The 247,394-nt window shown below is 33.1% G+C and overlaps 4 protein-coding genes, 1 long non-coding RNA gene and 1 pseudogene across 8 annotated transcripts; 5 read left to right on the top strand and 1 right to left on the bottom strand.

Annotated features, from left to right (window-relative positions):
• Positions 1-10,185: 10,185 nt before the first annotated feature.
• Positions 10,186-144,774, bottom strand: LOC105253091 (tubulin polyglutamylase TTLL5). 3 transcript variants are annotated; one of them, XM_025407941.1, is made up of 10 exons: positions 144,589-144,774; positions 100,927-101,010; positions 86,666-86,789; positions 48,547-48,653; positions 37,312-37,525; positions 19,137-19,393; positions 18,417-18,616; positions 11,295-11,515; positions 10,564-10,756; positions 10,186-10,400 (listed from the first exon to the last, which is right to left on the bottom strand). In XM_025407941.1, the coding sequence occupies exons 1-10, from the start codon at positions 144,771-144,773 to the stop codon at positions 10,201-10,203; spliced, it is 1,785 nt and encodes a 594-aa protein (XP_025263726.1). In that variant the 5' UTR covers position 144,774; the 3' UTR covers positions 10,186-10,200. The 3 variants fall into 3 exon arrangements, with proteins under 3 accessions (XP_025263726.1, XP_025263727.1, XP_025263728.1); XM_025407942.1 differs by having other exon boundaries at positions 10,186-10,388; XM_025407943.1 differs by lacking the exons at positions 37,312-37,525; positions 48,547-48,653.
• A 1,749-nt stretch (positions 144,775-146,523) lies between these two features.
• LOC112637709 lies at positions 146,524-168,554 on the top strand. The gene is made up of 10 exons (XM_025407940.1): positions 146,524-146,743; positions 150,800-150,921; positions 151,253-151,478; positions 151,917-152,351; positions 152,765-152,985; positions 153,404-153,563; positions 153,671-153,767; positions 153,852-153,946; positions 167,880-168,117; positions 168,358-168,554. Exons 2-8 carry the CDS (start codon positions 150,805-150,807, stop codon positions 153,913-153,915), a joined length of 1,320 nt encoding a protein of 439 aa, XP_025263725.1. The 5' UTR covers positions 146,524-146,743; positions 150,800-150,804; the 3' UTR covers positions 153,916-153,946; positions 167,880-168,117; positions 168,358-168,554.
• A 17,125-nt stretch (positions 168,555-185,679) lies between these two features.
• On the top strand, positions 185,680-188,607 carry LOC112637710 (annotated as a pseudogene).
• Positions 188,608-196,048: 7,441 nt separating this feature from the next.
• On the top strand, positions 196,049-198,485 carry LOC105248293 (serine/threonine-protein kinase RIO2). The gene is made up of 5 exons (XM_011253023.3): positions 196,049-196,250; positions 196,512-196,653; positions 196,738-197,116; positions 197,217-197,501; positions 197,587-198,485. Exons 1-5 carry the CDS (start codon positions 196,185-196,187, stop codon positions 198,236-198,238), a joined length of 1,524 nt encoding a protein of 507 aa, XP_011251325.1. The 5' UTR covers positions 196,049-196,184; the 3' UTR covers positions 198,239-198,485.
• Positions 198,486-199,403: 918 nt separating this feature from the next.
• LOC105248294 (sorbitol dehydrogenase) lies at positions 199,404-207,057 on the top strand. Of its 2 annotated transcripts, XM_025407938.1 has the most exons (8): positions 199,404-199,782; positions 201,877-201,910; positions 202,938-203,098; positions 203,245-203,408; positions 203,570-203,754; positions 204,540-204,718; positions 205,927-206,048; positions 206,295-207,057. In XM_025407938.1, the coding sequence occupies exons 1-8, from the start codon at positions 199,729-199,731 to the stop codon at positions 206,446-206,448; spliced, it is 1,053 nt and encodes a 350-aa protein (XP_025263723.1). In that variant the 5' UTR covers positions 199,404-199,728; the 3' UTR covers positions 206,449-207,057. The 2 variants fall into 2 exon arrangements, with proteins under 2 accessions (XP_025263723.1, XP_025263724.1); XM_025407939.1 differs by lacking the exon at positions 201,877-201,910.
• A 3,348-nt stretch (positions 207,058-210,405) lies between these two features.
• LOC105248295 lies at positions 210,406-211,998 on the top strand. Its single transcript, XR_003122675.1, has 5 exons — positions 210,406-210,699; positions 211,086-211,185; positions 211,278-211,378; positions 211,450-211,550; positions 211,900-211,998. It is a non-coding gene; the product is annotated as an uncharacterized LOC105248295 (long non-coding RNA).
• Positions 211,999-247,394: the final 35,396 nt, after the last annotated feature.

Here is a 247,394-nt window from a genome sequence, read left to right as displayed (position 1 = left end):
CACAAGCTGATAATAAATATCGTCTATCTTTAAACGTGTAACAAAATATCATTTTACTAGTTCCACACGATTCTTATCCACTAACTCCCATTCTAACAGGTTATGGGCCCAGGGCATCGAAATTAAGAATCGAGGAAAGTGAACGTAAAAATTGAGGTTAGAATAATGCATCACGTAAAAGCAAAAGACAACGATGTCTTCGTCAAACTCTGTAAGAATTGAAACTTTGAACAAGAACAATTATGACACCTGGAAAATACAAATGGAAGCACTGCTGTTAAAAAACGACGCATGGCCGTATGTAAGTGGCGAAAAGGTTAAACCCACAATCATTGCGGGAAACATGGACTCAATCGAAGCGGTAAGGTTATGGGAAATAGAAGACAAGAAAGCAAGGTCAGATATAATATTATCAATAAGTCCATCTGAATTAAAATTAATAAAAGGATGCATCACATCGATGGAAGTTTGGCAAAAGCTGGAATCAATTTATCAGTCAAAAGGACCAGCTAGGAAGGCCACATTATTAAAACAATTAACGTTACATCGAGTGAACGATCATGACGATATATCCGATCACGTTCGCAAATTTTTCGACACGGTTGATAAACTAGGCGAAATGGACATCGATATTAATCCCGACTTATTGACAATTATGCTTCTTTACAGTTTACCGCCAAGCTTCGAAAATTTTCGTTGCGCCATCGAATCTCGCGATACTTTACCAACGCCAGATAATTTACGGGTAAAAATCCTGGAAGAAAATGAGGCAAGGAAGGATAGTGCACAAGACAACGGAACGAATGCGATGGTTGTAAAGAAATTAAGCGCAAAAGACAAAAGTTCAAATGGCAGGAGTAATAAAGGATACAAATCACGAAACGAAGAGCCATTCAAATTCAAATGTCATCGTTGCCAGAAGGTAGGACATAAAGCTATTGACTGTAAAGGAACAAAAAGGGGAAAGGATAAAGACAAAGACGTGAGTTTATATACAAAGCATATGATCGACCAGAAAGCGTTTAACTCAAAAGACGATCTATATACTGAAAATTGGTGTCTCGATAGTGGTTCCACGTCACATTTATGCAAAGATACTAAATATTTCAATGAATTTACAGAAAACGCATGTGGCACATTAAATCTAGCCAGTGATGCCTCTACGAAAATAAATGCAAAGGGCTCTGCATCGATGAAAACGGTCTTAGACAACAAGGAACGTAACGTTAAACGAAGCACTGTATGTCCCCAACTTAAGAATAAACCTACTATCCGTAGGGAAAATCACCGATAAGGGATTCAAGATACTGTTCGAAGAAAAATCTGCCAAAATCATTAATCGAGAAGAAAAAACGATACTGAAGGCTAAACGAATCGATGGATTATATTACCTACCTGAAATGGGACACAAGTACGAATCAACAATGAAGAGAGGAACATCTTCGGAAGAGGCGCATCTTATCTCAATCGAGACTTGGCATCGAAGAATGGGACACTTGAATATCAAGGATCTCGTGGAAAGTCATCGCAGAGGGAATATCCTAGGAATTGACATTAAGTATTCGAACGAAGATCTTCATTGTGAAACGTGTATTCATGGAAAAATGAACAGAATTCCATTTCCAAAGAGGAGCGAACATAATTCAAATCTGTTGGAGATAATTCACTCCGATATATGTGGACCGATGCGAATCGAGTCGAATGGAAAGGCAAAATACTTCGCGACATTCATCGACGATTATTCGCGCTGGTGCGAAGTCCGAATATTGAAGAAGAAAAGTGATCTTTTCGAGGCCTTTAAGGAATTTAAAGCATTTGCCGAAAATCATACAGGAAAACGGATAACATTTTTGCAATCTGACAACGGTAAAGAGTACCGAAATGACACATTCGACAAATACTTGAAGCAACATGGAATCGAACGTCGACTAACAGTTACACATACTCCCGAACAGAACGGAATAGCGGAAAGGAAAAACCGCACCCTTGTAGAGATGGCAAGATGCTTATTAATCCAATCGAAATTATCACCATCGTTTTGGGGGGAAGCCATTAACACGGCAAACTACATCCGAAATAGATGCCCATCGAGCTCATTAAACGGAAAAACACCCTTTGAAAGATGGAACGGAAGTATACCAAATGTGAAACATCTTAGAGAGTTCGGATGCAAAACTTTCGTCTTGATTCGAGGAGGAAATAGAGACAAGTTTCAACCACGATCTAAAGAAGGAGTCCTAGTCGGATATTCAGAACAATCCAAAGCATTTAGAATGCATTGAGCAACTTGGTCTTGATGGAATGAAGTTCAACAGTTAAAAGATTCGCCCGCCTTTTTCTCGAGGGGAAGTGTTGGAACCATTAGTTCCTATGACTGCGACATGCGGGCGCCATCTGTATGGCTGTAATTTGTGAACTGCTTTTTATGTTGAGATACAACCGATCCTCGTTATTGTGCCACAAGCTGATAATAAATATCGTCTATCTTTAAACGTGTAACAAAATATCATTTTACTAGTTCCACACGATTCTTATCCACTAACTCCCATTCTAACAATATATATATATATATATTATATATATTATATATATATATATATATATATATATATATTATATATATATATATATATATATATATATTATATATATATATATATACAGGGTCTACCAAAAGTGTGGAAACCCCTAAATATCTCGGAAAATATACGTTTTACAGAAAAGTGTTTCCAACAAAAGTTGTAGGGTTTAAGAAGATCTATATACTGATTCTATCAGTTTGACCTTGGATGGCGTCGTCAAGGTCAGGTCAAGGTCACATTGACTTTTTTAAATGACACCCCCTACATTTGATTGCATATTCTTATAGCTTAATTCAAGAGCTTTCCAAAACACTATAATAATGTTCATTTTTATTAAGTACTTTGCGAGTTATGAGGGTTGAATGATAGAGTAGCGCCGGTATTAACATTATCTAAGGTGTACTACATGGAGGTTACTCGCTCGGATTTGCATCTGTTGTGTGTGTGATCCAGCTAACTAAGGCAAGATCGGTCGTGGATCCAGTCAGCAAAAGCAAAGACCCAACCAAATTACAATCGAGCATTTAAAGACCTGGAAAGCAATCGACATAGTAAACAGTAAATAAATTTGTGGATGCTCATTTATCATAATAATTGTTCGAAATGTGTGCGTGTGCGTGCGTGCGGTGCGTGTATACAGAGATCAGGTTAGGTTGCACCAAACGATTGCAAATGTGTTTCAATGTGTTAAAGTAAATGCTGAAAGTGGCTGCCATTTACTTCCTGACAATATGCTAATCTTTGGTAGAATGTAGAAATGACTTTACGATTCGTTTCAAAAGGTATCAAAGCCATTTCATCCCTTATTCGCTGTATCAATTCGTGAATGGTTTTAGGTTTTGTTCTGTAAACCTTACTCTTCAGATATCCCCATAGATAATAATCAAGAGGAGTTAGATCTGGTGACCGAGGTGGCCAATCCTCTCCTCCCTCATTTCCGTTCCTTCTTCCTATCCACCGTAGCGGAAAAGTCTCATTTAAAATACGACGTGGTCCTGCACCAAAATGAGCAGGAGCTCCATCATGCTGAAACCATATTTCTTGGAAATTATTTGGAAAAGTATTCTGTATGGCTGGAATTATTTGATCAACAAGTAATCTCTCATACCTTTGAGCGTTCAAATATTCTTCAAAAAAAAACGGCCCTATTAAATAGCCATCTATTATTCCGCACCATACATTTATTTTTTGTGGATGTTGTGTGTGAGTTTCCCGCACCCAATTCGGATTCTCATCTGACCAGAAACGAAAATTTTGATTATTAACTTCTCCCGTTAAGGTAAAAGTTGCCTCGTCTGTGAAAACAATTTGATAAGGGAAGATGGGCCGGACATCTATTAGTGCCATCATTCTTTCACAGAAATGTATACGACGCTCCTCATCTCCGTTTTGCAATTCTTGAACGTATTGCAATTTATATGGATGGAACTTGTTCTTCTTTAAAATTCTCCAAACCGACATGGGAGCAATATCGTGAGTTTGAGCGACTCTCTGAACACTAGAATTGGGATCTTCAATAAATGTCTGCAGAACATCAAGTTGTTTTTCTTCGTTGGTTGCCGACAATGGTCTTCCTGACTTAGAGCGATTTCTTACGCTACCAGTTTGTCTAAAACGTTCTATTGTTTTTAACACAGTGGACTTATTAATTCGACGGTTCGGATACGTGTCATTAAATAATCGAACGACATCAGAGAACGATCTTTCGTTATCACCCCATCCACGCATCATGAGGATAGTGATTCTTTCACGTTCCGACAAGTCGCCAGCCATTTTTAAAACGTTTAATTTTAATTAATCGTACGTTGTATTTGGACGATAACAATTAATTTCTGCTTGCTCAAAGCTGAAGTTAGAAGGTGCTCGTTCTTTGATAGCTTTATACATTCTTAGTTGAATTTTAAATGCGAGTTAGACTGCATGTAGTGCGTCACATAGCGGTAAATGAAGGAACTAACGAGACGTTTCATACACGTTTTATGGAGCAATTTTTTGGCAATTTGACTTCAGCGAAATATGAGGATATGTTGAGGAATCGATCTTGCCTTAGTTAGCTGGATCACACACACAACAGATGCAAATCCGAGCGAGTAACCTCCATGTAGTACACCTTGGATAATGTTAATACCGGCGCTACTCTATCATTTAACCCTCATAACTCGCAAAGTACTTAATAAAAATGAACATTATTATAGTGTTTTGGAAAGCTCTTGAATTAAGCTATAAGAATATGCAATCAAATGTAGGGGGTGTCATTTAAAAAAGTCAATGTGACCTTGACCTGACCTTGACGACGCCATCCAAGGTCAAACTGATAGAATCAGTATATAGATCTTCTTAAACCCTACAACTTTTGTTGGAAACACTTTTCTGTAAAACGTATATTTTCCGAGATATTTAGGGGTTTCCACACTTTTGGTAGACCCTGTATATATATATATATATATATATATATATATATATATACAGGGTGACCCATTTTAACTTAGGCAGCCAAATAACTCGAAAAATAAGCACACTACGAAAAAATGGTTAGAATCAAAATTTCGTCATTTCGAGGGGGACGTACAATGACGTTAAAATCAGCCCCCCCACCCCTCCCCCTGGGCGGTGAGGGGGGGCAAGTTTGAAATCTTAAATGGGAACCCCTATTTTTTATTGCATATTCCTGTAGCTTATCTCGAGAGCTTTCCAAAACACTATAATTAAGTACCTTTTTATTAAGTACTTTTTGAGTTATAAGGCTTGAAATAATTCTTAATTTTACATAAACCATAAAATATCTAGTAAACCATTCATTTTTCGATTATCTTACCTTCATACTTTTATGTACAAAATAATGAGAGGAATCAATTGGTGGTAAAGAAAACATAAAGTTGTTTTTAAGAAAAAATATGGAATTGTTAATTGCAAATTACATATTTTTTCTTAGAAACAACTATGTGTTTTCTTTACACCAATTGATTCCTCTCATTATTTTGTACATAAAAGTATGAAGGTAAGATAATCGAAAAATGAATGGTTTACTAGATATTTTATGGTTTATGTAAAATTAAGAAATTATTTCAAGCCTTATAACTCAAAAAGTACTTAATAAAAAGGTACTTAATTATAGTGTTTTGGAAAGCTCTCGAGATAAGCTACAGGAATATGCAATAAAAAATAGGGGTTACCATTTAAGATTTCAAACTTGCCCCCTCTCACCGCCCAGGGGAGGGGTGGGGGGGCTGATTTTAACGTCATTGTACGTCCCCCTCGAAATGATGAAATTTGGATTCTAACCATTTTTTCGTAGTGTGCTTATTTTTCGAGTTATTTGGCTGCCTATGTTAAAATGGGTCACCCTGTATATATTATATATATTATATATATTATATATATATATATATATATATATTTATATATTTATTTATTTATTTATTTATTTATTGGCAAAGAAAGTTTACGGGATAGTTGAAGAAAATAATTTAGCTATGTGAGAAGTGGGTGAGAATGATAATGGAGTTCGATGTATGGGGATGGAGAGAGCGGAGGGAAGTAGAGACGATGCAAGACAGGTGAACACTACGAGTGGATTAGTGTACGCCGGAATACTTGGTGAGGGAGGAGATTGAGAAGGACATACTCCGGGTAAGAGCAGGAAGAAGAGCGATGTAGTTTGAAAAAAAATTGGAGGAGGGGAAAGGTGGAATTCTAGCGAGGAAGTGCCTCGAAGAATAGAAAAAGGGGGTAAATGAGGGAGGGGAGGGATTATTAGAGAGGGATTATTTGAGAGGAAGAGAGAAAGAAATTCTTTGAGGACAGGGGAAAAGAAGTAGTGGAGATGGAGGAAAAGAGAAGAAGAGGAGGAAGTGTATGAAGGGTGGAAGCAGCGGGAAAATTGCAAAAGGAGGAAAGATAAGAAAGGAGTTAGGTCGAAGTACAATAAATGGTATGAAAGGATAAAAAAGGAAGAAATGCTGGCTTATCTAAGGAAGGGATGGAGGGAAGATAGATGGAGAATGGTAATAAGATTTAGAATGAATAATGAAATGAAAGGAACGAGGTATTGGGAAACAGAGGAGAGAAGGATGTGTAAGTTGTGCGGGAGGTGAAGAGACATGGGAATATATGCTGAGGGAATCTATGGGGGGAAGAAGGATGAGAACTGGTGGGGAAGTTTGAGGGAGATTTTAAGGCAGGAAGGGTAGAGAGAACGGTAGTTAAGGGAGTTAGAGGGAAAAAGAGAAAAGCAAGAAGGGGGATAAAACAGGAAGGGGAGGAAGCAGGAGGAAGAATGGAAAAGTGTGAGTAGAGTATGGGTGAGTGTGGGTTGGAACCGGAAGTCGAGGCATTTGTTAGAAGGTAACTTTCTCTCTTCTTTAGTTTAGTTAGTCTAATATGTGAGATAGATATAAGAGAGTAGAAATAAGCGTTGTATGCGTTAATTGTAAATCATTCTAGTTTGGCATAATTATGTATCTGTTTTGTAAGAGGTTTGGGTACGCTCCTCTGAAAAGAGCCTTCAATCCCTGAGGGGTAAAATAAATTTATCTATATATCTATCTATATTTATTTATTTATTTATATATTAAATAATATACAGGGTCTTTAAAAAGTCCCGGAACGCTGAAATATCTTGAAAAACGAACAACTATAATGAAAAATATGTAAGGAACAAAGTTGTAGGACTAAATAAAATGTACCTAATGATGATAAGAATTTGACCTTGGATGAAGTACTCAAGGTTATATGAAAGTCAAGTTGATTTTCTTAAATGGAACTCTCCATTTTTTATTATAATACATATTCTTATAGCTTATTTCAAGAGCTTTCCAAAACACAAGAAGTAAGTATTTTTTCGTTAGATACATCTCGAGTTATGAGACGTGAAAGTTACAGTACCGTCGGCATTAGCTTCACCCAAAGTGTACCGCGTGAAGGTTGCTCGGTCGGATTGACAGCTCTTGTGTGTGTGTGTGTGTGTGTGTGTGTGTGTGTGTGTGTGTGTGTGTGTGTGTGTAGGTGTAGATGTAGGTATAGGTGTAGATATAGATAGATAGATGTGTGGGTATATGTGTCGGTGGATGCCCATCCACCCTCTCTGCTGTGTGTACAATATCTATAATTTCTCTTGCTCAGCGTAATATTACGCGAACTCAATCGAAACTTGCGCATACCAGCATTTCCAGATAAAGCTTCGGTCCACATATTCTATTCTTTGCTATGACACACACCCACCGATACATACACCCCCTACGCACACACACACACACGCACGCACACGCACACACGCACGCACACAAAATAGGCGTAAATCCGACCAAGCAACCTCCACGCGGTACTTGGGTGAAGCTAATGCTAGCGGTACTGTAACTTTCAAATCTCATAACTCGAGATGTACCTAACAAAAAAATACTTAATTACAGTGTTTTGGAAAGTTCTTGAAATAGTACAAAAAGTTATAAAAAAGTTATAAGAATATGCAATAAAAAATGGGGAGCTCCATTCAAAAAAATTAACTTGACCTTTATATGACCTTAAGTATTTTATCCAAGGTCAAATTCTTACCATCATTAGATACATTTTATTTAGTCCTACAACTTTGTTTCTTACATATTTTTCATTATTGTTGATTATTTTCGAGAAAAATAACACATGGTGTTAGAAAAGTCTAGAAACGGTTCAATATCTCGAAAACGAAACGCTTCTGAGAAAAATGTTCCGAACCAAAGTTGTAGGGTTTTAAAAGTTCCATTCAATGATTACATCCGTTTGATCTTAAGTGGAGGAGTCAAGGCGAGGTCAAGGCCATGATTTTAAAAAAATCAAAACCCCAATTTTTTATTGCATATTCTTATAGCTGACTTCGAGAGCTTTCCAAAACACTATAATTAAGTTAGTTTTCATTAAGTACTTTCCGAATTATGAGGCTTGAAATCATTTCTTAATTTTACTTAACTATGTGTTTTCTTTACATCAATCGATTCCTCTCATTATTTTATGCTTAAATGTAGTAAGGTAAGATAATCGAAAGATGAATATTTTACAAGATATTTTATGGTTTATGTAAAATTGAGAAATGATTTCAAGTCTCATAACTCGAAAAGTACTCAATGAAAAAATATTTTATTATAGTGTTTTGGAAAGCTCTCGAGATAAACTACAAGAATATGTGATGAGAAAATGTAGGTTTCATTTAAGAAATTGAAGGTGATCTTCATTGAAGGTGACCTTCAAATAACTTTTCAAGGTCAAACCAATGGTACCATCTTATGTCCCCCTTAAAACCATACAACTTTTGTCTGAAACATTTTTATTTGCTGGACTCAGTTTTTGAGATATTTTAATTTTTGAGATATGTCCAAGTTAAAATGGGACATCCTGTATATATATATATATATATATATATATATATATATATGTATATATATATATATATATATATACAGGGTGAACCATTTAAGTTGATAATGAGAAATATTTCAAAAACGAAACATTGAAGAAAGAAATGTTTTAAATAAAATTTAATTTACTTTAAAGGAGTCATAAGGTGGTGTCATTGGTTTGATCTTAAAAAGTCATTTGAAAGTTATATGAAGGTCACCTTCAATTTTTTTGGAAATGGAACCCCTTAATTCTTATTACTTATTCTTGTAGTTTATCTTGAGAGCTTTCCGAAACTCTAACAAAGTATTTCTCCATTGAGTACTTTTCGAGTTGAGGCTTGAAATAATTTCTTAATTTTACATAAACCATAAAATATTTAGTAAAATATTCATTTTTTTATTATCTTACCTTAATACTTTTATATACAAAATAATGAGAGAAATCAATTGGTCTAAAGAAAACACATAGTTGTTTTTAAGAAAAAATATGTAATTAATTTAAACATAATTGTATTGTAATTGATTGCAAATTACATTTTTTTTCTTAAAAACATCTATGTTTTTTTCTTTACACCAATTGATTCCTTTCATTATTTTGTACATAAAGGTATTAAGGTAAAATAATTAAAAAATAAATATTTTACTAGATATTTTATGGTTTATGTAAAATTGAAAAATTATTTCCAACCTCATAATTCGGAAAGTACTCAATGAAAAAATCCTTTATTATAGTGTTTTGGAAAGCTCTTGAGGTAAGCTACAAGAAATATTAATTATACTCTATGCAAAAATACATAGGGTGTCCCATTTAAAAAATTGGAGGTGACCTTCAGGTAACTCTTCAAGATCAAACTAATGGCATCATCTTATGTCGCCCTTTAAACTATACAACTTTTGTCTGAAACATTTTTGTCTTAAACTTATGGATTTTGAGATATTTCAGTGCGTAGATTAAAATGATCTACCCTGTATATTTTCTATAAGTTCAAATTGTCGCACTTATTATTTGTTTTTACAATTTAATTGTTAATATCTTTTTAATAAATGACAACTGATTAAAACTTTTTGGAGGTTACTCATTGTCAGAGTTATGACCTTGACAACATATCAAGGTCAAAGTCATTGATGAGGTTCCCGATATTCTAACTTTTTGGAGGTTACTCATTGTCAGAGTTATGACCTTGACAACATATCAAGGTCAAAGTCATTGATGAAGTTACCGACATTCTAAATATTTACCAAAAATGCTATTATAAACATAAAATAGGTATTGATAGTACATACCTAGATAATCTATCTAATGTTATCTCTGGAATAATGTAACCAATATTACGATTGGCAACAGGAAACAATTGTTCATGTAACATTAGATTATGATTTACATTAACACGTTGTGATAATCTATTTGGGCCAAATGGATCCGATATCACTGGTGTACCTGTAATTGGATCTAAGGCATAGAATATGATTAAATTGTATGATTAATTTGTAAGGTACATATTGTTTAGTTACAGTATGTTTAGTTTTAAGATATATATTGTATATTTAGTTTTTAAGGAAAATTATAATTTTTTTTATTTATATTTGAACATCTAACAAAAAATTATATTTACCCAAGTATTGCGAATAAAGTTCCCAAGATTTTGGACTTGGAAATATTCTAACAAATCCACCTCTTCTTTCAAATTGTGCTTTTGCAGACGCTACTATTCGTTGTTGCTCCGAGCTTAGACCTTTATTTTTATTACTCTTATTAACATTTTTTTTTTCTTGCGTTAATATTTCTGCAGATTGCACTCGTCTATACTAAAACAAAAAAACAAAGATTTGCTTAATTTGCTTATCATTTTTAGTTCAATATCTTCATTATCTTAATTCAATATCTAATTCACTAGATTTCCTGATTTTCGCATCTTATAAAATAAAAAATATAGTATTAGTAATTAAAAATATAATTTCAATAATTAAATATAATAATTATTTGACAATTGCACTTAATATATCTGCTTAATATTTTATTTATTTTTTTCAAACAAAAATATGTGTAATTTTTAATTCTACTTCGATTTTAAACAAAATATTTTGTTCTTATTTTTTGTTAATTAAGATTTTGTTAATCAAGAAATTAAAGAAAAAGAGAGATTCATTATATTTATAATTCAAATGTGATTAGATATAATTAGTAGTAATTAGAATAGAAGTAGTATAATATATAAGTATAATTAGAGGCTTGTAAAAAATTAAATATTTAGAGAAAAATAAAAAATATTTCCTACAAATATATAATGGATATTGTTTATAAAATAAATATAATTTTTAGAGAAAATATAAAAAAATAACTTACACTAATCTTTTTATTGGGACTAATAGCAGCACGATTTAAATTTTGAGAACGTAGAATTGGATCAATAGCAGGTATACCAACAAGAGTAAACAAATCTGCTATTAAAGCTGATTTAAGTCTAATATCTAATGGTGAATCGCATCCCAATGAAGGAGTTAAATTTACTTCCAGTAACCATGGCTTCAGCGTATCATCGATTAGTATATCAAAGCCAAATAGTTCTAAAATAAAAACAATATATCTATCTAATATATGTAAATTTATATATATATATATATATATATATATATATATATATAGAGAGAGAGAGAGAGAGAGAGAGAGAGAAATTTTTATAGTAATATATATCAAAAATAATTATATTGTAATTATATAAAGGATGTCCCAAAGAGATTAGGAGCCTTAAAAACTTCGAAAAATATAAAGTTTTACAGGAAAATGTTTTAGATAAAATTGATAGTTTAAAACGATTTATTTACTGATCTTATCCGATTGACCTTGAATGGCGTCGTCAAAATCAGAGCAAAGTTACCTTAAATTTTTCAAACGAAACTTCTTATATTCTTCATTGCATATTCTTATAACTTATCTCGAGAGCTTTTCAAATCATCTATAACAAAATATCTTTCCATTAAATACTTTCTGAGTTTGAGGTAATTTTACATAAACTCTAAAATATCTCGTAAAAATTCTCTTTCGATGATTTTACCTCAATACTTTTATGCACAAAATAATGAAAGGAATTGATAAAAAAACATATAATATATAATTATTCTTAAGAAAAAAATGTGTAATTTGTAATTTATATATATATATATATATTTTTTTTTTTCTTGAGTGAATATTTTACGAGTTTAAAAAAATGTGACGCTACGCGCCCTGCCCTTTGCCTGGCGGTGTTCTGCCGGGCGGCAGCTTCCAGCTCGCATGCTGGGCATAATTAGGGGGTGTAAGAGTGCATCGTTATAAATTTATGTAAAATTAAAAAATTATTTTAAGCTTCTTAACTTTCGGAAAGCTTTTAATGGAAAGAAATTTTATTATATATATTTATTATTATATATATTTATGTTTTGAAAAACTTTCCACATAAGTTACAAAAATTGTTGTGTTTCGGAGTGCAAATTGTTGTATTTGTTAGTTAGTTTACGAATAATGTTTAACGTCGTTGTATCTTGATATTATGTCTTGATTCCGCGAACAGTCCGAAGTAGTAGAAGATCCGAGCACGACGTTGAGCTCCGTACACGTCGGCCACACCTATGCTTCTCCGACGATCCGTTTCTCGGTCGGCCTTATAAGGCTTCTCCTTACTGTGGTGCCGTGTGCACAATCGTGCCGTGTGCATAATCGTACCACGTCATGCTTGCGCGTTGCCGTGCAAGCAATTGTTCCTGGTTGCGCAGATCGTCAAACAGTAGCGTAATGCTTAGCGCCTAACAGATGGCGCCATATACCCAACATTCCTCCCTTGCTTAAGAATGCTGTCCTCGGTAGGGACGAGTTCCTCCCAATGCCTTGTAATCTAGTCGAATTTGATGCGAAAGATGCTCAGAACGACGAGCCGCTGCTACTGGAGGTTGTGTGGCCCCGGAAGGATTTTCAGAACGACGAGCAGATGCTACTGGAAGTTGTGTGGTCCCGTTGTTGAGAGGTTCTGCCTCCTCTCTTTCTCCTAGCGAAGTGTGAAGTACTGGATCTGGTTGAATCCGTGTTGATTCTTTCCCGGAGGGTAGTAGATCCTCGCTAATCGTATTGGATTTCTTTTCCTGTCTCTTTGGACGATTCCATATTTGATTGAAATGTCTAGTAATGAATCCTCCTTCAAAGCTGACACGAGCGAGTGCTTTCCCTATCAGCCTGACAATTTTACCAGGAATACGCTGTCCATTGGAGAGTTGAATTAGTACCGATTGACCTATAACAAATGAACGTGGCCTTGCGCCGTGATGAGCGTCGAATTGCTGTTTCATTTGCTTCTGCCGAGAAGTAAGATTTAGATTAGGTTTTTCGGTTGCAGTAAAAATATCTAATGGAGTTCTAAGCTTACGTCCAAAGAATATCTGCCGGAGACTTATGATCTGGTACCGCATCACTGGGTGTGTAGTTGTATGCGTAAACAAACTTGTTTAATTCCGCTTCTAACTGTGAACTTTGACTTGTGTCGATAGAACTTTTCAATGTTCTGACCATTCTCTCGGCTTGACCATTTGATTGTGGATGCCCAGGAGGGATACGCAGGTGAAGAATTCGAAATTCGGCGCAGAGTTGCGCGAATTCTACTGAAGTGAATTGAGTACCGTTATCTGAAACTAGTACTTCAGGAGGTCCATATCGGCTAAAGAGTCTTCGCAGATATCGACATGTTGCTGCCGATGTTATTGTTGAGAACCATCCTGCTTCTACGAATTTGGAGTAGCTGTCGACAATGACGAGTACCCATTGTCCATGTATCAGGCCTGCGAAATCAATGTGAAGGCGTGACCATGATTTCTCTGGATTTGGCCATGGATGTAATGGTTCTTTTACTGGGTTGCTTGCTGTGCGATCGCAATGATTACACTCTTTTACGTATTTCTCGATATCATCATGCATCGCCGGCAATAGAAATAACGTCGAGCAAGCTGTATCATCCGGCGGATACCCGGATGTGCAATGTGTAGTTGCTTTAGTACAGTAGATTGTAGACGTTTAGGAATTATTAGTTTCTCATCTAGAACTAATGTATTATCAACTATGGCTAAGTAATCGCGACGACGATAATATGGCATTAACTCCTTGTCAGTTACGTCCGATTTAAGCCATCCGTTTTGTAGACGATCTATAGCCTTAGCGATAATTCCGTCGCTGAATGTTGCACTCTGGAGCTCTTGTCGAGCCGTTGAAGGTAAGAACTGTACTGATTCGTTGACAATCTGTTGTAGCTCTGTATCTGTTTCCTGTAGCGCAGCTACAACTTCTTCGAGGTCAGCGTCTATTACGTCTTGTTTTACATCCTGTATTAACCTTGAAAGGGCGTCCGCTTGACCAAATTTTTCGGAACTGACATATTCTATGTCAAAGTCGTACCCAATTAGTCGAAGAGCCCACCGTTTCAAACGATTTGCTGTGCGTGTATCTAGACCTTTTGTATTCGACGTTTTAAACAGGGCTAGAAGTGGACGATGGTCCGTTTATAGCACGAAGTGACGACCATATACGAATTTTCAAAAACGTTCAACAGCAGTGACTAATGCTAAAGCTTATTTTTCAATTTGACTGTAATTCTGTTGAGTCTTTGTCAATGCTTTTGACATGTGAAAGACTGCTTTTACCTGGCCATCTAGGGTGCGCTGTAACAAAACGCCACCAATTCCGATCGAACTAGCGTCTGCTGCAACGATCAGAGTTTGTCTGGGATCGTAATGCGCTAGTAGAAGTGGTCCAGTAAGAATATTTTTAATATCCTCAAACGTTTTCTTCATTTTTGCTGTCCACACGAAGGGTACATCTTTTTTGATCAAAGCTTCGAATGGTGCTTTGAGTCGATGTAAATTTGGTACAAATTTCCCGTAGTAATTAATCAGACCTAAAAACGAGCGTATCTCTTTTGTATTCGTCGGAGCTCGCATTGTTTGAATAGGTCGAAGACGTGCTGGGTCAGGCTCAATACCTTTAGCTGAAACAATAAATCCAAGGTATTTAACTATTGAAGTATGAAATTTACATTTTTCCTTTTGGAGTCGAAAACCCCATTCTTGCAAGCGGTTTAGCACGGCGTGTAAACGCGTATCGTGCTCTGTGCGTTCCTGACCATAAATCAGAATATCATCAAGATAGACGAGTACGCCTGGAATACCTGTAAGTGCCTGTTCCAGCGTACGTTGGAAAATTGCAGGAGCTGGTTTTAATCCAAAAACCAACCGATTGTAAGCAAATAAACCTCGATGAGTATTTATTGTAGTTAGCTTCTTACTTTCCTTATCCAGTCTTAGACGGAAGTAAGCATCCGATAAATCTAGTTGTGAGAAGATGGAACTTCCTCAAAGTTTTGCCATGAGTTCCTCTATCCCTGGAATTGAATAATCCTCCGCGTCAAGTGCGTCATTTAATCCTGTAGAGTAGTCTGCACAAATACGTATTTTTCCATTTGCTTTGAGTGCAACTACTATGGGCGCCGCCCATTCCGAAAAGTCGACTGGCGTTAAAATTCCATTTTTAACGAGTCTATCCAGTTCCTCATTGACAGGTTCTTCTAATGCAAGTGTGATTGGACGTCGTGGAATGTGTTTCGGTTTCGCATCTGGTTTAAGCCGCAGATGAACCGTCATCTTGGTGCATTCACCTGTGGAACTACTAAAAAGTTCTGTGAATTGTTTATGAAATGAATTTACCGTAATCGTATTCATCGTTTGCAGATGACTCTAGCAATGTGTCCCGTTTTCTTGCAGATTCTACATGCTGCATTCTTAAACGGACATGCATCCCGTTTGTGTTTCGTGGAACCGCAGCCATAGCATGGCGATAATATAGTAGAATTTCTCTTTTTCTCGTAATGCAGTATAGTAGGATTTGTTTTCTTTTCGTAATGATTACCTTTCTTTTTAGGTGAATTCTTCGTAGATTGGCTGATCGCGTTGATTTCGGAGAAGCGCTGTCCTTCAACGCGTATGACGTCAGCCGTGCGGTTCGCATGTGCGTAGCAGATTTCTCTAATGTCTTGAAATGTGCAGTTTTCTTTTTCTGATGCAACCTTGAAGAGGACTGTTCGCTCTGTGTAGTAGGTGTGGTCGCTTAGGGAGAGAGCCGTTAGTAGAATTTTGAGCTGGTCGATATTAAAATTATCGAGCTCAAAGACATCTCCCAGAACATTTACTTTGTCAAGTATTTCTATAGCCGTTGCTGGCGGGGAAGCACGAAAATTGAGAGCTTCAAAACGACGTTGAAATAACGTTTATTATCATGGAACTGTTTTCGAAGATGTCGCTCGAAATCGCCAAGAGACATCTCCTGCGATTTTTTCGGCGATAAACGACTGAGTAGTTGTTGATACTCGTCGTCCCCGAGAGCATTAAGAAGTAACTCTTTGCACTCTGTATCGGTTAAACCCTTCGTTCTTTCCACGAAAGTGCTTCTATGTCGTTCAAACCATAATGCGAAAGTTTTACCCCTTGTAGGATCATGAACGTCATGAACGAATTTACCGAGCCATGTAGCCAGATTTGCGAATTGCGACGACTTTGCAGTATCGTCCGTTCCCGATATTCGATGTGATAGTATCTCCATTTGCTTTTGTGACTCACCGATTTGCTTTTGTGACTCACCGATCTGACGTAATGTGTGCTTCTGGCTTAGCGCAGCTTCTGCTAGCGCTTGAAGTAGTTGGTCCATTTTCTTGTAGGTTCAAAAAGCCGCAGCGCCAATTGTTGTGTTTTTGTTGTGTTTCGGAGTGCAAATTGTTGTATTTGTTAGTTAGTTTACGAATAATGTTTAACGTCGTTGTGTCTTGATATTATGTCCTGATTCCGCGAACAGTCCGAAGTAGTAGAAGATCCGAGCACGACGTTGAGCTCCGTACACGTCGGCCACACCTATGCTTCTCCGATGATCCGTCTCTCGGTCGGCCTTATAAGGCTTCTCCTTACTGTGGTGCCGTGTGCACAATCGTGCCGTGTGCATAATCGTACCACGTCATGCTTGCGCGTTGCCGTGCAAGCAATTGTTCCTGGTTGCGCAGATCGTCAAACAGTAGCGTAGTGCTTAGCGCCTAACAAAAATATTTAATAAAAAAGAGGGGATACTGTTTAAAAAATTTAGGTGAGCTTGCTCTGACCTTGACGCCATTCAAGGTCAAACTTATAAGATCAGTAAATAGAATAGTTTTAAACCTTACAACTTTTATCTAAGACATTTTTCTGTAGCACTTATATTTTTTGAGATTTTTAAAAGTCCCGATCTTTTTGGGACATCCTGCATTTATATTTATATACAGAGTGCCTCAGCGTCACACACTATCTTTAATGACAAATTAATGACAAATTCTTTAGGAATTCTTTGGGATTATTTGAAGATTTTTATCAACGATTTTTTTCTCAGCAAAAATACCAAGGTGTAAATAAAAAACATTTTGTAAATTAAATTTTATGAAAAAAGATTAAATCAAATTGCAATCTTTAGTTAGTTTCGGAATTTATTTTGATAAAATTTTAATTTAAGTCCTGGCTACAAAAATGATATTGATAATATGCAAAAATGATGACCTTTCTCAACATTTTCGCTGAAAAACAATCGTTTTTAAATGAGTTTAAATAATAATTCTATAGCAGATGCAATGACTCTGGGATATTCTATATATAGAAAAAATGTATAGCATTATATTACGTAAGTACTTTTAAGAAATGCTTATACAGGGTGTTCTAAAAAGATATGTCAAAAATTTAAAGAGATATTCCTTACATCTAAAGGATGAAAAAATGTTATATGAACATAGGCGTGGAAATGCTTATTTCAGGAGTTATGTTGAAAATACTATAAGCTGTTACTTGTAAAAGCCTGGCGTACAGCGGATTGTCTCGCAACCTGTACTGATGGTCACGAAAATCTTGAGTATCATCGCACTGATGACATTTTTAAACGTATCCGTGAATCGATGCGTCGACGTGGCACTGCTTGTATTCAGGAAAATAGTGAACATTTTCAACATTTATTATAACATACTCACAAGTCACATTAAAACCAAATGTAAATAAGTCTAATTAAACGATTGTCGTCTACAATAATTAATCCTAAATTTTCTCTTGTATTAGTAAGTAATACAGCTAACAATATTTTTAACATAACTCCTGAAATAAACATTTCCGCATCTATGTTCGTATAACATTTTTTCATCCTTCAGATGTGAGGAATATCTCCTTAAATTTTTTATATACCTTTTGAGAACACCCTGTATATACAAAATAGTTGTTCATTGAGATTTCTTACATATTAAAAATAATTTTTTTTTCTTACGTATTAAAATTTTGTTTTTATCTACATATATAATGCAATATATTTAATTATATTATATTTACATTATAATATGTTTAAAAAACGAAAATGTTATTTAATTTATATATTTATTACAGAAAGTCAATTTTATATTACCAAAACATGTATCAGGATGTTTCACAAATTGCTTTACACCACTGACAATTCCAGATGCAGTAGCAAGGATTGACTTTATAATGATATCTTCTATTCGCTGCATTAGCGATTCTGTGTCTTGACCCATTGAACGCAAATGTCTGAGCAATGCCGATAATGTCCATTTGTGTCCTACATTTTCAGCATCAGGATCCTCACTCCTAATCATATTACATTTTTTCTATATATACCTTTTTAGCGATTTTTTCATTTATGTAATTTTATTTAATTATACTTGTACATTCTTTTTTATTTCTCTAATTTTATCTCTGTTTATCTTCTTTCTTTTTTTTCTTTAGTTACGCTTTTTTATAGCTCCCATTTGTGTTTTCTTATTTTATCTTTTTCGGCTTAATTGACTATTATTTTTCTTACTATTTCACTAATATTGCATGAATTAATAATGTTTAAGCGAAATAATAAGTCATTATTATTTATATTATAATATAGAAGTCATTCATCATCAATTAAAAATAAAGTCAAACAAAAGTACGTCAATAATTTATATTTATAAATGATCTTTTTATCGCAAAATTTTTTTCTCAAAACGTAATAACTTTATATGTAGCTCTTATATATGAACATATAGCTAATTTAAATTATTACTTTAAATTATTTTTTAAATTACTTTTTTAAGTACTTTTATCTTAATATTCTGAATCCATATTTGTTATAACTTACTTTACATAATCCACGTGAAATTTATTTATACTGTAGTTGCAAAGATGCATGCAAGGATTCCAGATGTACTGGTTTCTGCCATCATATTTAACAGCTGCAAATCTCACTAAACCTTCCTCGTACAAATAAATTAGTAGAGGGTCGTAATTTGTAACAGCTACGTAGAGACGCAAATCACACTTGTGTCCATCAACTAAAAGCGGATTATTTATGTATTGTGCCACGATAACTGATTCATCTGTCAGGATCTTCTCAGGCTATAACAGCATAATGAACATTTGGAGACAGATATGAGTATTTTTCGATATATTTAGATCAGTGCTAGGATTTACTTGCAACTTTCGGCCAGATTTCTTAGCTTACGCCTACTGTTCCCCTCTTACCGCTCGCGCCGCTTGTAATTAAAGAGCGCTCAGGAACGTGCACGTCTCAAATGTAATGTGGCAATCTATCTATCTAAGTTCTCTTTATTGTAATTACGTTTTAAAACACAAATTTTTTAAATTGTTATAGAACATATGCGTAATTAATAATAGAATAATTATTTTTATTATTAATAAACAATAAAGAGAATTTAGATAGATTGTCACACTACATTTGTGACGCGCACGTTCTTGAGCGCTTCTTAGTTACGAGCGCGGCGGCGCAGTCACTAAGGCACAAGAAGATAAGAAGGGAACAGTAGGCATAAGCTAAGAAATCTGGCCGAAAGTTGCAAGTAAATTCCAGCTGATTTAGATTATTAATTTAAGAAATTTTAAAAATTTGGGTAAATATTTCGATGAAGGGAGCCCGCTTCGATTTCTTTGACCTTGACATATGTTGTCAAAGTTACCGCCCTGAATAACATCCTAAAGATTTTAACCGTCGCTTGCTTCGTTAAAATGTTGTTAGTAAAAGAATTTCACAATTTTAATGCTTTATATCTCCGAAAATATTAATTTAAGAAAAAAAAATTAAGCAAAAAATAAAACCGCTGAAAAACTATACAAAAAAAATTATATGCATTTTTTTCGTAAACCTTTTTAACTGTTATATGAAAAAAATAATAAATTTAAATATATTTATACAATTTAAATTTATATAAAATTTAATACAATTAAAAAATATTACAAATGTATGTGTACGCGTCCATACACACGCGCGCGCGCGTGGGGGTACAAGGGAGAGCCTTCGATCTCTTCCGCAACCACCTCGCCAGTAGGGGACGCATTGCGAAGAGTTGAATCACAATGGAGATATGTTGTAAGTTGTAAAGCGAGGTCCACCTTGCCCTCCGGCGAGTGCGGGAGAGGGATCGAAGGCTCCCCCTTGCATCCCCCGCGCACGCGCGTGTGTGTCTGTGTGTATACACATACATTTGTGATATTTTTTAATTGTATTAAATTCTATATAAATTTAAATTGTATTAAATGTATTTAAAATTATTATTTTTTCATATAACAGCTAAAATAGTAGGTTTAAAAAAAATGCATATAACCTTTTTTGTGGAGTTTTTCAGCGGATTTATTTTTTTACTTAAAATTTTTTTTCTCAAATATTTTCGGAGATAAAAAGCTTTAAAATTATAAAATTCTTTTGTTAATAACTTTTTAATAAACAACGAACAACGGGTAAAACCTTTTGGATGTTACTCAGGGCAGTGACCTTGACAAATATAAGTCAAGGTCAAAGTAATTGAAGCGGATTTCCTTCATCGAAATATTTACCAATAATTGCATTGTCGTGAAATCATGTGATAAATAATAAGTAAATAGGGTCGATTGAACTATAAGACCTAAAAATAAATAAATAGGTCGCTATTACACTATTTAGATAGAGATGTATGTGGGAGAAGGTCAGACGTGTCTATACGCCCATTTGGTCAACGAGCGACAGAATCCATTCGTGGCAAAGGTATCCATGCATATCCTGTGAAGAGAGCATCACACACTTTTCAGCCTAACAAATAATTGTTAGAAAACATATATTTATGGACTAGAAAAATGTGAGGTGCAAGTGGCTGGAGCGGGAATCGAATCCGAGTTTTTCGCATTCCGGGCAACTGCTCTAGATCATTGAGATCCAGACCTCACACATAATGCTGCTTTTTGACATAGTGATATACGACTCTAGAGCGATGTTGATATCTTGCTCGATGGATGCAATGCCGATTGCCATGGAGGATCCTTGAAAAGGTCGCTCACTGACCAAATAAATGCCGGTGGAGGTATTTGGGTGCACTGCATGCTGGCTTCCGACTAGCCTCCCATATTAGAACGTTTGTTTGGTGGTTTCTTTTTTTAAGTAAGAAAATCTAATCTTTTTACAAAACGGGATCAATTACAATTTCTAGATTAGGAATGAGAGCGCATTAATATATATAAATATTTATTATAAAAATTTAAATCTATTCACAAAATTAAATTTTACTTTTATACATAATTAATACATTGAATGCAATGAGCTTTCGATGGCTCACTGAACTTTTTATTTAGTTATTTTATGTGAAATAAAACTTGATCATGAAATGATTCAGAATATAATCAGTTGAAGCATAATTATCATATACAGAGTGTCTCACAGCTTTTGTACAATATTTTAATAGTATTCTAGAGATAAAATAGAGATAAAAATTCTAATACAAAAATGTTGAGGCAATAGTTTTTGTATTATAAGCGATCAAAGCTTGCCAATGATGATATCATATAGATTTCATTTGCGCGCTCAGGCTTAACTACATTTACATCCGATCTGTTATCTGTTATTGATTTTTTTGTATCAGTATAGTTACAGACCTAAATGCGTAAATTCTATGCAATTGGCAAACATTAATTCTATATTTATGATAAAATAACATATTGGATGTTATTTAAAAAAAATTAATTTATTAGGTATTAGACATCGTGAAGATAAGAAAAATAATATAAATATGTACATATATAAATATATAAATATAATAAAAAATTCAAATAATATAGAAATTATTTAATTATAAATTTCGTTTAAAATTTAATAAATTAGCTCTCATATATGACAGCTCTCATATGACAGCATGGCTTTAACTTGACATATAAATTTGGGACAGCAAAGCAAAAAAAAATTCCTCTGCTCGTAAATGCTTCATTTAAGAGATATTAATTTCTGAAGAATAAAAAATATGAGGTTTCATTTAAAAAATTCAAGGTGATCTTGTCCTGTCCTTGTCCTGATGTTGTCATCAAATCAACATCCTCTTATATTTTCCTTTGAACCAAACAACTTTTATTTAAACGTTATTTTCTAGAATCACAAATAAAAAAGTTTTTGAGGTGTTAAATTAAAAGGGACCACTTTTATGGATAAAATTATCTAGATTTTCATCTAGAAGCAATTATTGTTTATTTTATCTTTTATCTATATAATTCAAGTTTTTAATATCTTTATCTGTATCTCAGATATAAGAAAAGTCGTATCTTTTATTAAAACATCTAAGATAATGTGATCAGTATCACTGTATAAGTACAATTTTTCCTAATTATAGCAATTTACCGAACGGCTACTCTATCGGTCAATTTCAATTATAATCGAGCCCGCAAGTATAGTGTAATACGGATTTAAAAGCGTTTCACTTAATGATCACGGCACTCGTAAACATAATGTGTCTTTGTTTAACTTTTAGCGAATAACAAGGATAAGATGATTCTACGAGCATTGCAATCGTTAAGTGGAACGCAGCCATAATCACATTGATCGATTGACATTGTAGACACGGTCTATACTCATTATTGTTGTCAAATGAATACATGTTTATTTTCTGTAATTTTTTGTGTCGAGTGTATTGTTTTTATATATGCTAAATTGTTTTAAATATTATCTTAAAAGTATTTAGATAAAATATTTAACTAATTCAACTTTTATCTAGATACACAAACAGAATTATTTTTATCTTATCTGAGATACATGAGTATATGATTTATTTAATCTGTATCTAGATTATTTTAAGTTATCTAAACGCAACACTGCATATACAATCTCAGACCACTATACAATCGCAGACCACTCGTATCAGCCGATCATCTCAAAAACTGAGCGCGGCAGACAAAAATATTTCAGACAAAAGTTTTAAAGTTTCAAGTAATGCATTACATGGCGATATGACCTTGAAGAGTGTTGTCAAGGTCACGTAAAGGTCATCTTAAATTCTGTAAATGGAAACCCGAATTTGTTATTGCATATTCGTGTAGTTTATCTTAAGAGCTTTCCAAAGTACTATAATGAAGTATTTTTTCATTAAATACTTTTCGAGTTATGAGGCTTGAAATAATTTCTTAATTTTACATAAACTGTAAAATATCTTGTAAAATATTCATTTTTCAATTATCTTACCTTTACCTAATACTTTTATGTACAAAATAATGAGAGGAATCAATTGGTGTAAAGAAAACACATAGTTATTTTTGAGAAAAAATATGTAATTGTTAATTGCAAATTACATATTTTTTCTTAAAAATAACTATGTGTTTTCTTTACACCAATTGATTCCTCTCATTATTTTGTATATAAAAGTATTAAGGTAAAATAATCGAAAAATGAATATTTTACAAGATATTTTACAGTTTATGTAAAATTAAGAAATTAATGTAAGCCTCATAACTCGAAAAGTACTTAATGAAAAAATACTTCATTATAGTGCTTTGGAAAGCTCTCGAGATAAGCTATAAGAATATGTAATAAAAAATTCGGGTTTCCATTTACAGAATTCAAGGTGACTTTGACGACACTCTTCAAGGTCATACTAATATCGGCATGTAATGCGGTACTTGAAACCTTACAACTTTTGTCTGAAATATTTTTGTCTGCTGCGCTCAGCTTTTGAAATATTACTGATACGGTTGATCTGCGACATCCTGTATACAGGGTGACCCATTTTAACTTAGGCAGCCAAATGACTCGAAAAATAAGCACACTACGAAAAAATGGTTAGAATAAAAATTTCGTCATTTCGAGGGGGACGTACAATGACGTTAAAATCAGCCCCCCCACCCCTCCCCCTGGGCGGTGAGGGGGGGCAAGTTTGAAATCTTAAATGGGAACCCCTATTTTTTATTGCATATTCCTGTAGCTTATCTCGAGAGCTTTCCAAAACACTGTAATTAAGTACCTTTTTATTAAGTACTTTTTGAGTTATAAGGCTTGAAATAATTTCTTAATTTTACATAAACTATAAAATATCTAGTAAACCATTCATTTTTCGATTATCTTACCTTCATACTTTTATGTACAAAATAATGAGAGGAATCAATTGGTGTAAAGAAAACATACAGTTGTTTTTAAGAAAAAATATGGAATTGTTAATTGCAAATTACATATTTTTTCTTAGAAACAACTATGTGTTTTCTTTACACCAATTGATTCCTCTCATTATTTTGTACATAAAAGTATGAAGGTAAGATAATCGAAAAATGAATGGTTTACTAGATATTTTATGGTTTATGTAAAATTAAGAAATTATTTCAAGCTTTATAACTCAAAAAGTACTTAATAAAAAGGTACTTAATTATAGTGTTTTGGAAAGCTCTCGAGATAAGCTACAGGAATATGCAATAAAAAATAGGGATTCCCATTTAAGATTTCAAACTTGCCCCCCCTCACCGCCCAGGGGGAGGGGTGGGGGGGTTGATTTTAACGTCATTGTACGTCCCCCTCGAAATGACGAAATTTTGATTGTAACCATTTTTTCGTAGTGTGCTTATTTTTCGAGTTATTTGGCTGCCTAGGTTAAAATGGGTCACCCTGTATATGTGTGTGTGTGTGTGTGTGTGTGTGTGTGTGTGTGTGTGTGTATATATATATATATATATATATATATATATATAGTGACATTGCCGTCCTGACGTGCGTCCGTCCGCTCCGAAAAATCTTGACGGGGCGCGAGCCGAGCGACCACGCCGGAGAAAGATTGCGAAAGCCGCATCGAGATCTCAGGAGAGACGAGCTATCCTTGTATTTCGCATTCTTAATTATTCTTTTTTGTTGTTATGTTGTTGTTATATTTGTACGTGGAGCAATCCGCCAGAGAATATTGGCAGAAAAGGACATAGGCGAAGAGGAGTCTATAGTGACAATCGACACAATGCTTCCAGTCTCCGATTCGAGAGCGGAGATAGCGCTCGAGGAACAGAACAGCGCAGAGTCGTGGGTGGAATTCACCCCAGCGACAAGAGGATGAACATCGTGAAAAGGAAACAATTGTCTTGGACCGGGATTGCAGGGCCCGGTCGGCGTTACCCTCCGAGGACGGAGGACGAACGATCGACATAGGAAGATCACCGACAGAAGGGTCACCGAAATTAAGATTTTCGAATTATCGGGACCATTACGATCCCCAATATGGCATTGTCGCGGGGCGCAGTAATATCTCGCGGCGCTATTGATCGCGAATCCGCGCACCCTTGCGCAGGATTGACGCCGTTATCGACCCTGGATCGTCAGATGTGACTGTTCTTTTTAGCTACACCGCTGCACTAGTACAATTAGTTAGAGTGAAAGAAAGTATGTTTGTCTCTTTCTAACTTATTACATTAGTGCAACAGTGCAGCTAAAAAGAAAAGACCCATTCTGATGTGGGCGCTCGTAGAAAACAGTCACTTCTCGTTATTGTGTCGTTAGAATTTTGTCTTGTGCTATCGTTGAAGATCAGAGAGGACGGAGCCGCCCTAGCGAAAATGAATATTCAGAGCGTAAGTCGAATATAAGGAAAGAGTAACAGAAGCATAAATGAAGCTCCTAAGAAGAGTAAATTAACGCTTCGTTTACGCTTCGGCGTTTCAATTTACGCTTCTTAGGAGCTTCGTTTACGCTTCTGTTACTCTTTCCTTATATTCGACTTACGCTCAGAATATTCATTTTTGCTAGGGCGAGGATCATCCCCTGGCTACAGGAGCGAGTATCGGTGAGGTAGCACATCTCTAAATTTTGAGCTACGTACGCGATTCCGTCCATAGATCGGCCGCTCTGTTCCCGTCTCTGTTCTCATTTTCGTGTCTCGTTGTCCCTCGGGCTTTGCCCCGAGTTTTCGATTTTCGTGCATTTCGAGTGACCGGAGACAAGCGACCGAGGCATCCAGAACGATCATCACGTCGGCCGTAGTTGATAAGGAACTGTTCGTCTCTCTCCGGGATTCGGAGTGTCGCGAAACGCATAGCGACCGGTTCTTGTATATCGACCACATGTGCGGTAAATCGCAAGGAATGCGTTCGCTATACGTGCTGTCGAAAAGAGTTGTCGAAGTCGCGTAAGATATCTCCGCAATCGATATTCGTGTGACTTTCGTGTATTAATTAGCGTGCGTGCGCGCGCGTGCGCGCGTGTGTGTGTGTGTAAGACCGTTGCGTGTCGTAACTTTGAGAATATCGCTCTTTGTCGCGCTCGTTACGATGTATGATCTGCGCCTATTTAATAATATTTTTCGTGTGTTGAGTGTGTCCCGGTGTGTAATAGATTACAACAAATTAAGAACTTGCCAACATTCGAGAGCTTCGCGTAAGTAAAGAGCATTACGTCGAAAAGAAAGTAAACGGCGTCCGACTGTTGTCGATAATCGATCGCATAGACCATGCCCGCCGCCAGCGAGATTTTTTGTGTCAGTAGGTATATAACGAGAGGATTATTCTAATCCAGGTCCTCTCAAGGAGGGTGAGGCGCGAGGGTGATTTCGATGGCGTGGGGGAATGACATCACGCGGGGATTTCGGAGGCGGCGCGTGTTAGATGTTTTATAACAAGTATAAACAGTATTGCTTATGCCGATGTCTTGTTTATAAACAATATAAACAGCATTCCTTTGAAAAACAACGCGTGCGAGAGACAACGCGTGCGAGAGAACGATAAAGACTTACAACTAGCGCGAGGAGAACGCGTACGAAAGAGAGAGAACGATAATATCGAACGAGAATAATAAGGGGGTCGAGACAATGATAAATTCTTGTAACTAGCGCGAGAGAGATAGCGCAAAGGATGGGAGCGCAAGGAAAGGCGCATAAATAAATACATGTTTTAAATTAAAATATATAAAATTTATTAAAGTGTGTGTGTGTGTGTATGACTAATAAAATAATGATAAGAATAATATAAAATATAAAATTCAATCCGTTATAAAGATGTGAATAGCTCATTAAAATTTACATCAAGATCGCCCTTATGATTTCTATCTATCCCCATTTTGATCTCCATTTTGATCCCCATTCTGATCTTCATTCAGATTTCTCATCTCTCGTGAAATATTCTCCTACAAAAAATCACCCAAAAATAATAACTTAAATATTTTAAATTAATTATATTTCCAAACATTATTTGTTACCTGTACATTCTCTTCCTGTTGCTTTTTTTTTACTTACATACTTTTTGTATATAATTTCGGGTGGACATTTACATTTACGAGATTGACATTGTGTACAATACCGCGTTATATATAATAATAATTTATGATGATTACCAGCAATCCATTTCCTAAAATCATCATATTCAATATTATGATCAAAATCATCCCAGAGTATCAAATCTATGTACGTTTGGTTTATACCCGTTGGGATACGTATATTTATACACGGGATATATTCACAGTCATTTGTAACGACGCACGCCGTGCACCCCCTAAATCGCATCGTGATACCCGGCATGCGATCCGCCGGAAACTGCCGTCCGGCAGAACATCCGCCGGGCAAAGGCAGGGGCGCGGTGCACCCACATTTTTTAAACGTTGTAAAACACCTCGAATGGTGTTAAGCCGTTAATTGTCGAGCCGAAAAATACCGGAGATTGCCGAGTCGCCCCGAACCGCCGACCGGCGGAAGCCCGCGTTCGGCGCAACACCCGAACCCCTCCGAACGGGCCCGACCATACCGTTTTCCCGAAACCCGTTCGGAAGGAGTAATGCCGTCGCGCGCCGACGCGCGGGTAATTAGTCGATATAAAAAGGGCATACTGGGCAATCTAATCATCTTTTCCGATTCCGATCACGCAAGTGAAACGTCTCGCAATCCAGAACCGCTCCTAGCAAAAGCCGAATTTAAAACAGAGGTAGAGAGCACTCTTCTTCTATCGAGAACTCTCGATTATAAATCGGCAATCCATCTAGCCGCTTTTCCAATCGCAACACGAGCGCACTCCGGTTCGGCCGAGAGATCTCGGTAAAACGGTCCAGCATCCGATCGCCTAACGTTGTGCAATATATCTCGAGGCAGAGAGGAGAGCTGCTTCGGACGAGTATTTCTTGTCGGCACAACGTTTCCTAGAAACTTTCCTCAATACCGGGATTCATATTTCCGCCGAAGGTGCGTACACCGAATTTACCCGGCGATTCGCAGAAACGCCTGCGAAAAGAAATCCGCAAAAACACGGTTAGATCTACCGCCAGACACGCACGCATAGAAAAACGCGACGCATACCGTCAACGGTCATTCACCGCGTCCAGACGTAAACACGCGCGCGGCGTACGAAGCATTGTACCGTATAAAGTATTGTTGCACTTCTGATAACAACCGCTGCATTTGTATTGCGCGATACCGATCAATTATATAAATACATATATTCCGAATAATATTCGTGTGGCTCAACACCGCCCGGAGCGCAATCAGCTAACACAACCACGTATGCCGTTATAACTCGATCTCCGCGCAGCGAAATCTTTAAGGTAGTTGTACCCCGATTGCACCAGTCAATGTAGAGAATGACATAAAAAGTGCAAAAAATATATAAAATTTGTACACTAAAAATCTTAATAGGAGAAATACAATTCGTATTAAAACTATTTACACTGTAATACAAAATTATAATAACATGAACAAAAATTAATTGACTAATGCTCCACGTAGTGAAAATGAAAAGTTTAGACGTGGCAACGTCGCGTTCTCTTAGTTGAATTATAGATTGGATATTATTTTATTTTTCTCAAATCGTTATATAACCTCTACCATCGTGTCGCTCATGCAAAATGTCATCGGTTACGAGAAATCCTAAGGGTAGATTTATAAAAAAAAAGAATTCAAAAGGAGAGAAAAAGTAGCAGCTGCATGTGCTCAAATTTGGAAGAAAAAGCATAATGCAATCTCCGAAGAAATTGAACCGTCTAATGTTTGCATAGGAAACAGGATCGTTGACATTCAAGTTTTGGCAAAAAACCTTAAGTGTAAAGAATGCAAGTTACATTTGTCACTCCAAAGAATTGAAAAAGAAATTAAGCGAGGTTTACTTTCCACTTTTATGGTAAAGTGTGACCAATGTCAAACATTAACTTGAATTGACACCGGAGAATTTCATCCTGTCGCTGAAGATGTTCAAGTTTATATTAAAGATAAAGTACATAATAATGTTACAACAAATACAGTTCTAGGTAATTAATAATGTTCATTTACATCCCTGCAAAAAAATTTAGACAGGATTCAAACGATATTAATACCTATGGGAATTTAAAAGAAGTTAGACTTATGTATGATAAATTTGATAGGTAGCTTGAATGCAGGAGTGGGTTGTACAGAGCTCAATAAAATTCTTGCTTGTTTGGATATTCCAACAATTTCAACAAAAATTTTCCGAAAATATGAACAAGAAATTGGTCCAGCGATTGAAGCAGCAGCAAGAAATTCCTATAGAAAAGCTGTTTTAACAGAAAGAAAGTTGGTCCTTCGAAATATTGAGGAATTGCGAAAGGAAATGTAAATAACATTTCACAAATTTTTTTTATATATCAATTACTGCAGGTTTCAGGATTTCATCGATGAATTTGAAAATAGTTCAAAGTAGTCTTCGTATACAAAAATACTAATTTTTATTACATTTCATATTCATCAATGAATTTGAATATAGTCCGAAGTAGCCTACGTATAGCAAGAATGTGTAGGATTGTATTGTTTAGTTTTTTGATTATTTTTCATGATGAAAACCGTACATAAACCGAAATTGTACAAAATGTATGAAATTAATTTTTGCATCGACATAATGATTTATACAATCTTTTCATCTTACATTTAACAATGTTTAGTATTATATTTAAATTCTACTTGTGTGTATGCAGTCATATTTACAACGAATAAATGAACATATAAATAAAATAATAAACTGTTTAATTGTCAAATAAAAATCACATTGAATACATCTTTGTTAAATTATTCATTTACAGGCCGATTGAAATTCAAGAAGAATTTTTCCTCAATATTAATGAAGCAATTGCAGCTGATAATAATAATAACAATCAAGATTTTGACAAAACTATAGGCAACATTGTCAATGTCATTGTTTCTTACGATATGGGTTGGAAACGCGGAAACGGTAGAAGTTACGACAGCTTGAATGGATACGGGGCAATAATAGGTTTCTTATCCAAAAAAATATTAGATTATCGTACACGTAACAGAAAATGCCGTTTATGCAGCCTGAGACGAGCGAAGGATAAACACGATTGCCGACTAAATTTCACTGACAGTGCAAAAGCAATGGAAGCTGATGCCGGTTCCGATCTTATTGCTGATAGTAATATTTTAAAAGAGGCTAATTTGGAAGTGAAATTAGTGTTTGGAGATGAAGATAGTTCTCTAATGCTTGCCGTTAATAAAAAAAATAAAGGAAGTGCAATTTATAAATTAGCAGATATGAACCATGTGAAAAAAAATTTTTCAAAAAAAATTTATGGTCTGCAATGTAAACATAGCCAGTTAAGAAAAAAAGGATTTATATCGCACATAAAAAAATGCTTTAGCTATGCCATTGCGCAAAATAAAGGCAATAGTATAGAATTAGGCAATAACGTCCGTTGTATTCCTGACCATCTATATAACAAACATGAAAATTGCGGTCGTTGGTGCAAAAAAGTTTCTGGCAATAATGCTGAGCTGTATAAACCAAAATTTACTATCACAAACGAACAGTTTTACGAAGACTTAAAGGAAATTTTTTCTGTTTATGCTGATAATGCATTTAAATATTGCATTTCTGTTTCTAGCCAAGCTAATGAAGCCTTTAACCATACAGTTACACGAAAATTTCCAAAAAATAAAAGTTACAGTACAAGTACATCTGGCGATATTCGAGTAGCTAGTGCTGTTTTAGTAAAGAATGATGGAAATATGTACTTGAAAGATTTAAAAGAATCAATCAATCTTCCAATCACTAGTCACATGCTAAGTCATTGTAATAAATTAGATAAAATTAACGTAACCAAATCTATAAAATCTCAATATACAACGTCTAAGCAGAGAAGAAATGAGCTGAGATAAGAAAGAGAAAAATTGCGAGTAGTCAATGAAAAAGAGGAAGGTATTACTTATAAGTAATGTAGCTTTTGAAAAACGTAGCAACAATGAAAAATCTAGTCTCAATGAAGTAATTAAAAATACAGATTTAAAAGAAGATTATAAAATGGTTGTATTTGATTTAGAAACTTCAGACCGAAAGAAAAATTCAGATATTTTACAACTTGCTGCTATAGTTCAAGAAAATGTATTTTCGGTTTATGTAACGCCCACTCAAGATGTAGATAAGTTTGCTTCTGAAATCAATGGCTTACACAATATCGGAAGAGAACTATATTTACGAAATGAAAAATTACTTACGTTGTCTATGGTGGATGCATTACAGGCGTTTTATGCATTTTTATGTAAAGTAGGTAAAAGTAAAAAATGTATATTGATAGCACATAATGCTTCTTTCGATATATCATTTTTTTAAAGAGAACGTATAAAATATTCGCTAATTGATTGTTTTAAGTCGATCATTTATGGGTTTTGTGTTTACAGTTATTTAGACAAAAATTTCCTGATCGTAACGGAAAAGGTATGTGTATCTAAATTATCTAAATTAGTTATCTAAATTAGTTATCTAAATTAGCTGAAGATTTATTGGAAAATCACTCCAAAAATGAAAATTATCATGAAGCTGTATTTGATGTATCAATATTACAACAATTAGTTGTTGCAAATTTTCCTGTGAGCCTTATATTAAAAAATAAAGAGATTCGAAATGAAAGTAACAGATTATATTGACAAATCTGTGATACATTCCAAAGTTAATAACCTATCTATATTTAAATCCATTTTATCTAATTATATGATAAGAAAAATTGCATCGCTTGATATTTCTTTTAAGCAGTTAAAAGAAATTTATACGAGAGATGGGAAAACTCACTTATTTCTTTTTTATCAGAAAAAAAGGACAACAAAAAACCTCACGTTACTAAATAATGCTGCTATAATACAAAAATTTATTGAAATTATTAAAAATGCATCAAAATAGATGTAAAGAATATTATTACAAATGTATTTATTGAAATTGTTAAAAATGCGACAAAATATATCTAAATAATGTTATTACAAATATATTTATTGAAATAAATCGTTTATATTTTCACATGAACATATTTGCTTTTTTCTAGTAACCAAACCATATTTCAATCGGTTTAAATCGAGCACCACGCGCGCGCCGCGCGATCAGGCGACGTTGCCACGTGTACAATTCCTTCAGCAGTTGTTCATCGAGATACCCCGAAAATAGATAATTGTCAATTTTTGGATTAATATTACTCTACAACTGTATGGATGGCCCTTCCCCAAAAAAAATATCCTCTTCATAAAGGTTTTAATTAGTTTTGTGCGAATTTTGGAGTAAATTTCAATGTTTCGTCATTTACAAAAAATAAAAATACACGTTTTGTCGTTGTCGACGTCATTTGCCCTATGTTAATCATTGTGAAAAGTAAGAACTTTGACTGCGAATATCTAGAAAACTGTACGGGCAATCGATCCAAAATTTCACGTACGTGTTGTTTACAACAAAAATAAATTTTGCTTAAAAAAAATCAGCAAATTTTCAACATTTTGATTTTGGGGTACAACTACCTTAAGTGGACTAGAAGTTTATCGCTTTGCTGTGAATAATTGCACGTTAATACAAACAAGTTCTATGTTTACGAAAAGTTGGAACAATTAAACCTCTACATAAGATGATTTAACGCGGATAATAATAATAAATTTGTCATTGGTCATCCGAGAGCTAGCTGAATGACAAACTTTCTAGAAAATTATTAAATATGGGTCAGAAATCAGCAATATCATTGGAAAATCGAAGTGCTATCATAATATTACCAGGAAGGAAGAACAGAACGTTATATCGCATCAAAACTTAAAATATCTGAAAGTGCCGTACGCAATACCATAATGAGAAAACTGGAGACGGGCAGTTAAATAGAGCGTGTGAGATCTGGAAAAACCGAAAGCTACGACTTCTATTGAGGATCAAAGAATCATAATCATAAGTAAGCGAAATAGACGCATGACAGCACCAAAAATTTGCGCTGAAATCAAGGAGAGTCGCAAAAATTGCTTTTGTGTGACTACGTTAAAAAATCGTTTGTTAGAACATGGTCTTCGTAGCTGTATTCCGTTCGAAAACCTTGCTGCGTAAAGTTAACAAAATGAAACGGCTAGAATAGGCTAAGAAGCATCGAGATTGGGTGTTTGAAGATTGGGCAAAAGTGTTATGGACAGACAAATCCAAATTTGAAGTGTTCGGATCAAAACGCCGTATTTTTGTTCGCTGAAGTTCAAGAAAAGATGCTGCCAGACTGTGTGTCCCGACGGTCAAGCATGGTGATGGTTCAGTTATGGTCAGGGGATCTTTCTGTGCTGCAGGGGTCGGCGATATTGTCAAAATCGATAGTATTCGCAAAAAAGAGCATACAAAATTATTTTAGAACATGCAATTCCTTCGGGCAAACGGTTAATTGGGAGATCGTTCGTTTTACAGCAGAATAATGACTCCAAACACTCTTCAAAGCTGTGTCGAGGATATGTAGCATTGAAGGAAACCGAAGGCATCCTGAAAAATATGATTTGGCCGCCACAGTCACCCAATCTGAATCTTAGATACTAAAGAGAGAGTGGAACGCTATAGACAGTGAAATGATAAAAAAAACTAGATAGGATGCCTAGACTTTGTGTAAAAGTTATAGAGAAAAAGAGTGAATTTTTTGATGAGAAGAGTGTTTAGTGATTTCTCACAAATTAAAAACTTTTATTATTTGCTTTCACTACTTATGTATTTTTTTTAAATACAATTTAATTTGTTTATAATTTGAAGTATTTTTATTTTGTATTTTTTCCGTGATCTGTATTTATTACTTTGGTCTTAAACTTTTTGACAGTAATGTATGTACATAGATTTTGGACATGAAGCCCAATTTGGATTTTTTTTCTTATAAGGTCCAAGTTCCTCTTTCTTTTTCTTATAAGGTCCAAATTTCTTAAACGATAAACCTTTATTTTTTAATTGTAGATACATTATCTATGTGAATAAATAAGAAAATTTTGTCTCTTGTATTTTTTTGCTAAACCACTTCCATCAGGCCTTAAACATCAATCAAATGTCTCACTTTGAAAAATGGAATTAATACATGAAATTTCTAGTATAGTCAGTCACATTTTGAGATCGAGATGTTTAGCACATACTTCTTCTGGGTCCACAATCCATTTTAGACATAAGCTATGTAGGCGAGCCCAAAATGAAATATACTACGCCAGATCATAGATGGAATCAGTGTAATCTCTCAAAAGGAAAGTTGTGATGTTAAGAAACTCGCATCAAGTTCTTAGTGAACTCTGAACTCAAAAGGCTAAAATAGATTCTGGGCTCAGAATAGGCATGTGCCAAAAGTAGACCTCGACTCAAAATGTAATTGACTATGCCAAAAATTTCATAAGTAATCTTGTCGATCTAATTCCATTATCCGAAGTAAAGCATTTGATTGATGTTCTGAGCTTGATGGAAGCGAGTTAGTAAAAAAACGAAAAATAATAAAATTTATTTTTTCACATAAATACTGTATCTATAGTAAAAAATGAAGATTTCCGTTTAAGCAATTTGACTTGAGCTTCATAGAACCCAAATTGGACCCGGGTCCAAAATCTATATAGCTTTTGGCTCCCCAAAAATCCTATAATTTTTGTTAATATTTTTTGCTATGACCATTCACTGAAAAGTTAGAGAGATAATAAATTAAAATAAGATATAAAATGCATGAAATATAACACAAATATTGCACAAACATTAAATTTTATCAATGAACGGAATTGAAAGCATTCTAATTTTCTTAAAAATAATATTTCAGCTTGCTCTAGCTGATTATGTGCGATCTTATTTATTGCGATCTAATTTTTGTTATCCAATATAAATGAACATTTAAAGAGTTATTTAATACTGAAAATAATAATGCTGAGAAAGAATGAAACAAGGAAAAATGAATGATAGAAAAATTCAGATAGCGTTCTGTTAACTGATTTGTTTCGCGTATGCGCATTCCGTTTTGATTGAAGTAAGTTGCGCTATTAGATATATTGTAATCAGGGTGTATCTCAAAATTGTTTTTACTTAGAGCCAAACTAATACATATAACATCAAAGCCACAGTCAGTCTAATAACATGATGTGTTACAAGAGAGTCTCAACCTACACTACATACTATACAAGGCAATCATATCGGCCCAGCTATACACGAGATACATCACTACTAGAGTACGCAGGGCGTACGTCGCTATTTTTCATCCTGAAAAAGGATCTCAAGTATATGGACAATAAATCACGACGTCGTTCCTATATTATCGCTATGATCCGTATTGTTCATAGAATCGATTGACGATGTCATCTGATATCTTCCAGATATAAGTCATTTTATCTACATGATATTTGCTATTTTACTCTACAGTCATTATATTTATTTATTTATCTCATAAAAATAATATGAAAAATGATAAATATTGATATTATTACATCCGCGGGCGATAGAATACGCACAAAGGCAATAAGAAAGAGAGGTTATCATATATACCGTTTTATGGTATTCGATGTTTATTGTCTATTAACTGTAATCTGTAAATATATCCTGCTGATCCCAAAGGGTCAAAATATAAAATCATTTAAAAAGTATATTTTGTATCAATCTTAATCTGGAAATCTTTAGTCATCACCATGTTTGATTTCCTCTGAACTCCCTGGAAATCAAATTAATCTCTGGACTTGAGACTTGCATTCAACTGAACTTCAGTAATGTAATTTTATGTAATTTCAGTTTGTAATTCCCTATCAGAAACATCAGATGATATAGACTGAATCGGTACACACGGAAAGTTGCAAACTTACAGAAATCATAATTATAGACCTCATTTCATATTTGAAGCATCAAATGATGTAAATTAAATTTCGCTTCGCACAGAAAATTGCAAATCTATATACTAACTTCTGATTTGATTCCAGTGAGAGTCGCAGAGAAAATCGGAGATAATGGTGATTAAAAGTGATCTCCAAATCGAGATTGATACAAATCCGAAATTTAGAGGTTCCAGTTTATTCTTCGGAAGGGTCATAGTCGATCGCCTATAGTGATAACCGAAAGTGATACCTAAATCGAGAAAATACAAATTCGAAATCTGCTAATAACTTCCAATTTGATTCCTGGAGGACATGAAGGCTCATAATGATGATCAAAAATGATCCACCAAGATTTATGCAAAGATACATTTTGTAAATGATTTTATATGTTGACCCTTGGAATCGTATTTAAGAAATATCATATTTAAAAGTATTATATATTACTAATGGATAATGCACTTTGCATATATTATAAAATACATACAGTACACAGTATACAGTATACATGATATATTCTTCCTTTATTGCCTGCTTGCGTGCATTCAATAATCATTATAATAATCTCATTTCTTATAAACAAACAATAAAAATTATATACGGTATATTCATAATATATTTTTAGTTATATATTATATATTTGCTTTAAGAAATTGAACTCAATTATAAGAAATTTTTTATTATTTGCAAAAGAGTTATGAATTTAACATTGATTATTTAGTATTATCTTATTAAATTAGATTCTTTATTATCTTAGAAATTTCTATATCTTAGAAAAATTAGAAATTCGTCATCTTATCTCTCTTGCCTTTATTGTGAAATTTAAAAAAAAAAGTGTTGAATTTAAGATTCTAAGAAAAGTAAATTCTATCAAGAATCATATTAAATTTTATAGGGCTGTTTTTAATAGTTAATGCTAACTATTATTTAAATAATCTTTTGATTGTCATATTAAGGGTTGTGTATTTAAAGCAATAAAAAGAATTAAAATAATAGTGCACATAAAAATTATTGTATATGTATTCTTACATTATTAACAATGTAAATACCACGACCTCGTGAACTGGCTTTAGGCTTAACAATCCATGGTCCTCTATATCTAAAGTGCGCTGAAATCAATTCTTTGGCTTCAGTAGGCAGTAGGAATGTCTGAGGTATGAAATCAAGATTTCGAAGGCCTTTACTCCTCTGCATAGCTTCAATATTTTTGTAAAGACGATCCTTACGGGTAATTTCATAAGACCTAGAAAATAAATTTTTAAATAAAATTAAAAAAGATACAAGAGAGCCAAGATTTAGTCGTTAGATATTATAAATATTTAAGTGCATTTGAATAAAATTTAAATATATGTTTTCTCAATTTAAGTATATTATAATATTATTATTAAATATATATTTTTGAATATGTGAATTTAAATTTTAGTTATTTGAATTTCAAGTAATGGATTTAAATATATTTTGAATATTTAAATTACTCTGGGAAGTTATAAATTATTTTACAATTATGTGTATATATATATATATATATATATATATATATATATAGGTATATATATATATATATATATATATATATATAGGTATATATATATATATATATACAGGGTGATTCTAAATAACCTTATGTTTTTGCAAAAACATAATCTTGATCGAATTCTAAGACGATTTTTCCTTTGACAAAATTTCGTGCAAAGCATAGTTTTTGAATTATTAAGAGAAACATTTTGCTTATTACGGGTCGGATACAAGAGGCATGCAAGGGCGGCGCAACTGATCGTCAGACGCGGGCGCTCACGCGATCAGCTGGTCGCTATACGCACGGACATACATGCGAATACATACATTCTCTCTCTCTCTCTCTCTCTCTCTCTCTCTCTCTCACTCTCACTCTCACTCTCTGTCTCTCTCATTCGCTCACTTAACCGTTGTTGGGTTTTTTTTTTTTTTTTTTTTTTTTTTAAGAGGGGAAAATGCATTTTATGCATACTCACCGCTCGGTCCGGTGAGTTATGTGGGACTCGAGTACCAAGTCTAATTACCAACTCGGTACTCCCTACCCACTAAAAACCCCTCTCTTTACGAATTTCCTCTGGGACACTATCTGACTTCCCAAGATCTATTTCGACACAACGCCAAAGAATAATTATTGTTACCTTGTTCGATGACTTCTGCTAATTATTGCTGTAGTTCCTTGAGAAATAAATATTCCGATAGATCGCACTTTCATTCAAATTTAACATAGATATCACACGTTACAAAAGACAGAGACATTCACACTAAATAATTAATCGAAAGTTCTTCTTTTTATTAACTGTATTCTCTTAAACGTAACCACATTTATTCACTCACTCGATAAAACGAGAATTTACTAAACTCACTCTCTATCATTAATCACTATCAATCACTGCCGAATAATCACCGTTAGCAATTAAAAAGTCCTCGATGAAAGAAATACACGCGGACAGACACGTTATTACACGACGCGACGACGCAATAACGCGACAACGCGACGATATTTATTCGGCGGTAGCAAACAGCTGTGTTATGTTACGGCAGGTTAAGGTACTAACAGCGCTGCCGAACGTAATCATGTGTTTGACCGAAGAACGCGGCCAACATACAATATTAAACATTTAACGCGCGTATAATTTTATTATTATCATACGATATACATACATCATATGATATTCAAAATTAATTAGAATAAATAAATGTTTTTAAAATATTGAATATTTTACTATTATTATTAAATTAAATCGAAAGGAATTAGGCTCGTTATATATTCAATAACATGATAAGAAAACTAGCGTCTACGAGCCACAGAGGATGGTAAATGCCTGAAAAATTCTTTTTAATTGTACGCGAAATTTTAAACGAAAAACATGGCATATGCATATATTTTACTTGGTGCATTTAACCAAGATATAGATTCTTATTTTTGAGAAATTCTATACAACCCTCTTTACCCCCCTGAAGAGACGTAGACGAGAAAAATATCGGGCCGAAGTCGCTGAATCGGGAATCGAACCCGAGTCTTTCGCTTGCCGGGCGACTGCTCTTACCACTGAGCTATTCAGCCCCACACCGATACTACCCTCGTCTATTTGTTTATAACTATGGACAATGAAACGCGATCATTTCAGCTAGCGCGTGAATTAAATTAAATCGAAAGGAATTAGGCTCGTTATATATTCAATAACATGATAAGAAAACTAGCGTCTACGAGCCACAGAGGATGGTAAATGCCTGAAAAATTCTTTTTAATTGTACGCGAAATTTTAAACGAAAAACACGGCATATGCATATATTTTACTTGGTGCATTTAACCAAGATATAGATTCTCATTTTTGAGAAATTCTATACAACCCTCTTTACCCCCTGAAGAGACGTAGACTCGGGTTCGATTCCCGATTCAGCGACTTCGCCCCGATATTTTTCTCGTCTACGTCTCTTCAGGGGGTAAAGAGGGTTGTATAGAATTTCTCAAAAATGAGAATCTATATCTTGGTTAAATGCACCAAGTAAAATATATGCATATGCCGTGTTTTTCGTTTAAAATTTCGCGTACAATTAAAAAGAATTTTTCAGGCATTTACCATCCTCTGTGGCTCGTAGACGCTAGTTTTCTTATCATATTATTATTAATATTAATATTTATTTATTTAATATCAATAATAATATTTAATTTATTTATAAATAAATATAGTTATTATTAAATATTTATTTAACTATTATCATGGAAAATAAATATAAAAAAATATATTAATTAATTGCAGCGCGTCTTGATTCTTCTCTTGGCTTTTTCTTACGCTTTTTTGAAAACGAAAGAAGATTCCACGTTTAAGAATGTTGGTCGCTCTGAAAAGAGCGAATTATTTTGATCGCCTTAAAAAAGGCGGATTGTTTTCACATTTATTTTACAATAAATGTTCGAAATTACCTCCATCCATCCGAACGCAAGCTCTCATGCGTTTCATTAAATTTCTTTGGACACTTGAGAGTACATCTTCTTCAATAGACCATATGGCATATCTCAATCTTGTTTCCAAATCCTCCATGTCTTCAGGGAGCGTTTTATAAATTATTTCCTTGCAGTATCCCCAAAGGAAAAAGTCCAGTGGATTGAGATCCGGGGATCTTGGAGGCCAACGTATCGGACCATATCTACCTATCCAGCGTCCAGGAAATTCGTTATTTAGATAATTTGTCACAATTCTGGCATTGTGAGGGCCAGCACCGTCTTGTTGGAATATAATTTTGTTTCTATCCGATAACGGCACTTCTTCCAAAAAATCTGGTAGATCGTTTTTTAATAGATCAATGTATGCTGCGCTGGTTAGAATGTCCGGGAGAATGATTGGGCCTAGTATTTCAGTCCCCATGATTCCAGCCCAGATGTTGAGCTTCCAACGAATCTGGAAATTCCTGACTCGTGTAACTCTTGGATTTTCATCACTCCACAAGTGCATGTTATGCGAATTAAATATTCCTTCTCGCGTAAATAGCGATTCATCGCTAAATATTATACGAGAAAGGAATCTGGGATCTCTATCTATCCTTCTCAGAAAATTTTCGCAAAATCTTCTTCTTACGGGATAATCTTCTGGTCGTAATTGTTGTACGCGAGTATAGTGAAATGCGTGCAATTTTTCTTCTTGTAATATTCTCTGTACTGTTGAATACGATAAATTGTGCTCTCGAGCAATAGTCCGAATACTTGTTTCGGGTTCTTGCTCGATAGCGCGAATAACCGTTTCAGTATTTCGCAAATTTCTTGCGTTACGATTTCTCCCAACATCATGTTTGTTTGGGAGAACATTTCCCGTTTCGTATAATCTTTGAGCTGCTCCAAGTATAACAGCAGCCGACGGATGTCTCGCTCGATTTGGGTATAATTCGGCGTATCTTATTGCCGCAGCGTTCTGATGCCCATGGCACTCACCGAGTGCCATTAGCATATCGTAATATTCTTCATTAGTGTATCTTGCCATGTTATCTTGACGCTTCTATGATCGGAGGGTTATTGATTGCAGTATCGATCGCCTTATCTTATTTATACGATCCTCGCGGGGGTCCATGCCCCCTCCGCGCCTCCAGCGACCAATCCACGAGTCGCGACGCGGATTGGTCGCTGGAGGCGCGGAGGGGGCATGGACCCCCCGCGAGGATCGTATAAATAAGATAAGGCGATCGATACTGCAATCAATAACCCTCCGATCATAGAAGCGTCAAGATAACATGGCAAGATACACTAATGAAGAATATTACGATATGCTAATGGCACTCGGTGAGTGCCATGGGCATCAGAACGCTGCGGCAATAAGATACGCCGAATTATACCCAAATCGAGCGAGACATCCGTCGGCTGCTGTTATACTTGGAGCAGCTCAAAGATTATACGAAACGGGAAATGTTCTCCCAAACAAACATGATGTTGGGAGAAATCGTAACGCAAGAAATTTGCGAAATACTGAAACGGTTATTCGCGCTATCGAGCAAGAACCCGAAACAAGTATTCGGACTATTGCTCGAGAGCACAATTTATCGTATTCAACAGTACAGAGAATATTACAAGAAGAAAAATTGCACGCATTTCACTATACTCGCGTACAACAATTACGACCAGAAGATTATCCCGTAAGAAGAAGATTTTGCGAAAATTTTCTGAGAAGGATAGATAGAGATCCCAGATTCCTTTCTCGTATAATATTTAGCGATGAATCGCTATTTACGCGAGAAGGAATATTTAATTCGCATAACATGCACTTGTGGAGTGATGAAAATCCAAGAGTTACACGAGTCAGGAATTTCCAGATTCGTTGGAAGCTCAACATCTGGGCTGGAATCATGGGGACTGAAATACTAGGCCCAATCATTCTCCCGGACATTCTAACCAGCGCAGCATACATTGATCTATTAAAAAACGATCTACCAGATTTTTTGGAAGAAGTGCCGTTATCGGATAGAAACAAAATTATATTCCAACAAGACGGTGCTGGCCCTCACAATGCCAGAATTGTGACAAATTATCTAAATAACGAATTTCCTGGACGCTGGATAGGTAGATATGGTCCGATACGTTGGCCTCCAAGATCCCCGGATCTCAATCCACTGGACTTTTTCCTTTGGGGATACTGCAAGGAAATAATTTATAAAACGCTCCCTGAAGACATGGAGGATTTGGAAACAAGATTGAGATATGCCATATGGTCTATTGAAGAAGATGTACTCTCAAGTGTCCAAAGAAATTTAATGAAACGCATGAGAGCTTGCGTTCGGATGGATGGAGGTAATTTCGAACATTTATTGTAAAATAAATGTGAAAACAATCCGCCTTTTTTAAGGCGATCAAAATAATTCGCTCTTTTCAGAGCGACCAACATTCTTAAACGTGGAATCTTCTTTCGTTTTCAAAAAAGCGTAAGAAAAAGCCAAGAGAAGAATCAAGACGCGCTGCAATTAATTAATATATTTTTTTATATTTATTTTCCATGATAATAGTTAAATAAATATTTAATAATAACTATATTTATTTATAAATAAATTAAATATTATTATTGATATTAAATAAATAAATATTTAATATTAATAATAATAGTAAAATATTCAATATTTTAAAAACATTTATTCTAATTAATTTTGAATATCATATGATGTATGTATATCGTATGATAATAATAAAATTATACGCGCGTTAAATGTTTAATATTGTATGTTGGCCGCGTTCTTCGGTCAAACACATGATTACGTTCGGCAGCGCTGTTAGTACCTTAACCTGCCGTAACATAACACAGCTGTTTGCTACCGCCGAATAAATATCGTCGCGTTGTCGCGTTATTGCGTCGTCGCGTCGTGTAATAACGTGTCTGTCCGCGTGTATTTCTTTCATCGAGGACTTTTTAATTGCTAACGGTGATTATTCGGCAGTGATTGATAGTGATTAATGATAGAGAGTGAGTTTAGTAAATTCTCGTTTTATCGAGTGAGTGAATAAATGTGGTTACGTTTAAGAGAATACAGTTAATAAAAAGAAGAACTTTCGATTAATTATTTAGTGTGAATGTCTCTGTCTTTTGTAACGTGTGATATCTATGTTAAATTTGAATGAAAGTGCGATCTATCGGAATATTTATTTCTCAAGGAACTACAGCAATAATTAGCAGAAGTCATCGAACAAGGTAACAATAATTATTCTTTGGCGTTGTGTCGAAATAGATCTTGGGAAGTCAGATAGTGTCCCAGAGGAAATTCGTAAAGAGAGGGGTTTTTAGTGGGTAGGGAGTACCGAGTTGGTAATTAGACTTGGTACTCGAGTCCCACATAACTCACCGGACCGAGCGGTGAGTATGCATAAAATGCATTTTCCCCTCGTAAAAAAAAAAAAAAAAAAAAAAAAAAACCCAACAACGGTTAAGTGAGCGAATGAGAGAGACAGAGAGTGAGAGTGAGAGTGAGAGAGAGAGAGAGAGAGAGAGAGAGAGAGAGAATGTATGTATTCGCATGTATGTCCGTGCGTATAGCGACCAGCTGATCGCGTGAGCGCCCGCGTCTGACGATCAGTTGCGCCGCCCTTGCATGCCTCTTGTATCCGACCCGTAATAAGCAAAATGTTTCTCTTAATAATTCAAAAACTATGCTTTGCACGAAATTTTGTCAAAGGAAAAATCGTCTTAGAATTCGATCAAGATTATGTTTTTGCAAAAACATAAGGTTATTTAGAATCACCCTGTATATATATATATAAATTATTGGTAAATATCTAGAAGAATGGCAATCTCATCAATGACTTTGACATTGACATATGTTGTTAAGGTCATTACCCTAAGTAGTCTCCAAAAAATTTTAGTTGGGTAGGCGGTCATTGTTTATTAAAAAATTGCACAGGCCTGCGAAATTTGAGCTTTTATCAGTTACGTAAAACAGAGTAGGTGAATTTGATAGATTTTGTGACGCTGAAAACGAATCTGGCCGCAGAATTTCTCCAGCACGTCAGGTTCCTGAGTAATTCAGATTTGAATGATTTATTGGATCCCTGTGCATTACCGGTCTTATAACTTGTATATCTGAATGAAAAAAAATCGTACGGCGGTAATCGAAAGTGGATTTGAAAGGTGAAAGTGAGTGCTATACGATGCCGTTAGTAGAAATATTTTTAAAAAAATTTGATTTTCCTATAATAAATTCATTAAATTGGTCATAAAATAGCGATTTTTGGGCCATTCAACTCAAATTACTCAAAAACTTGGTTTGCTGAGAAAATTCTGGCCAGATTCGTTTTCAGCGTCACAAAATCTATTAGATTCACCCACTCTGCTCCGTGTAATTAAATCTCGCAGGCTTGTGTTATTAACAATTAAATTGTATAGTAAAAATATGCATTAAATGTGAAGAATATCGCATACATCAGATACGGGTTAGGTTAAATTAAGTTAGGTTCGTGGCTGCCACGCTGCCACGCATCTGCTATGCAAATGACACACTCGCAGATGACGTGGTAGCTATGGGGGACAATTGGCGGAACAGCGTGGAATAGCCAGGATGGGAACAGCGGTGGCACGCATTGTGCAAGGAATGGAGACAGTGCACTTGGACACAGTACAATTGGACACGTCCAAATGGACACATTACAAATGGACACAAAACTTTGCACACGGTTCAATTGGGCATCGTTCATTTGCACACCGTTTACTTGGAAATATGTTATAGAAACGAAAAAATATAATCAGCTATCTTATTGTGTTTTATAATTGTAAATATCTAAATGTTTGTGGGTGCAGGCGGGAAGGGACGTGCTCCGTCTCCCCTCCCTCTCTTTCATAAAATCTACTATAAAAACAAATATATATACTGAAAATATCGACAAGATTAAAAACGAAACTTTTACGCAAGATAGGACGCTTTTATTTCCGATTCATAATACTCTCCCTTGCGTAGGGGCCTCGCTAATCTTTTCAGTATCTATCATTTTTAGTATAATATAGACTCATCAAGTATTTAGTAAGGCGAAGATTTATGAAATAAAATTCTGAAAAATAAATTATGCAACAAAAATCCTCTCATACCTCCCTCTCCATCTGCGCCCATACTACAAACACGTAAATATTTACAATTATAAAGTACAATAAGATAGTTTATATTTTTTCAAGTAAACTATTCGCCTTTGTAACATATCCAAGTAAACGGTGTGCAATTGAGCGCTGTACAACTAAACGATGTGCAAACGAACGGTGCGCAACTGAATGGTGTGCAAATGAACGATGTGCAAATAAACGGTGCGCATCTTTCTGTGTAGAAATGAAAGGTGTGTAAACGAACAGTGTGCAAATAAACAGTGCGCATCTTTCTGTATATAAATAAACGGTGTGCAAACGAATGGTACACAACGGAACGGTGTGCATATAAAGAGTCCGTATATTTCTGTGTCCAAATAAACGATGTGCAGCTGAACGGTGTGCAAATAAACAGTGCATATATTTCTGTGTCCAAATGGACGATGTGCAACTGAACGGTATGCAAATAAGCAGTGCACATATTTGTGTCCAAATGAACGGTATGAAATTAAACGGTACTGAACGGTGCCCAATTAAACCGTGTACAAAGTTTTGTGTCCATTTGTAATGTATCCATTTGCAACGTGTCCAATTGTACTATGTCCAAGTGAAAGCCACTCACAAGGAATCACTGATATGGGACTCAAAGTGGTGACACAGAAAACCGAGGCCATTTACTTCTATGGAAAAGTCTCTGGGGTGCCACCATCGACCCATATCAGTGTAGGAGATATTTAATTCCGTCTCCTACCTCCATCCTGGTAGGAGACCGAATTAAATACCTCCGTCTTTTACTGGACGGCAAATGGACGTTTGGACATCATTTTGATGCCCTCGCCTCAGGGTAGAGAGAGTTTCGGCGGCGTTAAATCGACTCCTCCCTAGTTTTGGGGGTCCGGATGGTCAAGTGCGCCGGATGTACACGCACCGACAGGAGTGGTGTCTCGGTATGTGTGAACGGCTGACATACGCACACACGCAAAGCGCGCACGTAACCAAGAATTTATTACTTCATTAAATTTTATCTTTTTATATAATTTAATTATTATTCAATTTAATAAAATGAATGCCGACCTTTAGTGCACGCGATTAAGTCGCATTTCTTAAAGAAAGAAAAGAAAAAAATGCATGTCGATACAAGAACGCACGACACACGTATAGAAACAGCGCGGTGTCCGCGTATATAGCTATCGTTCGAAGGTCGAGCGAGATAGACGGCTATCGGACACCTCTAACTCGGTATCACATCTTATAGTACTTTCTCTCTCGCTCTTGCGCCGTGCGCGAAGGACGCAACATCGGAATGTCCCCCACTCCATCCGCATTTTCTCTCTCTTTTTGCCCGCGTACATTGCGCTTCGCTGGTGTAAGTGTAACATCAGTGAGCGTCACACAAGCATACCGGGACACCATCCTGCCGGTGCGTGTACATGACCACCGTAAATTCGGTGGCGCTGTACGGCGCACTCGTGTGGGCAGACTGGCGGCCAGGAGCTGTGCGAAAGATAAATTTCGTCGCATCCAGCGTAGCATGGCCGCCAGGATCATTAGAGTCTACAGGACGGTGTTACACGCCGCGAATGGTCGCTCGTGGAATTTCTTGCCGCAATGTACGCGGAAAATACCACAGAGAGCGAGAAATCCGGGACAGCACGAAAAGACAGCTGCCAAGAGCCAAGAAGATCATTCGGATCTAAGCCCGGTAGTCACTATTAGAGAGATAGAATACCCATCTCTCAGAGCATTGCGGGTCTTTGGACTTTCGGGGCCGTCCGGCCCTATCTATCGGAGTAGGTAGACAGGGGGAGGTAACATACTGGCTGACGCAGGTACTGACGAGGCACGGATGTTTCGGGCAGTACCTGCGTCGCATAGACTGAGAATGTACCACGCCGTGTCACCACTGCAAGAAGGCATGCGACACCGCACAACACACTCTCGCCGAGTGTGGAGCGAACAACGCCGGGCGAGAGTAATGGGAGGAGAGCTCTCGCTGCCGATCTTAGTCACCCGTATGGCCGGCAGCGAAGAGGCATGGAAGGCCGTCGTCACCTATTGCGAAGAAATAATGCTAAAGGAGTCGGCGGAGAGCGCCGTCAAGAAGCAGCAGTAGCAGAGGCGGCGGTGGCGATCGCGGATAGATGGGATGAGATGGAAAAATCGGAGGAGGTAGACAACGGAGGTGGCGCACTAACCCCTCTCTCCCCTCTGGTCCCTGTTCAAAGGAGCAGGAAAATATGAGCACATGCGAGGGGGATCTTATCCCCCCACTGAGGAGATGAGATCAAGAGGGAAATACACAATAATGTGGCGATTACTCCACAAAAATACCTCTCCCCTTACCCCCCGCGCGCATATAAACAAACGGGACGGCGAGGAGTAGGACAGGGGGTAATTCCCTCCCTCTCTTCACGGCGCCAATTCGGCGTCGGATAAAGCGAAGGAGCCAAGGATCCCTCAGGCCCAGATGAACGGAGAAAGCTGAAAGAAGTTATTCCCTTCGTTCGGATAGCATGGGTGCGACTCCTTCTGGACCTGGTCATCAGGCGGGGGCTCAAAGTGACTGAGCAAAGTCCACGAGAAGGTGGGCAGACGGCGTGGCCCCATCCACCCATAGTAAGGAAGAAGGGGAGGGAATCAACCGCCCTCCCCCGGGAAGGAGACCCGACGGCAAACATAAGGCCGCCGGGTCCTAAGCGAGGAAGGGAGCAACAGTCGGGAATGCCAATGTATTGTATCAGCGAATCCTGGGTCCCCGCCTGCTCTTCCACTGCAAAGGCCATCGCAGGAGTTTTAATTGATATACGGGCAATCATAGCCCGGAGTCCAACATAACTCTCGTCTCTCCCCCGAGAGCGAGGGTATGCATAAAGTAATTCTCCTGCGACAAAAAATGTTAAGTTAAGTTAATTTTTTGAAGTGCAGGGGAAGGAATCTTATAACCGTATCTGAGGTATGTATAATATTCTTCGCATTTAACACATGTTTGTACTATACAATTTAATTGTTAATAACTTTTCAACACGTACGAGTATACTCGTAGTTGGCAGCAAACGTGTTAATAAACATTGACCGCCAACTAAAACTTTTTGGAGGTTATTCGGAGTAATGACCTTGACAACATATCAAAGTCATTGGTGAGACAGTTCTTTTAGATATTTATCAAATTATTTTCTGTTTGGTTAAGGAAATTGTTTCTTAGTTATTTATTTACCTAGGAAAATGATTCACTTTTTGATAAGGCAGTAAATTCCGCAAAATATCTGGCTTAGGATGGTTTCCCATCCATAATATATTAAAATCCATATCATTCATAGATACCTGAAAACAAAAACATTAAGAGAAATTTTTATTCGTAAAATAATGAAGGAATTTTATTTATTATCATTCTAATGATTCTAATCGATTCTATAAAATGTAAAATTCTAATAATTCCGTTAGACTTTGAAGAATGTTCAACTATTGAATTTTTTTGTAATGTGTAGATTAAAAGATAAAACTAGGATAATTGTTTGAATTAAATTTCAACTCTTCGCTAGTTATAGATGGTAATAGAAGAATACGTTGGTATAAAAATTAAATTTAAACTCTTTTTTCGCTGATGTAGATGTTAAAACTGAGTATATAGCAGTATGGAGTAGTATACTAATTCAATTATACAGGCTCCTCCAAAAGTTCGGGAACAGAAAATTCCGGAACATTAAATATTTAATATTCCATACAATAACATTAAATATTTAAAAAACGTTTTTGATAAAAGTTTAAAAATTTTAAAAGTTTCATTGAATGGTCATATTTGTTTGACTTTTCTGGAGAGGAGTATAATTGTTAATTGCAAATAACATATTTTTTCTTAGAAACAAGTATGTATTTTCTTTACACCAATTGATTTCTCTCATTATTTTGTGCATAAAAGTATAGATAATAAAGAATTAATATTTTATTAGATATTTTATGGTTTATGTAAAATTAAGAAATTATTTCAAGCTTCATAATTTGAAAAGTACTCATTAAAAAATATTTTATTATAGCGTTTTGGGAAAGCTCTCGAGCTAAACTACAAGAATATGTAATAAAAAGTAGGGATTTCCGTTTAAAATTTTTATGTTGACCATGACCAGGCTTTTCAAATCATACCAACATCCAGATATTATCATCACAATAGATATTTTAAAGCCCTATTCTTTTTGTTTGAAACATTTTTCCAATAAATCAATCATTTCCAGGATTTTTAACCGTTGCAGAACTTTTTGCCAAATAAAAAGCATATAGGGTGTTCTATTTAAAAAATTGGAGGTTACTTTCACGTGACCTTTAAGTGGCTCTTTAAGGTCAAACTAATGGCACCATCTTCTATCCTCCTTGAAATCATACAACTTTTGTCTAAAACATTTTCCTCTAAATTGTTAATTCTCTAATTTGTTTCTGAGATATAAATTTGTAACACTTTACGTGGGCCACCCTTTCAAACTTTTAAAATGGGACACCCTATATATATATATATATATCTATATATATATATATATATATATATATATATATAGGGTGTCCCATTTTAAAAGTTCCACCCTTATAACTTTTTTAATTTTGATTGTAGAAAAAAATGTTTTAGACAAAAGTTGTATGGCTTGAAGAGGAACATAAGGTGGTGTCATTAGTTTGACATTGAAGAGTCACCTGAAGGTCACGTGAAGGTCACATCCAACTTTTTAAACGGGACACCATATATGCTTTTTCATATTCTTATAATTTTCGAGAGCTTTCCAAAACACTATAATTATAATATATAATTATAATATATAATTAAGTTAGTTTTCATTAAGTACTTTCCGAGTTATGAGGCTTGAAATCATTTCTTAATTTTACATAAACCGTAAAATATCTAGTAAAATATTCATTTTTCGATTATCCTATTTTAATACTTTTATGTACAAAATAATGAGAGGAATCAATTGATGTAAAACAAACACAGTTGTTTTTAAGAAAAAATATGTAATTTGCAATTAACAGTTATTGTACAGTAATTTGCAATATGTAATTTGCAATTAACAGTTACAATTATTTTTTTAAAACAACTATATTTTTTCTTTACACCAATTGATTCCTCTCATTATTTTGTACATACATAATACAAAAGTAATAAGGTCTTCTCATTAGTTTGCACATACATAATACAAAAGTATTACGATAGCGTTACGTGTAAGAAAAGGATAGCGCTAAGTGTGTGAAGACGACAGTGCGACAAGGATGGCATCAACGTGCGACAAGGATGGCGTCAACGTGGGACAAGGACGACGCATTGTAAGATGGCGCATAGGTGGGAAAAGGACGACGCAAAGGTAAGTGAGTGATAGCGACGAGCATATGAAAGAGAGAGAGAACGATAATATCGCGAGAACAACGCATACGAGAGAGAACAATATTGCGAGAACAACGCGTGCGAGAAAGAATAATAGCGCGAAAATAACGCGTATGACAGAGAGAACCATATCGCGAACAACGCGCACGAGAAAGAACAATAATATCGGAAGAACAACGCGCGAGAGAGAGCGCAACGAAGATATCACGAGACTTACAACTAGCGCGCGAGAGAGAGATAGCGCAAGAGATGGAAATGCAAGGAGAGGCGTGTAAATAAATATAATTTTTTTACAATTAAAAATATAAAATTTATTAAAGCGTAATAATACATTTGCTCTGTGTGTGTGTGTGTGTGTGTGTGTGTGTGTGTGTGTGTGTGTGTGTGTGTGTGTGTGTGAATGCTTAATAATAATAATAATAACAATAATAATAATAATATAATATGAAAATATAAAATTTAATGTAAAAAAAATATATATAGGAGTGGTGATGCGCCGAGCTAAGGGGAGATAAATCGCTCCTGAAATAGAAAAAAGACATACATTTCATTATTTTTATATTTTAATAATTTAAATTAAATTGTAAGTTACTTACAATATTATCCATGGTTCATCGTTATACAATACGCCCAATTTATATTTTGATACAGGTTTAGATTCATATATCTATTTATCCTCTCGTCGACTATTCATATACTCTCGTAAACTTTAAAATCATACATAATAATTTTAAGTGTTTTAAATTTATTACACATCGATAAAAATATTTTACCTTCAACGTTTCTAAGTTCCGTGCTATATTCTCATGTTCATCTTCTCTCAGTTTTTCAAAATCTTTTATTAATTCGAGATTTTCACGCAGTTTGTTTCCAATACATTTTACTTTAGAATGATTAGGTTCTATATTGAAACATGTACATCCATATTTTACAAATTCTCGCGCACATATTTCTCGAGTTAGGAGAAATGTTCTCAACAAATTTGTGCGGGGGTTTTCAAGCCGATCTTGATGTCTTATAAATTGAACGATTAAAATTTCCAGATTCTTCTTTGAAAGTTGTTCCCGCTTTATTCGAAGTAATTCTTCTTGACTAATCCGAAAACGGAAATCAAGTTCCTCATCGGATGATTTCTCTCCCATTTTTCTCTCCATCTCATCCATTTCTCTCTCCTCTCTCTCTCTTCTCAATCTCTGCCACATCTGCATTCATCCAATTATCATCATCATCCGTTTCTGAACGTCATCATCGTTGATGATAATAACGTTTTCTTCAGCCATTATACGTGACCAACAAAACACAAGACCAACGAAACATAGAAGGATAACGAAAGAAATAATATTCTAATGTCGCAGACTCCTCTTTATTATATATCTTTTAATATCTTTTGTCTCATTCTAACTAGAGCATCACGTCTCATCTACCTCAGCATTTCCTCTTTGGTAGAGCGTGTTGAGAAAAGTATCAACTATTCTTATTTGTATGGAAGGAAAGAAATAAAATCACAGATGGAATAAAAATAATTATTTATTGCACTCATCGTAAAGAATATCATTTACAGCGTATGTTAATTCGCAATCAATTAATGATTCACTGTTAAAGACTCTCGCGTATCGTTTTTACAGCATCGCATATAGTAATAATATTGTTACGTTGTAATACAGTTTCAAATTGTTTAAATTTTTCATTAATGAGATAGGTATTCTCACATAATCAATTGTACATATGATTAATACAATTTTCAAAATTAAATAAATGTAATAATGTTTGTGGTTTCATATACAAAATCTTTTCGCATAATGTGAGTTTTACAATTTTCGATTAATGCATTTCGATCGTTAAATCCCCCCATTCTTTAATGGGGGAGCAGTCGATTAGAAAACAATCAATGTCTGCTTGCTTCTGCATCAACAAATTCCACATTGAAAAAGGCAACAATATTTGATTACCTTGATTATCGCCAAGAATCAGCTCCACGTATGATATAGCTTCAATGCGTATGATATAGCTTATTCCAATGTCCAAATACTTATATGACGTCAGGATTAGAGCGAACCTTCTTCCAAGTATGCGAGCCGCATGACGAAGCTGAATGCTATAAAAATATAAATAATTAGACCAAATATTAAAAAATTAATAAATAACAAAATTTTTTAAATAATCAAATCTTACGCGTTGCATTTTTGCTTCTTACACGCTTTTTGCTTCTTAGAGTTTCGCTGTTTCGAATCGGAACGTAAAAGTTCATGCTGATTTCTTCAGTAAATCTTTTACACGCGCGATTGATGCAATCGTGTTAGAATTATTGTTAATTCAAACAGTATTGCAAATTGCGATGTAGAGGGGATTATTATATATATTGCTGATGCAACATTTTAATTTCCTCTAAAATTTTGTCGCGCCGATGTACGGCTGCGATGATATTATCATCCTCAGAACAAAGATTTAGCTAAATATAACAAAAATTTTCAAGCGCCGATGTACGACTGCTCCTGATGCAATCACGTTAGATTTTTCAAATGTACGTGACAAAATGCGAAAAAAAATAATCGCTAAGATTAAAATGCACATCACCTCTAGACAAAGATTTAGCTGAATGTGCTAAAATCGAGCGCCGATGTACGGTTGCTCCTGATGCAATCACGTTAGATTTTTCAAATGTACGTGACAAAACGCGAAATTATCCAGATTAAATTGCACGCATTCCGGGGAATTTTTTTAAGATAAAATCATTCTAGAATCATTCTTGTTTGATAATAAAACAATGCATGAGACGATGTATAAATCACGATAAAGAGGCACACTTCACCAATATTTTCGCTAAAGTACATCAGAACAGTCTTTGGAAAGCGCTTTTCACAAGTCTGTTACAATATAGAGAAACAAAATTTGCGAGAACAGTCCACTTTGATGAATTCGCTGGAAGACTACATTGTGTGGAAACAACGATGCGACCAATACATCGAGTGGAAGAGCAAAATCGAATTAAACGACCGCGATTATTGATCGGAAATCGACAATCGCTGATTGCTGGGATCGTGCACCTTGAAGATCTGAAAAATTCGTTACGCGGACGTTTCGTACACGCGGGTGCCGGATGTAGCGCGCGTCAAAATGGACTTGTGTGGCGCGAGATTGATAGGGCGTTCGACAGTCGCGTATTGACTGGTGCTGTGATAAACTATAATCACATCAAACCGCACCAATTTCTCGAGAATGCCAAAGACATTGTGTTAAAACATGTGAAGAACATTATGAAGAAACATTATAATGTGAAAGTGAACTCTATATTTAATGGTGAATTCATGACCGGAGATAAACGTGCCAACAAAAGTATCAATACGAGAAACTATAAACTCTTTCGCACATCTGATTTACGTGACTGGTGGTGACGGATGGTGCGTTATCGAGTCCACTCTAGCGTCGCTGGAAGAGTTTCAGAAACGCGACAGCGGGTGGGCACTGTCGCGAATATTAAACTTGACTATAAATATAAATAAGTATAAGCCTATGCGCGCGGGATGTCACATTAAATTGCCGCGGAAAATTATGATGAAAAGAATGATTAACGTACAATTAAAGGACAATGCGTGTTTCGCGTGAGCAGTGGCCTATACCCCGCCGAAAGAAATGCGGAAAAGGAATCCCCGTATCTGCATTACGCGACAGTGCTGAATCTCGGGACAATGAGTTTCCTGATGACTGTGAATCAGATTAAGAAAGGCCGTAGCTGGGTAAGCACGGCCAATCTGCCCCCGCAGGTATAGGACTGAAATTTTTTCTGTAAATTATTATCGATGGAACTTACAATTACCTAAAATATTAGCCTCGAAACTGCACGTGCTTAAGAGTAAAAAATAATTTTTCTTTTTTCAAAATTAATTCTTTTCTCCTAAATTCAATGAATCATTTTGAAAAAATATATATAATTTGGAAGCAATTGCGTCGCATTAAAAAAAATTGGGGTCCAAATTCGAGAGTCACAACATTGGAAAAAAAAATAATTTAACTTTCAAAATTTTTTTCAAATTATAGGCGCTTGGTATACCTACCATGTTTCTTTTGTAATATTTTTGAGCATTAATGTACAACATATATTTTCTATAAATCCAGTAGTTAAACGGATTAAATTTTTAATATTTTTTTTCTCATAAATGGTTCGATGGATCATTATCCAAAAAAAATATGTCTTAGATACTATTAAGTCACATTCATGAAAAAATTGAGATAAATGTTGAATAATAATTACATTGAAAAAAAATATTTTAGATTTTCACAATTTTTTTTCGATTCATAGACTGCTTTACTTATTCAATTTTTTAAAAATATTTTTAGGTAGCAATGTACATCATAGATTTTTTTATAAATTAATCTAAGGAGTAGATGGTTGTTAAAAAAATATGGCTAGATGGCTATATTACACTAACGCCATCACGTTCTAACTTTATATACAGGGTAGGCCATTGGTATGGCTTGAAAGAGGACATAAGAGGGTGTCATTATTTTGACTTTGAAGAGTCAAAAACCTGACCTGTTGACCTGAAGGTCACATGAAGGTTACCTGCAAATTTTTAAATGGGACACCCTACATACTTTTACACATTCTTGTAGCTTGCCTGAAGAGCTTTCCAAAACACTATAATAAAGTATTTTTTCATTGAGTACCTTCGGAGTTATGAGGCTTGACATAATTTTTCAATTTTACATAAACCATAAAATATCTAGTAAAATATTCATTTTTTGATTATCTTATCTTAATACTTTTATGTACAAAATAATGAGAACAATCAATTGGTATAAAAAAAACATACAGTTATTTTTAAGAAAAAATATGTAACTGTTAATTACAAATTACATATTTTTTCTTCGAAACAACTATGTTTTTTCTTTATACTAATTGATTGCTCTCATTATTTTGTACATAAGAGTATTAAGGTAAGATGATCGAAAAATGAATATTTTACTAGATATTTTATGGTTTATGTAAAATTAAGATAATATTTTAAGCCTCATAACTCGAAAAGTACTCAATGAAGAAATACTTTATTATAGTGTTTTGAAAAGCTCTTTAGGCAAGCTACAAGAATGTGTAATAAAAAATAGGGGGTTCCATTTAAGAAATTGAAGATGACGTTTACGTCACCTTCAATTGACTCTCCAAAGTCAAATCATTGTCACTATCTGATGGCCCCCTTCAAGCCATACAACTTTTGTCTGAAACATTTCTTTCTAAAGTGCATAGTTTATGAAATATTTGACCGGTCCGGGACTTTTGGGACACCCTGTATACATTAAACTTTAATTTTATATATTTTTATATTTTATATATTTTTTATATTTTTAAATTAAATTTTATATTTTGTATTATTATATTATTATATTATCATTATATTATTATATTATTATTATTATTAGACATATTCACACACAGCAAATGTATTATTACATTTTAATAAATTTTATATTTTTAAGCGTAAAAAAATTGTAGTTATTTACACGCCTCTCCTTGCGCTGCCATCCCTTGCGCTATCTCTGTCGCGCGTTAGTCGTAAAGTCTCACCATCTTCGGCACGCGTCATTGTTCTTTCGCGCTATCTCTTTCTCTCATGCTTAGATAAAATAAGTATAATAATCTCTTTCGCACGCATTATGACATAAAAATAATGACATAAATTATACACACAGTTAAATTGTATTTATTTACATCCCTTTCCCTTGCGCTATCTCTCTCGCGCTAGTTATAAGTCTTTATCGTTGTCTCTATCACACTCATCATTATTTTCGCGATATTATCTCTCTTTTCATATACTCGTTATCATTCACTCACTCACTTACCTTCGCGTCATTTTTCTGTCACCTATGCGCCATCTTATAATGCGTCCTTGTCCCACGTTGACGCCATCCTTGTCACTCGTTGAGTCGTATTTTTCAAAATATCGCATACGATATTTTTGAATGCTATCATGATGTTATATTTTATATTCTAATAACATTCATGAAATATTGTATACAATAATTTTTGAAAATGAGGTCTTACGATCAGATCACGCTTAAATGCTTTAAAATGTACTTATCTATTTTTTATTTAAAGGAAAAGAAAAACGAAGAACATTTAAAATGTCAAGAGTGTCAAATGTCAATGAGAGTCAATGAGAGTCAAATGTTAGATGAATTAATAATTAATTAGTTGACAGCTATAGTTGCATAATATCAATATTTATCACCGATGTTATTAAATTAAATATAACAAAACTTGTAGAAATAATAAACTTTTTATTACAAAATACATATTAAAATGTAAATAAAAATAGAATATTCCCATATAAATCAAAATAAAAACTTTTAGTTTTTACATATTTATATATAGATAAAATATTACTTTAATTATTTCTAAAGTGATACATATGTTCATATAATATAAAACAACCAATTAATTTTAACCAATTAATTCTCACTAAAAAAAGTATTCATATTCATGGAACTTAATTATGGAATTTCTAATCTAAAAGAAAATAAAATAAATTTTATACTCGTTTCACACACACACACACAGTTTAAAATTTTTGTTCTTAACTTTTCACTTTATGTTTAGTCTTTTTATGTTAGGAACATTTTTAACACTACTCTCTCTAATTGTTAAAAATAAAATTTTCAATTTGATTAAAAAGCCAAATTGAAATTGAAAGAGATTAATGTAGACAACTATCACATTACAATCTTTTCAATACAATCTAATTAACTTAACTCAATACAATGTAATTAACTTAACTAAAAATAAAAAGTCTTCTATATCTCATATCACAGATAAAGACATCACAAACAGAACATAACTTATGACATTTTTGATTTGTAATTTGATCTAAATCATGAATCTATTAAATATAATTGATACTTTACTTTTGTGACCTGAGTTATAAGTTAAAAATGCTATTAGTTTTATACATGTTTTACAACTTCTTATTTCCTTATATCCTTTACTTCATATAAAATTATTTTAATTCATTTAAAATGCAAAACGTAAATAATTGGCTCATTTATCTTAAGTCTCTAGTCAAAGTTCAGTTTTTATACATATTATCATTATGTTTTTGTAACATATTTTGTGAAACATTAAAATTAAAGCATGACTGGTTTTCTAAATTAAGATAGTCTTTGCAATAAAGAATGCTACAAAGAGTGTTTGCTACAAACGATTTCTAATCTTTGTTTTGTTCTAATTTTTGTTTAGATTAATAACACTAAAAATTCTCTCTACTGCTGCACTATGTGAAAGAATCAAAATCATAGATACCAGCGAGCAAATTTTTGAGAAAGCTTTAGTACCATCACCATTTTCTATTTTATTAACATTTTGCCAAAAAATTACCTTTTCTTGATAAAAGTTTCTTAATAATATTAATAATTAATTCCTTAATAAACGCCATTCATTGTCAAGTTCTTGAATATTTAAATCTAATAAACTTTTAAATTGTATTGCAACTGGCGTTATGGAAATTATTTTATCTATATTTCTTGGGTCAATAAATTGTAAATTTTTTAATTGTGACATAAATTCGGATTTGAAAGGAAAACGCTTATAAATCTGATGCACATTCAATATAAAAATTCAAACAATTAATTCTGAAATTATGTTTTTCCTTAGACGAAATGTTTAGATCATTTTCTAATATAGCCATATATTCTCCACCAAAATATATATTTTCTAGAGCTAAAAAAAATTATGGATTTCTCTATTGGATAACTGAGAAGTAATTACTTTTTAAATATTGCTTCTTAAATATTGCTTTTTAAATATTAATATAACATTCTAACAATGTCTTGTAAACTGTTGCAATTTTGGAATATAGAGTGTGTATTTTAGGTATTTCAGACTGTTATTTAATATTTAATTTTATCAACATAGGTTAAAACATAATTTAAGAAATGCAAATATAATTTTAAAACAGGATCTTTTAATCTTTTAATAAAAATTGATCCAGTTCGTTTATCAATTAAATATTCGCTCTGAAAATACAGAACTAAAGCTTCATATTGTTCCAATAAACGTGTGACACATGCATGTAAAGATAGCCATCTAATTTGAGATATTTGTAATATTTTATGAGGTTTCAATTCCAAAAACTTTTGAAATTCTTTAAATGTACTTTGCCTTTTATAGCTTAGATGTAAATAAATATAAATATCGTGAACTAATTCCTCTATATAATTTGGTAACTTCTCAGATGCATAAGAAGCACATAAAGCCAACAAATGACAGAAACATTTTAAAACAGATATGTTTGGAATGTCATTTCTAAGTAATGATTGAAAAGAATTGTTAGCACCCATCATTACATTGGCTCCATTTGCCCTATCAATTGTTTTTTGTAATCAATAGAATTTTCAAAAAATTTAGTTACAACATTATATAAATTTTGAGCTGTTGCGTTACTTATTGGTAATAAACATAAAAATTCATCTTTAATAGTGAAATTAATTATCATTTTTACAAGAACAGCTAAGTTTTACGCTTGAACAATCTGTAGATTCGTCCACAATAATACAAAATTTATTTTTCATACGAGCAAGAAAATTTTCAAGTATTCCAAGGCCCAAAACATTTTTTACTATTGCATTGCATTTCGTTCTATTACATGACATATTCTGAGAAACTTCGATATTTTTGGATATATCTTTAATTAAACTGACTAAGTGATCTGCTGTTTGAAATGAAATATTGTGTTCAGCAATAAACATTGCTATCTTTATTTCTGCAGTCTTGATGTTCTTGGAAATATTCATATTCTTGGATATCGAAGACATATTGGACAGAGGCGTTATATTTTTAATAGCATTAAGTTTGTTAGTATGTTTTTTTGATAAATTATGTCTCATTATTTTGTACATAAAAGTATTAAGGTAAGATGATCGAAAAATGAATATTTCACAAGATATTTTACGGTTTATGTAAAATTAAGAAATAATTTCAAGTCTCATAACTCGAAAAGTATTCAATGAAGAAATACTTTATTATAGTGTTTTGGAAAGCTCTCGAGATAAGCTATACGAATATGTAATAAAAATAGGGAGTTCCATTCAAGAAATTGATGGTGATCTTCACGCGACTTTCAAATGACTCTCCCATGTCAAATCATTGCCACTATCTGATGGCCTCCTTCAAGTCATACAACTTTTGTCTGAAATATTTCTTTCTAAAGTGCATAGTTTATGAAATATTCGATTGGTCCGGGACTTTTGGGACACCCTGTAAGTAGTAATACAAGGAGAGTTCTAATCCAGGTCCTCTGAGAGGAGGTGAGGCGCGAGGGGAACCGCAGTGCGAGGTGAGTGACGTCACGCGCGGGGAAGGAGGAATTGCGTCACGCGGTGGGTGACGTCATCCGCGAAGTGAAGGGGGATCCGCGGCGCGAGCGATGGACAAGGAGTCCGCGAGGTGAAAGGGGATCCGCGACGCGACCGATGGACGAGGGGGTCCGCGCGGTGAAGGGGGATCCGCGGAAAGAAGACGGTGATGTGAGAAGGACAGCGCTACGTGTGGGAAAAGGATAGCGCTAAGTGTGTGAAGAGGACAGTGCTACAAAGATGTTATCAGCGACAAGGATGGCGTCATCGTGGGACAAGGACGACGCATAGGTGGGAAAAGGACGACGCAAAGGTAAGTGAGTAACGATATGAAAGAAAGAGAACGATAATATTGTGAACAACGCGTACAAGAGTGAGAATGATAGCGCAAAGACGACGCGTGTGAGAGAGAACAATAATATCGAGAATAACGCATGCGAAAGAGAGAACGATAACGCGAGACTTACAATCAGCGCAACGAAGACTTACTTATAACTAGAGCAAGAGAGACGCAAGGAAGAGGCGTGTAAATAATCAAATTTTTTTTACAATTAAAATATAAATTTATTTTAAAATCTGTTATACATTTTTTTCTGTGTCATAGCGCGAGAGAGAGATTAGTTATTCTAATCGCGAGAGAAAGAGATAGCGCGAAAGAACAATGACGCATGCCGAAGATAATGAGACTTATGATTAACGCACGAGAGAGAACGATATTTACAACTAGCGCGAGAGAGACGCAGGGATGGGAACGCAAGGAGAGGCGTGTAAATGATCACATTTTTAAAAAATTAAAATATATAAAATTTATTAAAATTGTGTATTATACAATAATACAATTTTATTGAAATTGTGTGTGTGTGTGTGTGTGTGTGTGTGTGTGTACTTAAAATTAAGATTATAATAATAAAATAAAATTTAAAATACAAAATAAAATATAAAATATAAAGATATAATAATATAATAATATAAAATAATAATTAAAATTTAATAATATTGGGAGGGCGGGAGGTGCGCCGGGCTAAGAGAGATGGCCACTCCTGGAAGGCTAAGAGGCGATGCCGCTAACATCAACGTTAAAAATAAAATCAGAAACTCGTGTCATTATTCATAAGTCTCTACAATGAGAAATGCGGAAATTTGTAAGAGATTTATTTAAATCATGACTACTACTTAATTTTGACTTTAATAACCACATCAATCTGACAAAAATCGACATCTTTTACATAGACAAACATTAATTTCCACAACAATCATTGCATTCGGAGACCGACCGAAGACATCATCCGATTTTCCAAAACGCTTTACAAAATGCGTAACGTCAAGTAACTACAAGCCCCCTCTAACATCCAATTTAGTTTAAAATTTATTAATATTGGCTGAAGAAACAAAAGTAATTGTCGAAACGTCCCAATGCGTTTTTTTTATAATTTTTCTTATGTTTTGTTATATTTTTATTTCTAGATTTGTATGCGTTCCCATCTTAGATTTATCACGCTGTGATTTCAATTAATAAAAATTATATTTCAACATCCATTTGTTTAAATTGCTCGTATAAGCCTAGATTAATTCTTATAATTGTTTAAATACACCGTGCTAGCACATTATATTTATTATTTATATAAATGTAATAATGTTTGTGGTTTCATGTATAAAGAATTGCCACATAATGTGAGTTTTACAATTTTTGATTGATACATTTCGATCATTAAATCTCCAATCCTTAATGGGGAACAGTCGATTGTAGAAATTGTTCAACGTCTGCTTGCTTCCGCATCAACAAATTCCACGTTGAAAAAGGCAACACTATGATTGCCTCGATAAGCGTCGAGAATCAGTTCCACGTACGATACAACTCCAACGCTTATTCCAATGTCCAAATACTTGTACGACGTTAGAGCGTATTTTTTTCCAAGTATGTGAGCTGCATGACGAGGCTGAATATTATAAAATATAAATAATTAAATCAATATTTAAGAAAATTTTAAACAAATTGAAAAATTTTTAAACGATTTAAACTTACGTGTCGCATTTTTGCTTCTTACACGGTGGAGTTTCGCCGTTTCAAATCGGAACGTAAAAATTCATGTCGATTTCTTCAGCGGTGAACCATTCACACGCGCGATTGCAATACTGCAATCGTATTAGAATTAATATCAGTTCAAATAGTATCCCAAATTGTGATGTAGAGGGGATTATTGCTGACGCAACATTTTAATTTCCTCTAAAATTTTGTCGCACCGATGTACGGCTGCGATGACATCATCATCCTCAGAACAAAGATTTAGCTGAATGCGCTAAAATCGAGCGCCGATGTACGGCTGATCCTGATGCAATCATGTTAGATTTTTCAAATGTACGTAACAAGAAATTTTCAAGGTTAAAATGTGTATCATTCCTAGACAAAGATTTAGTCAAATTTGCTAAAATCGAGCACCAATATACGGCTGCTCCTGATGCAATCAAATATACGTGACAAAACGCGAAAAAAAATAACTGCCAAGGCTAAGACATGCATCATCCCTAGACAAAGATTTAACTGAATACACTAAAATCGAGCGCCGATGTACGGCTGCCCCTGATGCAATCACGTTAGGTTTTTCAAATGTACGTGATAAAACGTGAAATTTTCAAGGTTAAATTGCACACGCTACTCAAGGGAATTTTTTTTAAGATGAAATCATTCTAGAATGTTCGATGATAAAACAATGCATGAGACGGTATATAAATCATGATAGAGAGGCACACCTCACCAGTAGCTAAAGTGCATCAGAACAATCATTAGAAACGCTAAATTTCGCAAGTTTATTACAATATGGATGAGCAAATTTTGCGAGAGCAATCCGCTTTGCTTGATTCGTTGGAAGACTACATTGTGTGGGAGCAACAATGCGACGAGTACATCGAGTCGCTGGAAGAGCAAAGTCGAATCAAACGACGATGATTATCGGAAATCGACAATCACTGATTGCTCGGATCGCGCGCCTCGAAGGGTTGAAAAATTCGGTATGTGGACATTTCGTACACGCGGGTGCCGGATGTAGTGCGCGTCAAAATAGACTTGTATGGCGCGAAATTGATACAGCGTTCGAGAGTCGCGTATCGACTGGTGGGGTGATAAACTATAATCACATTGAACCGCGCCAATTTCTCGATGATGCCAAAGACATCGTGCTCAAGCAAGTGCAAGATGTTCTAAAAAGACACAACAGTGTAAAAGTGAACACTATGTTCAACGGTGAATTTGTGTCGGGTGATAAACACGCGAATAAAAGTGCGAATACGAGAAACTATGAACTCTTTCGCACATCCGATTTACGCGAGTGGTACGAACGGCGCGTCATCGAACCCACCCTAGCGTCTCTGGAAGAGTTTCAGGAATGCGATAGCGGGTGGGCTTTGTCGCGAATACTTAATTTAACTGTAAATATTACCAAGTATAATCCTTTGCGCGCGAGATGTCATATTAAGTTACCGCGGGAGATTATGATAAAGAGAGCGGTGGTTAACGTGCAATCTAAAGACAATGCATGTTTCGCGTGGGCAGTGGTCGCCGCTCTATATCCCGCCGAAAGTCACGCGGAACGAGAATCATCGTACTCGTATTATGCGACAGTGCTGAATCTCCAGGACATTGAGTTTCCAGTGACTATGAATCAGATTAAGAAATTTGAACTTGCAAATGACATTTCAATCAATGTGTACAGCATCGAAGACAAGAACGTTGTCCCGATACGTCTTTCGCAGCAGAAGCGGGACAAGCATGTCAACTTGTACATTGAAGACGACAACAGCGTGGGACATTTTGCATAGATCAAGAATTTATCTAGGCTCGTAAGCACGCAATTGAGCAAACACAATGGTTAAAGATATATCTGCGACCGGTAAGTTTAATTTATATTATTATATTTGAATAATTATAATTTATATAACCAATTTTAATTAAAATTTTTCTTTCTTTTACAGATACCTACACTATTTTGATTCGGACGACAAGTCGCATACGGTCGACTGTGGAAAGATGAACGACTGCGCTGTGCGATTGCCGAGCGACAAGGACAAGTGGCTATCATTCAACAACTTTAATCGGAAAGAACGGCTTCCATTGGTGGTCTACGCTGATCTGGAATGAGTTCTGGCCAAGACGGAAGAAGAAAAATTGTATCAACATCATAGGGTATTTAGCTTATTATGTATATAGCTTATTATGTATATTGCTCGTATGAAGAATCATTATCAGCATATTATTCACGTCGTAGCGCCGATTGTATATTGCATGGTTCGCTGAAGACCTCAAAAATTTAGCAATTCGTGTAAAGAATATTTTAAAAACAAATGTCCCCATAAATTTAACGTCCGAAGAGTGGGAGAAATTCCATAACGCCACTCAATGTCACATATGCGAAAAACCGTTCGCGCAAGACGATATACGCGTTCGCGATCATTGACATCTGACCGGGCGGTACAGAGGTCCAGTACTCTCAAATTGCAATTTAAATTATAAAGAATCTTTTTGCATTCCGATAGTTTCTCATAATTTATCCGGTGACTTACACTTTATTATCGAGGAAATAGCCATAGCGTTCGAAGGGAAAATCGAGTTATTACCAATAACTAAGGAAAAATATATTTCGTTTACAAAAGATGTTAGTATGGAAGAAGAATCAAAAACTCATATAAAATTACGTTTCATCGATTCCTTTAAATTTCTCGCATCGAGTCTCGACAAATTGGCATCATTTTTGGATAAAGATAAACTCAAAATTTTAAAATCGGAATTTCAAAATTTATCTACCGAAAATTTCAATTTGTTAACGTGAAAAGGTGTATTTCCGTACGAATACATCGATTTCGTTGACAGATTGCATGATACGTTTATCACCGCGCGAATCGTTTTACGGTTTCTTGACCAGTGAAACTGTATTCGAGACCGATTACGCGCACGCCGAGAATGTCTGGACGCGATTCTCCATTCGGACGCTAGGCGAATATAGCGACTTGTACCTCAAAATCGATGTCTTGTTACTAGCCGATTTTTGAAAAATTTCGATAAATATATGGAAAGAATTTTTACGGAATTATTACGGAAGAATTATTACGGAATTATTACGGATATTACGAAATATTTTTAAGAATTATTACGGAATCAACCAGCGTATTACTATACTTTCCCTGGATACACGTGGGACGCCATGTTGAAGCATACAAAGATCACGTTCGAGCTGCTTACCGACATCGACATGGTTATGTTCATTGAACGTGGTATACGCGATGATCTGAGTCAATGTTCAGGCAGATACGCTCGCATTAATAACAAGTACATAGAGTCGTACGATCCATCGAACCCGTCATCGTATTTGATGAACTGTGATGTAAATAATTTGTACGGATGGGTAATGTGTCAACCGTTGCCCTATGCTAATTTTCGATGGGTCGACGTGTCCAATTTTGACGTATCATCCATCGCGCTAGATTCGCCTACAAGCTATATCCTCGAAGTGGATCTTAAGTACCCGCAACACCATCACGATGTGCACACTGACCTACCGTTTTGCCCGACACGCGACAAACCATCTGGCAAGCGGAAATTCAAACTGCTTGCAACGTTATACGATAAGAAGCGTTACGTGATACACTACCGCAACCTGTACGCGGCACGGCCTTCATGTAACAAAACTACGTCGAATTTTACAATTTTCTCAATCTCCATGGCTTCGATATTACATAGAATTAAATACACATTTCAGAACATTGGCTAAAAATGATTTCGAAAAAAATTTATATAAATTAATAAACAATGCGGTGTTTGATAAAACGATGGAAAATGTGCGGAATCGTGTCGATGTAAAATTATTAACAAAGTCGGATGGTCGGTACGGCGCAGAGGCGATGATCACGAAACAAAATTTCCACAGCAGAAGCGTTTTTTCGGAAAACTTAATCGCTGTGGAATTGCGTAAACTTCGCGTAAACTGCGAAATTCTACAAACCAATTTACGTGGGTAGGTGTATACTCGACATATCCAAAACATGTTTGTACGAATTTCATCACGAGTGTATGACGCCAATGTATCGCGACAAATGCCGGGTAATGTACACCGATATGGACAGTCTCATATATCACATTGAGTGCGCGGATGTGTATGAGAATATGAAGCGCGACATCGCTAGATTCGACACGAGCGATTATGCGGTGGACAATGCGTACGATATACCGCTTGTAAATAAAAAGATACCGGGTCTGATGAAGGACGAAAACAACGGTGCCATAATGACCGAATTCGTCTGACTCAGAGCAAAGATGTACGCGTTACGAGTGAATGGGAAAAAGGATGCGAAGAAAGTCAAAAGCGTCAAGAGCAAGAACGTTGTCGCGAGAACGATAACGTTCGATGATTACACGTGGTGCTTGAACAAAGAGATTGAAATGACGCGTCAGCAGTCGTGTACGATCTAAATTACATCAAGTATACACGATCCGCGAGAGGAAAATTGCTCTGAGTTCGTACGACGACAAGCGGTATATCGTACCCGATACCACCGATACGCTACCATGGGAACATTATCGGATACCGTTGTAAATAAATGTATTGTTCGCGAATGAGTTATTCGAAACGATAGGCGCGACAGAAAAGGTCTTGGACTCGAACACTGCACAATTGAGAAAAAACGAGCCATGACACGTATGATTTTTTTGTACTTTTAATAGTTTTATTTTTAACACCACACGATAAATAAAGTTTTACACAAAGTATATATAATTTTCAGAACTCGAAAAATATAGCCGAAATTAGTTCAAGTCTGTAATCGAGAGGAAAGTCCAAGTGAAAAAAGCGGTCGAATAATACTGCGGTTGCGAAGCGAAAAGTGCGGTTTAGCGAAAAGTGCGGTTTGTCGAAAAGTGCGAGACTTCGGCGCGCCCTCGCGCTGGGCCCATTATATACCGGGCGGATTTTGGGCCCCGTTGCGACGTGGCCCAATTAACTTTAAAATTTGGCGGTGACCTCATGGCGCCGCGCATAATTGGCCGCCGATGATGTCAGGAAATAAGCGGTTAACGTTTGTCATGCGTACAACTTTTTCCGATCAGCTGATTGGCGATCAGCTGATCGTGACGTACGAGCGCGCATGCCCGTTCGTTGCGCGGATTTCGGCGACAGTTGACAATGTTATTGTCAACTGTTGTCACTGAGCGTTTTTGTGCGGTGCAAAAAAGGAGAGATAACTTGTACGGTTGACTTTTTGTCAACAATCGATTTTTCGAGAAGTTTCTCGCCGCCCGTTAATTTCGAATTTTCGGGATTGCAATAGAAAATGCGGATTTCATTGGTACGCGAATTTTTCCGCATATGCATTTCGAACATGTATATTTTGTTTATTAATTGTATATATTTATATTGTATATTTGTATATATTTTGTACATTTCATATTATATATATTTTTATATTTATATATTTATATTTTAATAAATTTTATATATTTTATACGCATATTTTATGTTTCAATAAATGTTTACAATATATTATTTTTGTGAATCCAAGAGTTGTATGATTTATCCATTCCCAACTATTTCATGTAAACCTCGTCACCCTTTTTTTGTAAAATATTTTCCACGAGATATACGTCGGGATTGGTGACGCGTTATAACTCGTATTCGTAGAATCTTCCAGCGACGGGATTTCCCCACGAATCTTCGAATATGAATGTCGCGGGATTAGTTTTCTGCACCTCGATAATCTTAAAAATTTCGGTCGTCCAATTTGGTGTGAATCCTTTTTCAAAGATGGTCTTGTATTTGCTCACGCGTACCGAATCGCCTACTTTAAATTTTGTCGGAGCCGCAATTTCTACGTTGCTGTACACCGTATTTAAAAGTTTTTCGGCGATCGCCGAAGTGACGTCGACAGGTCTCATACCGATGGTGCGATGTTTTCGCGTATTGTACTCTGCAACGAGTGGAGATAGCTCGTCGATCCATTTGTAATTTCCATTCAACGTAAACATTTTCCACATATTGTTTTTTAAAGTACGATTGAATCGTTCCACGACCGAGGCTTTCATAACGGAATATGTCGAGTAATGATTAATGTTGTGATTCTTCATGAGTTTCTGCACACTCGAGTTGTAAAATTCTTTTCCTCTGTTGGTTTGAAAATTTTTCGGACACCTTTCGTCGTCTCCAATAATCTTTGCGATCGTTTCGGACATTTCGTTCCCGCTCTTACTCTTGAGCGGTACGGCCCACGCATACTTGCTCAACACGTCGATAACCGTGAGTATGTATTTATGACCCTTGTTGAGTTGAGAGTACGAACACATGTCCACCACGTCCGCCTGCCACAGATCGTCGTATCTGCGTACAATGACGCGTCTTCGTGGAAAATGTCTTTTCGCCGGAGCATGTAATCCCTCGATTAGTTGCTACTTTTCGGAGGTGTTTTTGTTCTCTCGCACGTTTGATCGAGACATAATTAATATGTGATATTAGTATATCCGTATCTCGCTACTGTGCCGAGTCAGATGTTGCATATCTCAGCACATTCTTTATCTCATCCATCATTAATCGCAGCGCCTGTACGTTTGTTTCGAGCGCGATAATTTTTTGCTCAATTTCTCCCTGTCGATCTCTCAAAAGTTTATCCACGTATCGTTTGTTGACGGCGTCGGTATCAGCTTCCGGTTATGCTACGCGTTGAATCTTGCGCAACCTTGCATCAAAGCCGATAGTAGTCTGGCAGAGAGCGTTATCGCGAACGTAATTTCTCAATAATCCATTCCATTCATAGTACAAATTGTTCGAACATTCCCAGCGATAATCCAAATTTATTAATCAACATTTCGGTATCGAGAACATTAATCGAATGACACGTATCGTCGACGCATAGTTTAATTTATAATAATGCCAGCCTCATGAAGTTCTTCGATAATTGACAAAATTTCATTGTCGTGAGCATTGTTGCCGGCTCGACGCGAGGCGTTCAGCAATCCCAAACGATCCACCAATTCGTTGGGATCGTTCCAATGCACGTAATCGATCATGTTGTCGCATAGCGTCATAGTGCGCGGCGCGTCTATACCTCTTCCCACCTTTCTATCGGGGAATAATGGCGCAATTATATATTTGTACTTGTACCCTTTATTAGTTTTAATAGGATTATTATACTTTATTGTCGCGCTTATGCGCATTTGTTATATTTAATATACTTTGAAATTTATACAAATCGTCTCGAGTATATTTTTTGGGAAATTTTTTAAAAATCAAATCGTAAATACCTTCGGTTCCCTTATATTTTATTCCATCGATAATTTTATTATCTTCCTTGTCCACATCGAAACATTTATCACCGAGCATCATTCCTTCGTTGGTAAATTTAACACCGTAGACGTAATCCATACTCTTATTTTTATCAACACTCATAATATTCTCCTATATATTTTTGCGCCAGTGGACCAAAATGCTCTCGGTTTTCTGACCTTCGGACGTTTCTAATTTGTGTCGGACCGATGTTACAAACGAATCGGGCGTGGTCTCGTAAATTTCTTCGACGGACGTGGATGGTATTGTTTGACGCGGTTGTACTTTTATCGGAGTAGAAACAGTAGCCATATTAGAAAATTGCTTCCTTCGCTTTGATCGATTCGGTGTCGAATATGTCAGTGAATCGTTTATCGGCATATTTATCCGTGCTCGCTTTATTCCATGCTATGATTTTTTCTTTTATTTTTTCCTCGTGTTTTTCTCCAAATGTCAAATTCAACGGTTTGATTTTCGGCACATCAGATTCCACAGTATTTTCGACAAGTTGTTTTAAAGACTCGATAATTGGCTTAAGTTTCCTTTCCATATCTTCCTCCATTCCATATGATATCTTCCTCCATTCTACCAGTTTTCAAAGCGCGATTTTTTGCAAATCGATTCGCTCGTTTTTGCAATCTCTGTCCCAATCTTTTCACCATTTCCTGATCACCATTCATGATGCTCGATCGATATGTCGATGACGACTGATCGCTTTACGGTATCGCGAAATCATTAAATCCTCTTCAATATCGTTCATTGATTAACGTATTATCTTTATCAATGACTACGAAGCCATATTTGCGTTGTCAACATTTCCGACACAATGCACGGAAATCATCGTTAGACATGCCGGTATTAACATGATCGTTGTACACATGTTTCAAGTTTGTGCCGTCTTGTTTAAACAGGATCAGCAGGTTCGCGTTGTCGCGTATAAGATGCTTAGGTATCTTGGCGTACGTCTGACAAAGATAGAAACAGTCAACGCTCGAGTGTCGACCCATTGCAAAGTACTCTCTTATCGTATCTTGCTTGTCGCACGCCACGTCATCAAAGAGAAAGATGGAATTCGGAAGCGCCTCGCTCGGTGAAATGACATCGCTGTTATTAGAGAATGTAAAATAACCAATTTCGTCTATAGGTGTTAGTAAATTTTCCAAGTATTTGTATTTCGGCTGTTGAAGCGATTTCGAGTATACGTACACGTTCTCGAAACGTACACCGTGCGGACTTTCTATCAAACTAATCAATACGTTTTTCTTACCACAGTTTGAAGGGCCGCAAATGATACCGCGTATAGTAGTCGGTAGCATGTTTCCATGCTTGCTTTTTTCTCCGATATTAATCTATCGTCGAAATTTGATATTTTGATTACCCGCGCTTGTCGCACGAACCGCATGTTTTCTCTTTCAAATCAATTTTGCGAATGATCGTGAGGGGGGAGATCTATTTATAGAAAGTCTCGACTCGAAACCGCTCAGTATCAAAAATGTCTCTCCTTCTGTGGGATGAGAGAGACATTCTCCGGCTTACCGCCGAACAACTGCAGTATATCCAAAGATTCTTTTACTCCAAAATTTCGGTGATTACGTGGAACGATTGTGGGACAGGCTTCCAGAATATATAAAGGCTGATTCGGAGGTTCGACAATATCGTTCGTCCATGCGACATTACCAGCCGTGGCAACGAACACACATCGATGGTCCACCATCGTTGATAAAAGATTGCTACGAATGTCAGCGAGAATCGTAAGAGACAGCGGTATCTTAAATCGTACGATAAACGCGCTTCCCATCGAATTATATATTCCCGGTTATCAGTTTTGCGGACCGGTAACTCGATTAGAGAAACGATTGGCTAGAGGCGATCGAGGCATCAATCCATTGGTCGCAGCGTGTCGCGAACACGACATTTCTTACGCGCGAAGCAACGACCTCGACCAACGTCATATCGCAGATCGCATACTAGCTGCAAGAGCGCGAGAACGCATTACCGCGAGGGATTCGACTTTCGATGAAAGAGCAGCCGCTACGACTGTTTGAGCGGCAATGAAGGCAAAGACAAAACTCGGCATGGGGATGAAAAAGCCATCAACGACAAAGAGGAGAAAAAAATGAATATTTCCAGTAGCGAAACGCGGTGGTATTTTACCACTTTTACCGTTGTTGGGAGTTGTCGGTTCTTTGGCTGGCAGTGCAACGGGAATCGCAAAGGCGGTAAACGATAGCAAGGCAGCGCAACGTCAGCTGGAAGAGATGCAGCGTCACAATCGCGTTATGGAAGGTCGTCGACTTTATCTCGCTCCGTACAAGCGTAGACAGGGATTCTCAACAAAGTCTAAGAGAAAAAAAAACATCGAGGAAACATTAAAAATGCCTACGGGTGCGACAACTAACGTGCAATTGGAACAATTTGCGAAACGTATGCGCATACCTTTCTTTAGAGGTGTTTTCATGCGCAATAATTTACCGATAAGCGGTGTACGACGAAACGAGAGCGGTATCGTCAATTTGGATGACGTTGATGTCCCGATACTCATTGAGTAGCGTACGCGAAGAGGGGTGATCATGTCATATATTTCGACAGTTTTGGAAATCTTCGACCGCCCAAGGAACTTGTGTGATATTTCGGACGAGTGAAAATTGAATACAATTACACATCTTATCAAAGTTATAATCAGAGTATCTGTGGACAGTTGTGTTTAAAATTTCTTTAAACGATCAATTTAAAGCCTGACAATTCATCGTCACGACTCAGTATTCGTTCATGTCACTGACACTTACGTTGACTGGTAGAAGCAGCGTTCTCGCTGTAAGCTATTTCCCCGCTATAGATTTAATCGATGCCGATTACGAGCTCGGATTAACGGATTTTGAAACTTATCATACGATTCCGAACGTAAATTTTTCGAATAATAAATTTTATTTTAGCAACGACGATAAGGAAATTACGATTCTCGAAGGATCGTACGAATTGCACGCCATAAATGACTATTTCAAACGCGCAATTTTGCGAAATGAACACCTTTCCAGAGATGTTGAAAACGATTATGATGAGGAATATCCAATAGCGCACCGCGCCAATCACGCTAAGAGCGAAATCAAATGCGCCTACAGAATAAACTTTATCAAACCCGACAATGTAGGATCCTTGCTTGGATTCTCATCGAATCGTATATTGCAACCTCGCAAGTGGTATGAATCGGACGAACCTGTTAATATTATAAAAGTAAATATTATTCGTATATAGAATGCAACGTGACTGGTGCGTATAGCAACGGCATGTGCGTACACACGATACATGAATTTTCACTGAGCGTACCTCCAGGATATAAGATATCGGAAACGCCGGCACAGATCATTTATCTGCCGATCGTTGTACGGAGCATTACGGATTTAACGATACGTATTGTAGATCAAAGAAGTCGATTGCTCGATTTTCGAAGAGAGGAAATTACCATAAGATTGCATATACGGCGGCGATAAACATAGTATGTTTGTGCTGAACGAAACGGAGCACGCGAGAGACACTACTTTTACGCGGGACAATACTATTGCAGTAAGGCGAGCAGTATCGGGTGACAATAATAAGATAGCCGTTAAAAAGAAGCTGAGCGCGTTGAGTCGTGAATTTTTGAAATCATTTGGATTCATCATACGAAAAGAATGACTGATATTTTGAATATCGGAGGTGAGCCAGTCTTTGACGATCGAATCGTCAAGATTGAGACTCATACGTACAATCCGTACGCCAATACGACGCTTGGATACAGTGATGAGATACGAATACCTATACAACATCAGGATTTGTACACGTTACCGTGCGAAAGTTTTCTTTACATCGAGGGAAGGTGTAATGTGCGTAAAGCGAATGTTTAAATGAAGGTTGTATTGGGAAACAATTTCGTCGCATTCATGTTTGATGAGCTTCGATACGAACTCGACGGAGTAGAGATTGATCGCAACAGAAATGATGGAATAACATCGACGCTCAAAAATTATGTCTCTATAACACATCAGAAAAGTATAAACTTGAAGAATTTTATCCCTATGATGATTTAAATTTAGATTTTGAAAAAAATAGATTCGCCGTTTCCTATTCGACATGTACTTTTCGCAAATCTTATTACGGATGCGATAACAGCACCGCGCTATTAACCATTCCAAAGTTTCTATATTGCGGTCCTCTAGCGGTCATTGATTGTTCGCGACAGTCTGTCAAAACTGCTACCGTGGACGTGAGAATAAAGTTTGAGTGCAGGGAAAATATACCGGCGAATACTACCGCCTATTGTCTCATCTTGCACGATCGGGTTGTCGAATATAATCCATTGATCAATGTAGTTCGCAAAATTACATAACTCAGCAAACATCTCCTCCAATGCGTATGAAGAAAAATATAAAAGATTGAGATGTTTGACAATCGACATTAGTCTGCGATCGGATCTTGTCATCATGGCTGCGCCAACGTTTATGGATCTACAAGGATTTATTATCGGGAGAAATTTTGTCGTGAAGGAAGCTGCGGTTCTGAGAAGAGGATCCGTACTTTCTCATTACATTTTTACATGTTCTGTACTATGGCACACGTTTACAAAATCTGAGAGATCCCAAGTTTTATGGCTGATTAAAAATCACCATGGATTATCGTGGGATGATGGACACGTTTCATATTGGAATCGTTTAATTACGACGGCAGTGATGAGTGCAACGAAGGAGGATGATGCGTCACTTCTCGTATATGTTAAAGAACATAAAAAACGACAATGGCCGACTATATACTGGATAACGATGCGAGAAAGATGTTATTATCGAAACTTTGGATGCAGACTATAAGGATGTAGCTTCTTTAAATAATTTAGATGTTAAGAATATTGTGCGTTGTGAAAATCATGTAAAAAATTGCGCTGTACAAAATGTATTTAAGATTTATAATTGGTGGTTGAAACATCATGATGATGATTCTTCGAATCCATATTTATAATAAATTGATGATGCGATATATTTTTATCTTTCTTATTCTCTCCTTTCTTTCCTCATCCCTGTCTATGTATGTATCGTGTTTCCATACGTGACACAGCTGCCACTGATATTATATTTCGATACTACATTGTGGTATATAATAAAACATTTAAATAATTGAATATAGTTTTGCGTTTAATTTTCGTTTAACGGGCATTGATTTTTGTTCGATGATCGTTCAATTACCATTCGTTTCCGTTCAACGATTGTTCATTTTCGTTCGTTTCCGTTCGACGGGCGTTCGTTTCCGTTCGACGGTCGTTTGTTTCCGTTCGACGAGCGTTCGTTTCCGTTTGATGGGCATTCATTTCCTTTCGATGGTCGTTCGATAGCCGTTCGTTTCCGTTCGACGAGCATTCGTTTCCGTTTGATGACCGTTCGATGGTCGTTCGTTTCCGTTCGACGACCGTTCATTTTCGTTCGACGACCGTTCATTTCCGTTCGATGGTCGTTCGATAGCCGTTCATTTCCGTTCGACGGGCGTTCGATCAGGGTTGACGCATTATATTATATCGAGCTAAGTTGCGTGGGAAATGCATACTTTTGTCTTACGACGCGTTTTTGGTAAAGCGATAATGATACGTCCCTATTCTAAAGTTTCGCATCGAGACGATTGTCTTCTCACAAAGTCATGATATTAATATTATATTATACTATGGTGAGTTGCATGGAATCGTAGGTTTCTAAGTTGTGTGGGAACATGCGTACTTTCGTCTTACGATGCGTTTTTGATATGGTGATAATGTCACATCTCTACTATAAAACCTCGTGCCGAGACCTCGTTGCCTCATCATAAAGTTCTGACCAGTGCATGAGTATATAGTTATAAAAAAATTAAAAAAAAATGGATAGAATTATGAATCATATAGATTCGTGGAAGAGGAGATTTATTATTCATTACGATTTTAAGAGTTGTATTTGTTTGGGAGGTAAGTAGTGTTTCTGCAAAATTGCATGTACGTTTTTAATTAGATTATTTAAATAGATTACATATTATTTAGTACCGGGATGAAATTCATATACCCGGTTTCATAAATATCCGCTGCTGCCAATGGGTACGGATATAGCGCCGGGAAGCCCGACAAGAGTTTGAGGATTTGTGGGGCGACACCTCGGAGGGCCGCAGGGCTGCGTTGATACCTGAACATTTCAACGATATTTTCGACCTGCGGCGGCTCTTCGGGGAAGAGCCTTTCATATAGATCCTCGAAGAGGATTGGAATGGGGAGGCCGAAGAAGAAGAAAATTGGGAGATGGCCGAGGAATTGGGAAGGAGAAGAGGATTGGCAGGATGCCTTGACTCGAGGAGTTTAAAGTATGTATCCCTGTTTTACAATATTTATATTAAATAAATTATTGTAAACTAATGAAATGTGTATCTTTTTTCTGTTTCAGAAGCGGCCTGCCCCTTAGCCCGGCGCCCAACACTCCCCAAACAAATATATTTTTTTAAATTTTATATTTTTATATTACATTTTATATTATTTTATATTATTATTATTATATTATAATTTATATTTAAAATTTTATTATTATTCTTATATTCATTATATTATTCATAATTATATTATTCATAATTTTAAGTACACACACACACAAATTGTAAAATACACACTTTAATAAATTTTATATATTTAAAAAAAAATTTTTTTTAAAATGTGATTATTTACGCGCCTCTCCTTGCGATCCCATCCCTGCGTCTCTCTCGCGCTAGTTGTAAGTCTATCTTCGTCTTTCGCGCTTAGAATTAGTAATCTCTTACGCTGACACAAAAATGTATAGAGTTAAATAAATTTATATTTTAATTGTAAAAAAAAATGTGTTATTTACACGCCTCTCCCTTGCGTCTCTCTTGCACTAGTTATAAGTATCGCAATGTCTTCGTTGCGCTAATTGTAAGTCTCGCGTTTTCGTTCTCTCTTTCGCATGCGTTATTCTCGATATTATCGTTCTCTCTCACACGCGTCCTCTTCACGCTATTGTTCTCTCTCACACACGTTGTGCTATCGTTCTCACTCTCGTATGCGTTGTTCACAATATTATCATTCTCTCTCTTTATATACTCGTTGCTCACTTACCTTTGCGTCGTCCTTCTCCCACCTATGCGTCGTCTTTGTCTCACGATGACGCCACGATCCTTGTCACACGCTGATGACATCCTTGTAGCACTGTCCTCTTCACCCACTTAACGCTATCCTATCCTTTTCCCACACGTAGTGCTGTCTTTCTCACACCACCGTCTTCTTTCCGCGGATCCCCTTTCACCGTGCGGATTTCCTCGTCCATCGATCGCATCGCGGATCCCCCTTCACCTCGCGGGTGACGTCACCCACCGCGCGCCACAATTCCTCCTTCCCCGCGCGTGACGTCACTCCCCCCGCATCACGGTTTCTCTCGCGTCTCAGCCCCCTTGAGAGAACCTGGGTTAGAACTCTCCTTGTATTACTACTACTGTATATATTTTTGAACCCAACAAATGATATTGCTACAATAATTACTACAAAATAATATTTTTGGACTAGAAAAATATCTGAGACGCAAATGATTGGATCGAGAATCGAAATAGAATTTGTTTCGTTTTCTGCACAACTGTTTTTACCATTAAGCTTTCTAGATCTTACCTTATGCCACTTCTTAATACAGTTATAGTAAAAAATATATCAAAAATATATCACTTTTATGTTTTTTGAAACTAACTTAATTCATAGTGTATATATTTAATCAATTTTTCTTGAATTGCTGTTTTTATTATTGAATAAAAAGTTTATTATTCAGTAACTTACTAAGTTTATTATTTTTTGTAACTTACACATTTATTGTTAGTATTAAACATGTAACAGCAGAACCGTTTCTAGTTTAAACGACCGATCAACCGTGTCGAATAGGTAGGCCGAACATCCGTTCGCAAAAGATTGGCGCTGAGCGATGTACGAGACACTTTTGCTGAGCCGCGAATTGAAAGCCGTGATCTACCCCATTTCGACGCGTATGACCCTGTGAAGGTACCGCATGGAGGTACGTGCCGGGTATATAAACCGGCCTCTCTGGCAGGCAACTATCTATTCCTGTCCTGACTCTCAGAACGTTTGAGAAGTCTCAAGGCGCATGCTGAGAATTCAAAGCTACCGACTCCTAGCCCTCGCTCCGTGCTCCACGTATGCTACCGTGTCGGACATATCCGACGGCCAGTATCCTGGTGTACTACGGACAATTCCGTGTACTATCAGTCTTCCGGTCCATGGTACGGGTGCTCCCGTCCTTGCCCGACTGCAGTCGGCATCCAGATCCGTTTGTCTTCTTTCACCGAATTCTGGACAATGACCCAACTACGTTCTCCCAACCAAAACAGTCTTTTTCACGGCTTTCGTATACACCAGTCGTTCTCATGACACCTGACCGGACAGACATAACCGCGATCTTAGGAAGAACCGCTCTCACCGCTCCGCGACACTCCGCTTTCGGCGACCTATCTTCATTCCTTGATCCAGAACACAAGTGTTACCGTGCCCGATCGAATTTATCCGACGGTCAGTATCCCGATGTGAGTAAATGTTTACTTTATGTCACACAGCTTGAAAAATCTTTATTTTGACATATGTTAGAGGACACATTCTTAAGTAATACACTGTTTGAATTTTGTGGCATTCTCTCCTCGTTCTTGAGATATGCAATTTTGAAGTTTCATACTTACCATCTTTGTACCATCTTTTCGTTACTTTCTAAATATGTTTATATTTTTGTGTTTACATTTCCCGAGGTCATCTTTCTGAATAACTTTCGGAAGGTTTTAGCCGTTTATTGTTATTTATTAAATAATTATTAACAAAAAAAGTTTCAAGAATAGAATATAAGTTTACGACATCATGTATATTTAAGAAGAAACATAGACACACACACACACACACACACACACAGGGAAGAAGCCATCCGACGAACCATCATCGTACCATCCACTCTTCATGTTGGACACAGCTGGTAAGATCCTTGAACGTATTGTTCAAAAGAGGATCGCAGCAGTACTTGCCAGCAGCCAAAAGGGCTTCCGAGTGGATTGCTCTACCCTGGATGCAATTGATCTCGTCGTCAACGCCGCCAGGGAGGCGATCTCAGGGATGGGAGGCACAAAGAAGCACTATCTGGTAGCAACACTGGACATCAAAAACGCCTTTAATTCGGCCAGGTGGGATTGTATCATGGCGGCTCTTGATGGATTGCATGTGCCTACATATTTGCAGAGAATGTTAGTGAGCTACTTCACCGATAGGATCCTGAAGTACGACACGGAGGATGACCTCAAAGAGTCACCGGGGGAGTATCTCAGGGCTCGGTGCTGGGTCCTCTACTGTGGAATGTCATGTATGATGGGCTTCTGCAACTGACCCTACCAAGTGAGGCAAAACTTGTGACAGCAAAACAGATGATGTTGCCGTAGTGATTGTGTCGAAGCATCTGGAGGAGATCAACTTCATCTTCGACACAATATTCGGAAAGATACGCCGGTGGATGGAGTTCAGTGGGACTAAAGCTGGCTGAACACAAAACGGAGACCGTGCTGATCAGTAGCAAGAAGCAAGTTGAGACGATCACGCTGCAAGTCGATGACTACGAGATTTCCCAGCCGTTCATTCGGTATCTGGGAGTAATGATTGATGCCTGATTGAACTTTAAACAGTAAGCAGAACACGTAGGCACTAAGGCGTCAGGAGTGAGAACAACTCTTTCCCGTCTCATGCCCAACATAGGAGGTCCCAAACAAAAAAAGAGAGCATTGCTGTCTTCAGTTGTCACGTCGGTCCTTACGTATAGTATTGCCATCTGGTCCGATGTACTACAGATGCATGAATCGCGGCGGAAAGTAGCATCAGTTTACCGGCTCAGCGCCCTGAGAGTGGCAAGTGCATACCGTATAATATCCGGGGATGCAGTGTGTGTCCTCGCCGGAATGCTGCCCATTGAAATATTAGCCGAAGAAAGACGATCCCTTTACCAGCGGAAAGAACAAACGACAAGCCCAGCATTGCTGAGAACTGAGGAACGAGAGAGCAGCCTACGCCGATGGCAGTTATTGTGGGATGCCTAGAGGGAGATGGACTCATCGCCTGATCCCACAGGTAGACGTCTGGCTGAACCGAAATCACAGGAAGGTCAACTATTACCTCACGCAGATGTTATCAGGACATGGGTGCTTCCGGGCATATCTTTATAAATTCAAACATGAAGATTCCTCGAGATGCTCGACCTGCCCAGGAGATGAGGAGAAGATGCAGAGCACGTGTTTTTCAAGTGTCCTCGCTTCAGTGAGTACCGCAGTACATGGGAGATTGCCCTCGAAGAAAAGATCCTGCCTTAGAATTTAGCGAAAGCTATGCTCTCATCAGTGGCAGCTTGGGAGGCAACGAACACATTCGCGACGAAAGTCCTCCAAGAACTTCATCCTGTAGAAAGGGAGCGCGCGAAGAACATAAACAACTAAGAGGAAAGAAGCTATGACTCCGACTAACTGAAGGAAGAGCTACGGCTATATCCTCTCTCCGCGAAGTAATGCCTAACGGCGGTCCCACGGACGAGGCTAGTGACAGGGGAGTTTTTTAGTCGGTATGGGTGAACCGAGACATATCCAGGCACACAACATTTTGATCTAACGATACGTAAAAGTATTTTTCTCCTCTAAAAAAAAAACACATACACATACACGGAGGGGGGTGCAAGGGGGGCTTTCGACCTCCTCTCCTGCAATCACCCTACCAGTAGGGGACGCATTGCGAAGAGTTCAATTACAATGGATATGTACCGTAAGTTGTAAAGCGAGATCCACCTTGACTATCGGCCTCCCTTTGCACCTTCCGCGCGCGCGTGTATGTACACATACATTTGTGATATTTTTTAATTGTATTAAATTCTTAGCGACATGGAAGTCACAATGAACAAAAGTAAACAAAAAAATATAAACACACAAGGAAAATATAATATCAAACCGTGCTAAGCAAATGTAAACAAAATATGTGAACACATAAATAGGATAACGAAAAGATGACATGAAAGTATGAAACTTCAAAATTGCATATCTCAGGAAGAAAAGAGAGCACCACAAAATTCAAACGGTATATTACTTAAGAATATATCCTCTACAACATATGTAAAAATAAAAATTTTTCGAGCTGCGTGATGTAAAGTAAACATTTATCCCGGTGTGTTACGGGCACTCCCGTTTTCGGCCAACCGCAGTTGACGCCCGATTCCCTCGGTCTAGCTTGGTTGTCTGCAACAGCCGTGTAAATAGTTTGTTCCACATTGTATTTTGTCACACGCGATTATCGTCATCTGACTCTTAATCTTTACGCCGGGTTGTACTCGACACTCTGTAAATAGATTGTTCCTTGTTTAGATGCGACTACTATCGGTCTGTATCCTAATTTAAGCTCCGCGCCTGATTATCCGCGACCACCGCGGACCATTCACCGTCTTCCATTAAAAACTATCAATTAGGGAATAAAAAGAGGAATCTCCTTTGGTCTTTCGGACCGTACACTAGTTTAAGTTCTGCGCCTGATCGTACACGACTCCGTATACAGGGTGTTCCAGATCAACCTTGAAGGAGTGGATAGATCTCGATAATGTGAGTAAAAAATGTCCTTACAAGAAAGTTGTGAGATCAATAGTTTTTGAATAAAACGCATTAGAAGTTAAGCAACCACGGGGCCCGCATTTCGCGCCGTCAGGAGCGGCGCGGCATGAACCATTCTTGTTCGCAATACATTCTGCCACATCAATTACTCGTACCATTTGTTAATAAAATGTACAATTAACAATAAAGTTAATAATTACTTGTCGTTCAGTAATTGTAAAATTAAGTTTTGTAGAAGCTATTTTTTCATATCGTAATCATATCGTTTAGAAATTATTATTAATACTATCACGTTAGTAAACATTAAAATAAAACCCAATTGTTTTAAACAATCGCTTGTGTATAAAAATAAATTCTTCAATTCCCCCCCCCCCCCGGTTCCGCGGCGCCTGACTAAGTGCTTTTGTTTTCATTTGTTTTCATCTCGTTTCGGGTATTTATTTACATAGAATCTTTTCCTCCGATTGGAAGTTCCAAGCTAGGTGAAACTAACCGGAATTCTATACCGGAGTGCTATAAAATAACAATGGATTATTCATCAGAAGAGTATTGCGAAATGATCATTTTGTATGGCGAATGTATGCGAAACGCAGAAGCTACTGCGAGGGCTTACGCCGAAAATTTTCCGAATTGTAGAGATCCTGATGGAAATGTCATTCGGCGATTAATAAATAGAACAAGAAATTCAGGAGTGCTTGCTCGTCAAAGAAGACAAGAGGGTGCAGGAGCCCAACGTCTTGTTCGGAACGTCAGAAATGAAGAAGCTGTGCTTCGAATAGTCGAAGAAAACCCTACAAGGAGCATCAGGACGGTGACTCGTATGGTCAATGTATCCATAACGAGTACGCATCGAATTTTGAATTACAACCAAATGCACGCTTTCCATTTCTCGCGTGTACACAATCTAATGCCTCCAGACTACGAAAGTCGAATTGATTTTTGTCGGTGGTTATTGCAGCAACACGAACAAGACGCACATTTCATACAGAATATTTTATTCACCGATGAATCAATTTTCACACGCGATGGCACATTCAACACCCATAATTATTATTTTTGGGGAAATGAAAATCCCCATCAATTCCGGATCAGGAGTTTCCAGCATCGGTTCAGCATAAACTTGTGGGCTGGGATACATAATAATACTATAGTAAGCATTTACATATTTTAGCATTTGTATTGAATAACTATTTAATTTTTCTTGTGATTATCTCAGTAACTAATATGTATTGTCAATTTTGAGAACGTATGTAAATTTTTAGAGGTGATTTTTAATTATTAAATTTGCTAATGCTGAGATTAACTTAAAAAAGCAACTTCACATTTACTATTAACTATTAACTATTGTTATCATTTATTATTACATATTCCTATGTAAGCATAATTTCAATCTCAGTCTTTGCTTTTATAGCGTAACTACACAAACTTTGTGAAAAATAGTACAATTAAGTAACACAACGATACTTCAATAGATAGGACCATTCGAGCTTCCCGCTCGAGTTACTGGCGAAATCTATCGTCATTTTTTGGTTGAGGATTTACCGGGACTTCTAGAAGACATGTCATTGGCGGAATGCCGTGCAATGTGGTACCAGCACGATGGAGCATCACCACATTACGCAAGAGGAACTCGAGAAATCTTAAATGAAATGTATCCCGATATGTGGCCGTGGTGGTCCTAGAGCTTGGCCAGCGAGATCCCCTGATCTCACATCACTCGATTTTTTTTATGGGCTGCTATAAAAGAATACGTGTATTCTGAACCGGTTAACAATATCCAAGAATTAAATGATCGCATTACAGAAGCGGTGGCAACCATTACCCCAGAAATGATTCAACGGTCAAGACAAAGTTTAATACAATGCGCGCAACTTTGTATCGAAGTGGGTGGAGGTCAATTCGAACACTTGCTGTAAAAAGTTATGCAATGCAATTGTTTAAAAATTATTTTAATGGCATTCAACGTTATACGACGATAATAAAAAATTTGGGTTAAGTTTAAATTCTTGTAATAAATAAGTCTGAAGTTATTATAAGATAATTATCGAATAAAGAATTATTTCTTGATGAAACATTTCATTATAATTATTTATTTTATGTTATAACGGAAAAGTAAGCGGAACGAAAAAACTTACATTTACAATGACAGATTGAAAATAATGTACAATTTTCAGTTACAGCTTAGTTTCTCTTTATACCAGTAATTAAATAGTTGAAAAGAAAATACTATGTAATGAAAAAACTTTGAAAACTTAAAAAAAATTTTATTTCCGCCGCGAGTGTAAGTTGTATGACTCAATTATACTTTTATGACTTTAACAGAAATATTTCCATAGAAGATTCTTTAAAATTGGGGATCAATGCATACATACTTTGACAATTTAAAACTCTTCGAGTTAAGATTCTTCGTTGATGCCGCTTCGGATATTTCCAAAAATCAGTAGCAACATCAGTAGCAAAAACGATAGAAAACAAATGAAAACAATTACGAGTAATTGATGTGGCAGAATGTATTGCGAACAAGAATGGTTCATGCCGCGCCGCTCCTGACGGCGCGAAATGCGGGCCCCGTGGTTGCTTAACTTCTAATGCGTTTTATTCAAAAACTATCGATCTCACAACTTTCTTGTAAGGACATTTTTTACTCACATTATCGAGATCTATCCACTCCTTCAAGGACCTGCGGTTGATCTGGAACACCCTGTATATAGTTTGTATCGTGCAATCACCAGTCTGCATTTAGTCTTTAAGTTCCATCTGCCGCGCCTGGTCAAACATGACCAACATCGAGCGTCGAAACTGTGTTCGCAGTATACATAACCGTTGCAAAGCAACGATTGTAAATAAATTGAATAAAGAATTTTATCTGTGTCACGGGTGATTTCCGCGCGATTCGTCGTCGGATAGCGGGAATCGGAAATCCGGATTCGGTAGGTTTTGAAATGAGTGAGAGCGTAAGATAACAAAAAAAAAGTGTTTATTGGATGTATGTAATTCAGAGTGTGCGTGTGCGCGTGTTGTGAATGTGATTTGTTCGAGCGCGATATTCGGCGTGAGACGCGAATTAAATGTTCGGCGTGTTATGCAGATATTGAGTCGCGAATGTACGACGTAAGCGTGCCGTATAATGATATTGAAATTATTAAAGAATGTACAATATTTTATAATCGTGCGTATTTCGGATATAATGCGGTTTCGGATCGTATTGATACCTTTAAACGATATTTACGGCGCGTGTTATGATTCCGGCGCAGTCAATGACCATCGCGCGTATAGTTTTTATGTATGCGCGTCTGAAAGATCGGTCTAGTCGGCTTTTTGTGCTGTTTACAAGAAATGCGCGTTATTTCCGGGAAAATGCTGAATGCGTTTACGCGGAATTGTATCGGTAATTCTCGGTATATAAGGAGAGTTTCCAGGAACGCAGTGCCGATGAGAATAATTCGTCCGAGGTAGCTCTCCTGTCTGCCTCGTGAAAAATGCACTAGCGTCTGGCGGATTGTAGACCGGTGATCGAGAACTCTCGAGTGCACTCTGATTCCTTTTCCTGGTCGGATTATTGATCGGATGGAATAATCTTGATCGAGGATCGAGAGTGCTCGATGGAGAAAAAGTTCGCTCTATCTTCTTTCCTCGAAGCTAGATTTTGTTTCGTATAGGAGCGGTCTAGGTTTCGGAGCTGCTTCACTGTCGTAAGCGGATCGGAAAAAGGTAATTAGTGTGCATAACGTGCCCGTTTTATAACGGCTTAATTGCCCGCGTCGGCGCGCGACGGTATTACCCCTTCCGAACGGGTTACGGAAAGCGGTATGGTCGGGGGCCCGCTCGGAGGAATTCGGAGTGCGCGCCGAGCGCGGGTTTTCGCCGGTCGCCGGATCGGGACACGTCGGCAACGCTCGGCGGTATTCAGCCTTTTCTGAAAGAGTTACAGTCATTTAAAACTGTGGGCGCACCGCACCCCTGCCTGTGCCCGGCAGGTGTTCTGCCGGGCGACAGCTTTCGGCGGATCGCATGCCGGGTAAAACGATGCAGCTAAGGGGGTGCACGGGATGCATCGTTACATCCGTCTAAACCGTGTGGTTTTGCGAGCCTGAGTCTCCTCTTCTCCCGAACTCTGACACCGGCGAACCGCGATCTGTGGCGTCGGGAAAGGTGCTCTTACAAACATATTTGACTAGATAGAAATAAAATAATACGACTCAAGAGTGATGTTGGAATTTCGCACAATCGATGCAATACTGATTGTCATAGAGATGAAATAATTTTTCAATATTAATTTTAATTTAAATGTTATTCGCTGAAAAATATAAAAATCGATTTTCATCAAGGAACTGTTTTAATCCCTTAATAGCTGTATAGACATATAAAAAAATACATATCTCTTATTTTGATCTAAACTATAACATATTTAAAGCTCATCAAAATATAAGGGCAATTTCTATATTTTCCCTTATTAGAAAGAAAATGATTAACAGTTAGAGTTGTACATTCATCGGTTAAAAAGAAGGAGATTCCTCTTCTTAATAATTCTTAATTAATAGTCTTTGATGAAAGACGGTGAATGGAACCACTCTTTTTCTCTAAATACTAATTTCCATTTCCTTCCCTCTGGGAACAAAATTTGATCTCTTATAAAAAGTGTATTTCGATGAGAGGAATATTTTTGGATCGACTATTTATGAATGATTTTCCACGCAATGCGAAATCCATCCTATATCGTCAAATGTTGTTAGTGCAAAATGAGATCTTTTTAAAGCTCATCAAAATATAAGGGCAATTTCTATATTTTCCCTTATTAGAAAGAAAATGATTAACAGTTAGAGTTGTACATTCATCGGTTAAAAAGAAAGAGATTCCTCTTCTTAATAATTCTTAATTAATAGTCTTTGATGAAAGACGGTGAATGGAACCACTCTTTTTCTCTAAGTACTAATTTCCATTTCCTTCCCTCTGGGAACAAAATTTGATCTCTTATAAAAAGTGTATTTCGATGAGAGGAATATTTTTGGATCGACTATTTATGAATGATTTTCCACGCAATGCGAAATCCATCCTATATCGTCAAATGTTGTTAGTGCAAAATGAGATCTATTATCATATAGTTCCATATTTATCTTGCAATGTAAAGTTCATTCCATTTCGCCCGATGCTTTTAATGTAAAACGTTATTGAACAGTTGTTGAACGTTATTGAACGAGGTTATTGAACAGTTCTTCAATGCTTCAGTGCTTTGTTTACATTCTTACAGTAGCAATAGAAACATTTTCATAAAATAAATTTCCGAGTTTAAGTGTGTGTGTGTGTGTGTGTGTGTGTGTGTGTGTGTGTATAAGGTTTTGTTTTTAAATTTTTAAATTTCAATCACTTATTATTTATTAATTTTTTAACTCATAAATTATAACTATCAAGTTGGAGATCATGATGACTCAGAATGAAGACAGCATATGTCAATATCATTAATAAGATTGCTCTTTTTTTAAACATTTACCAGATTCTTGTTAGTTAAATGCATACGGATCTCCGAAGCTGATTTTCTTAAAAACAAAACTTTGTATGAAAAAATTTTATTTTATATTTTCAACTTGTATTTATATGAAGAAGCATCACTGCTTATCAGATTTACACATACACAGTCATACTTTTTATATATAGTATATTACATGTATAACACATAATATATACTTTACCTCTATTAAACCATGTGATTGCAATAGAAGATTGATAAGTTTCGTATCTGTTTGAAATATCTTATAAGTCATGTGCAGCTGTTTCGCAGGTGGATCTTCTGGCGGTGTGGCTAAAGCGGAACATCTGAAGAATAAATAGAATGTAATTATTTTTAAGGAGTTTAAAAATACATATACAGGGTGGGGCATTTATCTTGAGACAAAATAATATCTCGATTGGAGTCGATTATTTTGAAAAAAGTTTTAGACAAAAGTTGTATGGTTTCAAGGGGGACATAAAATGGTGTCATTAGTTTGATCTTGAAGAGCCACCTGAAGGACACGCGAAGGTCAGCTCCAACTTTTTAAATGGGACACCCTATATGCTTTTGCATATTCTTGTAGCTCATCTCAAGAGCTTTCCAAAACACTATAATTAAGTTAGTTTTCATTAAGTACTTTCCAAGTTATGAGGCTTGAAATCATTTTTTAATTTTACATAAACCGTAAAATATCTTGTAAAATATTCATTTTTCGATTATTTTACCTTAATACTTTTATGTACAAAATAATGAGAAAAATCAATTGGTGTAAAGAAAACTCATAGTTATTTCGAAAAAAAAAAATGTAATTTGCAATTAACAATTACATATTTTTTCTTAAAAATAACTATGTCTTTTCTTTACACCAATTGATTCCTCTCATTATTTTGTACATAAAAGTATTAAGGTAAAATAATCGAAAAATGAATATTTTACAAGATATTTTACGGTTTATGTAAAATTAAAAAATGATTTCAAGCCTCATAACTTGGAAAGTACTTAATGAAAACTAACTTAATTATAGTGTTTTGGAAAGCTCTTGAGATGAGCTACAAGAATATGCAAAAGCATATAGGGTATCCCATTTAAAAAGTTGGAGCTGATCTTCGCGTGTCCTTCAGGTGGCTCTTCAAGATCAAACTAATAACACTATCTTATGTCCCCCTTGAAACCATACAACTTTTGTCTAAAACTTTTTTCAAAATAATCGACTCCAATCGAGATATTATCTTGTCTCAAGATAAATGCCCCACCCTGTATAGTATACATATACAGAGTGATTCAAAATAACCCTTGTGTCCATGAAATGATTGTTGAGTCAATTCTAAGATGATTTTTCCTTTTGCAAAATTTCGTCCGAAGCTTAGTTTTCAAATTATTAAAGAAAGTAGTTAACGCATGACGGATCGGATACAAGAGGTAGGCAAGGGTGACGCGATTCACCGTCAGATGCGGGCGCTTACGCGGGGCGCCTGCTACGATCAGCTGGTCGCTATACACATACAGACACACATGCGAACACATACATTCTCTCTCTGTCTGTCTGTCTGTCTCTCTCTCTCATTCACTCACTCACCTGTGTTTTTTTTTTTTTTACGAGAGAGGGGAAAATGCATTTTATGCATACCTACCGGTCGATCCAGTGAGTTATGTAAGACTCGAGTACCAAATCGAATTACCAACTCGGTACTCCCTACTCACTAAAAACCTCTCTCTTTTTACGAATTTTCTTTGACATACTGTTCCTCTGACTTCCCGAGATTTGTTTTCACATAACGTCAAAAAATAGTTATTATTACCTTGTTCGATGACTTTTGATGTATTACTGTAATTGTTTGAAGGAGAAATGAATTTTCCGATAGATCGTACGTTCTCAAATTTAACATAGATATCACGTTGCTCAAGACAGAAATCCACACTAAATTATTAACTGAATGTTTTTCTTCTTTCATGAATTGCATTCTTTTATAAACTTTAACATAATCACATTTATTTACTCACTCGACGAGACGAGAAATTTACTAATGACTCTATCACTAATCACTATTAATCACTGTCGAATAATAACTGTTGGCGATTAAAAATCACTCGATAAAAAAAACACGCACGGACACGTTACTACACGACGCGACGACGCGACAATGCGACGATAATTACTCGGCGACTGCAAGCAGTTTTTTGTCATAGTAGATTGCGGTAGTAATAATATTAATATGTTAAATGTTTATTATGTTTACCGCATTCTTCAATCGAACACATGATCGCGTTCGATAGCGCCAGTAGTAGCCAGCCTTAACCTACCGCGACCTACTGACAAAAAACTGCTTGCAGTCGCCGAGTAATTATCGTCGCATTGTCGCGTCGTGTAGTAACGTGTCCGTGCGTGTTTCTTTTATCGAGTGATTTTTAATCGTCAACAGTTATTATTCGACAGTGATTAATAATGATTAGTGATAGAGTAATTAGTAAATTTCTCGTCTCGTCGAGTGAGTAAATAAATGTGATTATGTTAAAGTTTATAAAAGAATGCAATTCATGAAAGAAGAAAAACATTCAGTTAATAATTTAGTGTGGATTTCTGTCTTGTGCAACGTGATATCTACGTTAAATTTGAGAACGTACGATCTATCGGAAAATTCATTTCTCCTTCAAACAATTACAGTAATACATCAAAAGTCATCGAACAAGGTAATAATAACTATTTTTTGACGTTATCTGAAAATAAATCTCGGGAAGTCAGAGGAACAGTATGTCAAAGAAAATTCGTAAAAAGAGAGGGGTTTTTAGTGAGTAGGGAGTACCGAGTTGGTAATTCGACTTGGTACTAGAGTCCCACATAACTCACCGGATCGAGCGGTGGGTATGCATAAAATGCATTTTTCCCTCTCTCGTAAAAAAAAAAAAAAAAACACAGGTGAGTGAGCGAATGAAGGAGAGAGAGAGAGAGAGACAGACAGACAGACAGACAGCGGACAGAGAGAGAATGTATGTGTTCGCATGTGTGTCTGTATGTGTATGTATAGTGACCAGCTGATCGAAGCAGGCGCCCCGCGTAAGCGCCTGCGTCTGACGGTGAATCGCGCCACCCTTGCCTGCCTCTTGTATCCGATCCGTCATGTGTTAATTACTTTCTTTAATAATTCGAAAACTAAGCTTCGGACGAAATTTTGCAAAAGGAAATATTGTCTTAGAATTGACTCAACAATGTGTTATTTCACGGACACAGGGGTTATTTTGAATCACCCTGTATATATACAGGGTGACCCATTTTAACTTAGGCAGCCAAATAACTCGAAAAATAAGCACACTACGAAAAAATGGTTAGAATCAAAATTTCGTCATTTCGAGGGGGACGTACAATGACGTTAAAATCAGCCCCCCCACCCCTCCCCCTGGGCGGTGAGGGGAGGCAAGTTTGAAATCTTAAATGGGAACCCCTATTTTTTATTGCATATTCCTGTAGCTTATCTCGAGAGCTTTCCAAAACACTATAATTAAGTACCTTTTTATTAAGTACTTTTTGAGTTATAAGGCTTGAAATAATTTCTTAATTTTACATAAACCATAAAATATCTAGTAAACCATTCATTTTTCGATTATCTTACCTTCATACTTTTATGTACAAAATAATGAGAGGAATCAATTAGTGTAAAGAAAACACATAGTTGTTTCTAGGAAAAAATATGTAATTTGCAATTAACAATTTCATATTTTTTCTTAAAAACAACTGTATGTTTTCTTTACACCAATTGATTCCTCTCATTATTTTGTACATAAAAGTATTAAGGTAAAATAATCGAAAAGTGAATATTTTACAAGATATTTTACGGTTTATGTAAAATTAAGAAATGATTTGAAGCATTATAACTCGATAAATGCTTGAGGGAAAAATATTTTATTATAGTGTTTTGGAAAGCTCTCGAGGTCAGCTATAAGAATATACAATCAAAAATAGGGGTTCCTATTTAAAAAAACACTTTGACCTTCAAATAACCTTGAAGGTCGATCTCAAGGTTGAATTCAAGGTCACCATCAGATAGATCCCTCGAAATCATGCAAATTTCGTCTGAACCATTTTTTTGTACAAGCACATTCCTACGTTTTAAAAGGGTGGGACGGGTGGTCTGAAACACCCGGTATACAGGGTGACCCATTTTAACTTAGGCAGCCAAATAACTCGAAAACCAAGTCCGAGAGAGAAAAATATTTCAGACAAAAGTTGTATGGTTTCAAGGGGGACATAAGATGGTACCATTGGTTTGACCTTGAAGAGTTATTTGAAGGTCACATGAAGGTCACCTTCAATTTCTTAAATGGAACTTACATTTTCTCTTTACATATTCTTGTAGCTTATCTCGAGAGCTTTCCAAAACACTATAATTAAGTACCTTTTCGTTAAGTACTTTTTGAATTATAAGGCTTGAAATCATTTCTTAATTTTACATAAATCATAAAATATCTTGTAAAATATTCATTTTTCGATTATCTTATATTACTACTTTTATGTACAAAATAATGAGAGGAATCAATTGGTGTAAAGAAAACACATAGTTGTTTCTAAGAAAAAATATGTAATTTGCAATTAACAATTACATATTTTTTCTTAAAAACAACTGTATGTTTTCTTTACACCAATTGATTCCTCTCATTATTTTGTACATAAAAGTATTTAGGTAAGATAATCGAAAAATGAATGGTTTACTAGATATTTTATGGTTTATGTAAAATTAAGAAATTATTTCAAGCCTTATAACTCAAAAAGTACTTAATAAAAAGGTACTTAATTATAGTGTTTTGGAAAGCTCTCGAGGTAAGCTATAAGAATATGCATTGAAAAATGGGGGTTTCCATTTAAGAAATTAAGGTGACCTTCACGTGATCTTCAAACGACTATCCAAGATCAAATCAATGACACCATCTTATGTCCCCCTTCAAGCCATACAACTTTTGTCTGAACAATTTTTTTGTATTCGTTACCAACGGAAACCAAAGTGAAATTGGAAAAATAGCGAACATCGCACTTGTAAAGATAAAATGTAATAGTTAAAATGAAATAATTATGCAAGCATAATCATGAAGTGTGTACTTTACCAATAAATAATTGTTGTATGCAATATTTTGTATTAAACAACAATAAGCGCTGCTACCGCCGGGATTAGTATTAACCAATATGCACCACGAGGAGGTTCCACGGTCGGATTTTGCATATCTTGTGTGTGTGTGTGTGTGTGTGTGTGTGTGTGTGTGTGTGCGCGCGCGCGTGTGTATTGTGTTTCTGTGTCACAGCAGAGATAAGGACTCCACGGTTCGTCACTCCCGTAGTATTTAATGACTTCAAACCCTCTCTGCTGTGCGTTCATATATTTGTGTTGTGTGTGTTGTACGTGTTGTGTGTGTTTATACCATTTCCAATGTTTCGGGAAACATGTCTTGTTTTTTCTGTTCGCTTTTTTTGGGTCTTAAATTGGAAATTACGGGATCAGATGAAATTAATAGTTGATGTAAAATGTCTTCATTAGTTTTCACTCTATCCATTTTACGTGAATGCATTTTTCTGTATTCCCGAAACTCCTTATTTCGCGCTTCACTTGCCTCTTCTAAATGTCCAATCGGAATCGAAAAATTGAAAATTATTGCCTCTCCGTGGATTAACAATTTATGCACGGAAGCTGTCATGTAATACCATCCATAGTTTTTAACAAATTCTTTGGCGGTTTCGAGAGTAAATAAGCCAAATTTTTTTGTGTTTATTACTTCTCCGCATGAGATCGCCTGCAATTATAGAAAACCTTCTTATTAAGGATTCGTCTAACTTTGTGATTTTAGCAGTTGTGTGTATATTAGAAAAGAATCGTCTGGCTGTGTCCCCATCATTAGTAGACCCTGATCCTTGTTTTACAATATCAAGAAGCAATTCTAATTCTTTTCTAAATTCTTGCTGTATTCTTCTTTTATTGTCTTCTCGTTGCTTTTTTAAAACAGGATCTCGTACACTCCCTTTTTTAAAGGGCAAATTATATGAAACATGGAGTAAAAATTCCATGCAGCGAATTCTTGCGTGAAGACTAGATATCCCGTAATTATATGCATTGATATCAATATTCCTATTAAGTATTTTGTTAATATCGTTCATTTCAGAAGGTTTTGCCCCACAAAGATAACACGTGGAACAAGATAATGCTAGGTCTGATAAAGCAACGCATACTTTACCATCAATCATGGTGAACAACATTTCATAATTTATATTAATATTTCCGCATTTTGTCGGCAATAAGTCTGTTATTTGGTTTTGCATTCTTTCGTATTCTTTTTTTGTAATTTCTGCATTTTCGTGAATAAATTCGAATTTTATTGGACGACAATAACGAGTTGAGGACGGATTTGGATTTGTCCACACAACGTCACAGTTATTCATTAATTTAATTGGAACAAAACTGGTCATGACAATAGCATCATTCGTAACATCTTCATTAAAAAATTTTTGTTTGTAAGTGCTTTGACTAGAAGCTCCATCAAAGCCCCACTTGCAAATTAATTTCAAATTTAATTGTCTGTCCTAAATTTTGTTCACAGACTGTAAGTAGTCTTTCACTCGTGAGATCTAAAATTGCTTGTAAGTTAATTGTAGTAATCGTCTCAGTTATTGTCGTTTTATTTTTTGGTGGATAACATGCTAATTTTGCTTGTTAAATTTTATAATAGGACACATATTGATTTGTGCCACTTTCGATGCATGTTCCTCTCAAATGTATGTATTGTGACTTAGATAGATTTAGACTGAGAAATAAAGCTAAACATTTCTCTTTTGAGTATAAAGAAATTTCTATTCGATTTTCACAAAAATCTCTCACTCTTTTAGCTTCATTTGGATTTTTTATAAGAAAATCCAATATTTTTGCCATCTGTGGAGCCATCACTTAATAATTTTTGTTTTGCGGCATAAAGAAGGACTTCTGTTGGATTAGATTCACGCAAATCTTCGTTCGCCTCCGTTTATGTCTTTCAGTAACTTCATTAAAAGATTTATTACATAATAAGGAAGTAGTGCGCGCAGACTTGTATGAACATTCAGGTTGTTTGACATTATCTGGAATTTGAAATTCTTTATTAAGCCACGAATTATTATTCTTTTCGAAAAGTTCTAATATTCTACGTGATTTATTCCATCTTGTAGAAGCGTTGAAACAAAATGATCGTAAATATGTTTTGATTTTTTCGGAATTTTCAGATTCTGATAAATTAATATTTAATTTTTGAACGACGAAATCGAACAATTGTTCTGTATAAGTTATAGTAGAATGTAAATTTTTTAAGAAAAAGAATAAATCTTTATTTGTTAATGTCGCCATCAGTAATCACAAAGAAATCTGGATATCGATAAAAAATAAAAGTGCAGAAAAGATTTGTACCTCATATAATATAAATTATTAATTTATAATATAATATAAATTTATATAATTAAAATATAAACCAGATGACAAACGAAAATAATCAGATAATACTCAACACAGCAGTGAATCGTCTATCTCTTTCGATTATATAATTTAGTGAATAAAATTCACTATCGAGAAAACAATCTATAAGCGTGCCACCTAGCAATTGTTACATGAATTATACTACTAAACATTTATTCATTATACTACTAACATTTTATTTATACTACTAAACATTTATCGCGTGAATCTAATCCAACAGAAATCCTTCTTTATGCCGAAAACAAAAATTATTAAGTGCTGGTTCCACAGACATGACAAAAATATTAGATTATCTTATAAAAAATCCAAATGAAGCTAAAAGAGTGAGAGATTTTTGTGAAAATCGAATAGAAATTTCTTTATACTCCAAAGAGAAATGTTTAGCTTTATTTTTTAGTCTAAATCTATCTAAATCACAATACATACATTTGAAAGAAACATGCATCGAAAGTGGCACAAATCAATGTGTTCTATTATAAAATTCAACAAGCACAATTAGCATGTTATCCGTCAAAAAATGAAATGACAATAACTGAGACGATTGTTTCAATTGAATTACAAGTAGTTTTAGATCTTACGCGAGTGAAAAATTACTTACAATCTGTGAACAAAATTTAGGCAGCCATATAAACTTGAAATTAATTTGCAAATGGAGAATGATGGAATTTTTAATCAAAGCGCTTATAAATAGAAATTTCAAAATAAAAATGTAACGGATGCGGATGATACTATTGACTACTTTTGCTCTTATTAAATTAATGAATGATATGATGTTGTATGAAAATTCAAATCCATCAACTTTATATTAAAATCAATGAACTTAGTATTGTCGTCCGATAAAAGTCGAATTCGTTCATGAAAATCCAGAAATTAAAAAAAAACAAAAAAAAACAAAAAACGAAAGAATACAAAAAGAAACAACAAAACTATTACTCACAAAATGTGATAATATTGTTGTAAATTACGAAATGTTGTTCACCATGGTTGATTGGTAAAATGTGTGTAGCTTTATAAGATATAAGTATTATCTTGTTCCACATGTTACCTTTGAGGAAAAATCTACTGAGATGAATGATATCAACAAAGTACTTCATAAGACTATTGATGTCAATGCATATAATTGCGGAATATCTTCACGGAAGTCTTGACGCAAGACCGTGCAATCTTCTTGCATAATATATTGGTTATCAGTAATGTTGACGCGGTATTTATATAAATTTTTAAAAATTGTTGTTTAATACAATATTGCATACAACAATTATTTAAATTGGTTAGGTATACACTTCATAATTATGTGTGCATAATTATTTTCGATCTAGTTGTTATATTTAATTGTTATATCGTTCTTACAAGTGTGATGTCCGCTCTTTCCTATGTTTCGACCCACTGTGCGACGCGACGACCGACGTCAAGCAGGTCAGGTTAGTACTAGTGCCTCTAGCGCTGCCAAACATAAACGTGTAGCATTATGCGCGAGACATGAGACGCTACCGTGTCTTATAATCAGCTGCAGCTTTCGCATTGTGAATGCGATAGTTTGGAAAATCCAAAATCGAGTGTGTAATTAATAATTAAATGTGTTAACCGTTTATTAAACTCGTACTGTAACCATTGGTAAATTCCTTCTTTTATCAATCGTGAGTGATTAAGTGCGCGAGTAAATTTATAAAAGTGTCGATGAAAGAAAAAACTTCGCTTATTTGACGATGTGTCAGACTGCGTGTTGAAGAAACGACGTCTCATCGACGACGATTATTATCGTGTAACACACTGGGCACTGCTATTTATCAGCAGTAGAAGGATCTCAAGTATTAAGGTAAGAAGTAAGGTAAGAGTGAGTGAGTGAGAGAGAAAGAGAGAGATAGAACGGTGCATGTGTGGATACGCGTGCATAAATAAATCACACACGCGCGCGTACACACACACACTGATTGTTACACTGATCGTGTGCAGCAATCAGCTGATCGCGTCGAGCGCCCCACATGATCGCCTGTATCGGACGGTGAGTTGCGCCGTCCATGTCTACCTCTTGTACTCGTTCCGTAATTCGAAAACTATTATTTTTAGTAATTTAAAAATTAAGCCTCGTAGAAAATTTTGGTAAAGGGAAAATCGTCTTAGAATTCATTCAAGAATGAATTTGATATTTTAAAGACGCATGCTTGTTCTGAATCACCCTGTATATATATATATATGTATATATATATATATATATATATATATATATGTACAATGTTCTTAATATCAGTCTATAATGTCTAAGAAAAACGTTAAAAATTGTCAAACTTTAACTTGTTTTACTGCATATTCTGAAAATTAATGTCATTCCCTATTTTTTTCTGCGGAAAATTACTTAGGACAACTTCCTTTATAACATATCCAAGCGGCGATAAAATCGATGTAATTTTTTATGCATTCTTATTAAAAAGAATTTATAAAATATTTCGAAATCTTACTAATTATAATAAAAATAAAATTAGATGAAAATAAGATTATTTAATGCGACAAAAATTAGGAAATTATACTTGGAAAAGTTCAAAGTACCTTCTGATCTTAATACTTAATCCAAAATCACATTCATATGTCCATCTGTTACTCGGTTAACTTTTGTTTTAACATTTGCCTCTAAAATATTGTTTTCGAAATATTTTTCCTTTTGGTACTTTTTGAAATCTCTTTATATACAGGGTGTCAATTAAGTCCCGGGACGGCTGAATATTTTCTCATGTAAGGTATTTTTGAAAAAGGTCAAGGTCATTTCTGAAGTAATTTTCAACGAGGAATTCAACGGTGACCTTCAATTTGACCTTGAGCTTGACCTTCAAGGTTATTTGAAGGTCAAAGTGTTTTTTTTAAATAGGAACCCCTATTTTTGATTGTATATTCTTATAGCTGACCTCGAGAGCTTTCCAAAACACTATAATAAAATATTTTTCCCTCAAGCATTTATCGAGTTATAATGCTTCAAATCATTTCTTAATTTTACATAAACCGTAAAATATCTTGTAAAATATTCACTTTTCGATTATTTTACCTTAATACTTTTATGTACAAAATAATGAGAGGAATCAATTGGCGTAAAGAAAACATATAGTTGTTTTTAAGAAAAAATATGTAATTTGCAATTAACAATTCCATATTTTTTCTTAAAAACAACTGTATGTTTTCTTTAAACCAATTGATTCCTCTCATTATTTTGTACATAAAAGTATTAAGGTAAAATAATCGAAAAGTGAATATTTTACAAGATATTTTACGGTTTATGTAAAATTAAGAAATGATTTGAAGCATTATAACTCGATAAATGCTTGAGGGAAAAATATTTTATTATAGTGTTTTGGAAAGCTCTCGAGGTCAGCTATAAGAATATACAATCAAAAATAGGGGTTCCTATTTAAAAAAAACACTTTGACCTTCAAATAACCTTGAAGGTCAAGCTCAAGGTCAAATTGAAGGTCACCGTTGAATTCCTCGTTGAAAATTACTTCAGAAATGACCTTGACCTTTTTCAAAAATACCTTACATGAGAAAATATTCAGCCGTCCCGGGACTTAATTGACACCCTGTATATGATGTGTAATAATCGTATCATTTTTCACGTGCGGATTAAATCGAATAGGAAAGCCACTGTTTTGCGATAATTAATAAGAAATAAAATTTTTGAAAATCGACTAATTCGCACAAACATAAACGTGTGGAGAGAAAGGATGCAATCATTACCGGATTGTGTGTATGTATGTGTATATATTTATTGCATATATGTGCATGTTTGCATACATATATTATGTATGTTATATACAGGGTGTTCGTCAATTTTTGATCTTGACGAAATAAGAAAGTAGATTGGCTCAAATTAAGAAAGAAGGACCTCTATTGTTTTGTGATCGTCGCAATAATTAATGAAAAATTACTAGGACTGTGAATTAATTTTGAGGGATTTACAATAGATGGCGTAACTTGCTATATCGCATCGGACACTTCTGTAACTATATTCATGTCAACGCTCTGTCATTAGGCTTTACTTTTTATTATGTGTTATTTTGCTGAAGTGTAAATAACATATTTTTTCTCAGCTCCGAAGATGTCGAATTACGAGCCAACAAAACCATTTGCGGGAAGTTTTACTTTTCCTGTTTAATTCAAAGAAAAGTGCTGCTGAAAGTCATCGAGTGCTGTTGGAAACTTACGGTATACATACTCCATCGATAAAAATGTGTGAGTATCGGTTTCGACGTTTTAGAAGTAGTGATTTCGATAGTTGACAAAGCACGCCCTAGTCAACCGAAAAAGTGCGAAGATGAGGAATTGGAAGCATTACTCGACCAAAATTCATGTCAAACGCAATATAAACTTGCTGAATCGTTGAATGTTGATCGCACAACAGTTTCCAAACGTTTAAATGCACTCGGTATAATTCAAAAGCAAGGAAATTGTGGGTGCTATACGAATTGTAGCCGAGAGATTGAACGGCGATTTTTCACGTGCGAACAATTGCTTCAACGGCAAAAAAGAAAGAGTTTTTTGCATCGTATCATCACTGGCGATGAAAAATGGTTACGCTACGATAATCCTAAGCGTAGAAAATCGTGGGGTTTGTCTGGTCATGCATCAACATCGACGGCAGGGCCGAATATTCATGATTCGAAGCTCATGCTCTGTATTTGATGGAACCAGCTTGGTGTTGTGTACTATGAAATGCTTCAACCGAATGAAACCATCACTGGTGAACGCTACTGAACACAATTGATGCATTTGATCCGTGCATTGAAGGAAAAACGGTCACAATTCGAGCAAAGGCGATAAAGTAATTTTACAACATGACAATGCTTGACTACATGTTGCTCGTGTAATCAAAAAATACTTAGAAACGCTGAAATGGGATGTTTCACCCGCTATATTCACCAGATATTGCTCCATTGGATTACTACTTGTTCCGATTTATGGAACACGGCCTGGCTAAGCAGCGCTTCCAATCTTACAAAGATACGAAAAATTGGATCGATTGGTGGACAGCATCAAAAGAAGAGTTGTTCTTTCTAGAGAACCTCTAGGAGAGAGAATGGACAACTGATCAAGCTTTTTCATGATTGGCTGGCAGAAAATGTATCAATTTTAGCTATTGCGACGCCAATGCAAAATATGATGACACACAAATAGGTTAATATATGTGTGTCATGTATGTCCTATTTGTGTGTCATCATATTTTGCATTGGCGTCGCAATAGCTAAAATTGATACATTTTCTGCCAGCCAATCATGAAAAAGCTTGATCACATGTCACATGATCAGTTGTCCATTCTCTCTCCTAGAGGTTCTCTAGTTCTTTCGACGCGGAATCCGTATGCTGCCAGAAAGATGGGAAAAAGTAGTGGCTAGCGATGGACAATACTTTGAAAAATAATAATGTACACAATTTTTCACAATAAAGCCTTGAATTTACAAAAAAATCCCTCAAAATTAATTCACAGTTCTAGTAAATAAAGAAGATCGGCCAATCTGCGTGAGTAGAAGCGCGCGGCGACGAGAGTCGTTCTACTGTAATCTGATACTACGAGCGTGGCAAAGCGATGGATGGGTCGCTCTTCGAGATATGATGGTGGTTTGCAATATATCGCAATACCGCGCCGAAAAATGACCCGTCCTTTTAATGGCGCGAAAATGATGCGCTATCATTTCCATACCACCTTGCGGTAGATAGCATGGTGCGCTTTTTTTATAGTTGTTTCTCCCATAGGCCTATTCTACTCTCAATTTGAAAATTATTCAAAATGCCATTACTATACTCTGAATGTATCTTAAATGTAAAAAATTGATGGTGACAGTACTTTTATTGATTCGTGGTTGAAAATCCCTCGATAAAATGTATTGTACACGTTGATAATGATACGTTGATAAAATGCTTCAAAAATCCTTTCTTTATCTCGTACACGAAGGCGCACTGCTGGACGGTTATCCCGATATTATGCACGACACCCAGTTTCACATAATTATTGCACAACACGTAAAATTGTACAGACACATGGTTTTCGCACGCCCGGAAAATGATTCCATGTAAATTGCGACCGCACGAAAAGTATTTTCTCCCGCTAGTCCGTATGCTACAATCATATCCGTATATTCTTGTAGAGTATACTTCATTTTCACTGTTAATTTACTACGCGAACACGAGATTTTTATTAAAACGTCTTAGCTCTCGCACGCTGTTACTAGACTGCATACGCCAGCAGCACGCAACTACAGCTGAGCGGACATGTGAGTGTAAGCGTACGTGTGAGTTCGACGCCTTCGCACTATGATTACACTCACATGTCCGCTCAGCTGTAATTACGTGCTGCTGGTGTATGCAGTCTGGCAACAGCGTACGAGAGCTAAGACGTTTTAATAAAAATCAACGTATGCAATACATTTTATCGGGGGATTTTCAACGGATCAATTTTTGTAAAGGTACTGTCACCATCAATTTTTTACATTTAAGACACATTCAGCGTATAGTAATGGCATTTTGAATAATTTTCAAATTGAGAGTGGAATAGGCCTATGGGAAAAACCACTATAAAAAAAGCGCACCATGCTATCTACTGCAAGGTGATGGGGTAATGATAGCGCATCATTTTCTCGCCATTAAAAGGACGGATCATTTTTCGGCGCGGTATTGCAATATATTGCAAACCACCATCATGTCTCGAAGAGCGACCCGCCCACCGCTTCGCCGCGCTCGCAGTATCAGACAGTGGGACGACTCTCGTCCACGCGCGCTTCTACTCACGCAGATTGGCCGATCTTCTTTATTTAATTTTTCGTTATTATTGCGACAATCACAAAACAATGAAAGGTCCTTACTTCTTAATTTAAGCCAATTTACTTCCTTATTTCGTTAAGGTCGAAAATTGACGGACACCCTGTATATTAACAAATGTGCGCGTGTATGCATAGATATTTAAATAAAATTAGATAGTTTATTATAGTTCTTAATTATATCAACTTACTTAAAACATAATACAGGTGGCTTCTTTCCATTTGATCCGTTCAATAACCATTCATTGTTTTGTGTATTTCTTGTATTTGATGTGCTGTAAAATAAATATTTATAAATTATTAAATATGACTTTTTTTCTTTTTTTATCAAAGTATCGCATTTATTTTTATTACAAAATCAAATATCAAATGTTTCTTATCTGCATTCCTATATCGTTATATTACCTATTATATCAATAAATAAAAAAATTAAATTTAAGGTAAAAAATCAATATATAAAAATAAATCATTAGTAAGTTGTACTTTCAAAAAAGATTAAGAAAACGTTAAATTTGTGCGTGCATTTAAAAAATTATTGTTTAAAAAAGATATTACTTTAATATATATTGATTAGATACTGTTTTAATGTATACTAATTAAACTTGCTTTTCTTACAAAAAAAAATGATAATATCAAAATTGTAGTAATTATAATAAATTAAGAATAATAAAATAAGAAAAAATTATATTATACTATAGAATTAAATTCTTTTATTATTTATTGTAATATTAAAATTATTCTATATTTAAAATGTAATAAATTAATAAGTAGATAAAGAAATTAGGCTCTGTAATGTATTAAACAACAATTCGAGAAAAGGGCGATTAAGAGCCACCGCGGATGGTAGTGCGTAAAATTTTTTTAAAGATTAGTAATTCGCGAAAATTAAAATGCGTGAAAGACATATGCATATATTTTACTTGGTGCATTAACCAAGATATAGATTCTTAATTCGAGAATACTATAAGACCCCTCTTTACTCCCCCCTGAAGAGACGTAGTCGAGAAAAATATCAGGATGAATCCAATCCCGGTAATTTTTTCGCACTAGCACGTCAGAATTTTGAGATATCTTAACCTAAATGTGCAAAAATAGCCTATTTTGGGCATATTTGAGGTTATGTAGCATGAACAAATGGGATTTTTCTTTATTACCGTATTCGTCATCAGAAAGTATCATTCTTCCCCTCCAAATAGCGTTTTCGATCGCCCTGATACGATTCCTAGTTGCTGAGATATTGCATTTTAAATTTGAAACGATATCATTGCTAACGATAGTGTACAGAATACCATTACAGGAATCATTAAATGTAGAAAATTTGCGATATCTTGATAGTGTTTGACAGCGTTTGAAATAACCAAGTCTATTGAAGAAGAGCTTACGAAATCAATCACAACTCATGAGTCCGAATCCTTGAAACCCAGATCCCATGAATCAAAATATCATGAATGCAAAGTTTTAGATTCAATCCAGATCTCAAATCCAGTGAAATTAAATATGAGCTCAGAATATTTCAGCCGTGAACCCTTAACCCTGTAACCTAAATCCTTATGCCTCTAATTCATTGGAACCGAACATTGAAACTAAATCTTTATGCCTCTAATTCATTGGAACCGAACATTGAAACTTTGAAACTTGAACTTTGGAACTCTAATCTCTCGACTTTGAATTCTTTGTCCCTCGACTCTCAAACACGCAACTCTGAAAAATTGAATCTGTAAGCTTTGATCGTAAAAACTCTCAATCCTTAGAGTCAGGCTCTCCAATTTCGATGCCTAAACTCTGAACCCTTTGAATCTGAGCCACCGAACTCAGAAGATACCTGGGAGCAACGGTTCACTGCCAAGCATCCAGCCGGTTAAGACAAGACAGCGTAGGATCCGACCAGCTAAGGCAAGACAATGTGGCGTCCGGCCAGCTAAGGCAAGACAATGTAGCGTCCGGCCAGCTAAGGCAAGACAATGTGGCGTCCGGCCAGTTAAGGTAAAACTGTGTATATTTTCTGAACCTTAAATTCTGAGTAACATATGAACTCCGAACCTTCAACTAGAATTTCTTGATTGCTTCGTTTTCTTTTGGAAACAAGTTCTTATTTCCTCAAAAGATCTTCTTTGAGACTTACGACTGTGATCATTCATTGTAGATTCGTTTCTCTTAAGAGACCAGCAGTAATCCGCCATCTTGTAGACATGCCACCTACCTTGATAGTGCCTCTCTTTCACTTCGAAATCTTGGTGGAAGCGTTCACCATGTTCCTCGCTAAAGGCACCAAGATTTTTCAAACAAAAATCTAAATAAGAGAATAGAAAATGTTTTCATGTTCATCAAGCAACCTAAGTTCTCGAAGTTCTTAAGCATAGATGAAACAATTTCTTTATAATTGTGGTCTCTGTTATTACCCAAAAAGTTCTCAATCACACATTTGAAACTTAGCCAAGTTTTTTTCTCAGTATCAGTCATAGTCGGAGTAAAACTGTCATCTTTCATCAACAACCGAATGTCTGGACCGACAAATACTCCTTCATGTATCTTAGCATCTGACAGATGTCGAAATTTGGATTGTAAATACTGAAAACATTTGCCCTGTTTATCTAATGCCTTGACAAACTGCTTCATTAAACCCAATTTAATATGAAGCGGGGGCAGCAATATTTTTTTTGGATCAACGAGATGTTTATTTGTTACATTCATTGATCCCTCAATAAAATTGACTCTTGCTGGCCAAAGTTTTGGAACCCAATGTTTGTCACAAGCACGACTATCTCACTCGCAAAGAAAGCAAGGATACTTGATAAAACCCGATTGTAAACCTAACATCATATTAATCACTTTAAAGTCAGCACAAAGAAGCCAGTTATGTTTGTTATAATCAATCTTCTCGAGAAGATACTTTAAAGTTTTATACGATTCGTTCAATGTAGTAAAGTGAGCGAGTGGAATCGCGGCATATCTATTACCATTATGCAGTAAGACTGCTTTGAGACTCGCTTTTGAGGAATCTATAAATAACCGCCACTTGTCTGCATCATATAAATCAGGTTTGAATTTATTGATGAGTCCTCTAACATCTTTACAATAAACAAGGTCCTCGTCTTGCGTGAAATATTCCAAATAAGCATTTTCCCTATTACGGTATACAGAAATTTTAGTTCTGGGTAATAACATATTTCTTTCTTGGAGTCTTGAGGCTAATACCTCAGACGAATCTTTTGGATGACCCAAATCACGCACATTGAGATGATCTTGACCAAATAAAATGGGATTGTTGGAAGATGATGGATCTTCAAAGTCACTATCTTCTTCGTATTTGATTTCAACAGTCTCCATTTCATCAAATGTGATTGAGCTTTCTGCTTTGTTCTGCTGGGTCTCGCAATTTTGAAGTAGATACCACCATTTTACCCTTCTTAACTGACGTGACAGAGCTTACAATCGCATAAATTATTTTATTTTTATTCTTTGCATTGTATTGCAGGAACAGAAGAAGCAATCATTGGCCTGATTTGAGGGCTCCCGCCAAAATGTTGGTTCCAAGATGGTTTCTGAAAATTGGTTTCTCTCGTTTCGTCGATTTAACATTACTTTGCATGAATTACAAACACATTTTGGAACCCATGACTTGTTCAAGTTTTTCATTGGTATTTTAAAGCACTCGCGATATTTACTTTTTATATCATCATTGATTGATTTACGAAGATGAGCGACTTCATACTGGCCACATATATAGCAAAATGTATTGACTTTTTCATGACATGGAAACCTTGATGACATGTTGAGACGATGGAAACTACAACGTTGCTTGAACTACAACTTGATTAAAACTTTTGGGAATACTTGGATACAGTTTATAAGACAGCAATGGTCATGAATGCAACTAATAGAAAATGCTCGCGATAAAAATTACTCCACGAGAAGAAGATGGTGAAACACTATTTGGAAATACCCGGAACAATGTACTTTCAATAGCAGTCGTGATAATGACTGATGTATGGCTATATTGAAAAGATCTCTATTCAATAGATATTACTATAATAAAAAAACTCTTCGAGAAAACGTGAGACAATTTACTGTGAATAACAGCTGTGATAACGACTGATTGATTAACTGCATCGAATGAAATGTCACTCGACAATTTGTGACACAAACAATTCGATCTTATATATTCAAATCCCGCTTTCTTGAACCCTATACCTTATAAGTTGTAGTCTTGATTCTTATACCTCAAGCCGCCGAGATGAAAGTACCAAACTCCGAACCTTTACAAGATGCAGGGTTTGAGACTTTGAAGTTTGCGATTAAAGGCTTTGAGTCTCAGTCAAGAGCTCATGAGTCACAGTTCTATAGGTTCTACGTCCACGATTAAGTCCTTTCAGATGCTATTGTTATTAAGATATCGCGAGTTCTCTACTTTTTATGTTCCTGTAATGGTATCCTACACTACTGCTATCGTTAGCAATGATATCGTTTCAAATTCAAAGTGCAATATCTCAGCAACTAGGAATCGTATCAGGGCGATCGAAAACGCTATTTGGAGGGGAAGAATGATACTTTCTGATGACGAATACGATAATAAAGAAAAATCCTATTTGTTCAGGTTAAGGGGTCACGTGAAATATTCTGAGCTCATATTTAATTTCACTGGATTTGAGATGGATTGAATCTAAAACTTTGCATTCATGATATTTTGATTCATGGGATCTGGGTTTCAAGGGATTCGGACTCATGAGTTGTGATTGATTTCGTAAGCTCTTCTTCAATAGACTTGGTTATTTCAAACGCTGTCGTAAAACACTATCAAGATATCGCAAATTTTCTACATTTAATGATTCCTGTAATGGTATTCTGTACACTATCGTTAGCAATGATATCGTTTCAAATTTAAAGTGCAATATCTCAGCAACTAGGAATCGTATCAGGGCAATCGAAAACGCTATTTGGAGGGGAAGAATGATACTTTTTGATGACGAATACGGTAATAAAGAAAAATCCCATTTGTTCATGCTACATAACCTCAAATATGTCCAAAATAGGCCTTTTTTCACTTTTAGGTTAAGATATCTCAAAATTCTGACATGCTAGGGCGAAAAAATCACCGGGATTGAATTCAGCGCACGAAAAACCTTTGAAATAACCTTGTCTGGTCTCTGGGTCTAAAAATATTTTCTTTTTATAGACCTGTGTTATTTTGACATTTTATATACTAATTATTAATACTAACTATTATATACTATAATTATTAACTATTATACAGAGTGTACCACCTAGAAGTGGCCACCCCCTTTTATCTTTTAAACTAAAAGAGATAGACCATAACAAATATATATGAAATTAAATGGCTTTAACTGAACTTTATTGTGAGCATAGTGATTACAAAATTTATCTGTATTAAAGAACGGAGAGATATGTATAATTTTTTTTATAATAATGTAGATATTTTGATATCATAAAAGTTGTAGCGCTGTTTGAACGAATATAACGATGCATGATTTAATGTAAATATTTTACATATTATACGAGATTTTCCAGTTTGAAATATCGTGGGCGACGTCCACCATTTCATTTTCGGCTCTGCGATATAGCCAACTTCTGACTCGTGCATTAGAGGTTGACATATGTCATGTTGTCATTTAATCATGATACTCAGTCAGTTAAAAGATAAAATGGGGTGGCCACTTCTAGGTGGTGCACCCTGTATACTACTGTATTCCAATGCGCTGATTACGAATGTGACAATGAAAATTGGCAATAAAATCATCTTCAAGAATGAAGAAAAATAGCTTTTTTGTATTATATTTTGTATTATATATATATATATATATATATATATATATATTATATATATATATATATATATTTTTCATTATCTTATAAATATTGATTGTAAATTTATGATTTTAATAGAAAAAGTTTCAAACAAAAAGTTATATTTCTCTTAAAAATGTAACTTTTGTTCTATATATTATTACTAAAAGTGGTAATTATAATTTTCTCGTAAAAGCAGTATTTTACGAGAAAAATGCAAATTAATATTTTGGATGTTTTTCTGACTGAGGCATTTTTGTGTAATTCTGCATGGATTTGTAATTTTCGCTAAAGAAGGTCTCCAAACCAAATTCTTTTTTATTTAATTTTTCATCATAATAGATTTGGGTTAGATTATATCTTTCGGAAGTGGAGTTCCCTCGTAGAAAGGAACCAGAATCTGTACACGTGTACTTTTCATATGAAGCGAGGTTCATCCTATTTCTCGGACACGGATTGGATTATATTATATCTAGGGTTGGGAAATAATTCGCATTACTTGAAACGCCGTTACCGTTTTAGTTACTTTTTTGGTAACGGTCTGGTAGCGGCGTTACATTTTTTTATAACTGTAATTGTAACGATAACGTAGTTACATTTTTTTAGTAACGATAATGAATTTAACAGTTACTTTTATCGTTACTTTTCATATTTTGAAAATACTTATAACATCGTATTTCTGTCATATTCAATTTTTAGTCATCGACCGACATTCACATAAAATTCGATAATATTTCGGATGAAATTTAAAAAGTAGTTTAAGGCTCAATGTATAAAAAATAAAATTCAAAAGAAATATTACGGGTCGATGAGCCAGAATCGCGTATCATGTGGCGACAAACTAAAAGATAGCACCTATACGTTATTTTGGCAAGGATGGACAATATAACAGAAATAACGTATGAATTAAGTGCAAATTTATTAACATAAAATCAAACGTTTCTACCCGTATCGGGCTCTCTTCAGTGAAAAAATTTTTTAAAAATGGTAGTAAACGATAAAGTTGAGCAGAATCTAAGTTTAAGACATATAAATTAATATATAAAATTTGCAAGTGTGAAATAAGAACAACATCTCAGTAAGTCTGCGTACGCGTGCAGACATGGCGCTCATAAAAATTATAACGGAGTGTGAATTGCGTATACAATAATATAATAAGTCTGTAGACATAACGCTCAAAAATTGTTACCATAAAATGAAGAATTGTCAAAAGAAATTTATTGTTTAAAGTATCTATATAACAAAATCAAAGACATTGAAAAACGTCTTTTTGAATGCTTACCACATGATTTAGTAACTAATTTTTTTGAACTAAATAGACAGAGACTCACCTCCTATAGTATAAAAAACAACTCGATCAAGAAGTTTGACAATTTGAAATTAAAATACAACAATTGTGTACATCCTTTTTCAAACATTGACAGGTCTAAGTGGTTTGTGAACATCAGCAGTAAAGACATACCTGACACGGTTTCTGACTTGTTGAGCTTGGGTGAAAATTTTGCATTACCTATCCAACAGGAACAAAAAATGATCGCACAAATTACGTGTTGGACGTGGTTAAAAATTTCGAAGTAAATAGCAATATTTTGCCCACTGATTCTATTGAACCAACCAGGATGGTGGAAAGAAATCTATGGAAAATATTTCCGTGGCAAATATTTTCCATAGATTTCTTTCCACCAAGAAACATATCACCTATTGTGACAGACATATCCTCAACTCGTACGCGGTCTCTAGGAAGTTTTTACGGGATAACAATAAAGATATTATGGTCACGAGAGCCGACAAAGGTCAGACTACCGTAGTTATGGACAAAAAAGATTATCTTGTCGTGCTGTTGGGTGATCAAACCACTTATAAGGAGTTGAAAAAGGATCCTTTGAAAAAATTAACCAGTAAGACGAATGGGTTAGTCAAATCATGGCTCAATAACAACTTGATAAATGAGTTGACATATAGGCATTTAAATTGCACTAACGGCAATTTACCGCGTTGTTATGGTCTGCCGAAGATCCATAAGGATGATTTTCCGTTGAGAATTATTGTATCTGCTCTGGGAAGCCCGGTATATAATATCTCCAGTTACATCCATAACATTCTATATAAATCTATAAAGAAACCGAATTCCTACATCAAAGATGGTTGGTCATTCGTTGATAATATTAAGAACACAGTTATCAACGATAACAATGTTATGATCTCGCTGGATGTAACTTCTTTATTTACAAACGTCCCCAAAGATTTAGTTATAAACGCCATAAAAAAGTGATGGGACGATATTTCAAAAAACACTAAATTTAACTTATCTCAATTTTTATTTGCAATAGAAATGATTTTAGACTCAACTTGCTTTTCATTCAACGGACGTTTTTATGAACAGATTTTCGGCACTCCTATTCTCCGCTGTCACCTATCCTGGCTGATATGATGATCTTAAGACACAATGCTTAGACTCATTGGATTTTACTGTTCCCACTTACTATAGATTTGTAGACGATGTTTTTGCGATAGTGCCACGCAAGGGAATGGAAAAAATTTTAATGAATTTTAATAATTATCATGAGCGATTGAGATTCACTTACGAGATGGAAGTTGATTCATCGATTCGTTTTTTGAATGTAAAAATCATTCGATCGGGAAATAGGCTTATCACCAACTGGTTTAAGAAACCTACATGGTCTGGGAGGTATATTAATTATTATTCAAACCACCCGTTAAAATACAAAATTAACACTATTTATAATTTGGTAGACCATGCTATTTTATTATCTAATGACTGCTTCCGACAAGAAAACATCAAGCTAGTACATGACACTTTAATCAATAATTGTTTCCCTGAACATATTATACATAGACACATTCAGAAAAGAATTAATTTTTTAAATAATCGTGACCTTAATGATACTGTTGACGTGAATCTCACTCGTTCAGATAAGACTCAATTTATTACAATACCATATGTGGAGAATTCGAGTCATGACTTGTACCGCCTTTTGCGGAATAGCGGCTTTAACGTCGTCTACAAAATAACAAAAAAACTAAATAATTTAATTAGACGCGGTAAAGATTCCTTACATAACAATGATAAGACAAGTGTAGTATACAAATTAAACTGCAAAGATTGCAATTTATCATACATCAGGCAAACAAAAAGACATTTACGTACATGAATGAAAGAACATTGTAATAATATAAAGCTACACGAATCTAATCATTCGGTCATTAGTAAGCATAGATTGGAATCCAGACACGATTTCGACTGGTTGAAACCCAATATCTTGCATAATGAAAAATATGTACGAAAGAGAGAAATTGCTGAGATGTTTTTCATCAAGAAATTTAATAATTTAATCAACCTACAGAAAGACACAGATAGTTTAAACAATATTTACGACAAAGTAATAAAAGTCACGTAGTTCAGTTTTCATATCGTTATTGTTTAGTCTCTTAACGAAGTCTCTCACAGACGCATTAATTTCTCTCGAATTCAAATTTAGTTAAAAATAACGTGTTTTTTTAATGTGACTTGTGCAATTTACAAGATTATCATTCATGCCGTCTCCTAATTTTTATTACATCGGTATACTAAAATTGTTATAATTTAATTCGTTGAGCGTACTATATATTTAAACCGTTAATTAATTCAGTATCTTTTATAATTCTTCCAGTGTATACTTGATAAGGACCACAACCATATGGTCGAAACGTCGTACTAATAAATCAATTTCTGGCTAGTTTGGTCGATTATATTTCTTTGATCCCTTTATTTATTGGATTAGCGACATCAAAATATTCATAACCTTGAAATTTTGCTTTGAGAGATGTCTGTGAAGCTGACACAACAATCTACGATTTTCAAAAAAATACTAAGAGTTCTGATAGCACTTTTCATAGTTCTACAGTTCCTGATGAAATTAAAGAATTCCGCATTCCTTATATTAAAATCGAAATCGTAAAAATGTCGTGCTAACTTTGCGAATCTAGCAAGACTCTTCTCTCTAAAGAATCAAAACGCGTTGACTATTATTTTTAACAAGAGTTCCTAATAATTCTGCTATAATTCAGCCAATATATACAATTTCAGACCGATATTTCAATAATTAATATTTTTTATGAATTTTTAATGTCCTCGACCAGCATCGACACTTAGTAAAAATGCTGATAATTCTAAGTAGTTTTAACGGCAGTTCTGGACAGTTCTATAAAAGTTCTATTCTTTAGAAACATTTTTCAAGCAGAGAGATTTTTAAAATAATTATTTATAAAATAGTAAACGGTCGGAACTCTGCGTAAAAATGTTTCTAAAGGATAGAACTTTTATAGAACTGTCTAAAATTGCCGTTAAAACTAGGCAAAATCATTAGCACGACATATTTTCACTAATCGTCGTGCTAGTCAAGAACATTAAAAATTCATAAAAAATTATTAATTTTTGGAATATCGATCTAAAATTACATATATAGACTGAATTATAGCAGAACTATCGGGAACTTTTGCTAAAAATAATATTCAACGCGTTTTGGTTCTTTAGAGAGAAGAGTATCGTGCTAGATTCGCGAAGTTAGCACGACATTTTTTCGATTCCGATTTTTTAATATAAAAAATATGAAACTCTTTTTAATTTTTATCAGTAACTATAGAACTATGAAAAGTGCTATCAGAACTCTTAGTATTTTTTTGAAATTCGTAGATTGTCGCACCAGCTTCACTTCTGGAGCGATTAATGACATCATTGGTCAATCACAGTTATTTCATTCGTCTGAGGAATGGATGTGATTGATCAGTTTTTATGTTTGACGTAATATCGGACGGGAGCACAAAAAGAATGCAAATTTAACTGTATTTATAAATTTAATGAAAATTAAAATTTTTTTATCTTTTTCATGTGAAGTTACATGTTAAATGTTTTAAAATCTATATCTCTTTAAATTTTTTACAGTTTTGTAAATTTAAAATAAAGAATTTGTTACTTTTATATTAATATTTTAATAAAAAATATTTTAAATTTACAAAATATTACCAAAGTAAATTTTTTATTTAATTCTATCTTGTTTTAACATTAAAAGTAACGAGAAAAGTAACGAATCGTTACTTTTGAAGTAACGATAACGGTAACTAGTTACTTTTAAAAATAAGTAACTAATAACGGTAACGAGTTATTTTTTTTACTCGGTAACGAGTAACGGTAACGACTTTTAAAAAATAACTTTCCCATCCTTAGTTATATCTTTCGGAAGTGCAGCTCTCCGTAGAGGTGGCGGAATTCACTGTATTCATGCATGTACTTTTCATACGAAGCGAGATTCATTCCATCTCTCGGATATGAGATGAGTTAGGTTATAGGTTTCAGAAATGGAGCTCCCCGTAGATGAGCAAAATTCATTGTATCTATGCATACTTTCCATGCGAAGATTAGGTTAATAACGCACTTCAAAATAGTTGATAGGCTTAAAAAATTTAATGATCTTATTAAAAAAAATAGCAATCTTAAATTGCGTTTTTCTCGTAAAATACTGCTTTTAAAGTATGCTTTTAACGAATAGGACATATAAATTAAGTTTTAAGAGAGGTATAACTTTTATTTAACTCTTTCTATTAAAATATTTATTAAAATAATGAAAAAAAATATACAAAAAACCTATTTTTTTTATTTTGATTCTGAGAGAAGATAACTTTGTTGCCAATTTTTATTGTTATATTCATAATCAATAATATCAATAATATCAATAATATCAATAATATTGGATTCTCGCTCGTTAACCAAATGGGCATATAGACACGTCTCCTCTCACATACATCCCTATTCTTTCCTATATCCCTTTTCTGGAGGGCCTGCTTGCCATGGTCCTACTTAGGGTCCATCTGTTATTGGGGTTATCACAATAAGGATTATTATTTACTGGGATCTTGAAGGATGTGGTCACTCTACGGCATTATGCTCATTGGTGCCGTTTCTTACAAAAGGCTACATATCGAAAGCTCCTGCATACATCTCTACCCTTTCTGGATATCAATAATATAAATACATTAGTATGCAAAATTTGACAATCGGGGATATACACTTTTCGGAACTTTATCCGTATATTTCAATATAATTATCAAATTTAAAAAAAAATATTTTGTGATAAAAAATAAGGTAATTATTTACTTATATAGACCACCTTCCGATTTCAATAATTCTCACATATGTTATCAAGATCATCATTCTAAGTAATGTTGTGAAGGTTTTAGTCGGCGATCATTATTTATTAAAAATATTGTTCAGGATTCGCCCTGAATTTTAAGCGAAAATATCACCCCCGGTAATACTGGCGCATTCCGTGCGCGCCAAAGCGAACTCGCGAAATAATTCCGTACGGTGTTTTTTCAACATCAGCCAGGATCCGCGCGATCGCGGATGAATACATGATTCTGGCCAATTAGGCAATCGGAAAATCACGCGATTCTACGTGCCTAAACCGGATAGGCTCAAATCGGATCATCCGATGCGCCATCAAATCCTTATTATCCAGGGAAAAGGCTCTCTCCCGAGCAGTCTTTTTCTAGTTCATATCCGAGCGATTACGAGGCATTGCGCGAAAGTTAAAGCGAAACCATTGTCAGATTAGAGCGACGAGAACCGAGATTTGCAAGCGCGTTGAAACAGTGTAACGTGCCAAACGCGATTATCTTTAATCGACGACTTTATATAAAATATCGCGACGGATCTACGGACACTTTAGTGAACGATAACCGATTCCGTTCAACACGTGAACGTTCTGAGCGCGAATGCCGGGATTCGTCTGAGCGCCTCCACTCTAAGCCAGAGGTGGAGCCTGTCTCTCCTTGAGCCTCCGTTCATTTGTCGAACATTGGAAAGTGCGGTCTCGCTCGCTCTCACGCGAACTGTGGAAAGTACGGTCTCGCTTGCGCTCACAAGACAGCCCGATAGAGCGCTGTCTCTCTCTATCTCGCGCGTGCAGCCGTGGAAAGTGCAGTCTCGCTCGCTCTCAGACAGACAGCCCGATAGAGCGCTGTCTCTCTCTATTTCGCGTCCAAGCATGTGTAGTGCGGTCTCGCTCGCTCTCATACAGACAGCCCGATAAAGCGCTGTCTCTCTCTATTTCGCGTCGAACCGTGTGTAGCGCGGTCTCGCTCGCTCTCATACAGACAGCCCGATAGAGCGCTGTCTCTCTCAGTTTCGCGTCGAACCGTGAATAGTGCGGTCTCGCTCGCAATCACGCGGACCGTTGAAAAAGTGCCGTCTCGCTCGTTCATACAGACAGCCCGATAGAGCGCTGTCTCTCTCAGTTTCGCGTCGAACCGTGAATAGTGCGGTCTCGCTCGCAATCATGCGGACGGCTGAAAGAGTGCCGTCTCGCTCGTTCATACAGACAGCCCGATAGAGCGCTGTCTCTCTTAATTTCGCGTCGAACCGTGTGTAGTGCGGTCTCGCTCGCTTTCATACAGACAGCCCGATAGAGCGCTGTCTCTCTCAGTTTCGTGCGTGCACCCGTGAATAGTGCGGTCTCGCTCGATCTCGCGAACGGCCGATAGACCGCCGTTTCGCTCACTCTCGCAGATAGCTGATATAACGCTGTCTCTCTCTATCTCGTGCGTACAACCGTGAATTGTGCGATCTCGCTCGCTCTCACGCGAACAGCTGATCACGCGTTGTATCGTATAATCAGTGAACAATTGTATAGTGCGATTTCGCCGACCGAGTACGAACCTCTATGTGCGCAAATATCCGAAATAAAGTCGGACGCATCGAAAGCTCATAAACTCTGTACATATCGTAATTCTGAGCAATAAACTTATCGCCACTCTTGTGTGGATGTCACTGTGTTCTAATCAAACGAGCAATTTAACGTTGTTTCATCCCGTCACTTATCCACTTCGAAATCACGTTTCTTTGCAAACTCGCGATACCCTCTCGGGTGTATCCCGGCAAAACAACATTGCATTTCACAAGTGCGATTCCGAACAGATATAAACAAAAGAAATCTGAAGTTCATTAATATTATATCGACAGATATAAACAAAAGAAATTTGAAGTTCATTAATATTATATCGAAAGAAAAGTCAATTGTTACATAATTCCACATAGATTTGTAATTTTCTATGCAAAGTGAAGTGTATCCCGCATCACAAACACAGGTTGGGTTAAGTTATATCTTCTGAAAGTGGAGCCCCCCGCATCATACAGGAACACACTGTACCTACGTCTGTACTTCCTAAGATAAAGCAAAATTTACTCTTAATGAAGGTCAAGATTAAATGAACTTTGCTTTATCTTGAAAAGTATATGCGTAAACAATGTGTTCCGTCCACCTGCGGGGAGTTACACTTTCAGGAGATAACCTAACCCAACCTGTATTTGTGATGCGGGATACACTTCACTTACGTATAACATTTTTCGCGCACAAATAATTTAATAACTCATTATATTTTGTTGTTAAAGTAAGAAACTCGTAGAACTTCTGTTAACTGTACAATAATTTGTCTTGTACTAACTCACCTTTTCTTAAATATTTTCGAAGTCATAAGAAATATCAAAAATATAGAAGCCTATCATCGTTCCACTACCTGATCTCAATATAAGAAAGATGAACAATGTCAAATGACAATATAGTTTATATATGGTATCATAAAATTGCATATTATTCATTAAATATTTTTTGTTTATAACTTTTTAATAAACAATGATCGCCGATAAAACCTTCACAACATTATTCATATCAGAGTGATGATTTTGATAACATATGTAAGAATTATTGAAATCGGGAGATGATCCGTGTAAGTAAATAATTACCAAAAATAATTCTCTTAAAACATAATATGTACTATTCAAAACATTTTTAAATAAAATAATATATATTATTATATTTAAAAAATATATATTCAAATATTATAATATATATTTAAATATTTAAATATAATATTTATTATATTTAATAATATTTAATATAATATAATATTTTTATTTTATAATATAATATTTTAAACTTTTTTTTTATAATATTTAATATAATGATATTTATTATATTTAAAAAATATATATATTCAAATATTTAAATATATAATACAATTATATTGCACTTTATTGGATAAAAAATAATTTTAACATTAAAACATATTATAATAAAAAAATTAAATTCTATAGTTTACATAATTTTACTAAATTGTTGCAATTTTTTTTATTCATTCATTTTGATGATCATTCTTCTCGTAGAAAAAGCTAGTTTAACTAATAAAACGTACATTAAAATCTTAATACATAATGTCATTTGAATATTCTATATTTATATCAAATATATGTATAATGAATATAAAGGGTATCCCTGAGCAAGAGCTCACGTACTTGTGAGAAGGTAGAGCGCAGTAAATTAAATAAAGAAATCCTATTCCATGTAATGATTTTTGTAATAATAATCAAAATATTAATTATTGGAATCGAACGAATGAGAGAAGCGCTCGACCGCTCGAGCTATAGCACGGCCCATCGTGTCAGACATTGCCTGCCGGCGCACGGCAAGGGAAGAGACAGCGCGCCGCTACCCGTGGTTACCGCCATCGCCATTTTCACGTTTTTCGAAAAAATACCGATATCTCATATACCAATGAATTTCAACAAAATATCGGAAAGGCGGCGTAGCTCGGATGGTAGAGTCCGAGACTATTATTTATGCTGTATGTTCAAGGTTCGATCCTACTCCGTCGAACTTTTTTTTAATTTTTAAAAATTTTTTTTCATAATGCAACCTGTAATATTAAAATATAATTATTTTGATAAATTTTGTGTTTGTTTTTAATTTGCACTATTAAATTTTTTTAAACTTAAAATCTATTTGATATATTTCGATATAAAATGAAATATAAAGTGCCATTATTATAAATATAAATTAATATAAACATTAATAGGACATATAATTATTTAAATAGGTATAATTTAAAGGTATAATTGAATAAAATAAAATTACAAATACAAAAAATTGTATTTTTTTATTTCTTATCACTACCTACACTCTTTCTAGATCGAGTACAATTGTTTGGATGATATTACCATCATCAATTAAGTGCTCCTGTCTTTTCTCCCAAGATTAAATATTGCATGGTTTGCTTTAAAATTATTAGAAAAAAGTTAATTTTCTCAAATGTTAATGATATCTATTTTCTGACTACATTTAAAAAAGAATTATATGTGTCGCGAGGTTTCTTTTATAAAATGTGCATGGAAATACATCATTTGTTTCAACTGTTTTTATGATAAATATCACCCAAACAATTGTACTCGATCTAGAAAGAATGTAGTTGTAGTGATAATGAATAAAAAAATACAATTTTTTGCATTTATAATTTTATTTTATTAAATTATACCTTTATTTAAATAATTATAGTGTCCTATTAACGTTCATATTAATTTATATTTATAATAATGGCGTTTTATATTTCATTTTATATCGAAATATTATTTTATTTTATTTTTTATTTATTGTTCTTAATCCGTGCCTTACGATGATATTACCGTGGCTTTGGACTTCCAGTTTTACGGAGCTTTACAAGTTTTGTTTTGTATTCATTAACGTATAAAATATAAAATATAAATTGTGATATAATATATAAAAATAAAAATAGAAATAGAAATAGAATAAAATATAATATATAAATTGTATAGAGTGTAAGGTGTAGGTTGTACTTAAATGAGATAAAATAAAATCTAAAATCTAAAATCTAAAATCTAAAATCTAAAATCTAAAATCTAAAATCTAAAATCTAAAATCTAAAATCTAAAATCCAAAATCTAAAATCTAAGATCAAAAAAATTCAATAAAAGGCTTAAAGGACCAGCGCAATGGTGTAAAGAAGCAAAAAAACGGTTATTAATGTAATACATCCAATAAAATATTTATTAAATATAAGTAACAAACGCTGCGTTTCGATCCAATTCGGATCCTTTTCAATGTCGAATCGCGAAATAACAGTAAAAACATAAAAATAAAATCAAATCAAATTAGAAGTCATTAGTAATAATAAACGGAAAGACGTAAAACAAAATAAATAATAATAAAAGAGTCAAAAAGTCGAGATAAATTAACGCAAAATAACGGACAATTTACAACGGACAAAGAAGCGCAACGCATTGACAAGCAAACCCATATTGCAAAATCTCCATGTGCCATGAAAAAGCAAGCTACTCCCCTCAATGACACATGCCGAAAGGAAAAACCATGCAATCAGGCCCATATACATCCCAATAAAAGCCGTCAAAGATGCATAGGTCGATGACCAGCCGAAAATGCAGTGAGGCCCAACGTGCATTGATTAAATCTTAATTATGGTGGCTTTCTACAAAAAAGAAAATGACAAAAAATTTTTAAAAAAAAATATAGACTCCCTAAAAAACATAGGAAGCACGAAAAACAGAATCAAATTGTCAAAATTTGGAAAGTTATATATAAAAAAAATAAAAAATAAAGTAATGAGAAACAAAATACGATGGAGAAAAATATAACGTAAAACACTTAAAAACAATTAAATATGCGTACCCGTTAGTAAAATAAAAGTAAGAAAACTAAGAATATCATACGAAGGGAGAGCACGATAGGCACAATGTAAACTTCCCTGTCAATAGCGTTGAACTGAGAGATGTGACACGGAGTTCTTAGACAAGATTTATTTGCCAATTATCAAGAAGTTCTCACATTGAGTTTCTTTGACATTTTTCCGCTTATCATTTCCTTATCCTTTCCTTTGATGATGTTGCTCTCTCTTTTTTCCCCCTCCTTTTTGGGGCTCGCCTCTCTGCGTTCTCACATCTCTCAGTTCAACGCTATTGACAGGGAAGTTTACGTTGTGCCTATCGTGCTCTCCCTTCGTATGATATTCTTAGTTTTCTTACTTTTATTTTACTAACGGGTACGCATATTTAATTGTTTTTAAGTGTTTTATGTTATATTTTTCTCCATCGTATTTTGTTTCTCATTACTTTTTTATTTTTTATTTTTTTTTTATATATAACTTTCCAAATTTTGACAATTTGATTCTGTTTTTCGTGCTTCCTATGTTTTTTAGGGAGTCTATATTTTTTTTTTAAATATTTTGTCATTTTCTTTTTTATAGAAAGCCACCATAATTAAGATTTAATCAATGCACGTTGGGCCTCACTGCATTTTCGGCTGGTCATCGACCTATGCATCTTTGACGGCTTTTATTGGGATGTATATGGGCCTGATTGCATGGTTTTTCCTTTCGGCATGTGTCATTGAGGGAAGTAGCTTGCTTTTTCATGGCACACGGAGATTTTGCAATATGGGTTTGCTTGCCAATGCGTTGCGCTTCTTTGTCCGTTGTAAATTGTCCGTTATTTTGCGTTAATTTATCTCGACTTTTTGACTCTTTTATTATTATTTATTTTGTTTTGCGTCTTTCCGTTTGTTATTACTAATGACTTCTAATTTGATTTGATTTTATTTTTATGTTTTTACTGTTATTTCGCGATTCGACATTGAAAAGGATCCGAATTGGATCGAAACGCAGCGTTTGTCACTTATATTTAATAAATATTTTATTACATTAATATAACCGTTTTTTCGCTTTTTTACACCATTGCGCTGGTCCTTTAAGCCTTTTATTGAATTTTTTTTATTTTATCTTATGGACCTTTATTTAATTGTTTTTATTCTAAAATCTAAGATCTAAAATCTAGGCTTTAGCGTAACAGGCAGGGAAAAGTAATATAAAATATTAGTAGTATAGCTAGAAGACTTCTAACCCAAGTTCTCTTAGAGGGGGTGAGACGCAAGGGGAACCGCGGCGCGGGTGAATGATGTCACGCGAGGAGAATGGAGATCCGCGGAAAGAAGACAGTGCAAAGGTGTGAGAAATATAGCGCTATGTGTGGGAAAAAGATAGCGTTAAGTAAGTGAAGAGGATGGCGTCAAGGATGGCGTCAAGGAGAGACAAGGACAATGCATTGTAAGATGGCGCATAGGTAAAAGGAGGATGACGCAAAGGTGAGTGAGTGAATGATAGCGACGAGCATATGAAAGAGAGAGAACGATAATAATGACGAGAATAATGACGCGAGAATAATGACGAGTATGATAGAGACAATGATAAAGACTTATAATTAGCGCAAGAGAGATAGTGTAAGGAATGGGAGCGCAAGGGAAAGGTGAGTAAATAAATACATTTTTTCAATCAAAATACTAAATATACATTTATTAAAGTGTGTCAATATCTTTTTTGTGTCATAGCGCATGCGAGAGAGATTATTATACTTATTCTATTTGAGCGCGAAAGAACAACTACATATGTTGATACGCGAGAGAAAGAGATAGCGCGAAAGAACAATGACGCGTGCTGAAGATAGCGAGACTTATGATTAACACGCGAGAGAGAGAACGCAACGAAGATATCGCCAGACTTACAACTAGCGCGCGAGAGAGAGATAGCGCAAGGGATGGGAGCAAAGGGAAAGGCGTGTAAATAATTGAAATTTCTTTCAATTAAAAATATAAAATTTATGAAAATATATTATGCATTTGTGTGTATATGTTTAATAATAAAATAATAATAATAATATAAAAATATAAAATTTAATGTAAAGAAAATATATATGAGGGGGATGATGTGCCGGACTAAGAGGGGAAGGCCGCTCCTGGAACAAAAAAAAAGACATACATTTGAATAGTTTTTAATAATTTATTTTAGGATACTTTTTGATGTATAAAATGTAAGTTACAATGTTATCCACGACTCATCTTTATATTGGACAATATGCTCAATTTATAATTTTACGCAGATTTAGATTCATATATCTGTTTATTCTCTCGCCAGTCATTCATATACTTTCGTAAACTTTGAAATTAAACATAATAATTGTGAATGTTTTAAATTTATTACTCATTGGCAAAAATATTTTTACCTTCAATGTTTCCAAGTCTTACCAAGTCTAGCATATAATAAATAGTCTCGTGCACATCTTCTTTGAATTTGCCTGGTAATTCAAAATTTTTATATAGTCTATTTCCAAAATATCGTAATGTAGTGTGATTAGGATCTTCTTCGTAGATACATGAACTTACATCACATTTTTCAAGTTCCGCACAAAAATTTCGAGATTGGAGAAATCTCTTCAACGAATTTGTGCGGGGTTGTTTCAAGCCGAGCTCTTGATGTCTTATAAACTGAACGATTGAAGTTTCAAAATTCTTCTTTGAAAGTTGTTTCCACTCATACTGAAGTAATTTTTCATCATCACTAGTCCGAAAATCGAAATCAGGTTTCTTATTGGATGATTCTTCCTTCGCATACAATTTCCTCCATTTCGCTCTCCTCTCACCCTTAATCTCAATTCTTTTCGCCACAACTGGATCCATCCAATCATCATCCGTTTCATCGTTGATGATAGTAACGTCTTCTTCATTATAAGATACCAACGAAACACAAGACACACGAAACACAAAAGAACGAAAGAAATATTTAATATTCTATGTCGCAGACTCTTCTTCATTATATATTTTTTAATATCTTTGTCTCATTCTAACTAGAGCATCACGTCTCATCTACCTCAGCATTTCATCTTTGGCAGAGCGTGTTGAGAAAAGTATCAACTATTCTTATTTGTATGGAAGGAAAGAAATAAAATCACAGATGGAATAAAAATAATTATTTATTGCACTCATCGTAAAGAATATCATTTACAGCGTATGTTAATTCGCAATCAATTAATGATTCACTGTTAAAGACTCTCGCGTATCGTTTTTACAGCATCGCATACAGTAATAATATTGTTACGTTGTAATACAGTTTCAAATTGTTTAAATTTTTTATTAATGAGATAGGTATTCTCACATAACCAATTGTACATATGATTAATACAATTTTCAAAATTAAATAAATGTAATAATGTTTGTGGTTTCATATACAAAATCTTTTCGCATAATGTGAGTTTTACAATTTTCGATTGATGCATTTCGATCGTTAAATCCCCCCATTCCTTAATGGATTTAACGATCGAAATGCATCAATCGAAAATTGTAAAACTCACATTATGCGAAAAGATTTTGTATATGAAACCACAAACATTATTACATTTATTTAATTTTGAAAATTGTATTAATCATATGTACAATTGGTTATGTGAGAATACCTATCTCATTAATGAAAAATTTAAACAATTTGGGGGAGCAGTCGATTATAGAAAACAATCAATGTCTGCTTGCTTCTGCATCAACAAATTCCATTGAAAAAGGCAACAATATTTGATTGCCTCGATTATCGTCGAGAATCAATTCCACATACGATATAGCTCCAAAACTTATTTTAATATCCAAATACTTATATGACGTTGCAGTTAGAGCGTACCTTCTTCCAAGTATGCGAGCCGCATGACGAAACTGCTATAAAAATATATATAAATTAGACCAAAATATTAAAAAATTAATAAATAACAAAATTTTTTAAATAATCAAATCTTACGTGTCGCATTTTTGCTTCTTACACGATAGAGTTTCGCCGTTTCGAATCGGAACATAAAAATTCATATTGCTTTCTTCAGTGAATCTTTTACACGCGCGATTGATGTAATACTGATCGTATTAAAATTATTATTAATTCAAATAGTATCGCAAATTGTGATGTAGAGGGGATTATTGCTGACGCAACATTTTAATTTCCTCTAAAATTTTGAGCCGATGTACGGCTGCGATGATATCATCATCCCCAAAACAAAAACTTAGCTGAATATAACTTAGCTGAATATAACAAAAATTTTCAAGCGCCGATGTACGGCTGTTCCTGATGCAATCACGTTAGATTTTTCAAATATACGTGACAAAACGGGAAAAAAATAACCGCCAAGGTTAAAATGCGCATCACCTCTAGACAAAGATTTAGCTGAATGCGCTAAAATCAAGCGCCGATGTACGGCCACAGTATATCCAGTAGCGCAACTCCCTAAAATTTGTGAAGTTCAAAATGGAGTGCGCATGCGCGAAGTTAGCGAGTAAATCCAGTAACGCCATCTGGACTTTTTTTTTACTCTGTCTCCTTCGTTTCATTTTCTTTCTTTTTTCAACATATTACTAAGTGTAAAAGAAAATTTTAGTAAAAATTATATATAATAACAATGTAATATACAAGAATAAATAAAAGAAAAAAGATACAAAATTTATAAAATTATATATAACATAACATAAACAATATATTATATATATATATATATATATATATATATATACATATATATATATATATAAAACAAGTACATTAATAAATAATGAAATATATTATACAGCGTGTGTCAAAAGTTCCGGGACGGCTGGATAATTTGAAAAATACGCATCACAGAGGAAAATGACCTCAACAAAAGTTGTAGGTTTTTTCCCGGGCAATCCGATGGTGACCTTAGATTTGACCTTGGATAGTCATTTGAAGGTCACATAAAGATTACCTTTAATTTCTTAAATGGAACCCCCTATTTTTCATTACATATTCTTGTAGCTTATCTCGAGAGCTTTCCAAAACACTATAATTAAGTACCTTTTTATTAAGTACTTTTTGAGTTATAAGGCTTGAAATAATTTCTTAATTTTACATAAACCATAAAATATCTAGTAAACCATTCATTTTTCGATTATCTTACCTTCATACTTTTATGTACAAAATAATGAGAGGAATCAATTGGTGTAAAGAAAACATACAGTTGTTTTTAAGAAAAAATATGGAATTGTTAATTGCAAATTACATATTTTTTCTTAGAAACAACTATGTGTTTTCTTTACACCAATTGATTCCTCTCATTATTTTGTACATAAAAGTATGAAGGTAAGATAATCGAAAAATGAATGGTTTACTAGATATTTTATGGTTTATGTAAAATTAAGAAATTATTTCAAGCCTTATAACTCAAAAAGTACTTAATAAAAAGGTACTTAATTATAGTGTTTTGGAAAGCTCTCGAGATAAGCTACAAGAATATGTAATGAAAAATAGGGGGTTCCATTTAAGAAATTAAAGGTAATCTTTATGTGACCTTCAAATGACTATCCAAGGTCAAATCTAAGGTCACCGTCGGATTGCTCGAGAAAAATCCTACAACTTTTGTCTAGGTCATTTTCCTCTGTGATGCGTATTTTTCAAATTATCCAGCTGTCCCGGAACTTTTGACACACGCTGTATATGAAAAGCATTAACATGTAACTATTAAATAAAGACATATTTAAGACATTTTAAATATTAAGTATAAATGTACTTATTAATAAAAATGTATTTTTTTATAATGAATATAATTTATTTCACACATACATACATATAATGCATATGTATATGTAATATAATTAAAAAATAAAAAATAAGTACATTTCAAATAAATACATTATTTTATAATGAATAATTTATTTGACACATACAGGGTGATTCAAAATAACCCCTGTGTCCGTGAAATGACACATTGTTGAGTCAATTCTAAGACGATTTTTCATTTTGCAAAATTTCGTCCGAAGCTTAGTTTTCGAATTATTAAAGAAAGAAGTTAACGCATGACGGGTCGGATACAAGAGATAGGCAAGGGTGACGCGAGACCCGTCAGACGCGGGCGCTTACGCGGGGCGCCTGCTGCGATCAGCTGGTATACACACAACACACATGCGACACATACATTCTCTCTCTATCTGCTGTCTGTCTGTCTGTCTGTCTCTCTCTCTCTCTCTCTTTCATTCGCTCACTCTCTCTCACATTTTTTTTTTTTTTTTTTTTTTTTTTTTTACGAGAGGGGAAAATGCATTTTATGCATACTCATCGGTCGATCCAGTGAGTTATGTGGGACTCGAGTACCAAGTCGAATTACCAACTCGGTACTCCCTACCCACTAAAAACCCCTCTCTTTTCGCGAATTTTCTTTGACACACTGTCCCTCTGTCCTTCCCGAGATCCGTTTTCACATCACGTTAAAAAATAGTTATTATTACCTTGTTCGATGACTTCTGATGTATTGCTGTAATTGCTTGAAGGAGAAATGAATTTTCCGATAGATCGTACGTTCTCAAATTTAACGTAGATATCACGTTGCACAAGACAGAAATCCACACTAAATTATTAACTGAAAGTTTTTCTTCTTTTATGAACTGCATTCTTTTATAAACTTTAACGTAATCACATTTATTTATTCACTCGATGAGACGAGAAATTTACTGATGACTCTATCACTAATCACTGTCGAATAATAACTGTTGGCGATTAAAAATCACTCGATGAAAGAAACACGCGCGGACACGTTACTACACGACGCGACAATGCGACGATAATTACTCGGCGACTGCAAGTACCGCTGCTTCCTTGTCATGGTAGGTTGCGGTAGGTTAAGGTACTACTGGCGCTATCGAACGCGATCATGTGTTCGATTGAAGAATGCGTGGTAGACGTAAAGAATAAACATTTAACATATTAATATTATTATCATGAATGTATGTGATGTCCATACATCGTATGATATCTATTTAAAAATTAATTAGATTAAATAAGTGTTTTTAAAATATTTATTACTTTTATACACCCATATTAAATATTTAATTAATATTAAATATTTATTTAATTATTTTATCTATATTATTTACTATTTTATTTAACTATTTTATTTAACTATTTTATCTTTAACTATTCTATTTATTTATTTATCTATTTCATCTATTTATTTTTAACTATTTATTATCAATGATCGAAAATCGGTCATTGATAATAAATAGTTAAAAATAAATAGATGAAATAGATAAATAAATAAATAGAATAGTTAAAGATAAAATAGTTAAATAAAATAGTTAAATAAAATAGTAAATAATATAGATAAAATAATTAAATAAATATTTAATATTAATTAAATATTTAATATGGGTGTATAAAAGTAATAAATATTTTAAAAACACTTATTTAATCTAATTAATTTTTAAATAGATATCATACGATGTATGGACATCACATACATTCATGATAATAATATTAATATGTTAAATGTTTATTCTTTACGTCTACCACGCATTCTTCAATCGAACACATGATCGCGTTCGATAGCGCCAGTAGTACCTTAACCTACCGCAACCTACCATGACAAGGAAGCAGCGGTACTTGCAGTCGCCGAGTAATTATCGTCGCATTGTCGCGTCGTGTAGTAACGTGTCCGCGCAGTGATTAGTGATAGAGTCATCAGTAAATTTCTCGTCTCATCGAGTGAATAAATAAATGTGATTACGTTAAAGTTTATAAAAGAATGCAGTTCATAAAAGAAGAAAAACTTTCAGTTAATAATTTAGTGTGGATTTCTGTCTTGTGCAACGTGATATCTACGTTAAATTTGAGAACGTACGATCTATCGGAAAATTCATTTCTCCTTCAAGCAATTACAGCAATACATCAGAAGTCATCGAACAAGGTAATAATAACTATTTTTTAACGTTATGTGAAAACGGATCTCGGGAAGGACAGAGGGACAGTGTGTCAAAGAAAATTCGCGAAAAGAGAGGGGTTTTTAGTGGGTAGGGAGTACCGAGTTGGTAATTCGACTTGGTACTCGAGTCCCACATAACTCACTGGATCGACCGGTGAGTATGCATAAAATGCATTTTCCCCTCTCGTAAAAAAAAAAAAAAAAAAAAAAAAAAATGTGAGAGAGAGTGAGCGAATGAAAGAGAGAGAGAGAGAGAGACAGACAGACAGACAGACAGCAGATAGAGAGAGAATGTATGTGTCGCATGTGTGTTGTGTGTATACCAGCTGATCGCAGCAAGCGCCCCGCGTAAGCGCCCGCGTCTGACGGGTCTCGCGTCACCCTTGCCTATCTCTTGTATCCGACCCGTCATGCGTTAACTTCTTTCTTTAATAATTCGAAAACTAAGCTTCGGACGAAATTTTGCAAAATGAAAAATCGTCTTAGAATTGACTCAACAATGTGTCATTTCACGGACACAGGGGTTATTTTGAATCACCCTGTATATGCCAAAGTTAATATATCTGTTAGCCAAATATGTGAAAATAAATTTTTATAAAATTCTTATTTGTTTAAAATCTATATGTTTAAATACTGATCTATATGTTTCAATTACATATATGCATTATATGTATGTATGTGTGAAATAAATTATATTATAATTATAAATAATATAATTATAAATAATTATAAATAATATATTATAATTATAAATAATATAATTATAATTGAATTGGTAAATTATTCGGCTCTATATATTTAAACAACATGATAATTTTAATAACGAGCAATAAGAGCCCACAACCGCGGATGGCAATGCGTGAATTATTTCGAACATTAATTGTTCACGAAAATTTTAAGGCTTATGCACATATGCCAAGTTATAGATTCTCTTGGTTTGTATATAATTATAATTATAAATTATATTATAATTATAAAAAAATGCATATTTATTAATAAGTACATTTATACTTAATATTAAAAATGTTTTAAATATGTCTTTTTTTAATAGTTGTATATTAATGTTTTTTATATATGATATATTTATTCATTATTTATTAATGTACTTATACATATATGTTATACATATATTGTTATGTTACAATATATATAATTTTATAAATTTTGTATCCTTTTTCTTTTATTTATCTTTGTGTATTACATTGTTATTATATATAATTTTTACTAAAATTTACTTCTTTTACATTTAGTAATATGTTGAAAAAAGAAAGAAAATGAAACGAAGGAGAAAGAGTGAGAAAAAAGTCCAGATGACGTTACTGGATTTACTCGCTAACTTCGCGCATGCGCACTCCATTTTAGATTTCACAGACATCAAAGGTGCCGACAGAGAGTTGCGCTACTGAATATAATGTGATACGGCTGTTCCTGATGTAATCACGTTAGATTTTTCAAATGTACGTGACAAAACGCGAAAAAAATAACCGCCAAGGTTAAAATGCGCATCACCTCTAGACAAAGATTTAGCTGAATGCGCTAAAATCAAGCGCCGATGTACGGCTGCTTCTGATGCAATCATGATTTTAGATTTTTCAAATGTACGTGACAAAACGCGAAATTATCCAGATTAAATTGCACGCTATTCTGGGGAATTTTTTTAAGATAAAATCATTCTAGAATGTTTGATAATAAAACAATGCATGAGACGATATATAAATCATGATAGACAGGCACACCCCACCAATATTTTCGCTAAAATACATCAGAACAGTCATTGGAAAGCGCTTTTCGCAAGTCTGTTATAATATGGAGGAGCAAAATTTGTGAGAGCAGTCCACTTTGATGAATTCATTGGAAGAGTACATTGTATGGGAACAACGGTGCGATATGTATATCGAGTCGCTGTAAGAGCAAGTCGAATAAAAGTCGAATCAAACGACCGCGATTATCGATCAGAAATCGACAATGATTACTCGGATCGCGCGCCTCGAAGGTCTGAAAAATTCGTTACGTGGACGTTTCGTATACGTGAGTGCCGGATGTAGCGCGAGTCAAAATAGACTTGTGTGGCGCGAGATTGATACGGCGTTCGAGAGTCGCGTAATGACTGATGCGGTGATAAACTATAATCACATCAAACCTCGCCAATTTCTCGAGGATGCCAAAGATATTGTGTTAGAACATGTGAAGGTCATTATGTAGAAATATTATAATGTGAAAGTAAACACTATATTTAATGGTGAATTCGTGACCGAAGATAAACGTGCCGAAGATAAATAAAAGGATCAATACGAGAAACTATAACTCTTTCGTACGCAAGATCGATTTACGCAAGTGGTACGAATGATGCGTTATCGAGTCCACCCTAGCGTCACTGGAAGAGTTTCAGGAACGCGACAGCGGATGGGCATTATCGCGAATATTAAACTTGACTGTAAATATAAATAAGTAATCCTATGCGTGCGGAATGTCACATTAAATTGCCGTGGGAGATTTTGTCGAAAAGTGCGGTGATTAACGTGCAATCAAAGGACAATGCGTGTTTTGCGTGAGCAGTGGTCGTCGCCCTATACCCCGCTGAAAGGAACGCGGAATGGGAATTCTCGTATCCGTATTACGCGACAGTGCTGAATCTCCAGGACATTGAGTTTCCAGTGACTGTGAATCAGATTAAAAATTTGAACTTGCAAATGACATTTCAATCAATGTGTACAACAGAAGACAAGAACAATGTGTACAGTCGAAGACAAGAACATTGTCCCGATACGTCTTTCGCAGCAGAAGACAAGCATGTCAACTTGTTGTACATTGAAGACGACAACAGCGTGGGGCATTTTGCATAGATCAAGAATTTATCCAGGCTCATGAGCACGCAATTGAGCAAACACAATGATCAAAAATATATCTGCAACCAGTAAGTTTAATTTATATAATTCAAATAACTATAATTTATATAACAAATTGTTCAAATATTAATTAAAAAATGTTTTTTTTTACAGATGCCTGCATTATTTTAGTTCGTACGACAAGTTGCAGTCGCATACGGTCGACTGCCGTGAGATGAATGACTGCGCTATCCGGTTACCGAGCGAGAAGTACAAGTGGCTTGAGTTCAACAACTTTAATCAGAAGGAGCGGCTTCCATTCATCATATACACCGACTTGGAATGCGTTCTGGCCAAAACGGAGGAAGGGAAGAATACGTGCCAGCATCACCAAATATTTAGTATAGCTTATTATGTACATTTTTCGTTCGACGAATCATTATCGGCGTATCATTCGCGTCGCAGTGCCGATTTCGTTTCTTGGTTCGTTGAAGATCTTAAAAATTTAGCAATTTGCGTTAAGAATATTTTATCAACCAATGTCCCCATGATAAATTTGACGTCCGTGGAGTGGAAAAAATTCCATAATGCCACTTAACGTCATATATGCGAAGAACCATTCGCGGAAAACGATACACGCGATCATTGCCATCTGATCGGACGGTACAGAAATCCCGCGCATTCAAATTGTAATTTAAATTATAGAAGAAGAAATTATTAAGAATCTTTTTGTATTCCGATAATGTTTCATAATTTATCCGGTTAACACGATTAACACTTTATTATCAAGGAAATAGCCACAGCGTTCGAAAGGAGAATCGAGTTCCGATAATAAAAGAGAAATATATTTCATTTATCGAAAATGTCGATCTTAAGGAAGAAAATTCAAGTAAAATTACGTTTTATCAATTCATTCAAATTTCTCACATCGAGTCTCGACAAATTGGCATCATTTTTAGATAAAGATAAACTCAAAATTTTAAAATCGAAATTTCTAAATTTATCAACCAAAAATTTCAATTTATTAACACGAAAAGGAGTATTTCCCTACGAAAACATCGATTCCGTTGAAAAGATGCAAGATACATATTTTCCACTACGTGAATCATTTTACAGTTCCTTGACCGGTGAAACTGTATCTGAGACTGATTACGCGCACGCCGAGAACATCTGGACGCGATTCTTCATTCGGACGCTAGGCGAATATAGTGACATATACCTCAAAATCGATGTCTTGTTATTAGCCGATATTTTTAAAAACTTTCGCAATAAATGTGTCGAAAGTTACGGACTCAACCCCGCATATTACTCTCCCCAGATGCACGTGGGACGCCATGTTGAAGCATACGAAAATTACGTTCGAGTTGGTTACTAACATCGACATGGTTATGTTCATTGAACATGGTATACGCGGCGGTCTGAGTCAATGTTCCAACAGATACGCTCGTGCTAATAACAAGTACATGGAATCGTATGATCCATTGAAACCATCGTCATACTTGATGTATTTCGATATAAATAACTTGTACGGATGGGTAATGTGCCAGTTGTTGCTCTATGCTGATATTCGATGGGTCAACGACGTGTTCAATTTTGACTGATCATCGATCACACTAGATTCGCCTACAAGCTATATCCTCGAAGTCGATCTCGAGTACCCGCAACATCTTCACGATGCGCACACTGACCTAGCGTTTTGCCCAACACGCGACAAACCACCTGGCAAGCGAGAACTCAAGCTGCTCGCAACGTTATACAATAAGAAGCGTGATACGCTACCGCAACCTGCAGCAGTTTACGCGGTACGATCTTCGTATAACAAAAATACATCGAATTTTACAGTTTTCAATATTCCGATGTTGCGTCCTTCGCGCACGACACAAGAGCGAGAGAGGAAGCAGCATAAGACGTGATATCGAATTAGAAGTGTCTCTCTCGCTCGGCGTTCAAACGAGAGAGTGTGAACGAGACAGCTATATACCACTATATACGCGGGATACCGCGCTGTCTCCATCTTATAGTGCTTTTTCTCTCGCTCTTATGCCGTGCACGAAGGATGCAACATCGGAATGCCCCCACTACTCTACTCCCACTTTCTCTCTCGCTGCCCGGCTCGTGTACATGCAAGCTTCGCTTGTGTAAGTGTGACGTCAGTGAGCGTCAACACAAGCATAGCGGGACACCATTCCTGCCGGCGCGTATACAATTCGTACGCCAATACGACGCTTGGATACAGGAACGAGATACGAATACCTATACAACATCAGGATTTGTACACATTACCGTACGAAAGCTTTCTTTACATCGAGGAAAAGTTGAATGTGCGTAAAGCGAATGACGAAATGAAGGTTGTATTGGAAAACAATTGTGTCGCATTTATGTTTGATAAGCTTCGATACGAACTCGACGGAGTAGAGATTGATCGCAACAGAAATGTTGAAATAACTTTGACGCTCAAAAATTATATCTCTCTAATGCACCAGAAAAGTATAAACTTGAAGAACGATGCGTGAGATTGGACGTACAACGGTGACAAAAATTATTTCAACTATTGCGTACCTCTTCAACATGGTGCTGAGATTTTGCGAAAATTATAAACGCGTTGTGATTAATGCGCGTCCCGAATTGATTTTGATACGTTCGCGCAACGATAATAATTGTCTATTCGGACATCCATCGTTAGAAGTTAAGATTGAATTACTTAAGATACAGTGGCGTATGCCTCATGTAATATTGAACGAGAGTAATAAATTGTCAATGTTACGAATGTTGGAAAGCGGACGATACTTGAACATGAATTTCCGATCTTGGAATCTATACGAATTTCCTCTGCTACATAGCACAACTAAGCATTCGTGGATCGCGAAAGCCGCCTCCCAGCTAGAGAAACCACGATACATGATCTTTGCACTGCAAACTGGTAAAGATGTTATATTATTCGATAACTGCAAATTGACCAACATTAAATTCTATTTAAACACTGAATTTTATCCCGGTTATTTAAATTTAGATTTTGAGAAAAATAGATTTGCCGTTGTATTCGACATATACTCTCGTTTTCAAAATGACGAAATGAACGTTTTCAAATCTTATTACGGATGCGATAATAGCACCACGCTATTAACCATTCCAAAGTTTCTACATTGCGGTCCTCTCGCGGTCATTGATTCGCGATAAAACGAGTCTGTCAAAACTGCTATCGTGGACGTGAGAAATGAATAGAGTTCGAATGCAGGGAAAATATACCGGCGAAGACTACCGCCTATTGTCTCATCTTGCACGATTGGGTTGTCGAATATAATCCATTGACCAATGTAGTCCGCAAAATTACATAACTCAGCAAACATCTCCTCCAATGCGCATGAAGAAAAATATAAAAGATTGAGATGTTTGACAATCGACATTAGTCTGCGATCGGATCTTGTCATCATGGCTGCGCCAACGTTTATGGATCTACAAGGATTTATTATCGGGAGAAATTTTGTCGTGAAGGAAGCTGCGGTTCTGAGAAGAGGATCCGTACTTTCTCATTACATTTTTACATGTTCCGTACTATGGCACACGCTTACAAAATCTGAGAGATCCCAAGTTTTATGGCTGATTAAAAATCACCATGGATTATCGTGGGATGATGGACACGTTTTATATTGGAAATCGAAACGTTTAATTATGACGGCAGTGATGAGTGCAACGAAGGAGGATGATGCGTCACTTCTCGTATATGTTAAAGGACATAAAAAACGACAATAGTTGGCCGACTATATACTGGATAACGATGCGAGAAAGATGTTATTATCGAAACTTTGGATGCAGACTATAAGGATGTAGCTTCTTTAAATAATTTAGATGTTAAGAATACTGTGCGTTGTGAAAATCATGTAAAAAATTGCGCTGTACAAAATGTATTTAAGATTTATAATTGGTGGTTGAAACATCGTGATGATGATTCATCGAATTCATATTTATAATAAATTGATAATGCAATATATTTTTACCATCTTTCTTATTCTCTCCTTTCTTTCCTTTTACTTATCTATGTACGTGTGCAGTATCGTGTTTCCGTACGTGACATAGCTGCCACAGATATTGTATTTTGATACATGGTCATACATTGTAATACATTTAAATATATATTTGATAATTGAATATAGTTTTACGTTTCAGTCGTTGTTTTCCGTTCAACAGTCGTTCATTTTCGTTCAACGGTCGTTCATTTCCGTTCGACAGTCGTTCGTTTACGTTCATTTTCGTTCGATGACCGTCCAATTGTCATTCAATTGTCGTTCTTTTCCGTTCGACGTACGTTCGTTTTCGTTCGACATTCGATGATCATTCAATTATCGTCAACGGTTAATTACTGTTCGATCAGGGTTGACGCATTATATTATAGCCTTATATTATATCATGCTAAGTTGCATAGGAACATGCATACTTTTTTCTTACGACGCGTTTTGGTATGGTGATAATGCCACATCTCTACTTTAAAATCTCGTTGCAAAGTTGCAGATAGTGCGCGAGTATAGTTAAAGTTAAAAATTTAAAAATGGATCGTGTAGATACAGTCAGTCAAGTAAGAGCGTGGTCGTGTAAATTTATGAAAAAATTTATTAAATGAAATTTTTATATTTATATATACATTGTACTCAATACAAACAATGATGCAATTATGTTAATAATGTGTCCAGTCACCACCGGCGTCGATAATCGATTTCGTCTTTTTTGTCCACTTTGCCTATCGAGCCACGTTCTGGTAAATCATCGACATTTTTTGCCACTTTATATCGCTGTATCCACTTCTGTACAAATGCTTTCGACTTTCTCATGTATTTAGCAGCCGCTGATTGCGACATTTTTGGACCTCTCGGATGGGTACAAAGGAACACAGCCTCGTAGCGCGACGCGTATTTAGCACTCATGACGCTTAACGTGTAAAAAATCAACGACAACTGAATCTTTGTCGACAATGCATCAAGGACAAAGCTTCTCTCTATAGGCTCACGAAAGAATTAGAGCGAAATCTTTTATTACCTGTCGGCAAAGTCGACCACGCTCTTACTTGACTGACTGTATATACCTTCTACGGAAGAGGACTTTTTTTCAATATTTTTCAATATATACCTTCTATGGAAGAGGACTTTTTTTCAATATTTTATGCATCGTGTTTTTAAAACTAATCTTCCTGTGGAATGTAAGTATTGTTTTTGTGATTATTTTGTAAAAAAAGATAAAATATGTATTTATATTAATTATATTTTTTATAATTTTATAATTCCAGGACGAAGTGGAAATTCTCGGTTTCATTAATATTCTAACGGAGACAATGGGTGCGGACGATGCGCCGGGCAGGAGGGAAGTCTTCTTAGACATGTGGGGCGACACCCCGGAGAGTCGTCAGATCTAAGATATTTTCGACCTGCGACAGCTCTTGGAGGAAGAGCTCTACATTGATATTATAGAAGAAGAGTAGATACAAGAAGATTGGAGAGAATTTATAGAAGAGTAGCAAGAGCAGGAGCAGGAAAGAGAAGAGAAGCAGGAGGATGAGGAAGAGGAGGAGCAGGAGCAGGAGGATGAGGAGGATGAAGAAAGAGAAGAGGAATGGATTGATAGATGTATGTGTTTTTTTTCTTTTATAAATCTTATTGTAACTAGGTATGTATTAACATATCTTTCCTCTTTTTCTGTTCCAGGAACGGCCTCTCCTTAGCTCGGCGCATCACTACCCTCTCCCCTATATATTTTTTCATTAAATTTTATATTATTATTATTATTATTATTATTATTATTATTATTATTATTATTACCCTTATTATTATTCTTATTATTATTAGACACACACACAACAAATGTATAACACACACTTTAATAAATTTTATATATTTTAATTGTAAAAAATTGCAGTTATTTATACGCCTTTCCCTTGCGCTCCCATCCCTTGGGCTCTTTCTCTCCCCCCCCTCTCTCTCTCTCACGCTAGTTGTAAGTCTCGCGATATCTGGGAGCGTCCCGTTTGACTACGTTGCGATTGACTACAGCCAATTATATCGACCTGTGCCTAGGGTAACCAGCAACGATTAACCAATCAGAGAGTCCTATTTTGAATTGGCCAATTGGCGACGTGGTCAATCGGGTGCCACCTCGACATTTTCGTTGCGTTCTCTTTCTCACGCGTTAATCATAAGTCTCATTATCTTCGGCACGCGTCATTGTTCTTTCGCGTTATCTTTTTCTCTTGCGTTTAGATAGAATAAGTAATCTCTCTCGCACTAGTTCGCGCTATGACACAAAAATGTACACAGTTAAATAAATTTTATATTTATAATTGAAAAAAGTATTTATTTACACACCTTTCCTTTGTGCTCCCATCCCTTGTGCTATCTCTCTCGCACTAGTTATAATTTATCCCTATAAGTTGTCCCTATCACATTTGTCGTCTTCGCAATATCGTTCTCTCTTTCGTACGCGTTGTTCTCGTAATATTGTTCTCTCTCGCGCGCTAATTGTAAGTCTTGCAATATTATCATTGTCTCTTTCGCACACATTGTTCGCGATATTATCGTTCTCTCTCGCACGCATTGTTCTCGCGATATAGGTTTTTCTTTCGTACGCGCTATTATCATTCTCTCTCTTTCATATGCTCGTCACTCACTCACTTACCTTTGCATCATCCTTCTCCCACCTATGCGCCATCTTACAATGCGGTGTCCTTGTCCACAGTCTTATACACAGGTCTTGAAACGAAGTCGAATTTCGAGATGAGAAATTGGCACTCTTACTTACTTGTCCGTGTTTTTAGTTTACTTGGGATCACCATTATTGAGTGTGTCGCTACTGTAGAGGGAAGTGTTAAATATCGTAATAACTTAAAATAATCGAAACAAAACATTTGATGTGTTTTGTTGTGAGCTTTACATAAGACCGTTGTGAATTTTTCATTAAAAAGTAAAGTTTAATCAATGACGAAGGGGTGTATAGTACCACAATGTCAAATGATGTCAAATACAATATGCGTGCGCATACTGCTTCCCTCGACCGCTGCGCCATCCTGTGAGCATAAGTCGAAATAATTTTAAGATTGAGCGAACCATTTTCAGGACCTTCGTTTCAAGACCTGTGTATAAGACCATGTCCTTGTCCCACGTTGACGCCATCCTTGTCGCACTGTCCTCTTTACACAGTTAGTGCTATCCTTTTCCCATACATAGCGCTATTCTTCTCACACCTTCACATCATCTTCTTTCCGCGGATCCCCCTTCCCCGCGCATGACGTCACTCACCGCGCGCCGCAATTCCTCTTTCCCCGCGCGTGACGTCACTCCTCCCGTGCCGCGGTTCCTCTCACCCTCTCCTGAGAGGACCTGAGTTAGAACTCTCCTAGTATACCTACTAATACTATCAAATACCTAGTATACCTACTAATATTATCAAATAAAATAAGATAAGATTGAGATAAAATTGGATTAAAAAATTGCAACTGAAAATAAGAGTAGAAAAAAATGGATGAAATAAAAATAAAAATAAAAATAAAATGAAAATAACGTTGTGAATAAGAAAACACTATCTATCTTAGCTCCTATCTAATCTAATCTAGATGAGTAAAAGTTTAATGTTAAATGTTATGTATTATGTGTTATATGGAGTGTGTATAAAGATTCTTAAATCCCTTTCTGATTTTATAGTTCTTTGTATTCTATCTTTAGTATCTTTGGATTCTTTGGTTTTTTGGCTTCTTTGGCTTCATATTGTGTTCTTAGTCATTATTACTTCTTGTCTCTATCTTTCCTTGTACCTTGGGTTTCCTTGGCTCGTGATGACTTTGTCCTCCTTCTCCGTCCTCTTCTCTTCTCGTATCTTGTCTGTTTTTCTATTGATATTTCTATTGATATTTCTATTGATCTTTTGTTGCTTCGCATTTCTTTAGTATGTGTTTTAAGCTTTCTTCTCCTTTCCCATTCCTGCATTTTCTTTCTGTCTCGTTCTTTCAGTAGTATCCTCCTCTCACTTCGCTACCACTTCTATATCTTGCAATTCTGCTCCTATTTCTCTTTTTTCCTTTCAGACAATTCGGTACTTCTTTTGTCCTTATCTTTTTATATATATCGTTATATATATCGTTATATCTTGATTCCTCTGTTTTCCTCTTCTCTCTTTTTCTCGTTCTTCAATTCTTTCTATTATCTTTTCCGATATCTCCGTCTTCTCTTCTTCTCTCTTCTGTTTCAGTTCTACCTATATCTACCTCCTCTAATATCCTTCTCCTTTTCTTTTCCCATTTACTTTCTTCTATATTTTCTCTCCTTCTCTCTATTTCTTTTATACATTCTGTTATTATCTTCTTCTCCGATTGCCTTGCTCTTTGTTCATATTTTACTGCTCTTTTTATGGCCTCCATTCTCAGTTCCTTCATTTTTGTTTCTTTTTCTAATATGTAATTTGGTGTCCTTCTGTCTAGTTTCAGTATCTATATTCAGTATTTTATATATTTCCTTTTTATTTTCTCCATCCTTTCTTTGTTTCCCCATCCTCACTGCCCCGTATAGAGCCATGCTTTCCACTAACATTAAACATCTTTATTCTTCTTTCGTAGCCGTCCGCGAATATCCTTTCTCCTATGCTCCAGGTCTGCTTTATCGCCACCATCGTTCTTCTCATTCTTTCTGCTATATGTTTCTCCGCTCCATCGTTCTTTTGTATAATGTAACCTAAGTAGCTCATTTCTTTTATCTCTTCTATTTCTTTTTTTCCCATTTTCATTCTCTTCTCTTTGTGCGTCCTCTTCCTTTCTCCAAACCATACCACTACCTTTGATTTCCCTGCGCTTAAAGTTAATCCTTTCTTGTCAATGTATCTTTTAAATCTTTTCATCATCCCTTTAAGTTTTATTTCGCTTCTTGTCATCAATACAATATCGTCTGCACATGTTATCGATCATAGTTTCTCTTTTCCTATCACTATGCCTTCCGTTTGCTCCTTTTTCATTTCTCTTTCCAGATCCATTATTACATATTGAATAGTGTTGGACTCATGGGGCATCCTTGTCTGACTCCGCTTTTCGTCCAGAATTCTTTGGATTTTCTATTTCCAATCTTTATATTCTTTGTCTCTTTGTACATATGTTTACATAATTCTCCTTCTCAGTCTCTTTCCGATCCTTGCCTCCCTCAGCATCTCTCCTAGTTTTGCTCTGTCCACTCTGTCAAATTCCGTTTCGAGGTCTGCAAAGAAGGCAAAGATCTTACCTTTATTCTTTGATAGTTCTCTGTTGACTATGTAGTTCAGTGTGAAGATTGCATCTGTTGTCCCTCTTCCTGTCCTGAAACCGAATTGTTCTTCCTCCATTCTTTTCTCCGCCGCCTTCTTCATCTTTCATTCAGTATGCTAGCATATATTTTATATGCCGTATCTACTAATGTTATTCCTTTATAGTTCTTCGTCTCCTTCTTATCTCCTTTCTTGTATATTGGGCTTATTATCCCTTTGATCCAGTCCTCCGGTATTCTTCCTTCTTTCCAGATTTTGTTCAACAATTTAAACAATACTTTTCTTACTTCTTTCAGCATTAACCTCCATGCCTCGTTCTCTATTCCATGTTCTCTCGATGCTTTCTCTTTTTTCAGTTTCCTTAATTGTTCTATAATTTCTTTTCTATTATTTCTCCTTCTTCTTCATAGCATTCCTCCCTTTCTTCTTGTATTTTTCTTCTTCCTTCTCTTCCATTGTCCATCTCTCTTCCGTTCCTTCTAGTAATTCCATGAAATGTAATCTTCAATCCTCCGTATTATTTCTTCATCTACTCGTTCTCTCTTCTTTCTGTATTTGTTTATATTTCTCCATACTTCTGCCTCTGCTTTGATTAATCATATTCTTTGTTCTTCCTCTTTCTCGTGTTTCTCCTTTTCTTTTAATTATACCATACTTTATATTCCTTTCTTCTTTTAATATATTCTTCCCTGTCCGTCTTACCTCTTTTCACTTTCCTAAGTGTTTTTCTTAGCCTCCTTTTCTTCATCTGCCATTCCTTGCTGTGCCAGCAAGGAATGGCAGATGTCAATGGCAAGATTTCATTTCTCTTTTTCCGAACTTCTACGGTATTATCTTTTTCTTGTTTTTCGTAATTGAGTTATTTATTCCCTTTTAAGTCTTTCCATATCCGTCCATTTTCTTCTTGTGAGCATTGCCATCCTTCGCATTTTTTCGTGATATTGCATCACTCCTTCTTCCGACCACGCTCTTCTCTTTTATTTTCATGCCACTTTTCTCCTCTTTTCCTTTCCATCCCCGTCAATTCCATCTCTATTAGCATGTGATCCGATTCTGTTCTATTTCCTTCTCCTACCATTTTAACTTCTTCTATAGCTTTATATAGCATTTGTTATTACGTAGTCTATGACTGTTCCGTGATATTCTTCCTCTTTTCCATAACTGCCATTAAGAATCATCCAATCTCTTTCCCTGCATTTGTTTATCAATATGCTTCCTTCTTTGTTTATCTCCTTGTCCTTTGATCTTCTTCTCTTTTTTTGTTCCTCCTCTACTGATCTCCTACCGGTTCTCCTCCTCCCGTTCTCGCGTTGAAATTTTCTCCCATTATGAGATGGCCCTCCTCTTCCTCCTGTATTTTCTCCATTATCACTTCTAGAATTTCCTCAATATTTCTGATATTAAGTGTTACAATTTTCCATTTGTTTTTATGCGTTAAACTTACCTCCATTGTTTCCTTATTAATTTCTTTTACCTTTACTCCTTTCAATTTTTTGCATATTGCCGTCATTATCTCTCCTTTGGCTCTGCCTTTCTTATTTTCTTTGGTTACTGGAATACAGAACCATTCAAATTTGTTTGGCAATCTATTTCTGATTTTGTTCCATGTGTATTCTTCCAGCCATGTTTAGTTAAGCCTATTATTTTTAGGCCTCTCTCCTCTTCTTCTCCTTTCTCTTTTCCTGTTGCGCCTTCACTCTTTGCGTCCTCTTCTTTCTTTAAATTTTTTTTTCTTTTTATTCCAGTTGTGCCATTTTCTTCTCATATATATCTTCTTGGATCCTACTTTTACTCTTCCGTCGCTTTTTTCTCTTGCTTCTCTTGCTAATTCTCCCAGTCTTCGCTGTATCTCTCTTTCTTTTCTAGTTAGATCGTTTTCTATTATTATTCCCTTTTATTATTTCAATTTATTCTTGTCTTCATTACGTTATTCTTTCCTCCCATTTGTTTATTTCAGCAATTATTATCTCTTTGCTCCCTCTCACTTCAATTTTGTTTGCTTTTTTTATCTCGTTTACCTTTATATTTTCTTTGATATATTCCATTATCTCTTGCTTCAGATTTTCTGTCTTCCAGCTTACTCCTTTTATCACTATGTTACTTTTCCTTTCATTCCTTTCCTTTCTTTCATTAATCCATTTTAGTTCTGCGATTCTTCTCTCCAGCTTCCTTTTTCTTTCGATCATTCTTCTCTCTCTCTTTTTCTTTCCTCTGCTCTCTCTATCCTTTCTTCCATTATTTATTTTTCTATCTTTTCCATCATTTCTTTTCTTATCTCCTCCATCACCATCGTTAAATGTTCTTACATTTCTGTTACCGTTTCGTCTGCAGGCTCTTATTATTTCTTCTATTTTCCTTTCTGTATTCGCCTCTGAGTCCCTGCTCATTTTCGAAATTTTCCAACGTTTTTTCTTTCGGTTTGTTTCTGTTTCCCGCTGGTCTGTCCACCTTCGCCATCTGTTGCATTCTTTTCGAACTTTCTGAACTTTCTTACTAATCTCCTTTATTACCTTCCGGCTATTCTCACCGGCTTTTCTTTTCTACTTTCTCTGCTTTCCCTTGGAGATTATTTTCTAATCTCTATAGCCGCCTTGTGATTTTTTCTTTGTTTCTCTTTTCTGTTTTTTCATCACCTTCTCTTTGTCCTTCACTTTTTCGTTTTCCTTTTATCTTCTGCTCACTCACTTCAATCTCCTTTCGGCTCAGCTTCCCCTTTCTCTACTATTTTTACTCTCTTTTACTTTCTTTCCAAACTACTAGTACTTTCCTCTAATCGCTTACCAACCGGAAATCCTATATCGAAATATATAAAATAGATTTTAAGTTTAAAAAAATGTAATAGTGCAAATTTAAAAACTCGCAAAATTTATCAAAATAATTATATTTTAATATTGCAGGCTGCATTATGGAAAAAAATTAAAAAAAAAGAATAAAAAAAAATTCGACGGAGTAGGATCGAACCTTGGACCTGCAACATAAATAATAGTCTTGGGCTTTACCGCCTGAGCTATGCTACTTTTTCGATAATTCGTCAAAACTCATCGGTATACGAGATACCGGCATTTTTTTGATCGATTTTTTTCAAAAACGGAGTATTAGTCTCTAATATTTTACCCGAATACTCTTCAGGTAGAGTACTATATTATATTAAAATAGTGTATCATTTAATTCGTATAAAGTATTGTATCATTTAATTCGGTGTTTCGAAAGTCACGATCTTGTAAGATTCATACAGAAAAATGAATATTATTACATTTTTTTCATAAAAAACTGATAAGAATAAAATAAGCGTGAATTCAAACTGCTCTGGTAGAGTTTATTGTAAATAAATCCTCAAACATAAGAAAAAAGTGTTCACAGCTATTCTCCGAATAACTTCTCAGAAAATAATTTCTAGTACTCTATATAGATCTTCCCGTACGTATATACAGAGCGTCTGTGCAATCTCTCCTTCCAAGAAAACATAAATAAATCTCGTTAAATCGAACTAAAAAGTCATATACCATTTTAAAATGCACCAAATAAAATTCGAGATATTAATTAAAAAAGATCGATTAATGCGCGTGACTAGAAAAATGCGCCGCCATCATGTTTCGGAGAGTTCGTTCGCTGCTTCCTTCCTATTTACCGCCTTCTGCGCTTTAGCCGATCTTCTTTAATTAATTTTTCGTTAATTACTGCGAATATCGCAAAATAGATGATCTTCCTTCTTAATTTGAGTCAGTTTATCTTCACACTTCGGCACCGCAAAAAGTTATCAGCTACTCTGTGTATGTGTGTGTGCGCGCGCGCATGCTTGCACGCGTATACAGAGTTAGGAAAAAGTCTGGATACCCCTTAATATTTCGAAAAATACGTATTTTAAAAAAAAATGTTTCATACAAAAAAGTTATAGGATTTTATATGGCGCATTACGCAGCAACATTATGACCTCGAATAGCGTTGTCAAAGTTATGCGAAGGTCAGCTTCAATTTTTTAAATGGAACCCCCTATTTTTCATTGCATATTCTTGTAGTTTACTTCGAGAACTTTCCAAAACACTATAATAAATTATTTTTCCATGAAGGTAATTATGCAGTATAGGGGAGCCACCTCCGATTTCAATGATTTTTACATATGTCATCAAGGTCATCGCCCTGATTAATGTTCTGAAGGTTTTAGTCGGCGGCCGCTGTTTTTTAAAAAGTTATTAACGAAAAAAGTTTAATTTAAAAAATTGTAAATTTTAATTGTTGGACGCTTCTTGTATGGATGTATATATACATACACATATATATATATATATATATATATATATATATATATATACATATGTATGTGTAGATATGTCTCTATATATCTATATGTGATTTTATATTTAATACAGAGTATTTACGTTTTTAAAATAGAGAATTTGCACGCACGTAGCGAGATTTATCCTCACGACCTACAACTCACGAAACGCGAAGTAAACTAAGTTTGTTTACGCTTTTTATACTGAAATGACGTATCGAAATAATACGATTTAGTTCTACCTCTCCAGTACAAGACAGATTGTTGTAGAGTTAACATACATAGTTAATGTACAGTATAAAATAGAAAATGAAATTCTACGAATTTCTCAGTTTAACAACGAAACATGATCAGTTACTAAGCTATTTGTGTGCAAAAAATGTAATTCGTGAAAAAATCAAATGTCTACGTTGTGAAAATATAACGGAATTAAAGGATCAACAATCATTTCTTATCCATTGTAAATATCATTATTATAAACAAACACAAAAACATAAACGTAAACGAATAACATGTAATTTTAAGATAAGTGCTTTAAGTGGAACTTGGTTTTCGCACGGACTATTGAATATTGATGTAGTTTGTCGATTAATCTGTTACGTCATGATGATGAATAGTCCTCGATAAGTATTTCTGCAAAAAGAACTTAACATTTCAGCACATACGGCAGTTGACTGGATAAACTTTTGTCGAGAGGTAATTAATTTACATAAGATTTCAAAATCGTATAGTGTCAAAAAAAATTACATTTCATTTATTAAATTAAACTTATTTTGTTAACTGTTTAGCTTATGTATGATTGGTGGATCCAAAACAAAACTCAAATTGGCGGAAAAGGAATAGTTGTAGAAATCGATGAAGCAAAGTTTGGACGTAGGAAATACAATCGTGGACGACTGATCACAGGACAATGGATTTTTGGTGGTGTAGAACGCAACACAAAGAAGATGTTCATTATACCAGTTCCATCTCGTAAAGCAGAAGTATTACAGCCACTTATTAAATATCATATTGCTCCTGGTTCAATAATTTATAGTGATTGTTGGAAAGCGTATCAACAAATTGATGAAAGTATGTATCAACATAATGTTGTGAATCATTCGCAAAATTTTATTGATCCTGAGACAGGCGTTCACACACAAAATATTGAACGATTATGGAGAGATATTCGTAGAAGTATTTCTCGTTATGGTCGTAGAGAAGAGCATTATAACTATTATTTGGCAGAATTTGTCTTCAAAAAAACATTCGATATTCACGAACGATTAGATGCTTTTTTCGAAATAATGGCAAATAAATATCCTATATATGAAAATGTAGAGGAAAAGAATTTTATTAATAGTACTCCCTGCTAAAAACTAAACTTTCTCATCCGTACTTTGTGTCAATTATTATATATTTAAAATTTGTACTTTGCTTGTTTAATAATAAATAATCATTCATTTCATTTTTTAAACTTTTCCATTAATAACTTTTTAACCAACAAAATCCTTCTAGAATTACTATATTACATATTTTGCATAAATTGTAGCACAGTTTCTGCTATATTAATATATATATATATATATATATATATATATATATCAATTATAAAATATCGTACATATATGTGAACGAACGAATTATCGCTTTCGGACACCTTGCACATTTAGAATAGAAGATTGTTTTGTTATGGTTTCTTTGATCAAATACATCAAGTATATTAGCGATCAAATACTCAGTTCATCATATAACTATATAGCAGACGGTCGAATAATTTTAACATTTTCTGAAGAAAATGAGTTATCCAATGGAACAAATGAATAATAATCCGTGGCTTGCGGTAGTATTATATTTTTTACAGTGCTTTCATGGAAATATAATACTTTTATTTTTATGAACAAAATGCGCCGCGCAGCAGCACGTTGCCCTTACACCCCACACTCCCCCGTGACTATTGGAATAATATGATTTAATAATTTTTCGTTAATAACTTTTTTCGTTAATAACTTTTTAAAAAACAGCAACCGCCGACTAAAACCTTCAGAACATTACTCAGGGTGATGACCTTGATAACATATATAAAAATCATTGAAATCGGAGGTGGCTCCCCTATACTGCATAATTACCTTTTTCATTATAGTTGATCGTTTTCCAAATATTTTAGCGTTCCGACACTTTTTGAAGACCCTGTATATGCACGTGTGTGTATGTGTGCGTGCGTGTGTGTGTGTGTGTATATATATATATATATATATATATATATATATATAAAATTAATACTCACTTTTCTAAATTATCAGATCTATGAGATTTATATACAAAGGCTTCCAATGTTTCCTCACTGCTATTGTTTAACTGTGACATACCGGAAAAACTAGACGAGGACATAAACTCTTTTGAACGCTTCCTTTCCATCCTTTCCATTATATTAGTATTATTTCTTTTGGTATTATTTTTTTGAGACATCATGTGTTATCTGAAATAAAAAATTAAGAAATGGATGAAAAATAGGTGAAATATTTAAATTTTAGACATATGAGCAAAAAATATTGAATAAACTTAATTTTCTTCTTTAAAGAGAGGCAATATAAGTATATAGTATATAGTATATTTACTACACTTGTGCAATGTGATATCTACGTTAAATTTGAGAACGTACGATCTATCGGAAAATTTATTTCTCCTTGAAGCAATTACAGCAATACATCAGAAGTCATCGAACAAGGTAATAATAACTATTTTTTGACGTTATGTGAAAACGGATCTCGGGAAGGACAGTGTGTCAAAGAAAATTCGTGAAAAGAGAGGGGTTTTTAGTGAGTAGGGAGTACCGAGTTGGTAATTCGACTTCGTACTCGAGTCCCACATAACTCACTGGATCGACCGGTGGGTATGTATAAAATGCATTTTTCCCTCTCTCGTAAAAAAAAAAATTACAGGTGAGTGAGCGAATGAAAGAAAGAAAGAGAGAGACAGACAGACAGCAGACAGAGAGAGAATGTATGTGTTCGCATGTGTATCTGTATATGTATAGCGACCAGCTGATCGCAGCAGGCGCCCCGCGTAAGCGCCCGCGTCTGATGGTGAATTGCGTCACCCTTGCCTGCCTCTTGTATCCGACCCGTCATGCGTTAACTACTTTCTTTAATAATTCGAAAACTAAGCTTCGGACGAAATTTTGCAAAAGGAAAAATTGTCTTAGAATTGACTCAACAATGTGTCATTTCACGGACACAGGGGTTATTTTGAATCACCCTGTATATATATATATATATATATATATATATATATGTATATATATGTATATATATATATATATATATATATATATATATATATATATATAGGGTGTCCGTCAATTTTCGACCTTAATGAAATAAAGAAGTAGATTGGCTCGAATTAAGAACCCATACAGCACAGAAAGTTGAAATAACGTTGCTGAAACGTTGCAATGTTGAATATTGAAGTATGAATATTTTCACAACACTGAATCTATGTTGATTTTTCTACATTGATTCTTTATATTGTTACAACGTTGAAACAATATTCAAATATTTATTATATTATTCTTATTATTTATTTTTTTTTATTTTATTTGATTATTCAAAATAATTTTATATATAAATGAATATATGTGTATATAGTATATATATATATATATATATATATATACATATATATATACATATATATATATATGTATTTATTTATTTATTTATTTATTTATATTTATATATAATTTAAAATTTATATTAATAATTTATATTAATTACACACACACACACACACACACACACACACACACACACACATATTAATACATATTTCTGTTATATAATATATAATTTTATACATAATAAAATTGTATAAACTCCGGTTAAAGCAAGTTGTGGAACTGGGTCTAAAAGCTTTTCGAGTCTGCCCCCAATAAAATAATTCATTTGGCGCAGGCACGTTATTAGTCTTTTTGCCGCTATAACAAAGAATTTCAGGCACATAGCCATAGCACCAGAGATGCCAGATTCCGGCCTTTTGGTAGCATGCGGTAACATGGAGGGGATAATAAAAAGAGATAAAACATGATTCTCTCTCGCTCTTCTCGGTGAGAAAAGAGCGAGAAAGAATCATGTTTTGTCTCTTTCTATTATGCCCTCTATGCTATCGCATGCTATCGAAAGGCCGGAATCTGGCTTCTCTGCATAGCACATGCTCGCTCGCTAGTGCGCATCAATGAAATTAACAGTAATAGTGAGAAAAAGACGTTTATATTGATACACAGTGCAATCATCAGATAAACCAACAGTGCGATACGTTGTCTCAATCAGTGAATATTTCCAGTTTGCAGTGCAAGCACTGATTCGAAGTGTATTATTGAAAAGCAACCGGTGTAACAAAGTCGAGGTTATAACCCTGCCCACTGCGAATAAAATTAAAAACAGGTATTTATATTTTATGTTTACATATTTTATGTTCTTGATTTTTGATCTCTTTTGTGGAATAAAATATCAAAATAACAATATACATGATTAATCGATTTTAAGGTTATGCTTATTATGTGTTATATATTTTATGTATGTGATATTATTTTATACATATGCTTGTGTTGGAGATGTTCATAGGAATAATGCGATTATGGACGTGCTTCTTTAAATGTTATTTATAATAGTTTTTATTTGTTTTGTAAAATTTTCGCTTATTTCTAAATAGAAAAGAAGTACATACAATGTCCATTCCATGGAAAAATACGTTCCAAAAATATTCGGAACGACACTTGAGACGTTTAATTGCTAAAGAAACTCAATTTGATTGCATGTTATTATCACCAAATATACCAGGATGCTCTCAGTGGCCTGATACACAAAATGATGTACATATTGAAAAAGACGTAACTGTACAGTATGTATTACATATATGCTATGATATACAGAATGAGACACAAACTTTTAAGCTATATTCTCAAAATATATTTAAAGAAAATATATTTTTGAATATATTATTTAAACAAGCAGTTTTTAACATTCTGCAGAAAAATGATATATGAAATTATACTTTATTAGTTCAGATTTTTTAATATTTTATTTATTGATATATTTTGACACTTAATATCAAATATCTAGTAACATATTCATTTTTGAACTATATTAAACATGACTGTTCGAAATATTCATAAACAAAAAAATGAAATAAATCCATTAATATCAAGAAAATATTTAATTAGTTGTTTGGAAAATATATACGTTTTGTAATATCTAAAAATAAATATTTTACAAGATATTTTACATTATAAATATTAAAATATACTAGAATATAAAATACAGAGTCATCCCCATATAACATAAAAAAATTTCAATAAATTCTAAAAGATCCGCAAACAAAAGTCATCCCTATTTAATACAATAGATCATCACTATTTATAATAATGAGAAAAGAGTTTATAATATTAATATATAGCCCATCATGTATATTAATTGTGTATCATTATAAAGGTTACTTTCTAGTTCTTTTGCTTCAACGACTAATTCATTTTATTTTTTTATAATTTATTAACTTATTTACAATTATAATTTATTAACTTATTTTTTAATAATATTAAATAAAATATTATTTACAATCTGAAATATATTTAAGTTCACAATTTAATTTTACGTGTAATTTTACGTGTTTATAAAATGTATAATCGAACATTTTAAAGTAAGAAAGTTATATAACTTTTAATTTTTTTAATTATGTGTAAATAAAACACACTATAGGTTATGCCTACAAATTATGTCAACCTTGTTTTAATAACATATATCATTAACATAACATGTATCATTAGATTAGGTTCATTTTATATTTGAAATATTTTGTAGTAAACATAAACTACAATTTTTTGTAACACTGCTTTTATTAATGAACAATTATTATTTATTATATTATAAAGTTACTATATATTATCAAGTTAATGTAAATTAATATATTATTAATGGCCAGATTATTTTTCCTAACTGTTAATATAATTTTTTTAGTTTTATTTGTATTTATTGTGTGTATATTTATTTATATGTAGGAAAATAATGCAGAGAGATAATATTCATTCAGAAAAAGTGTTGAATGAATCAATTCAATGTGACGATAACATAGTACTTACCAAGAATAATGATAGCAATAGTGACAATACAAGTTACAATAGCAAAGACAGTTCAAATAACTTGGATATTTCTTTGTCTACAAAAATATATGAAAGAAATGTAGACAATGAAGATGAATTTAAACATGACATCCAAAAATGGGCTGTTAAATTTAGGATTCCCCATAATGCTATCAATGCACTATTATTAATTTTAAATAAGTATACGAGTTGTAATTTTCCAAAAGATAGCAGAAACTTGTTACATACGCCTAGATGGACAAATATTGTGCCTATAAGTGGAGGTCATTATTATCATTTCGGCTTGAAGAGAGCAGTCGAAGAATTGTTAAATAATCGCGAAAAGATTACAAATAATGAAACTGTTTGTCTTTTAATTAATATTGATGGATTGCCATTATCAAAAAATATTGAAGGCTCAATTTTTTGGCCAATTTTATGCTCAGATAACATTTCGAAACAAGTTTACATTGTTGGATGTTTTTGCGGAAAAAATAAACCAACACATGCTGAAGAATTTTTACGACCATTTGTTGATGAAGCTATCGAATTAAACCGAGACGGTTTTTTATATAACAATGTGCAAGTTAAAGTTTGTATCTCTGCTTTAATTTGTGACGCTCCTGCTGCAGCATATGTTTTATCAGTTAAACAACATACTGGTTATAATTCTTGTCGGAAATGCACTATTCAAGGTGAATGGATCGAATCAAAAGTTTGCTTTCCAGGAACATTACAAAATGCTCTAAGAACTGACGACAAATTTGCAAATGAGGAATACAAAGACCACCAAATTGGAAAGTCTATTTTAAATGAAATTCCCAATTTTGGATTAATAACAAATACACCATTGGATTATATGCATTTAATTTGTCTAGGAATTATGAAAAAGTTATTGTGGCTTTGGTTAAAAGGTCCTAATAATGTACGATTAGGCTTACGTATAATTGCAAAAATATCAAAAATATTACAATTGTCTCAAAAAAGGTGTCCAAATGACTTTGTTCGAAAACCACGAGGTCTTAAACATGCTCTACAATGGAAAGCAACTGAATATAGACAATTTTTATTATATACTGGACCAATAGTATTAAAAGATTATTTACCAAAAAATATGTACGTTCACTTTCTTACGTTACATGTTGCTATTACAATTCTTGTTAATCCTAGTTTGGTTACAGAATATTTGGATTATGCACAGAACTTATTAGAACATTTTGTTATATCGTTTTCTATTATTTATGGTAAAGAATATGTTACTTATAATATACATAATATCTTGCACATATGTACAGACGTTGAGAAGTTTGGTTCTTTAGATATGTTTAGTGCATTTCGCTTCGAAAATTATATGTCAACTATAAAGAGGCATTTAAGAAAAAATGAGAAGCCTCTTGAGCAGTTAGCACGAAGACATGAAGAAATAATACGTGCAGATTATAAAAGAACACTTAAATGGCCTTTGCAAAAAGATAAATTTTCACTTAAGGATGTACATTTTGATGGACCACTTTGTGAAGAAATTGAAGTAAAAATACAATATAAACGATGTTTTAACAATTTGTATGCGATAAATTGTAAAGATAAAAGAAACAATACCTGCATTTTAAAGGATGGTACAGCAATAGTAATTTATAATATTATAGAAAGCTGTGATAATAGAATTTACATAATTGGAACCAAGTTAATACCGATAGGAAACGTGTATTCGTCTCCATTATTATCGAGTACGCTTCATATCACAATCGTGATGAAAGATGAAACATTATGTGTATATCCTATATCAGAAATAGCAGGGAAATTATGGCTAATGCGCTACAAGAATAAATTAATTATTTTTCCGCACATACTGCCTGACATAATAAAAATATAATCTTAACACGTATGTACTTGCTTGTTCGTTTGCATGCAAGGTATTTTCAAGAATGTAAATATAATTGGTATTTATATCATTTTTACATAGTGTGAAGATATTTATTATATAATTAAAAAATGTAAAGTTAAAATTGTTCCAGTGAGATATTTGAAATTAAGTATGTTACATTTACGTTATTAAATCTAAATACTTATATTAATTTTAAATGTTGCATGTATATATTTCTACCTTTTTGTTTTTCTTTGTTGGTTCTTTCCTTTTATTTATATTAACTTGTTATATACTCAGGTAAATATATTATTGATATTAAAAGTAATAATGTAGAGTTGAGAGAGAGTGCATGAGCAATGTGCATGCTGAGAGCATGAAAAAAAGCTCTGTGTGTAAATATTCTTTTACTGTATATTCTTTTATTAAATATAATCGCTGATTAACACCTATAATTTATCTCGTAACTTTATCCAACAATAATATTAATTGTTTGTGCAGATTTCATGGCCACTAAGTATAGACAAGCATTACGAAGTTCTTGGACAAATAATTGTTTTGAACAACTAAATTGCAATTGCAGAAGCAATAACTGTCAGCTGAACCAATCACGTCAATTAAAAGTAAAAGTACTCAAATTCGCAATTCAAATCTGAAGATCTTTACTATTGATAATTTTTTTAAATGAAATGGATAATTGTTTAAATAAATAATTTAATTATTTATCGAATAACTTATATAAATACTTATATAAATTATATATATTATATAATTACTTATATAAATGATATATATTATATAATTATAAATTATTTGGTAAATAAATATATACATATTTCTATATTTCTTATTTTCCTTTAGCATCTATAATATACATATAAATACCTCGAATTCTTATATACTATATTACTTGCAATAATATATTTAATTATATTTATGATTTTTATTAAATAGTGCCTTTTTTCATTCATACATTGGAACATGGGAAGATTTTCGATAGTGGAGTTCGAAGATGGAATCCAACTTATTCCCACGTCTTGGATATTTAGCGATAATAAAAAATGTTATTGGCCATATTACAAAAAACAAGAAAAAATAAATCAAGCTATTTTTAATGAAGAATATCCGGACAATGACAAATGGTCATCATATGATATATTACGAATTTTTGGTACAGCAGGTATTATATTTCTTTCAATTTACAGTTTAAATTTTTAGTAAATGTCCTTTTTATGTTTTTGTGTATAATGATGTTTATGTTATTTTTACAATATTTTTATCTTTATATTTACCCTTCCTCCATGACACTGGTGGAAAAATGTCACCAAAATTGATGTTTCAAGAAAACGAATTTGTACTGGTCTTTATACATATCTGTATTGTAACGATGCGTTAAATGTATGTTATATAGACTTTATAATTTTCTAATTCGCAAATTTTTATTTCTTTGGTCGATGTTTCACTTAAATTTTGACTTTGTGAGCTAATCCGAACGTCTGAAAAGACAGAGAAATTTTCCACCAGAGAAATTAATTTTTTTCTATCCTATTTCTCACAAAACATCTTTCTCAGTTCGATATTAACAATATATATTTTATTAAATACTATATTATTTCAGATACATATACAAACGGCATGCGAAAACTGAAATTGGCTGAACAAATTTCTGATATTGAGTCTGGGAAAGATGATATTGACAAAAAAATGTGTAGACGTAATCGGGCAAAAAGAAGATTCACTTCTAGTTCTGAGGAGGAAGATTTTGAAAATGAAGCTACTGAAAAGGAAGATTCTGAAGAGAAATCACGTACAACTCAAGAAATCTGTAAAAAAAAACCCAGTAAAATTCCGCCTTTGCCCACATTATCAATTGTAAAACAGACACAGACGCTACCAGAAAAGAAAAAAAAGATATTTCACAATCAAACAAGCAATACTGATAATAATTCATCATTATATAATTTTAATAAATATAGTACGAAGGAATCTTCCAGTAGCGTGCAATCTGATATTTCATGTACGGGAAAACAATCTACATCATCATGTAAAACAGGTAAATATTTAGTCATAGTTAAGTATAGTTAAAACAAAATAAACATTTTTTACAAAATTTTAGGCGAACAAATTATTGAATGAAAAGAGTGAATCTGCAAAATAATTATTTTTTATTATTCATTATAATCATTAAGTTATTTCCATTTGTGTACTTTTTGAATGTTTGGATAAAGCACAGAATAGAGAATTGTTTATTCATATCATTTTAAATACTTTTGCAAATAATATATTTCTCAAGAAATTTTAATATTTTAATATTATGTAAAATATGCATTACAATGCTCAAAATCGGCATGTATTTTAATATTATATAAAATATGCATTACAATGCTCAAAATAAAATATATATATTATCGCGCCGATTGGTCGTTCCTATGTGTTCATATAAAGGATTTAAAATTTATTATGCAGATTTTCAAACAGAAATACTTCGCAAACTGAACATTATTATTCATCAAGTAAAAATGGTGGACAAGAGACTGGAGATTCACGAAGAGCAATGTCGTTTCAGCCTTGACAGACATGAAGATGATATTCTTCAAGATGAAGAAATAGGATTACCTTTGCATAATGAATTGGCATTGGATATTTTAGAAACAAAATTGAAGAACAAAGAATTTTTTGAAAGCATGGTATGTTATTTCTTACCTTTAAATATTTTTAAATATTGTTTTTAAATATTTAAATTTGTATTTTTAAATATTTAAATATTTAAATATTGTTATTATATTTGCTCGCGATGCAAAGAACATTTTGAATATTTAGAAAGTTATATATTTTAAATAGAATATCTTTATATATATATACAAATTTAATATTTTATAAAGTGTACATGTTATTTATAAAATCATAAAATAAGTGCATTTAGCAGAACGTTTTTACAACTGTTGGAAATTTTCTGAATTGAGATTGGATTATTTTTTTAGACCTAGATAAATCTAATCTCAACACAGAAAACTTTCAACAGTTGTAAAAAAATGTTCTGCTAAATCACTGTTAAATTAATATTTATCAATATGTATTTTTTAAATTATTTATTTTATATCATAGGTATATACATTAAAAGGCTTGGGAGGTTTCGATGTGCATTCTTGCACGATTAATTTATTGAAAAAGTTGATAACTAATCCCTTGGCTGAAATGTACAGCATGGCTGGAGCAAAAAGGAAAAAGGCTTTTCAAGATTTGATTTTGTATAAAATCATACTTAGTAAGTGTTATATTATTACAGATTTTTAAGACTTAACTTCTCCTTGATTATGTGTCAGCATGTCATATTGGTATTAATATGTTACTAATTTTATGGAACTACAATAGAAACTGTCCGCGTTCATTATAAAGATACGACTGAGACGGAGATTGCCCAAATCATCGCAAAATGGCTAGTACAAGCCAAAGCTCGTCGCGAGAGAAAGTATGTACATAATTTTTTTTATATATAAATAAAATGTGTACATAATGTATAATTATACAATTCATTAATGTAATGTGTTTTTAGAAAATGTCGATATATTGAAGAAAACATAGATAAAGCGACCTCGTCATCATCACATAACTCATAATAATCTTTTATAATTATCAACTATCATATATGTATGTAACTTTTTATTATAATAATTAATTAATAATGGAGAGTAATATATATATATATATATATATATATATATATAATATTTTTTAAATAAAACATCTTTATACAAATTTAACATTTTATTATGAAGTTATTTATTATGAAATCGCATAATATATATGTATAGATGTGTTTAGTAGAACATTTTATTTACAACTATTAAAAGTTTTCTTAAATTGAGATTGGATTAATTTTTTAGACTTAAAAAAATCTAATCTCAACACAGAAAACTTTTAACAGTTGTAAAAAAATGTTTTACAACTACTAAGCAACCATTAAGTCAATATTTATCAATATTAAATCAATATTAAACCAATATTAAATCAACATTAAATCAATATTAAATAAATGTTTTTTTGAATATTGAATTGCTACATTTACAAGACATTGCAATTCAGCGGACATTAGACGTTTCTGTAATTTATTTTCAACGTTGAATCTATATTTTATAACGTTGATGCAACATTGCAAAATTGTATTGCAATGTTTCTGAGATGTTTATTCAATGTTTATGTGCTGTATGGGGAAGGAATGACGTGTATTGTTTTGGGGTTGTCGCAATAATTAACGAAATATTAAATAAAAAAGATCGACTAATCTGCGTGAGTAAAAGCGCGCGGCGACGAGAGTCGTCCCACCGTAATCCGGTACTACGAGCGCGGCGAAGCGGTGGGCGGGTCGCTCTCCGAGACATGATGATGGTTTGCGATATATCGCAATACCGCGCCGAAAAATGACCCCTCCTCCCTTTTCGTGGCGAGAAAATGATGCGCTATCATTTCCACACCACCTTGCGGTAGATAGCATGGTGCACTTTTTTTATAGTGGTTTCCCCCATAGGCCTATTCCACTCTCAATTTAAAAATTATTCAAAATGCCATTTATTATACGCTGAATATTTCGTAAATGTAAAAAATTAATGGACAGTACCTTTACAAAAATTGATTCGTGGTTGAAAATCCCTCGATAAAATGTATTGCACACGTTGATAATGTGATACGATGATAAAATTCTTCAAGAATCCTTTCTTCATCTCGTACATGAAGACGCATTCCTGCACCGGTTATCCCGACATTATGCACCCAGTTTCACGTAATTGCTGCACAACACGTAAAATTGTACGTCCACTTGGTTTTTGTGCACGCCCGGGAAATCGTTCCGCGTAAATTGCGACCGCGCGATGAGTATTTTTTCCCGCTAGCCCGTATGCCACAATCATGTCCGTATATTCCTGCGAAGTATACTCCATTTTCACTGGTAATTAACTGCGCGAACATAAGATTTTTACTAAGCGTCTTAGCTCTCGCACGTTGTTGCCAGACTGCGTACGCCAGCAGCACGCAACTACAACTGAGCGGACATGTGAGTGTAATCATAGTGCGCAGGCGTCGAACTCACACGTACGCTTACACTCACATGTCCGCTCAGCTGTCAGCTGTAGTTGCGTGCTGCTGGCGTACGCAGTCTGGTAACAGCGTGCGAGAGCTAAGACGTTTTAATAAAAATCTTGTGTTTGCGTAGTAAATTAACAGAGAAAATGAAGTGTACTCTGCAGGAATATACGGATATGATTGTGGCATACGGACTAGCGGGAGAAAATACTTATCGTGCGGCCGCAATTTACATGGAATCATTTCTCGGGCGTGCACGAAAACCAAGTGGCCGTACAATTTTACGTGTTGTGCAATAATTATGTGAAATTGAGTGTCGTGCATAATATTGGAATAACCGGTCCAGCAGTGCGTCTTCGTGTACGAGATGAAGAAAGGATTCTTGAAGAATTTTATCATCGTATCACATTATCAACGTGTGCAATACATTTTATCGAGGGATTTTCAACCGAATCAATTTTTGTAAAGGTACTGTCCATTAATTTTTTACATTTACGAAATATTCAGCGTATAGTAAATGGCATTTTGAATAATTTTTAAATTGAGAGTGGAATAGGCCTATAGAATAGGGGGAAACCACTATAAAAAAAGCGCACCATGCTATCTACCGCAAGGTGGTGTGGAAATGATAGCGCATCATTTTCTCGCCACGAAAAGGTGAGACGGGTCATTTTTCGGCGCGGTATTGCGATATATCGCAAACCACCATCATGTCTCGGAGAGCGACCCACCCACCGCTTCGCCGCGCTCGTAATATCGGATTACGGTGGGACGACTCTCGTCGCCGCGCGCTTTTACTCACGCAGATTGGCCGATCTTTTTTATTTAATATTTCGTTAATTATTGCGACAATCCCAAAACAATACAGGTCATTCCTTTTTAATTCTAGCCAATCTACTTCTTTATTTCATTAAGGTCGAAAATTGACGGACACCCTGTATATATATACATACAGGGTGACCCATTTTAACTTAGGCAGCCAAATAACTCGAAAAATAAGCACACTACGAAAAAATGGTTAGAATCAAAATTTCGTCATTTCGAGAGGGACGTACAATGACGTTAAAATCAGCCCCCCCACCCCTCCTCCTGGGCGGTGAGGGGGGCAAGTTTGAAATCTTAAATGGGAACCCCTATTTTTTATTGCATATTCCTGTAGCTTATCTCGAGAGCTTTCCAAAACACTATAATTAAGTACCTTTTTATTAAGTACTTTTTGAGTTATAAGGCTTGAAATAATTTCTTAATTTTACATAAACCATAAAATATCTAGTAAACCATTCATTTTTCGATTATCTTACCTTCATACTTTTATGTACAAAATAATGAGAGGAATCAATTGGTGTAAAGAAAACATACAGTTGTTTTTAAGAAAAAATATGGAATTGTTAATTGCAAATTACATATTTTTTTTTAGAAACAACTATGTGTTTTCTTTACACCAATTGATTCCTCTCATTGTTTTGTACATAAAAGTATGAAGGTGAGATAATCGAAAAATGAATGATTTACTAGATATTTTATGGTTTATGTAAAATTAAGAAATTATTTCAAGCCTTATAACTCAAAAAGTACTTAATAAAAAGGTACTTAATTATAGTGTTTTGGAAAGCTCTCGAGATAAGCTACAGGAATATGCAATAAAAAATAGGGGTTCCCATTTAAGATTTCAAACTTACCCCCCCTCACCGCCCAGGAGGAGGGGTGGGGGGGCTGATTTTAACGTCATTGTACGTCCCTCTCGAAATGACGAAATTTTGATTCTAACCATTTTTTCGTAGTGTGCTTATTTTTCGAGTTATTTGGCTGCCTAAGTTAAAATGGGTCACCCTGTATATATATATATACATATATATATATACAGGGTGATTCAAAATAACTCCTGTATATATATATATATATATATATATATATATATATATGCAGGGTGAGTCATTTTAATCAATACACTCGAATATCTCGAAAACAGCATTCTTCAGAAAGAAATGTTCCAAACAAAAATTGTAGGGTGTGAAGGGGGACATAAGATGATAGCATTGGTTTGACCTTGGAAAGTCATTTGAAGGTCACATAAAAGTCACCTTCAATTTCTTAAATTGAACCCACTATTTTTCATTACATATTCTTGTAGCTTATCTCGAGAGCTTTCCAAAACACTACAGACAAATGTTTTTTCATTAAGTACTTTTTGAGTTATAAGGCTTCAAAGTTTGCAGTACTTCGATATAAAATGCAAAATATCTCGTAAAATATTTAGTTTTCGGTAATCTTACCCTAATACTTTTATGCACAGATAATGAGACAAAACTATTGGTGCAAAGAAAACGTATGATTGTTTATAATAAAAAGTGCATTGCAAATTACACATTTTTTATTAGATGATAACATGACATACATCAACCTCTAATGCAGGAGTCAAAAGTTAGCTATATCGCAGTGCCTAAAATGAAATGATGGACGTTGCCCGCAATATTTCAAGTCGGAAAATCTCGTATGATATGTAAATATTTACATTAAATCATACATCGTTATATTTGTTTCAAACAGCGCTACAACTTTTATTATATCAAAATATCTACATTATTATAAAAAAATTATGTATTTCTCTCCGTTTTTCAATACAGATAAATTTTATAATCAATCACTATACTCACAATAAAGTTTAGTTCAAATCATTTAATTTCATATATATTTGTTATGGTCTATCTCTTTTAGTTTAAAAGATGAAAGAGGATGGCCACTTCTAGGTGGGACACGCTGTATATACATATACAGGGTGTTTCAGACCACTCGTACCACCCATTTAAAAACTAGAGAAGTGGTTATTTCAAAAAAATAAAAACATTTTCTTTATAAATCGGGTGCGCTCTATCGAATGCTGATATTTTCAACTTCTGGTTCCGGCCGGAAACAGACGATTTAGACCGGAAATGCATTTTTTAAAATGGGACCCCCTATTTTTCATTGCATATTCTTGTAGCTTATCTCGAGAGTTTTCCAAAACACAATAATAAATTATTTTTCCATGAAGTACTTTTCGAGTTATGAGGTTTGAAATCATTTCTTAATTTTACATAAACTATAAAATATCTTGTAAAATATTCATTTTTCGATTATCTTATCTTAATATTTTTATGTACAAAATAATGAGAGGAACTGGTGTAAAGAAAACACATAGTGAATCAACTGGTGTAAAGAAAATACATAGTTGTTTCTAAAAAAAATATGTAATTTGCAATTAACAGTACTAATTTTCATTCAAAAAATCTGTTCGGGATCGCACCTGTGAGATGTGATTTTGCTTTGCCGGGACACCTGAGAGGGTATCGCGAGTTTGAAAATCACGTGATTTCGCACTGGATGAGTGACGGGATGAAATAACGTTATTACTTTGATTGTACCACAGTGACATCCACATAAGAGTGGCGATAAGTTTATTGCATAGAAATACACGATATGTACAAGATTTGTGAGCTTTCGATGCGTGTGCGACGCTATTCGAGCACGTCAAGATTCGTACTCGGTGTGGCGAAATCGCACTATACAATTGTTCCCTTAATACAATGATACAACGCATTATCAGTTGTTACGCGTGAGAGCGAGTGAGACAGCGCTCTATCGGCCGTCCGCGAGAGTGAGCGAGACCGCACGATTCACAGTTGCACGCACTAGATTGAAAGAGACAGCATTCCATCAGCTGTCTGCGAGAGCGAGCGAAACGGCGCTCTATCGGCCGGTCGAGCGAGACTGCACTATTCACGGGTGCACGCACGAAACTGAGAGAGACAACGCTCTATCGGGCTGTCTGTGAGAGCGAGCGAGACGGCGCTCTTTCAGCCGTCCGCGAGATCGAGCAAGACCGCACTATTCACGGGTGCACGCACGAAACTGAGAGAGACAACGCTCTAACGGTTGTCTGTGAGAGCGAGCGAGACCGCACTTTCCACGGCTGCACACGCGAGATAGAGAGAGACAGCGCTCTATCGGGCTGTCTGTGAGAGCGAGCGAGACCGCACTATTCACGGGTGCACGTACGAAACTGAGAGAGACAGCGCTCTAACGGCTGTCTGTAAGAGCGAGCGAGACCGCACTATTCACGGTTCGCGTGAGAGCGAGTGGGACAACGATAGTTCACGAGCACACGAATGAGCGGAGGCTCAATGAGAAGGAGGCTCCACCTTTCGCTCAGAGTGGAGGCGCTCTGACGAATCTTGGCACTCGCGCTCAAATCGTTTACGTGTTGAACGGAATCGATTATCTTTAAATGAATTGTCCAATGATCCGTCGCGATATCTGATACAAAAATTCGTCTATTAAATATAATCGTGATTTGCACGTTCCACTGTTTCAAACGCGCTTGCAAAATCTCGGTTCTCGCCGCTCGATAATCCGACAATGGCTTTGATAAGAATTCGCTATAACTGTCCATGACTCTCGCAATTATTCCGTAATGACTCTGATAAGAGCTAGACAAAGACTCTCTAATGACTCGGGAGGATTCAGCAGTGATTCAGCGGGAGAGAGCCTTTCTCCCGGATAATAAAGGCTCGATTGCGCATCGTATGATCTGATTTGAGCCTATCCTGTTCAGGCACGTCAAATCGCGTGATTTTCCGATTGCCTAATTGGCTAGGACCGTGTATTCTTCCGCGATCACGCGGATCCTGGCTGATTTCGAAAAAACACCGTACGAATTATATTCGTAAGTTCGCTTTGGCGCGCACGGATGGCGCCAGTATTACGGGGGTGATATTTTCGTTCGAAATTCAGGGCGAATCCTGAACAAAATCATTTTCCTAAAAAAATAAAACCTCAAACAAAATTTTCTTAATTTTCCTAAATTTTCCTAAATTTTCCTGGAAAGATACTACAAAATAAAATGTCAAAACTAAATATGATATTTGTTGGAAATAGAATATTTTCAATCTCTAGAGAAAGATAGGGATGTATGTAGAACGAGGTCGGACGTCTTTACGCCCATTTGATCAACGAGCGACAGAATCCATTCATGGCAATAGCATTGACTTATATCATATGGAGAGAGCATTCACACATTTTTCAGCCTAACGAATAATTGCTAGAAAACAATATTCGCAGACTAGAAAAATATGTGAGACGCAAGTAGCTGGATCGAGAATTGAACTCTTTCGCTTTCCGGGCAACTGCTCTGGACCACTGAACTATCCAGACCTCACACCTAATGCTGCTTTTTAACGCAGTGAAATGCGGCGTCAATCCGCACGTCTGTATGTGTACATACTGTGTTCCGATCGTTCGAAAGAGACGATCTGTATTAAGAGTTTTGTTTTTGCTGGCTCTTGCGTCTAGTATAACGGAAACCTTCGATATGAGCGGTCGTTCACTCATCACGTTATTATCGTTCGATATAAGTGTATTGTATAATATCTGTTGCTTTAATAAAAATTACTTGTGTTACGTTTCCGTAACGTTAAGCTTTTCACACGTGTTACTCCAATAGATTATGGGCCCAATATGCTCAGAGCTGCAATAATGATTTACGCGTGAGTTAAGTTTAAGTGTATTTCGAGTCGGAACGGAAAAGTGTGCAGGGGTCTGGAAAGTTCGTTCGAGATGGAATGTGTTGCTACAAATGTGTCGGATTCCTTGCGCTTCGAGTTGCTGTCGAAGGATAACTACGACACATGAAGTATGCAGGTGGAAGCCCTTCTCACGAAGAATGACCTATAGTAATATGTAAACGTATCGTGTACAATACCAGCTGCCGACAATTCAACGAGAGACGCATTGTTGAAACAGGATAAGAAGGCCAAGGCAGATTTGATCCTGTCGATTCAATCTTCAGAACTTAAGTAAGTTCAAGGATGTGAGACATCACGGGATGTCTGATTCAAATTGGAGTCGATATATGCGTCAAAAGGTCCGGCAAGAAAAGCGACATTATTGAAACAATTGATGTTTCAAAAACTTGAAGATGGCGGTGACATTAAAGAGCATATAGTAAAGTTCTTTGATGCTATGGACAAGCTTGAGAATATGAATGTACAGATAAATGATGATCCTCTAGCCACTTTGCTGCTATACAGTCTTCCTTCTTCGTATGAAAATTTTCGATGTGCCATAGAGAGTCGAGATGAGTTACCCAATGCTGAGGTGCTGAAAGTGAAAATCATCGAAGAGAGTGAAGCTTGTAAGCAAACGCTTAGGAACGTCGTTACAGTCATGACCGTTGGAAGCGGTGGAAATTCGCGCCAAAATTGTTCCAAAAAAAGAAAGGGATGTAGTTCGCCCAAGATCAAGGAAATAAAATGTTTCTAGTGCGGTGTTGTAGGACACAAGGCAAATGTATGCCCGGAAAAGAAACTCGAAGAGAAGAATTCGAGGCCGTGAGCGAACAGTGTTGATGAGTCATGTGTAGTGAGTCATACAGTGACTAATGTCAACAACGTGTATTGTGCCGCAGAGACCTCAAGTAAGACGTGGCTATTATTACACAGTAGTTGTGCCGCACACCTGTGTAGCGATGAAAAGCAGTTTTTATCTCTGAGTGAATTCTCTAAATCTAAACTAAATCTGACGAGTAAAGAGTCGGCCAAAATTAAAGGCAAAGATATTGTTCATATATCAGTGGCAAGCGACAGTGATCTTCGACTGATTGAGTTTCGTGACACTTTGTATTGTGTCTGACTTGCGCATAAATTTGATTTCGGTGGCAAAAATCACTAATAAAGGTCAGGTGACGTTTCATCGAGATGATGCGAATGTGCGCGATGAGCGAGGGAATTCGTGATCATAGATCGTAGGAGCGATTTATATTATGTCCGAGAGAACGCCGAATGCGCGGTTGTGCAACCTGAGTGCTTCGAACTGTTGAAGTGGCACGAAAGGTTGGGTCATTTAAACGGCAAGGACTTATTGAAGCTAATCCGAAGCGGAGCGATGCCTTCTGTTGATACCTCAGATGCTGAGAAGTTATTACGTTGTGAAGTTTGCTTGAAGGGTAAAATGACTGCGTTACCTTTCGCAAGAGATCGGGTGCCATGTACAGAGACACTGAAGATTGTGCACACCGACATAGTTGGTCCATTTAGAACCGAATCCTTAGGACGTGCTAAGTATTTTGTTATGTTTATCGATGATAGCACGAGATGATGCGAAGTATATTTCTTAAGGCAGAAGAGTAGCGTTTTTGAGACGCTTAAGATATACCAGAAGCGGGTTAAGAAACAAACTGGCATGAAAGTAAAATGCCTGCAGTCCGACAATGATTGTGAATACTGTAATGCCGAGTTTGACAAATATCTGGCTGATCAAGGGACGACGACTGACGATTCTTCACACTTCTAAACAGAATGGAGTTGCTGAGCGGATGAATCGTACACTGCTAGATATGGCCCGGTGTTTGTTGTTACAGTCAGAATTGAGTGCATCATTTTGATCAGAAGCTGTTGCCACAGCGTGCCACATTCCCAACGATGTAGTCTTAATGGTGGCATCCCATTCGAGAAATGGACTGGAGAAAAAGTGAAGGTTAATTATCTGAAGATGTTTGGGGAACAAAGGTGCTTGTACTGGATAAGAATCCCAGCAAAGACAAGCTCGCGCAAAGATCAGTGGAAGGTATATTTGTAGAATATCTAAGAGAGAAGAGAGGTTTTCACATATGAATATCGAGTTCCCGACAAATCGTAGATGCTCGTTAATGTAACGTCAAATTTGTTGAAGAAACTCGAAAGGTTTCGCACGATACAAGTGAGATTGACGAGTTGCTCACGTCAACCCAGAAGGCTAGAGAGATGGAAAAAAATACTCCAAGGTTTGCTGAGTTTTCACCGTCAAAGGAAATCGGAGTTGATCGAATGAACCGTCAGGTTATCTCAAAAATTAGGGTGGATCCTGAAGAAGAGGTACTAGTTAGAGCACGTTTGTTACGTACGGGAAGCAGAAGGCGACCAAGGAAATTGTTTCACTCAGCGCCCGCAACAGTAAATGATAATGAAGCTCCTGGTAATCAATATGAGACTGATCTTGAAGACGATGTTTTTGCTGGTATTGCTGAGGTCAACATGATAAATGCCTTGAATAGTGAAATGTGCGAGGAATGAAAAGATGTCATTGAGTGCAAGATGATAAGCTTGATGAAGAACGACACGTGGGAAATTATGAAGGACAACAAGAGCAGTAACGTCGTTAGATGTCGTTTGATGCTGACTAATAAGCACAATTCTGATGGTGAAGTGATGAAGATGCAAGGCTAAGTTAATTATAGAAAGATATAGCCAGAAGTATGGTATCAACTACCATCAAACGTATGCTCCTGTAGCGCGACAGGATATGTTGAGACTATTGTTGGCTCTCGCAATGAGATATGAATTCAAGATTTGGCAGTTCGATATTGTGACAGCATATTTAAATGACGTACTCGAAGATGAGATATACATGAAAGTGCCTCAAATGCTGAATGAGATGTTAGAGAAAATTCTTAGCAAGTAAGGTTTAACCTCAGAAGTTGGAATCAAAGACAAGAAGATGCTGGAGAATCTGCTCAATGATGACAATTTATGCAGGTTAAAGAAGGTCCTGTATAGTTTAAAACAAGCTGATCGTCAGTGGTATTCGAGATTGCGTGAGAAGTTAGTAAGCTTGGGATTGAAGGCAGCAAAGAATGAGCCATGTTTTATGATGATGCAGGTGATGATAGAGTGCTACTAATATTAATATATGTTGATGACATATTACTGACATCGTAAGAGACAAAGTACATCATGGATCTAAAGACTACTCGAAGACTTTGAAATCAAAGATATTGGTCGAGGAAAATATTGTCTTAGTCTGCACTAGAGGCGTGCAAATCTGCTCTCACTTCCGCTCGTTCCCGACAGCGAGACTGGATTCTCGAGAGTTAGATTATCGGGAGCGCTGTTATCGAGAATAGAGGCTCGGGAACGAGTGAATCCCGAGTCCCGATGCTCTATTAGATGGAATGGGGGCAGGAGTGAGAGCAGATTTGCACGTCTCTAGTCTGCAAATAGATCAAGGTGAGAGAAAAATTGAGCTTTCTCAAACAGGATACATTCTAGAGCTGCTTGAGCAATATGGTATGAAGAATTGTACAGTTGTGACTCCTTTGGAAGTGAATGTGCAGTTTGATGATGCGAGTAATTCTGGAGAGTTAATGAATTATCCGTATCGCGAACTGATTGGTGCCCTTATGTATTTGTCCATGGCTTCGCGTCCAGACATCGCTAACATTATGTCAAGGTTAACACAATTCACGAGTAAACCGCGTAAATGTCATTGGATTGCCGCGAAGAGTGTCCTGAGATATCTCGCCGGAACAACTGAGATAGGTCTAGTGTACTCAAGGACTAATGATCTGTTGTTTGGATATGCCGATGCCAACCTGAGGTGGATTTATCCTTAGACCGTCGTTCGTATACGGGATACATATTTCTATTCAGTGGGGCAGCGATTACCTGGAAAACGCAGAAACAAGGGACTGTGACCTTATCCTCGACGGAAGCAGAGTACATCAGTTTGGCGAAAGCTGCCAAGGAAGCTTTATATTTACGCAGTTTGTTGCACGAGCTTGGACTTTGTAAGTGTACTGAAATTTATATAGATAATCATGAAGCTCGGTGCTTGACTAATGACCCCATTTTTCATGCACGAAGCACATTAAGTTACATTTTGTCCGCGAATCAATAAGTGCTGAAAAATTAGCGAAAATTAGAACATGTGCCCACAGAGGACATGGTGGCGGACAAATTAACGAAACTATTGGTTGGGGCTGGCCATGAGAAGTGCCTAAAAGGATTTAGTTTCGGTATGGGAGTGTGATGTATGCGCAATATGCGGCTTGAAAGGGCGTGTTAGAAATAGAATATTTTCAACCTGACAATCCGCACGTCTATACATACATTGTGTTTTGATCGTTTGAAGGAGACGAGATGTATTAAGAGTTTCATTTTTGCTGGCTCTCGCGTCCAATATAATGGAAACTTTCTATGTGAGCGGTCGTTCAATCGTCACGTTATTATCATTCGATATAAGCGTATTGTATAATATCTGTTGCTTTAATACAAATTATTTGTATTATGTTTCCGTTACGTTAAGCTTCTCATACGTGTTACTCCAATAATATCAATAATTACAATTAACCAAGTACTTAAAAGCAATTCGTGAGCAATTTGTAAATAATTTGAAATAATATTTATCATGAAATCAATCTTATTGTAGAAATATTATACATAAGTTCTAACAAATTAAAACGCATTTTATTTTTATTTAGAGAACCTTGATTTTTAAAATATTTAGAATCAACATTAAATGGTGATTAGGATTCCTTTAATGCCTAAAACATTTTTTATATAATCTATATAATTAAAAAAAAATGTTTCATGCAAATTTTAAATCGCAGTCTTCAAATTGAAGTAAGATGAAAACTTGGCGTATCCGGATCATTTACATTACAAATAAATATATACCCAATAAAATTTTTAAATCTTAACCTTTATGTAATTAAATGTTTCTGTGTTTGATCTCGAGTCGGGTATGCCAAGTTTTTATAACTTAATTTGAAGACTGTACGATTTAAAACTTATGTAAAACGTTTTTTAATTATATGCATCATATAAAAATATTTTAGAAATTAAACAAATCCTAATTTTCATTTAGTGTCGATTCTAAATATTTTCTAAATATTTTACAAATCAAATTTCTTTGAATAAAAATAAAATGCGTTTTAATTTCTTAGAATTTATGTATAATATTTCTACAATGTAAGATTGATTTCATGACAAATATTATTTCAAATTTACAAATTGCGCACGAATTGCTTTTACGTATTTGATTAATTATTGATATTTAGTTTCGACATTTTATTTTTTTTCGTATTCTTTTAGGAAAATTATTTTTTGAGGTTTTATTTTTTTTAAATGATTCTTTTAGTGAAAATTACTGTAGCTTACTTTTAAGGACTTTTTTTTATTAAACATTTTGTTACATACAAGGTAAAATATTTTTTGTGTACTTGGCATATTTTTTCTTATCTTTGTAAAGATTTTTTTTAGAGTTAGCGTGATTCAAGATGATCACCTCTCTCTCTCTCTCTCTCTCTCTCTCTCTCTCTCTCTCTCTCTCTCTCTCTCTCTCTCTCTCTCTCTCTCTCTCTTAACAATAAACAAGTAAAATATACAGGGAAAATTTAACCGACAAATTTTTAGAGATTCTCGGGGGCACCATAAGAATCATCTTTTGCAAATAAACTTGGGGTTGGAAACGTGTCATTACATCGCTACAGCATACGGAATGTTGCATATACAATAAAAAGTGGAGGGTTCCATTTCAAAAATTCAAGGTTGCCTTGTCGTAACCTTGGCGACACCTTCCAAGGTCAAACACATGTCAGTAAATAGACCTTTTTACACCCTATAACTTTTGTTTGAAACAATTTTTTTTAAAACTTCTATTTTTTGTGATATTTCAAGGTCCCCTTAATACTTTTATGTACAAAATAATGAGAGGAATCAATTGGTGTAAAGAAAACACATAGTTGTTTCTAAGAAAAAATATGTAATTTGCAATTAACAATTACATATTTTTTCTTAAAAACAACTGTATGTTTTCTTTACACCAATTGATTCCTCTCATTATTTTGTACATAAAAGTAATAATATAAGATCGAATCGAAAAATGAATATTTTATTAGATATTTTATGATTTATGTAAAATTAAGAAATGATTTCAAGCCTTATAACTTAAAAAGTACTTAACGAAAAGGTACTTAATTATAGTGTTTTGGAAAGCTCTCGAGATAAGCTACAAGAATATGTAAAGAGAAAATGTAGGTTCCATTTTAGAAATTGAAGGTGACTTTCATGTGACCTTCAAATAACTCTTCAAGGTCAAACCAATGGTACCATCTTATGTCCCCCTTGAAACCATACAACTTTTGTCTGAACAATTTTTTTGTATTCGGCTTACCAACGGAGATATTCAGGTGCATCGATTAAAATGGCCCACCGTGTGTATATATATATATATATATATATATATATATATATATATATATATAAAACTCATTTTTGCTTAAAAAATTATTCAGATTCAATCCACATACTAGAGTACAAATTGAGTGAATACAATAAGCATGAAAATTAATGTTGTTTTTGCTGTGATTTTATATTTTTATTCGTGCATGAGTTTTCATTATTCCTGTATGCTTTTCGTTTGTTTATATTAATAATATGTTTTTATTAATTTCACAGACGTGCATGGGTCTTACATAAAAATGAAATAAACTCATAAATAATTAAGTATATAACTGGAAAATAGAGAAAAAGAGCTATCGTCCAGCACCTAATCTAAAACTTCGTCCTTGTTAACATTCCATAACAGTACCTTTCTTCTTTTCTTTAAATATTGTTATCCGTTCAACATTGATCCTTCATTAATAATATGTTTATTATTCTATTATTAAAAAAATGAATTTGAATTTCAAATTGTTCAATTTTATATTTCATAGTGCCTCCCAAAAGCAGCCATTGGAAATTCTTCATAAAATCTGCTGAAGGCGGGAAATGTAAAATTTGCCACCAGATTGTGAAAACTGCGGGAAATACAACGAATTTGCGCATTCACACACACACACACATCTTACACTTTCACATCCTGACATTCTTGACATGCAGCTTAAGAAGGACAATATCGCTTCTGAAGATGAAGTACAAGCAGCAACAACATCAAAAAGAAGAAAAATTACAGTAATAATATTTATATAAAAGATGATTCAAATTTTTACATATATACAATGATGTGTTGAATCAGATCAATTCCTTCTCTAATAGTAGAACTAGATGTATTATTACATTCATTAATTAAATTGAAATTTTATATAATTTGTTCGATGTCTTGTGATTATGAAATTAAATAATATTTTACAATATTATTTTACAATATTTTACAATATTTTACAATACATTGTTTCTTTGTTATATTGATAGTCTCAAGAACATACTGAAACGGACGACAAATTCGATTTCGTAGAGCAACTTCTATCTCCTACTTTTTCGATATTATCGAGCACGTCAATACATTCAGAGGTATCAGTATCTTCCTGTGTGTCAATTCCAAAGACCATTAAATCTATTAAAGACGAAGCAATCTAGGATTGACATAGCTTTTCAGAAACAGAAATCATTTAAAGGTATGTATATTTTTATTGGTGGGATTTGCTGAAGATATATACATTTCACAAATCAGAATAAAGTTCACTAAACTTAAATTAGTTTTATTTATTTTGATTGGCAATATTTCATTTCAATCTCAATTCTAATCGTAGTTTGATCGGGCATAACGATTTTAATTATGAATTTTTATTTCTATTCTAAACGGAGGATCGAAGGCTTCTGATATTACTAATAAACTCCTCTACATAATTGCTAAGAACAATTTGCTATATTGTACAGTGGAAAAAGAAGGCTTTCGAACATTTATGCGAACTGTCTTACCATTGTACAAAATCCCTTGTAAAACAGTAATAACGACTCTTATCGAAGAAAAATTCGAATTTTTATCAGATATGATAAAAACTCGTCTTTCAAAAATTCGGTATTTATCGCTCACAACAGATATATGGACGGACCAGCTGAACACCATAAGCTTTTTGGGCGTATCCGCTCATTATCTATGTAACGAACAGCATAAATCTGTCACAATCAGTGTGACCCAATTGACAGAGAAACACACAGCCGAAAATATTGAAAATTGCAGATTATCACAAACTGGCGGATAAATAAAGAAAATATACGATACACGAGAAAAGAGCGATTAAGAGCCATCGCGAATGATAGTGCGTAAAATTTTATTACAAGTTAATTATTCGCGAAAATTAAAACGTGCACAAGCCATATACATATATTTTACTTGGTGCATTTACCAATATATAGATTCTCATTTTTGAGAATTTTATAAAAACCCCTCTTTACTCCCCTGAAGAGATGTAGACGAGAAATTTTACGCGGAGCTAACCGCGTTCTCATTATTTCAACAAATGGACGAGAGAAGTATTGGTGTGGGGCTGAATAGCTCAATGGTAAGAGCAGTCGCCCGGCAAGCGAAAGACTCGATTCCCGATTCAGCGACTTCGCCCCGATATTTTTCTCGTCTACATCTCTTCAGGGGAGTAAAAAGGGGTTTTTATAGAATTCTCAAAAATAAGAATCTATATCTTAAATGGTAAATGCACCAAGTAAAATATATGCATATGCCTTGTGCACGTTCTAATTTTCGTGAATAATTAATCTTTAATAAAATTTTACGCACTACCATTCGCGATGGCTCTTAATCGCTCTTTTCTCGTGTATCGTGTTGTTTAATACATAACAGAGCTTAATTCTTTATCAATTTATTAATTTAAGAAAAATATAGTCGCTGATAACGCAGTTAATATGAAAAAAGCGATCACGGATGCATTTAGCGCTGAAAAATATTTGTCATGTTTCTCATACACATTCTCATACACTAAATTTAGTACCGGGAAATATTACCAAAAATGATGCTATTGTGAATTCATTGTGCAAAAAAATCAAAACAATCGTAATATATTTCAAACATTCAGTGCCGACTGCAGATGAATTACGGAAACAATCAGCTCTCAAACTGATCCAGAACGTAGATACACGATGGAATTCAACAAAGAAAATGCTTGATCGATTTATTGAATTGGCTGATAAAATCAGTCAGATTTTATTACAATCACCGTCAGCACCACCGATGCTAAATGCTTTGGAATTGCAGACAGCAAAAGAATTCGGCGAATTATTAAAAGCATTCGAAGATGCGACACAAATTATATGTGGCGAAATTTCTCACTGCAAGTAAAATTATATCTATTGTAAATACCATAAAAAACAAATTTAATAGTTCAAACCCGAATACAGATATAGGTATCCATTTTAAACAAGAATTAACGAAGCAGTTTTTGAAACGATTTGATACTATAGAAAAGATTAGCCTTTAGTTATAGCCATTATTTGCGATGTACGATTCAAAAATATCCACTTTTCTAGAATTGCGTGTTCTCACGCTATAAACAAAATCACAAGAATGATTAATGCAAATATACTTCAATCAAATGATCAAAATGTGCGTGCTGGATCGTCCACTGTAAAACGGGATGACTTTTGGGCATTTCATTCAGATTTGAGAATCTTGTGACTGACAATCAATCGAGATGGATTATTAATCATGGCGATGATGCCTGATGATCTCCGATATTATCTGAACCAAGCACTGATTACTCTGGAAGAGATTCCACTAAAATACTGGAGCATGCACCCATATTCGGTCCTGCAAAATATAGCAACGAAGTACTTAAGTATTATCGATACTTCCGTCCCCAGCGAACGATTTTCAAAAGCTGAAAATATAATGACTGAGAATAGAAGTAGAATAACAGGTGATCATTTGCAATATTTATTTTCACATTCACTCTCGGTAAAAGATTGGTTAATATAAGATATGATTAACAATCCTTCTCGATTGATTGTTAGTCACATTGTTAGATTTTCAGTCACAGATAAGACCTCACTTTTATGTAATAATAAATAAAAAATATGTTAATTGTATATGAAATCTTTAAAAAATAAAAACCTAAAAAACAAAATAAAAATCTCTACAATAAAAACTTTTAAGTAAATTTTTTTATGTGCCGGCTCTAAGACTTCCACAACTTACTTTAATCAAAGTTTAATTCGTTAAAACTAATCAGAATTAGTTCATACGAGTTAAACTCTGGTTGAAGTAAGTTGTGGAACCGGGCCTAAAAGCATTCGAAGATGCGTTCGATATTTTCTATATCGATACGCCATGGTCGATATTCTTAGTATATCGATACTTTATTCTACGATATGTATCGATATGATATATCGATTCTTTTCTATCAATACGACATCCCTAGTGCTCGGAATTAGTTGCCCTTTTCAGGCCGATATCTGAGGCGACGCTTACGATCTTCCCACTACCGTCCCAGGCTCGACGGCCGAATCGTCAAACGTGCACGTAATTCTATACCTCAGGAACATCCACCAAGTTGTTTCGCCAAATCGTCATTAAAATTTTCTTTGGTAAATAATTTTTCTTTTTATAATAATTAAATATAAAAATTTTTATTATTATAATATATTATATATGTACAATTTGTTATACATACATCTTATACATACACGTATGTTATAATATTTTAAACTTTAAAATATATTATTATAATATACGTGTATGTATAATATGTATGTATAACAAATTGTACATATATTAGGTTGGCCAATAAGTCCGTGCGGTTTTTTTATATGTAAATGATGGATAATTTTTACATAGATGGCAATACCTTTAATCAATAATGTATTGGCCCTTTTAATCTACTATGTTTTGCCATCTTTCAAGTAGCTTCATAATTTCTCGCTCGTAGAACTTCTGTCTTTTTCGTCGAAAAACTGTTTTAAGTGCCGTTTGATGTTTTCTTCGGAAGTGAAGCGCCATCCATTCAAGGAATTTTGTAGGGAGCGAAACAGATGATAATCCGAAGGAACAAGGTCTAGAAAATATGGAGGATATGGTATGATATCCCAGCCCAGCTCCAATAATTTTTGCCATGTTTGAAAAGACGTGTGCGGTCTGGCGTTGTTGTGATGGAAAACAACGTCTTTACGATTCACCAATTCTGGACGTTTCTTGTGAATCGCTGCATTTAATTTGTCCAACTGGCCACAGTACACATCTGAATTAATCGATTAACGTCTTCACTTTGTCTTGATTAATCTCAACTGGTCGGCTCGATCGTGGTGCGTCTTGGATAGAAAAATTTCCGGAACGAAAAAAAAAACATTTCTGGCACACACGTTCTTTCACGACATCCTTATCATATACCGCACATATCTTTTTAGATGATTATGCCGCGTTTTTGCCTTTGTTAAAATAAAACAACATAATATGGCGAAAATGCTCGTTTTTTTTATCCATTTTTCGAATTATGTTAAAAATAAAACACAAGTGATTTTTACGTTTTTTTTTAAATGCACGTTGAAATATCATCTATCGAACGAAATGCGCGCTTTCACGATTTGAATTGAATATAGTTGTTTTTCAGAACATTAGAGCTATCTATCGGCAAAAACCGCACGGACTTATTGGCCAACCCAATATATAATAATATATCATAATAATAAAAATTTTTATATTTAATTATTTATAAAAAGAAAAATTATTTACCAAAGAAAATTTTAATGACAATTTGGCGAAACAGCTTGGCGGACGTTCCTGAAGCATAACGTTATGTGCGCGATTCGGCGGTTCGGCCGTCGAGCCTCGGACGGTAGTGGGGAGGTCGTAGGCGTTGCCTCAGATATCGGCCTGAAAACTACTACTACTAATTTCGAGTACTGCTATAAAAATTTTAGTCTGCGCTCATTATTTATTAATAAGTTATTAACAAAAAGAGTTTAATGAACATAATTTTACATCACACAACGGTTATATAACGTAATTCAAACTAAATTTCAGCTTTAAATAAAAAATAAGTTTAATTCAGATCAGATTTAAGTCAGATTATATCTTCCAAAAGTGGAGCTTCCTCGTAAAAGAGCGAACCCACTGTCTCAACGCATGTACTTTACAAAACGAAGTTTACTTTTAATGAGGATAAAAGTTAGATGCGAACTTCACTTCGAAGTTAGAGCAAACTTCACTTCATCTTGCAAAGTACATACATGAATATAGTGGATTCCGCTTCCTTTACGGGGGAAGAGAGGTTTTACTTCCAAAAGATATAATCTAACCACAAACATACTAATTTGAAACTAAAATTTGATTTAAATCAGAAATAGGTTTGGGTTAGGTCAGATTATCTTTCAGAACTGAAGTTCTATGTAATGAGGGAGTTTGTGGAGTTCTTTGAAGGAGGGAGCGGAACCCACCGTATTCACACATGTACTTTATAAGATGAAATGAAGTTTATATTTAGCTAGAGTTAAAATTACGTTTAGAGTAAAATTACTTCGTTTCGTTTTATACATGCGTGGACATAGTGGGTTACGCACTTTCCCTCCTCTTCCAGGAAGAAACTTCACTTCCAGAAAATATAACCTAATCCAAACCTATTAAAAAAAAATTTAAACCAAATTTTACTTACTTCTGACTTTGTCTGATTTCGGACATGGTGATCTCTCTCCTAGCGAGAAATGACAAGTCGAATAGACGTCTAAGACGTCTAATAGGTGTCTATTAGACAGGGGAGAATATGAGAAAAATAGTTAAAAAATTCTACGATCAATAGATATTATTAATAAACAATTAATATAATACATATAACTTATTAATATAATTAATAAATTAATATATAATATATTAATACTAATATAATGAATATGTAATTTTATAACGGTTTATATAGATTATATACGTTTTCGTTTGACATTGTTTACCTTTTTTTATTGAAATCTGATGGAACAATGACTCACTTTTATGTTGATATTTTTTATGACTTTGAAAATTATTGTATTTTGATAACTTGAAGAAAAGATATTTTTCAGGCATGTACTTTTCAAGACGAACTAAATTTTAGTTATAATTAGTATAAATTTATTTATAATCAGTATAAATTAGAATAGGTTTAAATTAGGTTATATCTTTCGGAAGGGGGGAGGGCGCAACCCACTGTATTCACACATGTATTTTGTAAGCAGAAACGAAGTTCACTCTCATCAAGGATTAAGATTAGATGTAAAATGAATTTTTTTTGTTTATTCATGATATCTATTGTTTATTAATGATATTTATTGGTCGTAGAATTTTTTAAATATTTTCCAATATTCTCCGCTAAAAATACTATCGCATTTAGTTTTACATTATAGCACCAAGATTATGGGTATCGTATCTATATATATATATATATATATATATATATATATATATATATATATATACAGTGACCGGCAAAAATAAAAAGCCACCTTAACTATAAAACTGATTTGATGCTAAAAGGTAAAAAAAATTTATTATAAAGTTTTTTATAACTAAAACTGAAAATTTATTAAGTAATTTAATGTTTTTAATTAAAAAGAAATCATTTTTTATTTAATACTGTATTTATTTCTATATAATCATTTATTTAAGAGTGACAAAATAAAAAAGCCAGTTAAGGTAACATAGTATTACGATTTAAAAAAACAACAATATTATTTTAATTAATAATTAATATGATTTCCTTTAGCCTCAATTACTTTTTGCAGTCTTTTTGGTATACTTTCAATTAAATTTTTTAAATGTTGTGGATCCAAATTCTCCCAGGCTAGTTGTAATGCTTCAAAATAAGAATTCTTGTTAGTTACTCCGCTTTTATTAATCCTATTATCCAAAATTGCCCACAGATTTTCGATAGGGTTCAAATCTGGAGATTGCGGAGGCCATTCAAGTTGTTTAATTCGGCAGGAACGAAAAAAAGCTTGACTTTTCTTTGCTGTGTGTTTCGGGTCATTATCTTGTTGGAAAATAAAATTATCTTCTAGTCCGAGTTTCAACAAACACTCCTCCAAATTTTCATTTATTATATCAATGTAGACATCTGCTGTCATAATTCCGTTAATTTTGACAAGATTTCCCACTCCTGCCCATGAGAAACATCCCCAGACTAAAATATTTCCTCCGCCATACTTTACAGTTTTCTGAATGACGATCTTGAAGCTCTTCGCTGTGTTTTCTCCAGACTCTAATCCGCTTCTTTTGTCCAAATAACTCGAATTTGCTTTCATCTGTTCATAAAATATTTTTCCAGAAGTCCAATGACATATTTGCATACTTCCGAGCAAATTGCAAACGTTTTTTCTTATTGGTGACGCTAAAGAAAGGTCGTTTACGTGCAAACCGGCTGTGTAAATTTGCTTCATTGAGTCTTCGACGTACAGTGCGGTCAGAAACAGTAAGATAAATGTTTTCCTGAATTTCTCTAACAGTAATCTTTGGATTTTTCTTAACTTCACGGATTATTTTCATATCCTCCCGCTTGGATGTTGCTCGTTTTCGACCTCTTCCGATTCTATCTGCCACCGATCCAGTTGATTGAAATTTTCTTCTGATCTGTTCTACTGCTCCTCTACTTACTTCATAATTTTTGGCTATATTCCGTTGGGAAAGACCTTTTTGAATATCTCGCACAATTAAGTTTCGAACTTGTGTGGAAATTGATCTTCCTCCCATTTTTGACCGCGAATTTTTTGTAATAATCGAGATAAGCCAATGTTGCAAAAATGATTAACAACAACGAGAAGTGAGCGCAATAACACGAACATGTTGACATGACAACCAAACAAAATATTGTATATATTAAATCGAACAAATCTGAATGGCTTTTTTATTTTGTCAATATAATAAACAGCAATATTTAAGAAATATAAATAAAACTGAAAAGTAAAAAATAATTTATGTAATTGTAACATAAAATTTTAAAATAAATAATAAATACTTCTTCTTTCATCAATGAAAATCTCATCGTTTTAATATTTTTACTCTTTCATTAAGCAAAACAGTATAACTAGGAAAGTGGCTTTTTATTTTTGCCGGTCACTGTATATATATATATATATATATATATATATATATATATATAAACAATAAATAGAATATATCTATTCAAATTTTATAAAAGGATTCTCCGAAAATTCTTTGATTTTATAAATAATAATCTTTATTTTTATTTAAAATTCCAAAAAAAATTATGCTGCAACATTTTAAAACAAATTTTTTTCTAATGTTTTTTATAAAAATAAAAAATATAGAGCCGCTTATTAAGTGTTAAATTTGCAAATCTGTTGAGAAAAACCTTTATAAGATAAATATTTTTTAATTTACGTAATATTTTATTTTATCATTAAAAATTGTACAATAAAAAGATTGTACAATTGTGTACAACATATTCCATATTTTGTTAAAACTATTATAGAATATACAGATTGTTATATTGTGTAAGACATTGTTGTTGAGTGTTGTATTGAACAACATAATATCTTGAAAAATATGAAAAATAAATATGGAAAAACGTTTCAGATAAAAATTGTTTAGCTCGAAGGGAGAAAGAAGATAGGAATAATTTTAAGGGGAACATAAGATAGTGTTATTAGTTTGACCTTGAAGAGTCACCTAAAAGTTACATGAAGATCACCTTCAACCTTTTAAATAAGACATCCTGTATGTTTTGCATATTCTCGTAGCTCATCTCGAGAGCTTTCCAAAACACTATAATTAAGTTAGTTTTTATTAAGTACTTTCTGAGACTTAAAATTATTACTTAATTTTATATAAATTGTAAAATATCTTGTAAAATATTTATTTTTCGATTATCTTATTTTAATACTTTTATGTACAAAATAATGTGAGAAATTAATTGGTGTAAGAAAAACATATAATTGTTCCGAAAAAAAATGTAATTGTTAATTCCAAATTACATTTTGTTTTCGAAACAATTATGTTTTCTTTACACCAATTGATTCCTCTCATTATTTTGTACATAAGAGTATTAAGATAAGATAATCAAAAAATGAATATTTTACAAAATATTTTACGGTTTATGTAAAATTAAAAAATAACTCATAATTCGGAAAGTACTTAATGAAAACTAACTTAATTATAGTGTTTTGGAAAGCTCTCTAGATGAGTTACGAGAATATGCAAAAGCATATAGAATGTCTTATTTAAAAGGTTGGAGATGACCTTCATATAACTTTCAGATGACTCTTCAAGGTCAAACGAATGACATCATTTTATATGATGTCATTCGTTTGACCCATACTCCCTTGAAACCATACAATTTTTGTCTGAAACATTTTTTCGTATCTTTCAGACTTTACGAGATATTTCGACATTTTAAAATAAAAAACTCACTCTGTATACATATAGATATGTATGCATAAATTATACATATGTATGTATGTATGTATTATTTGTATAATTTGTATAATTTCTTATATATTATTTTTTTTAAATAAATGTAAATTATTAATATTTATTTCTTTTGTTTCAGGAAAGGCGAGAAAGTTATAAAATTGACAAAATAAATAGTAGAAAAGAGGAAAAGAAGAGTGAAGAAAGAAAATTTGAGAAAACTTTTTATATTATAAGCTATTTTAATTTATTTACAATTATTTACATTTTTTATATTTAATTATATTTTAATTTTATTGTATTATAATATATTTTATTATATTGTATTTACAAAAATTTAATTAATATTTAATTTTATTACAGTAGTATTATTAATTATTATATATTGTAATTTATTTTATTTTTTATGTATGTGTAATTAATAAATAAATCATATTATTTAGAAGTATTGATATTATTATTAATAATAATTATAATATTGATGATAATCGATGATATGAATGATATATAAATGATGACACTGATGATATAAACTATTATATAATATTGATGATAACAACAATGATAATAATAATAATGACAATGAAGATGATGATAATGATGATAACAAAATAATAATTTTAACAATAACTATAGTTTAATAATCATAATAATTAACTTATTTATGTAAGTTAATTTATTTAAAGTAAGAAAAACAGCAACAATTTTATTAATTCCTTGAGCGTTGTATCGACGTCGATTCATATTTGGTTTTAAAGTAAATGATAATTGTAACTTCAACAATAATTCGTCAGATTCCATTCCTAAAGAGAATATTAATTTTTATCTTAATTGAATTTAATCTAATAATAATAATAATTTATAAATAATAATAATATATAATAAATAATATATAATATATAATAATATATAATAATAATAAATTATTAATATAATAATAGTATGTAGATTATTTAATAATTATAATATAAAAATAGTAAAAGATATTTCAATAGTAAAAAATTTCTTATATAAATTATTTTCTTTTTATTAACATTTTTTAATAATATTACGTGTATATGTTTAGAGAGAGATATACAACACATAAGATTAACACATTAACACATAAGATTTTATATATAGTATATTAATATAGAAAATTCTTATAAAATGACGAGACGTAAAATTGTACGTACTTTAGAAGAAAAAAAAAGAATTTTTATAACGACATCGAGAAAAAAGAAGGGAGAATCAACGACGCCGTCGTGAAAATAATAAATTAGTTGAAAATTCTTCGAAAAAGTTAAATCAACAAACTATTTGTATTGCTGGTACATCAAATGATAATCGTGTAATAGAATTAGATTGGGAAATTGAAGAAAATCCTTTAAGTGTTAGATCAACATTACAATCATCTGTAGAATATCGAACTCATTATCCATCACGGTAGAAAAAACAACCTCGTTTAAATAATATTAGTACACTATCACTTACTGATGTAATTGAATATTATATTGGTCCTATGGATGTGTATTGTATTCATTATAATGCAAAACAATTTGCAGCTGAAAAAGCTTCTAATAGAGGATATTCATTTCATGATTGTTGTAATCATGGTGCAGTATGTGTGCAACCATTGCCTGAATTTCCTCAATTCATTCGTAGTTTATTTGATAGTAGTCATATAAAATCTAATAAGTTTTTTCAAAATATTCGTAGTTATAACAGTTCATTTTCATTTGCCTCATTTAACGCTAATTTAATTAACTTTCAAGGTAGACGACCTGGTCCATATTGTTTTAAAATACAAGGACAGATTTATTATCAAATTAATAAAGCATTATATGCTGCACAAAACGAAAGTCCTACTTATGGCCAACTTTTTATCGTAGATTCAAATGAAGCAATAAATCATCGTCTTAATCAAAATTCATATATAGATTTTGAAATTGTACAAAACCTTGAACAAATAATGCGGGAATTTAATGTATTTGCTCAGTCTTATCAAATGATGGGTGAAGAATTAGAAAAGCAACGACGTTTAGAAATGGAATCTGGTGAATTATTACCAGAATTACAATTATCATTTACTTTAAGACCAAATATGGATAGACGTCGATACAATGCTTAAGACCAAATATGGATAGACGTCGATACAATGCTTTATACAACTGCTGATGAAGAAATTCCAGACTCATACGTTACTATATGTAATAAAAATATTAAAACTTTACAAAAAGTTAGTATTATGGATCCCAATGTTGAACCATGGGTATATCCTTTTATCCACACGGCACTCAAGGATGGCATCGTGATTTAAAAAAATTAAATAGTAATAGACGAATAACTAGAGGACGATATATTAAATACCGTAGAGCTATTTGTGATGAATTTAATGGTTTTTTTATTAGGACGTCGTTTATTTCAGCAGTGGCTTCTAGACAGTTATGCAAAAATTGAAAAAGATAGAATTGATTATTGTAAAAATCATCAAAAAGAATTACGTAGTGAAACATATCAAGGTTTAAGAGATTATTTACAAATTACAGCGAATAACTTAAATGGGCGTATTGGAAAAATGGTCATACTTCCTTCCACATTTATTGGATCGCCACGTAATATGTTACAAAATTATCAAGATGCAATGGCAATTGTTAGTAAATTTGGTAAACCAGATCTTTTCATTACCATGACTTACAATCCAAAATGGCGTGAAATGGAGGAAAATCTTTTACCCGGTCAACAAGCTTGTGATAGGCCTGACATATATGCTCGTGTTTTTAACATTAAAAAGGATTATTTAATTGATTTGATTGTTATGCAAAAATTTTTTGGTGAAGTAGCAGCGTTTGTATACGTTATTGAATTTTAAAAACGTGGGTTGTCACATGTTCATATACTAATTACATTAAAATATAATTTTAAAATGACAACATTAAAATATAATTTTAAAATAACTCCGCAGATTGTTGATAAATTTATTTCTGCTAAAATTCCTGATCCATGAAAATCAAATCTTACATGATATAGTTATGAGACATATGATTCATGGACCTTGTAGCGATTGATATTTAGTAGATGGACGTTCAAAACATTGTCCGAAACCTTTTCTCGAAGAAACTAGAATGGATTAAAATGCTTATCCTTATTATCCTCGATAAAATAATGGAAGAAATTTTGAACGTCCTGGTGGATATGTAGTTGATAATCGTTATGTTGTTCCATATTGTCCTACTTTATCAATTATATTTAATAGTCCTATAAATGTTGAAGTAGTTTCAAGTATTAAATCAGTTAAATATCTATATAAATATATTTATAAAGGACATGATGTTGCTGCTATAACTATTGAACCAATAACAGAAAGTGTTGTTATTGATCATGATGAGATACATAATTACATCGAAGCACGTTATGTTTGATCTGTTGAAGTTAGCTGGCGTATTCTTGGTAAAAAACTACAAGATAAAAGTCATGCTATAATACGTTTACCAATTCATCTTCCTAATGAGCAAAATATTATAACTGAAAATGAAAACATTGACAATGCAATGACTTCTGCTTTAGATCAAGTTACTATGTTAATAGATTATTTTTCATTAAACTTATGCGATGAAGAAGCAAAACAGTATTTGTATATAGAAATTCCAAGTTATTATACATTTAAAAAAGAGAAAGTTAATGGTAAAAATGTATCACGTTGGGTCAAACGCAAAAGTCATTATAATTGTATAAGACGAATGTATTCCGTTAGTCCAACACAAATAGAATTATTTCATTTACGATTATTGTTACTCACAGTAAAAGGAGCCACAAGTTTTAACGATTTAAGAACTGTAAATAGAAAATTTTATCAATCATTTTCAGCAGCATGTTTAGCTTTAGGTTTGATTGAAGATGATGATGAATGGAAAAGAGCTATGAATGAAGCTGTTGGATGGATAATGCCACGACAACTTCGTAAATTATTTGTACGTATATTATTACATTGTCAATCATTACATCCTGAAGAGTTGTGGGAAAACTTTAAAGTAGCAATGTCTGAGGATCATATTCTGAGGATATTTTGGTACGTTACAGGGACAAAATAAAGCATATGTACAAATTAATAGTATGCTTCGTGCTGAAGGTAAAAGTTTTGTTGATTTTCCACAAATGGAACAATTAACAGAAAATGAAGAAGAAGAGGATTGCATAACATTTGAAGAAGCTATGAAAATAGGTACCAAACAATATAAACAATTAAATAATAAGCAGAAAGAGATCGTCGATCTTATATTAAATAAATTAGATCTTATATTAAATAATATTATCTCTAATAATTGTTTTTATATTGATGGTCCAGGTGAATCAGCTAAAACATATATATACACAACTATCTATTATTTAGCTAGAATTAAAAATAAACGTGTATGTACAATGGCATTTACAGGTATTGCAGCTATATTTTACCTTTTAGAAAAACAGTCCATAAGATATTTGGATTACCAGTTCCATTATTTGCTGATTCATCATCAACTATTAAAATCCAATCAAAAGAAGCTCAATATTTAAAAGAAATTGATATTTTTATTTGGGATAAAGCACCAATGGCACCATGATATGCTTTAGAAATAATGGACCGAACATTGCGTGATATTATGAATAATGATATTCCTTTCGATGGAAAAATTGTTTTATTAGGTGATGATTTTAGACAACTTTTGCCTATTAAAGTACATGCTACTCGAAAGGAAATTGTAAATCTTTCTATTAAGTTTAGTTCTCTTTAGAAGCATTTCGTAAAATTCTCTTTAATACAAAATATGCGAGTTCTTCCAGAAGAAATTGAATATCTAAAGTTTTTATTGAATGTTGGAGATGGTACATTAAATAATCTTAATGATAATATACAAATTCCTGAATGTTATAGCGTCTATTAATTCTGATATTGTGGAAGATATATATGGTGATTTAATAAGAAAAAAAGAGTTTGTTAAAATGTCTAAATGTGCTATACATTTCTGTAAGAAATGTTGATGTAGATGAAATTAATAAGAAAGTTGTTAAATTATTAGATATAAATGATGAACGAATTTATACAAGTGTGGACACTGTCGTAAATAATGACAATGGTGACATAAGTGGAGCATTGTTACCAGAATATTTAAATAGTTTATCTCCATCGTCTCTTCCTCCTCATGAATTGCGTTTAAGACCAAATTGTATTATTATGTTAATTAGAAATTTAAGTATCAATGAAGGTCTTTGTAATGGCACTAGATTAATGATTATAGAGCTTACAAATCATTTATTGAAATGTAAGATTTTAACAGGTGACAAAATAAGAGACATTGTTTTTTTGAATCGTATAACATTATATTGCGAAAATGTATTTCCATTTACTTTTTTTAGGAGACAATTTCCAATAAAATTAGCTTTTGCCGTAACGATTAATAAATCACAAGGACAGACGTTTGATAGAATTGGATTAGATCTTTGCAAAGATGTTTTTAATCATAGACAACTTTATGTTGCTTTTTCGCGAGTTCGTTCTTGGCAAGCATTAAAAATTTATCTTGGTAATCAACGAAATAATAAATTTGTTAAAAATTATGTATATAAAGAAATTTATATTTAATTTTTTATTTTTTAAATGTGAAAAAAAAATTTTGTTAAAGTAAGAATAATAATAATAATAATTTGTTCAGCGAATGTATTAAAATTTTTACAAATATAAATTTTAATATTGGAAAATTTTACATTTTATTTAAAAGTTATAAATTTCTGCTTATAAGAAATAAATATAATACATAATCAGCATCTGCTCAAAATCATTCAATTTTTTATATGTAATAATTTTCATATAACAGATAATTTTTTACAAATTAATAACTAAAGTATATAAATTAATAGATATCTCATGCTATATAGTACATTACAATAAATAAAAATGGAAATNATATTATTATTAATATTATATATGTAATATTATATATGAATATTATATTTTAATATTATATATTATTCAAATTATTTTACAAAATTATATATTATTCTTTTGTTCCTTAATTATAATGCTTGTAATTAATGTTTCCAGGAAATAATATATCCAGAATATAAGTATTTGGCCGTATATTATACATATATACATATTATTAGATACATTATATAATATTATATACATTATATACATATATATTATATTTTAACTCATTTAAAAAATAATAGAAAAAATTCTCAATTGTTTTTAAATATGAATATAATAAAAGAAACTAAATTTCTTAGTAAAAAGCAAACAAAAAGAAATATACAAAACCAAGTCCAGGAATTATTAAATGAATTTAATCAGGCAAAATCAATATCATATTCAATTACCGATGAACCATCAACATCACATTCAGTTATCGATGCACATTTTGAATCAAACGTAGATCAAGATTCGGAATTGAATTTAGATCAAAGATATAATCAACAGAATAATGAATTCGAAGACAAGGAATTAACTCATAATAATGAATTAAAAAACAAGAAATTATTTAATGAAACCTCTAATATTACATGTGAGACATTTCAAGAACTATATGTCAGTGAAGAACATGATTCTTCAGAGTGTGAATCATTATCTGATGATTTCCTAAATAAATTGAGGAAGTGGGCTCTAACACATAACATTACACTATCAGCATTAGATGACTTATTGTCATTACTAAGTCCATATCACTATAATATACCTTTACCATTATCTGGAAGGTCTTTGTTATACACTCCAAGAACTACAAATTCAATTGATTTGCAAAATGGAAAATTTACTTATTTTGGTATATATGATCAGTTGCATCTTCTATTAGAGAAAGAACCATGCTCAAAAATAATTAATTTAGATTTTAATATTGACGGTTTACCCTTGTTTAAAAGTAATAGCACGGTTGTCTGGCCTATTCTTTGTAGATCATTAACTTTAATTTCATCAAATAAACCATTTATTGTAGGTTTATTCACTGGCCGAGGAAAGCCAGAACCTATTGACCTTTATTTACAAAATTTGATACACGAACTTAATAATATATTAAAGAATGGTATTGAAATAAGTCATAAATTATTTCAAATTAGAATTAGATCTTTGATTTGTGATGCTCCTGCACGAGCTTTTCTAAAATGCTGTGTAGGTCATAATTCTAGGCATGGATGTGAAAAATACAATATTGAGGGAGAATATATTAATCATAAAATAATTTTTTCATATAAAAGCGGACAACTTAAAACAAAAGAAACTTTTATTGAACAAATACATGAAGAACATCATAAGGGAAGATCTCCATTATTGGATCTAAATGTAGATTTAGTGAGTCAATTTCCATTAGATCCTATGCATTTAGTATATTTAGGAATAATGAAAAAATTGCTGATATTATGGACATTAAAGGGGAAACCTCCTTTCAAATTATCTGGAAGAATCATTAATAATTTATCGGATAAATTAATTTCGTTACGTCCTTATATAGTTCGTGAATTTTCTCGAAATCCTAGACCTATATCGGACTTAAATCGATGGAAAGCAAATGAGTTTAGATTATTTTTATTATATATTGGTCCAATTTCTTTAATAAATATTTTGCCTAAACAACTTTATAATCATTTTTTAATGTTTCATGTTGGTATTACAATTTTGAGTAATGTTAATCATATTTCTAAATATATTAATTTTGCAGAAGAAGTTTTGTATAATTTTGTAAAGTATTTTGAAAAATCTTATGGGAAAGAAGTAGTAACATATAATGTTCACAGTTTAATTCACTTAGTAACAGATGTGAGGAATTTTGGTAATTTAAATACAATTAGTTGCTTTCCCTTCGAAAATTATTTAGGAAAATTAAAAACACTTGTAAGATCCGCAAATTCTCATGCACAACTTTGTAGACGTATATTCGAATTATTTTATTGTTCAAAAACTGAATTATCAATAACTAAATTAGAGCCTAAGCAAAAACATTTTGAAGGACCTACACTTAGAGGTACAACTGATTTGATTTTACAGTACAAGAAATTGAAAACGCCGACATATATTTTGACAGTTTTTTCACCTGATAATTGTGTTTCAATGGAAGGAGATATCATTGTTCAGATAGTAAACATTCTGTTCTTGAAAGATCAATTTTATTCCTTAATTTGTCATCGATTCCTAAAAGTTTCTGAGTTTTATGATTATCCATGTTCATCGAAATTATTGAACATTTTTAAAGTGTCTCACATATCATCTAATATAGAAGAATTTCCTTTTACATCAGTAAAATATAAAAACATGTTATTGTCCGGAAATGAAAAAGGAACTTATATTGCCTTTCCTCTTCTTCATGAATTATAATACATTTATTAATCTTAATTAATTAATCTTTTTATTTTATTATATATATTATTGTATATATTTGTACTATGTATATGTATATATTATATATTATTTTTGGGCGAAAAGCAGTGTTAATTTTTTAAACAATGTAAGTTTATAAATTTGTTTAAAAAGATTTTCAAGCTAGAGAGAGATTTATAATCATATAAAAGCTTATATGTTTTATTTTATTTTATTGAAATTTAAAGTTAGTTTTTATAAAAAAATATTTCTGTGCAATATTGATTTTATATTTAAGAATTTTGACTTGACAAAATGGACTCATATTTATTTTTTTACATTTTATTATTTTTTCAGATTATGTATTCACTAATAGAATTTGCAAATGAACAAAAACCTGAAGTTGAAGTGGTCCCTAATATTTGGTTAGAAAAAGAGAAGGAAATATGGTATTGTTTTTGGCCTCAAACAATTTCCACCAAACAAATTCGTAAGGCTATTGAAAAATGTTACTTACCGGACAAAAATTGAATAAAGTATAAATGCAGAATATTGCATACATATGGTAAATTTTTTGACTTTATTTTATGAAAAAGTAAAAATATTTATACTTTTTCTTCATTTATACTGTTTATTATATCAATATTTAACATATATCGGAAATTTCATCTACGTATTTATTAAAGTATCTCTTGTTTTTTTTCTCAATATATACTACATATTCCTCTTTTTTTTTATAATGTAATTTTATTATGTACTGTCGGAGATTAGTATTGTGTATATTTGCAATATACAATTTTTTTATAAAATATTTACGAGTATAATTTTCATTTTTTATTATACATGCTTTCAATTTTTGAATTGATGATATTGGATTTTACATTATTTAAAAAATTTATAATTTACTATTTCATTATTATTTTAGCTTCTTACGATGATGCGAGGAAAAAATTAGTAGATGCTGAATTTACATCTACTTTAGAAACTGATGTAGAATTGCAACCAACTATTGAATACCAACGGCCAAAAAGAAACGTGAAAAGACCTTTCCGACTTTGTTCGGATTCTTCAGATTCTTCAGAAATTGAAGAAACATCATGCAAAATCCCATCTCTTCCTACATTAAAAATAACACCTACAGAAAATAGTAATATTTTATCGAAAAAATCTATAATTACTTCATACAAACCATCAACATCGACAGCCGATATTAACAATTCTTCACAATATACATCTAATATTACAATTAGTCCTTCAAGATCTTTAGAAAGAATAGTTAGTTTTCCACAGAATATAGAATTCAGAACTATCTCTCCTCCTACATTTAAAATAACATCTACAAAAAATAATATTTTATCGAAAAAATCTACAATTGCTTCATACAAACCATCAACATCGACAGCCGATATTGACAATTCTTCAAAATGTACATCTAATGTTGCAATTAGTCCTCCAAGATTTTCAGAAAGAGCAGTTAATTCTCCACAAAAAAAAGAATTCAGAACTACATTGACCACTTCAGAATTCCACAAATCAGGTAAGATATTAAACTTTTTTGTATGTACAAAATTATTGCAATAATATTAGTAATTATTAAAATTATCTATAGTTTAACAATAACTTTGCTCTTGAAATAATGTATAAAATAATATCCTGAATAATCTGCACTTGGATCTATATAAAAGTCGGTTCTCTTCAATAATTGTGCTTAAATTAATTAAGTATCAATTTTACGTATTGGTTGAATATTTATATACTATTCCCACGTACTGTGCAACACTTACCATTCAATTTCTCTATATTATATTTTTTTTATATTACATTTTTTTATACTTCTACAGTCAGGAGCTACTCTTATGAAATTAAAAACTAGTTTACAATTCATACACACACACACACTTTCGAAATATATTAAAATAAAAATAATTTGACCGATAAAGAGAATAATAACAGTGAAAAAATAAATTAATTTTTCTATTTTTTAAAAGCTCTAATATAAAATGTTATTTCTAGACTTCCCTTATCTCATTCTAACAAAATTAATGAGCTTAGAAAATTCTATGAACTTGCTTCTTCCGATGGTCAAACAACTTGTATCACATTTTCAAAAATCAAAAATACCCCATATGGAAAATGTTCCTGAACTACCAGTTGACACCGATGAACATTAGGAAAATATGGAAAGATTTTTAGATACAAAACAAAATTTTGAATATATGGTAAATATAACTCATTAAGTCGCTTTTATAAATTTTCTCATTTTTTTTTCTCTTTTAATCTATTTTTTTATTAAATTAAGATTATCATTGTTCTTTTTAAGATGAATATTTTATCTGTATCTGGTGGTACAACGATTGTACAGATAACAAGAAGAACATTAGAAAAAGTAATAACAAATAATTATGCTAAGAAATTTAATTGGGCAGGAAGAGCACCTAAAAAAGCGTTCAAAGCTTTAAAAATAAAAGATTTGATTATAGGTTTGTACTTGTTTTAAGCATTCAGTCAGCATTAATAATATTTACTAAATGTGTTTATTATATGCCTATACAGCATAGAATATTGTAGCAATATTATTAATATTGTTACAATGCTGCAATATTGCCACAATACTGCTGCCAATATTCTATAATATTCTATAATATATAATATTGTATAACTACTGTGTAATTATAAGATACTATATACTATATAATAAATAAATACTATATAATAAATAATTATAATATACTATAATAATACTATTATATATTTTGTATAATTTTCAGCTACCGTAAGACATGTTGAACCAAATGCTGCAATAAACACAATTGAAAATTCTATCAAAGATTGGTTGAAGTTGTCATCTACTCGTGTTGCTTTAGCAGAAATTAGGGCATTAAAGACATTTCAGCAACAATAATGAACTGAAAAAAGCAACAATAATGGACTGAAAAAAAGATTCATCAGATCTCAAAATACTCATAATAACCTCATAATATCCTAGCTATGTTATGTTGAGATTTAATTATAAGTACAGAAAAAATAATTTATATTTATGAAAAAACTAAAATATTTATGTTAATTTTATAAAATTTTATTTGTTTTAATTTTTTAATTTAATTTTATATCATTAAATATCTTAATTAATTAATTTTTTTATACACAATTTTACACACATTTTAATTTGTTGATAAATATAATTATAATGTTTAGTTTTTTTTTAGAATTTAATTTAGTCACATAAATCTAAGAATTCCATTAATGAAAATTACTTATTAAAAATTTATTTAAATACTTTATGTGATATTCAATTGTAACACTTTTTATTATAACGTTGCAGAAAATATATTATTTAATTTCAAATTAAAGTCAAATAAATTATTGCATTTATATGACTATATATATATATATATATATATAAAGGAAAAAGAAACATTTTTTTCTTTTATTCGTGAAAAGTTTTTTTTTTATGGAATTAATAAAATAATGCATTTATATACACACATATACATACACATTTGTTTAATGAAATTATATAAATCATTAATATATATATGTGTGTGTGTATGTATATTAATGATTTATTTAATTTCATTTAAAAAATGTGTGTGTATGTGTGTATTAATGCATTATTTTATTAATTCCATGAGAAAACAAACTTTTCATGAATAAAAGAAGAGAACGTATTTTAACCGTTTTTTAAACGTTTTTTTTGCCAAACAAGAAACGTATCTCTTAACGTTTCTTGAGTGGACATTTTAACCAATCAAAAACGTTTGCAAGAGTCGGTTATGAAACGTTTCGAAGAAACATTTGAGAAACGTTTTTGAAACGATTATGTGCTACCTGGGATATATTTATATATATATATATTATATCACACAGATTATAAAAGCACAGTGCTACATAATTATATTAATAATTGGGTGTTATTGAATGGTAAGTATTAGTTGAACTAAATATACTTCTACTACCTAACCTCGAAATAAACGCATGAAGTCTTTATTTTTGTTGTTTATTTATTCAGTAAACAAACTGTTTTAGTTGGTTTGCCAACAGAATCAATCAAAATCTCTATCTATTGATAAATTTGGATAAATATTTGTCTGCATGTAGTTCATGTTCTTTCAACAGGCGATTTCTGATTATATGAATACAAACTTCTATTATATGTTCATATATTACTTTTATATAGACTGTCTTATTCCTTTAATCTTTCTAATGTATAATATAATGTTATATAATTTCATACATATATTTTATTACAAATTTATCAAAGTCACTCACGTATCACAATAAAAGTTTTAGACGAAACTAAAGAATAACCAACTACTATAGAAAATAAAAGTAAGTTGTATTTATATGCATTAATTAAATTACAGCGTTTAATATAAGTTGTTTATTATATTACATATATATTTATTTTTTTTAATTATATATGGATATAAAAATATAATATATATCCCATACAGCACAGAAAGTTGAAATAACGTTGCTGAAACGTTGCAATGTTGAATATTGAAGTATGAATATTTTCACAACACTGAATCTATGTTGATTTTTCTACATTGATTCTTTATATTGTTACAACGTTGAAACAATATTCAAATATTTATTATATTATTCTTATTATTTATTTATTTTTATTTTATTTGATTATTCAAAATAATTTTATATATAAATGAATATATGTGTATATAGTATATATATATATATATATATATATATATATATTTATTTATTTATATTTATATATAATTTAAAATTTATATTAATTACACACACACACACACATATATTAATACATATTTCTGTTATATAATATATAATTTTATACATAATAAAATTGTATAAACTCCGGTTAAAGCAAGTTGTGGAACTGGGTCTAAAAACTTTTCGAGTCTGCTCCCAATAAAATAATTCGTTTGGCGCAGGCACGTTATTAATCTTTTTGCCGCTATAACAAAGAATTTCAGGCACATAGTCATAGCACCAGAGATGCCAGATTCCGGCCTTTTGGTAACATGCGGTAACATGGAGGGGATAATAGAAAGAGATAAAACATGATTCTCTCTCGCTCTTCTCGGTGCTATCGCATGCTATCGAAAGGCCGGAATCTGGCATCTCTGCATAGCACATGCTCGCTCGCTAGTGCGCATCAGTGAAATTAACAATAATAGTGAGAAAAAGACGTTTATATTGATACACAGTGCAATCATCAGATAAACCAACAGTGCGATACGTTGTCTCACAATCAGTGAATATTTCCAGTTTGCAGTGCAAGCACTGATTCCAAGTGTATTATTGAAAAGCAACCGGTGTAACAAAGTCGAGGTTATAACCCTGCCCACTGCGAATAAAATTAAAATTAAAAACAGGTATTTATATTTTATGTTTACATATTTTATGTTCTTGATTTTTGATGATCTCTTTTGTGGAATAAAATATCGAAATAACAATATACATGATTAATCGATTTTAAGGTTATGCTTATTATGTGTTATATATTTTATGTATGTGATATTATTTTATACATATGCTTGTGTTGGAGATGTTCATAGGAATAATGCGATTATGGGCGTGCTTCTTTAAATGTTATTTATAATAGTTTTTATTTGTTTTGTAAAATTTTCGCTTATTTCTAAATAGAAAAGAAGTACATACAATGTCCATTCCATGGAAAAATACGTTCCAAAAATATTCGGAACGACACTTGAGACGTTTAATTGTTAAAGAAACTCAATTTGATTACATGTTATTATCACCAAATATACCAGGATGCTCTCAGTGGCCTGATACACAAAATGATGTACATATTGAAAAAGAAGTAACTGTACAGTATGTATTACATATATGCTATGATATACAGAATGAGACACAAACTTTTAAGCTATATTCTCAAAATATATTTAAACAAAATATATTTTTGAATATATTATTTAAAGCAGTTATATTATTAGCTTATATTATTAGCTTATATTAAGCAGAATATATTATTTAAGCAGTTTTTAACATTCTGCAGAAAAATGATATATGAAATTATACTTTATTAGTTCAGATTTTTTAATATTTTATTTATTGATATATTTTGACACTTAATATCAAATATCTAGTAACATATTCATTTTTGAACTATATTAAACATGACTGTTCGAAATATTCATAAACAAAAAAATGAAATAAATCCATTAATATCAAGAAAATATTTAATTAGTTGTTTGGAAAATATATACGTTTTGTAATATCTAAAAATAAATATTTTACAAGATATTTTACATTATAAATATTAAAATATACTAGAATATAAAATACAGAGTCATCCCCATATAACATAAAAATTTCAATGAATTCTAAAAGCATGATGAATTCCGCAAACAAAAATCATCCCTATTTAATACAATAGATCATCACTATTTATAATAATGAGAAAAGAGTTTATAATATTAATATGTAGCCCATCATGTATATTAATTGTGTATCATTATAAAGGTTATTTTCTAGTTCTTTTGCTTCAACAACTAATTCATTTTATTTTTTTATAATTTATTAACTTATTTACAATTATAATTTATTAACTTATTTTTTAATAATATTAAATAAAATATTATTTACAATCTGAAATATATTTAAGTTCACAATTTAATTTTACGTGTAATTTTACGTGTTTATAAAATGTATAATCAAACATTTTAAAGTAAGAAAGTTATATAACTTTTAATTTTTTTAATTATGTGTAAATAAAACACACTATAGGTTATGCCTACAAATTATGTCAACCTTGCTTTAATAACATATATCATTAACATAACATGTATCATTAGATTAGGTTCATTTTATATTTGAAATATTTTGTAGTAAACATAAACTACAATTTTTTGTAACACTGCTTTTATTAATGAACAATTATTATTTATTATATTATAAAGTTACTATATATTATCAAGTTAATGTAAATTAATATATTATTAATGGCCAGATTATTTTTCCTAACTGTTAATATAATTTTTTTAGTTTTATTTGTATTTATTGTGTGTATATTTATTTATATGTAGGAAAATAATGCAGAGAGATAATATTCATTCAGAAAAAGTGTTGAATGAATCAATTCAATATGACGATAACAGACGCTACCAGAAAAGAAAAAAAAGATATTTCACAATCAAACAAGCAATACTGATATTAATTCATCATTATATAATTTTAATAAATATAGTACGAAGAAATCTTCCAGTAGCGTGCAATCTGATATTTCATGTAAATGGGAAAACAATCTACATCATCATGTAAAACAGGTAAATATTTAGTCATAGTTAAGTATAGTTAAAACAAAATAAACATTTTTTACAAAATTTTAGGCGAACAAATTATTGAATAGAGTGAATCTGCAAAATAATTATTTTTTATTATTCATTATAATCATTAAGTTATTTCCATTTGTGTACTTTTTGAATGTTTGGATAAAGCACAGAATAGAGAATTGTTTATTCATATCATTTTAAATACTTTTGCAAATAATATATTTCTCAAGAAATTTTAATATTTTAATATTATGTAAAATATGCATTACAATGCTCAAAATCAGTATTTTTTACATAAAATATATATATATATATTATTGCGCCGATTGGTCGTTCCTATTGGTGTTCATATAAAGGATTTAAAATTTATTATGCAGATTTTCAAACAGAAATACTTCGCAAACTGAACATTATTATTCATCAAGTAAAAATGGTGGACAAGAGACTGAAGATTCACGAAGAGCAATGTCGTTTCAGCCTTGACAGACATGAAGATGATATTCTTCAAGATGAAGAAATAGGATATTTTTAAATAGGATTACCTTTGCATAATGAATTGGCATTGGATATTTTAGAAACAAAATTGAAGAACAAAGAATTTTTTGAAAGCATGGTATGTTATTTCTTACCTTTAAATATTTTTAAATATTGTTTTTAAATATTTAAATTTGTATTTTTAAATATTTAAATATTTAAATATTGTTATTATATTTGCTCGCGATGCAAAGAACATTTTGAATATTTAGAAAGTTATATATTTTAAATAGAATATCTTTATATATATATACAAATTTAATATTTTATAAAGTGTACATGTTATTTATAAAATCATAAAATAAGTGCATTTAGCAGAACGTTTTTACAACTGTTGGAAATTTTCTGAATTGAGATTGGATTATTTTTTTAGACCTAGATAAATCTAATCTCAACACAGAAAACTTTCAACAGTTGTAAAAAAATGTTCTGCTAAATCACTGTTAAATTAATATTTATCAATATGTATTTTTTAAATTATTTATTTTATATCATAGGTATATACATTAAAAGGCTTGGGAGGTTTCGATGTGCATTCTTGCACGATTAATTTATTGAAAAAGTTGATAACTAATCCCTTGGCTGAAATGTACAACATGGCTGGAGCAAAAAAGAAAAAGGCTTTTCAAGATTTGATTTTGTATAAAATCATACTTAGTAAGTGTTATACTATTACAGATTTTTAAGACTTAACTTCTCCTTGATTATGTGTCAGCATGTCATATTGGTATTAATATGTTACTAATTTTATGGAACTACAATAGAAACTGTCTGCGTTCATTATAAAGATACGACTGAGACGGAGATTGCCCAAATCATCGCAAAATGGCTAGTACAAGCCAAAGCTCGTCGCGAGAGAAAGTATGTACATAATTTTTTTATATATAAATAAAATGTGTACATAATGTATAATTATACAATTCATTAATGTAATGTGTGTTTAGAAAATGTCGATATATTGAAGAAAACATAGATAAAGCGACCTCGTCATCATCACATAACTCATAATAATCTTTTATAATTATCAACTCATATATGTATGTAACTTTTTATTATAATAATTAATTAATAATGGAGAGTAATATATATATATATATATATATATATATATATATATATATAATATTTTTTAAATAAAACATCTTTATACAAATTTAACATTTTATTATGAAGTTATTTATTATGAAATCGCATAATATATATGTATAGATGTGTTTAGTAGAACATTTTATTTACAACTATTAAAAGTTTTCTTAAATTGAGATTGGATTAATTTTTTAGACTTAAAAAAATCTAATCTCAACACAGAAAACTTTTAACAGTTGTAAAAAAATGTTTTACAACTGCTAAGCAACCATTAAGTCAATATTGATCAATATTAAATCAATATTAAACCAATATTAAATCAACATTAAATCAATATTAAATAAATGTTTTTTGAATGTTGAATTGCTACATTTACAAGACATTGCAATTCAGCGGACATTAGACGTTTCTGTAATTTATTTTCAACGTTGAATCTATATTTTATAACGTTGATGCAACATTGCAAAATTGTATTGCAATGTTTCTGAGATGTTTATTCAATGTTCATGTGCTGTATGGGTATTGTATGCACATACATTTAATTTTAAATAAGAAGTTATATTAAAAAGAAGTTAAATATTAATAATATTGTGTATTAATTTTTCCTGCAAAATGCCTTATGTTTACTGAAAAAATATACTAAATCTAAAAAAATAATTGATTCAATATTTATAAGAAAATATTTATTTAAATAATTGATTTCAATATTTACAAGAAAATATTTATTTATGTTAAGCAAAAATATATTTGAATCAGCAAAGTATACATGTATATTTTAATGATTCAAATATATTTTGGCTTAATATAAATAAATATTTTCTTGCAAATATTGAAATCAATTATTTTTTTAGATTTAGTATATTCTTTCAGTGTTCCATATACTATTCCCAAATATTACTCCAAATACTATTCCCATTGAATTCATAAAGTTTAAATTTATGGAAATGGAAAAATACTATATGAATACTTTATAAATATTATATAAATACTATATGAATACTATATGAATATTATATGAATACTATATGAATACTTTAAGAAGTTCTCAAGAATTCCAATCATGGTGCATGTAACTTCCACAATCATTCTTATTGTATTCATCTATGAATTTCTAAAGAATTACAATTTAAAAAAGAGAAAACTTAAAGAATACTGTTAGAATTCACTGTGCTATCTGGGATGGGGCCGACGAGGAATGGAAGGAGACATGAGCTTTACGATAGAAAATCACCGTTCGCCTCATGCCTACCGCCACGTGGTCTGCCATCGTTGGTGAGACAAAAGCAGAACGATAGATTATCGGCTCTTGTCTAACTCTCATGTCCATCTCATGTGAATAGTTCGGATATGAACCATAGCTCGGACATGAATCATGGCTCGGACACGAACCATGTATCATTATCGACTGTAATGGACTGTAGTTGACGTCCACTTTGTCAGGCGGCGCATTAGGACAATGTCGTTAAAGCGAGGTGGCCGCTCTCAGGTTTCTCTCTGGCTATAGAAATAGGCATTCAAATATATCACACTCCGTGAACTAATCCATTGCCGCCATCTTAGATGCCTCATTTCCGTTACAATAGACATTTCATTCGCCTTACCTTTTGGGCTTCATCCCTGCAGCAATATGTTCTGTCCTGTATTTCTTAAGTCCATGTGAAAAAGTCTGAATTTACTTATCATTTATTTATTAAACATGGGAAAATTAGATGTTAAATTGTTGCGATATTTGACGTCGGAAGATTTTCGTGTTTTAACAGCGGTATGTATTTCTTAATCTATAATAGGACTTTTCAACTTGTATTCCTTTTTTATAAAATATTACAAACTACACAAGAATTTACTTCCATATTATTTTCTTGATAAATATGCAAAATGGTCGCTTTTTCTCGCAATAAAATTTGTATATATTTGTATATATTTTATCATGTCAAATGATGATTTTAACTTTTCAAATATACTCATAATCTAAAAATAATAAACAGATTAATCTAATAATAAATATTTATCCAATCCTTTTTAGATTGAAATATGCTCGAAAAATCACGAACTCATACCTGGAATTCTCGCTGCAAAAGTAGCGAATCTGCGTTATGGTGGAGTTCAGAAATTATTGAAAGAGTTGTGCAAACACAAGTTGCTGAGCTATGAACGAGGGATGCGATGTAAGGCATAGGAAATCAGTTATATATAACTAAATTTTGTTAAAAATACATTTAAAAAATGTTTAATAATAATAATAAATTTAGATGATGGTTATCGTTTGACAAATGCTGGTTATGATTACTTGGCTCTGAAAGTCTTAACACAAAGAGGAATAATTTCTTCGTTTGGTAATCAGATTGGTGTTGGCAAGGAATCTAATATTTATATTGTTGCCGATGAAGAAAGGACTTCCCTTTGTCTAAAGTTACATAGGCTAGGTAGAACATGCTTCCGAAATATTAAAGGAAAAAGAGATTATCATCAACACAGGCATTTTGCATCTTGGTTATATTTATCAAGAATTTCGGCAGCTAGAGAGTTTGCCTATATGAAAGTGCTCCTGGATAGAGGTTTTCCTGTACCAAAGCCAATTGATTTTAACAGACATTGTGTTGTAATGGAGCTGGTTGAAGGTGGACCTCTGTATGTTTATCAATAATATTCATTTTCTTGGATTGTCAATAACATTTCTACTTTTTAGATTTACATACTGTTTCGATTACATAGCTTGATTTATTTGCAGATGTAATGTACATGAAGTAAACAATGTAGAAGCATTGTATGATGAACTTATGGATTTGATTGTTAGATTGGCAAATCATGGTGTTATTCATGGAGACTTTAATGAATTTAACATAATGATCAAAGATGATGGTAAACCAATTATTATTGATTTTCCACAAATGATTTCTACAGAACATGAGAATGCAGAAGAATACTTTCAAAGAGATGTGAACTGTGTTCGTGATTTTTTTAAGAGACGTTTTGGGTATGTGAGTGAACTGTATCCAACTTTCCAAGATATATCGTAAGTAACAAAAGAATGTATATTCTTTATTTATTTTTATTCAATTTTTTATTTAATTCAATAAATAACATTTGGTTTCTTTTAGACGTGAAGATTGCATAGATGCTGAAGTCAATGCTAGTGGCTTAATGAAACAGGTGCAAAAAGATCTCTTAAAAGAACTGAACATAACAATAGATGCTGAAAATGAAGAAGATAATGAGACAGAAATATATGAAGATTGCATTAATAATGTTGAAGGATTAGAAGATCAAATAAACAATTTACAGCTTAAATCTGAAATTTCTGAAAAAAAAGAAAAATCTACTGTTTTTATGTGTAATGCAATAACAAAAGATAATAATGAATACTTTGAGGAAATATCTACAACAATATGTTCTGAGAAACAAAACAATTCAGGAAATAAATGCAAACAGAATAATGAAAATATAGAAAATATATTGATTGATAAAGAACATAGTAATGCATTATATGATTTATCATCAGATGTAGAAGACAAAGTAGCTTATATTAATGATTATGATGATATAGAAAGTATACGGAGTGTCTCAACAGCTGCCACAATCGCTCCAAAAGTGATAAAAAAAAAGGTAAAAATTGCACTTGACAATCGCGAGAAGAAGAGCCAATCAAAGAGGAAAATTGTGAAAGGAGAAGCGAGCGCAGTGACAAGGATACGAAGAGAAAATAGGGCTACAGTTAAAGAAAGTTTAACAGGAATTTGGGGTTTGGAATGAAGCAGTAGTCATACATTGTAAGTCATTTATCAAGCATATAACATAAAAATCATTTTAATTAAAAAGATATCATTTTGTTAATAATTTGATACAAATACACGTTCGCGAATATAAATGATTTCTTTGTACATTTCCATTATTTATCCTTTGCTATTATCTCTACATATTGCGATTATCAGTTACATAATAGAAATCGATTTCTGATGTTACCATACTTGTTTTTCGCGAGTCTTGTAAAAATATTTATTTGTGCAGATAAGATAAATATTTTACTTACCTTAATATATTTTGTATTTAAAAGAATTCATAAAAATACTTATCTTAATGTTAAGTATCTTTTATGTTATGGGAAAACAACAATTTTGTGTGAAAGGAGTAATTTTCTCAAAAATATCTAATCTATTGTTTAAATTATATATATATTATATAATTTATTAATATTTTTAAATGTGTGACTAGCACATAATAACAAAATATGTATCAAAACAACAATACAAAATGCATTATGACTTATTATTATAAATGCTATATAAATTAAATGTATATAAAGATCTATACATTATTAATGAAGTTTTGAATACAATATTGCTAATATTTAATGTGAGACTTTTTTGCAACATATGTTAAGCTTACTAAATTAAATATAGATTATCCGATTTTCTTCCCCACATATTAAAAAAGAAACTCATTTCCAAATCTAAAAGTAAAATTGTTACTATTCTAAGAAACGTTACATTTTACAAAATCGTTACATTTTTTATATGACATTTATAGGGCATAGGTTTTATAGCTAGATTAATTTTCTTTTTTGCTCTTTTCTAGTCAAAATCTAACAAATCTTATCAATTTCTTCTCTTTTAAAACGTTGAGCCAAATGAGTCATAGTTTTGAGGAATGTACCCCTCCCGATTATATACGAGTTATGCGCTGAAAAAGATAAACATTTAAGATTTCTAAAATTTCTGAATATATTCCAAACATTTATTGTGCTGAATTCAATTTCAAGTTTATAAATATATAAGCGAAAAGATAATCCTAACTTGTATTTTATATCACATATTACGTTACTTTATCAACGTCACACGTGACCGCGGGAAAATAGGGCTCATTGATAGCAGAAAAGCGAGATTACAATATACAGTGCGCGGATCGATTTACTAGTTCCGACAAAATAGCGTATCTCTGTGACGCAACGACTGATGGTGCAATCGTAAAAACAATCGGATCGTTCGATCAGTTTGTGCCTACTAAGGGGATGTTCGCTGATAACGGTAAAATTTGCCTCAGCGAACGATAATAAAACCACTGATAGCACAAGGCAAGCATATACGTATAACTTGCGACACGTGTATATAAGCAGCGAGTTCTCTCCTGAACCCCGAGTCTCTTCGTTTCGTTCGTTCTGTGCTTGTCGGGATCTCAGGAAACGTGAATTTCTTTGACAAACAAATTTCGTTACAGTGATTTTTTTTTAATCAAATCCTCAAACCATGACTAAGGACAATCTTTCTGCTATATTGTACGCCGTCAACGATTTGCGTTTGGTTAGTATTTGATGCAGAAACAGATAGTGGCTGCACTACTGCGCTTGCCATTGAATCGAGCGCATCATTCTTATCATCTCATTCCATTGAACTATAGAACTAACTGGAAAGAGCGTTCCTTTGTTACGAGCCGAGCCTGCCTGTGCAACGAAGGCCATCGATATTTGGAATCGCTTTCTCTGTTACACTAACATGCTATAGTATTTCTCCTATAGTTTCATAACATACTATCTGTGCCCATACCTTAGTCAGTATATGTTCGAATAATGAATATATAAAAAATATTATTGTAATGAAATGAATTATTTAAGGAAATATAAAGGCGATAATAAACGAAATAAAATAATGTTCTATTTTGTTAAATTTTTGGTGAAAAAGTTCTGTACACAACTTTAATGAGCAGATATATATTTTTAGTTAAGGTAATACATGAAAAAGAGAGACGGGAATACCAAATAGATACTGTCTCCCTCGGCTCGAGGTCACCGGGCAATAACAAAGGCAGCGCTCGTTCCAGGTAGTTTTATAGTTCAATGTCTCATTCTCTCTATTATCTCTCGATCAAGTTTCATTGAACTTTCATTGAACTAATATTTTGCTTTAACTATTGAAGAATGATGAAAAAATAGCACGAAATGCCACGTTATGAATAAATTATGTTTTATCAGTAGTTTGAAAAATGATAATTCTACTTTGTATAATGTAGTCGATGCAGTTTATAATTTTTTAAATATATAGATACAATATTGTAATATAATAATATTCAATTTCTATATTAAAGTGTATTATTCTATTAAATTGGCAACTTTTGTAGTATTTATTCGCGTTATAAGTGCAATTTTAAAAAAATAGAATTCTTTTACGTTTTTCTATGATTTTGTTTTTTGCAATCCTCAGATGTATGTTTATGTTATTTTGAATGTAAAAAAATGTAAAAAATAATTATAGCTAAAAGGATTAAATTTTTTAATTTGTAAAAAACGGAAGTGGTATAGTATTTATTTTAATTATATATCATAGCATCAATTAAATATTATAATAATTAAAAATATTATAATAATTAAAAATACTGTTGAAATTAACATTAATCATAAAATTTCAACATATATAATTGATTTTATATATTTGTCCTTTAAATGATTAGATCGTGAACTATTCCAAATAGATTAATATTAGAATTGTTTACTTGACCCGGATAGATCTCTTTACGTCAATTTTAGTTTATAGAATGATGTTATTTACGATAATATATCGCGCAAACATCCTAATATAAAACTATTTTTCATGTATTTTATATTAATACATATTTAAAATTATTTTATATTAATATATATTTTTCATATATTTTATATTAATATATATGTAAAATAATTAAATGTATGTAAGAAAATAATTGATGACTTTTTTGGGGACAAAATCCTCGAATATCAATAATATAGGATAATTTTGAAAAACAAATTTTTATAAATTCTTTGATCTAATCTTTTAGAAATACTAATACGTCATATTGAGTATAATTATAATTGTTTGTCTCAAAAAACAAATATAATTATCTATTATCGCGATATTACGTACCAACTTTACAGATAATTTTATTTATATTTTCATAATAAATGATACGAATTATAAGATAAACTACTGGCTTATTGAGATTATCACGAAAACATTATTTTTTAATATTTAAATTATCATTGTTGCGATAACACGTTGACCCTTAAGTATAAGAGATTGCAGCCGCTTTATAAATTGACTGCACTTAATGTAACAGATTGATCTTTAAATTTATATTATTCAAGTATTCTCATTAAACAATAATCTCTTTTCCGTACTAAAACCATTTTTGCTTCAACAAAAATAGAAAACATAATAACTTTAAATCAATTTTCTTCATTAAAATTGACGATTCACATCACATTTCTACATTGTGTGTGTGTGTGTGTGTGTGTGTGTGTGTGTGTTCGTGTGTGTGTGTGTGTGTGGTTGTGTCGTGTGTGTGTGTAATCTTTTTTATCATTAATAAATATGTGTCTTGCAATTAGATCTAATGGACTAAATTTAATTAATCTTTTTTTTTTTTTTTTTTTTTTTTTTTAGGAAAATACGAGTATTGAAGAACCAGAAGACAATGGTAAAAATATTATTTTTCTCTTATTATTTATTGTTAATATCTTCCTTATCACTATATTCCAATAAAATAAACATATTGTCAAGAAATTCTATTAGTGTACACTATTCCTTTTAAGAAAATAATGTTGCTAGCAAAGAAACAATAATTTATGAGTAATTATTGCTTGAGTAATTTATGCTACTTGTGAAAATAATATCGTTAATATTAATTTACATTTCTTATCAGATTTGAATAATTATAACTTTATTAATGATAAATAATATAATTAACACTAATAATATTATTTTCACTAACAGTTTAAATTAATCAACATTTCTTTGCTGGCAAAATTATTCTTTCTTCAAAGAAATATTGCAAATGCGTGAAAATCTATTTTTAGATTGATTTAATATACGAAAGTAGAGCACTCTTTATTCGTTACATAATATCTTGATATGAATCAATTTACATTGAGTACTATTAACAATGTGACGTTCGAAGTAATATGCAACACTATTCTAGATATGTACGTAAGCGTGATAAATTAAAAGAATTAATTTTTTATTTAAAGTTTCTATTATCATTGAATGCATATATATTTGGAGTTGATTATATATAATTATATATATTATACATTATTTATTATATATAATTATATATAATTAGTTGAAAAGATACTTTATTTATTTCCAGATACTTGTTTTTTTTATAAATAAAAAAGTTGCTGTAAAATTATGAAAAATGAGAAAAAATTACATAAAATGTTGATCTAAATAAGAATTAATTTCATTGAAATATTAGAGAATTAATAGGAACAAACATTTATTATTTTTTATACATTTTAATAGATTAGAAAATAATTTTAATTCAAATTAGAGAAATATTAAAATAATAATAAGAATATTGAAAATCTAAATTATGATAAAATTTGAAAAATTGATGAAATATAACAAATATGACTAATATATAATCGATATAACTATCAATATTAAAGATGATAAAAATGAATCACACTAGCAAGATAGAAAATTTTATTATTTTATTGCAGAGGTGCTTTTGGAAATGGGATGCGTAGGAATTTGTGGATCGGATGTTCATTATCTCGTTAATGGAAGGATCGGCGACTTTATCTTGAAGAAACCTATGATTATCGGTCATGAGTCTTCTGGTACTGTTGCTAAACTTGGAAAAAATGTCAAGAATTTGAAAGTATGTATATTGTTTATGTTACACATACATGTACATATAATTATGTTTTTATTAAATGATCATGTTATTATCTATTGAAGAATTATCTGTTTGTATTATTCCCATATAAAATATATTCTTATGCACATTCTTCATTTCTTATACAGGTTGGCGACCGCGTTGGCATTGAACCCGGTGTGCCTTGTAGGATATGCAATTTTTGCAAAGAAGGGCGTTATAATCTATGCAAGGATATAGTGTTTTGCGCGACTCCGCCCGTGCACGGCAGCTTGAGACGTTTTTACAAACATGCGGCTGATTTCTGCTTCAAGTGAGCTTAACTAATTGTATATTTCATTCGCATAAATTTATATTAAAATGTAATAGTTTGCGAACATGCAAACAATGCTTAGATAATTTTCTAAAATATATATAATTTAATTTTAAAAAAATAATAATTTTGCAAATTAACAAAAATTGATTATGTAACAGATTGCCCGATCACGTGAGTTTAGAAGAAGGAGCGCTTTTAGAACCATTATCAGTGGCAGTGCATGCTTGTAAACGTGGTGAAATCAGCATCAATTCTAAAGTATTAATCCTGGGAGCTGGTCCAATTGGTTTGGTGACGTTATTGGTAGCCAAAGCTATGGGCGCTAATAAAGTCGTTATCACGGGTATGTGCTTAAAATATAAAATCTTAGACGAAAGAGAAAGTGCTCTTAAGTTCTCTTAGAAAATTCAAATGATCTTTTATATCTTATTTTTTTATTTAATATATACATATTACTTTTATTTAAATAGTCTCTGCAAACAATTGAGAGGAGCATAAGCTAATAAATTGACAAATATATTTGTATCTTATTATTAATTATTTATAGTAAAAGTAATCACGCAGAAATAAAACATACGATATGTGAAATAAAAGATAAATACGTATTTAAAGGTTTTTCTCTTCTAATGATTACATTTTTAATAATAAAATTTCTTACTTAACGTATATTGCCTATCATTTAAAAATGATAATGGTTTATCAAGTTATATCAAGAAAGAGATACGTATGAGAGAAAGAAATACATTCACATTTGAGATATGGAGATTGTGCAACAGTGTTGCAATCGTTCATAAGATAAATCGTCGAGATTGCACTTAGCATGACAAATACTACTTGTGGAACAAGGACATGCATTATCAAGATCACTCACAATATGTCACATATTATGTAGTAGTCTTTAGTAGTGTCACTTTTTTATTTGAATTGTATATTAAAGGATATAGTGTGGAGAGCGATTCTTTTCAAAATAATATTTTTTTTTCTAATACATATATTTCCATCTTTTTTGTGTAGATAATAAAATATACATTCTACAAGTAACATACAAGTTTTCTTTTGATGAATTCTAAATGTAATCTATAGAAGTTGTAAATAAGATGTAAATGTAGGCATGATTTATATTTATAGATATCTTAGAAAATAGACTGAAGATGGCGAAGAAACTTGGCGCCGATGATACATATCTATTGCAAAAGGATAAATCAGAAAAGGACGTAGTGGCTGACATTCATGCAATTTTTGATGATGAACCTAACAGAACAGTAGATGCATCCGGTGCACAAGCATCAATTCGCTTGGCGATTCTTGTAAGTTTCAAAATATACACTTTTATAACAGAGTTGGAAAGTAACGCGTTACTTGTAACGCTGTTACCGTTATAGTTACTTTTTTTTGGTAACGGACTGGTAACGGTACATTACATTTTTTTTCTGTAACTATAACGATAACGTAGTTACATTTTTTAAATAACGATAACGATAATTTTAATAGTTACTTTTATCATTACTTTTCATATTTTAAAAATACTTACTGACATCGTATTTCTGTCATATTCAATTTTTAGTCATCGACCAACATTCATATAAAATTCGATAATACTTCGGATGAAATTTATTGCTCTGAGAGGTGTCTGTGAAGCTGGCACGAAAATCTACAAATTAAAAAAAAAAATTATTAAGAGTTCTGATAGCACTTTTCATAATAATTATTGAAATTATTGAAATTATTGAAAGAACTCTTGCTAAAAATAATATTCAACGCGTTTTGGTATTTTAGAGGAAAGAGTGTCGTGCTAGATTCGCGAAGTTACCACATTATTCGATTTCGATTTTTTAATATAAAGAATGCAGAACTCTTTTTAATTTTTATCAGGAACTATGAAAGTATAAGAATAAATAGAACTGAAAAGTGCTGTTAGAACTCTTAGTATTTTTTCATAGATTGTCGTGCTAGCTTCATAGATATCTCTAAGATTAATGACATCATTGGTCAAATCACAGTTATTATTTCATTCTTCTGAGGAATGGATGTAATTGCCCAGCTTTTAAGTTGTGACGTAATATTGGACGAGAGCACAAAAAGAATATAAATTTAGCTATATTTATAAATTTAATGGAAATTAAAATTTTTTATTTACATGCGAAGTTACATATTAAGTGCTTTAAAATCTATATCTCTTTAAATTTTTTACGGTTTTATAAATTTAAAATAAAAAATTTGTTGCTTTTATTAATATTTTAATAAAAGATATTACCAAAATAAATTTTTTATTTAATTCTATCTTGTTTTAACATTAAAAGTAATGGTAACGGTAACTACTTACTTTTAAAAATAAGTAACTAATAACGGCAACAAGTTACTTTTTTTACTTGGTAACGAGTAACGGTAACTGGTTACTTTTAAAAAGTATCTTTCCCTGCTTTATAATATGTACTTATATATATATATATAATATACATATGTAATATATTTAACATATTTAATAATCTAAATCGTATTTATATTGTATTATCAGGCAACAAAATCTGGTGGAATCGTGACATTAGTGGGATTGGGTGCTCCAGAAGTACAAATTCCATTAATAAATGCTGCAAATAGGGAAGTTGACATCAGGGGTGTCTTTCGATATGTAAATGAGTAAGTTCCAGTAATTAACAACAATGGATATTAAATATAATGACATTTTGAAACATATATATATATATATATATATATATATATATATATATATATATATGTGTGTGTGTGTGTGTGTGTGTGTATATATATATATATAATTTAGAATTGTAATTAATTTATTTTTCAGGAAGAGATTTAAACTTTTTAGCTTAATATTATATTTAATAAAATTTTTCCTATGTATAATTTTTTTCCAATTTCTAGCTATAACGACGCATTGGAACTTATCGCATCTGGCAGGGTAAACGTAAAGCCGTTGATTACTCACAATTATAAAATAGAGGACACCAAGCAAGCGTTTGAGACTAGTAGAACTGGTGCGGGCGGTGCTATTAAAGTTATGATTCACTGTAAGTAGATGGATCATAGCAAGATTTTGAGTCTCAAAATCTTAAATATGATAATGGTCTGTAAAAAAATGCTATATAAAGAAATTGTAATGACATGTTATACTGAATTTTATCGTTTTCCTATGTAATAAATTGTTACATTATAACTTAATATGTACAAACATAAGGAAATATGAGGAAACTAAATAAATATATTCATGCATAGATATACGCTATACGATATGTATCGATATGAATTGAGATTTTGAAGAAATCTTTTTCAATAATGCATGAATTTTTTATTATGCTATCTCGTATAATACTGAAATGCTAATTTAGATATCATGCATCTTCGACTATCAATAATACAAAAAACATTCTTAAATATTGTTGTACAGAAATCGCATATGTATGCATCGTTATATATGCAATAGAATAGCTCAAAAGAGTGAAGATATACAACACAAAACGATCGAATTTCAGTTATAAAACAATATTCATACCTGTTCTTAATATTATTTTAAATGATGATATATCGATATATCGATTTAAATGATGATATGATATATATAATGAAGATACATTATTTTACCAATAAAGAGTATTTTCTTTGCACAGGGAAAATACATCTATCAATATATATCTATATATCTTTCAATACATATAGCTTTTTTATTTTTTTATATCCTCGAAACATACACACATTTTGTTTATTTTTCCTCGAAAATTATACTTTAATTTTTTTCAAAATAATATATTTAAAATTAGATTATAGATTTTTCTTAATATCCTCTTCAATAATTTCATAGTAAAGTGTATTAATTATATGCCAATTATAGTTTATAAATTAATATTTAATATTCCATAATTGTTAAGATATTTTAAAGTTTACACTCGTGTCAAATAATAGATACATCTATTCATTGTTGTTGCATTTTTCATGATTATTTTATGTTTTTCATCTTCCTCTCTAAATATATATTTATTTCATAATAATTAAAAAATATAAAACAGATAAACTTAATACTATAATTTGTTCATTGTTCCAATTTTTCAAAGTTCGCGGTATCACTTCTCCAACTGATATTTCAGTTAGAATCATGTCGCGACGAGTCGGCTACATTTCGCTCCGCATTTTCTTCGGTTTTATTCATAGACATATTAACATAGACTGCTTATAAGGCAGTGAAACCTAAGTGAGGGTGTTCTCCTGAGGAAAAAGAATAGCATGAATTAACTTTTGTATCTGTCTTTTTCTGACATACGCATGATGCAATTTCTAGTTATTGACTTTAATAATAAATTTCATGTTATTCTTTTTTCTCAGGAGAACACTTCTCGCTACCTTATGAGCAGTCTATGTTAATATGTCTATGGTTTTATTAGTATATAAAAATAAATCTCGCGCATCACACACACACACACAAAAGTGTATGCGAATGTATTTTCATGAAGTATCGGACCTTCATTGTTATATAAGTATCGCCATCGACGAGATACTATTAAAGACCGATGGTTTTATGGGACCAGAAAAAAACGTGCAAAATGCTACTGTAGGTAACAAAATCTTTACATTGTTGATAATAAAATAACGATTTTATACATAATTTGTCATTTTTGAAACAGATATATAAAAGATTTATACATTTTCGATATACCCAGGTAGAATATGAAACTCATAATGACATCATTATGACGTCATCATGATTTTATTTATCACTTAAAAATTACTTAAACAAAAATGATTAAAAAATGAGTTAAAGATGACAAAAAGAATCATAAATTTTTAAGTTCAATAATCGCATTATATAATTTTAAAAAGATTATGTTGTTTAAATATAATTAAAATATACATAAATAATTAAATAAACAAATAATTGCGTAATATACAGGGTATTCGAAAAGTGTGGGACTCCCCTATTATCTCAAAAAGAACGCACTTTCACGGAAAACTTGAACAAAAGTTGTAAGGGTTGTAAAGTACTATCTTGTGGTAACCTTGAACTTGACCTTGGGGGTTATTTGTAGATCATCTTGAATTTTTTAAATGGAATACCCTGTATATTTTTGCACATTCTTGTAGCTTATTTCGAGAACTTTCCAAAACATATAATTAAGTTAGTTTTCATTAAGTACTTTCCGAATTATGAGGCTTGAAATCATTTCTTAATTTTACATAAACCGTAAAGGTGCAATTTCATTGACGCTAAAAAGTAGCGTCAACCATTGGTTAAACAATGAAGCAACTACTTACTTCTTTGTTCAACCAATGGTTGACGCTACTTTTTAGTGTCAATGAAATTGCACCTTAATATATCAGTAAAATATTCATTTTTCGATTATCTTGCCTTAATACTTTTATGTACAAAATAATGAGAGGAATCAATTGGTGTAAAGAAAACACATAGTTATTTTTAAGAAAAAATATGTAATTTGCAATTAACAATTACATATTTTTTCTTTGAAACAACTATGTGTTTTTTTTTTTACACCAATTGATTTCTCTCATTATTTTGTATATAAAAGTATTAAGGCAAGATAGTCGAAAAATGAATATTTTACTAGATATATTACGGTTTATGTAAAATTAAGAAATGATTTTAAGCCTCATAACTCGGAAAGTACTTAATGAAAACTAACTTAATTATAGTGTTTTGGAAAGCTCTCGAGATAAGCTATAACACCGACAAGATACTGTTAAAGATCGACAGTCTTGAGTAAATTTTCGTAACCGCCAAGTGGGCCCGGTAGACCCGGAGATAATAGAAGATTGATGATATTATCGGCCGTTTTGATTATATTGCAGACAATTACAAGAGTTATTTAAATCATACGAGTATTTTCATTCTGCTATTGTTTTATTATCGAAAATGTATAAATCTTTTATATATCTGTTTCAAAAATGATAAATTATGTATAAAATCGTTATTTTATTATCGACAATGTAAAAATTTTATTACCTACAGTAGCATTTTGCACGTTTTTTTCGGGTTACACTAAGTCCCATAAGACCATCGGTCTTTAATAGTATCTCGTCGGTGGCTATAAGAATGTGCAAAAATATACAGGGTGTTCCATTTAAAAAATTCAAGGTGACCTACAAATAACCTTCAAGGTCAAGTTCAAGATCACTACAAGATAGTACTTTACGACCCTTACAACTTTTGTTCAAGTCATTTTCCGTGAAAGTGTGTTCTTTTTGAGATAATAGGGGGGTACCATACACTTTTCGAATACCCTGTATATAAAAAATGATATTAATAAGTCACCAAAACATTGTCAAAAGTATATCAAATGAGATCATTATGATTTTTCTAAAATGACTTTTAGGTGACGTCATAATGATGTCATTATGAGTTTCATGTTCTACCTGGGTAATTTATCGCCAACGTATGTATATGTATATCGTTTTTCTATTAACCTATTATGTCGATCTTATACAAGGATGCGGATATTTAGTATCATTACATTGATATCTTTGCATTAGGGTTTCTTTATCTTTTTCTAAAACGGTGAAATAGAAAAGCGCGAAATGTACTGATACTTACTTTTGAATAGTCACGTGATCACGACTGCTATAACGTAGAGAACCTCTAGGAAAGAGAATGGACAACTGATCAAGCTTTTTCATGATTGGCTGGCAGAAAATGTATCAATTTTAGCTATTGCGACGCCAATGCAAAATATGATGACACACAAATAGGACACACATGACACACATATATTAACCTATTTGTGTGCCATCATATTTTGCATTGGCGTCGCAATAGCTAAAATTGATACATTTTCTGCCAGCCAATCATGAAAAAGCTTGATCACATGTCACATGATCAGTTGTCCATTCTCTCTCCTAGAGGTTCTCTACTATAACGTAATCATGACGTCTCGAACACAGATTGGTTGTGTTTCAAAATTCACTGCCAGTACTGAAAATCTATAGTGTACGTCACGTAAATTATAGATTTTCAGTATTGGCAGTGAATTTTGGAACGCAGCCCTCGAAGTCGCCATATTATAGTTACATCACACAATTTTCGCGCGTTGTTTGGTGTCGTTTAGTACGATTTGACGCTGTTAAGTATTCAAGTGAATTATTTCAACGAATTATTTCACATAAAATTATGAGTTATATTAATTTGAATGAAGTTAATTACGCGCGTTATAGAGATTATACAATTCGCTGAATCGCAAAATTAACGAATAGTGCGCGTTTTATAAATGTTTCACTCATGATCGAGATATGACACAAGATTTTGCTTCAGAAATTCGGCTTGATGAAGGTTTGTTGAATAATATATTTTATTTACAAAAGTCTTTCTCCTTCTCGTGTTATAAGAACATAAACGAAATATGGATTCAGATAACCTTAACATATATAATTTTAGTGTTATTTTAAAATGTTAATTTTAACTGTTGTGATAAAATTAACCGCACGGATTGAATGATAAATTATAACAGAATAAATATGTACATAATATTTTTTTAGATAAATGTGTGTTTCATATTTTATATTTTATTTTAAAATTTTGTTAATCACATTATTATATATATTTATAATACATTATTCTTCAGAACTCTTTAATTGTTACAAATATATTATAATCTTATCTTTTATCTAATAAATAATCTCCAATTTAATAAATGCAAATCTTAATCGTTATTACAGGTTAGGAGGTTTAAAAGTTTGAGGCTATAAAGTTATACGACAAAGTGGACAAAGTGTACTATCATTACTACTGGCATAATTCTAAAGGAGAATATAGTTTGTAAGTAATTTGTATGTTATTGTAGATTAGATATATGTTTGTGTGCATATGTTAATGGTCTTATTAATTATTTGCAATTTGGATTGTTACAGACACCAAAATACTGTAATGGAATTTAAGGATAGAAATTCTACAGGATAAAAATTCTAACTCTATTTGTATCGCAACATGAAAGGGAATACATCGATTATATGTAAATATGCAAAATAAAATTTTAATCTTATCATTACCAAGATGATATTATGACTATTTGAATTGTTACAGATACCAAAATGCTCTAATGGAATTTAAGGATAGAAATTCTACAGAATAAAAATTCTAACTCTATTTGCATCGCAACATGAAAAGGAATACATCGATTATATGTAAGTTCGTAAAATAAAATTTTAATCTTATTACCAAGATGATATTATGACTATTTTATGTGCATTCACTATTAAAAAATTTTTATGATCTCTTTTTTCACATAAATAAAATAATGTTTTCAAGTAAAGAAAATAATGTTAGATAAAATATTAATAAATTTAATTAATAATTTAATAATTATTAATAATTTAATTAATTAAATGCTGAAAAAAATGTTTTGCTATATAAGAAAAACATTTTGAAAAAAATATTTTATCATATAAAATATATAATATGTAAAAATATAATTTTATGTATTTTATAAATGCAAAGTACATCACTAATTTTTACAATGTAATTTGTATACAGGATATGGAGCATTGTATACAGGATATATTGAAAATATCTTAGTATTGTTAAGGTTAACAGTAATTTTCTGCATATCTATATTTTTATGCATGTTGCCTGACATGTTTTATTATTATATAATGTAATTATAATTTGTAATTATAATAGATTGTAATATTCATTATCTACCTGAATTAATATATCGATGAAGTAATTTTTTTATTATATAAAATTATGTATGTTTGAGATCAAATATTTTCTATATAATAATTAAAATAACGCTTGTATTCTAAAAATGCTGCTGTTAAGAAAGTCATGTTTATAAATATATTTGAGAATTATAAGGAATGAAAATTAGAATTTTGCTGAAAATTATTGCGAATTTTATAGAATATTTGAAAATATGTATTATTTTAATTCTATATCCAATAATAGATGTATGAAATATTTTATCGCTGAAGATATTCACTTTCTGATATCGGGTTTGTTGTTGAGTATATAATTAAATATTATGTGTAGTCTACGCTTTTTGTGAGATAAAATACTTCGGTTTGCTAACAATTGGTAATTCACACTGAAATATAACGCGTACAAAAACGCATTAAGTGCTTCGCGCACTCTCATTCAACAGCGAGCATAGGGAGATGAGAATCATTTTTAACCATCTGCAGCATTGTCCACTAACAATAGCACTGCGTGACTTCTTCTATTAGCCTTCTATATTACCGAGTGCATACTTCAGATCTATGCCCTATATAGTTCTTTACCTATACTCAAGTAAACTGTGAAGTACATATCATTGTCCTCGTAATCTTAAAACGAATTTAGTTAACAACAAATTGATTAATAAATAAATTATTTATGATAGATGCACACAGCAGTGAATAATTAATTAAAGAATATTACTAACTATTCCTTTCTTTTTTTTTTTTAATAAAAATAAGATTCAAATTTTCAAATATATTATTAATTTTTCATAAGAATGATGAAAGATATAGAAATTATTATTTAGAATTAAAAATAGTAGAGAAAACATAATAAAATCATTATCGAATTATTATTGAATTACTAAATTACTAAATTACGACTTACTAAATTTGATGAGCGACTTAAAAATTATAAATATCATACTTTAATAATATCTACAATAATATCAGACTTATAAATAATATTATTGTCTATGATTTTCTTTTGGAAAAAATATTATAGTGTTTCTTTATGCCATTACACATAGAAAAATGAATATAATTGCTCTAATTGTCCCACTAATTAATTATTCAGTGATATAATTTCGACAATTGAATATTGTAAATATCGAAAGAGTGGGAAAAAGAAATCTGTTAATAAATTTTGCATGCAAACTATTGCTATAAGCTTTATCACATGCACGAAGTCGGATTGTTCATCTTTGATCATCTGTGGATATCAGTGTAATAAAAAGAGTTTGGCGAGGTCGCGTGTCCATTTACAGACAAGCGGTTAGCTGAGAACCCTTAGAAAGCTTTGATAATGGAACAGCGCGACTCCTTTTATTAGCTCCCCGCGTTACCGAGTGGTGCTCGACGAGTATTTGTCCATCCGGTGGATGAGCGTCAACATATAACTTTCATGCGTTGCGTTTGCACGTGCCGTTTGTCGTTGGAAAGTTAGAACAGCAGAAGAAATATCGAAATAAATTTTGTTCCTCTTAGATTCTGTCATTTCAATGACAGTATCTCACTTTAAGATAGCTCTTTATATTTTTTTAGTACATGATTCTGTTATGCTATCAATCAGATAAAAATCTAAATATAAACGTAGTCATTATATTGGAAATTTATAAATTCAATTTTATTATTACATTAGATTTTACGCAAGATTTTTTTATTAGTGAAGATAATTTTAACATTATTCAATAAATTCTCAATGTAAAATCTTATTGAGAGATCTTATTATTTTGAAGTCAAAATTATTGCTTGTTTCATACGTATAAATTTCCACTTGATTAAATACATCTCGGCAAATCTAAAATGAAATTATAAAATTACGTATAAATCCACTCTAAAATAATTCGAAAACAAATTTTCATTACATTTATATTTTTAAAATTTCATTGGCTATTATTTCCCTTATAATTAAAATTTGTTTCTCAATATTAAATATCTTTATAGTTAGAATTCAGTAAATTTTTTTGCTCGAAGAATTTTTGAGGCATAGACATAGATTCTAATAAAAGATTTGAAAGTTTTAATAATAAATAATTTTATATGTCAATATCTCGGATTTTTTTTAATTGGCGTCATATTTTTCGATAAATTTCTTAAATAACTTAATTCCAAAATACATTAATGTATTTGTTGTACAGTAGGGTTGCACGAGATACTAAGATTAGTCTTGAATTTCAAGACAAGATCAAGACAAGATTTTTAATTAGTTATCAAGACAATACCAAGACTAATTGTAAGACTGTCAAGATTATTAGTCTTATCAAGATTATTGGTTCTCAAAAAAACTAAAATATTTATATTTGTAAATGAAAAAAAAATCACTATATACGAATTTAAAAATATTTTATTCAATAAAAACATTTATATTGATAAATTTAAAAACATTTAATATTAATATAATATAACATTTTTATAAATTAGAAATCAAACTCGCAAATTTTAGACATTAAAGAGCATTTCACCCAGGAATTGATGCACATTAGTGCTTTTAAAGATTTACTTTGTAATCTGGTTCTATTTTTTGACATAGTCAGAGTTTCTATTGCGAAAAGTCTTTCTACTGGCACGGACGAGGCAGTTGAACTTAAAATGTCTCGAGTCATTTTTGACAATGTGGGATATATATGAATCTGATTTTTTCACCACTCCAAAATATTTATATCTGCACATTCCTTTGGAGCCTGTAAATAATTATTAATTTCTGTTTTCCATGAAACAATAAATATTTTTTTAAGTAAATAAACGGCATTTATATCGATTACATAGTAATAATTATTATTAAAATATAATACAATAGTAATAATTATTTCAAATTATATTACAAAAATTATGTTAAATATTATTTAAATAATGTTTTAATATTAGTTAAAAAAGTGTTAATAAAATCGAGATAAAACAATACAAGACGAGATTCTTGCTACCAATATTCACTCAAGACTAAGACAAGATTTAAATTTTTGAAAATTTTCAATACCAATACAATATTTTTACGAATATTGTCTTGTCTTGGGTCTTGTGCAACCCTAATGTACAGTGCTGAGATTATTTTCTAAAATGCAGGTTTTCGTCAAATACAAGATTGCGGAAAATTCCCGTTAATACAACCGTTCATTTCGAAAATTACGTCCTTTTTTATTAAAATTAAATTAAAATTGTCCTTTGTCGCTTTCTCGGGACGCGGTCGTAATCTCGGATATTCGTAGAGAGCGGGAACGCGCCTCGCGCGGTGTTACATTATCGGAGATGGCGGATAATTAATTAGAGTGCCGGTGCAAACAGAGTAGATTCGGCAAGAGGAGAACGATCCATCCCGGAGTTCCCGCTCGTTCGGGAACTCCGGGCGTACCTCGCGCGCTTGTCCATGGCCGCTCGTCATGCCGCAAATATAATTGACGGCATTTCCCACGAGAGCACGACGGCGCCGGTTGTGCATACGAACGTCCGCCACGTCGACGTGGTTGGTGTTTCCTTGTTGGAGAAGCGCGGCTTCCGAGTTTGCCCGCGCATATTTGCACGCGGCCGGGATGTAGCCAGACACGGCGATATGTACGTTTAATCGCTTCGATAACCGATCGTGTTTGTCTGTCGCTGTTCGCTTTTGAGTCTGTTCAATTGGATTGACTTGCGAGAATGGCTCCGTTGTTTGCTACCTATTAGTAAGGACTTTTCGTGCAAATTGGTCACCCACGTCGCTCATTTGTTCTGTCTAGCTGTTGCACTTTTTTATTTGCTTCGAGAATCGGTCGCAAAAAATTTGATAAAATCGCAATTTTGTAATTCGTTATATGTGCAGGACCTCTTATTCATCATATGATTCCTCATTTATCCCAGTGTTTGTTTAAACTTTTTATTTATCATCATCGTGTAATTTTGATGCTTTTCTAGTCATAATAAGTCACAGAAGATATATCCTTGTTCAAGTTCGGAATTGATTATACAGATATGCTATCTCTTCTTATAATTTTTTTAGATTAAATATTCTTTTACATTGAATCCAGAGAAAAATAGGGATGTATGTGGGAAGAGGTCGGACGTGTCTTTACTATGCCTATTTGATCAACGAGCGATAGAATCCATCCGTGGCAACGGTATTGACGCATATCATGTATCAGAGAGAGCATTTACACATTTTTCAGCCTAACGAATAATTGCTAGAAAACAATATTTTGTAGATTAGAAAAATATATGAGGCGCAAGTGGCTGGATTGGGAATCGAACCCGAGTCTTTCGCTTTCCGGGCAACTGCTCTAGACCACTGAGCTATCCAGACCTCACACCTAATACTGCTTTTTAACACAGTGATATGCGACTCCAGAGCGATGTTGGTATCTCACTCGATGGATGCAATGCGGATTGTTATGGAAGATTCCTCAAAGGTCGCTCGCTGACCAAATAAGTGCCGGTGGAGGTATTCGCGTGCATGCTGGCTTCCGACTGACCTTCCTTATGAAACGGCATCGACGAGCAAGCACGAGCCGTAGAATGACCACATTCCTCAAGATCCCTCTAATATATACTAAAATCCTCACTGTACCAAATAGCAGTGGCGGATGGAGCCTAATATAAGGCCGGGGCCTCCAGTATTGGCTAGAACTTATAAACTTAAATTGTTTATCCCAAAGTAATTAATGTCTGAATATTGTCAGAATTATTATTTTTTTCATTATATAGTTTTTACAATATGGCTAGAGAATGTGATTTCCAGAATATCCTATATAAATTCGATCGATGTTTCCCCTATATAAAAGTTAATACATGTAGTTTTATACCTTCAGTTTGCGGTTTCTTTTCGCGTACACGTGCGTCTTTCGACATTTTACGAAGGGCTGCGCTTTAGCAATAGCGGAAATAGTAGTATCAGTCTTGCGGTCTGGCAGCTGCGAGTCGCCTGAGCACGAAAAGATCCTAGCTAGAAACCTTAAAACCGAAAAAGAATACTTGGAGAGATAATGTCGTCATCCAATACTCTAACTGTACCCTTGCAAGTCGCATGCATGTAGAGGATATCCTGTGCTTGAAATATATCTGTTGCAATGGAAAGGCAATACATGTGCTTATACATATATAAACTGATGTACATTTATGGTGTCGATGTATAATTTTTTATTAATATTGTTTTATTATATGTGTATTTTAAATTGTGAGATTAAGCATCTAAAACAAAATATTGTATAGTATGCAAAAGAATTATATAAATAATAATTTTAGAAACATTAAAGATTGAATTAGTCTTATTTTTTAACATAGAATTTTTGATAACATTAAGACTTACATTTAAAAAGAATATATATGTTTCTAAATTTGATATTATAATTGATTTTATAACTTTTTCTGTCTTTACAAACTTCGATAATATGTTTTGATCCCGGAATTTGAATTAAAATATATCTTTTAGACTCTTATTTCTTTTGGGCAGCTACTAAGAATTTTTAGAATGGTTTTTTTCTCTTCCTCTTAATTTTTCTATAATATGTGTATGATATATGTGTATTTCTAGTGTAATTAACTTATTTTAAGCAAAAAGTGTCATTTATGTACCTACAAACAAAAATTGCAATTTCCATTTGCAGATCTTCAAAACTGGACTTATTTGGACTTTAAATCCGACTTCTCATTTTGGATATGTGTTAGTTCTTTATATAATTATTTAATTAATTTTATTCCTACAGGAAGATGCAGAAGTAAAACATATTTATATAATGTTTATGCGAGAAACGAAAAGAGCAATGTATGTTTATGCATTTTTTAGGAAAAGAATATATATATATATATATATATATATATATATATATATATATATACTGTACTTTGTAATTATATTTTTTTCTTTTTAATGATTATGTTAATATCATTAAATTAATATTTTTTTTAAAAAGACTAGACTTTACAAGCATAAAATTCAACATGAAAATTTTGTATCATATAGAAATGAGATTCTATCATGTCTGAATCAAGTTTATTATTAGAAAGTTAATATATACATATTTCGTACAAATAAATTAATCAAATAATTTTGAATAAATCAAGTTTAAAATATAGACAGAGTTGTATGTTGAGATAGTTGATATTTTCTTTAAATTTATGGATTAATTTTTTTTATAATATCATGTGTACATAACATAAGTATAAAAAAAAATTTATATTAAATGTGAGATCGCATTGTATACTTTTTTATTAAGCTGCCTATACTTCAGCTACCTCTATTTCAATCTGCTTTTTCATTAGTAACGATCATTATGCACGAAATTCAATAAACGCAGTTGACAATAGTATCGATTTTTGATTTGACGTCTATCTCATAATATTCGTTAATCCAATCTGTGTCGAGAGAGCGGCCCGTTTCTAGAGACAAGAAGCAGACCAATGCGCGGCGCTCCTAATTGCGTTAGAGTAATTACGTTATATGTTTTAGGCAATAACACCCTATCAAACAATAATACTGTACAGATACCGGCGGTTATTACGCGCCGGAACAATTACTAAATCGTAATGAGCGACGTATCTGCGAAGGGCCATTGTGTAATTAGCCTCTGCGTTTCAGATTTAATTACGCGGCTTGAATATCATACGTTACGCAGAACGTCAATTGTTATATAAGCTAATGAAAAATTTATTTGACGTTATGACCACAATAATTACATACAATGTTAATTCAACATATATAATATGCAATAATAACAATGTTTTTAAAGATTCTTTTTCAGGATTTACACATCTGTACACATCTTATACATCATATATATATTTTTTTATCTTGTTATATTATATCAATTTTTATGATGAGTAAATTGCATTTATGTGTGTTGTATATAAAAAATACTTCGAATTTTTTATGCGTATCCCATAATAAGAGATAGCATAAAACAAATTGTATAATCAAATTAAATTTTTAAAGTATATACATTAGTAATTTTTTTATTGAAATTTGATTTTTGATCTCATAATTTGTTTTACAATCATTTATCACAATAGAAATCAAGGATTATATGCACTCGTTTTAGTCATAACTTTTTTCACTTCATACATCGTGTCATGGATCATGGAGACAATAAAAAAATAGAGCAGCCGCTTTAATCTACTGTATTTATATCGCACTAAATTTGGATTACCGCATCTGCGCACGGCGACATTTTCACCCTCGCGTGTTCACCGAGGGTTGACCGCTTGTCTAATAATATCGCGGTACGATAAAAAATCCTCAGTAGAAGTTAATTGCTACGGTTTGCCGGTTGTCCTCTGCCTGATGAATGGCATTATGACTTTATGCTCGTTTTAATTTATCCTTTTTTTTATTTCTACTGTTTTGCTGCTATATCGCGAAACAAGGATATATCATTTAAGCCTCGTATAGTCTATTAAAGACGCGAGAAACAAGAAAAATGCGTAAGAGATAATTGTCTTTATTTTTTTTAATGCGGTTATCTAAATAGTATATGAGTTTTAATCGAGATTTGAGACCTAAAAAATGAAAATTAAAAATTGAAAATTTGAAGTTTGTGCTTGTGCACAGAAAGTTTATGTATGATATAGATTTACATATATATTTATATTTAAAATTATATTTTTTTAAGATTATCATTCAACCGCAGAAAGAATTTATCCTATTCTAAAAAAGGCATGTTAAGTCGATTCTCGAATGTATCGGTTTATCTCGAAAATCTCAAAATGTATTGTTGCCTCTTTTCCGTCGCTCTGATTGGTTTTTATGGTGTAGCATATTTCGTGTCATTTGAGTGTTATTTGTCATTTTACATGGCGAAGGTTATATTGACAGTGCAATATAAAAAATTGGTAAATTAATAAGAGAAAATAATTACGAAGGGATTAATTGTGTTCATAAAGTAAGTATATATGTCATTAAAAATATATAATGTAACAGAATAAAGTACCCCCAACTATTCTCTCGTCGACAAAATCACTTGCGTCGACCAAAACCATTCCCCACCGTATGTAGACTCACTGCTCGTAAAGTAAGCATATATGTCATTAAAAATATATAATGTAACAGAATAAATGGTGCGCGCGAAGCGCGCGCTTTGTTTTGTTCTAGTCATATAAGAAATGCAAAGACAATTGCGTTTCTCCGAAGAGTTTAGTTCACGCTGAAATGTATGCAGTGTGTTTTGTCTGTTTTAAAAACGCCGCAGTTAATTTTCTTGCTATCCGATGAACTGAGCAAAGCAACTTCTCCCGGATTTTTGCACTCGGTGTGCTGGAATGCGCAATCCTCCGGGGAAGAGTGGCGGTTATATACTAGCTCGCGAGTTCGCGTGGGAGGTCAGATTGGGGGTAGGTGAGGCGACCCTACGACCTTCGACCAATCGCGATTCTTGCTTGGCATTGGCCTGCCAATAGGAGTCTGCCTAGTGTAACCCCACGACGTGACCTTATGCGCGATTCTCATCTTGCACTTTGCGCCGCGAAAGTTACCCCCAACTATCCTCTCGTCGACGAAATCACTTGCGTCGGCCAAAATCATTCCCCATCGCCCGTATGTAGACTCACTGCTCGTTTCGGTCAAACAATCGGAAATATATACAGCGCGATCTCGAATGAGTCACATACAGCCCGGTATATATTCGACAATACTATTTATATTACCATGTTTATTTAATTGATTGCTTATAAAACGAGTGATTCAGTTGATAATGTTATACCAATAATATACCAATTGTTTAACATAGTTAAATCATTTTAATAAAATAGAAAAAAATTATTTATTAATAGCATGATAAATTAATCAACGTTGTAAAAATTGTAAAATTAATGTGAATAGAAATAATCATCTTTTTAATATCTTCTATATTAAGTTTTATATATTTCGTTTTTTTGTACTTTCAAAATAAACCTATGTAATCAATGTTAAGTAACGAAGAGCTTATTTTAGATGAATGTTGTGGCAGGCTATAATAATATTAACGCGGAGATGAAAGGATCGATTATACGAGACTCGCGATTATTTACATATTAACGACCGTGTATTTATTTACACACATCAAAGGATATTCTGCCACCGTGCCATTATCCCTGTGCCTCTGTCAAGGTAGAAACATCGTTAATTTTGTCCATTACAAACTGTAAGAAGGTTATATTGTGCATTAGTAGAAGTAACTTTGCGTCATATCGAAACTTGTGGCTTAATTTAATATCTAGAAAAATAATTTGTATCCAGCTAAATTAAAAATTTTCTTCCGCAATATACTTCTAAAACAACTTAATTTATATTTGTTAGAACATATCAAATTGAATTTATGACAGTCAATCTCAATTTCCTTCTTGCAAATGTTATTACTATTTTATTTTACATTGTCCTATTTTTTGATCAGTATATGTGAAAAAATTGGGAGAAAAAACAGTAATTTAAGCTAAGGAAAAATTGAAAAATATTGTTTTCAAAAAATATTGATTTCGAGGTGTAAAAAGAGGGATGCGCGATTAATCTTTTTCTCTTATATTCACTCATTTTCTATTTTATAATTTTTAACAATGATATAATTAAATTAAAATAATATAATTATAAAATAAATTAACTAACTTGACGGCTCAGGTATAAAATATATAAATTTAACTACTTAATTAGGCGATATCGAGCCACGCAGATGTAAGGCGTAAAGCAATAAAAAACTATTGATCTTCATGACTTGATCAATCATACGTTTCGGACTCTTTTCGAGCCTTCTTCAGTGAAATACTGCAAATGTACAAAAAAGGAATAAAAACGGTATAAATACAATATATAAAAGGAAATTAAGAAGTCACTATTAATATACATACAAGTCAAATATATATACAATAATATAATTATATATTATAATAGAATAATTATCAATTGCTCCAAGACGCGTTCGGTCTTGATACACGTATCGTCGAGGGCGTGTGCTCGTGAACACGCGCGCGACCCGGTAGTCGCGTCAGGACGGGGCGTCCGATAGCGTCGGTTATCGAGCGCGGGTGGCAAGGTAATTACTTCCTTGGGGTTGGAGACGTGCGCGCGCCCCACGGGGGTGGGGTCAGAGGTCACGCAGTCGGCTGCAACCACCTCCGGACAGCCAATCAACGCTCTACGCTTCCTGTCTTCGGGGGCGATACGTGCATGCGGGTATCAACGCGTGCGCGCGGACGACACGCGTGCGGATGCGACATGCCGCCAATTGCGCGGTCGGGCCAACTAACTCCAGGTGCGGTAATCGCGACGACACATTAGCTAATTCGTCGACCTGGACCTGGACTTCCCGTGGTAGTTACTGATGAGAACTGCTCCCGGCGCGACTGCCATTAATATCTCCCTTGCGCGAGGTAGATATGTGTCGCTTATCAAGATGAGGAGACGTTCCTTATCATGACGTTGCTTATCCAGAGTGTCCAGATCTATTATAACGTTAATCAGTCTTATAGTCTCCGAGGAATACAAAGACGATTTTTTTTTAAGTTTGAAGATTATTACTTGCAATATTTATTAGCTTTAACCTGGAATAGTTAATTTTCGGTTTCATCGTTTGGCTATATAAAGATATGAATGAAAGAATAAGATTTTTATTAAAAGTTATAATAATTATATTATTGAGATATAATAGTAACACAATTGAAAAATGGATAAATATATAGTTTATTGTGGATGTACAGATTGATCGATGAAATCAATTTTTTCTGAAAGCAAATTTATTTCCAACTTTTTTCTCTTCATTTTTATTAGCTTAATTTGAATTATTATTATCCTCTTCCAATCGCTTCATGTATATCATATTTCTTTAACTTGTCCATACTTCATCTTGTCATCTTCTCTCCGATCTGAGAGATCAATCGCTGATACGCCTAATTAAAAATTTTGAACGTCGGTCGATCAAGGTACAAAATATAACTTGCGTTAATCGGGACCAAGAGAGCGGTTTCTCTCTTTCCTTGTTCCTCTCTTCCATTTTCCATCATTCTCACGTCATTTTGTCTCTTTTCATCATGCTCGACTCCGTCCTTCCCAATCGTGATTTCATTAGCTGTCTAATCTTTCTTGTAACCTTGGAAGGAGAGGATGGGAACTTAGAGCTCTCTCGCTTAGGTCTGCAGAAGATCTTCTTTCCCTTGACTGTCGAGGATCTGGCCGAGTGACTGATGAACTGGCCACTAATTACCTTCTCTGTACCACACAATACTAGCGTATTAATAACTCGCATTTATATGCCCGTGAAAAATGGACGTGTGGCCCGTTCGCTTCCTTTCGCTCTCGTTCGTTCCTCTCCTTCATTTCTCTCTATTCGATGAACAGAATGTGCAAGCACTCGCGCGATTGTGTGGACAGATAGATGCATACGCGTAGATACGAGAGCGCGAATGAAAGAGATAGCGTTCGACCGGATTGCCCCATCAGCTTGTCGTTTCGCGAGAGCATATAAAAATGTGAAGGATGGATAATGTTGCTGTTAAACGAGGCGAAGTGCTATTACCGGCATCGCTTTTTTTATGTTACGATAAATGAAATAACGCTTATCATTAATTCATCTACATGGTTAAAATTTAATTAATATTTACAATTTAAGAAAACACATAATTGTTTCGAAAAAAAAATGTAATTTGCAATTAACAATTACATTTTTTTTTTCGAAACATTTATGTGTTTTTTTTACACCAATTAATTCCTTTCATTACTTTGTACATAAAAGTGTTAAGGTAAGATAATCGAAAAATGAATATTTTACAAGATATTTTACGGTTTATGTAAAATTAAGAAATGATTTCAAGTCTCATAACTCGGAAAGTACTTAATGAAAACTAACTTAATTATAGTATTTTGGAAAGCTCTTGAAATAAGCTACAAGAATGTGCAAAAATATATAGGGTGTTCCATTTAAAAAATTCAAGGTGACCTTCATGTGACCTTCCAGCAACTATTCAAGGTCAAACCATTGCCACCATTTTATAGCTCTCTTTACACCAAACAACTTTTATTTGAAACATTTTTCTCTAAAATGCTTTATTTTTTAGATATTCGACCGTTTCCGGATTTTTCGAAAATCCTGTATAATTAAAACAGTGCATCTTGAAGAGATTCAAATTTTTGCTCGAGGTATGTATTGTGTATGCGAGAATTTACAGATTATTTTTAAAACTATAATTTCTGTGTGCTATTTAGATTATTTAATAAGGAATTCATACAATATAAGAAAGAAAAAAGGGAGTGATTTTTGTAGTTTTTTAGCAGTTTTTTACATTTATAAACTTACATTTAAATGCCTTAATAAGTTAAACTTATTTTAGAATATACAATTATGTATGCGTGAAGATGATCTCTCGAAATTATTCACATTATTATTTTCTTCACTCGGATATAACGCATATCGTCTCTTGGACATTTCGTTTAAGGCTCGGTTCGCTACGCTTATTTATCATCACCGGATATTAAATGCTGTTCTGTCAACTTGAAGCTAAGAGAACGCGTACGTCGATCGATGACTGGGCGCGCATTGAAGACTACGTAGGCCGAGTCGACCAGCGCGAGTTATGCGAGCGATCGAAGAGAAGAAAAGGTCTTGACATTTCCTCCGCGCCTCGACAGAACTAAACCGAACCTTTCCTGACATTAGATGGATTCTTTTAGATTTCTTCGACATTTATAAAGCAATAACATATGATGAACAAGTAGTGCGTCGATCTTAACGTCTTCATTCTCGGTGATAATTCAATGGTGTTTCTTCAAAACAGAGATAAAATGCGCAAGCATTGCATGCGACAGAGAAACGCTGTAATGCTATTGGTGTTTTTGACGAGAGACTGATGTCTATAACACCATCCACTTAGGAAATGAAGAACGGTACTCTTTTTTTTTTAATGGCGCGACGTGTGTCGGACCAGACTAGAACAAAACGTTTTAGATTACATGTTGCACTTTGGGAAAAAGAATGCTGCAACTCAAAATTTTTTAACAGGTTTTAAAAGTTTGAGAGAGAATATGAAAAATAGTATAATATGTATATCATAAAACGAGAGAGATTATTATATGTGTGTGAGAAATATATAAAATATGTAACATTATTTTCTCTTGCATATATTTTCATATTCTTGTTATATTACAATCATTCATTGAGTGTGTTTTACAAATTACGTACATATAATTTTTTGAATGTAAAAATAAAGATAATATATATGTATATATATATATATATATATATATATATATATATATATATACATGAATTACATATACACACAAAAGTTTGATTAAGATGCAATAAAATTATTGCTTTAATCATGCATTGCGATGCATTTATTCAAGATATATAACGTAAAGCATTTATAAGAAAAAAAATTCGACTTTTTTAAATCGTATTTTTTCCAAGATGCGATATTCTTCTCATTTGACTTCGTTATCCATTAAAAAAAATGTTATCTTTTATTCTGTATGGTGATATGTTATGAGCTAGATATTATTATTTTTATAGGTCAAGAATACAGCGCGAGGAAGTTCAAAGAGCATTTCGATGAAATTATGCGATGAGTAATGCGAACTCGATTTTTGCTCCATTTAAAATGATATATCATATTGCAATTATAGTATAATATGATAAACAAATTTTATATAACTTTAAATGTCAAAACTCTATAAAAAACCGCGGATAATTTTATGATTGTAATTACAAGATTTTAAAATAATATAAAATTAAAGAAATATGAAAAAGAAAAATAAAAATTGACATCTTGCGAAAGACTACACGTAACAAAGCTATCAATATCTTGTCAAATTACAATTAATTGATGAAACTTAAAACTAGAGTGATACAAAATTTTTCTCTTTTCAAATCAAAAATTCTTTTTTAATAATATTGGTAATTGGTAATACAATTTTACTTTATACATACAACGCAATTTTAGTAAATATACCATTTTCTATTATCTCACACACAATTTACACAAAAAGTATTATTTATGCATAATTATGAAATGGCCGATTTGATGCGAATTTGTAATTAACTGGACAACCGCGTATACGACACCTTGAGATTCGTTTCTGGGGTAATTCATAATTCAGTCGGTTTTTGCCTGAGCACTTTGGCAATATTAAACGCAGACGCGCGGAACCCACAAAGGGCATCCACAAAGCCGCGGCAAGCTCAAAGCATCCCTAACCATCGTTCTACCCTTCACCCACTCCCATCCCATCTATCTCTTGTATACGATGGTGCGTACTCAACAGCGATCTCATTTCACTGAGTTTGCAATGACGACGATGTGGAATAAGATTGAAAAATCGCAGCTTACACTCTACTTCGCACGTCGCTACACATTTATTGACAACTTAATATCATTTTCCAATTTATGCATTTTATTGATATACCGTTAACATTATAATGCTCGAAATGAAGAAGAAAGAATTACAAATATATCAATTTTGTCATCTTGTTCTATCAATTAATAATTATGTAAGAGAAGTCTTCTTGCAAAAATTTTTTCCGCATTTTACGTGCACTTCGCAAAGAGGTTTGCGAGAGATTATTTTCTCTCTCTTCGCCACAACGGACATAATACAGAACTTCAACTTTGCGCAGAGTTTTATTCGCTACCGGAATAGTATCCGGCAGACAGAAATGCCTGTTAACGTTAACCTCACGCGTAAATGTAAAATATAATTAGACTTCGCAGTGACGCGAGCTACGATCTGGAAATATCGTCTGCAAGGTTCGCTTGCTCGCGGCTGGCGATTTATTCGCGCAATAACGTCACGTACTTTACAGACGTACGTAATGTTTACTGCATTTTCTATTCAGTGGATAAGTTACAGCTACCGTTACCATCGTGCGCGGTCGCATCGCGCGAATATTCATCCCGGGCATTCACCGTGTATCTACCGGTATACACACAAATGCCACTATTTTTCCCAGCAATATTTATCGATGCCCAACGGATTACGAGCGCAGCCCAACTGCTGCCAGTTGCTGGCTATCAGATTCTGCGATCAAGTTAATTCTTAGCTAATAGCATAAATATCCGATCGTATTTTCTGTTTCGTATATAATTGTAGGAATCATAAAATTATACGTTAGTAAGGACTTTTTAAATGGCTTTTATAGAATGATGATAATTGTTAATTATTATACAAGCATCTAGAAAAAATTAAATACACAATCTTTATTGTAGAGTTGATTTATTTTAAATATTTTAAATATTACTATTTTATGAGATCAAGATAATAACACCTATAGCTAATATTACGTGAAAATTAATATATTTTTTAATATATAATATATTATTAATATATTATTAATATGATATGATATAATATAATATAATATAATATATAATATATTATTAATATAATACATTTATAATATATAAGAAAGGAAGATTATCATTAATTCAAAATCTTCGAAAAGCAATTCTGGTTTTTTATGTAACAAAATCTACTTTCATATTATAATAAATTTATAATTATATGCTTTGTTTTTTCAATTTAGTTGTCAATTCATCGTCCAGAAGATATTTTAAAAATAAAAGATTAAATAATAAATTCCATGTGTGAAAATATTTTCTTTGCTATGATATATAATATATAATATATATATATATATATATATATATATATATATATATATGTATGTATGTATATATATATAAATTTTAAAATTAATATAAAACAAATATATATATATTATATATATATATATATATATATATATATATATACATATATATATATATATATGTTTATAGTTTTTTATCATATATATATAATGCAAATTAAATCAATAATTCTTTGAAAAACCTGAGATAATTTTACTTTAGGAATTTTATAGTTTGAAGTTACATCAAATTTTTTTGCACGCATCCGACGATACTGGCGCTATTGATTAAATAATCTTGAATAAATAATTGCAAAGAGTCGATCAATCGTCTGGTTCGTGCGGTTAAAAGAGTGCACAATTTGCGCGATCCACGATTTCATGCACGCGATATCAAACTCGCTCCTAAAGTCTACGAAGGTAACTTCGGTCAGAATCCTGGTCTCCTTCAAGGCGGGGGTTGCAATCGATACTCGGCGTGCCCTTTGACCGATACTCTCGCGTTAGTATCGATCCTATATGATGGTCGAGTTATTCATTCTCTCTCTCTCTCTCTCTCTCTCTCTCTCTCTCTCTCTCTCTCTCTCTCTCTCTCTCTCTCTCTCTCTCTCTCCCCCCGCCCTCCCTCCCTTCTCTCCCCCTCCCCCCATTCTTATTTACTTTCGATGAGTAATTTAAAAATTTCTTTTCTTTTCTAGAAGTACGTATTAATTAAATTTGCATAGATTCAAAATAAAATTATTTTTATTTTGATATATGTATATAAAGTACACAAATTTTTACTAAAATTATTTAAACCGTTTGCTTCTCACGTTTTTTTGTAATCGTAATATACGATAAAATTGATAAAATCTGTCACGAAGTTTGCTGATGTTCCACCGCAAATATGCATACACGTGTTCTTTGATACTTATTATCGTATATCGGCGCCACACCTGCGCGGAATCGAAACAACACGGTAAACCAACGGGTGGAAACAATAGTGACTTTCGTGGCGACCACCTGGACCTGGTTGCGCGAAACCCCCGGATATTAAGCGCGGTGAACAAAGCGGACGGAAGTAATTACCGCTTTTAAAACTCACCCCGGAAGCATCGGACGACAAAGGGAAACAAGGGAGAAAGTACGAGACGCTTCCTGATTTCGTGCTGTGATTCGGTTAAATCATCGCGCGTGAAAAGTCGTATCGCAATTGACCGTGACTGCCTGTCTGATGCTCGTTTTTTGCATTTTTCGAATGCAGAGAATCATTTTGGGAATCACGATAAAAACATTATTTTAAATTTAAATTTTCGAAAATATAAAAATATTAGAAATCTCAAAAAAATTATGTAAAATATTTTTTCTTATATTTCTATATATTTTCTAGAATTTTCTATCTAGAATTTTAGTCATTAAAATTATTGTTTAAATTTTTCGTGAATATAAGAAAAAAATTTTATATATTCTATATTGATGATATATATTAGGAAAGAGCCAGAGAATTTAATTTTTTTCCTTCAAAATATAATTTAAGATGAGTCATACCACTAGAATAAAAATAATTTATATCATCATTGTACATCAGATTTATTTATGAATCGAAAAATTCTTTCTGAATTTTAGGGATGTTTTGTATATAATCATATATAATTCTATTTCAAAAAGTAGCTGAAAATCAAAATTGACGAACATCCACTTTTGGTGTATTTTGAATATGAGAAATTGTGTGGAATATTACAATTTGATCTTAACTACAGAGCAAAAATGTATGTTTTAATATTTATTGCGTTTTTACTGAAATATTCTGAATTTTGTTAATCGAAATGATTAATATTTGGCAGAGAATTTCGCCTTGTGACAGATACATGGCTAACTTCATTGAATTATATTTAATATCTTTTTAACCAGTTAGTACTTGTATAATATTATTTGACCAAATATTTTTTCTGTATCTAAACTTTTGCAAATTTTAAACAAATTCTGAATATTCCATGTGTTTTTGTGATTTGAATCAACGTGGTTAAACGTTTCTCATAAGAACACATGTTAATTCGGTGCAAATTAAAATCCTTATAACTTGTAAATGCTTTAGTGAATCGATTTAAAAATTGTACTGAAGGTTCTAAACATATAAGGACATTCTGTACAATTTTCATTAAATTCTCAATATTTTGAAAATGGGTACAAAACATCCTTAACTGCTCTCTCGGAGTCAAATTTTGAGATATAATGTGTACGACAACGAATATCGGTAAGAATACGCAGCCGCAAGAGAAGCGGGCTTAACGGTTTTCGCGAAGAATTCTTCAATTAAGAAGATTCCCGACATTATCGCGACCATGGCAGCTACGCGCGCCTGGAGGAACTCTCGAACTGGTTGTGGTTTAACGGCCGTAGTTGTGCTGATGTCTCTCATATAGCGTCGCGTCGGTGTGGCAACTTAGTACAAAGAGGGAGAAAGAGAGAGAGCCGCAGAAATCTCCACGCCAATAACTTTTTATTGAGCGAGCGACTCTTGCGCAAGAAATATGAATTGTTAATAGAAGGTAAAAGCAATTTTATGTACTCTACATAAAGGCGTGTCGATATATTCTAAGAAGTGCCTCTCTTTCTCTCCCTTTCTCTTTTTCTCTTCGCTATACATCGCCGACGCTCCGCTATGTAAATCACGAGAGAACCATCCCTGCCACTGCCACCCGCATACATTAGTTTTTATCTGTTTTACTTTTTTATTTGAAGGTAATTTTCATAAAATGCTTCTTACTCGCTCGAACTCCTCTTCCGCTATCCCCTCAAACTCTCCTTTCCTCGACGACTCTTCTTAAGATTTGATTCTACTTGATAATTCCGTCACTTTTGCCTTTTAGCCCTTCAATTTTCGTTCTTATTTTCTAAACTTTTTCCGTATCGCGAATATATGAATTTTTTTTACATGATTATATCGGAAGTACATATACATGTTGCCAGTATTAAAGAAAAAGTCATTGAATTCTTGAAAATAATAAATTTTTTCTTGGAAATAATAAAAAAAGATGTTCTACCTAAAAATCATTTAAATGAAAAATATAAGTTTTTAATCCCGAATTAATCAGAGATACACGTGGATATCGTATAAATGTAATTAATGCTCAAAATCGAACTGATTATAATATTCATAATACTCAGTATCTTAATTAAACATAGATTAGTTAGATAATCTGAAGTTATGACTTATTAGGTGCTATGTTTCAATTTCTGAAAGTTGTAAGACCATGTACTCAAAAGTTAGTACATTTGCGTATTTAACTCTGAATAGCTTGCATAATATATGCATGTATAATAGTTAGTTATATATGTATGTACAAGATCATGAGATCGAACGGCATGAGAGTATAATATGTCAAAATTAACTTATAATCTAATACCGCAAAAATCGATCTAATGAACCAATGAGGATTACTCGTTTCTAGATCGATTGATTGGATAGTGCCAGAATATTGAACAAAACTAACAATTATTATTTCCCTAATTTTTGCTGTATATATCTTAGATTTATTTTACAGGTTTTTCTCTTTTTTAAAATTATGACAAATAGAAAGAAAAAGAAAAAAAAATTCGGATTAAATTCTTTGCTGTAAAATACGATATCTCGAATTCTTTTGACAGTTCGCTTTTATCATCGATGCCAGATTTTTTCTGACCAAATATCCCATATATATCTCTCTTTACGTATTCTCCCATTCGGATCTATTTGCGTCGCGTCTGATCGTTCAGGGTGACACATAGGGGACGATCGTAGCCCGCCTTCTCGAGGTCGCGCGGTATATTGCGAGGCCAATGAAAAATTTAATAGAACCCGCTGGATGATCGATGTAAGATAGTCGGTGGAGAATAGCGAAGATTATAAGGGGGTTGGGCCGCGCTGTGCCGCGGCGAACAACCGCTATTCCGAGATGAGCGATCGACCCCCGGAGACACCGGAGTCTGATCTCGTCGTCGCGCCACCCCATATACCGGAGACTCGTCACTCGCCTTATCTCTCGACGGGCCTGTCGCCCGATATAACGGAACGTCGAGTCCTTACGTTAAGCCGTTGTGGAATGACATGCTCGAAGAGTGACCGCGTCGATGTCCAAGTTTCGATTGCCTCGCGATTGCATGCTTTTGGCGTGATGTCGATCGCGTCATCATATTGCGACATGGACTATTGTAGAGACCATGACACATTAGTTTACTCCAATTTAATTCAATTGTGGACTATTTAATCAAATGAAGAAATCCATTTTTGAATTTTCGTTTAATTAAAATGTTATTAAAATTTCGTTTAATTAAAATGTTATTAAAATTATAATGATCTTTGAATTAAACGATTAAAACCAATGTTTTTGATTAAACTTTTAAAATGTAATTATGTAGATGAGTTACATATATTGTTTTGTCTGTAACTAGATTTTTTATTTTTATTCTTTTTTTATTTTATTCATAATTTTTATTTTTTATAATTTTTAACTTATCACAGATAAAAATTTCAATTATTGAAACATGTTAAATATTAAAAAAAAATTTTATAGATGACATATACTTGACATATACTGTTTCTCAAAATTTGTCCTAAGGAGTAAATAAATACATAATTCATAAATATATATAATTCAAAATCGAAGATAGAATAATCTAAAGATTTCAATGCTTAATTTTATCGTTCGTGATAAATATTATTTCCATAAAATATTAGTTCCATAAAAAATAACATGTAATAAAATTTTTATAAAAAAGTTTTTGTAATAATTTTTGTAATAAAATTTTTATTTTTCAAATTTAGTAAGATGTAACGATCTTGCAACTGTAACTTATGAAGTTTTACCAAACTATGACTTATATCTATTATTTGATCTGTATGTACTCAAATTGTTCACATTTAATGTGTGTGTACTGTCTATTCAAATCGTTGAAAATCTAATTATCAATTTTATATTTCAGTATATACTTGAAAAAGACCACAACCATATGGTCGAAACGTCGTAATAAATAAATAAAATTTTGACTGGTTTTGGTCGATTACATTATTTCCAATGATCCGATGATGAAAAAAGTTTATAAAAGAAATAAACTTTTTTATTTCCTCTAGAGGGAAGTTTGTTTTAAGGATGTTTTGTACCTATTTTCAAAATATTGAGAATTTAATGAAAATTATACAGAATGTCCTTACATATCTTCAGTACAATTTTTAAATTGATTCATTAAAGCGTTTATAAGTTATAAGGATTTTAATTTGCACCGAATTAACATGTGTTCTTATGGGAAACGTATAATCATAACTATGCGTCGATTCAAATGACAAAAACACATGAAAATAATATTCAGAATTTGTTTAAAATTTGCAAAAGTTTAGATACAGAGGAAATATTTGGTCAAATAATATTAGACAAGTATTAATTGGTTAAAAAGATATTAAATATAATTCAATGAAGTTAGCCATGTATCTGTCACAAGGCAAAATTCTGTGCCAAAAATTAATCATTTCGATTAACAAAATTCGGAATATTTCAGTAAAAACGCAATAAATATTAAAAAAATACATCTGTGCACTGTAGCTAAGATCAAATTGTAATATTCAACACAATTTCTCATATTCAAAATACATCAAAAGTGGATATATTCGTCAATATCGATTTTCAGCTACTTTTTGCTGGGATTGTACATACAAAACATCCTTAAAACTTTCTTTTTTGTAAAAAAATAAAATAAAAAATTCTCACCAAAATTAATTATATATAAAAATAATTATATATCATACACATAGAAGAAACATTGAGATTATTTTTTTACATGATGGGAGTTTGATAAAATTTTCAGCATATTCTGTCCGCGATGATTACGTACATACGGATATACGTGTCCGGATTTGTACGAGGGGTTCCATCATTGAAGAATCACGCTGTCGTTGGTGAATTCACCTCTCGCGCCGAAGGGAATAGCATCGATTACGTCGCGAGGCGCGTCGGGATTCCATGGAAATGTTGCGTGACGTAGTGTGTCTTTCACGCGTTCGCTCTCTGTGACAATCTCAAAAGAATCACTGGCATGTATGGCTCTCCAGCTCGGTCTTCCCGGAGCTAACTTTATTAAAGCGCGCGACCGTGCGTAAACCGGAATTATGAAATAATCGCCGGCGCTGTCACGGCCGTGTTGTTATTATCGTCGTGGCTGTGGAGGTTCGCCGCTTAAGAGGGGCCCGTGAAATTATTTATGCGTCGTCGGTTCACGCGCGCGCATTCCTACACAACACGCGTTTCGTCCAACGATCGCGCGTGCGAGCTCGTAAAAACGCGCGTCGAGAGTCGATTAAGCAACACGTCGAAGAATATAATTGATCGTTTCTGGTCAGAGAAATAACACATTCCCATTTTCTTTTTCAAAGTCCTGGGAAAAAAGTTAATTTATGGAGGGGTCCATAAATTGTTATTATAATGCTACTTTCAAGAAGATTAGTCTGTAACGGTATACTTTTAATTGAGATTGTCTCTCTGTGTTTTTCTAGTTTCTGTCTTTGTTTAAAGAGAAGCGGAAGAAGATAAATTATATCTCATTTATAATGTTTTTGTATGTTGGTTAATTTTATATTATAAAAGATGAATCTTTATTCTTGCTTAACATACATCATTATTAAATAATTTCTTCATATCTATTAAATGTAACAAAAGATGACGTAACGAAGAAAAAGTTACGAGAATTTATACGTCATTTAATTATATGTATTTATTTTTGCTATAATTTTTCGTTAATAAGACTTTCTGCCGTGTTAATGATAGGTTAACAATAAATGAGATTCGACTCCAAGAGTTAAATATGCTCTCTATTCGAACGATTCTTTTATATTCACGATTGTGTCGCATGTTTGAGATGAAAAAGAAGGAAATGAAAGTTAAAGGGATTTGGACGCACGTAACGCGCCGATAGTCCCGTTCTAAACGGTGCTTACGGAGCCAGCCACCGCGGTCGTTAATCTCGTTTCCCGCGAAGAGAATCAAGAGAAAGAGGGAGAGAGAAAGAGAGAAATGTACAGAGCGAGTTTCGGATTCGAGTTAGGGGTAGACCACAAGGATCGCGGTGGCTTAGGTATCAGAATGTTCGCGGTTGGTCACCCTCGAGACTGGAATCAGAGACTGAGAGAGTGATCTGGAGCAAGCGGGGGTGGCGAGAGTGTCTGCATATGTGTGTGTGTGTATGTATGATGCGATTTGTGTACGAGATGGACAAGGAAGACGAAGTGTGACACGAGAGGAAGCAAGAGAAAAAATGACGAGGGGAAAAGGGTGAAGAATAGCAGGATGGAAAAAAGAGAAAGAGAGAGAGAGAGAGAGGGATGGAAAGGAAGAAGGACTGAAAGAGGGAGAAAGAGGGCCGGGGGAGCGAATGTGGCGCGAGATTTACCCTAAAACCCCGGGCAACCGCAACCCCCGAGCGATTTCGATTATCGATAGCACTCGTTTTAAAACACCCAGTGTCGATTTGCCGCTCGTCCCACTGGTAGTGCGTTAGGTGGTTGGTGGTCGCCCATCTCCGCTCGCGTTCCAGACCCTTCTGTGTGCGCTCTGTGCGATTCTTTTTATTCCCCACTCGTTGACGGACGCGACGATTGTCACGTTGGGAATTTGTGGTCCCCGCAGATGCCATTCGAGATTCGTCCGATTGGATGGGCAACTGTAGACACCTGCCATGCTTCTTTCGCGACGTTCACCTCGACGAGCGACCGCTTGATTATTCGTCCGATAATATTCCGCGTCGCTGAAATAAATCGTATCACGAACAAAATTGCGCGATTTCCAAAAATTATATTCCGTGAGAAACGATAAGGAGGATTTTAAATATATGCTTTATTATAATTAAAAATATGAAGGAGAGATTTTAATGGGACTTTGTTGCTTAAAGTTTTTTTATATAATAATATTTAATAATTTTTCCAGAAAAATTATAAAGTATTGTAAAGTAAAGATATTTATACGTACCAGAAAAAATATTTTCTCAATTTACTGATTTTTTAAAAGATCTCCCTTGCATATCTATATACCTTTAATTATATCATGATTACGAAAACGATTTAATGAAAACTAATTTCATTTAAAAAATTATGTTTATTAATATTATCTCTTATATTGTAATGTTTAAGTATATTATTTTCTTTTAGAGATTACATTCTTGAATTTTTAAATGAATTTAATATTATTATATTTATTTTTTTTTAACATAACATGTATTATATGTATAATTGATAAAACAAAGAAGATTTTTTTTTATAATCTACTATAAATAATAACGGCATAAATATGAAAAAAAAAATAATAAATAAAAATGGCAGTTAGCATAACGGAAGGAATCTAACTAGATTGAATTCAATGGAAATTGCTCATTAGTAGGAACTTTGCGGAGCAACTGTATTGTTTCTCATGCGTGAACTCCTCGCATGTGCCTTACATATGTCAGTCGAATCTCGGTCCCCTTATATTAGATGAATACCAGTCCACCCCTTGACGATCAAACTGGCGAAGTCAGGTAATCGGCGTAATCACGCATCGTGATTTTTGACCATCTGCTGGACGAGTTGCATCGTGATTTTACACCTGCTCGTCGCTCGTTTTGAAAACGCTCGTTCAATTTGTTGTCGCGCGAACAATCGTTGGTGTTTCCGGAAATATCGGGCAAAGAATCATGTGTTCTCGTTGGCTCTTTTGTTTCCCGATACATCCGCTCCGCGATGTCGATCGCGTGGGAACGTTAATGAAGAAGTTATCGTACGAAATGTGTCACGCTCGAAATTAGGGAAAGTGTTGCCTCCCTTTTTCCCTCCCTTTTATTCCTGCCCCAGCTCTACCACCTCACAATGCATACGTAGTCGCCCCATGAATTAATATGCGTTCGGATTGCTGGTCTGACGTTGTATGATCGGTACATATAACAATAGTATAAAAAAAATTATCGTTTGATCGCATGCGTTGTGTTGTGAAATACAGCATTCTGTGGACTAAAATCCGATTCACGAAAAATAAATTCCAAAATGCATACATATTTAATTTATATCGAGTTTTTAGTCCCGACTGCTGCCAATCTACGATTGGAAGAAAAAGACGGAAGGAGTATGCCTTTCAACTCGGATCGGTATTTATCATTTTTCTCGATAACAATAACAAGGTTCGGTGTCATCTTTTGCACATCAGTTTTTTATTAACCTATTAATTTACTAAATTTATTATTATAATTAAAATTATTTAATTATATTTATTACTTATTTTATTAATATTAAAATAATTTATTATTTTTATTTGATATTATAATTTATTATATTTATTTGATATATTATATTATATTTTATATATATATATATATATATATATATATATATATAAATGTAAGTAAAAAATATTTAAAGAAAATAATAAATAAGAGATAATAAATCTATTTTTAGGGTATGAACCTAAGAGCTTAAATTTAGCTTACTTATTTAATAAACTTAAAATACAATAAAATATAATAATATACAATAAAATACAATAATATACAACAAAATACAATAATATATCAATAATATACAATAAGAGGATGGTTTAGAACGTATAATTATCATTCTTTATTCTATTAATAAAAATCGAAAAAACAATATTATTTCGTCTATACGTTCTCTCATTGGCTGGAAACGGAACTAAGAAGCAAAAATGATTCATCAATAAAATTCGTTCTAAGCATCCGTATAGAGAAATATAGTTGGAGACATCTCGAAGTAGTGGCGGCAATAATAATTGACATAACCCTACATGTCAAATTATTATTGTTGATTGATAATAAATTGTCGTGAAAAATTCTAAAGTTATTAATTATCTTAATTAATGTAGAAATTATTACTAATTACGTAATATCTTGGTTTATCACTATGAACAATGAAACATTTTATAATAAATTGAATTTGTAAAAATAGATGAACTTTATAAAGAAGAACCAAGAAGTTAATTTTTTTTATATACATTAATAAGGAATTGCGAATATATTTTTGCATTTATTGCAAATTTTTATTTATTTATTGAAGTATTTATACATTCTATATTTTTTTTACATAATCGAGATGAGAGCAACAGTTTCTTCTACCCCTTTGTGCGCGTCAACTTCGAACGTTATCTGTCGAGATATTTTTTTCCTGCGATGGAACTTTTTTCTACGATCTCAATGACAAACGACGCGGGGACCGCGGGAGGTTGGGAAACACAGAGGGCAACTTTAGTCCATCGTAAGTTGAAATTTCAGTGGCCGGAAATTCCGCGGCATTATTCGTCTCCGAGATCTCGCTACCGTTACGGTATTGTGTATCGTGGTAGGAAATGATGCAGGTTAAATGTACCGAGCGGTAGATAATAAACAACAATAATACACACTCGAGATAAATAACGTGCGACAGATATCGCGCGCGCAGAAAACATAAAATATTTGTCCCCGGGAGTCGCGCCAGGTCATCCGTCATTCCCGGCTCTCGTGAAATCGATAAAGCCACTAAAGGATATTTATCGCTGAGAACGCGCTGTAAAGCTTTCTCCCCTTGTCTTTGATGCACAAGTATCTGGATTCACAACATGCTTAGTGTGCAAATTATCGATTAAATTAAAGGAAATTAAAGGAATTTTGTTACATCATTATATGTATATACATGTATGATTATTTAATTAATTTAAGTAATTATATTTTAACAATTTAAAAAAATTCATAAATTATCTAATATCGCTAATCAAATAATCAAAGGATCATTGGAAATAATGTAATCGACCAAAACTAGCCAAAATTTTATTTATTTATTACAATACATAAATAAAATAATAAATAACAAAGTAATAAATAAATAAAATTTTGGCTAGTTTTACTCGATTACATTATTTCCAATGATCCTTTGATTTAAAAAAAAATATTCTCTCGCTCTTCCTAATATTTTTAAAGTAGTCATTGTGTAAAGCAGGAAAAAGATTATAAATATAGAAAGATTTTTTATTATAATATATTAATGATATAAGTTATACTTGACTTTATATACGACTTCAATTATTTCATTCGTAATTACATCTATTTTACAGCAATACGTTTCTTTGCGGGATTTGTTTTCCTTGTACTTTCTAATATAATGCATAATATATTCAATCATAGGATAGGTTAATATTATGCGACACGCAATGATAATTTGCGAAAGCGGCAAACGATCAAATAAATGTTAGTTTATTATTCATTGTCAGTTATAAATGTCACTAAAAATCTTTTAGAATTTTCTGTAATATATAGCATCTGTGATATGCGCTCTCTCACGATCTTTTTTTCTTAAAGCAAGCCAAACAGTTACTTGGCCAAGGAAAAGTATGGATAGCTCTTGGAACTCTCGGAGTAGAATTGATTGAGATGAAAAATCTCTTATACAAGAATATATATATTATATGAATATTAATGTGCGTATACGATTGAGAAAATGCTGATCTTTCGATTTTCTCTTATGTCAATCATGACGGGGTAAATTTTCTTGACGCCGCAACATCGACCTGAAAGTGTGTAATCAATTTATAGTTTTATTAATAAATAAACCGAATAGAAAATATAGAATGCACATGATGACTAGAATTATAAGTTAATCGCAAGATGTGTTTGTCCAACGCAACTTTCAAATCACGGATTGCATTTCTAAAACAACAAGAAATAGAAATACGATACAACATTAATAAGCATACATATGTATATGACCTTTAATTTTTTTAAATTGTTATACTACCTTTGGCAGAGATAAATATTTTTTAAAAACTTTATATAAAAATTAATATTCGAGATGTACTATTTCTCAGTTTATAGATGAGACACTAGAGACGTTGAATAAAGAACGAGCCACTTTAGCTTTTGCAATAAGGAATACTTTAGTTTAGCTGTTTGCTCTTATCAACCATTTAGAAGCCGATTTCTTCGATTTCTTAGAATCAACGTTGATCGCCGTTTGCGAGACGACAAACTCAACAGACACGGACGAAAAAGCAAAAGACCGGAGTAGACGTTCGTCGTATACGCGCGCGCGCAATTGTGAATGTGCGTGGCTGTAGGGGTTTAATTTGTCGAGCTATAAGCAAATAACGTTCTCTCTGAGTTTGCTCGGAGTAGAGCCAACGACGCGACGTCCTTTAATTTAAAGTCCTCCTTCGATATCGGGCGATGTGAGCTACCTACCTACCTATCTACCTACCTACCTACCCCGGCTTTGGTACGCTCTCGGTATCATCGTCGGGGCGTGCTTCATTTTCAACCATCTCGCTGTGCTTGCACGCAGCCTGCGCAAACAGATGGGGTGGCCTCGTGCAAACAGTTATTGTTTGGCACAGGCGCTTATGCACGCCTGTGAACCAGTATCGACGCAGAGATCTCAATTAGTACGGCACTCACTTAACGCGATCAGCCGTCGTCGACGCGACTCCGACATCCGGCATTCAATTAATTAAACACTTGTTCTCCCGCGCCTTAGAAGGATTTCTTTCTCTTTCTCTCTCTCCGAGGCATTTTCTAGTTTTTTTCTTCAACTTTTTGAAAAGGACTGACATTTTCTTAATTCTAGATTTATATCAGTCGTATACTTGAGTTGCATTTATAAAGCAAATATAATTTTGTTAGGGAATATTATATTTAAAAAAAAATAATGATTTACGATATATACGTATGCATGTGTATGCATGTGTACATAAAAATTAATAACACTGTATATCAAAAAGATTTAATTTAACAAATGGAAATTTTTGTTTTAATTAGATTAGATATATTTACACATATTAACGAGTCTTCTTGCAGACTTATTAAAATATTTACATAGGATTAAGGATGTTTTGTATATATAATTCCAGAAAAAATAGCTGAAAATCAATATTATTGATTTACTATATAATATAATTAATTTATTATGATAAGAAAAATAAAATTCTTGGCGAATTTTATTTTATATATATATATATGCAAAGTATATTATGTTGTTCTGAAGTATTTGTGCCAGAAAAATTGCCAAAGAAAAGATTTTCATTTCTTAAATATTATATATCTCACGAAAAATATATTCATACATTAAAATGATTAAGGATGTTTTATACAATTCCAGCAAAAAGTAGCTAAAAATCAATATTGACGAATATATCCACTTTTGATGTATTTTGAGTATTGTGTGGAATATTATAATTTGATCTTAGCTACAGTGCAGAGATGTATTTTTTAATATTTATTGCGTTTTTTACTGAAATATTCCGAATTTTGTTAATCGAAATAATTAACTTTTGGCAGAGAATTTCGCCTTATGACAGATACATGGCTAACTTCATTGAATTATATTTAATATCTTTTTAATCAGTTAATACTTGTATAATATTATTTGATCAAATATTTCCTATGTCTCTAAACTTTTGCAAATTTTAAACAAATTCTGAATATTATTTCCATTTTGTCATTTGAATCGACGTGGTTATACGTTTTCCCATAAGAACACATGTTAATTCGGTGCAAATTAAAATCTTTATAACTTGTGAACGCTTTAGTGAATCGATTTAAAAATTGTACTGAAGATTCTAAACATATGTAAGGATATTCTGTACAATTTTCATTAAATTCTCAATATTTTGAAAATAGGTAGAAAACATCCTTAAACAAAAACTTGTCATTTTATTATAATAATTGAAACATACATATTACATTGTGATAATCGTGAAATATTTTCCTCTACTTGACATTTACTACTTCTTTGTAGATCAAGATCATTCCAATCGTTTAAAAAGTCACCGAAACGATGTCGCTCGATATCAATACCGAGAAATCTTGCCTATAAACAAGAAGGCTTAAGCGCGAAATCCTCGAAATGACCAAAGGCTGTTCTCACAAAGGGAAGCAGTGACTGTTCGAGAAACTTGCCCGAGATCGCGGGGTTGGCTGGTAAAATCCTTAGCCTCGGATGGGGTAAAATTACACGTGTGTGCGAAGAACGGACGAGAAGGAGGGAAAGAGCGCGCGAGAGAAAGAATCTTACATTCAAAATAGCAGGGATAAAGTTGAAGCTTTCGGATTTGGCAGTCACTGTGGCGAGGGCGTACGGGCGGTCGCGAGACTCTACGTCGAGGAGACAGGATCAAGAAAGGTGGGGTACAGGTTGTAACATGCAAATTTGAACCTTAAAGGTTTTATGTCGGTGATATCTCGGAATCATCTTCCCTTCTTCCTCGATCACGTCGGCGGCGTGGTCCTGGGAGGATTTCGCCTTGATCTTATCTAGGGCAAAATTGTCTCGCGCGTTGAAAAGAGAAATAGACATTCTCTTGTTGTCCTCCTTTATAAAAAGTAGAATCGCGTTAGCCTTTTACCATGTGTACGATCTCCAGGTCGATAGCGATTTCTCAGCGGTTAGCGATTTCCTGTTGGCATACGATCTGGATGTTTCTGCGAGATTCTGCATTTTTCAAAATGACATATGTCTTATATACATACATATGAAATGCTTACTGAAGGAACTGTAGTGTACTTTATTCTAGGAATTTTTCCTTTTCCTTGAAAAACAATGTATATCGCAGAAAATATATTCAAAAGTTTGAGTTTATTCAAGTTTAAGCAACGCATTTAAGCAACGAATTTTTCATTTTTTTGTAAAAAATGCAAGAGCGCGAGAAATTTGTTGGTCTTTATATAAACATCGTTTTTCTAAATAATAATAAGCAATGAGATATTTTATTTCATTGTTATGCAATATAACATATTTTTATTTTGATAATATTCTTTGAACTTATTTTTATTAAATACAAATTTTTTATTAGTTTTACATTGTTACAATGGGACGATTATAGCACGATATGTTATCGTTATTTGAAATTTTGCGGCGCATATACGAAATTTCCATTCTTTTTTTCAACCAATTATTGTGTGCGTTTCACCAATGACTGGATCGAATGATAATCTTCCTGCAAAAGAATTTATTATGAGTACAGAACGAAACGCGAACGGCTTATACAGCGTGTCGCGCGCCACAATCAGATACAAAATTGCAAACGATTTTAATACGGCGCCTCCATAATTCACGGTCGAACCGTGTATTTTTATTGCGCGTGCGGCGATCGAGATTGTTATCTAAATTGAATCGGATACTGGAGTTCTGGCATGCCGCTTCTATAAACACGGGCGTAAACCAGACATACCGCGATTTTTTAAGCTGCTTTCTATGAAAATCGCTGAAAACTTGCGATATTATGATCGAAACTGCTAGCGCAGAAAATAGACGTAGTTGATCGCAAGTTTATCGAAATATTTTTTATTTTATGTCTAATATAGACTATTAAACTATAGCTTCTTTCGCCAAGCTATATTAAATGGAAGTAATAATTAAATTTTCGTTATATTCTCTCTTCATTATTTTTTCCTTCTTCCTTTTATTCTTTTTATGTAATTTCTATTTTTTTTTGTTTAATTATGATTACTCTATCATTTTTTTAAGGATGTTTTGTACAATTCTAGCAAAAAGTAGCTAAAAATCAATATTGACGAATATATCCACTTTTGGTGTATTTTGAGTATTGTGTGGATTATTACAATTTGATCTTAGCTACAGTGCAGAGATTATTTTTTAATATTTATTGCATTTTTACTGAAATATTCCGAATTTTGTTAATCGAAATAATTAACTTTTGGCAGAAAATTTCGCCTTCTGACAAATACATGGCTAACTTTATTGAATTATATTTAATATCTTTTTAACCAGTTAGTACTTGTATAATATTATTTGACCAAATATTTGCTCTGTATTTAAACTTTTGCAAATTTTAAATAAATTCTGAATATTATTTCCTTGTGTTTTTGTCATTTGAAAAGTTTGTTTTTTTTATAAAAATTTTAATACATGCTATTTTTTTGTGGATTTAACACGAATGATAAAATTAGGCATTGAAATCTTTAGATTATTCTTCATCTTCGATTTTGAATTAGATATATTTATGAATTATGTATTTATTTACTCCTTAAGACAAATTTTGAGAAAGAGTATATGTCAAGTATATGTCATCTATAAAAATTTTTTTAAATATTCAACATGTTTTAATAATTGAAATTTTTATTTGTGATGAGTTAAAAATTATAAAAAATAAAAGTTATGAATAAAATAAAATAAGGATAAAAATAAAAAATCTAGTTACAGACAAAACAATATATGTAACTCATCTACATGATTACATTTTAACAGTTTAATAATCTTAATCGATATGCTGGAAATTTGTTATCTATTATTTATTTAATTACGATTATTCTGCTATTTTTTAATCAATATGCTGAAATTTTCGAATAATTAAAACGCTCCTCGCACAAAGAGGAAAAAAAAAATAAAAAGATCATGTGCCAAATTGCAAGTTTCCATCGTGATTATCATGGACTCGTTTGGCGCTTCTGAAGTTGTACGATGCAGATCAATCATGCAGATATTAATATCGCGGGTCCACATTGGCCGCGCATTCGGTAGTCATGCTGCACTCCGGCCATTCATCATAGCGTAGTAGGTTACGGCACACCGAGGGCGTGTGATTAGAATCAGTTACCCTTTACTTGTGCGCGCGCGTTGCCACTGTCCCCGTGGTAGCAGCGGGTAACCCTTGATATCCCGGACAAGGATATCCCCTCGGGTACCATCTGCCAAGAGCCGTTCCTTCTATCTCCATAGTGTCGCTTGCTCCGATGGGAGAGGCTGGGTTGCGCGGTCCTCTCTCGAAAAATTAATAATCCACGGTCTCTTATGGCTGCATCATTAAGGCACGCTTAACTTTCAGCTCTGCTCGCGCTTGATGATTGCATGATCGCAGCATCTCTGCATTAATCGCGAACAGTGTTTTCCGTTATCTGGATAAAATTATCTAGATTTTCATCTAGATGCAATTATTGTTTATTTTATCTTTTATCTATATAATTCAAGTTTGTGGTATCTTTATCTGTATCTCAGATATAAGAAAAGTGATATCTTTTATTAAAACAGCTAAGATAATGTAATCAGTGTGCACTGAGTGCAATTTTTCCAAACTATAGCAATTTATCGGCTGGTTACTCTAATCGATTAATTTCAACACTGTAATCGAGCTCGCAACCTATAGTGTAATATAGATTTAAAAGGGTTTCTCTTAATGATCGCGTAAACATGATGTTTTTTTGTTTAACTTTTAGCGAACAACAAGGAGAATATGATTCTTCCAGCGTTGCAGCTGTTAAGTGGAACGCAGCCATAACATCCAACCATCACATTAGTCGATTGACGTTGACATTGTGGACACGGCCTATACTCGTTATTGTTGTCAAATAAATACATGCTTATTTTCTGTAATTTGTTGTCTCGTGTATGTATTATTTTTATATATCCTAAATTGTTTTAAATATTATCTTAAAAGTATTTAGATAAAATATTTAACTGATTCATCTTTTATCTAGATACACTAACCGAATTATCTTTATCTTATCTGAGATACATGAGTATATGATTTATTTAATCTGTATCTATAGATTATTTTAAGTTATCTAAGCGCAACACTAATTGCGAAAAAACGTTTTAATATTTTCATGTCTTGATATTATTCTATATTTAATCATTCGAAATTTTAAAATTTGTTATATATATATATATATATATATATATATATATGTTATATATATATATATATATATATTTTATTGTTATTTATAATCCTTTCATTATTTTATTCGAATCAATTGGAGGACGAAAAGTGATTCAACATTTTGTGAATCTTTAATATCAACATTTTAGTATTTTCCAATATTAGGTATCAATTTTATTTCATTTTTCGAGTTTTATTATGATATAAGAGTTTTATTAGTGTCAATTATGTAACGGGATTTTATTGGGACATAGATATGATCCAATGTAAGCTAAATAGAGAATTTAATAGTGTAAGTGGATTATCGTATAGAAATCACTTAATACAGGTTTTTAAATTATTAAATAAAAAAAAATGGATAGGGAATGAATAGAATATTATTAAATTTTAAAGAGATAGCGGATCGCGCCTTTGTTACGCCAGGAAACAGATAAAAAGTTCATTTGCTTTAAAAGTATCTTAATTCACTTTAATAACGGAAGTGATAATAGTATATAATGTAGTATCCCGACACTTGTAGGCCTTGATCGGCGCTGATAACGTCACTTACGTTATTCCAATTACGTGCTCCCATGTAATGACTTATACACGATACTTGCGAGAGAATGTGAAGCACGGGCCGAAATTACGTGAACTTCAGCAACGCGTACTCGCGCACAATTTACAGCAACCCTCCAAGTTATATTACGTGGCCATTTTGGTCACGACGTCGTAAAATCTATTATTTAAGCGGCTACCGAGCCAGGGCCAAGAAGATTGCATCTAAAAGCGGTAGACTACGGACGAAATACCTCTGTGTATACGCGCGTCCACATTTACAATATGCGCCAATGTGCGAGATATAGAGGAAGAGAAAAAGAGGACGAGGGCGAACAGACTGCTGGAAATTTGGGACAACTTTCCATTGTTCTTATGGAATAGTAACGGCAATGGTCACGTTGATGATGTTTCCCGGTCGTAAAATTTTGAAATCGCATTAATCTCTTTTATTCCGCAAGATATGTAATACACGCATCTCTGATATAAAAATACATGTATAAATATACATATATGTGTGTGTGTGTATGTGTGTGTGTGTGTGTGTGTGTATTAAATTTTTTTAATTATATTTTACTCTTCAAAAAAATGAAAAGTGTAAATCCGTAAAGAAAAATTTATGCATGATCGAATATATTATAATTTAATTATAATATATTATATCGAATAAATGATAATTTAATTATAATTTAATTAAATATATAAATATAAAATGCATAACAACATAAATTGCATAAATAAAAATTTACTTTTAGATTTAACAGAAATATGAGACACATAAGAGAGTTTACATATTTAATTAATATCTTTTCACTCAAATATATGATATTGAAATATAAGAATATTTATTTATCGCAAATGAAAAAATGGAAAGCATTTCTGTATAAGGGAAGCATTTGTTATAATTATCGATGTGTACAAGCGTGTCAAGCTTGATGGTGCAATTTGATTTGTGGGTGGAAGAGCACGAAGGAGGAGGAACGTATATAGTCTCCCTCTTGTAGGCATCGATGCGTCACTTTGCAGAAAACAGTCTTTTGTTCCTTATTTATTGCGACATGAATAAAACACGGAGGAGGAGCAGCGGCGAGCGGCGTATTAAATGCGGTATAATTTTCAAATTTTAGGAAATAAATAACGGGTAAACGATACGCAGACACGCGTGGGGCGTTTCGCCCTTTTCGCTTCCCTCTCATCCTCCCATCCTCTTTCTCTCTCTCTCTCTCTCTCTCTCTCTCTCTCTCTCTCTCTCTCTCTCTCTCTCTCTCTCTCTCTCTCTCTATTTTTCTCTTTTTCTTCGTCTCCCTTAAGCGTACATAAATTGTCGAATACACGTGGGTTCGGATCCCGCGAAGAAATGCCGAGAAGGATGCAAGAACTCTCCTTTAAAAAGTATTAGGTAATATTTATATTTAGTATGTCATGTGAGCGGTCAGAAATTATTATAGATTTCGAAAGAACACCGATCATTAAAAGTAATTTTAAGCAGGCAGCAAGCGAAATTAACATTTAAAATTTAATTAAAAATTTCAAAGCTTTTTTAATTATTTTTTTTTTTAATGTAGAGAAGCATTTTCTATATTTTTTTCATATAATATATACCC

The sequence above is a fragment of the Camponotus floridanus genome, unplaced genomic scaffold (genome assembly GCF_003227725.1).
Source record: "Camponotus floridanus strain SB8 unplaced genomic scaffold, Cflo_v7.5 scaffold197, whole genome shotgun sequence".
In the NCBI taxonomy this organism is placed as follows: Eukaryota; Metazoa; Arthropoda; class Insecta; order Hymenoptera; family Formicidae; genus Camponotus; species Camponotus floridanus.
The sequence above is the reverse complement of the archived record's forward strand: the minus strand, read 5'-3'. Positions and strand labels throughout refer to the sequence as shown.

Coding starts and splice junctions, on each gene's coding strand:
- LOC112637709 (XM_025407940.1), top strand. CDS start 150,805: ATGGCCACTAAGTATAGACAAGCATTACGAAGTTCTTGGACAAATAAT. Junction 153,564..153,670: donor TTTGTATAAAATCATACTTA/GTAAGTGTTATA, acceptor GAACTACAATAG/AAACTGTCCGCGTTCATTAT. Junction 153,768..153,851: donor AAAGCTCGTCGCGAGAGAAA/GTATGTACATAA, acceptor ATGTGTTTTTAG/AAAATGTCGATATATTGAAG.
- LOC105248294 (XM_025407938.1), top strand. CDS start 199,729: ATGACTAAGGACAATCTTTCTGCTATATTGTACGCCGTCAACGATTTG. Junction 199,783..201,876: donor CCGTCAACGATTTGCGTTTG/GTTAGTATTTGA, acceptor TTTTTTTTTTAG/GAAAATACGAGTATTGAAGA. Junction 203,099..203,244: donor AAAATGTCAAGAATTTGAAA/GTATGTATATTG, acceptor TTTCTTATACAG/GTTGGCGACCGCGTTGGCAT.
- LOC105248293 (XM_011253023.3), top strand. CDS start 196,185: ATGGGAAAATTAGATGTTAAATTGTTGCGATATTTGACGTCGGAAGAT. Junction 196,251..196,511: donor ATTTTCGTGTTTTAACAGCG/GTATGTATTTCT, acceptor AATCCTTTTTAG/ATTGAAATATGCTCGAAAAA. Junction 197,502..197,586: donor CCAACTTTCCAAGATATATC/GTAAGTAACAAA, acceptor GGTTTCTTTTAG/ACGTGAAGATTGCATAGATG.
- LOC105253091 (XM_025407941.1), bottom strand. CDS start 144,773: ATGATGTCTCAAAAAAATAATACCAAAAGAAATAATACTAATATAATG. Junction 101,011..144,588: donor AGATCTGATAATTTAGAAAA/GTGAGTATTAAT, acceptor TTTATTTTACAG/CACATCAAATACAAGAAATA. Junction 11,516..18,416: donor ACATCCTGATACATGTTTTG/GTAATATAAAAT, acceptor TTTTTATTTTAG/AACTATTTGGCTTTGATATA.